Source organism: Chlorocebus sabaeus, chromosome 13 (assembly GCF_047675955.1).
Source record: "Chlorocebus sabaeus isolate Y175 chromosome 13, mChlSab1.0.hap1, whole genome shotgun sequence".
Taxonomy (NCBI): Eukaryota; Metazoa; Chordata; class Mammalia; order Primates; family Cercopithecidae; genus Chlorocebus; species Chlorocebus sabaeus.
The window spans coordinates 2,436,958-2,680,760 of record NC_132916.1 but is presented as its reverse complement, the minus strand read 5'-3'; the positions used below and the strand labels follow the sequence as shown (position 1 = coordinate 2,680,760).

At 50.3% G+C, this 243,803-nt stretch overlaps 2 protein-coding genes, 1 long non-coding RNA gene and 1 pseudogene across 25 annotated transcripts in view; 1 reads left to right on the top strand and 3 right to left on the bottom strand.

Annotated features, from left to right (window-relative positions):
- Positions 1-628: 628 nt before the first annotated feature.
- KIF25 (kinesin family member 25) lies at positions 629-68,015 on the top strand. 23 transcript variants are annotated; one of them, XR_012094981.1, is made up of 17 exons: positions 946-988; positions 12,454-12,519; positions 13,433-16,064; positions 16,611-16,745; positions 16,905-17,027; positions 19,176-19,314; positions 21,976-22,079; positions 24,184-24,272; positions 28,316-28,352; positions 42,846-42,913; positions 52,524-52,598; positions 55,634-55,783; positions 61,427-61,603; positions 62,915-63,066; positions 64,810-64,992; positions 65,410-66,845; positions 67,790-67,867. XR_012094981.1 is itself a non-coding variant. In XM_073022260.1 (17 exons), the coding sequence occupies exons 3-17, from the start codon at positions 15,237-15,239 to the stop codon at positions 67,939-67,941; spliced, it is 2,568 nt and encodes an 855-aa protein (XP_072878361.1). In that variant the 5' UTR covers positions 946-988; positions 12,454-12,519; positions 13,433-15,236; the 3' UTR covers positions 67,942-68,015. The 23 variants fall into 23 exon arrangements, 12 of the variants coding, with proteins under 12 accessions (XP_072878366.1, XP_072878361.1, XP_072878360.1 ...); XR_012094980.1 differs by having other exon boundaries at positions 67,747-67,854; XR_012094979.1 differs by having other exon boundaries at positions 65,410-67,469; positions 67,747-67,844.
- On the bottom strand, positions 19,888-21,875 carry LOC140713221 (putative uncharacterized protein KIF25-AS1; annotated as a pseudogene).
- A 13,304-nt stretch (positions 68,016-81,319) lies between the features above and the next one.
- On the bottom strand, positions 81,320-133,764 carry FRMD1 (FERM domain containing 1). The gene is given in 14 exon segments (XM_073022255.1): positions 81,320-81,666; positions 83,187-83,251; positions 83,766-84,020; positions 84,023-84,061; positions 84,641-84,815; positions 85,498-85,566; positions 85,719-85,784; positions 86,427-86,582; positions 87,697-87,883; positions 91,671-91,747; positions 92,179-92,258; positions 108,734-108,824; positions 111,655-111,797; positions 133,679-133,764. Coding segments are annotated over 13 exon segments (1,638 nt in total). The 5' UTR covers positions 111,787-111,797; positions 133,679-133,764; the 3' UTR covers positions 81,320-81,420.
- Positions 133,765-227,653: 93,889 nt separating this feature from the next.
- The window catches only part of LOC119625245 (uncharacterized), a 19,343-nt gene continuing 3,193 nt past the window's right edge, over positions 227,654-243,803 (bottom strand). Inside the window, exons 2-3 of the long non-coding RNA XR_005241358.2 lie at positions 232,603-232,677; positions 227,654-230,997 (exon numbers count right to left, since the gene is read on the bottom strand). This is a non-coding gene — a long non-coding RNA (uncharacterized lncRNA). The remainder of the gene's footprint in view (positions 230,998-232,602; positions 232,678-243,803) is intronic.

The window sequence follows — 243,803 nt, the reverse complement described above, 5'->3', positions numbered from 1 at the left end:
AGGAGGCGGCAGTGGGGCCATTCCCCCCGCAGTGTGCGGGGAGGAGGCGGCAGTGGGGCCATTCCCCCCGCAGTGTGCGGGGAGGAGGCGGCAGTGGGGCCATTCCCCCCGCAGTGTGCGGGGAGGAGGCGGCAGTGGGGCCATTCCCCCCGCAGTATGGGGGGAGGAGGAGGCAGTGGGGCCATTCCCCCCGCAGTGTGGGGGGAGGAGGAGGCAGTGGGGCCATTCACCCCTCAGGGTGCGGGGAGGAGGAGGCAGTGGGGCCATTGCCCCCGCAGTGTGCGGGGAGGAGGAGGCAGTGGGGCCATTCCCCTCGCAGTGTGCGGGGAGGAGGAGGCAGTGTGCGGGGAGGAGGAGGCAGTGGGGCCATTCCCCCCGCAGGGTGCGGGGAGGAGGCGGCAGTGGGGCCGTACCCCCGGCAGGGTGCGGGGAGGAGGAGGCAGTTGGGCCATTGCCCCCGCAGTGTGCGGGGAGGAGGCGGCAGTGGGGTCGTTCCCCCCGCAGGGTGCGGGGAGGAGGAGGCAGTGGGGCCGTTCCCCCCGCAGGGTGCGGGGAGGAGGAGGCAGTGGGGCCGTTCCCCCCGCGGTGTGCGGGGAGGAGGAGGCAGGAAGCTGCTTGCCCCTCCTCTTCCGGGTTCAGGTCCTGCTTCCGGGACTCAGCGCCGCGCCTCTGGGAAGCGGCGGTCCAGGACCTGCGCAAGTTACAGGAGAACCAGGCGGGGCCGTGGTCCAGCGAGGCCTGGGATTCAGAAGGGATGAAACTTTCCTCAACGCTTGGACACCCGCCCCCTCCCCCGGGTCTTCCTGCTTCTTCCCCCTGCCCCTGGCTCCCGCCTCGAGCCACCCTCTCTCGCTCCCCAACGCCCGCACCTGCGCCGGTTACTGGGGGCCGTGAGAGGAGGCCAGAAGCAGAGGCGATGCCGGCCGGGGGCGGGCGGTGGGGGGGCTTCTGGGAGCGGCGGACCCGGCAGCTGCAGAGCCAAGTGCGGGTGAGTCGAGGGGGAGGGGGAGGGAAGAGGGATCCCCCCTCAGAGGCTCCACGCTGAGGCCTGGGAGAATCGGGTGAGCTTGAGGTTTTCACTGGATGGTGGCCAGCTTTGGACGCAGAGGCGCCACGTGATCTGTCCTCTCCCGTCTAGGCTCCCACAACCTAGGGGTGGTGGACCTGCTCTGTCCTCCCACCACTGACCTCCACCTGAGGCCCTGGACTTCCCTGTGGGACCTCCTCTCCCCTCCCACCCGGGGACCTTGTCCCCCGAGGGACCTCCTCCCCCCTCCCCCCACCCCCTCCCACCCAGGGCCTCCTCTCCCCTCGGGCCTCCTCTCCCCTCCCACCTGGGGCCTCCGCGACTTTTAAAACCGTCAGCTGTGTGTGCGCTGTGCACGTGCCGGGAGCACAGTAGTTAAGCCGGGAAAGGTAAAGCTCTTCTAGTCACTGCCCTCTTGGAGTATACAGTTGAATCCGGGAAGTAGATCAATGAAATAAACACAGAATGATTGTAAAATACAGAACGCTGGGAAGTGGAGGTGCATGGTCTCACACGTGTTTATAATTCAGCCATCGCCTAATCTGAGAAATCAAGGATTTCTGCATCCTGTCCGTGCCCTCTGAGCTGAGCCCTGCTGAGACGGGGAGTCCTTCTCTGGCTGGAGGCTGAGGGCGGGAGCTCTGGGTGAGAGGCTGCGGCCGGCAGTGCTGTGAGCTGGGCAGGGCTCAGCGCCGCCGGCTGGGGCAGCGCAGGAAGCAGCTGCTGCTTGAGACTGAGAGCACAGCAAGGGGCCGAGCTCCGCCTGGTCAGTCGGGACCAGTAAGGGATCTTCTTTCTTGAGGGCACGGAGACACCGTTGAGGGATTGTGAGGAGGGTGGGAAGATGAGATTAAATTCCTATTCTGAAAATGTCACATTGTGGAGGGCACTGGTTCAAACGGAGTAATGGCCATGGAGGGAGAACACTGCCTGGGGACACCCCGGGGTGGCAGGGAGAGGAGCCCCCGGAAACCTGAGCAAAACGTGCAAAATGGGGAAAACCACCCACTTTTTTAATGGAAGTTGTGCTAACAGCTGTCAACGAAAAGAGTCAAAACTCTGTAAAATATTTGAAGAGATTTATTTGGAGCCAAATATGAGTGACCATGGCCCGTGACATGGCCCTCAGGAGGGCCTGAGAACTTGTGTGCGAGGTAGTCGGGGCCAGCTTGGTTTTATACAGTTTAGAGAGACAGGAGACATCAATCAAATACGTTTAAGAAATACATTGGTTCGTCCCAGAAAGGCGGGACAACTCAAAGGATAGGGGGAGGGCTTCCAGGCTCTAGGTACACGTAAACATTTTCTGGTTGACAATTGGTTGAGTTCGTCTGAAGACCTGGGATCAATAGAAAGGAAATGTTCAGGTTAAGATAAAAGATAGTGGAGACCAAGGTTCTTTTGAAGTCTCATTATGGCTGCCCTTAGAGTCAATAGGTGACTGATGTTTCCTATTTAGATTTTTAAAAGGTTCTAGACTCTAGTTCATCTCTTCAGGATTGGGAGGGCCTGGACGAAAAAGATCTAACCGTGTTAACAGAGATTCTTTACAGATGTACACGTCCCCCGACAAAGGACAGCTTTGCAGGACCATTTCAAAATATGGCAAAGAAACATGTTTTGGGGTAAAATATTTTGACTTTCTTCCTTGTCTTGTAATATTATGTCCGAATCAGATTTGGAAAGTAAGTCACAATATATAGGCCTAAATAAAACCCATCTGATGAGAATTTATGATTTGTAGGGCATGACTCCCTGGGCCCCTTAGATAGGAATTTGAAGCGCAAGAGTAAAAAAAAAAAAAAAAAATCAGAGCTTAGTCCCCACAGCATACATCAGATGACAAATATTTATTCAAGAAAGTCTGCTAAAACTCCATAAGAACAGTGATCATCTGTGGATCCCTCCTTCCCCCACTCCAGCTCGTCTTGACAGAGCCCCCCTCTTCCCCCTCTTGGTGGTTGTGTCCGAGGAGACAGGGCTCACTCTCCCCTCAGCTCCCACCCAAGGGTCCCCTTATCTCACCAGGAGGGACAGATGCCAGCATTTCTCACCGCAGCACCCAGTTGAAGAGGCTAAATTCCTGGTGAGCATGGACAGGCCCCTTCCTCCAGCCAGTCCCTACTCATCGGATGAGGCTCTAGCCAAGAACAGCGGGCTAAGAAGGCTGGGATCCAATTGCTCTCTCCAGCTCCACTGTCGGACACAGCTCTGTAAAAAGAAGCAAACTGAAAAGACTAGAAAGCAGCACAGTCCCCAGGGAAGAAAAGGTTGCTCTGAAGCTCTTCCCAAAGGAACTGGCTTTATTGGAAACAGCGAGTTCAAGCCTGAAGGCATGCTCTGAAAGGATTGTTCCTCTTAATTAGGAGCAATGAATTGGTCTGTGAGGGCTGCCAGAACAAAGCACCACAGACTGGGGGCTTAAACAACAGAAATTTCTCCCTCACAGTTCTGAGGCCTAACGTCTGAGCTCAAGGCATTGGCAGCTTTGGTTGCCTCGGAGGCCTCTCTCCTTGGCTTGTGGATAGCCACCTTCTCACCACGTCCTCACGTGGTCTTCCTTCATCGTGTCTCTGTACGTATCCAAATTTCCTCCTCTTGTAAGGACACCAGCCACATTGGAACACGGCCCACGCCCTCCTCTTGTAAGGACACTAGACACGTTGGAACAGGGCCCACGCCCTCCTCTTGTAAGGACACCAGACACGTTGGAACAGGGCCCACGCCCAGCCTCATGGCCTCATTTTCACTTAATCACCTCTTTAAAGATTCTATCTTCAAATAGAATCATATTCTAATATACTGGGGGTTGGGACTTCAACATTTGAATTTGGGGGTAGAGACAAAATTCAGCATATGATCAACAAGCTAATTCATAGCCCTACTAGGTTTCTAGAGAGAACCAAGGTGATGACTAAGAAGAGCCCTCGGCTGGGCGTGGTAGCCCACGTCTGTAATCCCAGCACTTTGGGAGGCCAAGGTGGGTGGATCACGAGGTCAAGAGATTGAGGCCATCCTGGCCAACATGGTGAAACCCCATCTCTACTAAAAATACAAAAATTAGTTGGGTGTGGTGGCATGCACCTGTAGGTAGTCCCAGCTACTCAGGAGGCCGAGGCAGGAGAATCACTTGAACCCGGGAGGCAGAGGTTGCAGTGAGCTGAGATCGCGCCATTGCACTCCAGCCTAGTGACAGAGCGAGACGCCGTCTCAAAAAAAAAAAAAAAAAGGAAGAAGAAGAGCCCACCTGGAGCTAACACAAACCTCAAAGACAGGCCTCAAAAAACGATCACTGCTCCAGTATAATTGGACCAGACATTGAAGAAATGTATGCCCAGGTCATTACTGAAAATCATAGAGCAATCAGTTGGTAATTAATGGAGCTTAACAGGTAGATGTGATGCCGCATAAGGTAGATGGCTTAACAGAGGGATCAGGGAAAGAGACAGCCAATGTCCCCACCAAAACCACCACAACCCAGGGTGGTTGCGAGGATGCCCAAGGCTGAGTCCTCCAAGGAGCTACGCCAGAGGCTTCATACTGCAGGGGAAATAAGCTTCATTGAAATAGTCTAACCAAGTGACTCAACAGATAAGCAAAGAACAACAAAACCAAGCTGCAGGCAGGGAGGAGAGGAATCAGCATGTAGAGTTTTCATACTATTACCTAAAACATCCAATTTTTCAATAAAAATAGACATGCTAAGACATTCAAAGAAACAGAAAAATGAGACATGAGGAAAACACAGGAATCAAAAGCTGCCTTGTGAGGGCTTAGATTTTTTTTTTTTTAATTTGACTCTGATTAGCAAGAGGGCCTAGATTTTGAGGAGACAAAGACTTCAAAGCAGCCATTACAGACATGTTCAAAAAACTAAACAACGCTGTGCTCATAGAAGTGAGGGAAACCATGGCAATGTCTCATCAAATAAAAAACAATGAAGAGATAGAAATTATTTTTTAATGATAATCCTGGAGCTGAAAATCACTGAAATGGGAAAAAAAAAAAATTTCTGGCAGGGCTCAGGAGTAGATTTGAACTGAAAAGTCAGCAAACTTTAAGATAGATTGGTAGAAGTCATGTTATCTTAAAAACAGAGATAAAAATAGATTTTAAAAAATGAATAGAACCTCAGAGAAAGATGTGAAACCTTTAAGCACCCCAGTATATGCATAATGAAAGCAAAAGAAGGAAAGAAGAGAGATAAAGGAGCAGAAAAATATTCAAAGAAATAATTGCTGTAAACTTCCCAAATTTGCTTAAAAATGTCAATCTCTCAAGTTCAGTGAATCCCAAAAGTCGGATAAATACAAAGAGATCCACACTCGCACACATCAGTGTACAAATGTTTGAAGCCAAGATGCAAATCTTGAAAGCAGAAAGGGTGAACGAGTTGTGTACATGAGAACCCAAAAGGACCAATGGCTGACTTCTCAGCAATGATGGAAGTCAGAGGGCAGTTGATACAGTTTGGCTGTTTCCCCACCCAAATCTCATCTTGGATTCCTATGTGTTATGGGAGGGACCTGGTGGGAGGTAATTGAATCATGGGAGCAGATATCTTCCCCATGGTGTTCTCGTGATAGTGAATGAGTCTTATGAGATCTGATGGTTTTAAAAGGAGGAGTTTCCCTGCACAAGCTCCTTCTCTCTCTCTCTCTGACACCATATGAGGTGTGACTTTCCGCTTCTGCCATGGTTGTGAGGCCTCCCCAGCCACGTGGAAATGTTAAGTCCAGTAAACCTCTTTCTTTGGTAATTTGCCCAGTCTTAGGTTTGTCTATATTAGCAGCATGAAAACAGACTCATAAGGCAGTGGAGTGACATGTTCAAAGTGCTGAAAGGAAAGAAAACCTGTCAATCAAGAGTCTTATATCTGGCAAAACTGTCTTTCAAACATTAAAGCAAAATAAAAGCACTATTAGAAAAACAAATCTGAGAGAATGTATTGTGAGAAGGAAATCCCTCAGGCTGAAAGCAGGTGAAACCACAAGGAAGCTCAGATCCACAAAGAGTGTCAGTAAAGTAATTACGTAATTATAAAAGATAGTAGACATGTGTATTTCTTCGTTTTCCTTCTCTTAACTGATTTAAAGAGCAGTTGTATAAGACAGAACGTGTATAATTGTACTGTTGGCTGGCCCTGTAACATGTAGGAATGTAATGTATTTGACAAAAATAGCACAAAGGATGTGATGAAAGCAAAGTTTTATTGGAGTCAGGAAGTGACACCAGTGACTTGAATCCACAGGACCAAATGAAGAGAAACAAACATGGTAAATAAAAAGAGAAATAGAACTTGCATAGAAATATGCATGTATTCTCCTTCCTTTCCTCACCTTCTTTAATGAACATGAAATTATGTAAAGTCATAATTATAACAATGTATTGTTGTATTTGTAACATATATACATATAATGTGTATAACTATAATAATATAAAAGAGAGGAGGGAAGAATACACCTAACAACAGGGCTTCTGAATGAGTGAGACAAAAACCGACAGAATGGAAGAGAAATAGGCAATTCAAAAACAGTGATTGCAGACTTCAATACTCTATCTTCAATTATGGATAGACCAACTAGATAGAAAATCAGCGCATAAACAGAAGACTCAAAGAACATGATAAACTGAACAGACCTAACAGACATCTGTGGAACACGCTACCTAACAACAGAACTCAGAATTCTTCTCAAGTGCGCATTGAACACGCTCCAGGATAAACATACTAGGTCATAGAACAAGCCTGAATCATATATGATTTCTGTCCTTTAAATAGAACAAGCCTGAATCATATACGATTTCTATCCTTTAAATAGAACAAGCCTGAATCAGATATGATTTCTATCGTTTAAGTAGAACAAGCCTGAATCATATACAATTTCTATCCTTTAATGTATTCAGGCTTGTTCTGTGACCCAACATGTTTATCCTGGAGCATGTTCAGAAGAGAGTTAAATTTGAAATTGATGGTAAAAATAAATTTGGGAAACTCACAAATATGTGGAAATTAAACAAGAAACTCTTAAATAACCAATGTGTCAAAGAAGAAACCACAAGGAAATAAGGAAGTACTTTGAGATAAACAAATATGAAGATATCACAGTACAGAAACTTACGGGATGAAGCTAAAGCAAGGCTTCGATGGAAATGTATAGATGTAAAAGCCTATATTTTTAAAAACCTATATTTTAAAAGGAGACAGATCTCACGTCAACAACCTGCTCTTCTACCTTAAGACACTGGACAAAGCAGAGCAAACTAGGTTCAAACAAGTAGAAGGAAGCAAACAAAAGAGATTAGAGCAGAAGCAAATGAAATAGAGAATAGAAAAACTACAGAGAAAATCAACACAAATAATTGGCTCTTTGAAAAATCAATAAAATTGATGAACCTTTAGCTTGACTAACTAAACAGGGTCTCAAATTGCTAAAATTAAGGATAAAAAAGGGGAGGCCAAGGTGGGAGATTAGGAACCAGCCTGGGTGACATGGTGAGACCCTATCTCTATATAAAAAATAAAAATATAAAAGGGAATATTATCTTACAGAAATATAAAGGATTATAAGAAAATACTGTGAACATTGCCAACAAATTAGATGAAATGGTCAAATTTCTGTAAAAACACAAACTAACAAAACCGATTAAAGAAGAAATAGAAAATCTGAATTGAACTATAATGAGTAGAGAGATCGAATTAGTAACCAAAAACCTCCACAAAGAAAAGTTCAGGTCCAGATGGTGTCATTGAATTCTACCCAACACTTAAAGAAGAATTAGCACCAGTCCTTCACAAACTTTCAAAATCTAGAAGAGGAGAGAACATTTCCCATTCCATGAGGCCATATTACCCTGAAGCCAGAGCCACAGAAAGATACCATGAGCAAAAAAAACTACAGAGCAGTATCTCTTATAAATAGAGGTGCAGAAACCCTCAACAATACATGAGTAAGCAGAATCCAGCCATATATAAAGAGAATTATACATCAAGACCAAGCGGGACTCACTCCAGGAATGCAAGGCAGGTTCAGCATTCAAAAATCAGTTAAAGTAATAGACCATATCAAGAAAATAAAGGACAGAACTGCTATGATTATCTTAATAGACCCAGAAGAAACATTTGACACAATTTAACACCTCTTCATAATAAAAACAATCAAATAAGAATGGAAGGGAAATTCCCCAACTTGATAAAAGGCATCTGTGAGAGAACTATAGCTAATGTTGCTGAAAGACCGAACGCCTCTCCCCAGAGACCAGGAGCAAAATAGACACATCCACTTTCAACACGTTTGGTCCACATTGTCCTGGAAGCATGAGTCAAGCAGTTGGGCAGGGAAATCAAAAGGAAATGGCATCTACATCAGAAAGGAAGAGGGAAGATGATCTCCAATTTGCAGAAGACATGATCTCGTGGACAGAAAATTCTAGGAAATCCACTGAAAAGGGGCCAGGCACAGTGGCTCATGCCTGTAATCCCAGCATTTTAAGAGGCAGAGGTGGGTGGATCACTTGAGGTCAGGAGTTCCAGACCAACCTGGCCAACATGGTGAAACCCCATCTCTACAAAAATACAAAAATTAGCTGGGCATGATGGCAGGTGCCTGTAACCCCAGCTACTCAGGAGGCTGAGGCGGGAGAATCACCTGAACCCAGGAGGCGGAGGTTGCAGTGAGCCAAGATCTCGCCATTACACTCCAGCCTGGGTGACAGAGTGAGACTCTGTCTCAAAAAAAAAAAAAAAAAAAAAAAATCCACTGAAAGAAAACTCATTCACAGTAAATAAATTCAGCAAGGTTGAAGAATATAAGGTCAATATACAAAAAGCAAATGTATACTGTAGGAATGAACAACTGAAAATGAAACTAAGAAAACAATTCCATCCAGACATGTTGGCTCATGCCTGTAATCCTAGCATTCTGGGAGGCTGAGACAGGAGGATTGCTTGAGGCCAAGAGTTCAAGACCAGTCTGGCCAGCATATCAAGACCCTGTCTCTATTTAAAAAAAAAAAAAAAAAAAAAAAGGCTGGGCACGGTGACTCACACCTGTAATCCCAGTACTTTGGGAGGCTGAGGCTGGTGCATCACCTGAGGTCGAGTTCGAGATCAACCTGGCCAACATGGCGAAACCCCATTTCTACTAAAAATACAAAAAATTAGCTGGGCATGGTGGCGGATGCCTGTAGTCCCAGCTACTTGAGAGGCTGAGGCAGGAGAATTGCTTGAACCTGGGAGGCGGAGCTTGCAGTGAGCCGAGATCATGCCATTGCACTCCAGCCTGGGCAACAGAGTGAGACTCTGTCAAAAAAAAAAAAAAAGAAAAAGAGAGAGAAAGGAAAGAAGGAAGGAAGGAAGGAGGGAGGGAAGGAGGGAAGGAAGGAAGGAAAGAAGGAAAGAAGGAAGGAAGGGAGGGAGGGAGGGAGGGACAATTTCACTTACAATAGTATCAAAAATATCAAAACATTTCAGAATGCCTTTAACCAAAGAAGTACAAGGTGTAAGACTTAACAAGACTTTTACACTGAAAATGATGTTCACCATTATTAGCCACCAGGGAAAAACAAAACCACAACATGACACCACTGCTTGCCCACAAAGAGGACTATAATAAAAAAAGAGATAGTAACAGGTGTTGGAGAGGAGGTGGAGAAACCAGGATCCTCATGCAGTTGTGGGAATGTAAAAATAATGCTGCTCTTACCAGATGGAACGTCTTGACTGTGAGTTGTCCAGGTTCTTGATGTGTTGAACAAAGAATTGAACAAAATGCACAAACAAAGCAACAAAAGAAAGAAGCAACAAAAGAAAAAAGCAACAAAAGCACAGATGTATTGAAAGTGCAGATTGATTGAAGTGAAAGTGCACTCCACAGAGTAGGAGCGGGCTCAAGCAAGCAGCTCAAGAACCCCAGTAGCAATGTTCTGTAGGGCTTTTCTGAGGTGAAAAGAATTTGGTAACACCCTGGGTGCCCTTTAGAGGCCTGTGACCAATCAGAGGCTGAAGCGGAGATGTGGCCTGTGGTCAATCTGAGGCTGACATGCAAACTTGTCTGTCTTGTTATCACCGGAGGGAGACTGTGGCCTGTGTGCTGCCCAGTCCTGCCTGGAACTAGCTGCACCTGCTGTTCTTTTGCTTATACCTTCACCCTTGGTTACTCTAATTCCCTATTCTCCTGCCTCACAGCTGCTTTGGAAGACAGTCTGGCAGTTCCTCAAAATGCTAGGTATATGCATCCAAGAGATGTAAAAACATTTCCCCACAAAGCTTATACGGGAATGTCCTAGCAGCACTACCCTTAATAACCAAAAAGAAGAGAAAACCTCAACATCCATCAACTGATGAATGAATAACAAAATGTTACACATCCATACGATGGAATATACTATTTGGTAATAAAAAGGAATGAAATTCTGATATTGCTACACATGGCTGAGCCCTGAAAACCTTAGGCTGAGTGGAAGCCAGATACAAAGGACCACATGTTGTGTGATTCCATTTATATGAAATGTCCAGAATCGGCAAATACAGGGACAGAACATAGATCAGTGGTTTCCTGGCACTGGGGGTAGGAAGTAGTTAGGAGTAATGTCTAAGGGTTTCTTTTGAGGACGATGAAAATATTCTGAAACTAATTCTGGTGAGTGTTGTACTCAACGCACACTAAGGTTCACTGAATTGTGCACGTGAGTAAATTGTCTGGTGTGTCATTTGTACCTCGGTCAGGCTATGGAAACGTTTTCAATTAATGTCAGAAAGAAGAAGCTGGCAGAGAGTGGTGGTGTCTGCTCCTGCAGTTGTCCACGAAGGGAGGGTGCCCTCTTGGAATTAAGTGGACTGGAGAGGAAATATTCCAGAGATTTCTTTTTAAGAGGCTAAATGGACTGCATATAGCAGTGGATAGCATAGATCAGGGGTCCCCAGCCTCCGTGCTATGGACTGATACTGGTCCGTGTCCTGTTAGGAACCGGGTGCACAGCAGGAGGCGAGCTGGGGTCCATGAGCATTCCTGCCTGAGCTCCGCCTCCTGCCAAATGAGCCACGACGTGAGAGTCCCAGAGGAGCGTGGACCCTCTTGTAAACTGCACGTGTGTGCCCCTTGCGAGAATCTAATGCCTGATGACCTGAGGTGGAACCGTTTCATCCCAAAACCATCCTACCCCCAGCCTGTGGACAAACTGTCCTCCATGAAACCAGTCCCTGGTGGCAAAAAGGTTGGGGACTGCTGGTGTAGATGACTCCCAAGGCCTCAGGTCATATCACCAGTCCCAAAGAGTTTGGAGTTACAAGCAAGATTGTCCTAAAATCATCACAGCTGGTTGTGGGCGTGTCAGCAGGCGTGGGGAGGAGTCGTCCCCAGCAGAGGACTGAACCCCCCCCTAGGAGGGCCTGCACCTGAACCTGCTTCCTAAGAAACTGGTGGTTGTCTTTGCAGGAAATTCTCCAGTTGCTGGCTCCTCTGTGTTCACTATTGATAGGTGATATGTCACAGCCCTACGTCAGACCCTCCAGTGCCCTCCCATCTACGTGGGATCAAACCCAGTCTTCCACCTGGCTTGCACACACCCTGGCCATGCCCCGGCCTCCTTCCCACCTCTGCCTCCCTCACCCACTCACTGGCCTCGCAGGCCTCTGCCCCGTCCTCAACACACCACGCTCGTTCCCACCTCAAGGCCTTCACACTGGCTGCTTCTGTGCCCCAGTGTTTCTGTGACAGTCCTCAGCCCTCCCAGCCAGCCTCTCTGAGCCCCCTTCTGACAAGGGGTGGGAGGGTCCAAGCCCCCAGGTTCGGCTGCCACTGCTGGTCAGGGGCCACACTGGAGGCTGGAGAGGTGGTGGATGTGAGCGTGGACGGTGGGAGGGAAGCACAGCCTGTCGGGGTGGAGATGGTCTTTCCTGCCTGTCCTGTGGCCGCGGTGTCATCCGAGCCCAGCATCGGTCAGTTCCCATACAGTCAGACGTCGCTTAATGGCGGGGTTGTGTTCTGAGAAATGTGTCCTTGGACGGCTTTGTCATTGTGGTACATCGTGGGGTGCTTTTCCACGAACTGGGAAGGTGCCGCCTGCTGCTATCGGGTGTGGCCATTGCAGCCAGGCCACAGATCTGTGCAGCACGGGACTCTGCCAAACACCACGGGTGGCTGTAACACAACAGTGAGGATGTGTGTATCGTAACACAGAAAAGCTACAGTAAAAATAAGGCACTACCCTCTCAAGGGGCCACGGTGAGGGACGAGGCCTGTCATTGACCAAAGCACGGCCGTGCAGCCCAGGACGGCAGTTCCTCACCAAGGGCCCGTGTGTTTGCGTCCAGTGTACGCTGTGTTCTGAGGGTGAACATGATGGCTGATTAATAGAAGTCTCATAACTTCAGTACAACCAGGTAAGTGCTGCGTTGGTCATTGTCCTTTTTGGATCCTTGGTTGTAGGCCAAAGAAGACAAGATAGCAGAACTGGAAACGGAAAACGCTGTCCTTCTTCTGAAATTGGCAGAGGTAATATTTTTAAATGTCCCGCAGGCTGAGTGGAATTGTATCCAGTGGGGAGTGATTTCATGTTGAAGTCAGCTTTTAGCCCTTGTAGAAGAAATCCATTGCGGGTGACTCCCTGGGACCTTTTCTTTTTGCCATCGAGTGAGCTGACAGGGACTCCTTGGTTGCTGTGTGAAGTGTCTTCTTACACTGGATTGAGTTCCAAAGGTTGAGCTCCAAATTCCTGTGTGTCTCTGTGCTCACAGGTATTTAATGAGTAACAGTTCATCAGGAACTCAGGCTTTTTCAAAACAGCTCTCTTGAGGTTTAGTGTACCAAGTAGGTGTACCAAAAATTTACCCATGTTAAGTGTACAGTTCAACATTTAGGAAATGTGTAGTTGTGTAACTGACTTAGTCATTTGTGCTGCTGTAAAAAATATCTGAGACTGAGACATTTATTAAGAACAGGAATTTATCACTCAGTTCCAGAGGCTGGAAAATCCAAGGCCAGATGCCACGGGGCCATTGGCGAGGGCCCTTCCTCCTCAATGATGGTGCCATCTCTGGCACTGTCCTTGCCTGGCAGGACAGTGGGGAGCACAGAAGGCTGCGCCAGTTCCCTTCTGTCTGTCCACGAGGCACAGGTCCGTCCCCAAAGGCTGCACCGGTTCCCTCCAGTCAGTCCATGAGGCATGGGTCCATCCCCAAAGGCTGTGCCGGTTCCCTCCAGTCCCTCCACAAGGCACAGGTCCCTCCCCAAAGGCACTGCTTCTCAACACCACCACATCGGGGGTTAAGTTTCCATGTGAATTTTGGATGTGGTGCATTCAAACCACAGCAGCCACCATCACCACAAGCCAGGTGCCCGGGGTCTCCATTGCCCCGAAGGTCCCCCACCAGCATGCTTCCACCCTTCCCACAACCGGTTGTTCCAGGAAGCCGCTCTTCTGGTGACTCGAGCGATCTGTCATCCCGGGATCAGCCCCAGAACACCTGAACAATGCCACCCATATCATCCATCTGCCTCACCAAAGAAAAACGTCTCTGGAAGATGACTCCGCTCAGTTTTTCTTGCAGGTTTGTTCTCAGAATTGAAAAGGAAGGGAGCACACAGGGAGAATGCCCTTGGCACACACGGACTCAGGTTGTTCTTTTCTACCATTTGCTGTTGCTACTTGGGGTAGGCTGAGAAGCGGCCGTGGAAAGAAAGCAGGCCTGAGTCCCTGGAAGCTTCTCATCGGGACGTGAACCGACTGGGAAAAGGATGTTTGCCCATGTGACCAAATTAAGACTCTTGGGATGGGAGAGTGTCCTGGATTATCCTGGTGGGCTCTGAATGCCCCCATAGACGAGGAGGCAGAGGAGTTTCTACACAGGTCACGTGGGGATGGAGGAAGGGAGCTTTCCAGATGTGACCATGTGTACATGGGCAATACAACCGCAGGCCAAGGATTGCAAGCAGAGCCAGAGCCAGGAGGAGGCAGGAGGGGCCCTCCCCAGAAGCCTTCAGAGGGAGGCCCGACCACACCTTGGGTCTGGACTTCTGGCCTCCAGAACCACGAGATGAGAAGTTTCTGTTGGAAGCCCTCAGTTTCCCGTAATTTGTAACAGTGGAAAGAGGAAACCATTGTGTTCTCATCTTTAAATTATTACTCCTTTCGAATTCTTGGAATCTCAGCAGAATCAGGGCCAAGTGGGGCTTCTACTCTTCTTGACTATCCTTGAATAACCCTGTTGAGTTTCATTGGAAAAAAAAAATGCAGTTGTACAAAATTTGCAAATTAATTAAGGAATATTCATACTACTTCTTAAATGAAGTGAATATTTTCTGCATTCGTTTTTAAGCTCGTTCTTTCCTGGGGTGTTGAGGCCTGGGTGTGCATGCATTATCATGCCCTTCCTAGGCACGGAAGACCAAGGCACACAGGCGGTAACACCAAGGTCCGGAGAGGTGAGAGACGTTCCCACATTCACAATGACAAAAAGCCACGGGACTGAGCATCAAATCTCATCACCCAGTTCCAGGCCACATTGTTCTCTGGAAGTGCACAGTGTAATTCTACAGTAATGAAAACAGCTGGAAATAGTAACCTTGTCCAACCTAAGAGCCTAACAGCATTTCGTGGCTTTACTGGAAGGGTCAAGACTCTTGGTCAACAAGATCTCAAGGAACCCAAGGCGTCGATGCTCCACAATCACACTCCAGTCTCCATCTTTGGCCAGGGAAACGGGTCCTTCCATGGAGGAGGGACCCCAGACCCCTGCTGGTGAGTGCCTGAGTGTGCCTGAGATGGCAGAGGTAAACCCCTCAGCATCACATTCCAGCAAAGCCTTCTCCAGCGGAACGTGGACGGCCCTGCTCAGGGTCCCTCAGCATGAATGGCTCTCCAGGATGTCACAGCCTCTGCGGTGCCAGCAGCCTGTCAAGGAGTGGCTGTCTGTGTGGCCACAGACCCCTGAAGTGCAGGCCCAGCCTTCCCATTTGGGTCTAGTCCAGAGCCTGGTACTGTTCACCACGTGCTGTTGGTGGGGGCACTGCCCAAGCCCAGCGACTTTTCTAGTGTCATTTAGATAAGCTTTTTAAAGGATCTTTTTTAACATGTAAGATCATTAGGCACACAGTGTGAAACGAAGCGGTGGAGCCCTGGCGTCTGCACTGTGAGCCCCTCCTGGTGGTTCCGGTCACTGGAAGGCCGATCTCCACATGGTGGCCCTGCCTGCTGCCTCCCCCAGGCCAGCATGCCCCACTGCCACCAGAGCGTGGCCTTGGTGTGTGACGTGCTTGGCGTCACGGGCCCTGCAATGAAATGGCTTTTCCACTGGGACTCCCGGACGGGGACGCAGGTGGAGCATTGTCCACCCCATGCGCTTTGCAGATCAGGTGGCTGCACCGGCCTCCTGGTCCTCCTGGCCCTCCCGGCCCTCCCAGCCTCTCACCCTCCCGGAGGCGGAGCTCCCTGCCTGCGACTCATGCTCCTGCTTCCCGTGTCGCCCGCACCTAAGGTAAGTCCCGTGTCCCTTGCCCTACAGGTGGTGACTTTATTTCCATCCAACTCCATTCCTCAGCACCCCCCAGCGCAATCCGGCCTCCCTGTGCCCACGCAGGCTCGCTCCCCCGTCTTTCTGTTGCCCACGGTCAAATCCCCCAAAGCTCAGGGCAGCCCCACGTTGAGCGCAGGCCATCCTGGGGCCATGGATATTCCTGTAATTGCCGTTCCACACCTGGTGAGTCCCGGAGGCTCTGGAACCGTGGATTTTCCCAGAATTGCCGTTCCACGCCCGGTGAGTCCCGGAGGCTCTGGAACCGCGGACTTTCTCGGAATTGCCGTTCCACACCTGGTGAGTCCCCGAGGCTTTGGAACCGCGGACTTTCTCGGAATTGCCGTTCCACGCCCGGTGAGTCCCGGAGGCTTTGGAACCGCGGACTTTCTCGGAATTGCCGTTCCACACCTGGTGAGTCCCCGAGGCTTTGGAACCGCGGACTTTCTCGGAATTGCCGTTCCACACCTGGTGAGTCCCCGAGGCTTTGGAACCGCGGACTTTCTCGGAATTGCCGTTCCACACCTGGTGAGTCCCGGAGGCTCTGGAACACGGTTTCTAACACGCGCAGGCTGATTTCTAACGCTCACGCGCGTGGTATTGCTTTCTCCCCAGAGAGGATCTGAGCCTTTGGGGGCCGGGGACTCAATTTTGCTGCAGCTTCTTCTTTAGTCGGATGAGGGTGGGAGAACCTTCCCGGGCCCATCCTCAAGCCCCACGGATCCGGCCTGGTGCTCTTGGCGGCCTCTTCACCCCACCCCGGCTCTGGGAGCCGCCGTCCTCTGCAGTTCTCTGTTAACACCTTTCCACTTCGGAGGAGCTTCGCACGGAAAACACGGCGATTTTCTGACCTAATCGCACCCCGCTCTGTGGCCGCCCTCGCTCCACACTTAATTTCGGTGACTTTGCAGCCTCCTGCCCCGCTGGGCCCGGCTCGCCCCGGTCCCTCTGCTCCTGAGGCACTGAGCTTGGCCGTCTCTGTGCCAGGACTGGGGCCTGGGCTCAGCTCCCCGGAGGCACCGCAGGCAGCTCACACGCGGGCATCGCCGGCCTCACACGCAGCCCCTCTTCCAGGACGTTCTGCCTCCCCGCACCTGGCCGGGACCCTCAGGCTCAGCCCTGGGGGTGCCTCCCCGACGGCTCCTGTGGCTTCGTGCCCCGCGCACCCCCGGCTCACCTGGAGTTGTCCCCGCCGTGTTCTCTGCTACCGTGAGTCCCGTGCAGGGGCGATGTCTTCTCTCAGGCGGGCAGGTGCACAATCAGCAACCATTCTCTCCTCAGAGGAAAGAGGAGAGGTCCAGCTCTCCTCTGCTTCAGCTTCAAGGTTTTAAGACTTTAAATTGTCTTTGTTTATTTTCTATGCAATAGTACAAGGGAAAGATTGAAAAGAGTCGCAGTGAGGCCACGCGGATTTCCACTCTGTACAACAAACAGCAGCGTCTGCAGAGAAACACACGCTCAGCCTTGAGCCAGTTGGATCGTGTCATTCAGGTAAAAACAGCTTCACCAGAAGCCAGAGTTTTAATTTATGCAGTGAATGTTTATGTGTATTTCTGGTGAAACGGTTTAAATTATGCTTGTCAAAAGACACGTCATCTTATGGAAGTAAAAGAAGCCCTCACTGAAAACAGGAAAGCCCCTCGTGTGTTAGATACAAGTTTCCATTACAGGCCCGTTCTGGTCTTCTTTAAAAGGGTTCACCATCGTTACCATTTTCTTTCTTTCTATTTATTTATTTATTTATTTAGAGATGGAGTCTCGCTCTGTCACCCAGGCTGGAGTGCAATGACGCGATCTTGGCTCACTGCAACCTCCACCTCCCAGGTTCAAGCGATTCTCCTGCCTCAGCCTCCTGAGTAGCTAGGACTACAGGTGCCCACCACCATGCCTGGCTAATTTTTATATTTTTTGTAGAGACGGGGTTTCACCATGCTAGCCAGGATGGTCTCCATCTCCTGACCTTGTGATCCGCCTGCCTCTGCCTCCCAAAGTGCTGGGATTACAGGCGTGAGAGCCACTGCGCCAGGCCAAAATTGTTACTATTTTCATAATCAACTGCAGATGCTATTCACTCAGGGAGTTCTGCTTTCTAATACATACTAAACAGAAGACTACACCTAAAAACAAAACAAAACATAGGATTGGGATTCTGAGCAAATATCAGAAGGAAAATACATTTTGGCCATGAAATGAATTATTTCAAATAGCTGTGGCAGTAGTTCAATTTTATGAGTCAAAATTCTCATTTTAATTAATCAAATTAAATCATTAAACTGAAATCTTACTTTAGTTAATCAAAGTTCTCAATTTAATTTTAGCGTTAAATGGTAGAAAACATGTTTATACATGTTAGATTAGATAGATCTGGCACAGCAGGTCATCAGTGTGAACAGCTCCTGCTAAACTACTAATAATTTTTAGAAATGAAAGTTCAAAAATAGTCATTCCGTATAGTAATTCTCCAGGGTGAAATTGTAGGAGGATATTTTCATACCTTTGGTTGAGAACATTGTTTTGCCTTTTGTTTTAAACAACGTGACCAGCGTAATGGCTACAACAGTAAAACATTTGTAAACAGGATTAATCTGTTCTCTTTGTTAGTCAGAATTAGAGATATCCCACCCCCTCGTAAGCTACATTAGTGTATTTAGAATAAATGTATATGAAATTAATTTTCATTCTTTTTAAACTGAATAAAATTAATTGAATAAGTTGTATAACTTTTTCTGTACTCCATATAATAAAAACACTTCAGTTTTGATATTCAAATGTTATTAAGTTATTACAATATTTCCCAAACATATGAAAGTCATCTCCATTTTATAGAAAAGGAGAGACTTGACTAAAGCAATGAAGAATACTTATTTAAGTTTAGTTATGCTCTCGTGATTTAAGAGTGTCTGATATTAAATATTAAGCAGTAGTGTCCTGGTTCTGTCAAATGTTCCCATGGAAGATCCTTGAGATAATTTCAGGGGGAAAAGAGGACTTTCCACACAGGACATCAGTTGCTTTGCTCCCAAAGTTCTCTAAAAGCATTCATATGTATTGTGCCTGGAATTTTATTATGTACATTTGCATGTTAAGTTGTTTTCACCGGCCCACATGTTTTCCACCACGTGCTCGTGATAACTGAGCTTCCAGAAGGCAGGTCTGGATAGTAGATTAGGAGGGTGGCCCCCGTTTCTCAGGCGGTGATGAGAGGCTCTGAGCCCGAGCCATCATCGTGAGGAAGTCAACAACAGACCGAAACACGGCTCGCGCCCAGCATCACCGCACTGTGCAGTGAGCGGCCCTTCCTACGGAAATTGGTGAAATACTTGACTTTCTGTTTCTTAAATACTTTAAGGGCATAAAAGCCACATGTACTGCTTTGAAAATACAAATCCCAGATGTACCGAGTCAGAACTTCTGTAAGTGAGCCGAGGCGCAGGTGGCGTGAAAACAGTCCCAGCGGGCGTCCACACGCCTTTGCTGAACCACTTCTGCTTTAAACCCTTCCAATTAACAACACGTCCGGCCCCGTTACATTAATTGTGTGGGTCTGTTATTATTCTATAGAAACATACATAGTTATTATGTAATTATACTGTGATCATTAATATAATTTTACGAATCGTGTATGTTGTTATTTTATAGAAACTTAACCAAGATATACAGGCGTTTCATTCTTCTTCTCGGGCACTCCTAAGAGATTATCAGGATGAGTATCAGGACCGTGTTTCTGCGATAGTGACCGCGGTGCAAAGAACACGGCAGAGCACTGAGACCCTGCTAGGTAGGAAGGGCGTCAGTCCACACTCAAGAGAAATGTTTGCCATTTTAAGACAATGACCGGCTAGAATTTAAGTTTCCATTTCTTTTTCCTTTTAGCTGACACCTAATTCCACAGGCAAGGGTAGGCACCGTGTGATTCGGCCACGTTGGCGTGTGCACTGCTCCCTCCCAGCTCCCACTGCAGCCCCACTTGCCAGGGGAGCTCCTTGTTCTCTTGGTCACCACAGGGCACTTCCCTGGCCTTGACGGTCACTACTGAACTGGCACCCGTGTCCACATTGGGCATTTTGTGTCAGAGTTTCCTAAAATATGACGTGAGGTTTTTTTTTTTTGTCTTATCAGTTCAGTTCTTTCTTCGTTTCTAAGAATGCCACAGCATTTTGGCTACTCTTTTGTTATTATTACTGTGCTTGAAGCCTGTGGAAGAGGTTACTTTGCTTCTGCAGTTTTAAACTCATCGTCCAAATTGCACTATCCGGCCAGGCCCAGTGGCTCATGCCTATAATCCCAGCACTTTGGAAGGCCGAGGTGGGCAGATCACATGAGGCCAGGAGTTTGAGAGCAGCCTGGGCAACATGGCGAAAACCTGTCTGTACTAAAAATACAAAAATTAGCTGGGTGTGGTGGTGCATGCCTTTGATCTCAGTTACTTGGGAGGCTGAGGCAGGAGAATCGCTTGAACCCGGGAGGCGGAGGTTGCAGTGAGCCGAGATCGCGCCACTGCACTCCAGCCTGGGCGACAGAGCGGGACTCCATCTCAAAAAAACAAAAAAACCAAAGAGCACTGTCCCCACGTTCGTCTCATGCTCACAGCTTCTGTCCAGTGTTCAGTGTGTCCACAGGCCAAACAGATGATTGTCAAGTTAGGATCTTGGTCAAGCGTTGTTCTGCTGTTATTGCAAAATAGGCTTGTGGAAACTTTGGAAGCTGTACTGTTTTTCTGCAAGGCTACGTGATGCTTTCTTGAAATCGCTGCAGTAGCCTAGTTTTCTTCAGTCACTCTGCTAATAACTCCCCGGAGGCCATGTTTGTAGAAGTGATGTGTGCACGCCTGTGTTCTTTTCTGTGGTGGGTGTGGGGGGACAGAGTCTCGCTCTGTCGCCCAGGCTGGAGTGCAGCGGCACCATCTCAGCTCACTGCAACTCTGCCTCCCAGGTTCAAACGATTCTCCCACCTCAGTCTCCCGAGTAACTGGGATCATAGGCGCCCGCCATCACGCCGGGCTAATTTTGTATTTTTAGTAGAGACCGGGTTTTACCATGTTGGCCAGGCTGGTTTCGAACTCCTGACCTCAGATGATCTGCCGACCTCGGCCTCCCAAAGTGCTGGGATTACAGGCACGAGCCACCACACCTGGCAATGCCTGTGTTCTTATAAACCACGTGCTCCAGGGAAAGGGACAATCATTTTTGTGAAATGATTTTCACAGTAATTTTGTGAAAAGCAGTGTACCTAAGCTTTGAAAAGATGAAACTCAAAGGGAGAAGCAGGGAACAGCCAAGGCTGTCCCGCAGAGGGAATGCTGACACGGGAGGAGGCAGGGCCTGCTGAGACCCTGCCTGTGGGAGCCACGGTGCAGTCCTGCCACACAGAGGGGTCCCCAGGAGGCTTATTCCTGCCCAGGCATCAGGCTCAGGGGCTCGGGGCCTCCTTACCTGGCTTCCCTGGGGGGCGCGACTTCTCCCCTCAAGTTCCATGCTCCTCAAAGATGAGCCTCAGCCACCTCGGGTGCCCAGGCAACTCCTTTCAGCCGCGCTGACAAGAGGGATAGTGGGGACAGGCTGGTGGCTGGGGCCGGACACAGTCAAGGCTCAGAAGACCAAGTGACTGGGAGGGTCCCTCTCTCACTGTGGGGGACCCTTCCCACTTTCTTACGCCTGCATTCAGTCTGGACCTGGTAACGGGTGTTTCTTTCCGAAAGGGAGCGTGCGTGGTTCTGCAAGTCCAGCTCGGTTGCAGGCCTCATGAGAGCTGCATCTGTGCTGAGGGGGCCTTGTCCCTGCAGGTCCTCGGGCCTGAGGGAGAAAGCCCCGGCCGGGCTGCATCCTTTGGCTAAGTGACATCTGGAGGGGCCCCTGGCTATCGTGACTCATACAGGCACGAGGTGTCCCCTGCAGCACGACACCGCCCTCCGTGTCACCTTCACACTGCCTCCACCGCAATGGCCAGTCTGGGGATTGGGGCGTCCAAGCTCGGCCAAGGCCCCCACGCAGTGCCCACTCATCGCCACATCACCGTGGCGCCATCCTGGTGGGACAGAGGCGGGAGTGGAGGCCCAGACCACTGTTACAATCCACAGCAGCAGAGCCTGGCCCCAGCATCTGCTTCCCTGCCCCACTTCCCCGCACCAAGGGCTCCCAGTGCATTAGGAGCAGAGACCTCCTTGGCTGCCGTGCAGACGATTGGGCAGCATTCAGGCTGATGACTGATGGGGTAACTGTGGGGAGAGGTCCCCCCGGTAAGCTCTGTGAGTCCCTGGTCACGGTGGGGACAGGGCAGCCTGGGTCCAGAGCGGTCAGGAGTACACACCACAGCACGCAGCTGGCCCTGGCAGACTGCATTGTTTTAAAAATGTCTCCCATACTTAGAGAAAGGAATTTGACCTGTTGGGCCCCATGGATGTCCTCTCCGGTATAATGCCTCTGTCCCTTTGTCCTTTCAGCGTGCCAGGCAAAGGTGGTGCACCTGGAGCAGGCCTTGCAGGACGTCAGTGCGCGTCATCAGCAGGAGAAGCAGAGAAGGAAGGTCCTGCACAACAGCCTGGTGGTGAGCGTGGGCGTTGGGGAAAACTCGGGCCGCCCCAGGGAGAGGCCCACACAGAACACGCAGAAGCCCCTTGCAGGAGGGTGCTAGGCGGGAGGGACAGCGGGGAGGGGGACAGTGGGGCGGCCTGGCCGGAGGGCAGAGGGGCAGAGCTGCGGGGTCTGTGACCTGCGTACTCATCACCCAGGAGGTGATGGCAGCTGGAGGAGGGGTGAGGGCGCCACAGGCTGATTTAGGCTTTCGGGGTCATTCTGGCTGCTCGGTTAGGAGGCCACGATGGGGAGCAGGGGGGATGACTGCAGTGTCACAGGGGCCGGCAGCCTGGGCCACGTTAGTGGCGATGCAGGAAGTGGGACTGGCTGCTGTGAGGCACGAGGAAAGAGCTGTCACAGGAAGTCAGGAGTGCGGGAATCTGCAGAAATGGGGACTGGCGCGGGAAAAGCAGGGATTCTGTTGTAACTGGAGATGCCGGTGGAGACAGCCGTGCCCCTTCTGTCACCAGCACCTTCCGGCCACGTCTCTCCCTGCCCATTAACAAGACCGGGAGGCTCTCGTGCTTACTTGGTCAAAGATATGAGACCTGAGATCCCATGAAACTTAACGTAAAGTCTCAGGGTTTGATTTTACAACACGAGGATGCCAAGGTGGATGACTGAGTTGGTGACCCTTGCTTCTGTGAGGTTTGATTTTGATGGCTGCGCTTTGGCCAGTCTTTCCAAATTCCACCTGCCCGAGGCCCACGAAGCCGGTGTCCCTGCAAAGTTTCTCTCCCCTGGCCACGCTGAGAGGTTCTCCAGCTGTTAGATGTGTCAAAGAATAATTCTCATTTTAAGCATCTACTTATGTAGTTCAGTGCTCCAAACATTGATATAAGAGGGCATTTATTGAGTGCTTCCTGTGTACCAAGTACTTTTGAAAGCATTTTAGTGTATTTCTTACTTAATCTTCACTGTAGCACCACCTCTCTGGGTTGCGATAAAGACAAAGGGAGATATCAGGGAAGCACCTAGCACTTCAGAAAGTCTCACTACGCTGCAGCTTTTTATAATCTGAAGTGTGAAAAGGACAAAATGAACCTTCCTAAGACGGAGGCAAGTCCCACAGGGAAGAATTGGTTGTGGAAGGTTCTGAGCGTTCCACCTCAAGCCTGGGTCTCCTGGTCTAGAGGACGAGCATGCAGTGTGTGGCCCGTGGAGAACGTGCAAGCAGAGGCTGATCCCAGCTTCTGTGGGTTCATAGAGACCAGACGGAGGCTGTAAATCATTGGCTTATGACACTCACTCGGTTTTCAAACTGTAGAATGAGCTGCTCAGCACAACAGGCTGAATGAACTCGCTGTGAATCCAAGACAAGATTTCAGAACGGATTCGGCAAGTGTCTGAGCACATACGTTAAAGATGTGTTGCTCCCTGGAAACGAGGGGAGTTTATGAGAATAAAGAGTTTCTAATTTCCTTCCAGTCATTAAATCAAGGAAATACGACAGATATTGAATTTCCAGAATCCCCCCTAAAATGCCTAAAAGGTTGAGCCCAGAATACCATTCAAAGGGATTTTCTTTGGTACTTATTACCAAGTGATACCCCTTTGCCAAGTGAACGCATTTGTGAAGTATGAATCCAGAAGTTTAAAATAACTGTTCATGGCCGGGCATAGTGGCTCATGCCTATAATCCCAGAACTTTGGGAGGCCGAGGCGGGCGGATCACCTGAGGTCAAGAGTTCGAGACCAGCTTGGCCAACACGGTGAAACCGCTTTTGTACTAAAAGTACAAAAATTAGCTTGGCATGATGGCAGGCGCCTGTAATCCCAGCTACTCTCGAGCTACTCAAGGAGAATCACTTGAACCTGGGAGGTGGAGGTTGCAGTGAGCTGAGACTGCACCACTGCACTCCAGCCTGGGCGACAGAGCAAGACTCCATCTCAAAAAATAAATAAGTAAATGAAATAACTGTTCACTGCCCTGCAGGGGCCTTTCGAAGTGGAGATGGGACTGCGAATGTCACGGCCGCGTCTCAGGAGCTGGTGCTCGGTGCATGTTCAGTGGGGGACACTCCTCAATGCAGTCTTGAGCCCGGGTTAACATGCAGACCTCTTTATCATTGTAGGAGCTGAAAGGAAATATCAGAGTTCACTGTCGGATTCGTCCTTTGTTGCCTTTTGATAGTGAATCTGATGATCCAGTTTTGCAGAGCAGGTAACCTGTGTTTGCATGGTGTGTGTGTTCAGGGAAAAGACAGAGGGGTGGCACAATTTTAAATGCCATCTATTGTCCTGCCGCCAGTCCCAAAGCAGCACATTCTCGAGTTGTGGGTGTGGGCTCTTTTTAAAGGATGGAGCTATCTTGCTGACAGCAGACAGTTAGCAGCCCTCTGGAATACGGCCTGAAAACAGCCAAACCGCCTGAGCAGGCCCGCCATACGTGGTAGCAGTTTGTACCTGAGAGGGCGTCTGTCTTTTCGTGGTTTGCCTCTGCGGGGTCTGAACAAACAGGGACAGGCTTTGAATGGACCTTTCCCTTTATGTCACTACATCAAAAAGGGAGCGCCCGCCCTTCTTTTTGAACCCGAGACCACCCACGCCCCTGTGCAGGCAGTCAATGAGGATTGACTCAACTGACACTTTTGACTTAGAGAAAGTTTTGATGGTGTTCATGGATAAAGCAAAACTGTCTGAAGTTCATTTACTCAAATGCTTACTTGAAAACCATACTCAATATGACTCTTACTTGCTCCCCATGAAACAACCCCCCTGGCCTTCCCCCCTCCCATCCTGACCACACCTGCCCCTCCCACTCCCATCCTGACCACACCTGCCCCTCCCACTCCCATCCTGACCACACCTGCCCCTCCCACTCCCATCCTGATCACACCTGCCCCTCCCACTCCCATCCTGACCACACCTGCCCCTCCCACTCCCATCCTGACCACACCTGCCCCTCCCACTCCCATCCTGACCACACCTGCCCCTCCCACTCCCATCCTGACCACACCTGCCCCTCCCCCTTCCCATCCTGACCACACCTGCCCCTCCCACTCCCATCCTGACCACACCTTCCCCTCCCACTCCCATCCTGACCACACCTGCCACTCCCCACTCCCATCCTGACCAAACCTGCCCCTCCCCCTCCCATCCTGACCACACCTGCCCCTCCCACTCCCATCCTGACCACACCTGCCCCTCCCACTCCCACCCTGACCACACATGCCCCTTCCCACTCCCATCCTGACCACACCTGCCCCTCCCACTCCCACCCTGACCACACCTTCCCCTCCCACTCCTACCCTGACCACACCTGCCCCTCCCACTCCCACCCTGACCACACCTTCCCCTCCCACTCCCATCCTGACCACACCTGCCCCTCCCACTCCCACCCTGACCACACCTGCCCCTCCCACTCCCATCCTGACCACACCTGCCCCTCCCCATTCCCACCATGACCACACCTGCCCCTCCCACTCCCACCCTGACCACACCTTCCCCTCCCACTCCCACCCTGACCACACCTGCCCCTCCCACTCCCACCCTGACCACACCTTCCCCTCCCACTCCCACCCTGACCACACCTTCCCCTCCCCACTCCCACCCTGACCACACCTTCCCCTTCCACTCCCACCCTGACCACACCTTCCCCTCCCACTCCCACCCTGACCACACCTGCCCCTCCCCACTCCCACCCTGACCACACCTTCCCCTTCCACTCCCACCCTGACCACACCTTCCCCTTCCCACTCCCACCCTGACCACACCTTCCCCTCCCACTCCCACCCTGACCACACCTTCCCCTCCCACTCCCACCCTGACCACACCTGCCCCTCCCCACTCCCACCCTGACCACACCTTCCCCTCCCACTCCCATCCTGACCACACCTGCCCCTCCCCACTCCCACCCTGACCACACCTTCCCCTTCCACTCCCACCCTGACCACACCTGCCCCTCCCACTCCCATCGCTGGGCACACTTGGCCCTCCCCACTCCCATTGCTGACCCTCCCACCACTCCAAGGGGTTCCACTTCCCTGCTTTCCTGCCACCATATGGGGTTGGCTGTATCCACAGTGTGTGGGGGTCACTAGGGCCTGCTCCTGACTCTGTAGCTTTGCTCAGGCTGTTTTTCTTGTCTTGGGTTCCTCTGCTTAATCTGTCCAAATGAGCTTTCCTTGGAGGGCCTAGCTCGAGTCTCACCGTGTTTGCATCCTGCAGTTCAGCACTTGACTTGAGAATGTTTCAGAAAGCACTTCGCCGGTCCTACAGTGTGAAATAAGAAATTCGGATCTTTTGACAATCATTGAAACTTTTTCTCCTCAAAGTTTTTAGACTTGATTGTGCCGGCTGTAGTACTTTCTGCACTTTCTTGAGTGGTGGCCACTTGTCACTTGTCAAAGGACTGGAAATTGGGCCTGTCGGGTGCGTCAATGTGGCACGGGACAGGCCTGGTGGCCCTCATTCAAAACGTGTGGGACCCGAAGAAGTGTTTCCGGTTTTGAATTTTTTCATATTTTCAAATGTTCATGTTTTGCATGTACCGGATCAGCAAGATAATGCGGTGAGCATTTTCTTTGAGCATCATCTCTGCTCAAAACGTTTTGGATTTTGGAACGTTTTGGATTTCACATTTTTGGATGAGGGATGCTCAGCCTGTAGTTAGCAGTCCCCAGCTGTGACCAGCTTTCCTGAACTTGCCTTTTACATGGCACTTCCAGACGGCTTTTGTTACACACCAGCCTCCCTTCGAGCCTCCCACCACAAGAGGGAAATACATGCAAATGAATGTAAATGAAATCCCTTCAGAAAAGGGGCTCCTCAGCTGCAGTAGCCTCATCAGAGGCGTGGCCTCGGGCAGGTGAGCAAACACCTGAGGCGTGGTCTTGGGCAGGTGAGCAAACACCTGAGGCGTGGCCTTGGGCAGGTGAGCAAACACCTGAGGCGTGGCCTTGGGCAGGTGAGAAAACATCTGAGGCGTGGCCTCAGGCAGGTGAGAAAGACAAGCACATTTCCATAGTCACAGAGGCTTGTTTCTGCTGGATGGCGCCGCTCCGGGCTGTTCAGTTTCTCAGAACTTCCTGAGAGGCTCCATAAACGTGTGTGTGAACTCTCACATTGTTTGTGTTCGTTGGCTTTTGGTTTTGAAACATGTTGCATTTTTTCGGATTCATGATGGTTTGCAGATGCTTGATTTCCTGAAGGGGAGAACCTGACAAGCCTGTCTTCTAGATCAGTGGTCCCCAACCTTTCTGGCACTAGGGACCAGCTTCGTGGAAGACAAGGTTTCCACGGACTGGCAGGCCGGGACGGGGATGATTTCAGGATGATTCAACTGCATTTCATTTATTGTGCACTTTATTTCAATTATTATTACACTGTAATACACAACACATTAATCATACAACTCACCACAATGTCAGATCGGTGGGAGCCTGAGCTTCCCTGAGCTTGTTTTCCTGCAACTAGAGGGTCCCCTCTGGGGGTGAAGGAGACAGTGACAGGTCATCACGCATTAGAGTCTCATAAGGAGTGTGCAACCTAGATCCCTCACATGCACAATTCACAGTAGGGTTTGTGCTCCTAAGAGAATCTAATGCTGCTGCTGATCTGACAGGAGGCTGAGCGCAGGCGGTGATGCCAGTGATAGGGAGCGGCAGTAAGTACAGAGAAGCTTTGCTCACTCACTCACCACTCACCTCCTGCTGTGCAGCCTGGTTTCTAACAGGCCTCCGTGGCCAGGGGTTTGGGTACCTTGTTCTGTATCACCACTGCTCTAAAGTGCACGTGAAGGAGATATTTAAGCGTGGATTACTGGAGTATGGATGACTCTCCCATGCAGTGCAGACAGGGAAGACGAAAGCAAGAAATAAAGAACAGGGGTATTGGAGTAAAAAAATCAAGAGAAGACAAAAGGGGGTGGGGAAGAGACGAAAATAATAAATAAAAAGTAAAGAGAAAAAAAAAAAAACAAAACAAAAAGGATAAGGTCAACAAGGACAATGAGTGGAGTTTTAGAAAGGGATGGAAGGGTGGACCCACGCACACAGGAAGAGAGAGAAGAGCCAAGCCAGGGTCCTGGGAGATAGGACAGAGACAGAGATGATGGCAGAGAAGCACAGGGGTGTTTTCGAGTGACCAGGACAGACACAGAGATGATGACGAAGAAACACAAGGGTGTGTTAGAGGCTGAATGTTAGGAATTCGGAAAGCAATTTCCTCATGACGTGTATTTTCAATGTTGTTTTATTCCTGCAGCTCCACCTCTAGAGAAGTGGCCCATGCTGTTGATGACGTGAGTATACAATTTTCCTTGCAAACTCTATTCAGAGAGCAGCTTCCTGCTTGGTGGGTCTCCATAGTCCCCACAGATCCCTGCAATGGAGAGCAACTCGGAGACTGAATGAATAGAAAGTAACTTATTTTAGGCTTTCTTAGTTAAGAAGAATTGTTTTTTTGTACCTTGATTTCTATTGGCACATGAAATTAAGCATTTGACACGCTTTCCTTGTGGGAAACCAGCTCCTGACCCGTAGTTCGATGTGAGGAAGTTACCTCACTTCCATTTATTTTCCAGCCCAAATGATCAATGAGTGCAAATATGAGCAGGTTCTAAAGTGTAGAGCACCAGGCAAAGAGACATAAATAGAAAATCGATGATATCAAGTGTGAACTTTGTGATTCTAAACTGGAATCAAGCGTAATTGTGTTTCTCCTGAAAAGCCTCCGTGCTTTTTAGTTTTAGCCATGAAAAGGCCGAGAAGTCAGAAGGAGCAGCCCAGCACCCCAGCTGGGGTGTCTGAGGACCAAGCCCACTGCAGGAGAGATGCTCATTAGACAACTCGATTCTGGGCTGGGAAAGGAAGTGGGTGGGAGGAGCCTGGGGCACTTCCGGGCTGAACAGCAAGGGCGGCCTCAGAATGGGGGGGCTGTGTCCCAGCGCACGGAGCGCACCTCAGGCACTCCCTCAATGCGGGATAGAAGCGTGGGGGTTAAGGAGGGACTAGAGCAGATTGAAATACATCATTACATTTACAATCTTGAGTTCATAATAATGATTTTTTAAAAGGACCTCACATTACTTTTTTGGGTGCTAGAACATCGACTCATTATTCTAAAAAGTGATGGAAAGAGGAAAGCGCTGTAAGGTCCTTCCTGTAGGAAACATACTCAGGGCAGATGCATGGTTTTTGAGGGAACAGAAGATTCTAGGTGATAAACTCGACAAATGCTAAAACTGGAAAACCGTCATCTGAAACCCCCAGTGAAATAGTGACTCTAGGCTCCTCAGAGGACGCTGGTCAGGGGTTGATGGGATCTTCATGACAAGGGCTCAGGGTTGCCTCAAACCCTCTAAGCATTTGCAGCTCACCTGAAGTTGGGATGCAGAGACAGGATGTCCTGAGAGGGTGCAGCAGGTGGGACACAGCAGGAGTGATGAAGCACTTTTGCTTCCAAATCAAACCAGCATCTACTCAAGGCTCAAGGACGGTCATTTTAAAGGAGAGGAAACCATCTGCCAAGTCCAGAATGTGGACATTTCACAGAACAGACTGCCTGCCTTCTCTAATAATAAGTTTTATTTTTAAAGACACGAGGATAATAATAAGTTTTATTTTTAAAGACACGAGGATAATAATAAGTTTTATTTTTAAAGACACGAGGATAATAATAAGTTTTATTTTTAAAGGCAGGAGGACACAGTAGAATGAGATGAGTCAGCCTCAGTGTGTCCTGGTTTGGAGCCTGGCGTGCACAAGCCAGTGACTGTCACAGGCATTGTTGGAACAGTGGGGGAAGTCCGAGTGTGTCCTGGGTGTGTAGGGGGCAAACCTTGTCTTCTACCCTCCTAGGGTCCCTGGCAGGGCCTGAGAATGGAATTGGCCTAAGGCAGGTTGACGGGGAAGAACATCGGATTTGTTGAATGTGGGGTCTACCTGACACGGAGCCCCACGGGAAAGGAAGACTGAGGAGTGGCACAGCCTGCACGCTGCCCTGTGGTGTTGGGCAGAGGCCACGGTGGACAAGCCACCAAACAAGATGGGAGACGGAGGGAAGGCGAGGGCTGTGCTAACAGGTCTATCTGTGCAGAGCCACTCAGCTTCCGACCCTGTATTCGTCAGGGATCTCTAGAGGGACAGAACGAATGGAATAGATGTATATGTAAAGGAACAGTTTATTAGGTGTTAACTCACACAATCACAAGGTCCTACAACAGCCATCTGCAGGCTGAGGAGCAAGCAGAACCAGTCTGAGTTCCAACTGAAGAACTTGGAGTCCAATGTTCGAGGGCAGGAAGCATCCAGCATGGGAGAAGGATGTAGGCTGGGAAGCTAGGCCAGTCTCTCTTCACAGTTTCTTTCCTGCTTATATTCAGCTGGCACCTGATTAGATGGTGCCCACCCAGATTGAGGGTGGGTCTGCCTTTCCCAGCCCACTGACTCAAATGTTAATTTCCTTTGGCAACAGCCTCACAGACACACCCAAGATCAATACTTTGTATTCTTTAATCCGCTGATCAAGTGGACACTCAGTATTAACCATCACAGACCCCAGCTACCGACAAGAACATGCTTTGCTCCTGGCCCAGCGAGGGCGGCTCTCACGGGAGGGTCAGATCCTGCCTTCAGCGCAGGAGGAAGAGGGGAAGCCAGAGTGCTCTGCGTGAGCCTCCTGCTTCTCAGGAGCCTTTAAGTAAAGATAATCCTGATGCCTAAGTGGCATATTTTGGGGTGACGTGTTCTGCCATTCTCCATGTGACCTTAATTTTATAAAGTGTGATGAATGGCATGGTGATTGTATTGTAGAATGTCTTTTTTTTTTTTTAGAGATGGGAGGTCTCACTATGTTGCCCAGGCTAGTCTTGAACTCCTGGCTCATGTGATCCTCCTGCCTTTTCCTCCCAAAGTGCTAAGATTGTAGACCTGAGCCACCACACCGGGCAAATTGTGCTTTAAAAGTGTTCTTATCATTTAAAAATGCAGCCTGTAATACTTAGCGATAAAACGATCTATTGTCTGGTTTTGAATGTAAAGTATGCCTAAGAAAGGGAGGTGGATTGTGCAGGAATATCTGTAAAATAAGATTGGCCGGATGTTCAGCACTTGTGGTGCCGGATGATTGCACCTGAGGACGTGTCGTGCTGTTTCCCCCATTTCTGCGTATGTTAAAAAGTCCCCAGTGAGAACAGTTAAAAAAAAAATGCTGGGCCTCTCCTTCATTCTGCTTATTATGGTGATCACAAGATGAATTTAGAAAGCACATGAAATGCTAACCATTTCACTAACATTGATAATTTTGAATTTAGCATGAAAGTCTCAGGTCATGTAGGACACGATGGCCATTTTGAAGATGATTTTGTGTCACGTTGATTACCATACGTCTCGTTTGAGGTTCTACAAGGCGTGTCACCTGAATCAGTCTGATGATGGTTACATATAGTAAACTTTAAAACTCTTTTTTAAAAGGTAGTTTTAGTTAGTGGATTGATAGCCTTGTATTTTTTAAAGAGGCCAAGAAAATTGTTATAGCCATACTTTAAAATTGCTCTTACTATGTCCCTGGAAAGAAAAACTTTTACAATTCTTTATTTTAAAGTATTATTGATGGATTGATTGATTGATTCATTGATTGATTCAGCTTTATTTAGGTAAAATCAACAAAAATTGTATACATTCAACATCTACAAGATAATTTTATATACAGATGTATATGATTACCATCCATCTTTGGATGACACATATGGTAATCAATTTTACAATGAAGGCCGGGCGCAGTGGCTCACACCTATAATTCTAGCACTGTGGGAGGCCGAGGCAGATGGATCACCTGAGGCCAGGAGTTCGGCACCAGCCTGGCCAACATGGTGAAACCCCATCTCTACTAAAAATACAAAAAATTAGCTGGGTGTGGTGGTGGGCGCCTGTAGTCCCAGCTACTTGGGAGGCTGAGGTAGGAGATCGCTTGAATCTGGGAGGCAGAGGCTGCAGTGAGCTGAGATTGCGTCATTGCACGCCAGCCTGGGCAGCAAGAATGAGACTGCATCTCAGAACAAAAACAAAAGCAAAAACAAAACATACAATGAGTAAAATGATTACCACAGTCAATGGTAATGACTCCCAGGATGGCTAAAGAGTAGAAAGGGGGATTTTATCGGTGGTATCAGTTTGCAAACTGAGAAGAGACAGTCTCCAGCTCTCTCTGTTAAAAGGTGAACTGTAGGACACAGAGTTTGTGCACAGTCTGTATAAGCTGGTCGAAAATAGCTGGAGGTCTGCAGCTGCTTCTCAGGAAAGAATTGTGCAAGGCTGATCCTCTGCCTAATCAGGGTTGCAGTGGTCTGGGTTGTAAATCAGAGTTAGGGATTTTCCTGATGGCTCCTGTTGTTAGGGAGTTTAGCAAGAGTGTGGTTTTTCTTGTAGCCATAGGAATTTAGGACGCTGTCAGGCAGCCAAGCCCTGAACCCCTGACTCATAGGTGCCTTTTACTTCCTTAACCTTAGGGTCCATCTTGGTTGATGAAGAAGCGTCTATTGGTCTCTCAGATCACGTCTCCCACTTGTGGTCAGTCATAGCTTGGATTTCTGTGGGCTCATAGGCCTCTTATTTTAAATGGCCTGAGAGGGAACTTCATGGATTTGTTGTTCTTTCCTTCAACAGAACATTCTCTTTAGTTTACTGTATGGATTTGGCCTACCTTATGAAGGAATACTGTATGGATTTGGCCTACCTTATGAAGGAATTTCTTCCTTGAAGCCAAAAAAGATTCCCATGAAACTTTTCCTGAAGCATTTCTTCTATGTTTTCTTCCAGTAGTTTAATCACTTTGGGCCTCACATTTAGGTCTTTGATCCATTTTGAGTTGACCTCTGTATAGTGTAAGAGGTGGGAGTCTAGTTTCATTCTTCTGTATATGGATTTCCAGTTTTCTTAGTACCATTTATTGAAGAGACCATCCTTTCCTCAATGAGTGTTGCTGACATCTTTGTTAAAAAATCTGTTGGCTATAGATATGTTGGTTAATTTCTGGGTTCTCTGTTCTGTTCCACTGGTCTATGTGTTTGTTTTTATGCCAGTACCATGCTATTTTGGTTACTATAGCTTTGTAGTATATTTTGAGAGCAGGTAATGTTATTTCTCCAGCTTTGTTCTTTTTTTCTCAGCATTTCTTTGGCCATTTGGAATCTTTTGTGGTTCCATACAAATTTTACAATTTTTTCAGTTTCTGTGAAAAATGTCATTGGTACTTTGATAAGGATTGCATTGAATCTCTAGATTGCTTTGGGTTATATTGTCATTTTAACAATTTTAATTCTTCCAATTCTTGAGCCTGAGATATCTTTCCATTTGTTTGCATCCTCTTCAGTTTCTTTCATTAGTGTTTTGTAATTACCCTTTTAGAGGTTTTTCACCTCCTTGGTTAAATTTATTCCTAGGTATTTTAAATTTTTGGCAGCTATTGTATATAAATGGGAGTGCCTTTTAAATTTATTTTTCATTTAGTTCATTGTTCATATGTAGCAACAATACTGATTTTTTCATATTAATTTTGTATCTTGCAACTTTACTGAATTTTTTGATCAGTTCTGAGAGATTTTTGGTAGAGTCTTTAGGATTTTCTGTATATCAGATCATGTTATCTTCAAGGAGGAACAATTTGACTTCCTTTTTTATGATTTGGATGCTCTTTATTTCTTTCTCTTGTCTAATTGCTAAGACTAGGACTTCCAATACTATGTTGATAAGAGGAGTGAGACTTGGCATCCTTGTCTTATTCCAGTCCTTAAAGAAAAAGCTGAAAGATGTTAGGATATTAGCTGTGGGCTTGTTACTTGTGGTCTTAATTATGTTGAGGTTGTTTTTTTCTATACCTAGTTTTATTAAGAGGTTTTTTTTTTTTTTTTAATCATGAAAGGATGTTGAATATTTTGACAAGCTTTTTCTGCATCTTTGGAGAAGATCATATGATTTTTGTCCTTCATTCTATAGATGTGACCCAGTTTGTTTATAGATTTGCATATTTTGAACCATTCTCGCATTTTGGAATAAATCCCACTTCATCATGATGTATTATCTTTTTGATGTGCTGTTCAATCAATTTGCTAGTATTTTGCTGAGGATTTTTATAACTATGTTCATCAGGAATGTTGGCCTATAGTTTTTTGTTATTGTTTTGTCATTGTCTGGTTTTAGTATCAGGGTTATGCTGGCCTTGTAGAATGAGTTAGGAAGAATTCCCTCTGCTTCAGTTTTTTTGTAATAGTTTCAGAAGAATTGATATTAATTCTTCTTTAAAGGCTTGGTCGAATTTAGTAGTGAAATCTTCTGGTCCTAGACTTTTCTTCGTTAGAAGACTTTATTACTGATTCAATCTCATTACTTGTTATTGGTCTGTTCAGATTTTTTCTTTCTTTTTTGTTCAATCTTGGTAGATTGTATGTATCCAGGAATTTATCTGTTTCTTGTAGGTTTTTGAATTTATTGGCATATGATTGTTTTTAGTAGTTCAGATGATCCTTTGTATTTTTGTGGTAGACGTTGTGACATCTCTTTTTTTGTTTCTGATTTTATTTGGGTCTTCCTTCTTTTTTCTGTTAGTCTGGCTAATGATTTGTTGATTTGTTTATCTATTTTAAAAATTAACTTGTTTTCATTGATCTTCTGTATTTTTTGTATCAATTTCTTTTATCGTGGTTCTAATCTTTATTTGTTTTCTTCTATTAATTTTGGGTTTGATTTGTTCTTGCTTTTGTAATTCCTTGAGGTACATCATAATGTCATTTATTTGAAATCTTTCTAGTTTTTTAATGTAGGCATTTATTGCTACAGACTTGCTTCTTAATACTACTTTTGCTGTGTCCCACAGGTTTTGGTATGATATATTTCTATTTTAATTTGTTTCAGAGAATTTTAAAGTTTCATTCTTAATTTCCCCCTTCATCCATTGGTCATTAAGGAGCATGTTGCTTGATTTCCATGTATTTGTATGTTTTCAAATATTCCTCTTGTTATTGATGTGTACTTTTATTCTGTTATGGTCGAATAAGGTACTAGACGTGATTTTGATTGAAAAAAATTGTTGAGACTTGTTTTGTGTCCTAACATGTGGCCAATCCTGAAGAATGTTCCATTTGCTGATGAAAAAATGTATTCTGTAGCTGTTGAGTGAAATGTTCTGTAAGTGTCTGCTAGGTTCATTTGGTTTATGGTGCAGTTTAAATCCAATGTTGCTTTGTTGATTTTACATGTAGATGATCTATCCAATGCTGAGAGAGGGGTGTTGAAGTCCTCAGTGATTATTGTATTGGGGCCAATCTTACCCTTTAGATCTAATAATATTTGCTTTATATATATATGGGTGAAAATGTATTTACAATTGTCATATTCGCTTGCTGAATTGATCCCTTATGGTGTAGTGTTCCTCCTATCCTCTTTTCACGGCTTTTAACTTGAAGTCTGTTTTATCTTACATAAGTAAGGCTACTCCTGATTGCTTTTGGTTTTTCTTTGCTTGGAATATTTTTTTCTATCCCTTCACTTTCAGTTTATATGTCTCTTTACAAGTGAGGTGAGGTGAGTTTCTTGTAGACAGCATATAGTTGGGTCTTGTTCTTTAATCTGTTCAGGCAGTCTACATCTTTTAAGTGGGAATTTAATTTGTTTACATTCAAGGTTATTATTAATAGGTGAGGACTTACTCTTGTCATTTTATTGACTATTTTTTGATTGTTTTGTATATCCTTTGTTTCTTACTTCCTCTCCTTATTTTTTGCATTTAGGTGGTTTTCTGTAGTGAGTCTGATTCCTTTTGGTTTCTTCTTTTTGCATTGGCTGTACAAGTGAGTTTTATAGTTTTGTATTTTTTATGATGGTGGTTATTGTCTTTTCACTTCCAGATGTAAAACACCCTTGAGTATTTCTTGTAAGTCCTGTCTTGTGGTAATGAATTCTTTTTGTTTTTACTTGTCTGTGAAAGATTTTATTTTTCCTTCATTTCTGAAGGATAGCTTTGCTGGGTCTAATATTATCGGCTGAATTATTTTTTTCTGTCAGTCAGTACTTTGACTATATTATCCCATTCTCTCCTGGACTGCAAAGTCTTTGCTGAGAAATCCACTGTTGGTTTAATGGACTTATATGTGACTTAATGCTTTTCTCTTGCTGCTTATAAAATTATTTGTTTGTCTTTGACTTTTGACAATTTTACTACAATGTGCCTTGGAGAGGACCTGCCTGGGGGTTCTTTGAGCTTCCTGGACCTAGATGTCCATTTCTCTCACAAGACTTGGGAAGTTTTCTGCTATATTTTTATTAAATGTGTTTTCCTCAGCTTTTCTCTTCCTCTTTCTGGAATGCCCATAATACAAATATTGATTCACTTAAAGCTGTCCATAAATCCTGTGAGCTTTCTTCATTGTTTTATTCTCTCTCTTTCCCTCTGTCTGCCTGTGTTATTTCAAAAGACCTGTCTTCAGGTTTAGAATTTTTTCCCTCCTATTTGGTCTAGTCTGTTGTTGAAGCTCTCTATTTTATTTTTTATTTCTCTATTATATCATATATTTCATTGAATTCTTCAGCTCTAAGATTTGATTCTTTTTTATAATTCTGTCTCTTTATGGTATTTTTCATTCAAATTATGAATTGTTTTCCTATGTTCATTGAATTGTATTTTCTTGTTTCTCAGTGAGTTTCCTTAAGATTGTTATTTTGAATTCTTTTTCTGGTATTTCATATATTTCCTTATGATTGGGATCTGTTACTAGAGGATTGCTTCCCTTTGGAGGTTACATATTTCCCTGCTTTTTCATGGTTGCTGTGTCCCTAACATTGACTCCTATACATCTGGTGAAAAAATTGTCTCTTCCAATTTTATGGAGTAGGTTTCATGAGGAAAGACTTAGGGTGTGTGGTTCTAGGGGCACACAGTAATGTAGTCTGCATGTAGTTCCTTCAGCTGTCATACACACTAGTGGTATTTATGAGTTTCTCAGTGGCCTACAGTGAGGGAGTCTGTGTTAACAGTGATGCGGCTTTTCCAAGGGTAGGCTCTCAGGCTATATCTCAGGTTGGGGATACACATACGCACACAGTAGGTCATCCAACATGGGGTTTGGCTCATTGGAGTTGGAGCCCCATGGCTGTTCCTCTGGCCAGAAACATGGGCATACTGTTGCTTAGCTGGCCTGGGAGTGTGCCTGCCAGGAGTGACCTGTAGGGTGGTTTCTCTGACTCAGGACACAGATACAAGACTGCTCAGCTGGGGTGTGTCTGCTAGGACCAATTCAAGGGGCTGTTTCCCATGTCTGGGCCACAGCTGCATGGCTGCTTGGCTGGCCTGAGGGTGTGTTTGCCAGGGGTTGCCCACAGGGCTGCTTCTCAGACCTGGGACAAGGGCACATGGCTGCTCAGCTGGCCTGAGGTGTATCTGCCAGGGGTGAACTGTACAGCTGTTTCTTGGGTCTGGGGTACAAGTGCAAGGCTGCATGGCTGGCTTGGGGATATGCCTACTGATGGTGGCCCATGGGGCTATTTCTCAGCCTCTTATTGGGCAGGTCAAGGGCAAGTCTGTAGGGTGCTGGGGTACTGTGGGGCTATTTCTCACGTCCTGAGCACAGGTGCACAGCCCCTCCTCTGGCCTGGAGGTGTATTAGCCACTAGGAGGCTCAGGGGCCTCTCCTGCTTAGGGAAGGGGTGAACAGCAGCTTAGCTAACTCAAGGGTAGGGTTGCTGTGGGTGGGACTGCCAGACTACTCCTCCATAGGGTTGCTGTGGGTGGGACTGCCAGACTACTCCTCCAGCTGGTAGGGCAGCGATGGGGGTTGATTTCCCTGCTGTGCAAGGCCAGAGTCACAGCCAATCCTGAGCCCAGGCTCCATGCAGCTGGGGTTGTGATGTTCAGCCACACATGAGGGCTTGGCGTCATGAAGATAGAGCTCCAAGGCTGGAGAATGGCCATGGTTTCTGTTCCCCAGAGCAGGGTATGCTCCAGAGGTGGCTCTGGTCTCAAGATGGGGCTGTGCTGCAGCAGCTTGGCTCACAGGGATGGCTGGGGAGTGAGCAGTGCACACCTTGTGCTCCTAATCTGGGGCTATGGAGCTGCGCCATGAACTTCCTGCAGCTCCCAGATGGCTCAGGGCTTGCGAGGACTGCAGGATTCCCCTGGTGTAAGGACTGTAGATGTTTTCTGTGGTGACGGGAGCTGGTGGGGATCTGCTGCTTCCCTTTTCCCTGCAACGGGAAGTCCCTTGTGACTCCAGACAGATCTGGCCCAGACAGGGGAGATGGGGCTGCAGAAGCCTGCTGCCTCCACTCTGTCCTCCTGGACTTCCAATCAACACAGGTGTCTCTCCACTCCCATGATGCACTGCGCACTCCGCCAGATCTCAGCTCTCTTCCTTCCACACAGTCAGAGCTTAGCTGTGTAGTCATTGCCTTGGTCCTTTCTTGGGCGGAGGGAGCTGAGCACCAGCTCTCTCTGGTCAGCGTCTTGCTGACTTTGCTTCCACCATGCAAATATATATATATTTTATCTCACTTGATGCCTTAAGCACCAGTATGCTTGAGTCAAACAAAAGGAGACAGATTAAATCCTCATGATCAGGACTTTGATCTTTTAACAGGAGCCCTGGGACCTTATCAATCCCCTCCCCTTGTCAATCTCCTTCTTTTATAAGTGAACACACCCTAGTGTTTGTGGTTTAGTAATTGCCTTTCTACACTTCCCTCAGTCTGCGAGTGTCCTGGTTAACCTGAAGGAGTTTTTCAGTGAGGAAATGCATACTGAGGCTGAGGCCTGGCCCCAGCCCCTGGGGAAGGCTTATTATGATTATTAACTACTGTTCCTTGTTACTTTATTCATTCTCTTGGCAGGCCTCTCCCGTTCCTGCCAAAGTTCCACCGAATCTTCAGATTCAGATATTTGAAGTTTTCCATCTTACCCGTCAAAATAAAATAACATTTTATTGGGGCATTTTGGATTATGGTTTTGTTTTTTGTTTTTTTTTTTTAAATCAGAATCCAAGATGTTGCTTTTTAATTTGATAGGCCTGCTCGCTAGAGGGCTTTGTGCCATCAAATCTGCTGAGAAAGCAAATCATCCATTCTGTGACCCTGTATCTCCTGGCTCCCACATTATGTTTTTATTTCCAAAAGTCTAAACAGAGTTTGAGTTTGTACTGGACGTGTAACACGGCACTTCATGTCCATTTGCAATCTAATTCAGCGTTTCATCGTTTGGATTCAATCTGTTAATAAAGTCGATCTCAGATGGAGAATCTGGCTACTGCCCGAGTTCCTGGCGGCTGTCTTAAAGGCTGTTTATTTTCATTTTTGATTTAATTTATATCCACTCAGTTGATAATCAGACATGGGAGAACAGATTTCTGGCTTTGTATCTAGTTCTTGCTGAACTGTCTTTGTTCATCCGTGATTCTCCCTTATTGTTAAGTTTGCCAGTTACTGACTTGAATGTCTGAATACAGTCGACAGAGCCTATGTATCAAATGACACTTATTTAGTTACATGAAGCCAATGTAAAGCATGTTTTTGTGGTGGTGCTTGGCAGGATTGATAGATGTGATACACCTGAGACAAAATTTTTAATGGTCAGAGACTGTATGGTCCTTAATACATTACTTGTTCTTTTTTAACTCGGGTTCACCGGGCCTTGAACTGCCATCCACAGGACTGTTGATACCCGCAGCAGGCAGCCTTGGCTTGCACAGAGCGCGTTGATGTGCAGTCCCTCCCTCCTGGCTGTTTTGTGTCTGCCTCTGGGAGAGTCCCTGACTCTGTCTGCATGTCATTCACCGGTCTCCTCTTCCTCTCAGGTTTCCTTCTTTAAAATGGAGAGGGTGAATTAAATGTACTTTTAGCTCTAACATTTGATGACAAAGAATTTTATGCCCTAAGTGCTTTTAAAGTTATCCTAGGAAATTGGATATAAATCAAAAACTGGATGCTACAGCAGGTAAATGTAAGGAAAAACAGCTTTTAGAGATCATTGCCTCTGAGCCAGGTGCTTTCACAGGTTATTTCATGGGAACCTTGTGATTCCTGAGGCAGGGGCCATGCGTCCCCCCTGCGGGTGTGTGCAGGCCTCTTCAGGGAAGTGGCTCCAGATGGGCAATCCTATCTTGAAAAGAAGGATGCTGTCAAGAGCTTGAAAATTTGGATAAGACAAAATTGTTTAAAAAGCCAAGAGAAATGAATCCTTCTTGTGAGATTAAGGGTATTTAGTATCAGGAGTGGGAAGGGTTTTTGGACAGACAGGAAAGCATTGAAGCTGTTTGGAAAAATTAAACTTCGCTGTGGAATAATTTTGGATGTTTAAGATCGAATGATCACGCTGTGGAATGGAGCTCTAAGTCGCGTGGGGGACTTTTTGGACTCAGGCTTGTTTTTATGGCTTTGCATGTTTCTTGTATGGTGTCCCTTGAGCTTTCGGGTCAGACATTGTAGACCTTTGCGTTTTTCATTTGCTTTTCTTTATGGTTAAAACTTGGACATTTGAAGACAGCAGTAAAACACTTTGGGGTGTGTGTGTTCCCATGCAGTTCATACTGGAGCACTAGGATTACATTCTGGCATAGTACCAAAGGAACAGTATACCCTAAGTGGACAGAAGAAAAATGAAAATATGCCACGAGAAAGGCTGGTGGTTGGATTAGGGACTGGGAGGTCTGTTCTTACGGCGAGGCCAGGGGCTTGATCCTGTTGGGTGTCGGAGTTTTGCTTTGGTGTTTTGAGTGTGAAAGGAACTGAAGAGCTGCTTCTGACATAGGGGATGTGACATTATCATGTAAGAACATGCAGGTTCTGAAACAGTTTCTGGTACACAATAACTGCCCAGTAAATACTCAGTAGAGACATAAGCTTCTTCTGTGAAAGCCGTGCCGGCAAGCTCTGCATCCTGGTGGTCGCTTCTGTGATGCATTAGAGGCCACGGACTGCCCCCAGCCACCGGCTGCTCCTCCCGGCATTGCCAGAGTCACTGCGGTCAAGCTTGTATCTCCACCCGCTTTCCCAAAAGTCATCCCAGGAAACTGGATACACATCATGGTAGCAAGTGACCTCCCCGTCTACCAAGTCCAATCAAGAGTTTGAAATAAGGACTCAGGCCACCTCTCGGCAACAGGTGGCATTCTGTGTCACCCACTCCCTCCCTCTTAACTTTCTTTCATCTGCTTTCTTCTTTTCTAATTTGCATTTGAGAAAGATTTCTACAGCAACAACATAAAGGACAGATGGGAGAGGTGCTGGACTGGAGGCAGAGGCCAGTTAGGGGGATAGCCAGGGCGCTGTTTCATTACACAGGACAATAGCAGCGGGCTTGGGGCAGTGAGCAACCCAAGGCTGCCTCCAAGGCACAGCCGAGGCCCTGTCCCCAGGCAGCACAGGGCTGAGGCTGGTGTTCAATCATTGCTTCCTGAGCTGCCTCACCCAGATGCATGCCAGGGATTCCTGCAGCCTTTCACCTCTGGCAGGACAGGAAAGGTTCACTATTTGATTACATCAGCATTTCACGTCGGAGACCTCACAGAATCCAGACGCAACAAGACTCCAGCAGCTGCCCACCACCGCCCATCCAGCAGCAAGCAAATAACAAACAGCAACAACCACCACAAACAGCTGTTGAATCTCACAGCTTTTGTCTTTACAAAATAGGCCACTTCTTTGACATGTTATTGCAGGTACACGTGCACACACACACAGACACACACACTACTAAGAAGACGGTGTGGAGGTATCATCCTAGCATCCGCTAAACACTGTTAGAAAAAATCCAGTGCCTCCGGGTTATTTGCCACTGAGTTGTGGTTTTCATTCTTCCTGTTACCGCTGCTTTTTCATGAATACATATTTTGTTTTAGAAGTGGAACCAATCCAGGCTGGGCACGGTGGCTCAAGCCTGTAATCCCAGCACTTTGGGAGGCCGAGATGGGCGGATCACGAGGTCAGGAGATCCAGACCATCCTGGCTAACACGGTGAAACCCCGTCTCTACTAAAAAATACAAAAAAACTAGCGAGGTGGCAGGTGCCTGTAGTCCCAGCTACTGGGGAGGCTGAGGCAGGAGAATGGCATAAACCCGGGAGGCGGAGCTTGCAGTGAGCTGAGATCCAGCCACTGCACTCCAGCCTGGGCGACAGCGTGAGACTCCGTCTCAAAAAAAAAAAAAAGAAGTGGAACCAATCCAGGTTCATCTTTTCTTTGCTTAAGTGAAACTAAACTAATTTCAGATTTCTTGCTGAAAAATGCCTTTGCTTCCGTTACACAGGTTATAATTTAAGAATACAGTCCCGCAAGATCGAGATTTGTTTTTGAAACAGACATGTTAGTTCCATGGGTTACAATGGAATATAATGATGTCTGAGATGTGATTTCTTTAGCCATTTGAAAACCTTATCTCTCCTGCAAACTATCAAAGGCCCTTAGAGTCGGTAATTCGGGTGTTGAACCCTCAGCCTAGGGCAGATTGAGGAGCTCTGTTGTGCATTCCTCAATAGATGCGACTTTCTTTTCTCTTTATGGGGTTGGCAAACCTTTTCAGGAAAGGGTCAGGGAGTTAATATTTTCATCTTTGAAGGCCATGTGGTCTCCAACTCAATCATCCAACTTTGCCCTTGAGGAAGAAGCAGCAGTACACAGCATGTAAACAAAGTGTGGGGCTGTGTTCCAGGCAAACTTTGTTGTTTACAAAAACAGGCGGCACGCTGGGGTTGGTGGGGCTTGTGTTTAATTAACGCAGCCCACAAAGTCTTACGACATTGTTTTACTCTTTTCTCTCAGGAAACAGTTCTGGTGAAATGTGATCGTCCTGGCCACCCTCTGATTAATAAGACGTATCATTTTGAAAGGTAAGTGCTTTTCAAGGTGTCATATAAAGCAAACTTCCACATTAAAAGAACAAGTTTTGCATTGGGGTTTGAGTAATGAAATGTGCGATTTATCCTATCATTTTGACTAATTGTGATTGTAAATACAGACGGTCCCTGATGTCGATTTTTCAACTTTAGGAAAGTGCGAAAGAGATACACATTCAGTAGACACTGTGCCTCAAGGACCATTACAGCCCTTCTGGTTTTTGCTTTTAGTACAGTAGTCAATAAACTACGTGAAACAGTCAACACTTAAGCGTACAAGAAGCTTTCCATTGGGTGACTTTGCCCACCTGTAGGCTAATGTGTGTGTTCTGGGCACATTTAAGGCAGGCTAGGCTGAGCTACAATGCTTGGTAAATTAAGTGTATCAAATGCATTTTCAACTTGTAATATTTTCAACCTACAATGGGTTTCTCAAGTTGCAACCCCATCATAAGTCGAGGGACATCTGTCATCCATATGTTCATCGTTTTAAGTAAATCGACATTTTTTTAGGTATCCAGTTTGTTGACAGTAATTTCATTGTGATGATAGCAACTAACTATAAGGCTTTCTGTCAGATGCCTTCCTCGGCACCAGGTCGTGGTGTATTCCCAGGGTGGTAGGAGAGCCCTGGAAGGCTCAGAAGCAATGTGTGTGGCCTTTGCAAATCCCTGCTCATCCTCCTTCAGCTACCAAGGGCTGGCTGAGTGGTCCTGCTCCCAGGCTCTGCCCTCCTGCTCCTCGGAAGGACGTCAGTGCCCGAGGCCTCTTCCTCTCCCTAGCAGCAGACTGTGCTGCTTGATAGGGTCACATCTGGAGAAGGGCAGAGGGCTCCCCTCAAGCCTCAGCTGAGCACTGTCCAGCACAGGAGCGGGAAGAAGGACGAGGCCGGGAAAGAACCACTGGGGAGAAGCCTGGGAGACAGTCCGCAGAGCTCACACAGGCCTGGGAATTGTGAGTGCTCCCGCCAGGGCAGAAATACCTCGTGATACGCGAGGCCTTGGGTCGAGCGAGAAGTTAGCCCTGGAATGAAGGCTGCTGGTGCCACGTGGCAGAACTTAAACGCAAGCCTTGAGGAATCAAGTTGTTTCCAAGTAACTGCTGGCATCCCATAATAAAGCTGAAGAAAAATTACTGGGATAGGAGGGCCAAAACATGGTGCACCCAATTAGGAGTAATTAGCAAAGTCTGACATCAAAAATTACCAGACATGATTCAAGGAAGTAGGAAAATATGATCTCTAATGAGAAAACTCAGACAACGGAAATAGAGCGAGAAATAATACAAATGATAGTAAAGAAGGTGAAAACAGTTATTATAAATCTGTGTGTTCAAGGAAGTAGAGGAAAATGTAAACATGTTGAGAAGAGATATGAAAAATTATTAAAAGACCCAAATAAAACTTCTAGAGATGAAAGAAATACCATCGAGGAGACACGAACGTACTGGTTGGGATGCAGGAGAGAGACGGGTGAACTTGACACCGCAGCAACAGAAAGGACCAACGTGAAACTCCAGGAGACCCCATAGCGAGTGGACAGAGTGGGCTCCGGGGATGGCTGAGGCTGACGCAAGCCCCACAGTGTGAATGAGCTTGAGGCCCCTGCACGGCACACTTGAAATGGTGAAAATGGGACTAGGCCTATGTTTGAGTGCCCTGGACTTGCACAACCATGGCACCTCCGTGTCCTGCCTCCTGTCTCCAGAGGGCAGAAACCCTGCTTGTAAGCCCTGTTGCTTCTGTCTGGATTGGTTTCTCAGCCTGGGTGCTTGCAGTGTCAGTTCAAGCCTTCTACTCAGCCTTTTTCCACTCTTCATTTCTTGCACCTAAAAAGTTTCCTTCTTTTTTTTTTTGAGAAAGAGTCTCGCTCTGTTGCCCAGGCTGGAGTACAGTGGTGTAATCTCAGCTCACTGCAATCTCCGCCTTCTGGGTTTGAGAGATTCTCCTGCCTCAGCCTCCCGAGTAGCTGGGACCTCAGGCATGCACCACCACACCTGGCTAATTTTTGTATTTTCAGTAGAGACAGGGTTTCACCATGTTGGCCAGGCTGGTCTTGGAACTGCTGACCTCAAGTGATCTGCCCACCTTGGCCTCCCAAAGTGCTGAGATTACAGATGTGAACCACCATGCCCAGCTAATATTTGTATTTTTAGTAGAGACTGGGTTTCACTATGTTGGCCAGGCTGGTCTTGAGCTCCTGACGTCAAGTAATCCATCCACCTCAGCCGCCCAAGCGCTAGGATTATAGGCGTGAGCCACCACGCCCAGCCAGTTTCCTTTCTTTTTTCCCTTCAATGTCAGCAGCATATTTAAAAGCATATTTTGTTTCTATTTTATGTTGCATTACTTATGTGTTGGTTAGGGAAGAGAAAGGGAGTTGTAGTATCTTAGCCGCCATGTGTTGAGATCTAGAGCTTCAGAGATAGTGCATTTTGTAGAATGCATGTTATTACTCAAGGATTGCAATAATATTAGAATCTGTATAGTCTCATGCATTTGTATTATTTATTTACTGAAAAACATTTTACTTTGTATCTCTAAAACCAAATAACTTGATTTTTCCCCTAAAATAATCATATTTTAAAATCTCACTACGAATATTCAAGAAAATTTTCATCAGTTTCACACGTAATAAAGTAGCTTCCTGAGGAAACTTTCACACACTGGTGTGTTCAAGGGATTTGGTTCAAGGGATTTGTAAGAGCAAAGCCAGTCTTCACGTGCAAGAGCTTTTTCTTATGTTTCTGCACTTAAAAACAGTATAGAGAAAAATGATACTTTTTATCAGTGTAGAAAAGAAGCAAATTTATGAGCACTTTGCAGTAATGACCCCATGGCTTAGCTTCATCATGTTTGTTTATGCAAACATTTGTGGAACTTCGCTTCCTTGTGACACACAGTTTTTTCAGCAGTCCTTCACTGGGCTGACCTTTCTTCCACTATTGATTTTGTCCTCTCTTGATAACTCAGTTATGCAGGGGAATAATCTAAGTAAAAACCTCTCTTTTTTTCTTTTTTTTTTTTTTTTTTTAACTGTGCTTCAGAGTAATCTGGTGTTGGGCTAGGTAAGGAGGGAAATGGGGTTGGCCCGACTCTTTCCAGGAGTTTATACCATAGTTGAGACCTAGGCTTGGGATGGGGGGCTTGGGAGATCTTTACAATGATAGGTAATATCAACATTGGCAGAATAAGGTGAAGCAATCAAAATAGGTGACATAATTGGCCAAGAATGGAGAAGAAAGGAATGTTCGGGGCTGGGTGCAGTGGCTCACACCTGTAATCTCAGCACCTTGGGAGGCCAAAGTGGGTGGATCATCTGAGGTCAAGAGTTCAAGACCAGCCAGGCTGAGTGTGGTGGCTCATGCCTATAATCCCAGCACTTTGGGAAGCCTAGGCGGGTGGATCGCCTGAGGTCAGGAGTTCGAGACCAGTCTAGCCAACACGGTGAAACCTCCTCTCTACAAAAGTACAAAAATTAGCTGGGCATGGTGGCGCACGCCTGTAGTCTCAGCTACTTGGGAGACTGAGGCAGGAGAATCGCATGAACCCAGGAGGCGGAGGTTGCAGTGAGCAGAGAATGTGCTGCTGCACTCCAGCTTGGATGACAGTGTGAGATTCTGTCTCCAAAAAAAAAAAATGAAAGAAAGAAAGGAATGTTTGGAATGGAACAGTTAATGAGGGAAGCACCTCTGGGGAAGAGGCCTTGAGCCTGGACTCGGCTCTGGAGGTTTAGGTGGGACAGGCATCCCAACAAAGGCCGGAAACTCATCTGAGACGTGGGGACACTCACTGATGAAGGACCTGGGGGTTTGTCTTGGGAATGTCTCCTTCGTGAGGAATTCTCAGTTTCCGTGTCCCTCGGTGGGAGGCAGCTGCTCCGACTTCTCATTTCCTGCCCCTGCTTCATGTGTTGGAATAGTGTTTGGCACATTGTAGTATCTGCTTCTACTGTCGTCTTCCCAACTGGAACAGGAGCTCCGTGGGGCTGGGGACAAGGTCTTACCTTGAATCCCAAGAAATGAGCATTTCATTTAGATTGTGTTTAAATCGTGGGCTTGCTGGATGATGGCTGGACCATGTCAGCTGGTGTCGGTGGTAGATACATTGTGGTAAAAGCTTTTTCCTTCCTCCAAACCCCACCTCCAATCCTTGTCCTTTGCTAGACTTGACTTGGGAAGTAAACAGCACCAGTTTAAGGAAGCATGTGGCCTACTGATAAAGGATTGGGTTGAATGTTTAGAGCCAAATGCACCCTTTGGTTAAAGTGCTGAAAGATTTAATGAGCACCTTCGGGTGCTTAGCGCAGAGCTGCAGAGAAGGAATAGAGTAGGGTCGGATTAGGAATAAAAAGTTTAAAGTATGATCGTTTCCCCACGCGGCTTACACACAGGGTGTGGGTGTCGGCCATCACTGCAAAGCAGCCAGAGTCCCACAGTGTGTGTGGCCGAGTGCTGAGTGACAGAGAAATTCCTGTGGGCAGGAGAGTCACAGAGTGGCTAAAGCTTGAGCTGGGTGGAGTTTAGTTACATACGTCACCTTCACGTAGCCCTTGAGAGTCTCCAACTCCTTCCAGGCCTTTGATCATCCCAGGAGGACCTGAGGAGGAAGCTGCGGGGGGCACCACTGCCCAGTCTAGTGAAAGGATGGCTTTTAGTAAGCGGTGGATTTGAGCAGAAGGTCCAGTCTTTGGATGACACCAGGCTGCTGCTTAGGTCCGTGGAGAAGCACAGGCAAGGGTGCTGTGGTGAGGAAACCACCCTCGGGCTCACGTGACCTTGTTCGGGGAAGAAGGAAGTGGAGCAGCACCGGTCATGCCGACGTACGTCTTCTCAGAGGGCTCCGTCTCAGTACGAGTACACTGAGGGTCGAAGGGAAAGGTCAAAATTGTGCTGCTGGAAGTGAACAGAAAATAGAAGAATTTGTGCAACTTGTTGTCTATCTATAGAGGTAAGGGAGACTTTAAATGTAAATCTCTGCAAGAATTTATTCTGGGGTAATACCATTTAGCATTCGGGATCATCTTGTTTCTAGAAACAGTGGAGCATATGGTTCTTATGAAATCAGAACATTATTGGTTTTTATAACAGCTTTTTATGGAAGTAATAAACGTCAAAATATTTTATTTCCATTCGAAAAAAAAAAAATTCCAACACCTTCAGCCCTTAACTTATTGTAAAAATAAATTTGTATGAGGGGAAAAGTTCAATTCTTATTATTCAGAAAAAATATTAATAGGCCCAGGGTCAGAAGAAGGTATATTTTCTACGTGAAATAAAAAATATTATTTAAAAAAAAAGACAAACAAAACTAATGCCATTGATTCAAAATGCAAGGAGAAAAGAAATAAGTCATGTTCATTGTTTTGAGAATAACTCATTGATCAGGAGGCTGAAGGACACTCCTGGCTGTGTTCTTGTAGAACAGGAATTTACAATACGATATTCCTAACCGACACATTTGTGTTAAATTTCTATAGTCATTCAAGTGCAAGCATTTTCTGAGCACCTATTATGTGCCAGGCACCCTGTTAAACACAAGGGATGTAGGTGAGAGGAAGGCAGCATTTTTGCCACCAAGACCTAGAGCTGTAAGGACGGTGCCCGGGAGGCTGCGCTGAGCACAGAAGCCACCAACACAGCAGCGGGGTGGGAGGCAGAGATCGGGGAGGCCCTCAACCCGGGGCTCAACAGCTCAGCTAACCAGGAGTTGACCAGGCAGAGAAAAAGGGAAAGGAGGCTGGGGGTGGTGGCTTACATCTGTAATCCTAGCACTTTGGGAGGCAGAGGCGGGCAGATTGCCTGAGGTCATTTGAGACCACCCTGGGCAACATGGTGAAATCCAGTCTCCACTAAAATACAAAATTTAGCTGGACATGGTGGCACACACCTGGAGTCCCAGCTACTTGAGAGACTGAGGCAGACAGAATCGATGGAACCAAGGAGGCAGAGGTTGCAGTGAGCTGAGATCGGGCCATTGCACTCCAGCCTGGGCGACAGAGCAAGACTCTGTCTCAAAAAAAAAAAAAAAAGAGAGAGAGAGAGAGAGAAAGAAAAAGGGAAAGGAGGTTCCAGGTTGGGGGAAAAATGGTCAAATTTATGGAGAAAAAGAATGAGACTGACAGGCTCCGAACACAGGAGCCTTGGCTGTGGCTGGGCATGACTGTGGGAGGTGGGTGCTGGGAGTGCCAGGTCCTAGGGCCAGCTTCCCACTAGCACCAGGACCGCCCCTCCTCCGCAGACAGCCACATGGGCAAGGCCAGCTTCCCTCCACATCCCCACGGAGCACAAGGTCAGATGCATGGGTTGTTCTGGTCTGTGGGTGAGAAACGGGTTCTCTGTGTAGCATCTCTTCAGAGCGAAGTTGAGTCTTTTCATGTGGTTCCGTCATTTGCATCTTTTTTTTTTTTTTTTTCTGTGCATTCTTCACTTCTCTAGCTATTTTCTCTACAAAGACTGACCTTTCCTTTCTGTATTTCTAGGAGCACTTGATATAGCAGAGATATTTAAGCTGCAACTACTTTCCCAGTCTGTTGTCTGCTTCTGATGTCTTTGAGCCACACGTACGTTTTTACATGCTCATAGGTAAAAAGGCTGCCAGGTTCTAGAAGAACCCACCCGTGGACTCTGCTGGGACATGCATGGCCGGATGGTTTTCATTAAACTTGTGGTCTGTTAGGAATGTGTCCTAGTCCATTTTATAAAGAATTGATCCAGTTTTATCTTTTTAAATCTCTTCATTTACTGCAACACCACTTATATTTTAAAATATTAATTTAAAATAATATTTTAAAATTTATTTATTAAAAAAAAGGATATTGAGATGGAGTTTTGCCCATTGCCCAGGCTGGTCTCAAACTCCTGGGCTCAAACAATCTGTCCACCTTGGCCTCCCAAAGTGCTAGGATTGCAGACGTGAGCCATCGTGCCCAGCCTGTATCACCACTTACTAAAACACCTCTCTCCCCACCGATCTGAGATGTCCCTTTATCTGACCCATTGCCACATGCAGTTGTGTCTGTCTGGCATTTCCCCCTCTTCCTTCGGCCTACTTACTAATTCACGCAGCAAGACCAAGCTGTTGTAGATAGAGTCTCAGAGAAGGTTCCAGTGTCTGGGCTCACCCCATCCCACTTGCTCTATTTTCCAGGGCTTCTTTCTATTCTCACTCTTCTATTTTGCTGGGAAAAAAAAAAAAAATTATAATAACTGTGGAGCTCCAGGAAAAACCTGACAGCATATACAGTATTTTGGGGGAATTGAGGTAAGTTTATAAACTAACTTTGGAAAAACAGGCATCTTCATGAGTTGACTCTTCTATTCAGGAACATGCTGTGACTTTTCACTTATTTGAGTTTAATCATGTATTTTCAGGAGCCTTTTATCATTTTCTTTATGAAGGATTAGAACATTTCTTATTAAGTTTATTCCTAGGCATATTTTTGTTGCTATCACTACTAGAGTCTCATCTCCCAGCATGGCTTCTAACTCGATTTGTATATAGAGAGGCTATTGATGTTTTCACATTAATTTTATGACCTGCTGTTTTGTTAAATTATTGTATTGATTTAGTAATTTTCTTTGTCATTTGAATTTGGATTTCTCAGATGTATGGCCGTGTTAGCTCCAAGGGGAAATTGTTTTATCTTTTCTGATTCTTATGTCACTAATTGATTTCTTTTGTCCAACTGCATAAGCCAATCATAGCTCAATGCAATATTAAATAGTATTGCAGGTAAAGAGTACTGCAGGTAAATAGTATTGCAAGGAAAGAGTATTGCAGGTAAAGAGTACTGCAGGTAAATAGTATTGCAGGAAAAGGGTACTGCAGATAAATAGTATTGCAAGAAAAGAGTATTGCAGGTAAATAGTATTGCAGGTAAATAGCATTGCAGGAAAGGAGTATTGCAGGTAAAGAGTACTGCAGGTAAATAGTATTGCAGGTAAATAGAATTGCAGGAAAAGAGTATTGCAGGTAAAGAGTACTGCAGGAAAAGAGTATTGCAGATAAAGAGTATTGCAGGTAGTCGGCATCTTGGACTTTTCCCTTCCATTACTGGGAAAAACTCCAGTGTTCTTTAAAGGTAAGATGTTCACAAAGCCTAAAATATTTACTATCTAGGTTTTTTTGAGAAAAAGTTTGCCAACCCTTGCCATAGATTAGGAGACTTAGAAGGCAGCAACCCTGTGCAGTGTAGATGCCATGATGAATTATTATTTCTAAAACACTGACTGGAAAAAGAAACTTACTAGACAACTGAGGAAATGCAAACACTGACTTTGGGATGGTGCTAAAGAATAACTAACATTCATTTTTAAGGCATGGTCGTGGGAATACTGTTATGTTTTAAAGTCATCATCCTTTACAGATGTACTGGCCTTCCCAGATGAAATGAACCTCAGGTCAGCTTCCGCATGAGAAGCAGGCCAGGCCTGGGTCTGGAGCTGTCCTGGCCTTCCCAGATGAAACGGACCTCAGGTCAGCTTCAGCGTGAGAAGCAGGCCAGGCCTGGGTCTGGAGCCGGGCAATGTGCACATGGGGCTGACTTTTCTATTCTTTCTACTTTTGTATCTTGGTGTATTTTCTGAGTGAAAAGTTAAAAAGGATCTCAGCCCTGAGCATCTTCCCACACAGTGCTCACCGTACCCTCTACATCATGCATATGGCAACACCTCATAAGGGTCCCCACTCTGTGTAAAATTAATCCCGTGGCTGGAGATGACATCGATCAACTGAGCGACAGGACACCCTTGAAAATGAAGAAAGGAAAAAACGTGGTTCCAGCTAAGTCAAAACCTGTAGTTCAGGAAACTGAGTTTCACATCAAAGCAGACCTGACCAAGCGCAACCAACCGCCACTGCTGGGCAGCTGCCAGGGAGCCTGCTCTCTCAGTGTGCTCCAGGCTGCTTTCAAATTGTGCAGGAAACGGCATTTTTTGGACGTTGCTTCCTATTTTGTTTTGTTTGTACCTGTTTATAGACCCAGAACCACATGAAGTTTCCTTTGCAGAGCAGACATCCAATCCCATGATATCGATTCAAGTTCTGCTGAACTGACCTGGGGCCTAGGAAAACAAGATTTTTAAAAGCTCGAACACAAAAAGCAAATGTTATATATCAAATATCGCCCAGAGTGTGAGTTTGACATTGTTACTGTTGGGCCCTCCACAGTAGAGCCGATTTAGTTATGGGATAATTATATCCTCCCTCTGTCCCTCTCTCTCTCTCCCTCCTTCCCCCCCTCCCCTCCCCCCCCCCTCCCCTCTTCTCCCCTCCCCCTCCTCCCTCCTGTCCCCCGTCCTCTCTCCTCCCTTCCCCCCTCCTCTCCTTTCTCCTCCCCCCTCCCCTCCCGTTCCTTCCCTCCTATCTTGCAAGCATTTGTCACTTCATTTATGCTCATTACATTTTCATAGCAGAAAGTAGTATCTTTTTCTTAACCTCTGTTATCTTGAAAAATAACACAGATTAATCTTTTGTTGAAGAATTCCGATGGTGTTGGGGGGATGGGAAGTCCACGGGGGCATTGTGTTCCCAGGTTTCTGAGTCTGCATACGCTATAGTAGCTTTCTGCTTCTGTTAATGCAGTATTTTCCCTTTGTCTCTCAGGGTTTATGGTCCAGCAGAGTCTCAGAGTGCGGTCTTTGGAGATGTGTGCCCCCTACTCACGTCTCTCTTGGATGGGTGAGTGAAAATACTTTGAAGGCCAGTTATCATAGTTACATTCGAATGTAAAGAAGCTTCATTGTGCTGTGGAGAGAGAATGTCGCATTAGAGTCTGAGCATTTTACAGCACTGCAGAGCATGTCCATGGGTCACCTAGCATGGACTCCGCTTGCATCCATGGAGACTATCTCCACACCCTGGGAAAAGCAGTGAGAATGATTTGGAGAACGCTTGTTAAATGAGTATATCCACCTGGGATTCCAAACTCCATTTTAGTTACATTGTATGTGGGCTTAAGCCTGTGAATGCAGCTGCCATTCTCTCTGGGATTCTTTTATATTTCAGAATTTAAAAAAAAAAATCTGTAAGGAATGTTAACATCAGATTTAGGGACTTTTCCCTTTGGGAATCAGCCTTCTATTCTTGCAATATACAACTACTGATGTCAAAGGCAGTGGGTCATAAATTAGGAATGAAGAATATTTTTTTACTTAATGGAGACACCTTAAGCCCATACTTTCCACTCTGGGGCATTTTGAAGAATCTCAGTTTTCTGGCAGAAATCCACATCAAGTTCCTGACGAAGACTTACTTGCATTTGTCCAGCAAAGGCTTCTGCACAGCCAACCACAAGGAACCTCAAGGACCTAGAAACTGCAATTACACAGTGTGCTGCGCGCCCCAAAGGCGCATGATCCGACCAGCAGGTCAACTCAGGAAGCTCCTGCGTCTGACCGCGCACGCACGCGGGGCGGCTCTGCCAATCATGATGCAGTTGCTGCTTCAACTCTTCCTCCAGAAGGTTGGAATTTTTATACCCATCTGAAGAAATGGTTTTGAAAATGATAGGGGAGTCTCCTTTCAAACAGGCATCTTTTAAGTAAGCAGATTCCAGAAATAAGAAAGACATCGTGGTCACAGTGATCACTGCCAGAACTGCCTTTCCAGGATAACGCGAAACAGATGGAGTTAGTTTAAGTTCTGAGTCTTGTCAGCAAAAAGAGTCAAACTCTGTAAAATATTGGGAGAGATTTATCCTGAGCCAAATATGAGTGACCGTGCCCAGGACACAGCCCAGGAGGTCCTGAGAACATGTGCCGAAGGTGGTTGGGCACAGTTTGGTTTTATACATTTCAGGGAGACATGAGACTTCAATCCAGTTCATTTAAGAAATACATTGGCTCCAGAATGTCTGGGTTAAGGTAAAGGATTATGGACACTAAAGTTCTTATTTGCAGAGGAAGCCTTCATGTGGCAGCTTCAGAGAGAACAGATCATAGATGTTTCTTATCAGATGTAAGGTCTGTGTCGATGTTAACGCTGGAGGGTGTCATGAGGCCTGTCCAGCCCCCACTTCCTGTCATGGCCTGAACCAGCCTCTGAGGTAAAATTTTAGAGTGCCCTGGCCGAGGAGGAAGTCCATTCAGATGGCTGGGGGCCCTTAGAATTGTATTTCTGGTTTACAGCCTCCTTCTTCAGGAAGTTTCCTTTTACTCTACATTCTTAAATGGTTGAAAGACCCCTGTAAGAACCCATTTATCCGTTGTGGTCAAAGATATTCTCCACACAAAGAAATGCATGTAAATGAATTCAGGGAAGCCGGAAGAGACGTAGCCTGTAGTGGGGTTTTGTTATGCATGCCTTGAGACTTTTTAATCCTGGAAGGAAAACTCGCAGGATGGCAACGGCCTGATCAGTTTGGCGGGAGCATGTGGTTTCCAGGCTCTTGTGGCTGGAATGTAACAGTCAACCCTAGTGACTCGAACGGTCAGCCCCAGGACTGGGCTCTGCTGCTTTTCCTGTCCTGTTCTCGGGGCGATTTAGATGTCAGTCAATGAGAACGCTGTCTCGCAATCATTTTGTCAAAACAACAACCGTTATTTGTTTGACTTGTGGTGGATGCACCACGTTAAACCGGTGTTGATAAATCGGAGTCACAGTTGACCAGTTAAGTCAGAATTTCTGAGTGCAGGACTTGCTGAATGTCCCCAGGTGACTTGGACGAGGGGTCAGGCTGGAGATCCTGCTCTGAGGCATGAACCCACTTAGCATCAGGCCAGGTGAACCCACACCTTTACAGCCACGAACATCTTCAACATCATGACGGAGAAGATGATTTTCTATCATACTTATTTTAAATAGTCTTCCAAATATTTCCGATCCTCCCATTCATGCTTTGGGCTAAACAGCACAACTGGAAGGAAATGTGGGGATCTGTTGGCAGTTCTTATCTTCTCTGAAATAAGCTGCAGTCAGCTAATCGAGGGTCTTGGGGCCAAGAGGCAGCAGGTGCTACTGTCACAGAGAGGACCTCAGCACATGTGGATTGACTGTGGACATGAACACCTCAAAGTCCCTTCCAGTTACAAAGTACAAAAATAGTTTTTGTATGAAAACATATACCAAAATGGCTCATGCTTGTAATCCCAGCACTTTAGGAGGCTAAAGCAGGAGGATCCCTTGAGTCCAGGAGTTTGAGACCAGCCTGGCCAACATGGCAAAACTCTTGTCTCTACTAAAAATACAAAAATTAGCTGGGCTGATCTCAGCTACTCGGGAGGCTAAGGCAGGAGAATCGCTTGAACCCGTGAGGCAGAGGTTGCAGTGAGCCAAAATTGAGCCATTGCACTCTAGCCTGGGTGACAGAGCAAGAATCCGTCTCAAGAAAAAAAAAAAAAAGATAGTTACAGTGAAGGTATGCGGATTTAGGAAGGCCTTGCTAAGGCCAGAATCCCTGTGTGGATGCTGAGCTGGAGAATGGGGAGATGGAAATGCCCAGGAGAAACAGGGAAGGATGAACCCATGCTGTGTGTGTGTGTCAGTGCAAATACCGTTTAATCCAATATTGTACAACAAGATAGCAACCAGGATGGATTATGCAAAAAAAAAATAGTTGTGGTTAAATGAAAACGTAATTTATAAGAAATGGAGTAACAGAGGAATAGGGAATGAAATTTATTGAAGTTTCTCAGACAAGTGAAAATTTTTCCTGGAATCTTCTTGGCACCAGCCCTCCGTGTGTTTTGTTGGACTGAATCTGCTCTGAATTTTAGGTACAATGTTTGTGTTATGGCGTATGGACAGACGGGCAGCGGGAAGAGCTATACCATGTTGGGACCCCATTCGGACGACGGCCCTGTGTTGCCGCTTGACCCACAGAGTGACTTAGGAATTATCCCTAGAGCAGCTGAGGAGCTCTTCAGGTACCGCTGATGGTGATGAGTGGGGCAGAGAAATATGGCAGGGAAGCCAGGCAGTCAGCACCTTGGTTATCACACGGCAAAAATTATTACCACTTTTTTTTGAAGAAGGTGGTCAAACCCCATAACCTCATCAGATACATTCAACACTACCAAGCGCTTCCATACTTCTGGGCCTTATTGCTACCAATTCCTGTGATGAAATTTTGTTCAGATTCTATCATTAAGACAAAACTTTTTTGAGTCTTTAATTTTTTTAGCAACAAGGTCTTGCTTTGTCACCCAGGCTGGAGTGCAATGGTGCGATCTCGGCTCACTACAACCTGTGCCTCCTGGGTTCAAGCAATTCTCCCTCCTCAGCCTCCCTAGTAGCTGGGATCACAGGTGTGCCCCACCACGCCCAGCTAATTTTTGTTTTTTTAGTAGAGATGGGGTTTCGCCATGTTGTCCATGCTGGTCTCAAACTCCTGACCTTAGGTGATCCACTCGCCTTGGCCTCTGAAAGGGCTGGGATTACAGGCATGAGGCACCGTGCCTGGCTAAGACAAAACTTCTTGAAAGAGATCCAGAGTTAGAGGGTTCCCTAGGTAGGGGTGGAGGTGGGGGATGATGGGAGATGGAGGTTTTCTGTCCTGGAATGGGAAACACAGAGGGAAAACTCCCATTCTTCCATCGCCCTTCCTCCTGCCGCCATCAGGAGTGTATGCATCTACTTCTCTTTAGGGGTCCAGCCAACATGGCCTGTGAAGATGCTCCCGACTGTTAGCACATTTTCGAAAGAGACCCACTGCCTGTGTCATGATTTCACCAACAAAATTGGTCCTAGAAAAAAAAAATAGTAAAAAGTCGTTTCAGCAGCTGGGTGCGGTGGCTCACATCTGTAATCCCAGCGTGTCCAGCGTTGGTGGGTTCTTGGTCTCGCAGACTTCAAGAACGAAGCGTGGACACTCATGGTGTTACAGTTCTTAAAGATGGTGTGTCTGGAGTTTGTTCCTTCAGATGTGTCTGCAGTTTCTTCCTTCTGGTGGGTTTGTGGTCTCGCCGACTTCAGGAGTGAAGCTGCAGACCTTCCCGGTGAGTGTTACAGCTCTTAAAGGCAGTGTGTCTGGAGTTGTTTGTTCTTACCAGTGGGTTCATGGTCTCGCTGGCTTCAGGAGTGAAACTACAGACCTTCACAGTGAGTGTTACAGCTCATAAAGGCAGCGTGGACACAAACAGTGAGCAGCAGCAAGATTTATTATAAAGAGCGAAAGAACAAAGCTTGCACAGTGTGGAAGGGGACCCGAGCGGGTTGCCACTGCTGGCTCCAGCAGCCTGCTTTTATTCCCTTATCTGACCCCACCCACATCCTGCTGATTGATCCATTTTACAGAGAACTGATTCTATTTTACAGAGAACTGATTGGTCCATTTTACAGAGAGCTGATTGGTCCATTTTGACAGAGTGCTGATTGGTGCGTTTACAATCCTGTAGCTAGACACAGAGTGCTGATTGGTGCATTTAAAATCCTGTAGCTAGACACAGAGTGCTAGACAAAAAAGTTCTCAAAGTTCCCACTAGGTTAGCTAGATACAGAGTACTGATTCGTGTATTTACAAACCTTGAGCTAGACAGAGTACTGATTGGTGTATTTACAAGCCCTAAGCTAGACACAGAGTGCTGATTGGTGCATTTACAATCCTTTAGCTAGACACAGAATGCTAGACAGAAAAGTTCTCCAAGTCCCCACTAGGTTAGCTAGATACAGAGTACTGCCAAGCGGTGAGACTATTGCCTATCGCCAAGTGGCAACCCGCTCAGGTCCCTTTCCACACTGTGGAAGCTTTATTCTTTTGTTCTTTACAATATGTCTTGCTGCTGCTCACTCTTTGTGTCCACGCTGTCTTTATGAGCTGTAACACTCACTGTGAAGGTCTGCAGTTTCACTCCTGAAGCCAGTGAGACCATGCACCCACCAGAAGGAAGAAACTCCAAACACGTCCGAACGTCAGAAGGAACAAACTCCAGACACACCATCTTTAAGAACTGTAACACTCACCGCTAGGGTCCGCAGCTTCATTCTTGAAGTCAGTGAGACCAAGAACCCACCAATTCCGGACACACCAGCACTGTGGGAGGCCGAGGCAGGGGGATCACGAGGTCAGGAGTTTGAGCTTACATGGGTGGTGCATGTCATTAAATATTCGACCAGTCATTTTTCCTTCTGCTCAGCAAACTCTTTAAGTTCCAGAAACAAAGGCTCAGGCAAGAGCACTGGGGAACTGAGGTAGAAGGTGGGAGAGAATGGTGGGAGTTTCCAGACCCCCCTGCCCAACAGATGAGATTCTTCTCATCTGTGAGAGAGGGGTCACCCTGGTGGAAGGAGACGATGTGGCCAGGCAGCACCTCCCAGAGGTCGGGTTCCTAGTGTTCCCAGCCTGAGCTGCATGCTTGTTTCCAGGGCCATTTCCGCCCTCAGCTGGGCTTAGAGACACAGGATGCACAGCCAGTGAGAGCAGGCCTCATACTTTGACCTATGGAAGCATATCCAGGATGGCAGAGGGCTGCGGGGGAGCGGGAGCGGCGCTGCCAGAGTGGGGGGAGCGGGAGCAGCGCTGCCGGGGCGGGAACTGCGCTGAGGGAGCGCTGGGAAGGGCTGTTAGCTGCCTAAAAATGTTAGGGGAGATCCATCAGGACGATGGCCAGTCGGCTGGGCCTCTCCAGAAACCGGATAATCAGAGTTACCAATGGGCCCATCGCATTACTGGCAAGCGTTTCAGTCGCCTCGTTTCCAAAATGGTTTTCCTGTTCTGAGCCTCGGGTGCTGTGCGTCTCCCTCCAGGGCACAGTGATTTGGGGCACTGGAATCCCTCAGTCTGAGTCTCAGAATCTCTGCTCTTCCAAGTGAGTGGCCCCAGGCAAGGCCCTACTCTCCCTATACCTCACTTTCCTCGTTTGCAGAAACGAGAATCGGAGCAGACACGGACCGTGTCCTCCCTCATCACATCCACACCTGGAGAGGGGTGCGCTGGGCCAGGGCTGGGGGTGAGCTTGGGTGTTCGTGACTCAAGTTGCAAACGGCCCTCTGCCCAAAATGATACACAACCACAGTGACGTCAGTGCTGATGTCGGAGATAGTTTACAGGAACCCTTGACCCTGAAAACCACTACTCTTAGATTGCTGAAGGCACCAGAGAAGCCATTTCCTGTTGTTTTAAAGTAAATAAAATGCTACTGCCTGGATTCCTTGGCTCTGCACACCCCTCTCCTTCCCTCTAAACCTGGTTGTTGACACCGCCTCCTTCCCGACTGGTCTCCACTGTCATCCTTATCAACAGGAGTGTGTGGTGTTTCTCTACCTGCTACGCACTGTCAGAGGCACAAGGGATCCAAAAGTGCATGTGATCAATTTTTTGCTTTTAAAAAGTCTAGAGTGGAAACGGGTAATTATGACCCAGTAGGAAATGGGCAGGAACAGATGGCAGAGAGAAAGCATGGCTCCGCCCCTCCCCTCCCCAGAGAGTCAGGGAAGCTGCAGGTGCATTTGAATCACACCCGTTCATCACAGGACCTGGAGTCCTTTACCTGTGTGTCTCCTTCTCAACACTTTGCTGCTTAAAGGCTAAGACTGAAGCTTGTGGTTTTCACTGTTGTCCCTAGAATCTAGTCAACAGCCCAAAAATTACTTGTGGGAAATCTCTCAAATTAACTCCTCGGTATTATGTAATTGAGAAATTTCTAACTTAGGTTTTGCGACGCTCAAAGAACAAACTGTCACATAAAGGATGGGCCCAAGTGTGGAGGTTAAGTTTCTGGCTATGTGGTGCATTTTTGCCTAACGTGTGGAGAGGAGGAGAATGTAAAAACTCTAGGCTGGGCACAGTGGCTCACACCTGTAATCCCATAACGTTGGGAGGCTTAGGCGGGTGGATCACCTGAGGCCAGAAGTTCGAGACCAGCCTGGCCAACACGGCGAAACCCTGTCTCTACTAAAAATACAAAAACTAGCCAGGCGTGGTGGCGGGCACCTGTAATCTCAGCTACTCAGGAAGTTGAGGCAGGAGAATCAACTGAACCTGGGTGGCAGAGGTTGCAGTGAGCCAAGAATGTGCCGCTGCATTTCAGCCTGGGTGACAGAGCGAGACTGTGTCTCAAAAAAATAAATGAATATAAAGTAAAATAAAATCTGTAGCTAACCTCATTTTTCACTATTGCACTCCCTCTTCTTAGAGTGTTCTCACCTAACCCCAGTGCTGAACCTACCAAATCCAAATCTTGATGCTTTGCCAATAATGATTTTTACCTTAAGAGTTTCACTTACTTTCTCTTTCATTTTAGTCTTCATCATTTTCTTTACTGTTTATCATTAGAAGACAAAACTCCTCTAGATCTAGAAGAAAACCTCAGCCTGGCAGCGCCTGGGTGGGAAACATCCCGCCTGGATTTTCCCTCGAGTACAGATAGCACCCTGTCACTCGGGACTTCCCGCCCGGTTCTCAGAATAGCCTTAGGAACAAGAAAAGCACAGTGTTCACCGTGGGATTGACATCACCTTGCACGTGGTAGAGAGGCAGCCACCTCCAGCAGACAGAAAGAGGCCTTTGTTATTTGGTGACAAGGTTGGAAGGGGAGTTTTGTCAGAGACAAACCAGAAAGCCAGAGGGAGGAGAGAGGAAGGGAGGGAATCCAGGGTTAGCACTCACCTTTTCCTTGTTGTGGCATTACAGTTTTCTTTCTCTCTCTCTCTCTCTCTGTAGTATCTTTATTCAAAAACATTCCTACAGTCAGCACATAGTTCTTTAAAACATGGAGCAAACTAAGATGTGCAGCTGCTTTTCTTTTTTGAGATGGAGTCTCGCTCTGTCGCCAGGCTGGAGTGCAGTGGTGCGACCTCAGCTCACTGCAACCTGCACCTCCCAGGTTCAAGCGATTCTCCTGCCTCAGCCTCCCAAGTAGTTGGGACTACAGGCACACACCACCACGCCCAGCAAAGTTTTGTATTTTTAGCAGAGATGGGGTTTCACCAGGTTGGCCATGATGGTCTCGATCTCTTGACTCGTGATCCACCTGCCTCGGCCTCCTGAAGTGCTGGGATTACAGGCGTGAGCCACCGCGCCCAGCTGTGCAGCTGTTTTTTAAAGAGCCGGAGTTGGTTTGATGGGTCTTGTTTGCAGGAAAGTTGCAGTTGGAAGGCATAAGTGGAATTGGAATAAAGAACTCTGGACTCAAGCTTCCCTGAAGTGGAAAAGTTTTAAAATAAGCAAACCCCATCACTGGAGAAGTGCTAGAGGCCCGAACATCCTTGCACCTTGCCTTGGGTGTCTGCAGTGATCGATCAATGGGGCGTGGTAATTTCTAGACCACAGCCATGTGATATTCAGGCTTCTTTGCCCTGTGTATTTAGAATCCTCAGTGTTCTGGTTGCAAAGCTGTTGGTTTAAATATAACTCTGATAAAGTAACTGCTCCCAAGACACGTATTCACCCTACAACCTAAATGGCACACCCCCTTTCCCCGAGTGATCTTGGGGTGAGTAACGTGCACCCTCTGCTCAGACCCCAGCAGTCTTACTGGGCATCCTCCCAGGCGTCTGGAGCTGTGATTGGCTTACACTGAAAATCACTCTGTGAGACTTTCTGTAAGTTTCTCTTGCATGTTTTCCCGCAGGCTCATTTCGGAAAATCCCTCAAGAAGCCCAAAGGTTGAAGTCTCCATAGTGGAAGTTTACAATAATGACATTTTTGACCTTCTGGCCAAAGACACTGTTGCAGCAGTGTCAGGGGTCAAGCGTGAGGTGATGACAGCCAAGGACGGACGAACAGAGGTTGCGCTGCTGGCCTCTGAGTGAGTACTGCACCTGCCCTGTGCTGCTGGCCTCTGAGTGAGAATGGCACCTGCCCCGTGGTCAGGAGGCTGGACGTCTCTAAACGAGCTCCCCACGCCTAAGGATCCCAAGGAGAATCGGCCGTGGTGGCCCAATCAGTGCTCCTTGTCACTGAATGGTTCCTTGTGTGTTTTCATGCTTCGTATGTGTTGCACAACTGTCAATTTGCTGTAAGAATGATCTTTCTTTAAAGGTGGCTATGTCGGGATGATATATTTGTTAATTAGCTGGAATGGGTGATCATTTCACAATGTAGTCACATATCAAAATATCAAGGTGTATACTTTAAACATATACCATTTTCATACGTTATTAATATCTTAAAGCTGTTAGAGATAAAAGTAAAAAAAATATTTTTACAATCAAAATTAAATAAACAAATAAACGTAGCTTTGAAAAAATCTTCGTAAGAGCACCTTGGATGGGCGTCATCCCATCTCACAGATGAGGAAGCAGGCCTGCAGAGGTGAAAGAACTTGCCCACCCCACTCAGGCTAGGAGAGATGAACTTATCCACATTTGTAATTATCAGTATTTCATAGACTACGATAATGAATCCTCTTGTAGAAGTGAGGATCCCCCATATTAAGTATTTTCCTCAAAGTTCCCTATTTTCAAATCCACATGCATGTGCTGGGTTTGCCCCAGTGGGGGTGCAGCTGGGAGGTGACAGAGGGAACCCTCCCCACGAGTGAGGGCCCGGAGAGGCTGCCCATCCTGGGCCCCGGAGGCAGCAAGGGAAGGGTCCGCCAGCCATGCCGAATATTTCACAGAGCTGAAGGAAATCATCCGTGCAACCCTGATACGGTCACACAAAGTCACCTGAAATTTGAGCCTTTGACTGACAGCTGTGATGGGAATGTTATCTGCTGCTGATTAAGAGCTCTGATTGGCAGTCTATCTCATCCACTAACATGGGGAAATGGGTTAAACCTTTATTTCATAAATCAGATTTGATACACAAAATACTTTTAAAACATGGTCCCTGGAGGCTCTAATAAATAAAGGAATAGTTGATGTTGAAAAGGTTAGCAACCTCTGATTTTGTTCGGAAGCAGTCCATTATTTCAGGGTTAGAGATTAGAGATGCTATAGGTTGGTTAGGCCTCAAAAGGAAAGTTTGCTTTACCATGTTTTGTTGTGCCCAGGACTGGCTTTAGTCCCCCATTGGCATGTGTGGCTCATGTGAGAGGAGCTGAGGCGGCTTGGAAGTCGCCTTGGGTAAGGGGGGCTGCCCGTGCTGTGTTCCCCACTGCTTGCCTTGTCTGTAGGGCTGTCGGCAGCGCCTCAAAACTGATGGAGCTCGTTCGTGGAGGTCTGCAGCTCAGAGCAAAGCACCCCACCGTGGTGCACGCGGATTCCTCCAGGTCTCACCTGATAATTACGGTGACTCTAACAACAGCCGCCTGCTCTGATAGTATTGGTAAGTCACTATTTGTGCTTGGTCAGTGGCAAGTAATAGAAAAACCCACTTAAGGAGAAAAAAAAAAATCAGTCCAGGCGCAGTGGCTCACGCCTGTAATTCCAGCACTTTGGGAGACTGAGGTGGGTGGATCACCTGAGGTCAAGAGTTTGAGACCAGCCTGGCCAACATGGTGAAACCGTGTCTCTACAATTAGCTGAGCATGGTGGTACACACCTGTAATCCCAGTGACTCAGGAGGCTGAGGCAGGAGAATTGCTTGAACCCAGGAGGCAGAGGTTGCGGTGAGCCGAGATTGTGCCATTGCACTCCAGCCTGGGCAACAGAGCAAAAACTCTGTCAAAAAAAGAAGAAGAAGAAAAATCAGCGTGCCTGCAGCATCCAAGGCCTTTCACGGGACCCAGCATGGGAATACCAGCCACACTTTTTCACTATCTGCATCCCAAACCGAAAAGGCCACTGGGACCACGGGCTGAGAAGAAAAAGTGAGAACGGGAGGGAGGAAAACACTCTGCTAAATAAAATATAACGCAGAGAGAAAAGCAGGGCATAATACACCTTGGGGTACATGCGTTTGTCATGGAAGAAACAATGAGTGTAGTTTCAGTTTAAAACCCAAGTTACAAACTGTGCAGTAGATGAAATGATTCCAGTTACGTAATGTATCAGAAAGAACACAAAGGCCTGTGAAGCCTGGGCTGCAGCTCTCCAACTTGAGCTGCGTCCAATCCCCTGCAGCAGGTGGTGGGAACAAACAGCAGACACCACCCATGCTCAGGTTCAGCAGGGCTGGGACCAGACCCCAAATGTGTGTTCCTGCAAGAGCATGACTCCGGGGACCACACCTGGAGAACCATGGGTCTGGGGCCGGAACATGAGACTGTAGTCCCGTTGAAACCTGGTCTCAGTGGGTTGACATGGGAAAGGCCATTTCTCACTTGTATCGAGTGGCAGTGTGGCTGAACGTTCGTTCCCCATCCGTCTTGCCACCGTGGCACTTGAAACATGTGACCTCCAAGGTTGCTCGGGCAACGGAAGGAGAGGTGGCGGGGACGTGCTGACAGTAGCCCCTGGCAGCCCAGAGCAGGCCACAGCTGGGCACAGGGCCTTGTACCCACAGGGGGCTGGCAAGGCACAGGCGCCTGATGTTTAGGGAGCACCAACAATCTCTACCAAAAACACTCCCGATACAGGGGAGGCGTGGCTGCCCTTGGTGGTGGGAATAAGACTGGATTTCATGTCCTTAAAAAAAAATTGTATGTACTTTCTATGTTTTACATAGTGAGTAAATGTTATCTTGCTTTTTAAAAAACCCTAAGAAGTTTGTGTAGGAATAACACACTACAAAGACATTTGCATTAAAATGAAGAGCCCTTTTGTTAGGATTTGTGTGGAAGATTATCAAGCAGATTGTAGAATTTATTTCTAAAAGGGCTCATAGGTTTTCTGAGTGGGATTTTAATTAACATCATTATCAAGTCTTTCTAAGAAGCATTATTTGATTTCCTTTGGGCCAATGAGGCATTAGTTCAACCTTCCACAGTGAAGAAAGCTGCTTTCTAACTTGCTGTGTTTTCCCCCCGAGAAGCCACTGTCCCCTGGACCTCTGCTGAAATCCCACTTCTTACTGGGTGGGAGGTGTGGGCGGGAGGGTGCAGTTCAGAAGCTTCTCAGCCTTGACCGAGGCAAAGCACAGCCTCATGGCTTCATGCAGCTGTTTTCCTCCTCGTTGCTCCCCTTGCAGCAGACCAAGCCTGCAGTGCTACCCTCCCCAGGGAGCAAACAGAGGCAGGAAGGGCAGGAAGGAGCCGCAGAACTTCTCAAGGGGCCTCAGCTCCACAGCCGGTTCCCGGGGACCCCGCAGGGCGTGCGGAGCAGGTGCAGGCCCGGCTGCAGCTCGTGGATTTGGCGGGCAGCGAGTGCATTGGTGAGCAGGGGCAGGCATTTCCCTGGGGGGTGGACGCTGCAGAAGCCTATGATCTGATGGAGCTGGGTGTACAGCCAGGCAGCCTGGGAAGCTCTGGGCGGGCCAGGCGTTTCCCCCTCCACAGATGAGTTCCAAATCCCCATTACATTCTCAGGGGTTGGTTCTCTTACCTCGGCAACCCGAGAGTCGTGTTCCTCACGCTGGCCCTCTGGGAAGAGAAAACCTGAGTTCCCAGCAGGAGCTCGCTTTGAGCTGTGAGCAGAGCCATGAAAGACCCTCGCTCTAATGCCTGTCCCGTCCATGGCCTCCCCTCTACCTGCCTGAAAGCCGCTCCTCCCAAGGAGCTGGTTTTGCTTTTCCTGCCTTCTGTCTTGGTGCAAATGGTGATGGTGCGTGGCGGTCCCTGTCCTGTCCCAGGTGTGTCCGGGGTGACCGGGTCGGCCCTGAGGGAGACAGCGTGCATCAACCGCAGCCTTGCGGCCCTGGCAGACGTCCTGGGGGCTTTGTCAGAGCACCGCGGCCACATCCCGTACCGGAACAGCAGGCTCACGCACCTCCTTCAGGACTGCCTTGGTAACCGTTTTTCCCAAAATCCCCCAGGATGGGGGACCACGTGCCCCAGGACACGTGCACACACGTCCAGCCTGCACGTCCTCGAGGGCCACCAATGTACCCCCTGCACCTCCTGTGCCCTCACTGTGGCTAGCTGGCACTCCCACGGCACGCTGGTCATTCTCCGGCGCTGTCTCACCTCGGCCCGGTTGCTTACTTGTTCGGTCTGTGTGTGACTTGCCTCCTGGTCGGACTCAGTTTCTCAAGGGTGGCAGCCCTGGCCCCTCTCTTCACCAGGGAGTCCACCAGGGCAGCTGAGGGCGCTCTAGGCTGCTGCTGTATATGTGGCATGGGTCCCTCCAGCTGTATGGACCTGCTTAGGCTGCAAGTTCCTTGGGTCTTTTGGGGGCAAGTGCCAGAAGCCTGGACGCAGCAGATTAAGCATCAGTGCCAGGTGGGGCACAGGTGGCCTCCGTGCGGAGTCATCCAGCTGTGGCTGGATCTGGGCTTTGCAGTTTGCAGAGGAGCTCAGTTAGTGCCCCCTCCCCCCACTCAGACTCCAGACCGGTTGAAAGGGAGGACCCGAGGAAGCATTGCTGCTGCAAGGTGGCCTCTGCCAGGGCTGGGCTTCCTGGCTGAGGGTCCAGGCAGAGTCCCCCAGAGGTGGCCCTGGGCCCTGTAGGCCCTGTCCTGAGAAACGGCCACCTCAGGACGGCAGAGGCACGTGGCCACCACAGTGGGGGCTCCTCCTTCCTGGGAGGGTCACCCTGGGAGGTGGTGGAGGGGCCGCTGGTGCTCGGGACTCGGGGAGGCCAGAATGTTCCAGACACTCTCCCTGTCTCTCATTGTGAGGTATTTCCCCCTCTCATGGCAAACTGGCTTCCTCCACACAGTGAATAACGGGGCTGTTCACAGAATCATATTTTTGGATTCTGCCTCTAAGACAGAGACCACCTGGTACTCTTGGATTCCAAAGCTTGCAGCCCCAACCGAGAGACGGGGCAACCTAGGCTGGGTGGACAGCCCACCGTGATCTCAGGGGCGGCACCACAGGGCACACAGTGCCCGAGAGCCAGCAGTTCCCTCAGGGAGCCCCGGCCTTCGCCTCTGGGGTCTGCACTTTTCCTCCCCTTAGCTCTCCCTGCCTTCTCCGTTGGTTTTGGTTTCCATCTGTCCCGCTTAACCCTTGCTACGGGTCCTGAAGAAAAGGAAGTGACAGAATTCCCCCAGGAGGAGAAGTCCTGGGCACACAGCCCCTACCCCAGTGGAGCCTGAGGGAGCCACAGGGCCGTGAACAGCAGGTGTGGGCATGAGGGAGCTCTGGAAAACGCAGTCCCAGGGGGCCGAGCGCACCGCAGGGTCACCTGCAGACTCACCATAGGGCTGACTTCATGCCTCCCAATTCCCGGGACACAGGGGTGTGAGAAGGCCTGCAGCTTCCCTGGGCGAGGGGTGCTAGTGACCGGCTGCTGACCCTCCCGGACCCGGGTGACGGGTGCTAGTGACCAGCTGCTGACCCTCCCAGACCCAGGCGAGGGCTACTAGTGACCGGCTGCTGATCCTTCCAGACCTGGACGAGGGGTGCTAGTGACCAGCTGCTGACCCTCCCAGACCCGGGTGACGGGTGCTAGTGACCAGCTGCTGACCCTCCCAGACCCGGGTGACGGGTGCTAGTGACCAGCTGCTGACCCTCCCAGACCCGGGCAAGGGGTGCTAGTGACTGGTTGCTGACCCTCCCAGACCCAGGTGACGGGTGCTAGTGACCAGCTGCTGACCCTCCCAGACCCAGGCGAGGGCTACTAGTGACCGGCTGCTGATCCTTCCAGACCTGGACGAGGGGTGCTAGTGACCAGCTGCTGATCCTCCCAGACCCGGGCGAGGGGTGCTAGTGACCGGCTGCTGACCCTCCCGTACCTGGGTGACAGGTGCTAGTGACCGGCTGCTGACCCTCCCGGAACTGGGCGAGGGGTACTAGTGACCGGCTGCTGACCCTCCCAGACCCGGGCGAGGGGTGCTAGTGACGGGCTGCTCACCCCCCCCGGACCCCGCATCCCAGGAGCCTACCAGATGTGGCCAGTTTCCCGCTGGGGTGCCGGGCAGCCCTCTCTGCAGCTGCCCCTCTCGGGCCCTGGCTGCCGGCACGTTGGCACTTGCAGATGCCACTCTTCTTTCCAGCTTGCATGTTGTTTTTCTTTTCTAAAGGAGGTGACGCGAAGTTACTGGTGATTCTGTGCATTTCTCCCAGCCAGAGGCACCTGGGGCAGACGTTGCAGGGCCTGGGTTTCGGGATCCGAGCTCGGCAAGTCCAGCGAGGCCCTGCCCGAAAGAGGCCGCCCAGCTCCCAGATGGAGGGGAAGAGGAGGCCGGATTGAACGCATTAATGAGTTTTTCTCCTAAAACTGTGTGTTTTGTCATTGCTTTATAATGCATATGTGCTTAGAAATAAACAGGTTTCATGTGGACTCGATAAACCTGGCTTTATTCCAAAGCACCCTCATGAATGTGGATGGGACCTCCAACTCCTCCCAGACCATCACGCAGAACAGGCTTCACAGAGGAGCTCCTTGCAGAGTGGCGGCCACCAGGTGTCACAGCAGGCACTCACTGTCCTCATCAGACTCTCCCCAGAGGCCACCCTGGGCCCCAAAGGCCCTGCCCCGGGAAACTCGGGAGCCGGCAGGAACGGCCGTCGGCAGGAGGGCAGGGGCGTGAGCACCCCACAGTGGGAGCTCCTCCTTCCTGGTGGAGCTGGTCAGCCTGGGTCCACTGCAGACCCCACCTGTGAGCTCTGGGGAGGCGCCGCTGAGCATGTACGGCCCCAGAGCCACCAGGCCTCACACAGAGCTGCCACCTCTGCCTCCTCGAGTTTGTGCTTTTCCTTTCACCCCGAGCTCTCTTCACCACTGTTTTTGGTTGTCCACCACACTCCGCATGAGGAGCTATGTCAGGGAGGGAGGGGGCGTCTGGGGCCAGCCTCACACCTGTCATCTGATTTGACACAAACGCGGCCCCCGGGATTCCCCACTGCAGACTCCAGGGCCAGATGGACTCTGGTTTCCATGGTGGCTCTGCCACCTCCCAGGATGCATCCCTGGATGGTTTGCTTGGCCTCTAAAGCCCGGCTTCCTCCTCTGCAAAGCCAGGTGAGACCAGAGGGTTGTGAGTCTTAAAGGAGACAAGGAACAGCTCTGGAGACTGGCCTGTGACTTCCCATGCCATGGGGCTGGACTGGCACATTTGAGCCCCACTCCACCACAGGGCTCCTCTCTGCCTCACAAGGGGATGGATGGTGAAGACAGCTGCCCACCACATCCTCTGCTGGAAGGATGGCCGCTGGGGCTGCCCCCATTTCCACTGGGCCCACAGTGATTGACGTGCCTTCTCGGACCCAACAGGTACAAGAGCAGGGTCCCAGGAGGAGCGCATATTTGGAGGAATGGGGGTGCGGGTCACAAGCACAGACCAAGAATAACACTCTGTTTCCTATCAGCAATCATTCTGGCTCTGAGAATAGGCTGCGAAGCAGGTTTTGGAGAGGAGTCACAGCTGGTAGCTTTCAGATGGTTTCAACGCCAGGAAAATGTTTTTTTACTCTATCTTGTTTATGCGAGAGGGAGGTAAAACGTCTTTTCTAGTAGTTAGCACAAACCAAGCAAACCTGTGCCCGTGTGTGGCTCAGGTGAGGAGCATGAGCTGCGGTGGCCCTGACTCATGGCGGGCAGAAGGGTAGGAACCCCCCCCCCCTTCCAGGGAGCCCAAAGCAAGGGGTGGGGACAGGCAGGGGGTGTTCAGGGTCCAGTGTGCTAATGGCCTTTTCCTGTACTCCTTTTCCCAGGGCAGAGCATTCTGCCTCACTGGGGATGGGGACCCAGCCTAGGCTGCTGGGGTCCAGTTTTTGGTCAGGGTGGCCAGGAGGGCAGGTGCACAGGGCATCATGCACTGAAGACAGAGATGCTGGGCTTCTCCCTGCCAGGAAAGGACTCAGCCAAATAGTGGGGCTGAAAGCAGAGGCATCCACTTCAACTCATGGTTTGTAATGTAATCAGGGAGAGATGTTAGACAATAGATAGGTAGAGAGATGGTAGATGATCAGTCAGTGAACAGATGACAGCTCTGTAGATCCATGGATGATAAACTAATCCGCAGATCAGATTTAATCTCTTGTATCAAAAATATCATTCCAACGTGTAGTCAATATGAAATCAACATAAAAACGTTAATGAGATAGTCTAGATTTTTTGTCCACACTAAGTCTTCAGAATCGGTGTGTGTTTCCCACTGACAGCACCCCTCAGCACGGGCTGGCTGTGAGCTTGGGGGCCACAGGTGGGCAGCCCACCTAGCCCTGCACTGAACCCCACAGATATGCCTCCATTTCGTAACACCACCTATTTTTAAGGATACCTTGATTATCCTGAAGTGAAATTGTACATGGATTGTATAATCTAGCAGGGCACACCTTTTTTTAAAAAAAAGAATCAATATAATGATGTAACTATAATATAATGGAGAAATAGGCCAGATGCGGTGGCTCCCACTGGTCATTCCAGCACTTTCGGAGGCCAAGGCAGGCGGATCACTTGAGGTCAGGAGTTTGAGACCAGCCTGGCCCACATGGTGAAACACTTCTCTACTCAAAATACAAAAATTAGCCAGGCATGGTGACACCTGTAATCCCGGCTTCTCAGGAGGCTGAGGCATGAGAATCGCTTGAACCCGGGAGGCAGAGGTTGCAGTGAGCGGAGATCACGCCACTGCACTCCAGCCTGGGCAACAGAGCAAGACTCAGTCTCAAATAAATAAATAAATAAATACTTAAATAAATAAATAATAAAAATAAAAATATACTGGGGAAATAAAAGGAATTTTTTTCTGTGTATGTATACATATGTATATTTCAATTTGTAAAACTTTCTTTTTTTTTTTTTTTTTTTTGAGACGGAGTCTCGCTCTGTCGCCCAGGCTGGAGTGCAGTGGCCGGATCTCAGCTCACTGCAAGCTCCGCCTCCCGGGTTTACGCCATTCTCCTGCCTCAGCCTCCCGAGTAGCTGGGACTACAGGCGCCCGCCACCTCGCCCGGCTAGTTTTTTGTATTTTTTAGTAGAGACGGGGTTTCACCGTGTTAGCCAGGATGGTCTCGATCTCCTGACCTCGTGATCCGCCCGTCTCGGCCTCCCAAAGTGCTGGGATTACAGGCTTGAGCCACCGCGCCCGGCCCTCAATTTGTAAAACTTTCAAAACAACTACACCTGAACACACAGTGAAGTAAATGAGTTTGGGTAAAAGAAGGAAGACAATATTCAATGTATGTATATTCCACAATTAAAAAATAAGGGCCAAGTGACTGTATCTGTGTGTGTGCATGCATGGGCATGTAAAATCTCCACAAATGTGGCCACTACAAAAAGCAGACGGACACGGAAGGGTCACATTCGTGACTCACGTGTCATGAGCAGTGTAGCAACTTGGTATAATTTTGTAAATGGCGAAAACCTCTCAGTAATGTTACAATTTCAGCTTCTCTTGGTTTATGTGACTGTTGCATTCCTGACACATAATGTACATCAAACTGCAGAAATAATCCTTCCTAATTTTATGGAGAACAGTGTGAGGTTTCAGGCCTGGATCACCGGATGCGGGATTTCTGCCTATGAATGTCTGATGGGGGCTAAAGCCACGTGGCCCCCGGGATGGTTTGCTGGGTGGGTGTGTCCTGTGCCTTGCGGGGACCTGGCATCCTTGGTGCCCATCTGCTCAATGTCACTTGTGTCCCCTCATCATTGTGATGACCGGAGTGACCACACAGCTTCTGAGATGCTCCCTCAGTGCCCAAAATAAAACCAAACTTCTCTTTAGGGTTGGACCTTAGGCACACAGATGCCCCTGGCTCAGGAAGCCCCCTCACTGGCTTGCTGAGGCGCGAAGTTCCTTTAGTAGGACAGAGACATCGATGCACAAATGACGGACACAGGAGGCGGCAGCCCCGCAAGACGGAAGCTTCTCTGTGGAGCCCGCACTGAACAGCAGCACCGAGCAACGGCCGCCGCCGGGCCCTGCTGTCCTCTTTGTGACCTTGAAGGGCCGGAGCTGCTGCCATAGCATGACCTAAGGGGCAGCCTGGCTGAGCCATGTGACACTCGACAAGCCTTCTTTGTGTGTTTGATGAAGTTCCTCTCTGAGCAAGGCCGGCATTTCGATAACCAAGCTGCCCTTGTAGAAGTTGCGTGGACGCTTCGCCCCACAGCCGCGTGGGGCCCACAGCGGTGCCCCTGAGACGTGCACCATGTGAAAATGGCAGAGCTTCCCTCTGGGGAAGTGTTGGACAGGCTCTGGCCAGGCTCTACGCGGGATGGCAGAGGCGTGAGTGACTCAGGAACCTGCCAGTCACAGCCTAGAGCAAGGGCGTCTACAGAGACTGGGAGTCGGGGCAGTGGGCATGGGGGACGCTTGGGCCCCAGGCACTGGACCCCACTGCCTGCCACCCTCGATGTCCCCACGTCCCCATGTCCCCACACTGCAGACTGGGCCCCTCTGTCCCATCACAGGGCGTGCAGCTGAGTCCTCACTTCCCAGGTTTTTGTCCACCTCTCACTCCAACTCCTCATTTCCTAGAAGGAAGCCTGGGTCCAGTCTTCACCCTGGTCCACTTGGCCACACCCAGAGTGCCAGGGTTTCAGAGCAAACCAGCCCAGTCTCCAGGGTGTGGAGCTGCAGGCACTCACCCCACCGCTGGCCACCACCAGTGATTTCAATGGCCCATCACGGTGGTGCTGATGCGCTGCCCCTGAGAAGGGACAGGGAGGGCAAGACCCAGGAAACATACACAAAAAACCCCCAAACTAGTCAGTGACTAAAACTCAAAGATGTCCTGTCAATAAACAGCTCTGCTCTGGGGCTGCTATCTTCATGTTCATGAGCTTCTTCCTCTTGGCTCGGGGCCTTTGAAGGTGTTTAGGATCAACCCATTTGAAAAGCAAGGACGCTGAGGCTGTGGAAGCTCGAGAACTTACTGACTTGCAGTGCCTGGGAGTGGGCAGGAAGGAGCGTCTGCCCCTCCATTGTGGTACGGTTCCTTCTCTCACAGAAGCGGACAGTCCCAGCACCACGGAGAAATGCATCTCCAAAAACACTCGTGACTTCCGCAAACTGCACACAACCAGACCTCCTCAGCGCTGACCTAGGGCACAATTGTTCACGCAAGAGAGCCACCTTACGGGGTGAGCGCGTGACTCTGATGTGAGGTTCGTGTTCCCAGGGCTGACATGTCTGGGCGCTTCACAGCTGGACGAGGTATGCTTGGAGGGGCGCCTTGAACCTGGACAGCACCCCCTCCTTGCCTCCCTCAGGCCCTTTGGCCACAGAACCTGTGACATGGGCAGGCTCAGGAGAGGAGAGGAGGAAGGGAAGGAACCCAGGCCCCGAGGAGGGAAGATTGCAGGGGGCCGGGGTGGGGTGGGGTGGGGGCCCACGCGGTTTCATCCGGAGGACACTGCAAGGCTGGAATAGAACACCCTGCCCTCTTCAGCTTGTAGCGGGTCAGAGGCCACTGGTTTTGAAGAGATTTGCCAGTGATCTGTGGGAGGAAACACTCAGCAGAGGTTTAGGCGGCACGTGGAGGCCACGCGGGGGATACAGCCCAAATGGGGAGGACAGAAGACACCACAGCCACCCAGGATGCAGGAGCTGCGACAGGTGCCTGTTAGAGCGGAGCGACCGGGGCCTGACTGTGTTTCGGGGTCCAGCGGGGGCTTCCCTGCAGGGGCAGCCTCTGTGTAGAGGCCTGAAGGGTCTACAGTGGCAAAGGGGGAATGACAAAGTGTCTGGCCATGCGGGACCATGTGTTCTGTACTATAATCACCCTGTGAGGGGCGCACGCCGCCATCCTAGAGCATCCCAGACACCAGCCCCCGGCCCGCTGGTACTCGCTGGAGGTCCCTGCATGCCGACGGGCCCGCCCTGGCCATCGTTTAGTGTGAGGCAGGAGGGGGCCAGATATGGTGGGGACACCCAGCTACCCCAGATCTCTCTTGCCTGCCCTTTCCTCCGCAGGCTCCCTGTGCCCCCCTGTAGCCAGGAACAGGCCCTGGGGAGTAGTGGGGGTGGCCGCACAGTGTGGCTTGTGGCCCTGGATGCTCCCTTAGGAATGTCTGGGACCAGGCTCATCTTGGAATCCGAATTAACTACAGACCTCACTTTGGGAACAGCTTGGCCCAGCCTGATACTCGGGGAAAGAGCAGCGGTCGGAGGAGGCAGGAGTAGCACAAAGAGGACAAGCCGGGGGCCCACGTGTGGCCAGGGCAGCCATGGCCTCCTCAGCACAGTGTGAGTCCAGCAGCCTTGCCGAGGCCAAGGCCCTGGGCCTGGGAACTTGTACTCCAGTTGCTGACTTTGCTCGGTTAGCAGAAATGGAAGACACCTCATTTGTGGAGGCCGAGGTGGTGGAATGCTGACCCTGGGGGTGTTGCTGTGGGAGGCCAGCAAGTTGTTGTCCCAGTGGGCAGGACCTGGGTGACCGACACCCTGGGGGTCTCCTAACTCCCTGGACCTTCTCCCTTCTTAGTGGAGCTTGGCCAAAACCCACGGACATTTTACATCTGTTTTCCGAAAGTGCTAGGGACGCTCTGTAGTTTCAGCCACGCTCCTCGGGCAAGCCCCGGGATGCAGTGGGGGCCAGAACAATGCAGGGTGGGTGGGTAGGTGGGTGTGGCCGGACTCTGGCTCAGCCTGGGTGGACAAGGAGGTGTATACAGTTGGCAACAGCCAGAGCAAGCTGGTGTCTCAACCCTTCATTCACGGGGCCCATCCCTTTGATGGACTACCTGCTCTTCGTGACATGACGTCGGGACTGGATTCTGAGCTTTGTTGATCTTTGTGTGTTCTAGAAGGCAGTCAGGAGGTGTTCGTGGAATGTGGTTACTGAAAAACGCAGAGCTTCTGTCGCAGGTAAGGTGGTGGAGGTGGCAGCCCAGCCCGGAAGACGGCTGGTCTACATTTTCAGGCCACACGTGAAGGGCAGTTTGATCGACACCAACGACTGGAGCAGTGGTCCTGGAGACACACAGGCATCCTCAGAACGGGGCCAGCAGCAAAGGAGCAGAAATGGAACCACCTGAGCCAAGGGGAGGGTCTGGGCTAGCGACCCGGGGAGAAGTCCCAAGGAGTGGGTGACATCTGCCTGAAACATCAGAGAAGAGCAGGAGCTGGAGCAGGACCACAGCGGACAGAAGGAAGCACGGCTGCAGCTCCCCCAAGCAGACCAGAACTCATTGTCACAACTCAGTAATTCCTCAAAACTCACAAAGCCCACTTTCATGTTTTGCCAACATTTTTCACATTGTGTTGAAATCCTTTTAGGTCCTAGAGATGCCTTAATTTGTTTACTGTTTGGTTTGAGTTTTGCAATGTCTTTCATGCACATGAGCTTTGAAGCGGGTGAAGCTGACATGCTTTGAAAGTGCGTGTGTGCTAGAGCAAGCCAGCCCCGCCCACTGAGGCGCACAGAGCACTAACCCCCGGCCTCTCCCTCCCTCTTTCACCCGTTCTGTGCCCATTTATTGGCTGCCTCCTGTACCGGGGTTTTGCTTTGGCACCAAGGAGACCGCAGTCAATGCCAGAGGCTCCTGCCTTGAAGATCCCAAGACCGGGATGGAGACCGATGAGCTGGATCTGTCCCAGCGTGCAATGCAGGGAGGGCTGAGTGCGTCCCCCGACGTCTGTGTCGGAATCCTCACCAGCAAGGCCATGGTGTTAGGAGGTGGGGCCTGTGGGAGCCAGTGAGGTTGTGAGGGTGGAGGCTCATGGGTGGGATTAGTGCCTTTGGAAGGGGGGCCGTGGGAGCTCCCAAGCCCCTTCCGCTCTGAGAGGATGCAGCAGCCAGGGAGGGGGCCTGGACCAGGAACGGAACTGGCCGGCCCCTCGATCCTGGACTTCCAGCCTCCAGAACCGTGAGGAGTAGGCGGAGTGAGGCCACACGGCCTGTGAGGATCTGTTGTAGTGACCAGAGGGAAGACAGTGCAGTGGACACACCAGGGCTGGTGTGTGTCCTGCAGCCTCTCTGGGAGCCCAGGGCACCTGTCCCCAGGAATCACACATGAGAAGCCAAACACAGCAGAGGCTGTGGGGAGGCGGCCCCGGACCCCCGCTGGATGCCTCGCTTCACACACCTGCCACCGTGGGGGACAGTACCGGCCTCCCAGACCTGCGCCCCAGCCCACAGGCGGAGCACTCCACCCCTGCACTGTCAGGGCCACCGGAGCCTCATGGCCTCCCTCCACCTTCTACTGGGCAGCCTCTTCCTCAGAGAACAAAGAGCATTTTGGTTTTTTCTGAGACAGGTTCTTGCTGTGTCACCCAGGCTGCAGTGGAGTGGCATGATCTCAGCTCACTGCAGCCTTGACTTCCCGGGCTCAAGCGATTCTCCCGCCTCAGCCTCCAGAGTAGCTGGGACCACAGGCGCCACCATGCCCGGCTAATTTTATTTCTATATATTTTGTAGAGATGGGGTTTCGCCAGGTCACCCAGGCTGGTCTCAAACTCCTGGCCTCGAGTGATCCGCTCGCCTCAGCCTCCCAAAATGTTGGGATTACAGGCGTGAGCCACTGTGCCTGGCCATAAAGAGCTTTCCGGAGGCTCCTGAGGTGCATCCACCTCCCAGTCCACCTCCTGCAGAGACCCCCATCGGAGGCTGGCCCATGCTCGGTGGCCTGTTCCCGTTGTTCTGTGTTCCCATGTCCGCTCAGGAGGGAGCCTGGCCTGCACCCCACAGGGCACAGTCCTGCGTCTTGCTCTGAGGATGCGCTTCTTCCTCTTCTCCCACTGTGCCAGGCCCTGCCACTGCCCCAACACCGTGGATGTCCAGGGCTGTGGGCAGACAATGGCCCTGATGTCCAAGGACAGACGACAGAGGGTGCAGCAAACAGGTCCCCACTTGGTGGCGGTGACGTCCGGTTCCTACTGCGTGCACTGGTTGGTGACAGCAGCAGTGGCTGGATGGAGAGAACCACACCCCTGCCAGCAGGAGGCCTGGCTGGTCACCTGAGCACAGACGCTAGGGCAGAGCCAGGAGGGGACTCAGGATGAACGCTGCCACACTGGGGTGGCCGGAGAACCAGGCACGGGCGGGAGGGAACCCCAGCCTGTTCCCGGTGGCCTGGGGGCCTCATCCATAGCCAGGGGATGTGAGCAGAGTGGCAGTCACTGTGTGACCCGAGGCTCTGAGATCAGAGTCCCCACCCTGGGCCCCGTTTTGAGGCCTGAAACTTCCATGGTTAGATGGTGATGGGGAGCCCCTCCTTCAGGGAAAAAGATAAGATTACAAATTCTAAAGTATGAGGACAAATCTAAACACAGAAGCATTAAAAAAAATCACATCACAAAGTTTAAAAAGCTGGAAAACACAATAACACAATATTCGGTGACGGTTTTATTGGTAGCTGCCTGTGATTAATAAGCAATCGACCCAGGCCATTTTCCCCACCGCATGGTCGTCTCTTCGCACGCCTCTGTAGCATACCAGCTTTCTCCCGGCAGGGCTGCCCAGGATTGTGTTCTAACCTCGGCACCTGGAAGGCAGCCTCCCCATCACGGCTCGCCGCTGTGACAACGGTCATGGGTCCGGCTACAGGACCGGCATTTCCTACCACATCCGGCCTCCCACTGCCAGCTCTGTTTCTCTTGCAGTCCCCACACCTCGCAGGCTGGGAGTACATGTCCACCTCGCCAGGTGACCTCTGGCCCTGGCCATCCTGTCCTGAGACTCCCTGCTGCTCCTACAAGTGGAGACGACATGACTGGGAACCCTGAAACGTCCCCCAGCAGACTGAGCCACCAAGTGCGTGCCCAGTTCAGCCTCCCTACGCGGGTCCCACACACCCCCAGGTCCCTCAGTGCCCCTCAAGGTGAAAGGAGCATGACAGATGAATCCTGAGTGGAAGGGGCCGCTGGTCCCAAACACGGACGGCTGAGTTTTCTGCAAGTTTTACGAAATGATAAAACTTTGTGAACGCACTGGCAGGGCCCCAGAGCTCGGCCTTCCCTGTGGTCCCGGCACATTTCCCCTGCCTGGGAACCCAGAGTCCGTGGGCCATGGCGGCCTTCCCTGTGGTTCCGTGGCACATTCCCCCTGCCTGGGAACCCAGAGTCCGTGGGCCACGGTGGCCTTCCCTGTGGTTCTGTGGCACATTTCCCCTGCCTGGGAACCCAGAGTCCGTGGGCCACGGTGGCCTTCCCTGTGGTTCCGTGGCACATTTCCCCTGCCTGGGAACCCAGAGTCCGTGGGCCACGATGGGCTGATGCTCGGCTTGGGAGCTCCTCTCCTGTGACAGCCCAGATGCAGAGGTGGTTGCTGGCTGCCCTGGGCCTCCCAGATGGGCACCTGAGGACCCCGGCCTCCTCCTGCTTGGGGTTCAGCCCAAGAGCAGAGCTTCTCAGGCCCTCAATCACCGTGGATGGAGCAGGCTTTCCTGGAGGAAGGACGAGCGCTGTCTGGAATTCTCCATCTTCCGTGAGGGAGGCTGAGCGGATGGCTGGGGGCCCAGAGGGGGCCATGCTTCAACACAGGCAAGAAGGAACCGGCCCCACCTTGCCCAGAGCCACCCTGTCACTGCTTCAGATCAACTGCCCCCAGGAGCAGGATCTGCCGCCTCCCACACCCCACCCAGCAGAGAAAGCTGCACCCTCAGACCCAGACCCCCGCGGCAGCAATGCAGGTTCCGGGTCCCAGCGAGACCCACAGAAGTGGACTCAGTGGGGGGCCCAGAAACCCAGCCCCAACAAGCCCTCTGGGTGGTTCTTACGAGTCTGGACCTGCTGGCTTCACCGCAGACCTGGCCCCGGCTACAGAACCGGCCACCCCAGCCTTGTTCGTGTGAAGCTGTGATGCTGGAGGTCCTTGGCCTGCTCCTCAGGGGTCCGCAGGGACTGGGACAGGTGGGTTTCTTTTCCTGTCCACCAACAGGGTAGGACAGGGACTGGGGACTTTACCCTGTGCCCTCCCACACCTGCCTGCCTCATGCCACCTGGAGGCCACAAGCCCCCCTGTACACAGCGGCCTCTGTCCATTTGCAGGCCACCCGCAGCCCTGCCCCCTCCCTTCCTTCTTAGGAACCATCCCTGTCCCTACCAGTCGGTGTCTATTTTCCTGCAAAATAGCTGTATTGCCTAAAAGACCTCTGATCTCAATCTGTGCAAAAGGAAAGCCTGGCTTCCCCGACTTCCCGCAGCCCGGCTCTGCTGCTTTCTCTCTGGGAAGGAGGGCCCCCTCCCAGTCTGGCCTTCTGCTTCCAGCTCCGCTCCTGCCCCTCCAGGTGTGGGTGGATGTGGCAGGGGGCTGTGGGAAGGGGCGGTGAGCAAGGCTGAGGCTCAAGCCTCAGGGGAGCCTGCCCCAGCCCTGGCTGGGTGTGTCTGAGCCAGTGGCCCACATACGCTTCATGTGGCCGGCCCGGCCATCCTCTCTTGGGCAAGGTTCAGGGCAGTGGGCCTCTAATTGTCCTCTCCACGTACTCTGAACACCAGAGATTAGAGTCTTCGGAGCAGGCCTACCCGGTAGTTAACAGGCATCTGGCATAATTCTCCATGTCTGTCCACAAGGCCCAGAGGAAGGACAGAAATAGGAATCCCAGTGGGGCCAGAGCGGCTTCTCGGGTCAGCCAAGGGCCACGGCTGCCTCGCCTCTGCCAGGACACAAGGCGCTGGGCCGGCTGCACTGTGACACTTCCACAAGTTAGGGGTGGGCTGGCCCGGCCTTTGCTGCCTCTGGGGTCTACGGCGTGTGGTGAAGGTGACTGGCAGGGGAAGCCTGGACATGGGGAGTGTGCACATGCGTGTGTGCCTGTGCAGATGTGTGCGTGTGGATGTGTGCGTGTGTGCATGTGTGTGCGCGTGTGTGTGCATGCGTGTGCACGCGTGTGTGCGTGTGCGTGCCTGTGCGGATGTGTGCGTGTGCATGTGTGCGTGTGTGTGCATGTGTGTGCGCGTGTGTGTGCATGCGTGTGTGCGCGTGTGTGCCTGTGCAGATGTGTGCGTGTGTGCATGCGTGTGCATGTGTGCGTGCGTGTGCGTGTGTGCATGTGTGCACGTGTGTGCATGTGTGCCTGTGCGGATGTGTGCGTGTGTGTGCGTGTGCATATGTGTGCGTGTGTGCGTGCGTGTGTGTGTATGTGTGTGCATGTGTGCATGTGTGTGCGTGTGTGTGCATGTGTGTGCGTGTGTGTGCATGTGTGTGCGTGTGCATGTAGGTCTTAGCTCAGACCCTGCCTCATGGTGGACACCGCCTCCTGCGTCTCCCCAACACTGGTATGCGCCTTCCCGCATGGTCTACGGGACTGGGCTGTTGCTTTCGTTTCTTCAAGGGAAGAAGACGGTCATTGCCCCGGACCAGGGCAAATCAATTATCTTGTACTAACGGGAATGGCTTTGGGAAGTGCCCACATGCCCACATCTGAGCCAGCACTAGGCACCCCTCCCCTGTTGCATTGTGGACGGTCTTGCCCTCGGCAGCACTGGGGCTCGTGGCCATCTACAGAACGCAACCTTCTGTGACCGATACCCCTGAGTTACAGCCGGCATCTCACCAGGCCCCCAGGCAGGCGGGTCCTGGTTCAAGCAGGAGGCATCTCTCGGGTTCTTTATTACACGTGCCTGGGGCACACACATGATTCCCTTTCACAGAAAGGAGAGGGCCCCCCTGGATGGACCCATCAAAGAGGCGGCCTCAATGCACGCGGCCCTGCACCAGGCCACGGGGCTCAAGCTCACGCTTGTCTCCAGTGAGCTGGAGGGTGGTGTGGTGTGGTCTTCACCACACAGACAGTGAAGGGGGCAGTGGTGTTCAGGACACAGGGCTGAACCACTGTGGCCTCTCAGTGCTCTGTGTTGGGCCTGAGACTAGCAGGGATACACGGGCCATTCCTCTAAATGCCGAGGACAGCAGGTTTGCACGTGTGCAGGAGTCTCATGCAGGAGGAGGAGCCCTGGGGAGACCCTACCCTGGTGGCCTTCCAGAGCCCACGGTACCGAGGTTGCATTACCCCTGGAGCCCACCGGGGTCAGAGCAGGTGCCATGAATAGCCAGTCCCTCACTCCCCATCTGTCACCAAAGCCTCTCCCCTCCACCAACTGGGCTGCACCACCCCCACCCCAGCCAGGACAATGGCTTAAGGAAGCCACCAGTGAGCAGAGTGGGTCCCGAGGCCTCATGGCTGAGATGGGAACAGAGTCAGCATCAGCTCCGGGGCAGTGGGGTCTTTGGAAGCCCTGACCGGGAAGGGAAAACACAGCCATTGACTGCGGATGGTGGAGGAGGGTCTCTGGCTGGATCTCAGGTGACAGAGCTGGGCTTGCACCTCAAGAAGGGTCTCTGTCTGGCAGGCCCAGCGCTGGTGAACAGGAGTTACAGAGAGGGGTTCAGGTCTAGGAGGAGCCTGGGTCCTGCACAGTGATGACCACCGTGAACTCTGGCCCGGGAGCTGTCTCTCGGGGAGCTGGCAGTGTGGGAAACTGCAGAGCCCTCTCTCCAGGGTCTGGGCCCAGCTGCGTCACCTTCTCTCCCAGACTAGGATGGGTGACAGGCTGCCTCAGGGGCCAACACCATGGCTCTCTAGACACAAGACAGCCAGACCTTGAACCTGCTCCCTGGAGACCCCGATGGAAGGAGCTCCTGGGTGCACCGAGGACAGGGATGAGGTGCGGGACCTGTTTGTCACCTCCCAGGTTGATATCAGAGCCACTCCACACCTTTTACAGGTGAACCTGTGGAGCGTGCTGGCTGCGGAGGTGTGGGCAGCGTCCGGCGGGCAGGAAGGGCCGAGGGCCACGTGGCAGTGGGGTGGGCGGGGGCTGAGCCTGGTGGTGCAGACAGCGCTGCTGGGTGGATGGCGCCTACACCACAAACTCCTGTGGGGGTGGGGTCTCTCCGAACAGGTCCAGGGTGAGGCAGTTGCCGGACCTCTTGATGGGGAGAGTGGCCCTGTTCTCGCAGGGGGCTGCCAGCCCGCAGTCTGGGGCACAGTGGAAGGTATGGCTGGGTGAGGTGGGCGCTGGTTGCAGGGCCAGCTGGTGCAGACGTGTGTCGTCCAGGCTGCGGCTGTGCGGCTCCTCGCTGACCCCGGCTTTCATTTCCCAGATCTGCAGGGAGAGGACACGGGGTGAGGCCTGCCGCCCCCTCCCGCTCCCACCACTGCAGACGGCAGCCACACTGCTGGTGGCCACAGAGTCACACTCCTTGCCATTGCTCACCCTGTGCCGCTGTGCACGGCCAGCCTGTCCCTGGACGGGCTCCCCCAGCCTACGCCTCTGTGAGAGAGGCTTGGCGTTTTCTTTTGAAGCATTTTGGGAGGCCCCCACCTTGCCTAGCTTCTTTCCCAGGGCTGCTTTCTGCCTTTTAACTCAGTGGACCTGGACTCTCAGCGTTTGGTGTAATTTAGGATCAGGTCTGAGTGTGGGCCTTGAACACCAGCTCTGGAAGCACCTCCGACGTCAAGAATGGCCTCTTATTTTTATACGGGAGGAAACTGTGTTCAGAGGTGACTGTCCAAGGTCTCGTCCAGGTGGGCGTCCAGTGGGCAGTGTCATGGCCCTTAAGTGACACCTCCGGCTCAAGCTTCTCGGCTGCCATAGTCCCTCAGATCTGCCCTGGACCACTGTGCTCCCAGGAGGCAGATGAGGCCCCTGGAGGCTGGCAGCAGGGAGCAGGGGGCAGGGGCAGGCGGCGGGCCACACTGAAGGCTGCCCAGCGCCAGGGTCTGACTTGCCCTTCTACGTGTGTTTTCTTGTTTTTAATCAATACGTTTTTCAAGAGTGACAGTCCCTGGCCCAGAGCTCAGGCGGCTTTGGGCGGCCGTCTCCTCCGGAGTGGACTGACCTGGGCTTGGGATCTCCCCCACTGGGATGAGTCCGTGCCTGCCAGGACTTGCAGCCTCCCCTCCCTCCTCCCGTGCCCAGCCCTTGTTCTCTCTCCATCCAGCATCACGATAACTAACCAACCACAGCTGATTTTCTCTGTCTTTCCATGGGGATTCTGGACAGGGCTGACCAGAGGGGGCCTCACCCCCCTGCGGTGGAGTCGGGGGCAGGGGTTGGGAGGGCAACTTGGAGCCTGGCTGGGAACCCTGAGCCCACCTGTTCCCCACCTGGGCATCCAGGAACCACTGGCACTGCCTCTCCTCTAGCTCTCTGGGGGGACCCTAAGGCTCAGGGGCTCCACAGGAAGTGGGGGAAGGCCTGGAGCAGCCCTGCACACATGGGACCAGGTCCCAGGTGGAGGAGGTAGACGAAGGGGACGGGGGCAGCCAGTCTGCTACATGGCAGGTCGCAGGGCCCAGGTGTCCAGGTCCTGCCTACAGTGGCCCGGTGACACTCAGGGCCCAGCCACCCCCGCCCCAGGCAGGATCCCTCACTCCCCACAGTGAGCCGGCTCACTTGGCCTTGAGGCTGAGGCCTCCACCCACGCCCACCTGCCCCAGTGTCCGAGAGCCTTGCTGCTCCCTGACTTGCCCGCTGTGTCTCTGGGGGTGTCAGTCAAGGGACCCTCTGATAGGCCTTGAAAGGTTCCCGGCCCCTGACAGGGCACCTAGGAGACGAGGGTGGAGGAGCAGGGCCCAGGGCTTCTGGCCCATGGTGGGGACTCTACCTGGTGCGGACTCTACCTGGTGCACAGCCTCGGTGCTCTGGCCTCTGGTCCTGACCTCGGCGCAGGGTTCCTGGTGAGTGGCTGTGGGAGGAGGCAGCCATGAGCACAGGGGTCTGGGTTCTGCCTGACATGGCTCCTCCCCAGGGCAGTTCCCTGCAGTTCTGGGGCCCTGGTCTCGGACCCAGCTTCTCCCGAGGCTCACACCGCCCCCTTGCTCTCAGTGCCAGGGGACTTCCTAGGTGTGGGAGGGGCTCCTGAGATGGGCTTCCAAGAAAGCTAAAGGACCTGGACTCATCTGCAACCCCAAGAGGACCCCACCTCTCCCATCTCTGATGCCAGCCTGCGGCTGCCTCTTGGCGAGGACAGGGGACTCAGGCACGGCAGGCTGCAGGCAGCTCCTCCCTGCCATCTCTGTCCTTCCGGCATGTTCTGGCACATTTCCCGGGACTCAGGTCACAGTCAGCCCAGCCCCTCACGTCTGGTCACTGGAGGGCAGGCCAGGGCTTTGCTGCCTCAGTGTCCAGGGTCAGCCAAGCTGGGGCTGGCTGGGCTGCACTCACTGTCCCTGGGGCCTGGGCATCTCCCTCAGGCCCACCTTGGCTGTCACCACATATGCCGGGGTGGCTGTGGCTGGTCCTGGGGCTGGAGGACAGCTCCTTCTCATGGAGCCCCTGGACCTCCAAGGGTGTGTCCACAGACATCTCTCTGGATTCCCTGAGCCAGGAGTCAGCCTCGATGCCTGACGTGTGGGAGCTGCCATGGCTGTCGGCGGAGTGGCGTGAGAGGCGGTGAGGGCAGTGCTGGCTGCTGACCCCACTGCCCGGGGAGCCCCTGCTGTCCGGGTCCAGCCCAGCCCATCGCTGATGTAGGACTCCCGGTAGTGCTGCTTCTCTGCAGGGAGCACAGTGAGGACGAGCTGGAGAGGGACCATCCCCGCTGATGCAGGAGGAAGAGCCCAGGAGACAGAAACGCACACCCACAGCTCAGATGAGGACGTGGAACAGAGAGGGAGACCAGGCCTGTGGGTAAACGCTGAGGCCTTGTCGGAACCTGCGTTTCTTGCTCTTTGTGGGCACATGATGGGAGGAGAGGTGGGAAACAGACCAGGAAACTGAGAAGTGGAAACCTCAGGCGGCTCCTCAAGCCCTCAGCCTCCCCCAGCCCCATCTATAGAATTCCACTCTGGGTAGAGCTGGGGGGCCACCACCCCGCCCTTCAACCTGAGCATCTGGGGGATGCGGGAGCCAGGAGGCCACAACAGTGAGAGACAGAGGTGCAGCCGGGCTGCAGAGCCCAGCGCGCCCAGCCCACCCCAGCCCAGAAGGTGTAGTCTGGCTGCGGAACCCAGTGTGCCCAGCCCAGCCCAGCCCAGAAGGTGTAGTCTGGCTGCGGAACCCAGTATGCCCAGCCCAGCCCAGCTCAGAAGGCGCAGTCCGGCTGCGGAACCCAGCGCGCCCAGCCCAGCCCCACCTTCTGCCTCCTCCCGCTGTCGCAGCTGCCGCAGTGTGGGCCGCACGTGGAGGTGGAGCTGGTGGCTGGCGCGCAGCAGGTGCAGCAGGTGCCTCGAGCGCCAGGTGCAGCCCGTGTAGTAAACCAGCTTCTGTGCCGCGGGCAGCCCGTCCAGCTGGATCTCCAGCTTCTTCCCCTGAACAAACAGGAGAGAAGGTGCCACGCCACAGGTGGAAAACCACGCTAGCAACGGGAAAGGATGATTTTAAATGTCAGCCATGGCCCCCAGGGGGACGGGGTTTAGGTTTTCACTTTGCAGTGCAGACGGCTGTTCACGGGCACTGTGCTCAGGGCATGCTCTGCTCTGCCCTTGCTTGAGAGGACACAGCCCTCTTGGCTAGAAAGTGCCCGCAGCTGCGTGAGGGGAGCGGAGGTCCGGGGTGGGATGGGAAGACCTCAGTCTGGTTGTCCAGAGCAAGCCTGCTGCCCAGCGGCCCCCACAGTCACTGCCCTTTTATCCCTGGCACCCGGGCTGTGGGATGGCCCTGGGTGACAGCTCTGGGGCCAAGACGAGAGGCACAGAGGCCACACAAGTGCGCTTCTATGACCCGCTCTTATTTTCTCCCTTGGTTTTCTCAATTGAAAGCCAGTTTTCAAGGAATAACAACAACTAGAGCTCACCAGGCAGCTAAACATCCAGTGCCTGCAGGGCCAGGGTCAGGCACAGAGCCCGTGAGGCCAGGACGGCCCTGAGGCTCCCGAGAGGCCGGCAGGAAGGGACCTGCACCTCGTCGGGAAAAAATGCCCAGAAAATGCCCCAAGGATGAAGCCGCACCTGCCCAGTCTCTCCCGGGCACGGGGACCCCCCAGACACCCACCAGAAATGCCAGCTTCCCAATGTGGGGCCAGGGGAGGTCGTAGAGCAGCTGCGGAGTGCGGTCCACCTCCTGCGGGACAGCAGAGGCGGGGTGCGTCCAGGTGGGGCCAGCCAGCGCCCATGGCCACTGCAGGGATGCTCCACGGCCCAGACCCCAGCGGGGAAGGGAGGAGGGGGTGGGGGCAGGAGGAGGGGCTCTGAAGCTGTAGCCCCTCCGGTCACCTGGTAGATGTGCACTCCCCTGAGGGTCAGTCCCAGGATCACGGTGGGGTGACCTTCCTTCTTATCCTAGAGGACACAGGTCAGAGGTCAAGTTGCAGGCCTGGGGGCACCGGGCCTCACTGATGGCAGAGTGTGGTCAGTCTGGCTAGGGGCCGAGGCCTCCACGGACCAGGCTGAGCTCTGGGGCCCATTTACAGACAGTCTCATTCACTCCAGCATCAGACCAAAGGCACAGTTATCATAGCACAAGCCTGCCTTTCATCATGCTAAATAAACATCAGCCATGACCTAAGAGAGCCCTGGCCATGCCGGCCCCGGGGTCCTGATAACACTGTCAGCTTGGGGGGTTCTGGTTACGCCTGCCCTGGGGTCCTGGTCCCACTGTTAGCCATGGGGCCTCCGTCCATCCCTGGCCTCGGGTCCTGGTCCCACTGTTAGCCATGGTGGCTACATCCATCCCTGGCCTGGGGTCCTGGTCCCACTGTTAGCCATGGTGGCTACATCCATCCCTGGCCTGGGGTGCTGGTCCCACTGTTAGCCATGGGGCCTCCGTCCATCCCTGGCCTGCGGTCCTGGTCCCACTGTTAGCCATGGGGCCTCCATCCATCCCTGGCCTGGGGTCCTGGTCCCACTGTTAGCCATGGAGGCTCTGTCCATCCCTGCCCTAGAGTCAGAGACCAGCCTGTCGCTGGCCGCCCTGGGCTCAACCTTGTGCAGCCTGAAGAAGTGCACGGGTACGTCCTCCAGCCGGCAGGCCTCCTGGATGAAGCACAGCACGGCCTCCTTGGGGCTCAGGCCCTGGCGCTCACGGTGCAGGGCGGGCATGTGCCGGAGGATGTAGTCAATCCCCCTCTTGGTGATGATCTGAGGACAGAGCCGGGAGGTCAGCTCAGACCCCTGCTGGTCCCCCCTTCGTCCTCACCAGCCCCCTGCTCCGAGAAGCCTCCCCAGACTCCCACAACTGGTGCCGACCTCAGTGGGTAGGGCCAGGGCCTGACTGCTGAGCCCAGACCCAGAGATGAAGTCTCGGTGCCCGCTCTGGCCCTGGGCTCTGTCTGATTTCCTGTCCCCCTCGGACCCTCCCCAAGGGAAATGCCGCAGCCAGCCCTCCTCAGGCGTCTGCAGGTGGGGACTCCACCCTCAACGAGCCCTGGCTCTTGGGAACCCGCACAGTGAGGACCAGCTGGGGCCACCACCGGGACGGGGGTAAGACCCACAGGGACATGGAATCACTGAGGGTGGAAATGTGCCCAGAGGCCAAGGGCAGGTGTGGCCTCCACAGTGCTGGGAGGAAGCCTGGCTGGGCCCCACCCTGGCCTCAGCGACTGCCACTCAGAGCAAAGGTGAGAAGGCCCCAAGGTGCACAGAATAGAGAGGGACACAGGGATGAGCGGTCAAGGAGAGAAACCTAAAAGTTCACCCGGAACAGGGCCTGCATCCCCGGGGTGACAGTCATCAACCCACGAGGCCAGCAGGCCAGACAGCGCCTGGGACCGGGCACACAGCGGCACAGCCCACGCCTCTCCATGGCCCTCCTCCCGGGGGTACAACACTCCTTCCCTTACAGGTGAGGAAGCTGAGGCTCAAAGGCTCCCACGGGTCCCAGGATACTGAGAGAGAAGCGGGAAGGTTCACAGCCATGAGGCCCGCGTGGTCACATTCCACAGCCAGGCCACCAAGGGGCTCAGAGAGGTGAAGCCAGTGAGCAAGGCCACACAGCTGGCTGGGTGCTTCAGGAGCACAGGCACCCGGACCTACCTGCTCTGGGCCACTCCTCCCACACCGCCCACCTTTGGGGGTGGTAAGGACCCTTGGGTCTTCAGGAGAAAAGGACAGATGACTGCCCTGTTTCCATCCCTGACTCTTCCTCCAGCATCCCCTGCCAGGCCCCCAGCCCCCTGCTCCTACAGACGGCACCCGGTGAAGGTGGACAGGCACCAGGCCAACGGTGCTGGGAGGAGGCGGGCCCCGACCTTACCCACTGTGGGAAGTAGGAGTGTGGCTCGAAGTACCTCCCGGTGTGGGCCGGCTCCCGGTGGTCGCCCAGGTCAGCCTGCAGTGCACAGGCGGCCAACAGGAAGTAGGCCTCCTCCCGGTGGGCGCACTGCGACCTCAGCACACGCTCCTTCAGGTGGCAGTAGTACAGGTGCCGTGCCCTGTGGTCGCTGGAAGGTGGCAGGGAGTGAGTTCCAGGAAGGCCGGCGTGGGGACTCCTGGCCCCTCTGGCCCTGCCTTGTCCCTCACCACGCCAGCTCCCAGGGCTGTCCTGAGACCCTGGTACCTTGTTCCTGTCTTGTTCTACCCACAGCTGTGTCCCTGCAGGGCCAGCGCGGCACAGGCCTGCACTCTTCCTGGAGCAGGACGCAGGCAACTTGCTGCCACCAAGCAGCCGCTAGATGAGGCTCCACCTGCCGAGGTCCCGCTCCTTCCCCAGTGAGCTCGGCCTCCATCAAACCAGGCCCCAGTGCAGGAGAGCTGCACAGAGTCTGGGCGACTCAAATCCCTGGATGTGGACAGACCTGGCTCCCAGAGCTCAACGCCCAGCATGGGGCCTGGCCATGGCTGGTATTCATTAATCACAGGGGCCGGGCGGGAGGTTCGCCCAAGATGCAGGTACAAGATCTTCTCATGTAATTCCCCTGAACTGGCCCCATAGCACCAGGTAGCTCCGTCCGTCAACCCAATACCTTCCAGACCTCCCCCGCAAGGCTATCCAGAACCTTCCACATATTCACACACCGCCCCCCCCAGAACCTGCCACACAACCACACACCAGTGTCTCCAGAACCTGCCACACAACCACACCCCCCCAACTCTCCAGAACCTTCCACACAGCCACAGCCCCCACCGAACTCTCCAGAACCTTCCACACAACCACACCCCCAACTCTCCAGAACCTTCCACACAACCACACCCCCCAACTCTCCAGAACCTGCCACACAACCACACCCCCCCAACTCTCCAGAACCTTCCACACAACCACACCCCCCCAACTCTCCAGAACCTGCCACACAACCACACCCCCCCAACTCTCCAGAACCTGCCACACAACCACACCCCCCCCGAACTCTCCAGAACCTGCCACACAGCCACACCCCCCCGAACTCTCCAGAACCTTCCACATAGCCACACCCCCCCAACTCTCCAGAACCTTCCACACAACCACACCCCCCCAACTCTCCAGAACCTTCCACACAACCACACCCCCCCAACTCTCCAGAACCTGCCACACAACCACACCCCCCGAACTCTCCAGAACCTGCCACACAACCACACCCCCCCCGAACTCTCCAGAACCTGCCACACAACCACACACCAGCGTCTCCAGAACCTTCCACACAACCACACCCCCCAACTCTCCAGAACCTTCCACACAACCACACACCCCCCGAACTCTCCAGAACCTTCCACACAACCACACCCCCCCAAACTCTCCAGAACCTTCCACACAACCACGGCCCCCCAACTCTCCAGAACCTTCCACACAGCCACACCCCCCCAACTCTCCAGAACCTGCCACACAGCCACACCCCCCCAACTCTCCAGAACCTTCCACACAACCACACCCCCCCAACTCTCCAGAACCTGCCACACAACCACACCCCCCCAAACTCTCCAGAACCTTCCACACAACCACACCCCCCCAACTCTCCAGAACCTTCCACACAGCCACACCCCCCCAACTCTCCAGAACCTGCCACACAGCCACACCCCCCCAACTCTCCAGAACCTTCCACACAACCACACCCCCCCAACTCTCCAGAACCTGCCACACAACCACACCCCCCCGAACTCTCCAGAACCTGCCACACAACCACATCCCCCCAAACTCTCCAGAACCTGCCACACAACCACACCCCCCCGAACTCTCCAGAACCTTCCACACAACCACACCCCCCAACTCTCCAGAACCTTCCACACAGCCACACCCCCCCAGCTCTCCAGAACCTGCCACACAACCACACCCCCCCAACTCTCCAGAACCTTCCACACAACCACACCCCCCCAACTCTCCAGAACCTTCCACACAACCACACCCCCCCCAACTCTCCAGAACCTTCCACACAACCACACCCCTCCGAACTCTCCAGAACCTGCCACACAACCACATCCCCCCAACTCTCCAGAACCTTCCACACAGCCACACCCCCCCAACTCTCCAGAACCTGCCACACAACCACACCCCCCCGAACTCTCCAGAACCTGCCACACAACCACACTCCCCCGAACTCTCCAGAACCTGCCACACAACCACACCCCCCCGAACTCTCCAGAACCTTCCACACAACCACACCCCCCCAACTCTCCAGAACCTGCCACACAACCACACCCCCCCGAACTCTCCAGAACCTGCCACACAACCACACCCCCCGAACTCTCCAGAACCTGCCACACAACCACACACCAGTGTCTCCAGAACCTTCCACACAACCACACCCCCCCAACTCTCCAGAACCTTCCACACAACCACACACCCCCCGAACTCTCCAGAACCTTCCACACAACCACACCCCCCCGAACTCTCCAGAACCTTCCACACAACCACACCCACCCGAACTCTCCAGAACCTTCCACACAACCACACCCCCCCGAACTCTCCAGAACCTTCCACACAACCACAGCCCCCCGAACTCTCCAGAACCTTTCACACAACCACAGCCCCCCAACTCTCCAGAACCTTCCACACAACCACAGCCCCCCAACTCTCCAGAACCTGCCACACAACCACACCCCCCAACTCTCCAGAACCTTCCACACAGCCACACCCCCCAACTCTCCAGAACCTTCCACACAGCCACACCCCCCGAACTCTCCAGAACCTTCCACACAACCACACCTCCCCCAACTCTCCAGAACCTGCCACACAACCACACCCCCCCAACTCTCCAGAACCTGCCACACAACCACACACCAGTGTCTCCAGGACTCTCCACACAACCACACGCCTCTCATTCTCCAGAACCCTCCCGCACGCCCCTCACTCCCTAGAACCTTCCACACAACCGCACACATCCCTTTTGGAACTGGGCGGGGATGGTGCCTGCTTAGGGAATTCCTGGGTAACCCCCTTAGGTTTCCCCCCAGGGAAAACCCTGTTCACGCATCCCTGAAGCTCTGTTCCGGAAGTAAGTTTCAGGATCCTCCTGAGGGACATCTTTGTTTTCCTAGAAACTCTAAGGCAGCTCTGGAAGAAGTGGCCCCTGTTGGTTTAGAGTGCAGCCCACCAGAGGTACAACTTCTCCTCTCCTGCCGGGGAGAGCTTCCCACTAGACACCTGCAGAGTGGGCAGCGAACAGCGAGAACCACCGTGCAGAAAGCGCAGGAGCCCTTCGCCCAGCGGCCTCCGGAAGCCTCGCCCGCCCCTGGACGGTGTACCCACCCTAGCGAGTACGAGTCCTGGCGTTTGAGGAAGTACCACTTTAGGCCGGGCGCGGTGGCTCACACCCGTAATCCCAGCACTTTGGGAGGCCGAGGCGGGTGGATCACCTGAGGTCGGGAGTTTGAAACCAGCTTGACCAGCGTGGAGAAACCCCGTCTCTACAGAAAACACAAAATGAGCCAGGTGTGGTGGTGCCCGCTTGTAATCCCAGCTACTCTGGAGACTAACGCAGGAGAATTGCTTGAACCCGGGAGGTGGAGGTTGCAGTGAGCCGAGATTGGGCAAGGAGAGTGAAACTCCATCTCAAAAAAAAAAAAAAAAAAAAAAGAAAAGAAAAGAAAAGAAAAAGAAAAAGAAATAGAAAAAGTAACAATTTATGACAGTCTGTATACCTTTCAATTAAATAGAATTCCTGTGTTCCCCCAAAGCAAACAGCCAATATAGTGGTGTTTGTTTGTTTGTTTGTTTTTGGAGAAACTCAAATGTAATGTGTGGCCTTCATGGGACTTCTATGTCATGTGGCAGATTTTCAGTATTCCAGGAAACATCCTTTAAAGTCAGCATGCCGTTACCTTATGACCCTTCCGTTTTCCACATAGTGCTGCACCCGGAGGAACGCCACGAAAGGGGCTCCGGGTTTCTCATTTTCCTGGTGGGGAAAATACAAGAAAGAGCCAGTGAGCCACAGGGAGGTGCCCCCGGCTGTCCTGTCTTCCGCTTTCGTGGGGAGGGGCCTGGATTGCTTCACACTCAGTTCAAAGCTGAAGCTCAGGTACTGCCGCCAGAACTGACACCTCGACTCATGGTAATTTCTACAGGAAAATTCTGAGTGGGATGTGGTCTACAGCGTTCAAGAACATCTGCGAAGGCGGGCTTCGGGGCAGGCTCACCTGCCTGCAGCCTCTGGGCTCACTGCAGTCCCCTGCGGACGGGGCAGCTGCGTGGACAGAAGGCAGCACATCCCCACGGTCCAGCACAGTCCACCGTGGTGCCCTGCCCTCTCCCACCCCATGCATCCCTGTGGTCCAGCACAGTCCACCGTGGTGCCCTGCCCTCTCCCACCCCACACTCTATGCTTACTTCATATATTTCTTTCTTCCAGTCTTTTGAGAAGTACTTGCTGAGCTTTTGCTCCAAATCCATAAATACATACTCATTATCTGAAAGCAAAAGAAAAGGCTTCATCAGAGTGGTCACCATGCTTCTCAGGTGTCACCGTTTGTTCAAAACTGAGTGTGGCTTTGAGAGAAGAGAGGCACAGCTGAAAACTATGTGTCTCCAACTGATGCTGTGTACAGGGCTTTCCTTGGCTGACAATGCAAAGAGCATCCTAACACACATGCGGGTGTCAAATGCTTGCTTACTAAAATGATGTTCCAGCGTGCAGGAATATTACAAGTTGATATTCAAAACTGGCACATGATCCAGGCACGCCCTTTGGGAAAGCAATTTAGCAACACATATCCCTCCCCTCTTCCTCTGCAACCCAGGCACTCGTCTCTCAGCTATGGAATGAGTCATTTGAAAAATAGAGATGTCAGGGTTGGATGCGGTGGCTCAAGCTTGTAATCTCTGCAATTTTGGAGACGAAGGCAGGAGGATTGCTTGAGGCCAGGAATTCAAGACAAGCCTGGACAACATAATGAGGCCTCAGTCACCACAGGAAAAAAAAAATTAGCCAGGTATGGTGGTGCATGCATGCAGTCCTAGCTACTCAGGAAGCTGAGGCAGGAAGATTGCTTCATCCTGGGAGTTCAAGGCTGCAGAGAGCTACGAATGTGCCACTGCACTCCAGTGTGGGTGACAAGAGTGAGACCCTGCCTCAATCAATCAATCAATCAATCAAAATAGAGATATCTAGCCGGGCGCGGTGGCTCAAGCCTGTAATCCCAGCACTTTGGGAGGCCGAGACAGGCGGATCACGAGGTCGGGAGATCAAGACCATCCTAGCTAACACGGTGAAACCCTGTCTCTACTAAAAAATACATAAAACTAGCCGGGCGAGGTGGCGGGCGCCTGTAGTCCCAGCTACTCCGGAGGCTGAGGCAGGAGAATGGCGTGAACCCGGGAGGCGGAGCTTGCAGTGAGCCGAGATCCGGCCACTGCCCTCCAGCCTGGGCGACAGAGCGAGACTCCGTCTCAAAAAAAAAAAAAAAATAGAGATATCTATAATCTAGTACCAAGTTGATCAACTTCAAGTCAATGATCCGAGTTTTACCTGTTAATCTGGTTTCCCTGGAAACTACAAGAGATGCTTCTTTCTAAATTAGGTGTTTCTATATTTTAAAAATATTTGCCACCATGTGTTTTCTTTATGGCCTGGAAATATTAAACAATTTTCCTAGAGAGGAAAATAAAGCCTAGAGAGACACCCTTCATGCTGTGACTTAAAACTACACACCGTCCCTCCATGTCTGCTGGGAATTCGTTCCAGGACTCCCCTCAGATATCAAAACCTGGGGATGGTGTATGTGACTTAAAACAACACACGATCCCTCCGTGTCTGCTGGGGATTCATTCCAGGACTGCCCTCTACGCACGATCCCTCCATGTCTGCTGGGAATTGGTTCCAGGACACCCCTCGGATATCAAAACCCGGGGATGGTGTTGAGCTCGCGTGTACCCTACACACATCCTCGTGTACACTTTAAATCATCTCGAGATTCCTTATAATGCCTGATGCAATGCAAATGCTGCAGAAATCTTTGTTATACTGTGTTGTTAAGCTTGTATTATTTTATTGTTGTACTATTCATTGTTATTACTTTGAGTATGTTCAACATGAGGTTAGTTAAATCTGAGGATGCGGAACCCATGGCCCTAGGACTGAGTCCCTGAAATACACTCGAGAGGGAAGTCACCGCCCGGAGGAGCCAGAAGCAGTTGCCGGCCGCAGCAGTGGGTGCCTCAGGAACAGTGGCGGTGCAGGCTATCCCTGAACCTTTTACCTTATTCTCTGGCCGCCGACCACTCCAGTTCTGGCTGTCGCCTCACAGACACCTCCCTGGTGACAAGTCAACCAGCAGAATCCAAAAACATCATGCTGAGTTCCCGTGCAGGGGTCCCCAGGTGAAGGCAGGGCCAGGGCCATGGCTGGCAATGCATGGGAAGGCTACCACAGGGCCCGGGGTGACGGGTAGGGCCCACCTGAACGTGGCCTCTCAGGGTCACAGCAGTCAGCCTGGGCTCTGCCCAGCCTTTTGGCCCTCATGGTCGGGGCCTGACAGTCCTGAGAGGCGCGGGGGCCAGGGAGCTCACTGTGTTCCAGGCTCAGCGGAGCCTGGCGTTGCCCTTGCTGAGGGTGGAATCATGGCCCCCAGATGCATACGCTGAAGTCCTGGCCCCTGGCACCTCAGTTCCTGTATTTTGAGATAGGGCTTTTACAGAAGTCATTGAGTGGACATGAGGTCATTAGGGTAGGCCTTCATCCAAGAAGACCAGCATCCTTGTAAAAACATGGAAACTGCACAGAGACACACACAGAGGGACGACCATGTGACCACACAGAGAGGCAGCCATTGGCAGGCCCAGGAGAGAGGCCTCAGGAGAAGCCATGCATGCTGGCACCCTGGCCTTGGATTCCAGCCTCTGGAACTGAGACACAGATGTGTGTGGTTTAGGCCATGCCATCGGTGGCAGCCTGGTGGCTCAGAGTGAGGTAGGAGGCATGAGTTGACTCGGCGGGGGAATGGGACTCAGATACTGGACCAAATTGAGGACTAGCTAAAACAGAGATGGGGGAAGCAGCTTCCCATAAGACACGCCCACCAGCCGCGGGTCAGTTTACCATTGCCATGGCAACCGTGGGAGGTACCGCCCCTTTCCAGGCCAACAACCCGAGGATGTGAAAGTTCCGCCTTTTTCCAGAAATGTCTGCATAATCTTCTTTTTAATTTGTATATAAGTAGAAGTGGGTATGATTCTGAGTGCAGCCCTGCCTCTGAGCTGCTGCTCTGGGCGTGCTGCCTGTGGGGGGCCCCGGCTCTGCACCGAGCTGTGCCTCTGCTGCTGCCATGCATGGCTGCTTCGATAAGAGCTGCTGTCTAATGCCACCGGTTCATCCTCGAATTCTTTCCTGGGTGAAGCCAAGAACCCTCTGAGGCTAAGTCCCAACTTTGGGCTTGCCTTGCCTACCCTTCATCAAGAGGACCCGACGGCAGTGGTGGCAAGGCCAGTCTCAGCAGGGCTCACGGGGCCTGCGGTGTCAGCGTGCCTTCCCGAGAGTCCGTGGGCTCCACACTCTCCATTCATGATTTGGAGCTGAGGCCTTGAGGTGCCGTGATTCCCCCAATGTCCTCAGAGCCCTGCCAGACCCGGCTGCTGGCTCCGGCCCTCTGGGCTGACTGGACTTGGCAGCCCTGTGTCCCTGACCAGGCATCTCCTGGCTCAGGCCTTGCTTTCCTGCTGGCGGGGCCAGACTGTGGACTGTGATTGAGCACTGGAAACAGGAGCCTGGAGGAACCTCAGAGGCAGGGCAAGTGCCAAAAGCCGCCTGACAAGGCTGCCTGCTGTCCGACTGCCCCGTGTGACATGCTGAAAGGGACTCTGCTGTGACGCCAGTGGAAGGTGCCGTGGGTTAACCGTCGTGGGGGAGAAGGAGGAACAGGCTGAGCGTAGGACTTTCAGGGTAATGAAGTTCTTCTCTGTGACACTAAGGTGACAGACATCTGGCATTTGACACTTGTGCAAACCCAGAGAACGTGCCACACCAGGAGGGAGCCCCGAGGTCCACCCCAGACTGTGTGACACTGGTCACCATGGGCTCCTCAGTGGGGACAGACACACCACCCTGGGGAGATGTTGGTAGCACAGGAGGCTGTGCATGCAGGGAGTTCACATGGGAAATCTCTCCCTTCCACTCAATTTTGCTGTGAACCATAACTGCTGTAAAAAATAAAGTCCTAAAATCCTAAGTAAGGCCTCTTTTGCCTCTGAGATTCAAGGCTCCCCAGGGAGGAAAAAAACCTGTGACTCAGTCACAAAAATCTGAATTTGCAGCAAACATGACCGCCTGCCCTGCACCAAGCTGCCGCAAGCCCCCACCAGAAGCACAGAGGTTTGGGAGAGGTAAGGCATTCTTTCTAGAACATGCTGGGGAGACTGTCCTCACACCAGCACTCCCAGAACCCAGGGCAGTAAGCAGTGGGCAGTGGAGTCAGGTAGGCACAATTTCCTCTCAGTCAAGAGTCAAATCACCCAGCATCCTTCCTTGTGCAGTGTCGGGGCAGAGCAGGGGAGCCTCATGCTGCGGGGGCCCAGGGACCTGGTCCAATGACGTGGACGCAGGGTCCCCAGCAGACCCTGAACAGCATGAACCCTGGAGGGCAGCACGGCCAGCCTCATAGTCCCCGCCCTCCTTGGGCAGAACCTGGCGCAGGAGGCAGCCCCGTGGGCAGACACCAGACAGCAAGACTGTGGTGCAAAAGGTACTTTTAGTAGTTCAGACTCACAGGTGATTTAAAACAATGTACAATCCCTCTGTGTCTGCTGGGAATTGGTTCCAGGACTCCCTTCGGATATCAAAACCTGGAGATGGTGTTGAGTTCGTGTGTACCCTACACACATCCTCGTGTACACTTTAAATCATCTCGAGATTCCTTATAAAACCTGATGCAATGTAAATGCTGTGGAAATCTTTGTTATACTGTGTTGTTAAGCTTGTATTATTTTATTGTTGTACTATTTATTGTTATTACTTTGAGTATTTTCAACATGAGGCTAGTTAAATCCGAGAATGCAGAACCCATGGATACAGAGCACTGTCTACTCTTATTTATATTAGAAAACCTGCAGTCCTGAGAATAAAAGCCACAGGGAAAAGTTAGTCCCAGATATGGCAGTACTCCCTTACAGCCACCTGCATTACATATGAAGATAAATCCCCAAGCACGTTCTGCAGATAAAGGAAGACACCAGTGAGGAAGACTCACCCACAGAGGCCTGCAGAAAGGGCATCACAGGGCCGGGTGCCTGGCTTGGCCCCTCTCCGCCCTGCCTGTCTTTCTAATCTTTAGTACCCTGCTCTTCTAGATGGCATTAGACCCAGAGGGGAGGCTGCAGGGCCGGGCGCATGGCTCAGTCACTCTCCACCCTGCCTGTCTTTCTAATCCTTAGTACCTGGCCCTTCTAGACAGTGTTAGACCCAGGGGGAGGCTCCAGGGTGTCACCAGCCCCAGTTTCCTTTTGTGTCAGGGAGGATCAAACACTTGGCCTCATTGGTAACAATCACAGCAACTCGCTGCTTGGACACTGCGTGCCATGTTCTGTGCTAAAGACTCTGAACCAATCCCTACATCTTTAACCTGATGGCACTGTTATCTACTCCCATCTCACAGACGGTGAGGCCCAGGCTTGCAGAGGCCATTCCTAGGGGAGTCCTCACCCCACTCTATAACAGGCCAAGGACCCTCAAAGCCAGGGGTTAGCAAACCAGGGCCCCAGGCCAAACCCCAGCAGCCACTTGCTCTTGTTAACAAAATCTTGTTGGAACACAGCCCAGCCACAATCGTTCTATTACATCGTGTCCATAGCTGCTTTCGTACTGCAAAGTCAAAATATTTACTATGTGGCCTTTTACAGAAGAACTCTGCCAACGCCTGGTCTAAGCGAATGCTGAGTGAAAAGGTCTGGATCACCATTCTCTGGTCCTGACTCCCCCGAATTCACCATTTGGGTACTCGAGTTTGAACTCAAGTGTTTGCAGCATGAGTAGCAGATGTTGGGCAATGCTTGCTAAAGGATCTAGGGTTACCTTTGCCTCAGTAAGGTCAGCAAAAGGCCCTTTATTTGTACGTTCATTACCTAAATCACCCTGCTGTATCCTTCCAAATTCCACCTCAAATCACAATGAGAAGGAGAGAAAATGAATTCCTCAAGCTTAGTCCCTCCTAGTACTTAACATCAAACACTATGAGAGCAATTCCTGCGGCAACACCAATCTGGAAGACAGAGCCACTTGTTTCTCAATATCGTCACTGTCCCCTAAACCTCCACACCCCTAGAAGCGGGACAGCAGACATTATCACTTCTGGCGATAGGTGCACCCTTCTTAGTCCGGCCACAGTGCCCGCTGTATGGACAAGGCAGTCTAGATGTCACCGTGAAGACATTCTTAAGATGAGGGCAACACTTAGGCTGGGTGCGGTGGCTCATGCCTGTAATCCCAGTACTTTCGGAGGCAGAGGCAGGTGGATTGCATGAGCCCAGCAGTTTGAGACCAGCCTGGGCAACATAATGAGACCCGACTCCACAAAGAAATACAAAAGGTATCTGGTCATGGTGGTATTAAGGAAGGAGACCACTACTACTCCCCTCACCTTGCCTAGTTCACAAGACAGGAGGAGAGAGAAAGCAAAAAGTTAGAAAGAAACCAAAGTAAGATAGATAGCCAGACAACCTTAGCACCACCACCCGGCCCTAGGAGTTAAAAAAGTAATAATAGTAACATCAACCCCTGACCTAAACTACTTGTGTTATCTGTAAATTCCAGACACTGTATGAAAAAAGCGTTGTAAAACTTGTTGTTGGCTGATGCATGCAGCCCCCAGTCATGTTTCCCACGCTTGCTCAATTTATCACAACCCTTTCACGTGGACCCCTTAAAGTTGTAAGCCTTTAAAATGGCCAAGAATTTCTTTTTCAGAGAGCTCTTAAGATGTGAGTCTGCCGACGCTCCCGGCCAAATAAAAAACCTCTTCCTTCTTTAATCCGGTGTCTGAGGAGTTTTGTCTGCGGCTCGTCCTGCTACATTTCTTGGTTCCCTGACCGATTAACGGACGGTCAAGGCAGCCCCTCAGGCAGCTTATGCCTGCCCCGTAGAGCATCCCTGTGGGGGACTCTGGCCAGCTTGAGCGATGCGGATCCTGACAGTGCTCCCGGGTAGGCATTTGCCCTGGTGGAACGCCTCCTCAAAGCAGTGCACAGCAGGCCCCCACGGAGGATCAACGCAGTGGCTGAACACCGGGAAGGAACTGGCACTTGAAGTCTGGACATCTGAAACTTGGTAAGACTGGTCTTTGGAACTTGCCCACTCCATTTGAGTGGAAACGTGGCCTGATCACCCATGGCGTGCTTGTACCGGCACTTTGGTTTTTGTTTTTGACTTGACTTGAATTGCTTGATGCTTTGGTTTTAGTTCTGATTTTGACTTGACTTGAATTGCTTGATAAATAGGCGTGCCTTTACTGGCACTTTGGTTTTGGTTCTGATTTTAACTTGGCTTAAATTGCTTGACGAACAGGTGTGCCTTTAACAACACTTTGGTTTTAGTTTTGATTTTGATTTAGTGTGAATTAGATGAGTGAGTGACCTTTTACCCTGTCCTTCTTGTAGTGTGAATGTTGTTTTGTCTCGAGAGAAAAATAGGTCAGACACACAGTAAGGCCACGCCACTAGGAACTGTGTTAAAAAAAAATTCAAAAAGAAAAAGGGAAAGTCATCAAATCATCAAAACTTACTCTATTAAATGCATGTTACAGAACCTTAAGAAAGGTTTTGCAGGAGATTATAGAGTTAAGTTAACCCCCTAGAGGTTAAGAACTCTGTGTGAATTAGAACTGCCCTCTGTTGGTGTTGGATGGCCCATCGAAGGAACTATAGATAGAGAACAACTGGCCATGTATTTAAGGTGGTGACAGGGGTCGGAGGATAGCTGGTGTACCTAGATCAAATTCCTTTATATTGACTCATGGTTAAATATAATATAGACAAAACCAGCATAAATTTAGCCCTGTTTAACAGCTTATTGCAAAAAAGCCAAAAGTAAAAGTAAGAGCAGTTTCACCAGCAGACACAAAGTTAAAAAGGGAGTCCCAGAAACAGCAAGAGAAGCCACTTTTGCAGGAGCCGCCAGAGATAATAGAAATTCTTTCTCCATATGTCCCAGCCTACTACCCCACTTTACCGAGGCTAACAGCCCCCTCAGAAAAGAGATTCAGGAGCTAACACGCCCCAAGTCTCACCTCGAAGGGGAGGATCGGGGCCTCCAGAGGTCAAGGAAGGAAGTCAAGATAGTCAAGTGGCCGTCTCAGATCTGATCTTGCTGGAGCTATGTAAATGCCTCTCAGGGAGACGCGAGGACCTGTCTGTTACAATGACCAGGCCCACAACCAGGGAGGGGGGGCAACAGACTTTCATCTACCAGCCCTTTTCAGCCATTGATCTACTAAACTGGAAACACCCTGAACCCGCCACCTTGCTCCCAGCAGCTAGAGCCCTGTAGAGCATGACTGTGTAGAGGTGTTGGACTCAAGTGTACTCTAGCAGACCTGACCTCCGGGACCAGCCTTGGGCGTCAGTAGACTAGGAGCTATACGTGGGTGGGAGCAGCTTCATCAACCCACAAGGAGAGAGATGTGCAGAGTATGCGGTGGTAACCCTGGACACTGTCATTAAGCTGAGCTCGTTGCTTTAATTCGGGCCTTAGAACTTAGTAAAGGTAAGACTATAAACATTTACACTGACTCTCGGTATGCCTGTTTAACCCTCCAAGTGCATGGAAAATTATACAAAGATAAGAGCCTGTTAAACTCTAGGAAAAAGGGGAAAAAAGACCCAAAGAATGCAACTCAGCTTCAGCGTTTGCAGAGGTACTGAGAAGCACTTCTGCAGAGGCTAAAACTTGGCAGAAAAAAGGAAGGAATATAAAAAAGATTTCAGGAATGCTTCAAGGAGCTGACAAGAACCTAAGTCAGTTTTATAAGGGACTCTATAAAGCATTCTGGCTCTACACCCCATTGAACCCTGAGGCTGCTGAAAATCAGTACATAGTGAATACTTCATTTGTAAAGCAAGCCCAGGGTAACATCAAGCAGAAGCTGCGTGCATGAATACCACCTAGTCTAGAAAAGTGGCCACCAAGGTGTATGTTAACTGTGACCAAGGGACAAAACTGGAAAAGAGCAAAAGAAAAAAAAAAAAAAAGACTAAGAGTAAATGTAAAAAAGAGAATCAGAAGAAAACAGGAGAGACAGCAGTGCGCGGGGGCAGGGCCCGTGCTGTTGCCTGGCCCCACCAACTGGCCGTGAGAGCAAGAAAACTCAGGGAAAAAAAAAAAAAAAAAGTAAATTAAAGACTTAAGAAAAAAAGTCAATCTTATCAACAGCTCTTATAAAAAAAAAAATTAGCAATGTGAGAAGACGTGGACGTGGATATAAACGTGAAAAAAGTCAAGTTAGGCAAATATTCAAGAGCCAGACAAGGCTAGAGAGAGATTAATGTGCAAAATGCAAAAAGAAAGGAGACTAGAAGGGTAAATGTTCAAAAGGCAGGAAAGGAAATGGCCAAGGCCACAAGACAAAGAGGCCATCGGCCAAGGGCTGCCGCACCTCGGAGGAACCAAATACTGATCTGTTCAGGCTGACAGGAGCTAACAAATGTAAAGTAAAGACTAGGGCAGATGAGGTACCTTCCCATTAGGCTCCCGGAGCCCATGGACACATTAGAAGTTAAAAGCAGCAAGATTCTGCCGTATCTGGATTCCAATTTCTCACTGAAAGCTAAGCCACTAAATAGAGTTACAAAGTGGGGTGGCGGAGGGAGAAGAGCCCTTCCTCTAAGAAACTTAAACAGGAGAAAGAGCCGTACCTTGTGAAAACCTGCTTACAGATTTTACAGACCTGCCCCGTGCTGGAGGCGATCGGTACAGGCTAGTGCTTGTTTGCACCTTTTCAAGGTAAGTTCAAGTTTTCCCCACCAGGACAGAAAAAGTATAAGAAGTGACTAAAGTACTGTTAAAATACATTATCTCCAGGTTTAGACTACCTCTAACTTTAAAGTCAGACAATAGGCCAGCATTTGTAGCTAAAATAGCGCAAGATTTAACAAGACTGTTAAAAATAAAATAAAAATTACACACAGCCTATTGGCCACAAAGTTCAAGAAAAGGTAAAACGCATAAAGTGGACACTCAAGCAGCTACCGAAAAAAAATGCTGCCAGAAAATTCATTTAAGATAAAATCAGGGTTTTGCCTATGGTCCTCCTCTGAGTCGGGGGCAGCCCCACCAAACAAACTAGGTATTTGCCCTATAAGATTTTCTTCGGTCGGCCACCCCCAAATCATAGGTCAAATTAAAAGCGACCTCCAGAAACTAAAGGAATTAACCTTAAAAAAGCAAATGCAGGCTTTAAAAATAGCCATATAAAGTGTTGATGATTAAATAAATGGAAATGCCTATAAACTTGACACCCCTTTAAATCTAGTGACTCTGTTTAAAGTAAAATCTAATTTTTCTAGGACCCATATAGGATGGGCCCTCTACTGTAACCTTGTCCACTCCCACCGCTGTTAAAGTTGCAGGTGTTGTGTCTTGGATCCACCACAGTCAGCTAACACCGGTAGCTCAGGACAAGTAGACCAGCCAGCAGGACACAGATCACCCAACCCGGCTGATCCTGAGACGAGACCAAGCTGCTGCTGAGGACGACAGCCCTGCTCTGGTCACTCTGGGGGCTGACCAGTCTATGCACGACTGAAACTTGAGGAGACAACAAGGCCTGCTCTAGTCATACCGGCAGCTGACTAGTCTACACATGGCCGAAGCTTGAGGACTCATCAAGCAGGTAAATGTAGTTAAAAATCTTAAGATTAATAGTTTTCCTGTAATACTAACTGTTTTCCTATTGATCTGTCGCTGTATTCAAGCTTTTTCCCAAGTAAGGACCTCTTTTGTCCTTACTGGATATGAATACGCTGTACATTGTTTTGTTGTTGCTACCCCTGCAACCATGCTAGAAGAAACACCTATGTAAGGTGTCCCCACTGTACACATGCTACTTAGGAAACCCAGACCCATCCAGCCCAGCAGCAATTCCGAGTCTTTCAGTCATTCTTTAAACATATAAACCAGAAGTTACCAGAACCTCCTCCTTTAGCAAAAAAAGAAAAAACCTATTTGCTCAGTTGGCTGAAAACATTGCTAGTAGCCTAGATGTTTCTTCATGTTATGGGTTTTTTTGGTTTTGTTTTGTTTTGTTTGAGACGGAGTCTCACTCTGTCACCCAGGCTGGAGTGCAGTGGCCGGATCTCAGCTCACTGCAAGCTCCGCCTCCTGGGTTTACGCCATTCTCCTGCCTCAGCCTCCCGAGTAGCTGGGACTACAGGCGCCCGCCACCTCGCCCGGCTAGTTTTTTGTGTTTTTTAATAGAGATGGGGTTTCACCGTGTTCACCAGGATAGTCTCGATCTCCTGACCTCGTGATCCTCCCTCTCGGCCTCCCAAAGTGCTGGGATTACAGGCTTGAGCCACAGCGCCCGGCCAATGTTTCTTCATGTTGTGTTTATAAAAAGGCTAACATAAGAGACCAATGGCCTTGAGGAGCAAAAGAGTTAATGCCTCAAGATAACTTTAACCCTTTCCCCAAACAGACGCCCCCAGTTCAAGCGTCTGGCTCTTAAAAACTTCTGTTATTAAAAAATACTGTGTTACTCGCTAAGAAAAACCTTTTAAGACCCAGTAAAAAAAACCAACCTGCTTAGGACATATGCCTGCTTAAGACAATTTGGTACATGTGCCTGTACAGGTTTAACTCAGGTTTGATCCTAGGTCTTCATTTAGAAAATAGTTTTCAGCTATAAGAAAATTTAAAACCCTCATTGTAAGTGTATTACTAGTAATAGAAACTTGCTTGCTGTTCCCCTGTGTGTTACACTTACTCTTTCAAATGATAAAAGGTTTTGTAGCTACCATCGTTCATCAGAAAACTTCAACAAAAGTGTATTACATAAAATACTATCACCCTATCTCGCAAAAAGACTCAAAAAGTAAAAATAAAAGTGAGAACTCCCATTAGTTAGTGAAAATTCTCAAAGCAGGGGATAAGGAAGGAGACCACTACTACTCCCCTCACCTTGCCTAGTTCACAAGACAGGAGGAGAGAGAAAGCAAAAAGTTGGAAAGAAACCAAAGTAAGACAAACAGCCAGACAACCTAGGCACCACCACCCGGCCTTAGGAGTTAAAATTAATAATAATAACATCAACCCCTGACCTAAACTACTTGTGTTATCTGTAAATCTCAGACACTGTATGAAAAAACCATTGTAAAACTTTTTGTTCTGTTAGCTGATGCATGTAATCCCCAGTCACGTGTTTCCCACGCTTGCTCGATTTATCACGACCCTTTCACGTAGACCCCTTAAAGTTGTAAGCCTTTAAAAAGGCCAAGAATTTCTTTTTTGGAGAGCTCTTAAGATGCGAGTCTGCCGATGCTCCTGGCTGAATAAAAAACCTCTTCCTTCTTTAATCTGGTGTCTGAGGAGTTTTGTCTGCGGCTCGTCCTGCTACAGTACATGCATCTGCAGTACCAGCCACTCAGGAGGCTGAGGCCGGAGGATCTACCTGAGCCCGTGAGGTCGAGGCTGCAGTGAGCCATCATCACAGCACTGCATTCCAGCCTGGGTGATGGAGTGAGAGGAAGGAAGGAAGGAAGGAAGGAAGGAAGGAAGGAAGGAAGGAAGGAAGGAAGGAAGGAAAGGAGGGAGGGAAGGAGGGAGGGGGGAAGGGAGGGAGGAAGGGGGAAGGGAGGGAGGGAGGGAGACATTTACATCAGTTGACTTTGAGTAAAGCAGATGACCTTCATACTGTGGGTGGGCCTCGTCTAGTTGGTTGAAGGACTAAGAGGGAAAGACTGAGGTCCCCTATGGAGGAAGGAACTCTGCCTCCTGATGACCCTCAGACTCGAGATGGCAACAGCAGCTCTCCCTGGGTCTCCAGCCTGCCCTGCAGATTTCAGACTTGCCAGCCTCCAACAATCACATGAGCCAGTTCTTTACAATAAATCAGCTTCTCTCTTTCTCCCTCTATCTATCTATACACACACACACTAACTGTAGAGAGAAATGGGATCGGAAGGATACATCTTGCTGCTGGAAGGGGAGATTCTGGCCTTGGCTATAGGCTCCCCTGAACCCAACAGGGTGGGGACCACATGCACCCCCCAGAGCCTCCTCACTCTCTTCCCGGTGAGAGTCGTCCTCCCAGCTCCTGGCAGGCAGATCGGGACACACCGTGGAGCTCCACAAGTGCCTGTTGATTGAACAAAAGGCCTGAGCTTCCCCCACTGTGCTCTGCTACCCTTGACACTGGCGTGACAGCAGAGACTCCTGTAGGGCTGGCCAAGGGGCTGGACACTGGCACCCTCGTTCACTGCCACAGGAGGAAGCTCCAGGCAGCAAGGGCCAAGGCCAGGTCAGGTGGAGCCCACTCTCTCTCTATCCCTCTCTGTCTCTGTCTTATTTTGCCTTGTCTCTACATCCAAGCCCCAAATTGCATCTCTTGTTTTTTGCTATAGGCTTCAAAAATGTACACAATTTATAAAAAGTTTCAAAAATGTACACAATTTACAACTTACGAGATAATTAAAGTAAGAAATCCAAGTACTTCCCATTTAAAAAGTCCAAATCTCTAAAGCAAGGGCTCTGGCCAGAACCAAGAAGGGTGTCCTGGGGTCAAGAAGGCCCTGGGGCCACGGGGCTCTGCTGGGTAGAGGCGCCAAGCCGCAGCCCCAGGGAGGTTGAGGGGCCTGTTCTGAGTCTGTCCTCCTCCTCAGAAGCGGATTCCTGGATCACCAGGAGGAAAGGTGACCCAGATTCCTTTCTTGTCCCCAAGGCCAGTGAGCTCTGCCACAGGCTGTCTCAAACGTCCAGTGTCAAGGGGACAGGGAGAAAGGGGACAGCGTCAAGAGGGACGCAAGAAAGAGTTTGTCGGCAGGAGTTGGAAAGGCCTCCCACCTGGGAACTCTCTCCGCAGGGTAAAGGCGCCCCCAAAGCAAACACTGGCTGATCAGCCAGCAATCTCCCTTTGTGTGCGCCCGCCTGGCTGCTGGTGGGTGCTGTTCCGGGTCACCCTCCCAGCCCCTCCTGTTGCTCGAGGCTGTCCCAGTGCTTCAGGCCTTCATCCTGCACGGACCCTCAGGACTCAAGGACCCCTGCCTCCTGCCTCCCAGGCCTCCCGCCTGCTGGCCCTTGTGCTCAGACACACGGTAAATGCAAATGCCCATGAGCTCTCCCCTTAGCATCTGGGCAGCTGACTACACAGACACTGTGCCTCAGTTGAAAGGGAAACAGGGTTAGAAGCCAGACGAAGGCGTCCAAGCCAGGGCTGCCGGCTTCGTGACCTGTCTGCAATTCACCAACACCGAGGATCATCAGCACCACCGGGAACCTGCCCCGCCTGGGCGACGGATTCTCAGTCATCAGGAGAGACGCCCTGCCCTGCACCCCCTGCTGGGAGGGGAGGTCCTTCCCCAAGGAGCTGCCACTGGACCTCTGGAGGACCCCCACACTCCACCCTCAGAACCGCCCAACACCACCTGCTGTCTTTCAGGGACATCAGGGGCTGGGCCTGAACTCCGGATAGGGCTGAAGTCCCCGTGCCCTCACACCCCTGGTCGCCTTTGGAACCGCGTCTCCCAGAGGCCCTCTCAACCACAGCCACTCGCCCTGTGCAGGGCCTCGCATAGGGGAGGGGGATGCCCTGGGGCTTTTCTCCGCCTTGGGAGAGCAGTGAAGCCTCAGTGCCGAGAACTTGGGCATAGACAAAGCAGAGTGGAGTGCGGGCCAGAGCTCACCCCACAAACACAGCGGCTCCAACGTGACATTGAACGTCTGGTCTGGCGGTGACGGACATGATCCACAACCAAAGCAATGGGTCCTGGCCCGGGTTTTCCAGGCAGCCCCTGAATTCTCCCAACCCCTGCCCCGCCCTCGATTTGTTTCTTGGTTGTTAAAGATACTTTAAGCCTTTAAGAAATAAATGATGCCAAGAACAGGATTGGGATGCTTTGACTTTCTTCCCTCATTCCCTTCAGACTAATTTTCTTTTCATTTCTAAAATCACAGATTGATGACACCAACCACAAAACCAAACAGCAAAACTGGACTCCCCAAAGTCAACACCCCTCTGACTCACAGGGTCCTCCTTCCACACCACCCAGGGGTCCCACAGCTTCCAGAGCAGCCCTGAGATGGAGTTAGGGTTCTGCTCCAGGCGGAGATTAGAGAAGGAGGAGACTGAGACAGGGGCACTCTCGCTTCTACGTTGAGGCACAGAAGGGGCCGGGGCCACCTGCACTGAGGGAAGCACTGACCCCGTCCACACTCACAACCGTGGGAAGAGAAACTGGGGATGGAACCCCAGGGCACCACGTGGGACGGTCGCAGCAAGACGGCTTCATCCAGAAGGATCCTAAAATCTCACGCTCCCTTCACAGCCCCTGACAAGGCGCTGCAGACCCTGGGAGGATGGTACATGGGTCCCGGTGTCCTGTGCAGGGACACCCTGGCTCACTCACTCCCCTAGACAGAGGCCGGCTTGTTCTGGGGGAGCCTGGGAGAGGTTGGTTCAGGCAGAGGTCTTGCTCCTCCTCAGGCAGCAAGGCAGGGGGATACTCAGCCACCACTGGTCAGCACTGAGCTTCATCTCCATCTGTCCGTGCCCCGAGTAGCCTCCCTTGGCTTGGCTGGGGAGAGAGGGCCAGGGCTTGTCTGTGCTATCAACCTCAAGCCCCCACTATAGATGAGAAGCCCCCAGTCCTTTGCAGCACTGGATACAGGCGCTGCCACTCACTTCCTGGGGCAGCAAAAAGTGCACATGAAGCACTTTGGGTTCTTACAGCTCTTCCATTCGACACAATCTGGCTGAAGGGTCTGTGGAGCCCAGGGGGCTGACCCCGCCCCCCTACCTGCCGTCTGCATGTACTAGAACTCCAGGTAAGAATTCACATAAATCCAGGAGCCTGCTACTGCACAGAGGCTTCCTGGAAGCCCCTGGAGCCAACGGCCCCTCAGAACAGCACAATCGGCACTGTGCATGTGTGGTGTGTGCATGTGTACATGTGAGTGGTGTGTAACTGTGCATGTGTGTGGTGCATGCATGCGTACGTGTGAGTGGCGTGTGTGTGCATGTGTGTGGTGTATGCATGTGTACATGTGAGTGGTATGTAATTGTGTACATGTGTGTGGTGTGTGCATGTGTACATGTGTGAGTAGTGTGTTACTGTGTGTATTGTGTGGTGTATGTATGTGTACATGTGAGTGGTGTGTAATTGTGTACATGTGTGTGGTGTGTGCATGTGTACATGTGTGAGTAGTGTGTTACTGTGTGTATTGTGTGGTGTATGTATGTGTACATGTGAGTGGTGTGTAACTGTGTGCATGTGTGTGGTGCAGTGTGTGTACACGTGTGAGTGGTGTGTGTGTGCATGTGTGGTACATGCATATTTACATGTGTGAGTGGTGTGTGTGTGCATGTGTGTGTGCATGTGTAAATGTGTGAGTGGCAATTGTGTGCATGTGTGTGGTGTGTGCATGTGTACAAGTGTGAGTGGTGTGTAACTGTGCACATGTGTGGTGTGTGCATGTGTAAATGTGTGAGTGGTGTGTAATTGTGTGCATGTGTGTGGTGTGTGCATATGTACATGTGTGAGTGGTGTGTAATTGTACCTGTGTGGTGTATGCATGTGTATGAGTGTGAGTGGTGTGTAACTGTGCACATGTGTGGTGTGTGCATGTGTACATGTGAGAGTGATCTGTAAATATTTGTGTACATTATGGATGTGTGTGGTGCGCCCGCCCCCTTGACCTCCGGCAGATGCGGCCCCTGGGCATTTCTGCAAGTGAGGCCTGAGCGATGCTTACTTCTGATCACACAGAGGCCAAAGAACTGGGTGTCTCTGATGCTCACCGCGTTGCACACTTGCTGGAAAAGCTCCCGGCCAGTGGCCTTCACCTGCAAAAGAGGTGGGGAGGGGCTCAGGGAGGGGCTGGCACCTGTCCCCAGGGAGGCCACCTGAGCAAACGAGGCCCAGTAGGGCACCAGGGGGACCACCCAGTCAGGCACTCCCTGCAGCTAACAGGTCTGGGTCCCTCACTCTCTCCCAAAGCTGAAGGCTAAACACCAGCCACATGCCCATCAGAGCACCTGTGAGTGCAGGGGAGTGAGGGTGGAGGGGGTGGGGTGCTCTGGACGGTGGATCAGGGCTGTCCCCTCCATCACTGTCTGTCCCTGGTGTGAGGATTTCCCGAGATCAGTCAGGGACACATGATGCAGCGTCACCTCCAGGGCCGCCCTCTGGGCTCTGTCCTCGCACAGCACAAATGAATGCTTGGTCTGCCATGAGCGTGAGCATAGGTGTCTCTCATCATCCATCGCCCAATTGATGCGAGTGATCCCAACAGTGTTCCTACAGCTGAGCCTCCCACAGCAGCCTCTAAACACCCAGCGTCTGGTGCGTGTCCCTGTTTCCGGTGTCCCGTGTCCACATTTCCGGTGCCCGGTGTCCACATTTCCGGCGTCCTGTGTCCACATTTCTGGTGTCTGGTGTCCACATTTCCGGCGTCCTGTGTCCACATTTCCGGTGTCTGGTGTCCACATTTCCGGCGTCCTGTGTCCACATTTCTGGTGTCCCGCACGTGACGCTACTTCACACCTGTTCGGCCCCGGCATGGACGGGACTGGCGGGCATCCCCTGCAGAGCTCTCCCTGAGTCCTGTCTGTTGCAGCTCTGGGGCGCGTCTGTGGCCACTGGGCAGGAGAGGCAGCGTTCTCGGGCGGAATTGCAGCGCGCCAAACCTGTGACCGATGGTGCCGGCCAGTAGCTGTGCGCTTTGCTCTCAGACTCTCCCGAGGACCCTTACTTGGGGCTCCAGGAGGAAATCTCACAGCAGGGCACAGCTAGGGCAGCTGGATCTGCAGGCGGCCATTTCGCGGTTCTTCATTTGTACCGTCTCAAGTCAAATGCGGTATCCAGCTTACTCATCCTGAGTTAATCCTGAGTTACTGTAAGACTGGCTTCCTTATTGATATGGTTTGGCTGTGTCCCTACCCAGATCTCATCTTGAATTGTAGTTCCCATAATCTGCCCGTGCTGTGGGAGTGACCTGGTGGGAGGTTATTGAACCATGGGGGCGGTTTCCCCCATCCAGTTCCGATAGCTAGTGAGTTCTCATTAGATCTGATGGTTTTATAAGGCGATTTCCCCTTCGCTGGGCACTCATTCTCTCTCCTGCCACCCTGTGAAGAGGTGCCTTCTGCCATGACTGTAAGTTTCCTGAGGCCTCCCCAGCCATGTGGAAGTGTGAGTCAATTAAACTTCTTTCCTTTATAAATTACCAAGTCTTGGGTATGTCTTTATTAGCAGCATGAGAACAGACTAATATGATTATTGTCTGCTTAAGCGTGGTGAAGGGCAGGTCCCACAATGGCAGTAACATAGATCCTCAGTGACGGTCTTCCCAGCCCATCCCTTTCTAATAACTGGGCTTGACGCATATTTGGTTGAATACAGGGTTCCTGTCTAACTGCAGACACAGGTGTGCACACACTCCGATAGAGGGTTCCCTGTCTAACTACAGATACACATGAGTACACACCCTGATAGAGGGTTCCTGTCCAGCTGTAGACATGGATGCATGCACACCCCAACAGAGGGTTCCTCTCTTACTGCAGACACAGATGCACACATACCCCAATAGAGGGTTCCTGTCCAACTGCAGACACAGAGGTGTGCATACCCTGATAGGAAGTGGGCTCAGTGGTTGCCAACTTGCCGGGCCCAGCAGGGGCCACAGGAGTTGCAGAGGCACTTCAGGGGGCTCCATCAAAAACAGACGAGCATGATTCACCCAGGGGGTTCACTGTGTTCTGGCTGCACGATCCCTCAGTTAAAATCTTACTGTGAAATTCAATGCAAGAAACATAACAGTTCCAGCTTTTATGGGGCAGGGGGCCAAAGCCACAGCATCTTCCCTGCAACAGGTCCTCTTATGACCCCTCCCCCAAGCCTGAGGCACCACTGGGGCCCCCAGGAAACTACGGGACACCCCCCATTAGCTCAACTCCAGCTTCCCATTGCCGGGTGGGGACACAGAGTCTTGGGGGAGATTTTGCCACAAACATAGATATGGGCATTTACTTAAACACAGAACTCTATCTCCAGGCAGACAAGAGATTCCCAGGGGAATCTTGAACCAAGATATTACTAGCAAGTCATATTTCATTCCAGGTAGCGTTGATAAATTAGCTACGCAGAAAGTCATTGTTCTTTAACAAACCACTCTCATTTTAATTGCACATTTTCATTATCCACATTAATCATTAAAATGAAAGTACTCTCTCAACTCCTGTCCCCACAAACTCAACTGAAACAGGTAGACAAAATGGGGGAAAAGGAAAGAGAGAAGCAGAGAGACAGTGACATCTGAACACAAGACAGGAGCTACCCCTTGGAAACTAGCTTCCTGGTGCTCTTCCCTCAGCGCTCCCAGGAAAGATGTGCTGAACCATAAACTTATTTTTCACAGCAACGTCTATCAGTGATGTTTCCTTCACAGGCCCAGTAAAAGGGCTGACCATCCAACACCTCACAGGTACCTGGCGTAAGCAGAGTGAGGCGGTCCAGGGATTTCTCAGTACACAGGCTGTGTCCTAAGGCTCTGCTCACCCCATACCCCTGCTTACCGCCATGGCTCTGCTCACCCCCACAACCCTGCTCACCCCCACGGCCCTGCTCACCCCCATGGCTCTGTTCACCCCCACAGCCACCCAGGGCCCTGCTCACCCCCACGGTCAGCCGCAGCTGCTCCTGGCTGGGCAGCAGCACGAGGACATCCCTGTGTTCTGAGGCCATTACGTCCATTCCCAGGGTCGGCTCCTGCCGGTTGCATGCAGGCCTCTCAGGACTGGGCTCCATCCATCGCGCCCCTGAAGGAGGGAACGTGTCAGGGTTTGTCTGGGTGGGGTCTATGCCCCACCCTCTCGGGGGCACCGCCATGCTGACGTTACTGGGCCCTCCCCGGCCATGGGTCACAGGTGGGTGCTCAGCACCTCCCAGATCACAGTTGTGCCTTCTGGGACCTGCCCTTGCCGAGCTTCTCACTGGGAAGGGAACTGAGAGGGAAGGCTGGGCTGGGAATGCAGCGTGGCCAAGCCAGGGCAAGGGTCAGAGCTGCAAATAGCTGGGTGTGTGGAGGGCGCCTGGAATGCAAATAAGCAACCTCAGGGCACTGGCCACGCAGCGCTCCCGTGCAGGGCAGCTCAGCACCCAGCCTCGCAGTGTGGACCTCGTGAGACCCAGGTTGGGGGAGACAGAACCCAACTCCCCCAGCTGACAACCCCTAGCTCCTCGGAGTGCCTGCTCCTTCTTCTATAATGTGGAGGGGGTCATGCAAATCCCACAGATACCAGAGCCAGGGCTGCTGGGGATGATGGAACAGCAGCAGGGGAGGAGGAGGGCGGGAGGAAGGCAGCCTGGGCGGGCACCCTGCCCCACACACCTCCTGTGGCATCTGCTACTGAGCTTAGGAAACAACACAGTGGCCATCCCTGGACAGGTTCTGCCAGGAGGGAACCTGGCTCCCTTTAGGGGCTGGAAACTGAGGACACTTCGTTCCGTGCCTAGGGCCAGCAAATCCCCCCCTGCCTGTAGCGACTGGAAGGCCAGGAAGGGGGTCCTGGCTCGGGTGGACAGCAGACGGGGGCATCAGCACGAGGGGTGGGGACATCTCCCGCAGGGCCTGGAGCCCTGGCTGCAGCTCAGCGGAGATAAGCAATGCCTTCGAGTTCTTTGGCATAGTGTTAAGGAGGGGAAGGGACCCCAGGAGCCTGCCTGGCCCTGGGAGCACCCAGACCTTTGGGCGCTGCAGGTCAGGAGACGCAGTTCCCACTGGGCCTGGGTTGCGGAATTCTGTCCTCAGCCATGCGCTCCTTCGGTTTCCTGTCATGGAGTCTGGAATGCTCTAGGACCTTCTTCTAGTAAGGGGTCTGGACCTCCAGAGGGGCAGTTGTTCATCTCAGGAAATTCGAACTCCAGCCGCCTTAAGGCCTGGCCCGGTGGGTTTAGATTTAGGAGGCTCAGGTCTCACCTTCCCCGGCCCCTGGAATGACGCTGGCTCCCTCCCTCCCTCCGCTCAGATCTGGGCCCTTCCCAGACCCTCGAGGCCACACACTCACACCCAAGACAGCAGCGGTGGTCTCTTTTCTCTCCACAGCAAGCGTAGAGCTGCTGACTATGGAAGATGTGGGGACCCCTTTAGCCGAGAGCATAGAAATTTTTTAAAATGGCAGAAAAACAGCCCCAGAGAGCAGAGGCTGGCTTCTCATGGCCCTGGCACTGGCTCTGGTGCCTGAGCAGCTCGTCCCTGTGCCGGGCGCCCTCAGCCTCTGCTCGGAGTCACAGTGCTGGTGTATCAGGAAGGGTGGCAGCAGCTGCACCTCTCAGGGATGCCTAGGCACAGGACAGTGGCAGAGGGCAGGCAGGGGCTGGGCGTTGGGGGACAGCAGAACACCACTGCCACACACAGCACAGAGGGGACAACAGGAAGTGCACCCGTGCGCCATAGCTCAACCCATTCCACCATGTGGGCGTGAGTGTGAGACACGTGGGTGCTGTGTGAGGGTGTGCCTGTGTAGATGTGAGTGGGTACATGCCTGCGCACGTATGTTCACATGCAGCCTTAATGTCCGGGAATGCTAGGGCTGCCCACTCCTCCTCCACATCCTCCTCTGCACAATCAGCCACACCGACTAATCCTTTTCTGCACGTCACAGAACAAGGCGAGGCCCTTTACCGACTCGGTTGTGGTGGCCGCAACACCCAGTCCGTGGATGAGGTGTCTGGCTGGGCTCAGAGGCCGAGCTGCTCAGTGAGTGGCCAGCCGGGGTCTCGCTCCATGCTCAGCCTCCACCCCCACCATCTAGCCTATACTCTGCCCTCTCCCTTCGGCTACCCGACCCTGCCTGGTTGAAATCCAAAAAGAAACCCAGTGTCTGCTGGAAGGAGCCCAGGGCTGCCCGCTGGGTCCCCGGGAGGTCCCTGCTGCCCGTCAGCACCGTGAGGGCTTCTCACCAGGCTCAGTAACACTCTTGCTGTCCTTGCACGTTTTCCCGGAAAAGAATGTTGGCCAGATGCAGCACATTTTGCTCCTTGGTAAGTAGGGAAACTGAGGCACACAGCAGCGAAGTGACTTGTTCAGGTCCCCAGGCTCCAAGATTCCTGAGACCTGCCGCAAAGCTCCTCCCTGAATCTACCGACCCCTCTTCAGAAGTCGTCTCAGAAGAGAGATCATTCTTATGAGTGAACCATGCAAGCCCATCTTCTGGGACGACGGAGGCTGGTATTTGGGAGATGCGCCACCTGACTTTTGCTGTACTGCCCAAGTGGATGGCGCAGGGCCTGGGTTGGGGTGCGCAGCGGGGTGCAGGGCCTGGGGCGAGGTGGGCAGGGTGCTCCCCACTCCAGTTCTTCCCCAGGCACTGCAGGGTCCAGGTAGGGTGGCTGGCGAGTGTCCCAGGCAGCCACGGGAACCGAGGAATCCAAGCCTGGCCCAGGGCAGATGCTCTGGGCAGCCCCTCACCTGTGGCGAGTTTACGTGTGGAGCGCAGGAGGTGCTTGCCAGAAAGGAAGGAAAAGGGCAGCTGGAGACAGCCCTGTGGACACTGCGGGGCCGTATTTATTCACCACCAGCTCAGACCTCATAAGGTCCATGAACACCGTCAGCGCAGTAAACGGTGGGAGGGTGCAGGACCCAAGCCCATCACCCGTCTCAGTGGTGCCAGCTTCTTGGTCCTCTGAACTGACCTTTGGCTGTTGAGAAAGGTCAGTGACGCACTGCAGGGCGTCTCTGCTGTCTCAGACGGGATGGGTGCTGGAAAGGCCATGACCTGCCTTGTGTATCTGAGCAGCGTGGAGGGTGATGCATTCCCGCAGGGGAGGCAGCGGTGCCGGCGGGAACCGCCCCGATCGAACTTCAAAAAGTGATTCAGAGAAAGGAGCTGCTGTGAACCAAGTGCCATGAAATCAGAACGATCTCCATCAACTTGAATGAGAAGTTAAGTCAACGAATTAAGCCCAACGGGAAAGATGACTGAGAAGCCCGCCTGTTAGGACACTCCACGGGAGGAGGGTGCGAAGGGCAGCTGTGCACTCCTCATCAGGTGGCCGGGCACAGAGCAGACTCAAAAGGTCCCTCTGCCCCTCGGGAGACAGGGTGGCCTGTCCCAGGGAATGGGGCCGGCAGGGCGGGGCCCCAGCCTTCAGGTGTGGACAGCCTCCTTGGCAAACACACACCGATCTGGGGTCTGGAAGGTGCCACGTTCATCCTGTCCCTGGCCAGGGAAGACAGCAGAGCCGGAGGGCAGAGGATGGCTTATTGATGGCTTCTTTCCTTCTCTTTTTGGTGAGATGGGGAGGCGATCTCTCCCTTTCCAGCCTTTAACGTAAGTCAATTTACTTGTTACGAAGTCTCATCTCATTTAAGGCTTCCTAAATGACGGTCTCCCACACCTGGTCCCTCTTCTGAAGCCTCACTGTGGGCCTGGGGACAGAGGGTACCCCGAGTTCTGCGGGTTCTAACCGAGGAAGAATGGCCTGCAGCTTCTAGTAACCCCCACGGCCCCCCAGGTGCAAGTTGTGGGGTGTCTTCTTGGGAGAAGACTAGAGACGGCAGGTGGGGTGAAGGAGAACCCCGTTTTCAGGGGTCTGCCTCTTCCCATTGGAAACAGTTCGCCCCTGGGAGCTCATCAGCTTCTAGGGATTAGATGGACGCGTGAGGCATCACGAGGGCACGAAACCCATGCTTTGGTTAGAAAGGAAAATGGATTGGGAGCCGCCACCAGGGCCACTGCGGGTGGGAAAGGTAAGTTATTTCTCAGCGCCGTGCGTATTGGGTTATGATGTACAGTGTATGTGTGTGTCTTGAGTTAAACACATTAACTGCTGAATTTAAAAAGCCTTAGAAAGCCAACAATTACAGAATACCTCTGACACACTGCCCTTGCCATCTCTTAGAGGAGAACAAATCCCACAAAGAAGGGGGCTGGACTGCAGGGGTTTGGGGTGCCCCTGGACCGAGAAGAAAACCTCAGAGGTGTGGTCCCGTGGGGGAGGTCCATTGAGCTTGTTCCCAAGACTGTCTCTTCCCATGGGCCCTGCTCCCAAAGGCAGGCGTGCAGGACCCGGCTCCCTTCGTGAGAGCGCCCGCAGCCCCGCTGGCTCAAACTCACTTGCCCTTTGGAATGACAACGGTGCGGAATTTCGTAGGGAAAAAGCCCTCTTGTCCCTTCTGTGTTATCCTCCCAAGACCAAGACCGACTCTGAGATCAGGACATAGCAGGTGTCCCATGGTCGAGAGATGTCACCTCCCACCTCATTCCTCCTTGTCACAGGGACAGAGCAGGGCCTGCCCCACACGGGGGTGGTGACTAAACAGCCAGAGCTGGCAGCAGAAAAGGTTGAGGGGCTGCAGCAGCAGAGCAGGCTGTTGGGGGAGGGTGGGACCCACTCCAGGTCCCGTGGACACGGGTGTCACTCCTTCCCGTGCTCCTGTCTGTGCCAAGCGGGCACATTCCCACAAAGGACTGGCAGGTCCCCCCACCAACACTGAGCTCCACAGTCCCTAGCTTCCGGTTACAAGGAATATTTGGGGCAGTTGGGTGGCTCTGAGTAGAGTCCCTGAGCCAGGCAGTCATTAACGGCAGACCAGGATGCAGGGGTGACCTGGATCCTAGAGAACTAGAAAGGCCCCAGCCTGAGGGCCTGTGGGGAGCCAGGCCTTTCTCACCTGACGCACCGTGTGGAAGCTGCAGGAACTGACTCCACCAGGCCAAGGGGGCCGCACAGGCCCTCACCTTCTAGAAAGCGGCAGCAGCCTGGCTCAGGATGGCCACTACTCCGGCCTCCCTCCACATGGCCGCCTGGAGGGAGGGAGACCTTGTGGCGGGGACATCGGAGGAGCCCTCTCAAAGGCTTGGGACAGCCGTGGGGGGGCCTCTGGGTGCTTCAGCCCCTGGGAATGTGCCCCTCTTGCCATTTCTATGAATGGCCACCCACAGCCACACACCCGGCCATGGATCCCCAGGACGGGCCACTGGGCTCCAAGGGGTGTGCAGAGGAGGTCAGTCACTTTCAATGAAGACACAACCTCCATAAGAACAAACGGACCAAGGAGGCCCAGACAGAAGGGCGTGGCCACCAGCATGGCCACCGTGAGAACTGTAGGGGGATCCGCAACCACCTCCCAGGTGTCCCTGCTCCAAAGCCTTCCATGGCTCCCTATCGCCCAGCCACAGCATCCAAAGCCGTCCATGGCCCCCTATCACCCAGCCGCAGCATCCAAAGCCTTCCATGGCTCCCTATCACCCAGCCGCAGCATCCAAAGCCTTCCATGGCTCCCTATCGCCCAGCCACAGCATCCAAAGCCTTCCATGGCTCCCTATCGCCCAGCCACAGCATCCAAAGCCTTCCATGGCCCCCTATCACCCAGCCACAGTATCCAAAGCTTCCATGGCCCCCTATCGCCCAGCCACAGTATCCAAAGCCTTCCATGGCCCCCTATCGCCCAGCCACAGCATCCAAAGCCGTCCATGGCTCCCTATCACCCAGCCACAGCATCCAAAGCCGTCCATGGCCCCCTATCACCCAGCCGCAGCATCCAAAGCCGTCCATGGCTCTCTATCGCCCAGCCGCAGCATTCAAAGCCTTCCATGGCTCCCTATCACCCAGCCACAGCATCCAAAGCCTTCCATGGCCCTCTATCACCCAGCCGCAGCATCCAAAGCCGTCTATGGCTCCCTATTGCCCAGCCGCAGCATCCAAAGCCTTCCATGGCTCCCTATCGCCCAGCCACAGCATCCAAAGCCTTCCATGGCCCTCTATCACCCAGCCGCAGCATCCAAAGCCGTCCATGGCTCCCTATCGCCCAGCCGCAGCATCCAAAGCCGTCCATGGCTCCCTATCGCCCAGCCACAGCATCCAAAGCCTTCCATGGCTCCCTATCGCCCAGCCACAGCATCCAAAGCCCGTGTGGTCCCCCACACGCCGCAGAGCCATAGGATTAGGGCAGACCTTCTGGAATGTTGTGCTGGGTGCTAATGGTGAATCACTTCAAAATTCAAAGTTTGGCTAAAAAGTACAAAGAGTAGAACATAGAAGTCACACACATTAAACAGAAAGGCCCCACACCTCCCTGTCATGAGGGCTCCGTGGGATGCTGCCTGCCTTCCGGCCCTCGAGCCACCCCATCCCCCGCAGGGACACCAGCCACGTCCCCAGCGTGGACACCCACATCTTCATTGTGGACATCCACACCCCCAGCATGGATGCCGCCATGTTCCCAGTGTGGGCATGGGACACTGGCTGTGCCTGATCATGCATCCCTTGGGCCCTCCTCTGTCACCCCCTCAGCATCCCCACACTGCTGTCCTTGTGGAACAAGCTGGGCTTCTCCCTTTCTCCCCACACTGGAATGCATGATGTTCCACACTGGATGGCACGAAGTTCCATGGAAACTGTGGGGGCTGGGGGGAAGCCCATGTGACTCCATTCTGCCCTGGCCTGTGCCCTTGGGCACCTGTGAGCCAGCATCTTTGCACTTTGCCCAGAGTGGGCAGCACTCCTCCTCCTCCTCGAGGCCTGAAGGAGTGACCCAGCTGCCTCGGACAGCAGTCCTCGATTCTGTGGCCACTTCAGCCCCGCGCTCACCAGCCACTCACCTCTCCCCTCTCACGCTCCCTTGGGCCTGGTTTTCAACCGCTGATTTCAGTCTTATTTCACTTTCTTTTTTTAATGTGGTGTCTTGCTCTGTTGTCCAGGCTGGAGTGCAGTGGTGCAGGCTTGGCTCACTGTAACCTCTGCCTCCTGGCTCAAGCGATTCTCCCACCCCAGACCCCTGAGCAGCTGGGACCACAGGCACGAGCCATCACACCCAACTAATGTTTTGTAGTTTTTGGTAGACACAGGGTTTCTCCATGTTGCCCAGACTGGTCTCCATCTCCTGACCGCAAGTGATCTGCCTGCCTCACCTCCCAAAGTCCTGGGATTACAGGCGTGAGCCACTGTGCCCGACCTTATTTCACCTTTTTTATGTGACAAATTTTGCAGACCGTGCAAATGATTCCTCCTACAGAGTGGGGTACATGTTGGTCAGCAGAGCCTCGCACTCCGATAACAATGTCCGTCAACCCAGATGCACAAAGAGGTTCAAGGGCCCTGTCAGCCGCACATCCTGAGACGGCTCTGCGGGGAGAACGCAGGCTGCTGTCCAGGTGAGGGTGCGGTGGCCTCTTCCCACCACTCAGAGCTCTGAGCTGCGTGGGCTGGCATGTGCAATGCATGGGCTGCCATGTGAGATGCACGGGCTGGCGTGTGGAGCATGTGAGACGCGTGGACATCCCAATCCCAGGCTCTCAGGCTACTCGCTGGGGAGATCGGGCTCCTGGGTCACGTCCCTTAAAGAGGGGCGGAGCAGGACACACCCCTTAAAGAAGGGCTGAAGCAGGACTTATTCCTAGGTCCATCCCCTTCTGCTTCTGTTCACAGGGTCCCCAAGGACGCTGACCTCGTCGCCTCTCTGGGCACGGAGACCCTCCCAGACCCTCACGCTTCCACCCCTCTCATGGTGCTTCCAACCCTGGCCCCAGATCACAGATTGAGAACCTTGGGACTGGGGAGGGGCAGCATGAGCCAGCAGCTCAGACACAGGGTGTCAGTGAGGGCAGGGTTCTGTGTGTGCTCCCAGCAGGGCCCCTCAGCCCCTGGGACCCTGCCCCGAACAGGCTTTCTCCCTCTGGTTCCGGGTCTCCCCCGCAGTCCCTCATCCCACAACAAGCCGGGGGTTAGGGCGCTCTTCATTCCCATCCTAGAGATAAGAAAGCTGGGGCGGAGAGGAGCTGGTGGGGGATGTCAGGGCCCACGCTGCCTCTGGGATGCTCCAGCTGGGGTCTCAGGGTGGGGACCATGTGAGCCCGAAGCCTGCAGCCATCACCCTCCTGCTGTCACCTGCCCCTGCTGGGAGGCAGAGGGCCTCTGGGGCTCGGGTTCAGTGCCTGCTCCCCAAGTGACTGGCTTTTTATTCTTGGAAAGAAACTATGGGCGGGGGAGTGGCTGGGAGGGAAGGTGAGCACGAAGGCCTCTCAGCTGCTACTGCTGCCTCAGCTCTGGACTTTTCCCTCCACCCAGAGGGCAGATGCTTGGAATTCTCCTGCTGCCTCCCCCGACATCTGATCTTCCTGGGCATAAACACTCGCCTGTGGGACCTCAGCTGCTGCCGCTGTTAACTCAGCACTTAAAAGCACTCTAACCTCCCGGAAGGAAGACGGGAGCTGTGAGCTCATCAGGACCAGAGGGCCAGAGGCTCAGGGGGGCTCAGCTGCAACCAGGCAGGTGGGAGGACTGTGTAGACAGGACCCTCAGGCTACCCTCTCACTCCTGTCCCCTGCACACAGCACCAGCTAGCGCAAGCCTTCCACTGGGTCAAGGCAAACGTTAATTCGCTAAACACGTGTGCTACTAACCAGGTGTCCGTGTGACCCACGGGCCTGCCTGTCCACCTCCCCGGGACTTCTTGTGTCCATGTGACCCACGGCCCTGCCTGTCCACCTCCCCACTCCTTGTGTCCGTGTGACCCATGGCCCTGCCTGTCCACCTCCCCACCCAGGTGTCCGTGTGACCCACCGGCCTGCCTGTCCACCTCCCCACTCCTTGTGTCCATGTGACCCACTGGCCTGCCTGTCCACCTTCCCACCCAGGTGTCCGTGTGACCCACCGGCCTGCCTGTCCACCTCCCCACTCCTTGTGTCCGTGTGATCCACAGGCCTGCCTGTCCACCTCCCCACCTAGGTGTCTGTGTGATCCACAGGCCTGCCTGTCCACCTCCCCACCTAGGTGTCCATGTGACCCACAGGCCTGCCTGTCCACCTCCCCACTCCTTGGGCCTGCTCTCGGGACACTGACCACACGTGCCCTGCTGAGAGCCCAAGTCCCCCCTGCCAGTTTGGCTCCTGGAGAACGGGAGCTGTGGCTTAGGGGAAGGGGGCAATTTGGAAAGTAAAATAACTTCATCCCAGGGCTGGCCCACACCAGGGCCATATGCGGGGGCAGCAGCCTCCCTGGGGGGCTGCACTGGGTGGTGAGCGTGGGCCCTGACACCAGGCACAGGTTCAAACCCGGATCAGCCTCTGGCAGTGGGTCCCCGGGGGTCCCTGGCTTTCTGTGTGCCTTCGCTCCCTCAGCTGTACAGGGAAATCCTTCTGCTGCCGGTGGGTGGAGTGTCCAGGGTGTGTCACAGCCCCTGGGACACGATCACTGTCAGCCTCACTGTTGTTTTTAGAGAATGTTTTTGGGAAGCGACACCAGCCCCTCCTCGAAGGCCTGTGGCCCTGTAGGGGACTCTTAGGAGGCTGTGGCTGCTTCCTCCTCCTTTCAGGGACCAGCCTCAAGACAGCGGCTGGGCTCTGGTCAGCTGTCCCCTCCCTTGGGGAGCAGACCTCCGGGACACAGGTGGAGGAGGACCGAGGCAGGAGTGGCCGCCTCCGGACAGCTGTGTTTATCACTCACACTGTTTACCGTCACTGTGCACAGATGATCAACAGCAGACGGACTATCAGCAGTTTCCTTGCTGCTTCTGAATCTCTACGAGGGTGCACCCCTTCTAGAGCACTGGGCCAGGCCCCGTCTGTCCTCAGGTCCCCGGGACGTTCCTGAGGGCCGCCCAGCGGGGAGCGGAAAGTTGAAGGCAGATGGGCACAGCAACTCTGTTTTAGACAGAAATGCTGCTCAGGTTTCACTAGAAAATGGAACTCTGCTCCTAAAATAAGTGGGAAGCCGGAGCAGGTGAGGGAAAGCACGTGAGTCCTGCAGTGAGAACAGACGCTCCCACGGAGGGGCACGAATCCCACTGGCGCTGGCGGTGCCCGTCATCCACTTATTGAAGGGAGGTGCTGCCCTCCTCGCTGGCAGGAAAAGCAGCTACTCAGCAATCACAGCCCATCGTCCACCTGCTCAGGCTGCAGACGCGGGACTCAGTCTCTCAGTCTTAGCTCGGCTCTCCATCCCGCGCCCAGACAGTGAGCAAATCCCAGTGGTGTTACCCCTGAAACCCACCCAGCCTCTGTCTGACCCCGTTCCCACCTCCACGTCCACCGCTGGGACCCAGCCCTGGCTGGCTGGTCTCCCTCCTGGATGGTGGCAATGGGCTCCAGAGTCTCTCTGCCATTCTCGTCCCTCTGCCTCCCAGGCTCTCAGCTCCGTGATCATACTAAACACGGACCACAGCAGAGAACAAACGGCTCCCTGCTCCCTCCTGAGCAGCCAGAGGCCTGAGAATCACCTCAAGTCCCTCGTGGGCTGGACTTGTTCACTCTCTGGCCTCATCCTCTGCTCCCACCAAGGGGTCCCTGGGCTGCAGCCACCCCAGCCCCTCGCCTCCCTGCCCCTGGGCCTTTGCACGTTCTGTCTGAGGGGCTCTTCCCATCTCCTGCCTGTTCTCACTGCCCGCTCTGATGCTGCATTGCTGGGGAGGCCCGTCACAAGCCTGCATTTTCATGGCTGCATACGGCATTTAGAGTTATTTGACCCGTGCCTGTTTGCCTGTTTGCTGTCTGTCTCTCTCTGGAAGGAAAGCTCTGCCAGGTCTTACTTGCTGCGGTTTTGTTCCCTTCCGTCTCCCCACTGCTGAGAGCAGTTCTTGGCCACAACGCATGCTCAGCAGTGGGTGCTGCGCTGAAGTTTGTAGGAAACAGATGCCACGCAGGGCACACCTCCACCATGCACGGTGCTTCCACGTGATTCTCAGCCGCCCTCTCGGGGGCTACTCTGTCCATTTTACTGATCTGCCAATGGGGGCTCATGAAGCCAACTCCAAAATCCAGGTGTCCTGGTTTCCATTCGAGGCTTGCCAACCGATTCCAGGCCATTTGCTGGAGACCTCGGGTCAGCAGGAAGCCCTCACTGGCCACCCGAGTGGACTCCCAGCTCCGCTCCCTGCCTTGGGCTCTGTGGGGAGAAGGTGCCTGTAAACTATAGGGTGTTATGATCTTGAATGTGAACCGTAAACTTTTCAGAGCTTAGTGCAGAAAGACAAAAGATAGGCCACACCTTCTTCCTGGTTCCAGACAACTTCCTGGTAACTAGAATGGTTAGTGCCAGCCGATAATAAAAGGCCAAGGAGCCGCAGGGCTGGAGACCCCGCAGTGTGTGCCTTCCCAACAGAGGGGCAGGCTGCAGGTGGAGAGGCCCCTTCTCTGAATCCTCTTCCACAGACTCTGCTCTCTGTACCCCAAAGCTGCTCCAGTTGGTTTTTCTGCCTGGAATGCCCTTTCTACCTGTGTCTCTGCCCAGAGCCTTCTCTGTCCCTCCAGGCTCCCAGCAGAGTCCTCCTCCCGTCCTCGCCCCTCCTCTTGTCTCAGGGTCAGGCTCCTGGGGACTCGGTGGCCTTGGTCAGGTGTCAGCAGGATGGCTCAGGTAGGACCTCCACTGTGCATCCTTGCCCTACAGAGCAGTATCTCTGGAGCTAGTGGGTGGATCTTGATGCAGAAACTCTGGGAGCAGGCCGGCAACCGCATTTGCGGGGCCCCAGCATCTGCGCATCTAGCAAGTGCTGGTGCTGCCGGCCCACGACCCTGAGAACATGGCCTCTGAGTGACACATGGGCCCGGTAGAGGCCCACGGGCTGGAACTGAATTGCAGCTCCTCAGACAGAGGGGCTGGAAGGCTACTCTGCAGAAGCAAAACACAGTCAACCAGAGACAAAACGGCCTCTGTTCTGCGTCCCCAGGTCCCAGACTAACAGACTCACAGGCCCAGTTCTGCCTTCATTCCGCTCACTCCGGAGCAGGTGTGTCGCTAGGAAGAAATGGCTAAGAGTGGCCAGTGACCAGCAGCCGGGTGTTCAGGTGTCCGGCACGAGCCAGGTGGCTTCCCCGTGAGGTCCATGAACGAGCCAGGCTCCGTCCGGCCTCCACAGCGCTGCACTTCCTGGCCCTCTGCTGGGCTGCCACTGGCCCATCTGTCGGCTCAAACGTCATCTCTGTGGACACAGCACTGCCAACCACCCAGCCAGGGGCCTCACCAAGGATGCACCCGTGTGCCGCCATGCCCCATCCGCTCCGGGTTTGATGGGACCAGGATGGTCTTCGTTACTTGTCTATTATGTGTCCTGCTCAGTGTCACAGCAGCTCCTCCACCCCACAGTCCTTGCGCATCGCCAGGACTTTGCAAAATGTTCTCGATAAAGACTCACTGAACAAGGGCACACCGGGCTGCTCCGGACTGAAGGTCTGTGTCTCCCAAATTCACCACGTGGAAACCTTTACCCGAGGGAGATGCTGTTAGGAGGTGGGGCCTTTGGGAGGTGATGCAGTCATGGGGGTGGGGTCTCAGGAATGGGAGGATCCCTTTATAAGAGAGACCCAGAGAGACGGTCCGCCCCTTCGCCCTGTGAGGACACTGCAAGAAGGTGCTGTCTGCAAGGAAGCGGCCCTCACCACACACCAAATTGCCCGGTGCCTTGATCTCAGGCTTCAAGCCTCCAGACTGCGAGGACTGAGCATCTGTTGTTTAAGCTCCTGGTCTGTGGGATTTTGCTACAGCATCCTGAAAGGACTAAGACACTGTCCCAATCCAGTCACCACCAGGGTGACCTCTGTGGCAGCCACCCTATGAGCAGGCCTGGCCAAGGACGAGAGGACAGAGGCAGCCTTGACCCCGGACGTGCACACAACGTTGGTGTATCAGTCAGTTCTCACATGCTCATAAAGACATGCCTGGGAATGGGTACTTTATAAAGGAAAGAGGTTTAGAGGACTCACAGTTCCACATGGCTGGGGAGGCCTCACAATCATGGTGGAAGGCAAGGAGGAGCAAAGGCATGTCTTCCATGGTGGCAGGCAAGAGGGCGTGTGCAGGGGAACTCCCCTTTATAAAACCATCAGCTCTCGTCAGGCTTATTCACCGTCACGAGAACAGCACAGGAAAAACCCATCCCCGCAATTCAATGACGTCCCTCCGGGTCCCTCCCACCACACAGAGGGATGATTACCGTTCAAGGTAATAACCTCGGGTGGGGACACGGCTCAGTCATATCAGTTAGGTCACTGAAAACAGGTCCTGGGATCCAGAGCTCTCAAAACTCAAGGTCACGGTCATCATTCATCAAACATCCACAGCTCGGCCTGTCGGCAAGTGCTACCAATGGCTGTGAGCTGACTGGCCCCACCTCACACTCGGCCACGCCAGCCCTGTGGAAATGTCACCACAGACCTGACAAGCAGCCTGCAGTGTAGACATTCGCTGAACTTTCACAGGAGGCTCAGGCTGCCTGGACCAAATCCGGGGCGCCCACTTGCCCGAGGCCCAGCAGCATCCTAGGAATTTAAATCAAGGCAAACTCAGTCTTTGCACGGAACCTTGAATGAGGTTCTCAGATTTTTGTGTAGGGAGACCATGGGGATCAGAGGCCAGAAAGCCTCTGGAACTATTCAGAGACTGTCCACTGAGCACATGTGCAGAGCAGGATAAACATGAGCTTTATGATTAGACCCTCTGAGCAGCTGAGGGCCAGCGGCTCCCCAGAAATGATTAGCACTGCTTCCTCCTCAGGAAGCAAGGTGGGTTCTGGCCAGGTGGACTCCGGCAGGGAGTAACCTCTTTTGTTCAAGGTGAAATGAGATCTAGGGTTTTTTTGGTTTCTTTGTTCTGTGGTTGGTTTGGTGTGGTTCTAAATGGCAGCCCTCAGGGCTTGGGGTTCAGTGTGGGATGCCTGTAAGGGACCCGCGCCCTCAGCTGACCCCTGTGCTTCTCCAGACTCTCCCTAGCAGATGACCCGGCAGCTATCCCTCTCTCTAGGTTGGCCAGCTCAGGAGACCCTCCCTGCTCAGCAAGGCCTGGCCCACTCTGTTCTGTCCACCTGCCTCTCTTCCCAGGCAAGCTGTGTGTTTTCAAAAATAGATTTTATTTTTTAGAATAGTTTTAGGTTCACAGCAAGATTGAGAGGAAGGTGCAGACAGCTCCCATGTGCACGCAGCCCCCACCCACACATGGCCTCCCCCACCCACACATGGTCTCCCCCACCCACACATGGCCTCTCCCACCCACACACGGTCTCCCCTACCCACACATGGTCTCCCCCACCCACACATGGTCTCCCCCACCCACACATGGCCTCTCCCCCAACCACACATGGTCTCCGTCCACCCACACATGGTCTCCCCCATCCACACATGGTCTCCCCCACCCACACATGGCCTCTCCCCCAACCACACATGGTCTCTGTCCACCCACACATGGTCTCCCCCATCCACACATGGTCTCCCCCACCCACACATGGTCTCCCCCACCCACACATGGTCTCCCTCCACCCACACATGGTCTCCCTCCACCCACACATGGTCTCCCCCACCCACACATGGTCCCCCCCACCCACACATGGTCTCCATCCACCCACACATGGTCTCCGTCCACCCACACATGGTCTCCCCCCACCCACACATGGTCTCCCCCACCCACATATGGCCTCCCCCATCCACACATGGTCTCCCCCACCCACACATGGTCTCCCTCCACCCACACATGGTCTCCCCCACCCACACATGGTCTCCCCACCCACACATGGTCTCCGTCCACCCACACATGGTCTCTCCCACCCACACATGGCCTCTCCCAACCCACACATGGTCTCCCCCACCCACACATGGTCTCCCCCACCCACACATGGTCTTCCCCCACCCACACCCCACCCACACATGGTCTCCATCCACCCACACATGGTCTGCCCCCCACCCACACATGGCCTCCCCCCACCCACACATGGTCTCTCCGACTTACAGCAACTTCCACCAGAGTGGTGCATGGGTTATAATCAATGGGCCTGTGCTGACTCGCCACCATCACCCAGAGGCCATGGTGACACCAGGGCCTACTCTCGGTGCCAGCCATTGAGAGTGGTTCAACTGTCCCCGACTCTCAGCCAAGGCAGAACAGCTGGAGAACGTGGTGAAGGTGCTTACACCTTTTCCAGATGTGTTCACCCACAGAGTCACATTGAGCAAAGGGTTTACATTATCCCCATTTCACAGTTGGAGGAAACCAAGGCCCAAGAGGAATAAAAAAATTGCCCAGGTGCCTGTAATCCCAGCTACTCTAGAGGCTGAGGCAGGAGAATCGCTTGAACCTGGGAGGAGGAGGCTGCAGTGAGCTGAGATAGCGCTATTGCACTCTAGCCTGGGCAACAAGAGTAAAACTCTGTCTCGAAAAACAAAACAAAACAAAACAAAAATTGCCCAAGAAACAATTACAGAAACAAGAACCAAAGTACCCGGCCAGGTGCTACTTCTACTGGCCCCTCCCTCGCCGCAACCCGTCTGTAACTCACCAGGGACTGGAGCCCCAGGGCAGGTCCAGTGTCCCCAGGGGCCACAGCAGGCTCTGGGCCAAGGACGCCCTGGTGCCTGCACAAAGGGTGCAAGGGGTCAGAGGCATCCTGGACCCTCAACAGAGAGTGGAGTTACCCCTGCGCGTTTAGGAGACTTGACAAAGCCCCCTCTAACAGAAGGGAGAGTGACTGTTTTTTCTTCGCTTCACATCCTGAATTTAAAAATCAGGAATCAAACTGTAGAAGGGGCACCGAGTGACCACAGCAATGTGGTGCCTGAGCTGCCAGGGACAGAGTACAGAGCCCACCTGGCAAGATGGCAGGGACAGCACCTGCCTGTCCCAGGTTCTGTGGCAGTTTTCGATGCCCAAAAGAGGCATGTTCCCCCGACGGGCACAACGGACCATAGGGCTCCCTCCCTCCCGGGCAGCAGGAGCATGAAGCTGACTTGTTAGTTGCTCAGAGGTCAGTGAAATGCAAGTCTGACCTCGGCCTTCCTGTCGTCGTGGACAAAGCAAGTCGCCTCTCAGCCTCTACACCCACCACAGGGCGAATGCAGCCACCCAGCCCCTGCCAGACCCCTGGCAGCTCCTGGCTTTGGACCGGGTCCTCCAACTGTCCGTCTGTCCATGCGCTCAGCCAGAACCCCAGATGGGCCTTCGTCACAGCCCTGAACTGCTCCCTACCAGAGTCTCCAGGACCCAGCACCTGTCGCTGGGGAGCAGGCCCAGGGTTCAGACACAAATGCTCAGTGACATCGACAGAGAAACAGGCCTCGTGCCTGGTGTCCCTCCGAAAACCCAGAAGAGCAGCTGGGAAGGTGCCCTGTACGGTTCCAGAGTCTCGAAGGAAACCATTGACCCAAATTGTGCTGTTCATGGAAAGGCACCAAGACAAATTAAAAATATGTGAACCTCCAATCAGCGCTCTCCGGTTAAGTTTAAAACCCCACACACCACCATCCGTTTAATTTTGCTACATTTAAGGACAACACAGCTGTTCGGGTTGGGGGCCACCGGGGGCCAGTACCTTCCCTTTATCTGAAGTCCACAGGCCTGGTCTGGTTTCCAGGCACAGATGGGGTTTCTCTAGGCCCTTGAAGTTTACCGAGAACTATGCATCTGGCAGCACACGGAACACTGCGATGACAGCCCAGCCCCGAGAGCTCCCGTCTCAGGCGCCAGCACTGAGAAGCCAGCATCCTCTTTCTACAAGAGCCCAAATGGAAGAGTTCTAAGACAGAGTAACTTCAACACGTGCACCTGCATGAAGGGGAAGTCATCAGCTTGGAGCTGGCCATGCTGGTAATTCTAGGCCTGAGACAAGGACTGTGGAAAGGAAGGACCCCTGGCTGCTTTCAGGTGGAACAAGGCCAGCTCCTTGCTCTCACCTCCCACTCAGGAAGCCTGGGCTGCCTGCACCTTTTAGCAGGACCGGTTGATCAGATGAAGAAGCCAGTCTCCTGGCAAGACCTCCGGTGTGCAGCAGCCACTGGGCAGACAGACAAGGGCCACAGGCTGACCCTGACCGCGGGGCCTGGGCCAGTGTGCTGCCCACATTCAGATGCCTGGGTCATCGCTGGGCACCTTGCGGATGGGAGCTGACGTGACCCTAGGGGATGTCCAGGCCACACAGGGCTGGCCCACCAGGAACTGGGGTGGGTGCTCTGAGCCTGGCTCCCAGGTAGGGGAGCGGTGGCGGCTGTTGCCTTCAGGGCTCCTTGGTCTTATCAGGAATGCCGGCCAGATGCTCTGAAGCCTCTGTTAGGATGTGTTTCCCTTCCTAGGTGGCATCAGAGCAGTGGGCCGGCGGCTCTGGCCATGGAGGCTGATCGAGGGACGGAGGGGGCACAGCTTTTGAGTGTGTGCAGCCAGGTGGCGGCCAGGACCTAGCCGATCTCTGACTTGTTCACTCACAAAATTGTGCACCGACTCTGGGACACAGAAGTCTCCAGGACTAGGGGCACAAAGGCACCAAGAGGAAGATTCATCCTGTGGACAGTGGAACTGGCCAAGGAGTTCAGTGCCAGTGACAATCGCCTTGGTACATGCATGGGGGATGGGGAAGCTCCCTGGAGAGCGGGGGTTGAGGGGTCCCACACAGGTAAGACCCCCGTAAGAGGCTCCATTTCCATGTATTTTGCATTTCCTATGTGGAGCAGAGCTGAGACAGGTGCTTTACTGTCACTTCTTCCTAATTCCTGCTGTAACCTGTAAGGTTCTTACACACTGCCCAGCGTCCCAACACTTCTCTGAGCCGAGGCCAGAGCCCAGCTCAGCCTGCAGAGCCCAGAGCACCTGGCCACACTCCACCAGCTGCCCCATGTGTTTGATCACCACCATTAGAACACAGTTCACACTGCGACTGGGACACCATGCCCCAGTGTGTCCACAGTAGGAAGTGCGAGGCTGCCAGGCCACCCTCCCTGCAGGACACCCTACACGGTACTGGCTTGGGATGTGACATTTTGGCAGCCAGTGCTGACCAGCGCACAGCTCCATGATGCACCGATGGCCATGGGTCATTGGTGGGGCACAGAGCCTGGCACCAGGCAGCCCCAGCCCCGCTGACTGGACAGGTGGGGCCAGGTGGGCTCCTGAGGCTTGGCTGGGGGCACCCGGTGGAGAGCATATGGGAGGTGCCTGCGCCTCTGCCCTCTCCAGAACATGGAGCCCAGCGGGGACGAGGCTGCCGTCCCCTGCAGCAAAGCCCTCCTTGGCCAGTTCCACTGTCCACCGTGGGTCTCTGCTGTCCCCGGCTCTCCTGCTGGGCTGCAGACGCAGCAGCCTCTCCCTCTCTTGACTGTGCCCTCCCCCCATCTGGCTGCCCCAGGGGTCTTGAACACATCATGAAAGGCGACGACCTTCTGGGAAGTCTCCACTGGGCCCAGGCCCCTCCGCTGTCCTCCCCCAGTCCGTCTGCCACTGTGTGCTGTGCTCACTGTCCAGGGCCCAGGACACCCCGGCAGGCAGCCGCCACTCCATAAACACAGATGGACTCTGACTAATTGCTTCATTAGGAGTTTTGGACTTGACAATGGGTTTATCAGGGAATCAAATGCATTTCTGCACTTACAATATGTTTGGCTTAGGAGGAGTTTATCAGAAGGCCCCATTATCATTTGAATATCTGACCTTGAAAGGCAAATGGTTCCACATGGCTCCCAGAGCACCTGGCGCTGTGCCGTGTCACTCACACCCGCGATAATCTGCTGCAGGCTGTCTGCCCACCGGGCAGCAGGTGGCAGGAGACGCAAGCAGAGATGGCGCGCTCCTGCTCACTGCCCGCCCTGGCTCTATAAATATTTGTTCAAAGAGAGAAGTGACCTTCCAGCCTCAGTGGTGCCTTTCAAGTGGCACTCCCCCCACCGAGCCTACGCCTGCTCTCCCTCCCCGGGTGGGGCTGGGATGGAAGAGAGACAGGGTCTGGGTGAGCTACAGGCTCTAGTCACGGCTAGGAGGGGCAGGAATGCCTGCCCAGGGCAGGGGCTGCACGCTGTGGGCCACATGGACTGAAGGAGCCCGCCTGGCCCAGCCCTCAGCCCTGTGGGCCCTCAGCTTCTGGCACCCTGGGTGACGAGTGTAGGGCTGGCAACGCCTCTCCCGTGGATAATGACCCCCCACCAGTCCTGGTGACCGGGGCCCAGGCAGATCCTGTGCTGAGCTCATGGGTGCTTCTGGCTCAGGCAACACCGAAAGGACTCCTGATGTTTGATGGGACCCCCAGCACCATTCCACCTGGGGCCATGGCCATTGTCACCTGGTGCTCCTCCAAATGTTCCAGGAGGGACCCTAGGAAAGGTGAGGTCTCACTGACCCCTGGCAGCAGCAACAGCAAGAGCCGCCGCCGGCCCTGGCCTAGTGCCTCGCCCACACGCTCAAGGGGATGGGAGAGCAGCCCCGGCAGGGTGACCATGGCTGCAACGATCACCGCACTGGGACAGGCAGCACTTGAGACTGTCCCGGGCAAGACAGGCTTGGGGTCTACCTATGAGGAGGGGAGACTTGAGCCTGTTCAAAATACAGCCATTTTCAAAACTGAAGGCAAAATTCCCGTCAAATCCAAAGCCCTGGTTTGCATCTTAGTGAAGATGCTTCGGACAAGGCTCAAGGCAGGGTAGGGAAGTTCGCGTGCCTTGGGAAGCCACTGTACTGTCAGAATACTGAGCCTTCCAAACAGACACCTTGTAGATGTCAAGAAAATGACCCGACTGCTTCTAGAACAACAAACAAAATTGTGAAACATCAGACAAAATCTGTGTCGTCAACAACCTTGCCCTGCCACCCCTCCCAACACCGACTTTAAAAGCTTAGAGGCCCCTAGTGACAGCGTGGATAAGTAGACCAGCTCCAGTGCCTCCTTAGCTATGGGAGGTGGTCACTGCACCTGCAGGAAGTAAGTGAACCCCTACAAGGCCGAAGCCCCTCCGTTAGCAGGAAGTGAGTGAACCCCTACAAGGCCGAAGCCCCTCTGTTAGCAGGGGCCGAACAGAGCTCTTCGGAGAGGAAGCAGTGATCCGTGAGGCTGAGTATGGGAATCCCCCTCTCCGGGTGCTTAGGAGGAGCTGTGGGGTCTCAGTGGAGGAACTGCACCAAAGACAGTCAATGCAGAGCTGATGCGTCCTGGCTAAACTGGGTCTTGGTGACAGGCAGCCCTGCCTGGCCTGGCTTTCGGGGAGACATTTCCTGCTGTGTCCTGCAGAGAACACCCTGTGGTCCTCAGGTTCCCGACTTCCTTAGTCTTTTCGGGGCCTAGGGTTTCCTGAGTTCAATGTCAAGTTCATATCTGAAGGGGTCTGACAGGGGCCAGGCCAGAATCCTGGGGAATTGGCATCCCGATGACAAGTCAGCTGTCTCTGGAAACTTCTCCGTGGGTCTGGATCCTCTGCTCAACTCCCGGGTATGTGTTCCCAACTGTGGAGCTCGTACAAGCCCACCAGGCCATTCCGGCCATGCCCAGAGACTGGAAGGGGCCCTATAATGCCCCCTGAGTCTCAAGAGGCTTCCCCATTGCATGACAAAGCCCAGGGTGCCTGGTGACCTCTTGTGCTGCATTCCTGGGCACCACAGAATCCTTCCACAGCCCACGGGGGAAAAAGGAGACACAAATGTTGTTGAGTGGGGGACGACTGACTGAGACCCCTGCATCCCTGGCCAACCAGGCTGCACCCCCTGCCCCACCTGGAGTGCCTGGTGCTGGGGACGGCTCCTCCCCAGCTCCTGTTCTGCCTGCCTCTTTCCCCAGAAAGACAGACTGCACCTGCCCTGGTCCGCGGGAGCAGGTGGGATAGGTGAAGGGGCAGCCCACTTTGGTCTTCAGTCATCTTTTCGTTAATGCTAATGGGGCAGGGGTGGGGGCTGGGGGGGAGGTCTCACAGAGAAGGGCTGAAGTTCTGAAGTGGCATGGGTGGGGAGAGGCGGTATTTAGGGCTGCCCAGAGATGGCTCCCCTTCCCCACCACCCCTGCCCAGTCTACTTAGGAAACACCACCACCTAGGCCCTTCCAGACCCTTCCAGGCCCTTCTAGACCCTTCTGGAGGTCCCGCTCCCACGTTCACTCATCTCCCACTCCAGCCTTACTTTCAAAGAGGGGAGAAAGGGGGAGCTTTGGACAATCTCATGGAAGAAAGGCGAGGATGTCCTCACATTGGTAATTAAATGCTTAGATGTCATTTTGTGACCTGATGTCCGTTCCTGCCCCTGCAGCACACAAATCACTCAAACCTGCACCCTGGCCAGGGTCTGCACCTCCTGCTCTGAGCACTGGCGGTACCTCATCTCAGGTGCCGGCCTTTTGGCTCTGGAAGCAGCCACAGCTGCTTTTCTAGAGGAGAAAACTTGGTTTTTAGAAGGCAGGAGCAGAGCCTGACTCCAGGATCCTCCAGGCTTGTGTGGGCACCTTTCAGGGTCCAAAGCCCTCTAGAAACACGCTCCAGAAAGCAAATTCCAGCCCACACCAGGGTGAGGGTGGGGCGGGGAAGCCGGTAAAGGCAGGCAGAGCTTCCGGTTCCCTTGGCCAGCTCCTGCTGCTGAGCGCAGAGCCCTGGGGAGGGCAGACAGGAGGCTGGGGGAGGGGACCGGGGAAAGGGAGCGTTGGACTGGAGGAGAGATGGGGAGAGATGGGGGGAAAAGGGAGGAGGTAGAGAGGACGTGAGGGAAAGTGGGGGGCAAATGGGGGGGAATGGGGGCAGGGGGAGAGGGCCGGGGCTCCTTCCAGAAGGCAGGCAGGGGGCACATAGCGCGGTGCAGGGACCCCCGTGGGCTGGCGGGTCCTCCCAGACCCGGCTTCAGTCCTGGAAGCCCCAAATGGACGACAGCGGAAGCCCTGGGGCGCAACCCCTGAAACTCGACAGTTCGCGCCACTCCCCGCCTCCGGGGTCCCCTCGCCTGGGGCGGCGGCTGGAGAAGGGCGCACCCCGCCCGCGGAGACCCACGCGCTCACCTGCAGGGGCCAAGGTCCGGCTCCAGGCTCCGCGCCGCGGTCCCGCGGGCAGTGTAAAAGCGGCCGCCGCTCTTGTGCCCTCCGGGTGGGACCACGTGGGGAGGCGGCGGTGATCCCAGAGGGTGACGCGGCCCGCGCCCCGGATTGGCCAGCGCCGCCCGCCCCCTCCCCGCCCAGCGGAGCCTCCCGGGCGGGACCGCGGGCCGTGCAGGTTCTCGGGGTCGCACCGTTCTGGAGGTCACACGGCCCCAGAGTTGCCTGTCCCAGGGGTCGCCCAGTCTGGAGGGTCGCTCCATCCCCGGGTCACACGTCTCCTGATTGCCCGGCCCGGGGCTGCAGCATCCCAGCCTTGCAGAGGTGAGCGCGCCACCCACCCCAAACTGGCCGCCCCCTGCGCGGAGGCACCGGGTTCCGCACCCTGCAGGCTGCTGGCGACCCGGCCGCCGGGTTACTCGGAACGGCGGTATGCATTTGAACCCATCGCTGCCCGCGTTGTCGGTGGACGCCGTGGACCCTGGGCGGGCAGCATGGAGCGCGGAGGGGAGACCTGCCCTGGGGGACAGTGGCAGGGAGGGGATGGTCCTGGGATTTGCATGGGTGATGGGCCAGTTCCAGCCCTGGGAGCAGGAAGACAACGCGGAGGTGGAGCTCTAGGAAGGGGTGGATGTTATCACCGTGCAAAACCACACCACTGCCCAGGAGGGCAGCTGAAGCTTCACTGGCCCAGGGCGATTTGCCCCCTCTGAGGGTAACATTTGGGCAGACACCTTTAGGAGTCAGGGAGGAGGCCTCTTGGATATTTGGGGCGAAGTCGGGATCCCAAATTGAGGAGCAGCAAGTACAGAGGCCCCAGGCATGCTGGGGGTTGAGAGAGAGCAAAGAGGGAGAGACGGCGCCATTCCTGACCCCTGAAGCTGAGCGCCCGGAGCCCAGCCTTGGCTGTGTTCTGAGGCTCTTGGGAACCAGGTTCCAAGCCGCCCAGCATCGCCGCTCAGGGCACTTCTCTACCGTCCTGGTTTGGATTTCTCCTTCCCCTTCCTCCCCCTGCCCCAGGCCTCATATGTTCGAGGCTGGTTTTCCTTCCGTGCTGATCTTCCAGCATGGGATACTATTGAGCCGTTCATTTCGACAGCCTCCCCCGGTTAGAATTTAAGTGCCAGCTGGGCAGATTTTTTAAAATCTATTTTGTTTACTGCTAAAACCCAAGCACCTCCAAGAGCTGCTGGCACTGGAGCGTTCTTGGTGGAATGAATAATTCATGTATCAGGGCCCAGATCAAATACAGCAGCTCAGGTAGAGCCCTCCCACTCCATTCAGTCACATTCAGCAAACCTGGCACCTTGCCTTAGGGGAAGTAGCTCCTGCGTGGATTTAATTCCCTTCTCCTCCTCTTCCTTCTGCGCTCTAGAAGGAACAGGGCAATGAACCATTTAAATGAAGGTGGTTCATGCCGTCCACACACTTGCACAATAAGGACAACTGGGTGGCAAAGAGCCGGAGGGCTGAGTCAGGAGGTCACAGACCAGCAGGAGCCAGAAACTAAGACGGGCCTGATGTCGTGGTGCCTGGGAGTTGTGTATCTGCCCTGGGTGATTTTTGCTTTTTGTGTTTATTTATAAGCTGGTAGCAGACAGGTGACGACTTCCGTATTCACCTGCCCTGGCTGTCTGGAAGCAGCCTCTTCGTGACACCTTTCACCCAGGGGGTGAGCCCACTCTTGGTCCGTGATCTCCGTGGGGCCCTCGCTCAGTCGTTGCATCTGGTCCTGTCCTCTGTGGAGATGGGATGGAGTGGACTCAGTCCTCCACATAGCCCCAGATGACAGCCCGCCCGCTGTTTGGAGCTGGCTGTGATCTCATCTTTGAGTCACATCTCAGCGTTGCCTCCTTCCCTCGTAGATCTCTTTATTCTCTGCATTGCCACAAAATGACCTGCATGTGAGAATAACGAGGTTGCTTTGTGAAAAGGGTGGTGAAATGCCAGGTATTGCTGATGCCCAGTACAGAAGTGCGTCAGTGTATGCAGAGTTATCACACATAGCAGCAGCGACGTGATGGAGAGAGCGAATTGGGATTTAACTCGGGAGCCTCTTCAGTGCCACAACGACTCAGCAGCAGTGGCCCTGCCTGGTCTAACTTACAGGACACACGATGCTCAATCCTCATGTGTCCAGAAGGTGCTAGAATAACAGCTGCTGGTGCTGCCGTGCTGCCACCCACCTGGAGATGCAGTTCCCTGGCGTGAGGGGACATCTTATGTGACATTTGCATAATAAAACAGCAAATGGCTCTTGACTGTTCGGATTGGGAGTTTAATGCTTCTTTCTCCTTAGAAAAAGACAAAAACTTATGTCTGGGGAAGCGAAAGAGGAGGAGGACAAGGATATCACTTCAAATTTTAATGGAGAGGACAAGACAATTCGTAAAAATTATGTTTTAATATTTACAGAGAAAAATGTCTGGCGGGAAATACATTAAAATACATCAAAAGAAGTAAGATGTCCAGGTTTTTATTTTATTTTATTTTATTTTTTGCTTGTTGATTTTAAAAACGAATAGTTATTTGTGTAATAAGAATTAACAAAAACAATGAAAACAGCCTTGCTGAAGAGTAAATGCTTTAACTCTTGGAAACAAGGCGGGTTTCCCTGTGTTCGATTTCTGGCTGCAAATGGAGCAGAGCTTTAGGACCAGGAGCCAAAAGTCTGGCTCTTCACACCTGCTGTGGCCCGGAGAGGTGCAGCCTCTCACTGTCAATCATCTGGTCTCTAGCAGCTTCTTGAGTAACTTGCCCCAAATCACCTGTGTCAGTTTCTCCACCGCGAGAGCTTCTGCAGTAAAATTTGGCCCCAGGTATGTTGTATTTTGTGGCTTTAAAAGGCTCCCCGTTGCCCTTCTCTGAGCATCAGCTTTGTCTTTGGACCACACCCACCTGAAATCCATGTTCCTGACTCTGGCCTTGGCTGCCACACATCACCACGTGGTTTTTCTCTTCACTGGAACAGTTGTGAAGATATTTTTTTTTCTTTGTTTTTGGTGTCTTACTTTTTAAAGGGCAGCTACAGGAACTCTCACTCATTGCTGGTGGGAATGCAAAATGGCACAGCCACTTTGGAAGACAGTTTGGCAACATCTCAGGAGACTAAACATGCTCTGACCGTAGGATCCAGCAATCACACTGCTTGGTATTTGCCCAAAGGAAATGAACACTTAGATCCAGAAAAACTTTCATGTGCCTGTTTATAGCAGCTTTATGCATTATTGCCAAGCTTGCAAGCAACCATGATGCCCTTCAGGCAGTGAATGAATCAATCGTAGGACCCCCAAACAAGGGGGTGCTGTGCAGCAGCGGAAGGGGACATGAAAGGGGGTGCGGAAGGGGCTGAGCCACGGAGCACGGGCAGGTGTGGAGGAGCCTTCCAGGCAGGGCCCGCTCCGTGAGGGAAGCCGGCCTGAAAATGCTTCCAACAGCATGATTCCAAGGACGTGACATTCTAGAAAAAGCAGAAACGTGGAAATGGGGAAAAGATCCATGGTTGCCAGGGCCTTGGGGAGAGGAAAGGATAAACAGGTGGAGAAGAGAGGATTTTTAGGGCAGTGGAACTTTGAGTATGACATGATCATGGTAGAGATGTGCCACTGCATGTTTGTTGGAACCCAGGAATGCGCACATGGAGACTGAGCCCCAGTGTGCACCGAGGACTTCAGTCAGCAACCGAGTCCCAACGTCAGCTCACCAGTGAGGACAGCTGTGCTAGGGCCACACAGGATGTCAAGATAAGGGAAATTGGGGTGTGGAGGGGGGTACAGGGAACTCTGTACTTTCTGCACAATTTTTTCTGTGAACCTAAAACTGCTAAAAAAAAAAAAAAAAGTCTATTAGAAAAGTGGGAGTAGGATATACTTTTAGCTACCAAGGGTGCGTGTCCCTGTAAATAAGTGTTAGGGAGGGAGGAATTGGCTGGGTGCGGAGGCTCATGCCTGTAATCTCAGCACTTGGGAGGCCGAGGTAGGTGGATTGCTTGAGCCCAGGAGTTTGAGACCAGCCTGGGAAACATGGTGAGACCCCGTCTCTACAAAAAACAAAACAAAACAAAACAAAACACACACACACATACAAATTAGCAGGGCGTGGTGGCTCACGCCTGTAGTCCCAGCTACTCAGGAGGCTGAGGCGTCACTACACTCCAGGCTGGACGACAGAGCTGCCAGGAGAGGTGTCAGAGCCCCAGCATCAGAAAAATGGTCAGCTCGCGGGTGGTAGGTAATAAGAAGAATTTACAGACAACGGTGTAGGTTTGAAAAGGAAAGTTTTAGGAGAAAGAACGCTGCAGAGGAGAGCAGTGAGCGTCTCAGTGAGGGGACGGAGTGTGCAATGGTGGATGTTTCTTAGGGGCATTTGCGGACCTTAAAGCAGGAGCTGAGGGTAATTTGGGCCGCACTAGCCATGGAGGTCATGATAAATGACTACATCTGTGGATGTTTTTGTGCCCTGAGTCAGCAAGGGTTGCCCAGTGCATTTCAACGTGCATGCATTCCAGAGATGCATAGAAATCCTAGTTACCCATGAGTTCTTGGAAAGAGGCCTGGAACCAGATGCCGACTTTAGATAATAGGGAAGCCCAACGGCTTCTGAATTTCTCAGATAAGGAGATAAGGAGTGCTGTCTCTGGATGGCCTGCTTGATGCTCACCAGGTGATCTTTTGCTCTCCTCAAGAGCAAGACCTTGTCTCAAAAAAAAAAAAGGGTGGGGGGACAGTGGGGTGAGTAGAGAGGGGAGCATTTTGAAGACTTGAAGATGAGTTAATAGAAAGTGATGGGGCTGTCTGAGGGTTTTGCCTGATGGTTGCCCCCTGGGCTGTGGGCAGGTTCTAGCCAGGCAGAGGGAGCCCGCGGGCAGGTGGCACCCTTGCTCCAGGGGTGGAAGGAGGTGTGAATGGCAGAGGCTGCCATTCCTCGGCCAGGGCTGATCTCTGCGGGAGGGAGGACATGTGAAGGAAGGAGGGGGAGGATTGGAGGATGGAGGAGGGACGAGGGTGGGACTGTGCCAGACCCTCCACATGGGGGCTGGGTCAGGTCTGGTGGCTCCTGGGAGAAAATTTCCCCCTTTCATTCTCAAAAGACGACATCAAAACAACTTAAAGTCTTTCCAAACACAGTTCCCCGCACTCACCACTGAAGGCCATGCTACAAGGAGAAACATATGAAGGAAACATGTTCCTCTCATGCATCCCTAACAAGCAGGCTGTAGGAGCGCGTCTGTTGTGAGATGGAGCAGGTCCTGAAGTCATTCCTGATGGCTGGAATTTTCACAAACCTTTCTCACTGCATAGCGCTAAGAATCCAGTAATTTGAAAAATCATGAGTTATTTCCTCAACAATTTGCAAAGGTCAGAATTATTATTTCTTTGCCATTCCTTTGATAACAAAAGTTTTCTTCCTTATCATTTGTGGGATGTTTTCGCTGGGTGACAGGCAAGTAACATGACACCACCCCATGAGCTGTGTTTTAGCAGAATTTGTAAAACAAGGGGCTGGGCGCAGTGGCTCACGCCTGTAATCCCAGCAATTTGGGAGGCCGAGGCAGGTGGATCACTTGAGGTGAGGGGTTTGAGACAAGCCTGGCCAACATGGTGAAACCCCATCCATACTACAAATACAAAAATTAGCGGGGCGTGGTGGTGGGTGCCTGTCATTCTAGCTACTCGGGAGGCTGAGGCAGGGGAATCGCTTGAACCCAGGAGGTGGAGGTTGCAGTGAGCTGAGATTGCATCACTGCACTCCATCCTGGGCGATAGAGCAAGACTCAGTCTAAAACACAAAAAAACAAGGTAGCTGGGGAGGAGGTGGGAGGACCATGAGAAGGGAATCTGCAGTCCCTTGAGGCCTGGCCGGGCTGGACCAATGGCGCCTGCGCCCAAATAGCTGCTGTCAGGATGCCCAAGTCGCCCACTCTGATCTGAGCATCCCCTCAGGGAGCATTTGCAAATTGAGGCCAACAAGAACCCACTTACCAACAATTTTGAATTTTTGTGTTGTGAGTCAGGCATCTTCTCACCCCAACACAATAAGGCTTCTGTATGACAAAATCCAATTATTTGCCTAATAAAAATCTCTGAGAACATTTCATGCTGACCTTTCTTAAAAATAAATGTGGAAGCTGGTAGGGATTTGAGAGAACTCTCTTCCCAGCGTTGGGTCAGGTTGACACAGTTGGGATGTGGAGTGTCCTGGTGATATCCACCTGCTTATATTTATATTACCCACCTGCAGCTTGTCCCAAATGCTGTCAGCATAGGCCAGTTCCCTTCGTGACTGAGAGGCTTTGAATATTTGGAAAACATCCAGTCACGTATTTCTGTTCCCAGGAAATATGTAACAGTGTTTTCACCATTTCTTCATTGCACTAGGTCTGGAAGATTAAAAATTTTGTGTGAGTTTAACATTCAGTAACAGAATATGAGCAGTGTTTTCTTTCTAATTACTAATTTGTTAATCTCACCTCAAAATTTAACTGATTAGCACGTTTAAACAAATCAAAATTAACATTTAAGCAAATCAAACTTAAGATTAAGATTTTAAATCTTAAACGAAGCAAGATTTTGCAAACTCAAATTTGATTAGTAAAGTAAAACATGTTTTTATTAACTATAGCAACCTTCTGAATCTTTGCAAATATTGTCTCGAAAGGTAGAGGCATGCCTCTAGAGCATTTCGTGAAGATAGTTTTCGTAGCGATCCAGCCTTGAAAAGGCTCTCGCATTTGCACCTGTGTTCCTGGGAAAGAGAGATGGGGAGGGAGGGAAAGAGGAATAGGGGAGCTCTGTGAGACATGGGCCAGGCTCAGCGATGGTCTGCTTTGTCTGGAGCCATGAGCTTCAGAAGACTGTGCCCTCCTCATGTGTCCAAGACCCCCAGAGAGGAGTGCTCAGGGTGGGAATAGGTGCCTTGGCCAGCCTCCAGTAGACAGCTAGGGTGTGGCTTAAACTGGAGAGAGAGGGGGTTACACTTCTAATTCCAAAAAGTCAGTAAGCAATGCCCCGTTCTTGAGTTTTCCAGGGTGCACCTGACCTCGTGTGGAGGGCTCAGCTTTTTGCATCATAGACACAAGCGGCAGCCAGTTGCCCATGAAATCAGTTTCTTAAGGGCTGCAGTGACAAAGGGCCACAAACCCGGCAGCTTAAAACAATGGACCTCTACTGTCCCACGGCTCTGGAGGCTGCAGCCCAAAACCATGGTGTGGGCAGGACTGCGATCCCCAAAGTCTCCAGGATTATCCTGCTTGCCTCTTCCTGGTTCCTGGCATTGCTGGCGATGCCTGGTCCTCTCTGACTTGCAGACACACTGGTCCAAGCTCTGCCTTCCCATCACGGGCGGTCCTCTCTGTGAGTCTCTGTCTTGTTTTCTCTCTAATGAGGACACCATCATATTGAATTAAGGAGCCACTCTATTCCAGGTGGCCTCGTCTTAACTAATTACATCTCTGAAATGACCTGATTTCCAAGCAAGGGCACATCCTGAAGTCCTGGGGGTTAGGACATCAGCTCTTTTGGGAGAGGACACAGTTCAGCCCGTATGATACATCCCTAGGACATGATTCTTTATTTCAAGATTGGGGCTGCTGTGACCAGGACCAGGGTCAAAGGGAGGAAGGGCAGAGCAGAGGGAGAAAGGAAAGGCCAATTTCCAAGCTAATGTGATGCATGCTGCCTGTTTCTAGGGTAAATGCAGGAGTTGGCAGCACTGATCCATGGGTGGAGAGACCTGGTTTCTCCCAGACCAGATCGACTTTCTGGCCATATTTTCTAGGAACACACCTGCCTTCTGAGCCACCTGAGCCAAGAGATTCACTGTAAGAAGACTCCGCTGCCAGCCGATGGCACTCAGGCCTAACAGGCAGCCACGCTGGCAGCTAACCCTGCATCGGTGACAAGGGACGCCTCATGTTACCTTTTATATGGGCCCCACCAGCCGCATAGGGTGACAGTTCCAGCTTAGCAGCAAAGTGACATTATCAATGCCATCAAATACAGGTAAGTGCTCTTGTTCCAACGGAAAGAGCTCTAAGTGAAATTTAAGCACCGCATTAGGGAGATGAGGCCAAGCTTTCCACATGCCCAGGGTGGGGTGCCTGGGAAGGATGGAGACCCCACTGAATTATCTTCTTATCAAATAAAGAATAGCAGTAAGTGGGAACCAGTGTCTGAGGTTTCGCTGAGCTCGGAATCAAGCCAGATGCAATTCTTCTCTACGCTGAGATCTAGAGTGGGGAGATTTCAGTAAAGCAGCCTCAGGAAGTCAGCAGGTGCCCAGGTAACAGATACGCAGTCACTCAACCGCAAAGCTTTAAGAACACTGTCCACGATAGACGGGCACCTCCGTAGTATATGCACTGTGCCTTTCTGGCTACCTCTGGTGTAATGACTATATTTTATTATTTTTAATTGATGGAGCTAAGTTTTTAAGATGTGGTATGTTGCACAGTGATGCCTTCAGAATGAATAAGGTACCTGTCACTGAATGCTCCCACCCTAAGGGCTCCAGATGCTGTTACATGAACAAAAATTCCTATTATCTTTCATTTTAACTTTCTTGCCCCTTCAGTATCAGCCCATCAGTTATCACTTCTTGACATGATCAATATTTCTTCTCTTGCCCCCTTAATTTCCTTTTTCCAGTCTGCCATGACAAACCAGCTCAAGAAAGGCTATAAGAATGGAACCTTAGGTAACGGTCAATTGGCTCTGTGTAAATGGTCAGTCATTCCTAGCTGAGTAAAATGAATGACCTTTGCACATGAACTTTGGGGCCTTTAGAAGAATTATTCAGAGATATATTTTCAGCCCACTTCTTAATTCCTTGTTGTGTTATGGGCAGCTGAGCTTCTCCAAGAAGGAACTTTCAGACAGGATACATGTCATCACAGTGTCTCAAAAAAGACTCAAATCCAACCTGTTGTGAAATGCAGGATGGAAGCAAGTGAGCAATAAAATGAATTCAAAGAATGTTGTCTCAGTAAAAGCCAGACATTTTTATAACAGATTATTATATCCTAGTGACTTAGAGTTCCTAATTACTGTGATTAAAAATTAAAATTTTATATTGATTTCTATTTAATAACTCTGTAAACTTTATACAGCATGACTAAGTGTCATACTCAGATGTCATCATACTTAGGAAAGCGTGTTTGGTACCAGCAGAAAGGGAAAAGAGAATGCAATTTTGGGTGAGGTTAAGCATTTTCCCACCCAAATCCTATGTCAAATTGAAGATTCATCCAATTCAATCAAGTTATTTACTGAGTACTCACTGTTTGCCACCATGTCCCCAGCAAAGGGGACAATGTCTCAACCCCAGACCATACACATTTGAATGACAGAAGACTGGCATAGATGAACTAATGAATGTATTGTTGAAAAATTGTGATGTTGGGAGGGAAATTGGTAGAAAGTTATGACGGCAAGTAACTGTGGAACTTAGATTTGTTGTAGAAAATGGGCATTTGACTCTGGCTGTGAATGAGTTCACCAGTCTAATCAATATGAAATTGTGTAGACTACTCTCGTGTAAGACCACAGACCCCGGAGTCTAATCAATGTGAAATTGTGTAGACCGCTCTCTAGAGGACCACAGACTCCAGATCTAATCAATATGAAATCATGTAGACTGCTCTCATAGAGGACCACAGACCCCGGATCTAATCAATATAAAATCATGTAGACCCCTCTCTAGAGGACCACAGACCCCAGATCTAATCAGTATGAGATCGTGTAGACTACTCTTATAGAGGACCACAGACCCTGGATCTAATCAATATAAAATCACATAGACCACTCTCTAGAGGACTACAGACCCCAGACCTAATCAGTATGAAATTGTGTAGACCACTCTTATAGAGGACCACAGGCCCTGGATCTAATCAATATGAAATTGTATAGACTACTCTCATAGAAGACCAAGACCCCAGATCTAATCAGAATGAAATTGTGTAGACCACTCTTATAGAGGACTACAGACCCCAGATCTAATCTGTATGAAAGTGTGTAGACCACTCTCATAGAGGACCACAGACCCTGGATTTAATCAATATGAAACCATGTAGACCACTCTCTAGAGGACCACAGACCCCATATCTAATCAGTATGAAATTGTGTAGACCACTCTTATAGAGGACCACAGGCCCTGGATCTAATCAATATGAAATCGTATAGACTACTCTCATAGAAGACCAAGACCCCAGATCTAATCAGAATGAAATTGTGTAGACCACTCTCATAGAGGACCACAAGCCCTGAATCTAATCAGTATGAAATCTTATAGACCACTCTCACAGAGGACCACAGACCCCAGATCTAATCAATATGAAACTGTAGACCGCTCTCTAGAGGACCACAGACCCTGGATCTAATCAATATGAAATCGTGTAGACCGCTCTCTAGAGGACCACAGACCCAAGAGTCCAGTTGCTTTCCTGCGGGCCTCCAGCAGACATCAGTGCAGCCCCAGGAAAGGCTGGTCACCAGGACCCGCTGAGGGGCTCAATCTATGGGGGTCAACAGGGAAGAAGCCAGGATGAGTCAGTTTTCTGAATTCAGTGACGGGGCGACCAGTAGGCTGCCATTTGCTGATGTGAGGAACACATGAGGAAGACCAGGTGGATGAGCATTCCAAGATTGGAGTTCACCTTGGTTTATGTTACTTTTAAGACATTTGTGAGATATCCAATAACTCAACTAGAGGCAGCATGCTATGTTCTGTGTGGACCCCCGGACCACATACGTTTTGATGGGAGAAGGTTGGTAGTAAGGGCCTGGCTAGGGAGGCCTCATCATGCTACGACTGTTCCCTCCATGTGACCAATACAGCAGTGGAGGTGGCTGCTACCCCTCAGATGTTCCCTGAGGAGCTATCAAAGGGGGCAGAAGAGGCAGGGAAGCTTCCGGAAGGAGAGGACTTAGGCTATCAGGGTGAGTGGGAATCGCCAGGCCTTGGGGGAGTGAGGGGGACAGTGGTTTACAACATGGGAGTCCCATGGCTGGTGTCTCGAGGGGAGCCCTGTGCAGTCAGAGAGGGAGAGGTCTGTTCAGTTCCTGGGGTTTGTGGACCTTTCCCTAAACCCTGCCTTCAAAATGAAGGGGGTTTGACTGGATGTGATTGAAAGAGAAGAGCTCTAGTTTAAACCTCCAGTTGTGACAGATGATAAAGAGGCATTCGAGGTGGTGGAGGCAGCAGTCAGTGCTGTCTCGCTGTGGCTGAACTGTCCTAACCCCTGGGACCTCGGGATGTGGCCGTGTTTGGAAACAGGGCCTTTAATGAGGTGACTAAGGCGAAATGAGGTCCTTCAGGTAGGTCCTAATCCAATGACTATTGTACATTATAAAACACTATATAGTTTATGATGAATAATCCTATACAATTATAAAAGAGGAGGTTTGGACCCCACACACGTAAGTGCACACACACACACATGCATATGAGCACATAAGCACACCCATGTGTACACATGACAACCATGTGCATGTATGTATGTGTGCACACACACACACACCTGCTACAGACTGTCCTCCCATGAGACTGAGATGCAACCGCCCTTGATGAAGTGTCTGTGAAACCCTGCAGTACATGAAAAGAATCACTAACTATGCCTACTCTCGGATTATCTATGTGGCTTAATATTGGGATACAGTTTAATCGAATACAGTTTTTCAGCAGAGCAAAGGATTAAAGTTATAGGGGTGTTTTGACAGTTGCTCTAAAATTACTTGTAAGAGTTCCCAATATTTTCATGATAGAAATATTTGACAGAGTTGGAATAGAATGATACCTTCCTAAATAGAAGATTCTTTCAACCAATGAACATCATTCTTGACAGCAAGACACTGGCCATAGACCCATTAAAGTGAAAACAGGTGCCTCTGAGTCTTACTGGTATATTACATTGTTCTGGAACTTCTAGAAACACTATAAAATATGAAAAAGAAGTTATTGGCACCACTGTTAATAAGGAAGACACTAACATATAACTGATTGCAGGTGATATAATAATTTATTTAAGCAAAAACCTAATTATGGTAAGGAGTTCAATTCTTAAAAAAATAATTCATAGGTATACTGAATTTCTAACTAAAATATCCAATTAAAACATTTAACAATGAACACATAGATGAAAATAGCCAAGGAAATGCTGGAGGAGGTGGACAGGGCACAGCATCAGCAGAGGACGGACAGACAGGGCGGCGGCTGATGGGCAGAAGGCGCAGGTCCTGAGGTCAATGAATCCACTGTGTGGAACATCATGACGGGCAAAGCAGTCAGAAGAGGGAGGGTCGTGCAACAGGCAGTGCCAGGAGGACCACTGAACATAAGAAAAACTTAGACTCTTATTTCGTGCTATACACTAAAATAATTCCTATCATAGTCAAAGAGTTAAAGATGTAAAAAGTAAGCCACAAAACAATCAAAAGTAGTTAGGAGCACTAGACATTGTTCAAGGCCTTAACATGCATTCACCCAGATATTTCCATAGAATGCTCCTTGCCTTGCTGTTTTTATGATTACAGAAGTAGAGAAAATATTGACAACCAACAATGGAGACTTGGTTTTAAAGTACTTTGCATCAAGATGATAGAATATTTCTGTAGATTGTAAAAACTGTATTTTATAACATTGCTTTCACATGGGAAATTTTTATTTTATGAAAGTACAGGATGTAAAAGTATCATATAACCCAAATTTTATGTTTCATAAGTGGAAAGAAATACATTAAAGTGTTAGCAGTCATGATCAGAACATAGAATTTTGTTTTCTGTGTTACTTTTATAACAAAGGAATGTCCAGAAGTCAAGTCGGCCTCCTTTCCGTTAAGGTGTTGAGGCAAAGCTTCATTTGGGACTTAAATGGATGGCTGATGGCCTTGGATCTAGAATTCTCTACGTGTGTGTGGACCAAACAAATTGCTGTCAAATGGAAATGTGGATACTGACTTAGAGACCTTTCTGTGTGATTTCGGCCGAACCATGGCTACAGCAAACCTGTGACGACTGTGTGCGTGTCGCTGTGCCGAGACTCGGCTCAGAAAATTGGGCAGCGCCTGATCCCGACAACCAGGGCACCTGCCACGGCACTGCCACGGCTCTGGGACGCGTGCTCTGCCAGCTTTTGCCTGTAAGTAACCAATAGAGGGTTGCCCGAGCTTGTGAGGAGTGCAGTGTTTAGCCTCATCAGCAGCAACACTGGAGGGTGATTCTTACTTACCAGTAGAGATTTTCCATCTCTCAACATTTTGTATTTATGCAGATGTGATGTATTTACACTTTTGCATAAACCACGGGATCTGCTTGGATCCCAGAACGACTTCTGTTCATTGTGGCAGGAATGGGAGCCTGCAGACCCACGACGTGGGGTGTGTCGGAGGAGTGCAGAGACACACACATCATTCTCAACCTTCGCTGAGGTCTTCTACGTTTTATCTTTTTTCACCATGAACAAAAGTGAGTTTGTTAGAAGATACAGAGAAGATCTGTTAAGGGTGAAACAGAGCAAAACAACAACAAGAACCAACCCTAAACCAAGACCTTATAACATCGGTACAAAAACCAGATGAGAGAAACATACAGCGCATGGTCACAATGCCCTGGCAGTCAGTGTCCCGGTGCCATTTGGACAGTTTCACGTCAGTTTCATATCATCTCCAAAACGGGAAGAATTGCTCTCTGTATGAGAGAGGCCACGTCTCCAGTGAAGGAAGCCGGCTGGCAGGCACTGCATTCTGGGGAAGGACAGGTACCGCTGCACTCCCAGAGAACGGGATGGGGAATCATTTCAAGATGTCTAACCTGGTGATGATACCAGGAATAACTGTTCTCTGGAAGTGTTGTATTTGTCTTCCTGTTTGCCACCTTGTGGTCCAGGAGACCAGGTCAGGAAAAGAGAGTGAAAGACAAAGACTGATGGGCAGCCTGCAGGGCCCATCCACCCATCTACCCATCCATCTATCCACCTATCCACCCACCTACCATCCATCCATCCATCCATCCACCCACCTATTCACTCATCTACCCATCTAGGCACCCATCTATCCACCCACCCATCCATCCACCCATCTATCTACCCACCCCCCCATCCATCCACCTATCCATCCATCCATTATATGTCATCTATCTATCATATGTAATCTATGCATCAATCTATCATATGCTGTCTATTATCTCACCTATCCATCTATCATGTATCATCTATTCATCTAGTCACCTATTCATCTATCATATGTCGTGTATCTATGCATCTATGTATCCTATGCCTTTTTTATCTATATCATGTCATTTATCATCAGTCTCTTATATGCCATCTGTCTGTTTGTGTAACCATCTATCATATGCCATTTTTCTATCTATCAATCAAATGTCACCTATCACATAGCATTTTACAAATCTATCTATCATATACCATCTGTCTATCATATGCCATCTATCATATGCCATCTGCCTATCATATACCATCTATCTATCATATGCCATCTGTCTATCATATGCCATCTGTCTATCATACGCCATCTGTCTATCATACGCCATCTGTCTATCATATGCCATCTGTCTATCATACACCATCTGTCTATCTAGCATGTGTTTCTTTGTCTGGGAATTCACGTAGGATCTATCCCTTTGGATCTAATGTAATCCACAGGATTCTGGAGTTCATGTGGGTCTCGAAATCTCTTGGAGGCTGAAGGGAAGGACAGGTGTGATTCAGGAGGGGATGGAGCCAGGGGACCTGTGCTGCTAGCCTGGGTCATGGACACCCCCACTCTTGTGAGGGAGAAAGTCGGGGTCTTCTGTCCAGTGTCCTCTTCCCTGTGGTCATGGGACATTTGCTCAAGCAGGCAGGGGCAGCACCTCCCTCCCAAGCCTGATGCATCTCTCTCAGGGAAGCCCAGGCTTCACTCTTGCTACAAATGACCAAGTCCCTCTTGACCCAGACAGGGCTTCCATTGGAGTGATATCAGCCTCTGTCTTCTGGTGGGAGACCCACCGGGTCCTGACACTGGTCCTATCTTCAGCAGGATCCTGGTGGTGTCCCCAAGCACTGTGCTCCCTGGTAAGGCCAAGCCCGCGGCTTCGACGTCTGCCTCCTGGCGTCCAGGCCACTCGAGGAAGGCACTGTCTTGGACATTCATCACCCGCTGCGGGCAACCCAGGAGAAACCTGGGAGAGTGTCCCCAGCTGGGTCCAGCAGCCCACAGAGCTGAGAAGAGGAGGCGTTGTTCGTGGTCTCCGTCCACGCTGGGCCTGGCAGCTCGCGGAGCAGAGCTGAGAAGAGGAGACATCGTTCATGGTCCCTGGCCACTGATCTGGTGGGACAGAGGCAGAGCAGGTGATTTGCTGCCATTCCATGATGCTCAGAGCTCATGAATAGCCAGTCACACTTACTCCAAGCACGAATGCCGGTGGTTGTTCTGCAGTTTTCACTTTGTGGATGACAGAACCAAGGTTTGGGGCTGGAGCTCACGGTACCCCGAGATGCAGAGCGGGATTTTCCTGCCGCGCCATGCTCTCTCCACAGGCCGAGAGTGTGCTGGGAAACCATGAGGCTGAAACCACCTTCACACTGGGAGCAAACAAAAGGACCCGCGGGTGAGGAATCTGATCAGTCTCCCGGTGAGATGTCAAAGGTCCGCTCTTCAGGGTGTCAGCTGTGAGCAGCAGTGGCTGACGGGCAGAGTCCACGAGTGAACCCGGGTACTTGTCAGTCCCTCCAAGGCACAGGAAATACCCTGTTTTTCAAGTATGCATGCACATTAAGTATAGGACAAGTTATGTATTCCCACGTTGTTTTTCGGTGGCCTGTCTAGGGCTGGGCTTCACGTGTTCCCTGTGCTTTCCGCATGTTGAAGGAGGCCTGTGTTTCTCTCCCTGGCTATCAGCCTCGGATCTGATGGTGGTGTGGGAGGGGCTGGCTGCCTGTGACAACTCCACAGTGTCCCCAGCTCCATCTGCGATGTGATAGGAGCTTAGCAGAGCTGAGGGCACTGGGTTCCAGCCTGCCCAGCATGTCTAGTGATTACTGACAGTTTTGTGTCCTGTTTTCCCATGGATCCAGGACAGCAGAAGACAAAACCAGGTTCTCTTCCAGAAGGGCAGATTCAGCCAAGGGCTGTCCCCATCATGAGCAGGGCAGGCGGCAACTCCTCCACCCCGTCCCGACTCAGCCAGGCAGCTGGGACTCCTGGGACCACAGACCACGCTGGGCAAGACATGAAACTCCCAGCACATGGGAAGGCTTCTGAGGGCAGCAGTCGGAGCTAAAACATGTTTTATGCTGAGGTCGAGTAGAGTGATCTGGAAATTGAAATGAAGACAGTTTGAGAGTCTGAGTGACTGACAGTAAAATACAGATTGCAATTGAATAAAAAAATCACAAATTAAAAAGTGCATTTTATTCTAGGGTCACAAAGGTATATTTTTCCAAAATAATCAATTTTTCATGGAATTATGGGATTTTGAGACAAGATTGTATCACTGAGGTCCGAACAACTCAATTATCAGTGCCCTGTTGCACCCAGAAATTATATTTTAATTTTGCAAATTACCTGAGAGCCACTAAGCTGGGTGGGCTCATGGCGCCCTCTGTTGGTCGCATGCAGAGCTGCCCCGTATGTTTTTTTTGACTCCTTTCTTTGGGTTGACGTCCCTGTGCCAAAATCCTCTTTTCCTCGTCTCCACAATTCACAGTGGAGTCATTTTCTGCCAGTCAATGGCATTCTCCTAGTTGTCTACATTCCACCTCCTGTCATGCAGAATATCTGAGCCAAGAGAAAGGAAAATAGCTCTGAAAAGAAATAGTTACACTGGTAGAGTGAAGGTGGTTAAAAGCCTCTGAACCCTCGGCATGCCTGCGCCCGCTTGCGATGTTAATCGCTTAGATGCTGTATGAGCAGGTCTGCTTCCTTTCCTGGCCTGCAAAATAAATATGCACTTTGCTATTTCTATATTTTCTCATTTCAATGCTATCATTGTTGTAACATCAGCTTCCACTTTAAATGATCTCATCGTCTATTAAATAGGTATCTGTAAATTAACCTAGGACTATGCTGTGGGCTCAATGTCTGTGTCCCCCAAAATTCATATATTGAAATCTTCACCCTCAAGGGGATGGTATTAGGAAGTGGGGCCTTTGGGAGGGGATTCATTCATGAGGCCAGAACCCTCATAAATGAGATTACTGCGCCTTATGAAAGAGAACCCAGAGAGCTCCCTCATCCCTTCCATCCATATGAGGTTACAGCAAAAGGGCAGAAAAAAAAAGTCTAGGAAGCAACCCTCCCCAGACGCGAAATCTGCTGACCCCTTGGTCTTGGGCTTCCAGCCTCCAGAACTGTGCGAAATAAATCTGCTGTTTAAGCTGCCTAGTCCATAGTATTTTATTACAGCAGCCAACATGGATGAAGACAGACTGTGCCCACAGCTTCCCATCAGCCCATGGGAACGTGTTTGAGGAGCCGCCTCTGACTTCCTTGGGCCTGTGGACTGGTGCGCTACTCCTGCACTGCACTGCCTTCCAAAGAGTGTCACCAGCTTCGTGCTCACTTCACCCTTTGGCAGCCCAGGAATGGTTCCCACCCCAGTCAAAGTCTGCCCGGAAGACTCAGGTATGCTGTATTGCGGTCTGCATTACCCACAGTCAAGCAGCTGGCCTCTCCAATTAGAGCGGCTTTTCAGAGGCACAGCCGGCTGGCTCCAACCAGACGTGGTAGGATAAGCCTGCCCACGGCTGTGGAAACCATCCATCTCTTGGGCTGTTTCTCACCAGCAAAGCCAAGTGCTGGGAAATGGACACATGACCTCTGATGGTGGTCTGTGTTGTCCACCATGTGTGTCACTTGTAGGTACCTTTATGTCCAGCACTGATGGAGCTCTGCTTCTTGATCTAGACATCTTTTTTGCTAATATTTTATTCTTTTTGGAAAGGCTCAGTGATATTCTTGTACCTCTGGGCAGTAAGTTTTCCCAGGAGCACAGTGTCCAACTGCAACCATCAGCTTTCATTTCAAAGCAGTATCATCACTAATCATCACCATCATCACCACCATCATCTTCAACATACCATCATCACCACCATCTTCACTATCACCGTCATCATCTTCACCACCATCACCATTATCTTCAACATCACCATCATCACCACCATCATCTTCAACATCACCATCATCATCTCCATCATCTTCACCACCATCTTCACTGTCACCATTATCATTGTCATCATCACCATCAACATCTTCAACATCCATCATCACCACTATCACCATCATCGTCACCATCATCGTCAACACCATCTTTACCACCATCTTCACTATCACTGTCATCATCTTCACCACCATCACCATTATCTTCAACATCACCATCATCACCACCGTCATCTTCAACATCACCATCAGCATCTCCATCATCTTCACCACTATCTTCATGTCACTGTTATCATCATCATCATCACCATCACTGTCATCTTCAACATCCATCATCACCACCATCACCATCATCGTCACCATCATCGTCAACACCGAGCCCCAGAGGCCGTGGGTGGCCACGACACAGTGGCCCTGCCTGAGGTGCTGGTGCTGGGTTCCTCTCCAGCCCAGAGGCTGTGAGTGGCCACGACACAGTGGCCCTGCCTGAGGTGCTTTTGTTGGGTTCCTCTCCAGCCCAGAGGCCACGGGTGGCCACGACACAGTGGCCCTGCCTGAGGTGCTGGTGCTGGGTTCCTCTCCAGCCCAGAGGCTGTGGGTGGCCAGGGGAGCCCTGGGGTGCCTCTGAGTGCCCCTGCCCTCAGCTCTGGTGACAGATGCTGTCATTGTATCTTCAAAGTACTGGGATGATTCGATTCTGCCATGGTAACTGAAATAAATGAGTAAGAGGAGAGAGAGGTGTAAGAATGGAAGCCGGCCAGGAAGGAGAGGAGCATCTGTGTGCCGTGAAGGGAGGCCAGGCAGATTCTACACCAGGCCTCAGGTCGCCAGATACCTGTGACCCGTTCAGCACCACCTGTGGACACCGTTCATTCTGGCCCACTTGTGTTCTGCCTAAGATATGCAAATAAAACCACAGCTCTCCCACAGAGCCCTCCCTGTGGCAGGTGTCTCTGTCCTGGAGCCTGCAGAAAGAGACCAGCTCCATCTCCTGCCTGCCTTACTGTGGGTGTCTTCATCTGTGGGCACCCTTCTGTGCTGACCTTGGGGGCAGCTGGCCTGTGGTGGGCCTGGGCTTGCCCCTGCATCAGGGTGATTTCCCATCCGTTGGAAACTGAAGCTTCTCAGCCCCTGACAGCAGACAGGCCGTGCAGTTCACCATGAGGGGGACAGAACTGTCCCGCACCCCCTCATTCGTAGATGGAGAAGCCATCGTGAGATTCTGCAGCCAAAAGATGAAACCACCTGGGGCCAAGGTTGCTACAAAAATGAGTTTCTCCAGTTTCACTTGTTCCCACAGTAGACTTTGGTCGAACAAGAAATAAGCTTGTATTGATTCAAGCCCCTGAGAATTTGTGGTCATTTTTAATGGCCTCATAAGCCTACCCCATCCAGATTAATAGACAGGAAGGGTTGGAGAGAGGAAGGGGCAGCATAGGTAGAAAAGGGAGAGGGGCAGGAGGGATGGAGAGTAAGAGGTAGGGGGAGAGAGAGGGAGAGAGAGAGAGGAGTTGGGAGACGGGAGAAGAGAGAGAGAGTCTCTGTAACTGCCTCAAGGAAAGGGATCAATGCATAAGCAAAGCAGAATGTGCAGAGAAAGATTCCAAAAGGCCTCAGTGTCATTAGCGACAAATTGGGGCCATGAATTTAACCCAGTCTTTGGAAATTAAACCATCTCTTAGAGGAGAAGCATTTGTGTCAAGCGTCACTGAACCTCCCAGCAGAGATTCACACAGGGTTTACGTTGTCAGCTGGGTCTGGATCCCGCAGAGGCGCTGCTGCCTGTGTCAGGAGGGCCTGGGTTCAAGTCGATGCTGTCACTTTGAAGGCCACCCTTCATGTCCATGATGTCCATGCATGGAAACATCACGTCACATTATGGAAGTGGCATTAAGCTGCAGTCAGGGGCCTGGGGCCTGCCTAGGTTCTGGTTCTAACCTCTCGTGGCCACTCACTGATACATTCCTGTACCCCAGGACAGCCACCGTTGTGGTGTGCCCTCCACGAGCTCATCTGCCCCCTTCTCTGAGGCCTTTCTGATTTGAAATGTTCTTGATGGGTGGGAGCTGGTTGGATGATTTGAACGTTTAATGCTGCACCTTGCTCTGTCCCTCTTTGTCCAGAGATGCATTTGACATAGGAGCCAGGAGCCCCCTTGGCCACTGCTTATGACTGAGTCCTGATTCTGTGGACTTTTCTGTGCTTGGGGGTGACTCTCACCCTTTCTCAGTCCGACGGGTGATGCCTGATCTGATCACTGAATGCACTGACAGCTGGCAGCCCGAGAGACACACCAGCTTCTGTGGGGCACGTTTGGGACGGCTCCCAGTTCTTCAACAGCTGACACGCTTTGGCTCTGTGTCCCCACCCAAATCTCATGTTGAATTGTAATCCCATGTGTTGTGGGAGAGGCCTGGTGGGAGGTGATTGGATCATGGGGGCAGTTTCCCCCATGCTGTTCTTGTGATAGTAAGTTCTCATGAGATCTGGTTGTTTGAAAGCGGATAGCACCCCTTTGCTCTCTTTCCTGCCACCATGTGAAGATGCGCCTGCTTCCCCTTCACCTTCCGCCATGATTGTAAGTTTCCTGAGGCCTCCGCAGCCATGTCTCCTGTACAGCCTGTAGGACAGTGAGTCAATTAAACCTCTTTTCTTTATAGATTACCCAGTCTCAGGTAGTTCATAACAGTGTAATAATGGACTCATACCACAGAGGACTGCACCCCAGGGCTCTCACCCCTCTCATATCATGGTGCACTCAGGGAATGAAATGAGGACCAGACTCCTGTGGGCTCAAGGTCACCCATCCACTCAGTCCCAATGCACAGCAGCATGGGGGAGCAATCACTAAGTTCATTTACCCCTTAGCGGGAGTGAGTTAACCTCACCCAAGCTTTCATCTCAGCCTGATTCACTCAAGGGATTAAACCCATCTGGGGATTAAAAATTGGTGCTTGTGAGTCCTCCTAGGTGTTACAAACTGTCTCTTCACGCCTTCAAATTGGGAGGATTTTTATCACTGATGAGTTTTGCCACTGAAAATGTGGTCCCAGGACCGGCAGCCTCGGCTTCCCTGGGAGCTGCTTAGAAATGCAGACTCTCAGGTCCTCCCCAGGCCCACTCAGGATCATCCTAACAAGCCCCCGTCATGGGGCTCCTATCGGGTTCAGTGTGGGAGGTGCTTCTCTCAATGGTGTGTCTCCAACTTCAGCCTGCAAGAGGGTCACCTGCTGGGCCCACCCCAGAGTGGCTGATCTGGGAGGTCGGAGGGCCGGATGGGGCCTGAGAATTTGCTTTTCTAACCAGCTTCCAGGCGAGGCTGATCTGCTGGGTCTGGATCACACTTTGGGATCCACTATTCTAGCAGGTCTCCAACTTTTTGATCTCAGGATCCCTTTGTCCTCTTCAAATGTATCAGGGACTCCAAAGAGCTTTTGTTTATGGGCCACAGCCACTTATATTTGTGGGTTTTACCCACTTATTTATATTGATGCATAGATTTTTATATATGGGGTGATATATGCATTCTATTCTCACCAGGTATTGAGCTTTGAGGCAATTTACCAGAGCCTGTTGACCTGAAAGATAAAGAGGCTATGCTTTTCGGAGCACTATGTGTAAACCCTGACGGTTGGCCCAGGTATTTTTCCTTATCTGATGGAGTTTTTCTAGAAAATCACATTTCCAGAAGAAACACAACACAGATTCTATTTAGGAGAGCGAGTTGGTTATTGACACTTTGCCCCACTCTCTCCATGGTGTGGTTTTCAATTATGCAAATGAACCCAGAGGTCTGGCGATGTGCAGCTGCTTTGCATAAATATGCAGATAAACAAATACGCCTACCCCAGGTTACACAGACACATTCAGCCAATGAGGACCATGTTGCCACCTTCCTCACCTTCAGAATCCACACGGGTCCGAAACGGACACGAACCGGTTTGCATAAGGTGATTATTTTAACAGGATTAAAAAAGAATTTAATGTTTGAATAGGTAATATATTCATGATTCAAAAATAAAAATGATATGAATAGATACACATCCTGAAACCCCCATCACCTGCCCCCTCCACCCTTAGAATAACCACAGTTAGTTTCTTCTGAACCTTCCAGGGTGATTTATACAGGTAGAAGGAAATACAAACACATACTCTTGTTTTTGGCATTCACACAATCTTAGAGGTACTTTTTTTTAATCAGTGCATGGACTGCATCTTTGTTAGTTTGATGGGCATGTGGCTCATTTCCACCGTGAGCTGATGTAAATGATACCGCAGTGACTCACCGGAGTCATCCATTGTTCACATGGTACAAAGATGACGAGAGCTGACCTGTGAGCTGCAGACTTTGCACCGGCCTGTCTCCATGCGTGGATTTCTGACGTTTCTTCAAATGGCCCCAGGATAAACAGTGCCTCCCAGCCGTCACCAAACATATTTGGGGGTACCCCCCCACCCAGGGGACAAAGTGATCTGCTGGAACTTCCACTACCCGCCTCAGATGCAGGCCAGGAGTCCATGAAGGACCCCGACCGTCCCCTCTGCTTCTCCTGGCTTGGTGAAACCACATGTGAGTCCTCAGGCCTCCTTGGCTGTGGCTGGAGCTGGCGGGAGGAGCATTTGGAAGGGCAGGGCAGGGCGGCCAAACGTAACACTGGGAAATTCAGAGGAGACTATGACTGGGATTCCTACTTTATAGAAGGGGAGTTCATTAATTCATGAGGGAAAGAAAGTGAACAAGAGGTTCAGGTCATTTGGATGGAGGGTGTCACTGTCCCAGGCCCTGACAGCTCTCAGTGCTCAGTGCTCCCATCCCACCTGTCACGCCTCCCCTTTCTCCTCCCTGAGCAGGTGCTGCGGCTCCCCAGCAGGAAGATGACATGGGTCCTGGCTTGCTGGCCCCATTGTCTCTAGTTTTCACACACAGAAAGCCTTGAAAGGGGAAAGAGGCTCTTTTGGGAGCACCCCAGATTCCCAGAGTTCTCTGGCGGAAGTGGTGACGCACCGCACACATTCATAGAATCATGAGCGCCAGGGCAGGTGCGAGGTAGGGGAAGGTCAGAGCCAGACAGCATTTGCCTCTCAGGACCTCCTAACCCTGTGTTTTTTCCGGGACAGGAGCGTCCTATCCTGGGGTGAGCATGGCCACGCCTTCACGGTTCATTGAAAGCAAAGGCGGGACCAGCTGGAAGATTCCAGAGGCACACACAGGGCACAGGAGGCCTGGCTGAGAAAAACTCGAGAAAGATGCGAAGTCCCAGGTCGGAGGGCATCAAAGTGCACCTGCCAGCCACCGTGACCAGATGGCTCACCGAAATCCCTGGGCCCAGCAGTCCTCATGCTTTCTAGAACCTGGAGGTGGGTGGCAGAGCCAAGGCAGGGCTGCAGAGCCCTCTCGACTTTTTATCTGCAGCTCAATCCTGGCCCTGGGAGGCCGCCCCAGGAAGGAGTCAGCCCTGAACTCACGACGCGTAGTGGGCTTGACTCAGGAGGAAAGGAAGGGAAATGGACAGTGGAGAATTCTTGGTGTGACTTTTCTTTTAACTTTCTACTATCGTGGTAAAATGTACATCGCTTTGCCATTTTAACCATTTTAAATGTGCGACTCAGCGGCATTAAGTACGTTCACAGTGTGGTGTGGCCCTCACCGCCGTCTCTTTCCAGGACGTTTTCATCATCCTAAATAGAAGCTCCATTCCCACGGATCATGACTCCTGCCCCTCCCGCAGCCGTGGGAACTTGTGTTCTATTTTCCGTCTCTAGGAATCTGACTCTTCCAGGTGCCTATGTGAGTGGAACTACAGCGTTTGCTCTTTTGTGTCTGTCTTGTTTCACTCAGCAGAGAATGGCTTTTATCAAAAACATGGAAAACAGCGAGAGTTGGGGAGGATGTGGAGAAGTTGCCGACCTCACACATTGTTGATGGGAGCAGAAAATGGAGCTGCCGCTGTCAAACAGCTTGGCAACACCTCAGAATTAAGTATAGAGTCACCATATGACCCAGTCATTCCCCTCCTAGGTGTGCACCCCAAACAGTGGAAAAAGGAGGTGCAGATGCTTGCACCCATGTTCATAGCAGCACCATTCACAGCAGCCAAAAGGTGGGAGTGACCCGAGCGTCTGATGGGCGAAGGGATGAGTAGAGTGTGATGCACACACAGCGGCCTGTTATCCAGGCAGAAAATGCCGTGATGTCCTGAATCCACCTGCAGCAAGCCTGGCTCCTCGCATGACTTCTGAGGAGCTGCGTTGGGAGTGACCTGTCTCACCTGGGAGACAGGTGTGTTGCTCTGTTCAGGAAGGCATTGGTTCTAAGCCCCCTGGCCCACCTTGTGCAGGTAGCTCTGCACAAATGCAGGAGGCCTGCACCACCCACCCCCAGGAGGCTCCAGGGAGACGCCCTGTGTGGTTTTGCTAACTGCATTGCTTCGGATGTGAGTGCCAATGGAGGTCTGAGGACTTTCAAGGTGAGCTAAGAGGACCCACTCCTACAGCAGCTAGCTCTTAGAGGGTGTAAGTGAAGGAGCTGGCATGTTCTGGAATGTTCTGGCCTGGGAGAGCACTCTGAGGGATGAGGGGTAGGCAGCGAGTGATGACACCTCTTAAAGGGGCCTCCTCTTTGGTGGGGCCTCATCTACTCCCCTGTTTGCTCCCATTTTAGATGGAGGAAGGTCTAGGGACTCCCCAGCTGATGTAAGCCGGGTGCTAGTTTGCAGGGTCTCAGAACTCACAAGGAAGGGCGTCTCCAAGTGCTTGTTTGATGTTAGTGCCTCCAGCAAAGCTACAATTTAAATCACAAGTTTAAAAAACACCTCCTGCCAAGGTGCACAGGCAGCTGCCCGTCCCTCTAGAGGGCTGGCCTGCTCCCCTGGAGCACAAGTGTGGGCCTGGGTGGAGATTGAAAAGTGCCTTCAACAAATGCCAACGCCGGCTCTGGGCCACACGAGTGGGTGGGGACAGGGACATAGCACCCTGTGCACCACCCTCATCAGGGTCAATACGGCATGGCCAGGCCTCCAGCAAAGACAGCCATGCGGCGTGCAGGCACGGGACCGCCACAGACTCTCAGGCCGCGTTCCCCACTGCCCTCCAGCAAAGACAGCCACGCGGCGTGCAGGCACGGGACCGCCACAGACTCTCAGGCCGCGTTCCCCACTGCCCCGACGGCAGGGGAGCTTGGACCTCCTCGCGGCTGCTTGGCCCCGGGCAGGAGTCTCGCCTCTGCTCCTTCTAGGCGTGAGAAGTGACCTCCCTCGATAATATCCTCATCCATGAAATGGCTCCTGCAGAAGGTGGATTAAAAGCTGCAGTGGTGGCTGCACAGCTGCGGTCAACCCATCGGTCTCCTGTCAGCACTGCTTCTTCCCAGGGTGCCTCCTGGGCGTTTTGACACAATGGGATTTTCATTTGTCATAACACCTTAGTCCCTGAAAACACAGGGAGGCCCTCAGAGGATTGGACATGTCAGCAAGGCCACATCGTACAGCTGATGTGCAGTGGCCATGCCCGGGGCCTCACAGTGGGAGAGGGCGCTTTGCATGGTGACAAAAGGGAAGGGTCCCCAGGGATGGCTAGAGGGGCCCTGGGCACACGCTTTCGGTGCAGGCTCCTGTGGAGCCTGGGGATCCCGGCCTTGGCGGTGCTGGGGGGTTCTCTTGATTCCTTCTTCCCAGAGACAGCTGCCTGGTGTCTGAGAGCCTGGAAGAAGGCGGAGGGTGACTGGGAGACCAGCCAGAAGCACCAGATGAAACCCAGGGTGTGGCGGGAACAGGAGGTTCTCGAGGAGTGTGAGCTCCCATTAGGACACCTGCAAGAGCCGAAGTCTCAGAACCACCATCCCCAGCAGTGACCCGGCCTCTGGCCTCCAAGCGCCGCCTGGCTGAGCCTGTCTGCTGGGCAGAGGATGTTTCTCTAAGCAGCAGCCCAGAGGCATCCCCGGCTCGGGATTCAGAGACCCTTCACCCCCAGGGTGGGGTAAAAGGAGGGAACTCTCTGCAGAGGGAGTAGCATGGGGGGCTGAGTCGGGGGGAGTTTAGGCCCCCTCCCTGGCCCCACTTGCTCTAAAAAGAAAACGCAGGAATAGCAGATGGGTGGTTTTCCAGGTGCAACGTGAGCACAGAGGCTGCTGGAACAAGCTTCGCCTGCAGCAGATGCCAGGCCTAGGGAACCCGGTGTTTGCCACTCAGTCCATGCCCCATTTATAATCCTCACTTCTCAGAGAGAAACACGGGAGGACAGTGAGGGAGGACAACGCGTATTGATGAGCAACAGCTGGAACAAAGGGAAGGAGAAGCAGGGTTGGAGCACGGCTGCTGAGCGCAGGTGCTGGTGGTCCGTGCGGGCGGCCGGCGGGCGGCATGCTCCAAGCCTGTCCAGCTGAACCCTCTCCTGCCGGGCGCCCCCAGGCAGTCAGACTTCCCACACCTGAAGGAAACTAGGTGGAAGCGACTTGGCCTCTCTGGCCCCGCCTGGGCCTAGGAAGTCAGGCGGCCTCACCTCCTCCGTGGGCACCGGCCAGCTGCTAAGGCCTGTCCACAAGGAGGGCGGGCTGTGGGGCACAGACTTTGCCTCTCGGTGGGAATCGTGGTCTGACTGCCACACGCCTCTTATTTTAGAAAAGTGAATCCATCATTGTTCCAGTTTTCTTGTACTGCACACGAACCGCCACCAAGTGCCGCGGCTTAAGCACGGTTCATTAATTTCCAGCGTTTGTGTGGCTGGTCTGGCCACAACGGGCCAGTTTTTGCTCGAGGTCCTTCATGTGGTTGCTGTCAGATGGTCAGATGGCAGCTGGGGCCAGGGCCGGGGTCGCTGGACACTTGACCTGGCTGGAGGCCTAAGGGGAGGCCTTGGTTGGAGTGTCTGAGGCCTCAGCTGGGCCCCTGCCTCCATGGGGCCTGACCAGCACTTTCTCCTCCTTTGCCTGGACGTCCTCACGCCCGGTGATTTCTGCAGCTGGGCTCCTCTGAAGCGAGCATTCCAGAGGCAGGGCAGGGCCTCTCATGCCTTCCCCTCCAAGGCCGTTTTTGTTACATTCTTTGTCAAAAAGCCAAATGTGGGGGGCGGCACAAGGGCACCGATTCCATAGGGCGGGGTCGCTGAGGGCCGGCCCCCACACGCATCAAGCGGGGCTGAGGGCCGGCCACCCCTCAGGTCAGCTTTACCGTCCAGCCGTCAGCGGTCATCAGTTACTTGTGACGTGTGGTTATTAACTGACGTGGGAGTTGAAGGAACAGCTACCCTGGAAAATACCGAGGAGCAAATTCCTGGGCTTCATTTCCAGGTGGCCCCAGCTCCGGCCGAGGAAGCTGATTGTCGAGGCAGCGCCCCTGTCTGTCTCTGATGGAGAGAAGGGGTCTCTGTCTCTGTCTCCCTCTCTCTGAGAGTGAAGGAGAGCTTGCCCAGGCACCACCAGCAGGCTGCGGGCAGGGTCTTTCTCTCCCCAGAGACAGGTGCGAAGAGACCGTCTCTTCCTTTCCTCTTCCATGTCAGGCTTTGATGACTTTAACCTGGAGTTCTGAGGCGCAGCGGTTGGCCACTCTCCTGGATGGAGGCCTCTGAACCAGCCCACGGTGTCTGGGTGTCTGACTCAGTCCCCGTGCTGAGCTCCCGTCTCTGCTCCCTCCTTCGTCGATGATGCCAAAGTTCCAGAGCCAGGACAGGCAGCCAGGCCCTGGCTGGTCTCACTCCAGCTCTTGGCAGCCAGGCCCTGGCTGGTCTCACCCCATCTCCCTGGCTGCTGCCCCTCACACCATGCATGAACCTGACCAAGGCAGGTGTGCCTGGGCTGACCAACGAGATCGGACGGGACGCATGTGAGGGTTTGCCCCAGAACCTTGCAAGGCCAGAGACCCAGGAGATGACCTCTCCCAAAGCACCTGGCTCAGGGAATGTGGACGTGTTGGTGGCTGAGTGTGGGGCGTGAACGGTCGGCCACGAGAAGCCCACTGGTTGGCAACCCTGACAGCGTGGACACCATGGGCTGTCGTGGCTGGGACCATCTGGAGACGTGGCTGTGATCAGCCTTCCCTGAAGGAAACTGTCCACTGGCACCTGCCAAGGCCTGTGAGGTGGGGGTGTGTGCAGCTCCCAGACCCTGGCATTTCTTCCCAGTTCTTATCTGGCCATCCATGTGCTCACAGCAGTTAGTGACAAGGGTCATGATTAACTGGGCTCCACAGCAGGCTCAGGTGTTTCAACTTCAAAGACTTCAAAGACTCGAAACAATTAACCCCCAGGTCAGCATCTGAGCTGTGGGAGAGGCGGGCGGGGGTCTGTCCTGACTGTGCTGGGGCAGCAGGGGGTTGGCGGGAGCTTCCCCACATTGGGCCTCGCACTGCACCTTGGAGCCTCCCCAGGGCTTCCTGCCGTCCTTCATTCATTCATCAGGCAGTGAACGGCACCTGCAGTGTTCCCCTGTTCCAGGGAAGTGAAGGTGATTCCCGCAGGGTCCTGTCCTGTGGGGAGTTCATCTCAGCAGCAGCGTGGTGTTGGAGGAACTCCAGGGTACAGAGGAGGTGCGGAGCAGCAGTGGGAGCTAGCAGGGCTGTGCCTATGGGAAGAGCAGCACCTGACGGGGTGCCAGCAGCTGTGCCATGCACTCTATAGACACAGCATCACGCCTTGTCCGTGGGTGACATGCACCCCTGTCTAACCGTATCCCCACCCTCCTCAAAGGAGATCTGCTGAGGACTTGTGGCTGGAGGGAGCACAGGAGGCAGCTCTCACAGGAGGCCAGAGCCCAGCTCAGCACCTGTCCTGGCTCCAAAGCTCGTCTCCAGGTCGACCCCATGTGCCTTTCACCCAAGCTTCCCAGTTGCTCCTACGGCGCCTTCCCCAACCCCCACTGCCTCACACCCCGGGTCTGTCCCTGCCACCCTCCCTAACCCCCACTGCCCCACACCCCGGGTCTGTCCCTGCCACCTTCCCCAACCCCCACTGCCTCACACCCCGGGTCTGTCCCTGCCACCCTCCCTAACCCCCACTGCCCCACACCCCGGGTCTGTCCCTGCGACCCTCCCTAACCCCCACTGCCTCACACCCCGGGTCTGTCCCTGCCACCCTCCCTAACCCCCACTGCCCCACACCCCGGGTCTGTCCCTGCCACCCTCCCTAACCCCCACTGCCTCACACCCCGGGTCTGTCCCTGCCACTTCCTTATCTTCACTACCCTCCTGTGAGAAACGAACTCCTACACATCCTTTGAAACGCAGCCCAAACATCCCCTTCTGTGAACCTTCCTGCCCTGCTTCCCCACCTGTGCTCCAGGCCTGTCAGGCTGCCTTGGAGCTGCTCTGCTGATTGCCGGCCTCCTGTGATCGTAAGCTCCCAGGTCAGGACCGAGATCTCACACTGTGTCCGGCTCATATTCAACGCTCCCCCTGCCATTTTACAGCAAAGGCATTTACATGGAAAGGAGGCTCATGGAAGTGGCTCCATGAGTGCAAGTGTCAGGGCCGAGCGGGGAGGAACTCTAGGTGTCCAGGTGGAGGCGAAGCTCGGTTCTTTCTGCAAACAGGAGGCTGGACCCAAAGCTGGTCAGCACCAGGAGTGTGGGATCTTCTGGGGCAGCTGAGACAGGTTTGTTTTGGGGAGGAGCCGATGGTCAGCAAGTGGGAGGGTAGCCAGAGGTCACATAGATGCGGACGGAGAGGCTTCTGCTATAGTGAGAAGGTCACCGTGACCTTGATAACAGCAGGTTCAGGTGAGTGGGGGACTGAGGCCAGGAGTGCGTTGGGAAAGAGTTTGGAGGAGAGAAGTTAGGAGATTCCTGTGTCCGAGGAAGGGATAGTTGTCTGCCCTGTCTCCCTGCCTGCCTGGCTCCTGCTGCTCTCCTCCCTGCCCGCTAAGCTCTGGCCACACTGGCCTGTCTGGCTCTCTCCCTCTCCACACCTGGAAAACCTTCTTCCTGCCTCCTTCTCAGCCACCTGATCTGAGTCCCCAAGTCTGCACTTCAGGTCACCTGGCTGTCAAAGGAGGGCCCAGTCAGTGTCTTTGACCCTGCATCCTGTGTCCTAGAACTGACCACACCTGCAGTTACCTGTTGGCTGTCTCACCTTCCCCAGTGGTGGGCACCAGGGCTGTTCTGCTCACTGCAACCCCATCGCCAAAGCTGCCTGGCATACAGCAGGCACTCAATAAAGATGCATGAGGGATACAGGATTCTTTAACAGGAGTTGTCCGTTGGTGGCTCAGCTCCTTTTCCTGTAAGATGCAAACTTGTTTCCTGTGTCTTCCTCGGAATTTCTCCTTTCAAGGCTGGAAGGGAACAGGGACCTTCACCTCAAGTTGCACTGGAATCCTAAGGTTTCACCTCAGTGCTTTTGCATCACAGAGGGTGACTTACCACCTTCCGCCTGGAACTGCTGTCCCCACTCGGGGCTGTACGCACTCCCCAGAATCAGGCTTCCTGTTGAGGAGAAACAGCACGTCTGTGTTTTCCAGTCGTGGTTGATCCCTGTTAAGATCAGAGCGTCCAGCCCATGGGCTGCACCATTTCATCCTGCGTTGTGACTGTTTCTCAAACTTCAACTCTAGGGGCTCAGGGCTTGGGAACAAGCTGGGAGGGTTTGCTGAAAGCTGCAGAGTATGAATCACCCGTTGCCTGCCTCGGAGACATTGGAGCCGCCTGGTGATAAGACTACTGGTGGGATGCGAGGCGATTGGACATCTGCCTGGGCCGCAGGTGCAATGCGGTGCACATCAGGCTGCCGGGCACGTCGCCTGTCTGGCGGCCCCGGTGCCCGTCCTGTTCGTCGACTCAACATTGCCATCTGGTGGCTGCTTGGTGCTTCTCCACTTACTGGGCTTCCAGGGTTTTCCCGGAACCATCCTCTGATGCCTGAGATTCCAGGCCAGCAAGGGGTCCCTTTCTGCCTTGATACTGACAGTAACTCAGGAAAAGGGACTTTGGAAGAATTAATGAAAACATTAAAAATATAATCGCTGTGATTTGCAATTGATCTCAGTGATAAACTCTGAACGTGACTTGTAAATACTGCATGGTCACTGAAGAAGGAGGAGTTAAAGAGAAAGAAGCAGCTGTGGGGTCAGGTGGAGCTCACTGTCACGGTCATCAATCCAGCGCGGCTTGCAGACTGCAGCCCGCCAGCCATCCAGCAGCTGAGTCAGGAAAGAGCAGCGCGCTGGGCCTGCCCGCAGCACCACCGTCCGGAGCTGGCTAGGAAGCCAAAGGCTCAGGGTCCCCCAGGCTCCCTGGATGAGCCTGTGGATGTCTATAGGCAACTGAAGCCCCACGCACAGAGGAGGTCAGGTCTGCAGGCCAAGCTGTTCCTCTGACTCAGATACCAGACCTGCAGGTACTGGGGGAAGAAGGTTGTGGAACTCAAGCTGCAGATTCATTTTCTGCAGAGAGAGCAATTATCCAATAATAATCGGCTGGGTGACAGAGTGAGACCCTGGCTAAAAAAAAAAAAAAAAAAAAAAAAAGAACTAAATCTCAACTGTATAGAACAGCTTCTGTTGGCAAACTCTCATCTGGTAATGAATACCGGGAAAGTGTGTCTAGGGGTCCAATGGACATTATTGCTGGGGACACTTGCTCACATCCTCAGGCAGAGCGGATGAGCCTGCAGTGGGGACTCTCTCTTTCACGTGTTCACTGTGCAGTCAGAGCTGCCCCCTGCTGACCGGCCGGTTCTCAGCTCTGCTTCCTGCACCAGCATCCATGAAGGAGTCCACCGCAGGTTCCTCCTGGCTACTCAGAGCTGGTGGCCCTGCGGGTATGGCCTCCTCCCGGTGTCGCACCCCTGCTGACTGCCCCTTGGTCCGTGGAGCCCTTGCTGGCCGCTGAGTGTCAGGTGTCTGGAGAATTCAGTGACACACTGAGGTCTCAGACCAGATGCCCCTGAACCGGTAGGCACTGGGTGGAAATCCAGCCCCCGTCTGTCCTCTGGACACATGGGTGGGATGATAAGCAAAGAGGGGTGAAGGTGACACAAAGTCCCATCCTAGAAAATGCCCTGAACTGTGGAGAGCATGGAGCACAGCCTCAGGTACCTCTCCTAGGGTGTCACAGGGGCCGAGCCCTCAACCGGCCACTCTCCTCTCCTTCTGTACATTCTGGACAGAGGCCAATGTGTAGCTGCAGCCCCACGAAGCGCATGAGGCCCCACGAGGCTCTGGGACGTGGGACGTGGGCCGAGTGAGGGGTGGACACTGCAGCCGCTGGGTTGAGGCCACAGGGATCGGAGAAATGTCTACACCTGCAGGACCGACCTGCATGTGCTCTCTCCCACATCCCAGGACCCAGGAGCACCCAGCGGAGGGTTTTGCAGCCGCTGGGGATAGGGCAGGTGCATTTCCAATGATGACTGTTCACACGACCTTGTTTGTTCCTAAACACTGGCAAAGCCTGCAGAAATTTGGGTTAGGCAGGAACCCAAATTGATTTACAGACTGCTTTTAACCTGAGGCCAGCTGTGGCCTTGGTGTGAGGTCCTGCAGCTGTGCTCACTCCTGCTAGGGGCAGTCCCTGCAGGAATGGTCACATCCTCTGTTCCTCACCTCCCGACAAGGCAAGTAAAATCCCTGCAGAAAGGAGAGCAGGAGAGGTGGGGGTGGGCAGCAGGCCTGGCACAGAAGAGGAGCCCTGTGGCCGGTGATCTGAAGGAGGTGGAGGCACGTGTGCTCTAGCGCGGATGTCCAGCCTTCGGATGCAGCCACTCGGTGGTCAGCCAGGCCCCATCAGTCCCTGTGATGGCCGTGCAGCCCCACTGCTGGGCTGATCTCAGGGCTGGAGCCTGAGAGTCCCTGCTTCTCCGACTCTGGGTCAGAACGGTGAGGGGGTCAAGCTCGACCCCACCGGGGTGTATCTACAGGACTTAGGGGTGCAGGGGTGAGGGGGTCAAGCCTGACCCAGCCTGGGTGTATGCACGGGACTCAGGGGTGCAGGGGTGAGGGGGTCAACCCTGACCCAGCGTAGGTGTATGCACGGGACTCGGGGGTGCAGGGGTGAGGGGGTCAAGCCTGACCCAGCCTGGGTGTAGCTACAGGACTCGGAGGTGCAGGGGTGAGGGGGTCAACCCTGACTCAGCCTGGGTGTATGCACGGGACTCGGGGGTGCAGGTTCGAGGGGGTCAAGCACAACCCAGCCTGGGTGTATCTACGGGACTCGGGGGTGCAGGGGTGGGAGTCATACAGAGTGGGGTGTGAGGGAAGTGAAATAAGTGGTGTGTATGTCTCCATCCATTCCCACTCCTAATACCTTAGACTGGGTAATTTTTAAACAACAGAAATTGATTTCTCACAGTTCTGGATGCCGAGAAGTCCGGGATGAAGGTGCCAACCGGTTCAGTGTGGGGTGAGGGCTCCTCTTTCCTTCTGAGCTGGCACCTGTGGTTGTGTTCTGACGTCACAGCAGGTGGAGGGGTGGTGGGGGGGTCAGCAGGTGGAGGGGTGGTGGGGGATGAACCCTCTGCCTCAGGCCCTCCTACAAGGGCACGGATCCCATCCATGAGGGCAGAGCCCCCAAGACCTGATCCCCTTCCGGGGGCCCATCCTCTAATACCATCACCTTGGGGCTTAAGTTCCAACATCTACATTTTGGAGGGACACATACGCTCAACCCATAGCAGTGTGTGAGCAAGGAGGACCCAAGCTTCCCTTGAAATCCCTGGGGTGTCACAACTTTATTTTAGGGGAGGTTCATGACCCTGGAGAGCAGGTGACAGGCACTGGGTACAGCCTGGCGATTTGGACTGAGTGACGCACTTCTCCTTCACAGCAGACCAGTCTCTCCCACACAAGGCCACAGCCTGGGCACCACTCAAGTCAGCACGTCAAAGAGACACCTGCACTCCCCCGTTCACCGCGGCACCACTCACAAAGGCCAGGACACAAAATCAACCCAAATGTCCAACACTGGAGGAGCGGGCAGAGAAAACATGGTGGGTATGTGTAGACAAGAGAATACTACTCAGCTGTAAAAAGACTCCACTCCTGTCATCTGAGGCAGCATGATGAACCAGGAGGACATCGCATCACGTGAAATAAGCCAGGCACAGAAAGACAAATACCACGTGATCTGACTCACATGTGCAAAAGCTAAAAGGTTGTTCTCATGGAAGTGGAGAGTAGGAGTGGTTGCCAGAGCATGGGGAGGGTCGTGGGGAGTGGGGACGGTGGTGGGGAGGGTCGCGGGTGGTGGGGTGGGTTGAAGGGAGTGGGGATGGTGGTGAGGAGGGTTGAGGGGAGTGGGGAGTGGGGACGGTGGTGGGGAGGGTCGTGGGGAGTGGGGACGGTGGTGGGGAGGGTTGCGGGTGGTGGAGTGGGTTGAAGGGAGTGGGGATGGTGGTGAGGAGGGTTGAGGGGAGTGGGGAGTGGGGACGGTGGTGGGGAGGGTCGTGGGGAGTGGGGACGGTGGTGGGGAGGGTTGCGGGTGGTGGAGTGGGTTGAAGGGAGTGGGGATGGTGGTGAGGAGGGTTGAGGGGAGTGGGGAGTGGGGACGGTGGTGGGGAGGGTCGTGGGGAGTGGGGACGGTGGTGGGGAGGGTTGCGGGTGGTGGAGTGGGTTGAAGGGAGTGGGGATGGTGGTGAGGAGGGTTGAGGGGAGTGGGGAGTGGGGACGGTGGTGGGGAGGGTCGTGGGGAGTGGGGACAGTGGTGGGGAGGGTCGTGGGGAGTGGGGATGGTGATATCGTCACAGGCACAGAGCTACGGTTAGGAGGAATAAGTTCTAGAATCACGTGGTGGGATGGCTAGAGATAACAACAGTGTACATTTCAATACAGAAGAGAGGATTTTGGATGTTCTCATCATAAAGAAACGATACATGTTTAAGATAATGGGTATGCTAACTTCCCTGATTTGATCATTGTACAACGTACACGTATCCCAAAATATCATGTTGTATCCCATAAATATGCACAATCATTATGTCAATTATCTTAAAGATTAAAAAGTTGTGTATCTCTCCATCTAAATACAGCCAGGATTCACTTCATAATGGGGATACGCTCTGAGAAATGAATCATTAGGCAATTTTGTCTTTGTGGGAAGATTATGGGGTGTGCTCACACAAACCTGGGAGACCCAGCTCCCCACTACACACCTAGGCTGTCCAGAACAGCCCATTGCTTCCAGGTCACACACTTGTGTAGTGTGTGACTGCACAACACTGTAGACAACTGTAACACAATGGTAAGTACTTGTGTATCTAAACACATCTGAACATAGGGAAGGGACAGTAAAATGTGGCATATCAACTTATGGGACCGCCATTTTAGATGCAGTCCATATGCCACTAAAACAGGACGTGGCACGTGACCATATTGCTTTAATAATTTCACTGACAGTTCCAGTTGCTACTACTTCAACAGAGCACCAGTTCTCTGTGATAATTAGCAAAATCCATCTAGAATTACAATGGTTCCATAAATGTTGTCTGATTTGTTATTACTCTCAATGGAACATAGATTGTGTGAGCATCCTAATTACAGCAACTGAATTAGTATTTGTTGAAAGAAAGGCAAGAAAGAGTATAGAATAAATATGTAATTATTATGTTTATCTGTCACCATGTTTATCCAAATATCACCAACTGCTCAACAAAATATTCAGATTTGTACTATAATAACTAAATTCCGTCATTTTTGATATTTTGTCAATGTTTTAATTTTATGAAAGCTATGTCTTTAAACACATTTTAAAAAATTTGTTATTATAGAGGTTCGCCTGTCAAGATTTTAAAAGGAGAGAGTGCGGCTCGTTTGCTTTTCTTTCCATAACCTCTATCTCTTTACAGCTGTGGCATGTGACCTTACAGAACCCTTGTCTGAGACACGCCCCTCCTAACCCTTCATGCAGCCGGACTGAGCCTTTCACCACAGGGCGTGGGTGCGTACTCCCTTGTAACACATATTTCGATGTCTTCCCAACTTCAGGATTGCGCCTGAGCTCTGGAATGTGCCTGTTTGCTGGCCGGGCACCTGAGCTCTGTGATGTGCCCGCTTGCTGGCCAGGCACCTGAGCTCCGTGATGTGCCCATTTGCTGGTTGGGCACCTGAGCTCTGTGATGTGCCTGTTTGCTGGCTGGGCACCCGAGCTCTGTGATGTGCCCGCTTGCTGGTCGGGCACCTCCTTACCATTTCTTCCTTGTTTCAAACCACGTTCTCCTCACACCTCCTGTAGCTGGGGGATCATGTCCATTTCTTTTGCTATTGGACACCCAGCACCTACCACAGAAGATCACACCTACCCCAGAAGACCACACACACCACAGAAGACCACACATAAACTGTGTTGAATGGTGGCTTCATAAGGATTACACTTTTGGATGCAATTTTGCTGAATTTGTGATTTATTCAAACAAAGTTTGTGTATTCTTAATAAGTGTCAGAAATGACTTTTAAACTCCCACTTTAAAACATTTAAAAGATGTTATTGCTTTTCCTTGCTTCATTTGAGTATATGATTCATGGCAAAACCTTTGCATTTGGAGATGAAACAGTTATGTGCACGGAGGCATTAACCCTCACCATCTGTAGAATTCACTGTCAGACCAGGACGTCTAAGAAGGGAGAGGGGAAAAATCAGAAGTAGTCAGGAAACGAGAACATTGTAAGATTGAAGGCATATTCCTGCGTAAAAGATCTGGAAATGAATTCTGTATTTTCTTCAAAGAGAATCTTCGTAGTGTTGAACAAAATGTTTTTGGTGACGCTTGTTAAAGCGTGCTGAGGAAGGCTTCATTCAGGACCAATGCTGTAGGTACGGGGACCATGGCAGCAGGGTTTGCAGTCGGGAGAGAGACTGGGCTGCACTCAGAACACGGCACGGACAAGTGGGAACTTACAGCCAAAAGGCAGGGGGTGGTCCCGGGACAGAAAGTGACTGAGAGGAGACGTTAGGGGTCGGGGGATTCTGGCTAAATTGACCCAGCAGGATTCTTGCTGAAGTCCGGGCAGGGTGATCAGATGCCACTTGGGAGAAGGTGTATGATGAGGAAACGGATTGGATATTGAAGGTGATCAGATATCAGGGGTGGGGGCTCTTGCCAAACTGGCTTTGCAGGGTTCTTACTAAAACTGGACCTTGCAAGGAGGTGCACGGTGGTGGGCCTAGAAGGTTCAGGAGCCCAACTAAAGTGCGCCCAAGCAAAGGCTCTCTGTCAGTAGTGAGGAGGGCCTGACACCCGTGGTAGAAACCTAACACGGGGAGGGAACCTAGAGGTCAGTTCATCCACCTCTTATCTTTCTGAGACGTGGAGGGATAAAGTCACCAGGCCGTGAACCCCCAGGGAGCGGTGCAGGGAGTGGCGCGGGGGCCGGCCCCAGATTCCAGAGGTTCTGTGTCCTCCACCAGGCACTCAGCTGAGCCAATGTCACATTCACTCTCAGAAGGCGGCGGGTGCCCTCTGCAGTCTGCGGCTCCCAGGAGGCCTCAGCAAGACCCTGGCCTCACTGTGAAAAATAATTGGCAGAGTTTCAGGAGGGTGCCCCCCACTCCCAAGGGCTGGGGAGCCTCCTGAGGAAAGAGCTCATGCTCTGGGGGTGCAGTGTCTGCACAATTTCCCCACATTTGCTTCATCTACCCATAGTTTTTGTTATTACATAGGATTTTATAGCAAATCTCAGATCCTGTGTCCTTTTACTGCCATGCAATTCCATCTGCTTCTCTAAAAGACACGGACTTTTTCTTATACAAACAAATTGACATGATCACACCCAGTAACGTTATCAACAATTCTTTTATATCTAGTAATTCGTCCATAATCAATCTTTTCTTTTCTTTTTTTTTCTTTTTTTTTCTTTTTTTGAGAGTCTCACTCTGTTGCCCAGGCTGGAGTGCAGTGGCATGATCTCAGCTCACTGCAACCTCTACCTCCCAGCCTCAAGCAATTCTCCTGCCTCAGTCTCCCAAGCAGCTGGGATTACAGGTATGTGCCACTGTGCCCAGCTATTTTTGTATTTTTGGTAGAGTCTAAGTTTTGCCATGTTGCCCAGGCTGGTCCTGAGTTCAAGTGATCCACTCACCCTGGCTTCCCAAACTGCTAGGATTACAGGTGTGAGCAACTGTGCCTGGCTCATAATCTATCTTTTTTTATGAACTAAAAGTGTCTTTTAATGATTGTATTCAATGTTTAAACTTGATACTGAGAAAGAACAAAAGCAGTTGGAAGCACCCAGGAGCTGCCCTGGAGCTCCCAGCTGAACCTGCTGCTTTGGTGGATGGGCAAAAGCTCACAGAAACCCATGTGAGGCCCAGCTACTCTGCAACCCACAGGCATCAAATGCTCCTCTCTGATTAAATGAGTGCCAGCTCCAGCCTTACCCTGACTCCACTCTGCTCTCCGTAGGAGGAGGTTCACTGGCCCTCCCCTCAACTCATAGACTTTCCCCCACTTCCTGACAGCACCTAATCTATGGTGGGGGGTCTCATCTTCCTTAGACCCTCCCCAAATTACTCCAGCAAAGTCCCATCCTGTGACAGGTTATTTCTAACACCCTTTCACTGAGACACTCCCACCTCCCACCAGTGAGAGGTCACCCTTCCTGCAGGAGGTAATAAACTCATTTTTCACCCACAGTGTGTTCCACACATCCTTGGCTGAAAACTTTCTGGATGTTGACAACCCTCAGGTGCATTTCACCATAAAATCTTACAAGTCTCTTTTCCTCTCGAGCTGCCCTACCCTTTTCTCCTTTTTTTCATGCCATGCATGTGTTGATAACTGGTCAATTATACTATGGAAGTTCTCATTTTCTGGATCTTTCTGTTTGCACCCTTTTTTGGTGTCATTTAGCTTGTTCCTCTATCCCCCATTTCTGTAACCCCCATTTCTGGAAGTTAGCACTAAAGGCTTGATAAGACTCAGGCTGAACATCTTTATAAGAACACCTCCTGGTGGGGCTGTGATCTTCCCCTGTGCCAGAGTGGAAGCATCCTATGTTGGGTAGGCCCACTCTTAGGGACACTGGGCTTTTGGGACAGCCAGAGCTCTCTGCTATGAGGCTCTGTGTCAACCTATTGTCCAGTGGTTTTATCTATTGATGAATTAATATTTTAAAAATTAGAAGTGGAAATTTTTTATTTCTGTTATTCCTTAAACATCATTATTAGCTGGTATTAATTTTCAAAAAAGAAATAGTGTCATCATCCAGACGTATTTGGTTATGTTGAAGGTTGAAGTACAATTTGTGCAGGAAAGGCAGGAAAATCACTTCTTACTCTATTTGCCAATTTCTGATAATAATCTTGCTTATTTATTACATCTTTGTTTATTTTCTCTTTCTTTGCTAGAGCAGAGCTCCAAGGGGCAGATATGACTGCTCTGCTCTCTGGTCTGATCCAACTGCTGAGAATACATGGGAGAGATTATTCCATAACAGAGTGAATCCTTCTGAGGCAACCAGGTAGCTACATGGCCTCAAAACTCAGAATAATTCTTCCAGTCTCATATTCTCCATTATTTTCTTTCAAATATTGGGTTCTCTCCTGGAATATAGGACACTTGTTTTTATTTTTTATTTTTTAATGATTGTGGGTACATGGTAGGTATATGTATTTATGGGTTACATGAAATATTTTGATACAGGCATGCAATGTGTAATAATCACATCAGGGTAAATGGGGATATCCATCCTCTCAAGTGTTTATCCTTTGTATTGCAAACAATCCAATTATACTCCTTTAGTTATTTTATTTTATTATTTATTTATTTATTTTGAGACAGAGTCTCACTCTGTTGCCTAGACTGGAGTGCAGTGGCATGATCTTGGCTCACTGTAAGCTCTGCCTCCCGGGTTCGTGCCATTCTCCTGCCTCAGCCTCCTGAGCAGCTGGGACTGCAGGCGCCCACCACCACGCCTGGCAATTTTTTTTTTTTTTTTTTTTTTTTTTTGTATTTTTAGTAGAGATGGAGTTTCATCCTGTTAGCCAGGATGGTCTCGATCTCCTGACCTTGTGATCCACTCGCCTTGGCCTCCCAAAGTGCTAGGATTACAGGCGTGAGCCACTGCGCCCAGCCTCCTTTAGTTATTTTAAAATACAATTAAATTATTATTGACTATAGTCAATATAGTTGTGCTAGGAAATACTAGGCCTTATTCACTCTTCCTATTTTTTGTACCAATTAACCATCCCAAGTCCCCGTGCCCCACCACCCCACCCTCTCACTACTGTTCTCAGCCCCTGGTAACCATCCTTTTACTCTCTATCTCCATGAGTTCAATTGTTTTAATTTTTAGCTCCCACAGATAAGTGAAAACATGTGAAGTTTGTGTTTCTGTGCCTGGCTTATTTCACTTAACAAAATGACTTGCAGTTCCATCCATTGTTGCAAATGACAGGATCTCATTCTTTTTATCTTTAAGGCTGAATAGTACTCCATAGTGTGTATATGTACCACATTTTCTTTATTCATTCATTTGCTGATGGACAACTTGATTGCTTCTCAATGTTGTCTATTGTGAATAGTGCTGCCATAAACATGGGAGCGCAGATATCTTTTCGATATGCAGATTTCCTTTCTTTTGGGTATATACCTAGGAGTGGGATTGCTGGATCCTATGGCAGCTCTATTTTCAGTTTTTTGAGGAACTTCCAAGTTATTCTCCATAGTGGTTGTACTAATTTACATTCCCACCAACAGTGTAAAAGGGTTCCATTTTCTCCACATGCTCATCAGCATTTGTTGTTGCCTGTCTTTTGGATAAAAGCCATTTTAACTGGGGTGAGATGGCATCTCATCGTAGTCTTTATCTGCACTTCCTCTGATGATCAACGGTGTTGATTGAGCACCTTTTCATATACCTGTGTGTCATTCGTATGTCTTCTTTTCTATGTCTTCTCAGATCTTCAGCCCACTTTGTAATCGAATTTTTAGATTATTTCCTATAGAGTTGTTTGAGCTCCTTATACATTCTAGCTATTAATCCCTTATCAGGTGGGTAGTTTGCAAATATTTTCTCCCATTCTGTGGGTTGTCTCTCTGTTGATTGTTTCCTTTGCTGCATAGAAGCTTTTTAACTTGATGTGATCCCATTTGTCCAGTTTTGCTTTGGTTCCCCCCGCTGTGGGGTATTACTCAAGAAATTTTTGCCCAGACCAATGTCCTGGAGAATTTCCCCAAGGTTTTATTTTAGCAGTTTCATAGTTTGAGGTCTTAGATTTAAGTCTTTAATTCATTTTGAATTTTGTTTTGTATACGGTGAGAGATAGGGTCTAGTTTCATTCTTCTGCATACGGATAATCCAGTTTTCCCAGCACCATTTATTGAAGAGCTTGTCTTTTCTCCAATGTATGTTCTTGGCACCTTTGCCAAAAATGAGTTCCCTGTAGGTGTGTGGATTTGTTTCTGGGTTCTCTATTCTGTTCTGACGGTCTGTGTGTCTATTTTTATGCCAGTACCCTTTTGATTACCACAGTACTATCATATAATTTGAAGTCAGGTAATGTAATTCCTTCAGTTTTGTTCTTTTTACTTAGGATAGCTCAGGCTGTTCTGGGTCTCTTGTAGTTCCATACACATTTTAGATTTTTTTTTTTTTTCTGTGAAGAATGTCATTAATACTTTCATAGGGATTGCATTGAACCTGTAGATTGCTTTGGGTAGTATACACATTTTAACCATATTGATTCTTCCAACCCATGAACATGAAATAGACTTCAATTTTTGGTGTCCCCTTCAGTTTCTTCCGTCAATGTTTTATAGTTTTCATTGTAGAGATCTTTCACTTCTTTAGTTAAGTTAATCCCTAAGATTTAAATGTTATTTGTAGCTATTATAAGCAGGATTGCTTTCTTGATTTCTATTTCAGATTTTTCTCTGTTAGCATATAGAAATGCTACTGATTTTTGTAGGTTGATTTTGTATCCTGCAACTTTACTGAATTGTTTGATCAGTTCTAATAGTTTTTGTGTGGAGTCTTTAGTGTTTTTTTTTTCTTTTTCTTTTTTTTGTTTTTGTTTTTGTTTTTTTTTTTACAAATATAAGGTCATATCATCTACAAACAAGGATAATTTGACTTCTTCCTTTCCAGTTTTGATGTTCTTTATTTTTTTCTCTTGTCCGATTGCTCCAGCTAGGACTCACAGTACTATGTGGAATAACAATGGTGAAAGTGGGCATCCTTTCTGTGTCCTAGATCTTAAAGGGAAGGCTTTCAGTTTTTCCCCAATCAGTATGATACTACCTGTGTATCTGTTGTATATGGTTTTTGTTATGTTGAGGTATGTTTCTTCTATACCTAATTTCTTAAGGGTTTTTCTCATGATGAGAAGTTGAATTTTATCAAATTCTTTTTCAGCATCAATTGAAATGATCATATGGTTTTTGTCCTTCATTCTATTGATCTGATGTATCACACTGATTGATTTGCAAATGTTAAACCATCCTTGCATCTCTGGGATAAATCCCCATTGGTCATGATGAATGATCTTTTTAATGTGTTGTTGAATTTGGTTTGCTAATATTTAGTTGAGGATTTTTGCATCAATATTCATCAGTGATATTGGTCTGTAGATTTTTTAAAAATCTGTCTGTGTGGTTTTGGTATCAGGGTAATATTGGCCTCATATAATGAGTTTGGAAGTACTTCCTCCTTCTCTGCTTTTTTGAAATAATTTGAGTAAGATTGGTATTAGTTCGTCTCTAATTGTTTGGTAGAATTCAGGAATGAAATAATCAGATCTCAGACTTTTCTTTTCTGGGAGACTTTTTATTATGGCTTCAATCTCATTACTTGTTATTGGTTAGTTGAGCTTTTGGATTTCCTCATGGTTCAGAATTGGTAGGTTGTATGTATCTAGGAGTTTATCCATTTCTTCTAGATTTTCCAATTTATTGGCATATAGTTGCTCAAAGTAGCTGTTAATTATACTTTGAATTTCCGTGGTATCAATTGTAATGTCTCATTCTTCATCTTTGATTTTACTTATTTGGGTCTTCTCTGTTTTTTTCTTAGTGTGGCTAAAGGTTTGTCAATTTGTTTATCTTTTCGAAGACCCAACTTTTAGTTTCATTGATCTTTTGCATTGTTTTTTCATTTGAGTTTCATTTATTTCTGCTCTGATCTTCATTATTTCTTTTCTATTACTTCTGGGTTTGGTCTGCTCTTGAGTTTCTAGTTTTTAAGATGCATTGTTAGGTTATTTATATGAAAGTTTTCTTCTTTTTTGATGTAGGCACTTATAGCTATAAACGTCCCTGTTAGTATTGCTTTTGCTGTTTCCCAAAGGTTTTGGCATGTTGGGTTTCCACTATCATTTGTTTCAAGGAATGAATTATTGAATTTCCTTCTTAACCTCCTTACTGACCCCCTGGTCATTCAGAAGCATATTGTGTTTGTATAATTTCCATGGGTTTGTATAGTTTCCCAAGTTCCTCTTGTATTGATTTCTGTTTTTTTCCATTGTTGTCAGAGAGAAGATGCTTGATATTATCTCCTTTTTTATTAATGCTTTAAGACTTGTTTTGTGACCTAATATATGATCTATCCTTGAGACTGATCCCTGTGTTGAGGAAAATAATCTGTATTCTGTAGCCTTTGGATGAAATGTTCTGTTAATATCTATTAGATCTATTTGGTCTTTAGTACAGATTAAGTCCAATGTTTTCTTTACTGATTTTCTGTCAGGAAGATCTGTCCAATGATGGATGTGAGGTGTTGGAGTCTCTAGGTATTATTGTATTGGGGTCTATCTCTCTCTTCATCTCTAATAGTATTGGCTTTCTGTATCTGGGTACTCCAGTGTTGGGTGCCTATATATTTAAAATTATTATACTGTCTTGCTGAATCGACCCCTTTATCATTATGTAATGACCTTCTTTGTCTCTTCTGATAGTTTTTGTCTCAAAATCTACTTGGTATTTCATGTAAGTATAACTACTGTTGCTCTTTTTTGGTTTGCATTGGCATGGAATATCTTTTCCCATCCATTTGTTTTTAGTCTGTGTGTGTTCTTTATAGGTGAAGTGGGTTTTTTTTTTTCAGACCACAGATCATTGGGTCTTGTTTTTGTTATCCATTCAGCCACTGTCTTTTGATTGCAGAGTTTAGTCCATTTACATTCAATGTTATTATTGATAAGAAAGAGCTTACTGCTACCATTTTGTTGTTTTCTGTTTCATTTCTTTCTTGTTTTCTCTTCCGTAGTTTTCTTTTCCTTCTTTCCTTCCTTCCTGTCTTCCTTTTAATGAAGGTGACTTTCTCTGGTGGTATAATTTAATTTCTTTCTTTTTATTTTTTGTGTATCTGTGGTATGTTTTTTGATTTGTGGTTACCATGAGGCTTGATACCTTATAATCCATTATTTTAAGCTGATAACAACTTAGCACTGCTTGCATTAACAAACAAACAAACAAGCAAAAAGAAAGCTCATAAGAACTCTTCTCTTTAACCTTGTTCCCCACATTTTAACTTTTTATTGTTTCTATTTATATCTTACTGTATGATCTATGTCTTGGAAAGTTGTTGTAGTTACGATTTTTGGTTGATCTATTTTTTAGTCTTTCTACTTAAGATGAGAGTAGTTTACCATCACAGTGACAATGTTATAATATTCTGTGTTTTTCTGTTTACTTATTATTACCACTAAGTTTTGTACCTTCAGATGATTTCTTATTGCTCATTAACATCCTTTTCTTTCTGATTGAATTATTCTCTTTAGTATTTCTTGTAGGACAGGTCTGATATTAATGAAATCCCTCAACTTTTGTTTGTCTGGAGAAGTCTTTATTTCTCCTTTATGTTTAAAGGGTGTTTTTGCTGGATAGACTATTCTAAGGTAGAAATTTTTTTTTTTCAGCATTTTAAATAAGTCATGCCCCTCTCTCCTGGCTTGTAAGGTTTCCACTAAAAAGTCTGCTGCCAGATGCATTGGAGCTCTATTGTTTGTTATTTGTTTCTTTTCTCTGCTGCTTTTAGGGTCCTTTCTTTATCCTTGACCTTGGGAATTTGGATTCTTAAATGCCTTGAGGTAGTCTTTAGGTTAAATCTGGTTAGTGTTCTATAACTTTCTTGTACTTGGACATTGATATCTTCCTCTAGGTCTAGGAACTTCTCTGTTGTTATCTCTTTGAATAAACTTTCTACTCTTGTCTCCTTTACCTCCTCTTTAAGGCCAAAAACTCTTAGATTTTCTCTTTTGAGGCTATTTTCTAAATCTTGTAGGTATGCTTCATTCTTCTTTGTTCTTTTATTTGGTTTCCTCTGACTGTGTATTTTCAAATAGCCTGGCTTCAAGCTCACTAATTCTTTCTTCTGGTTGATTGATCCTGCTATTAAGAGACTGACACATTCTTCAGTATATCAATTTAATATCAATTTAATTTTTCAACTCCAAAATTTCTGCTTGAATCTTTTTAACAATTTTTAATTATTTCAATATCTTTGTTAAATTTACCTGATAGAATTATGAGTTCCTTCTCTGTGTTATCTCGAATTTCTTTGAGTTTCTTCAAAACAACTATTTTGAATTCTTTCTCTAAAAGGTCACATATCTGTGTCTCCAGAATTGGTCCCTGGTGGCTTACTTAGTTTGTTTGGTGAGGTCGTGTTTTCTTGGATGGTCTTGATGCTTGTGAATGTTCACTGGTGTCTGGGCATCAAAGAGACAGGTATTTATTATGGGCTTTGTTGTCTAGAGACAACCAAGGTACTGCCTTTGTGGTCTTGGATAAGATCTGGAAGAACTCTCTGGTTACCAGGGTAAAGACTCTTATTCTCTTCTCTTACTGTCTCCCAAACAAATGGAGTCTCTGCTGAGGCACCTGGAACTGGGAGTGGGGTGACACAAGCACCCCTGTGGCTACCACCACTGGGACAGCACTGGGTCAGACCTTAAGCCAGCACAGCACTCGGTTTTGCCCAAGGCCTGTTATAATCACTATCTCGCTATTGCCTATGTTTGCTCAAGGTCTTAAGGCTCTGCAATCTGCAGGTGGTGAAGCCAGGCAGGCTTGTGTCCTTCTCTTCAGGGCAATGAGTTCCCCCAGGCCCCAGGCAGATCCAGAGATGCTGTCCAGGAGCCAGGGATTGGAACACAAAACCTTAGAAGTCTACCTGGTGTTGTATTCTGCTGTGGCTGAGCTGACACTCAGAACACAAGATGCAGTTCTTCCCCGCTTCTCTCCCTTTTGTGCAGGGAGAGAAGCTGCATTCTATGGCCACCACCACCACAGGCCCACGGGAATACTGCCAAGCCACTGCCAGTGCCCCCTTCAAGCCCAGGAGCTCTTCAGTCAGCTTGTGGTGAATGCTGCCTGGCCTGGCACTCACCCTTCCAGGCAGGGGGCTCCCCTCTGGCCCAGGACAGGTCCAGAAACGCTGCCTGAGAGCCAAGGCCTGGAACTGAGACCCCAAGGGTCCACTTGGTGCTCTGTCCCACTGTGGCTGAGCTGGGACCTAACGTGCAAGACAAAGTCCCCTTTAGTTTTTTCTCTGCTTTTCTTAGGCAGAAAGAGTCTTGCCCTGTAGCCACCACAGCTGGGAATGTGCCAGTTCACACCTGAAGCCAGCATGTCTCTGAGTCTCACCCAAGGCCTGAAACTACTGGATACTCTGCTACTGGATACTACTGGATACTCTGCTACTGGATACTACTGGATACTCTGCTACTGGATACTACTGGATACTCTGCTACTGGATACTACTGGATACTCTGCTACTGGATACTACTGGATACTCTGCTACTGGATACTACTGGATACTCTGCTACTGGATACTACTGGATACTCTGCTACTGGATACTACTGGATACTCTGCTACTGGATACTACTGGATACTCTGCTACTGGATACCACTGGATATCTCTGCTGCTCCTTCAGGGCCCAAGGACTCCTCAGTCAGTAGGTAACGGCTCCTACTTGGACCATGTCCTTCAACAGGGCACTTGTTTTTTTGTTGTTGTTTTTTGTTTTTTATCCTGAGACAGGGTCTTTCTCTGTCGCCCAGGCTGGAGTGCAGTGGCTTGATCTTGGCTCACTACAACCTCTGCCTCCCAGGTTCAAGCAATTCTCCTGCCTCAGGGCAGTGCTCTTGTGCTGAGACAGCTCTGGAGCGTGTGGAGTTTCCAACTGGGCTGGCGTTTTCGCACAACATGATCAGGCTGAGCCAGAGCAGCTTTGATCTCAGATGTGGGTCTATTCATGGGCAGGTTCACCACAGTGCCAAGGAGAGATGCCTGAGGACACCTGAGTGGCCTCATTCTGCACCTTCCTGACCGCAATGCAGCCCCCAAGGGCGATCCGTTTTTTCTGAATATGCAAAAAATATCAACTCCATAGAAGACTCGTGTCTAGTTAATAATCCAAACAGGATTGAGAAGTCCTGCTTTGGAAATGAGAAGAGAGGAAGCGTTCCCAGTGCCGCGGCCCTGGCAGGCATATCCATTATGGCTCCACTCGCTAAATGAACAGCCTGGCTCACAGCAGGCCCTAAACCATCCTAAACCCTTCCATTAATCAAATTGCTTGGATTAAATAGAACAGCAAAGCAGTGATCTTGGGAACGATCTAATAATATTGTGATTGCTTTGAAGATTAAGTGAAAATATCAAAGGAGGTTAACCTAATCTCCTTCCCACCCCAAATGTAAATATACAGTACTGGATTCCCACTGAGAACTGGGAATCTTTTGGGAGGTGGCGCCACTAATCACTCTTCCTGTGGCAATCCAGAGCGTCTCATTAAAGATTCTCGGGGTTGGAGAACATTGGCCCTTGGGAACATGTGGGCGGTAGGAAAGTGAGCTCTTCTGGAGTGGCTGTGATGGGCGTTCCTAGGCAGGACCGCCCACTTTCTCTGGGAGGACTGGATGGAAGCTTTGATAACCACATGCGAAAAGCACTGCTATTTTTCTTCCTCTATACGTTTTCTACCAGAGGTTCACACAAACTTAGGGAGGTGGCTTCTATCATGGAAGATCGGGTTTCCCAAGTGGTGTGCAGAATATCCAGGGCTCATTCTTCCAATCCTGCCTCATACAGGCTGAGGACCTCTAATTCAAAATGCTTGGGATGAGAAGTGTTTCAGATTTCAGAGTTTTTTCAGACTTTGAAATATTTGCGTATACATGGTAAAATATCTTGTGGGTCCAGCACAAGTCTAAACATGAAATTCATGCATGCTTCATGTATGCCGTGTAACACAGCCCAAATGCATGCTTCATGTACACCTTATACACATAGCCTACAGGTATATTTATACAACATTTTACATCATTGGAGACATAAAACAAAATTCATGTACATCAAACCATCAGGAAGCAAAGGTGTCAAACTCAGCCCCACATATGGATAAGCTGGGAATGTTTCACGTCACCATCACTCCTGACTCTGAATTTATCTGCTACCAATAAGCAGTCATTTTCTTATGCTCACTCACACAGACTACATAACAGTAAGGAACACTCCATACCATTAAAACAGTGACGAGTAACGAGTCCAGGGTTAGTAGGCAGCATGGTAGCATCAGCCATCAGACAGCAGCCGCAGCGAATAGCAGCATCTTCAGTATCCACCGACGGTGCTGGGCTTGGTTACAAGGTGACGGTATGCTGGAACCCCCTTGCTGAAAAAAAGGTGTATTTCGCACCTGTATTTTGACTGTGACCTGTCACATGGAGACAATGTAGAATTCTTTGCTTGCGGCGTCGTATCTGTGCTTAAAAGTTTTTGGATTTTGAACATTTCGGATTTTCAGGATGCTCAGCCTGTGGTAGACACTAAACTAATATTTGTCGTGTTGAACACATGTGTGGTGAGTGTCGACTGCATCTGAAGCACATGAACAGACCACATGTGAAGTCTTGCCGACTTTAGACTTCAGGAGCCTAAAGTCTAGCAAGAGGTGAGAGAAACACAAAGAACGTAAGTCAAAAGTGACGTGATACGAGGTCAGGAGTTCAAGACCAGCCTGGTCAACATGGAGAAACCCCGTCTCTACTAAAAATAGAAAAATACAAAAATTAGCTGGGTGTGGTGGTGCATGCCTATAGTCCCAGCTACTCAGGAGGCTGAGTCAGGAGAATCACTTGAACCCGGAAGGCGGAGGTTTCAGTGAGCCAAGATTGCACCACTGCACTCCATCCTGGGTGACAGAACGAGACTCCATTTCAAAAAAAAAAGAAAAAAAGTGACGTGATAGAAATACAGATTCCAAAAACAGGTTCCTGTCATGGGTGCTTTTTTCATCTCCAAGTCGAGAGTATCATGTTCCTTTCCAAATCACATGGATCATACGAGTTTAAGACGGAAGACCCCTGGAGTCTCCATGTGGAATCTCAGAATCACTGGGGGAGCATGGAGCAGGGGCTGGCCCCAGCCCCACCCAGACGTGGCCCTGCTGGATGCATTTCCTATGGCTGTTGAAAGAAATCACCTCAAACGCAGTGGCTTCTCCTAACCAGATGGAGTGGCTGATGTAGATGAGACATAGTACTATAAGCCTTTCACAGTGAAGGGAGTGTGGAACTAAGAAACATGTTATGTGCTGTGCTTTGAAATGGGGAGAAGACTAGGGAAGATTCTAGAATGAAATTCCACGTACCTTTTCTGAAGGAGAGCAATGTGCGAATCACTCTAAGTAATAGAAGAGTAAATGCCTTTCACATTTGGCTTTGAGGTGCATTCTGTAATTTTTGTCTTGTTTTGAAAAAATGTCTTCCATAATGGGTTCATTGGTTTAATATTCGAAGGCTCATTATTCTCTGAGCTACACATCTATGGAAAGTATAAGATGTCCAGGATTAAATTTGGCAAAAGAATGATTAAAATGGCTAGCCTTTTGCGGTCACTCCTAGATGCTTGTATCTCAGGGTAAAGGTCTTAATTTCTTTACAGCAGTTTCCTCATTGGTAAAATGAAGAGAATCACAGGGCCACCTCCTGCATAGTGACATGATGAGGTTTAAATGACACAATACATGTCCGCTGGTTGTGAGATCACTCAATGAACAGAAGCCGTCTTCGTCACCATCACATGGTCATCACCACCACCGTGCACTTAATCACAGTGTAAGGAGGGAAGGCTTGTGGGGCTTTAGCAGATTACAGGATTGTGAGCCTCTCTCTAAGGATATTTAAAACATCTCAGTCTTACAGCAGATCAGACACGGAGTTGAGCGATGAGGAATTGTTGGGAGAATTAATACCTGTGCATCTGTCCTTACACTTGGGTGGGGCACATGCTCCTTTGACTCAGGGCGATATCCCCCCGGTGACAAGATTCAAGCAAACATCGATTTTCTCCTCAGCATTTCAATTTCGGAGTGGGATCTCTGTGTCCTTTGACATGGTGTTGAATGTTAAAATACAGGGTTTTGTGGCATCGCAGAAAGTCTCTGAGGGCTCCGAGCTGGGTCTCCATTGAACAGAGGTTGCTGTGGGGCCAGGAGAGTTTTTACCACAGTGCCTGGCACATTGTAGGTTTCAAAATACAAAAAAAAAAAAAAAAAACAAAAAAAAAAAAACGGGGTTGCAGGATCATTGGTTAGTTATATTTTTAATTTTTTGAGGAACCTCCATATCGCCCTCCCCACAGTGGCTTCATCAACAGTGTGCAAAGGTTCCAATTTATCCAAAAAATGGGAATCAGGATCTCAGAAAGACGTCTGCACTCCCATGTGCAATGTGGGACTGTTCACAGTGGCCAACCTGTGAGTGTCAACAGACGAATAGATAAAGAAAACGTGCAGACAGAGAATGCAATATGCTTCGACCTTAAAAGGGAAGGCGGTTCTGACCCATGTCACCTGCAGAGGTGAACCTTGAGGACATTCTGTTGGTGAAATGTGCCAATCACAAACAGACCAACCCTGTGTGATTCCTCTTGCGTGAGGCCCCTAGAGTCGCTGGAGCCACAGAGGCAGCCGTGGAACGCAGGGGGAGCCGGGCAGGGGCGGGGAGGAGCGGGGCTGCTGTTCCATGGGAGTGAGTGTCAGGGGCGTGAGTGCAGACGCTCTGAGATCTGCTGTGCAACGTTGTCCCCAGAGCGAACAGGACTGTGATGTCAATACTTACAGTTATGTGAAGAGGGCTGGGCCCATGCTAAGTGTTCTTACTGCAAAAAAAAAAAAGAAAACAAAGCAGAACAAAACCTTAGAGGTAGTGATGATTGCTGTCTATAGTCAAAGGTGTTCTAGGCAAAACCTGTTTTGGTTCAGCTTGTTTTTGCCTGTGCACACAGCAGGTGGCAGCCTGAGCCTGCAAATGGCACCCTGAGATGAGGCTGGACGTCGAGCTGAGGAGGGGGCTTCTTGAGGCCTCTGTCATGTCCTGGGTGCCATGTGGGTGCAGATCCCTGCCCAGGCACAGCCCCGAGTCCCGTGACAAGGGTGACCTGCACCTCCTAGGGTATCGTGTAGATAGGAGTTTTCTTAGCAGGAGGGTATTGTTCATTGAGTTCTCCGAGTTGGTTAAAAGCGGGAAAAATCTATCATAGAAAATCTGTAGTTTCTTTTTTTTTTTCCTTTCAAAAATTCACAGTTCTCTTGACAATCTTACAACTGCAGGGAGTGAATGTTATAGCTTCGATAACTCCTCAGCATACTTCATTCCTTGCACCAAAACTAAGTCCGACTGGATCATGGTGTAACTTTTTTTTTTTTTTTTTTTTTTTGAGGCGGAGTGTAGCTCTGTCGCCCAGGCTGGAGTGCAGTGGCCGGATCTCAGCTCACTGCAAGCTCCGCCTCCCGGGTTCACGCCATTCTCCGGCCTCAGCCTCCCGAGTAGCTGGGACTACAGGCGCCCGCCACCTCGCCCGGCTGCCTCCCAAAGTGCTGGGATTACAGGCTTGAGCCATCATGGTGTAACTTTTAACAATGAAACCATAAAATCCTAGAAGGGAAACAAAAAATACACGATTAATATTGGGGTAGAGAAGGTATGACCCAAATCCCAAAAAACATAAAAAAACATTGACAACATTTACCATATAAAAATAAAAACATTCCTGACAGGAAGAAGTGTGTAAACAAAGTCAAACACAAACATTCCACTAGCAAAAGATATTTTAACAAATATGAAAAATAAAAGACTTATGATTCTAATACCCATATATGTTAATAGGGAATGAAATATCGAAAAATGGCCAGAGTTACAGAGAAAGAGACCAAGAGCCATTAAATATTTAAAAATATCCTGAACCTCACATGATTAAGGATAGTTTTGTTCAAATGATGTCAAGTCAGTCTTCACGCGTCCATCGGTAGAGAGGTAAACCCTTTCCATAATTAGCGAGGGGAGGTGCAAGCAGGGATCTCATTTACCATTGGGGGAGGGTAAATTGGCCTGATTTTTGGATCTCAATTGGCAATACCTTTTAGCATGATGAACACTTTTGCTCGTTGACTCAGCAACTCAGTCCATTTGCACAGAGATGTTTATTGCAGAATTTGTTTGAAATAACAACACAAAGTGTAGAGACCCAAAGGCAGGTGGGCTATTATATCATGTGACTCCTTCTCTACAGACTGGGAAGTTGAGGCAGGGAACGCTGCCTCATTCCCGCTCTGTGCTTGGCAGAGAGCTTCCAGGCAAACCAGAACGGAGGTGGATGGTGAATTAGACCTTGGATTTGGGGTCTAGACCACACAACACAATAGTGCATCACATCATTTCACACCAATGACAGGGGCCATCGTCTCTCCTTAAACTTCAGTCATAGGGCTCCCACGAATTGCTAATGTCACAAAGCCACGTGTGGTCTTGCTTGACAGACATAATGCATCTTGAGCCATGGAAACGGGCTAAGTGCTAAATCTTATAAATATTTGTCCTGCCCTGGACGTTGAGGGCAAGGAAAGGAATGTTTGCTCTCTTACTGAATTCCACATCATCTCAGCTCGGCAATCAATCAAAGCTCTGGCTTTCATCCTGGGATTTTATGACCTCAGATGGGAAGCACCACAGGCTGAGAGTCCGCAGCTATGTGGAGGCCCCAGACTGAAAGGCTTCTAACCCATGTTGGAGGGTCTTTCAGCCCCATGGCTGTCCCGTGGGCTGCTTTCTCTTCTTTGCCGTTTTCCTGGCAGAGTTGCTTGGATTACTTGATGAGGTTCTTGGGGTTATTTTTTCAGGAGCATCCCTGACATACAGGCAATGTCCTCTCTTCAGCTGGCAGAAGCGCCAGTGACAGGAGCTTGTCGAGGTTTTGTTTCTCTTCTCCCCGTCCTCAGCCTGCTTACCGAGGCCCGTTCCATGCCGGAGATCACCACTGGTGTTCATGTGTCACCCCAGCTCCATGATCACGACCTGCTGCCTGTCTCAGGTACCGTCAGTTGCATTTTCTCAGACACAATTTTAACTTCATCAAATTATGGTAGGAGGAATCCTAGAGACCAGGTAAAATGACTCCTTCATTTTCTTTTTTTTTTTTTTTTTTTTTGAGACGGAGTCTTGCTCTGTATCCCGGGCTGGACTGCAGTGGCCGGATCTCAGCTCACTGCAAGCTCCGCCTCCCGGGTTTACGCCATTCTCCTGCCTCAGCCTCCGGAGTAGCTGGGACTACAGGCGCCCGCCACCTCGCCCGGCTAGTTTTTTGTATTTTTAGTAGAGACGGGGTTTCACCGGGTTAGCCAGGATGGTCTCGATCTCCTGACCTCGTGATCCGCCCGTCTCGGCCTCCCAAAGTGCTGGGATTACAGGCTTGAGCCACCGCGCCCGGCCGACTCCTTCATTTTCTAGGTGAGGATCTTGAAACCCAGCAGGATTAAATGACACTGAAGAGGAAACGCCCACTCCCGGCCCCCACAGAACAGTGCAAGCTTGCTAATGAATAGCCTGAAGACCACACAGCACTAGTCAGAGCATTTCAGCTTTGAAGAAGTGAGTTCCTGACCTTAGGCTTTGGAACGGATGCTCTACGAACCTCTGCCGGTGACCAGCTTTTAGGGGCGACCTTGAAGACAGCGATTCTAGTGAATGGACAGTGTGGAGCTCCTGCTCGCAGCTGGGAGAACTACTTAAAGGGAGCATATTAGGTAGGATCCAATTTACACTTGGATGTCTAAGTCTCTTTGCTTGTCAGAACAAAAGTCACTGCCAAGATCGCTAGGCTTTGCTAGTGCAATGCAGTGTATTTTAAATTCTTACAAATATTGTAGACTTGTTTCCATAGAGGCACCATTGATATGTACATAAAACAGGACCTTTCAGCAAAGTGCTAAGCTGATCATCTGCAGAGGTGAACCTACGACAATGAAATGACACACGTGGGCTCATGGATCAGACGGCACTGAATATGGTTTCTCTTGAGAACTTCATTCTAGTGGAAAAATGAAGCATCTCTTCTCGTGACATGATTCTCACCACAGTGGTTCTGGTCCCTTCTGTTAGTGATGAGCAGATAGCGTAAAAAGAAAAAGAAAAAAAAATCTGGCCTCCTAAGCACATAAACCCCATGTTGTAAAAAAGCCCAGAATATCCCATTGAGATTATAATGAACGTCTTATTTCCAATTAAGTTCCACTTCATATAATTGGATTTTGTGCTTCAGAATGATGTTCCTAATTATGGGTGTTATGTCTGTGACACAACTGTTAAAAGGAAAACCTTGGACAAGGCCAGGCACAGTGGCTCATGCCTGCAATCCCAGCACTTTGGGAGGCTGAGGCAGGAGGATTGCTTGAGCCCAGGAGTTTGAGCACAGCTTGGCAACATGGCAAAACCCTGTCTCTCCAAATATTAAAAACAAACAAACAAACAAAAAACATTATCCTGCTGTGGTGGTACATGCCTGTAGTCCTACTTGGGAGGCTACTTGGGAGGCTGAGGTGGGAGAATCGCCTGAGCCAGGGAAGTCGAGGCTGTAGTGAGCTGTGATTAGCACCACTGCACTCCAGCCTGGGCAATGGAGTGAGACTTGGTCTCAAAAAAAAAAAAAAAAAAAAAAAAAGAAAAGAAAAAGAAAGAAAGAAAGAAAAGAAAACTCACAGACAAATTAAATTTAAGGGAGTAATTGAACAAAAATGCTTCTCCAATCAGGCAGCCCCTGAGCAAGAATAGGCTCAGAGAGACTCTGGCACTGCCTTGGGGTGGAAAAAAAATTATGGACAAAAAAGGAAACTGAGGCACAGAAAACAGAGAGGAAGGACAGAAACAGCTGGTCGGTTACAGCTCAGCGTTTGCCTTTTTGAACACAGTTTGAACAGTTTGTTGCCTATGATTGGCTGAAACTCAGTGATTGGTACAAGAATGGGTTAGGTCTGTTTCCACGTCCAGTTAGGTGACAGTTCACTGTGTACACAGAAACCTTCAGGACAAACATAAAGGCAGCTTTAGGCTAAACTTAATTCAACACAGTGCAGAGTGGGTAGGCAGCATCCATGAATGAGGAAGTTACAGTGTGTGAGTGTGTGTGCGCAGCACCTGTGGCTGAAGAAGTCACAGCAGGCGAGTGTGGGCATGTACAAGGCAGAAGGATGGGCCAGCATGGCGGGCCAGTGCATGGTCACCGGGGGGTTTGCATGGCGGGCCAGCGTATGGTATCTGGGGGATTTGCATGGCGGGCCAGTTCGTGGTATCTGGGGGATTTGCATGGAGGGCCAGTGCGTGATATCTGGGGGATTTGCATGGTGGGCCAGCGGGATGGTATCTGGGGGATTTGCATGGCTGGTCAGTGCGTGGTATCTGGGGGATTTGCATGGAGGGCCAGCACATGGTATCTGGGGGATTTGCATGGTGGGCCAGCTGAATGGTCTCTGGGGGATTTGCACAGAGGGTCAGCGCGATGGTAACTGGGGATTTTTCAGAGCCGGCCAGTTTGATGGTAACTGCAGGGTTTGCATGGCAGGCCAGTGCGATAGTAACTGGGGGACTGGGTGATTTTCAGGTGCAAGAACTCTTCCCATTTCTTCAAAGCGGGTACTGACATGCTGAGCTGTTCATCTGTATGACTGCAACCTCTGTGGGAAGCTGGAGAAGCCACAGACAGAGGCATTTTCTTTTCTTTCTCACGGTCTGGGGTATGGCTGCCACTGTGTTACTCCCTCCAATGATTAAGTCCTACAGAAGCCAAGCCCCTTTGGGAATCAGGCGCAGAGTGGGCTGTGTCCTCACCTTAGTAGCTTCCCTTGTCCAGGCCCCTGACAACCGTCATGTGTAGCGGGGCCTCCAGTTTCAGGGAGCTTTGGGATTTTCTGTAGTGCATCACCTTCTGCTCCTTAACCTGGGTGAACAGAGATGACCATGCCCCATTGGAAGATGAGGGGCATGCGTGTCCCCTTTTCCAGAGCCTCACAATGACTCAGTGTTTGGGCAAGAGATAGATCCCAGGACTCCCAAAACATTCTTCCAGCCTCACACGTTCACCGGAGAGTCACAGTGACTCATTCTCATCCTCAAGGTCCTTCCCCACTCAGGTGTCTGGTGAGAAGCCTGGTTAGAAAGCTCCACTGCAGGAGGAAGGACACCTTGCCACGTGTTTTGAACACGTGTCGTCTTGTCATATGTTGTAAACATAGATGTTTTCAATTGATTTTTAACAAAACGCATAATACATTCCATTAAGAAAAAAAACAATCAGTGTGTTTGCTTTGTTGTCTGTGAAAGATGTTTTAAATGAAGTGGAGTGATCTTATTTCATTGTTGGCTCCTTTAGAATTCATACAGCTGAGTGAAAACATCCGTCAGTATTTGGACGTGTACTCCTTGTGGTTTAAAATAAAGGCCAAGCACACTTTTTATTTAGTGATATTCAACATAAAGAAGGCGTTTTCCGTGATTTTGTGATCTCATTTTGCTTTCTTTGAAGATGAACATCATTTTTAGAAAAAAAAGACTGTAAAATAATTATGTCATCAGAATTCAATGATAATTCACAGGAAAACAAGACACTGATTGTGTTGGTCAAACAGCTCACGCGCACTGGAAAGCTGAGTGTGACTTTGTGTATCAAATGTTCATGTGGGGAGACTGATCTCTGGACCTGTCCTGGGTTCCAGGGCTCCACCCAGGCTGCATCTCACATCCCCCCGGCACACACGCTGTGTTGCAATTCTTGCCTGGTAGGAGCTGTCCATGACAGCTGGCAGGTGGAGCAGCCTGCCTTTTGAGCACCAGGTTCCTGGGTCAGTGCAAAGTCAGGTGCACTGGAGCAGGCTCCTATCAACCAAACATTCAGGAAGTTTGAGAGGCTGATGTTAAGGTGCTTGAAGTGGTCATGAGAGAAAAATTTGCACCCTGAAAGTTGACAAACGCTTCAAATCAGGGCTCCTCCTCTGTCCTGCCCCAGCTGAACACACAGAAATGATTTATCTTTTGCCCACCTCTGTTGCCTTTTGGCAAAGTAAAGTCGTGAGACTTCAGGAAGCAATTCAACTTCTCAAAATGAATTAAATAGCTTTCATGAGCTTGCAAATGTCTGACTTTCTTATAGGAGGAGGCAGAGGGTTCAGCCTCCCTAGAGAAGTGATGTTACAATCTCCACCTCTGTCTCCTTCTGGCAAAGTGAAGTCACGAGATTTCGTGGAGCAATTCCAGTCTATATTCAGCACCTGCAATTGCATTAAAGGACATCCCGGGTAGAGGAAAAGCAAGGCTAAAGGCACAGGGCAGGACAGTGGCAAAGGTGATGGGGAAGGGTGGCTGTGGACGCGGTGGTCGGCAGGCTGCAGCCACCTTGTGACCAGGAGGTATGGCTTGCTCAGGAGCCCAGATGCTTGATGCATTTACCATCCAGATGTTCTAAGCCATGTGTACAGAGAGTCCTTGGACCTAACAACACATACATCACTGTGAAGCCCGAAGAACGGTCGTGGAGATTCATCCTCCCTCCAACAGCCTCAGTGCCCCGGAGTCTGCCCAGATGAGATGAGTTCCAGGAAAATGTTGCCGCCCAAGAGTCCTGGGCTTTACTTTCAATTACGCTACTCGCTTCAGGTAGGAATTCCATAGTCATTTCCTTGTTAAGCCTCAGCCTCTTCAGTGTAAAATGGCAGTTCCAGGGGAAAATGGTTGTACAGTAGGAGAAGTCAGACTCAAATTACTGAAAACATCCTGAATTAGTAGCAACAATTCCACGTTTCGGTGGTCCCTGGCAGGTGGAGTTATCAGAGCGTCTGGTAGCCCACTCTCATTCCCAGGCTAAAACAAGGTCTGACCGCAGCCCACACAGCTGGGGTGTGGCCTGATGAGGAAGGGTTCAGAAAACCGAGAAGAGGCTAATGTCCTACAGAGTACAACAGTCACTTCCTGAAACATACCTTAGGTGTGATTTTAAACTTAACTTACTTGACGCACTTTTTCTGGCACTTACAGAAACGAGGCCATCTTCTCTTGTGACTGCTTTAAGCTCTTGCCAGGCATTGCCAAAAAAAAAAAAAATACCCCACCTGGCGATGAGCTGCCCATCCGGTAGTATTATTGATCGGTGCTTGCTAATGGTCCTTCGCTTTCGTGTCTGTAAGCTGTGGCTCCCTGCAGATCAGTCTTCCTGACTCAGAAGAGCAGGCACTTCTGCATTACTCACTGTTCTAAAACGTCCTCGTAAACACCAGAGATTTATTCTTCAGCTTTGCTGTCAGATGGCTAATCTCTCATTTATGGGATTGTACTGACTAGTGCGTAGCCAGCACAGCACGGGCTGCCGCTCTCCACTCCCCCAGAGAAGGGCTCGGGGTCCCCACTGCCCCGGGCTCTCAGAGCTCAGCTCTGGTCTTCAGTGCAGGTCCTTCGCACCTGCCTGAGGACTTGCCAACAGTGTTGCTTGATGACCTAGAATAAAAGCTGCAGACACTTCAAAAGAGAGGTCTCCTTTAAAGGCAGTGAAGCATGCCTTTTAGAGAATAGATGTCTATAGTTGCTAAACACTCACATTTTCAGGAGCCTTGGTAAACCTGGAGAAACCGTTTGATTTCTAAGTCAACACACTTCACCCAGTCATCCTTCCATTTGGTTAAACTGCATAAAGCTCATCATCATAACGTCACTTCTCTAGGGTGCTGACCCCCTCTGTCTCCACTAACAAAGGCAGACATTTGCAAGCCCGTGAAACACAGTGGGCCGAACATGTTCCTACGTTGTTATATTGGAAGCGGAAGCAGCTGCTCCTAATTTGGTCATCTTCCCTCCGGCCGGAAGGGGACGAGTTGGTCGCCAAGCAGAGGGTCCCATGGAGCCAAGACTCCACAGGCTACTACGTGATCACGGGGATGGGTTAGACCCACTTCCAGCTTCTGCAGCTAAAGCAGCAGCCCCCACAGGGCAGTAGCCGCTCTCCATGTTGAGGGTAGAAGAAAGCGACAAAACCAAATCCCAGCGCTTCTGAAATGGACATGTCTGCCCTCCGGAAAAAATAAATTGGCGTTGACGTGATAGAGTCTGCCGCCCAGCAAGACGCGAAGTGATTTAGTAATCTAGTTGTTTTTTTGTTCTTGATTAAGCGAACAGTTTTCCACAAAAGCAGCTAATCCTCTCCCATCATTGCCAGAGCATGGGCTTAGTGAAGGAAGCAGGTGCAAAATGCTGGATTTTATTGACTCTCCAAATGAAGTGTTCCACGAAGCGAAGAGGTGGAGGTCTGTAAATGCTCACCGTGTCTATCTTCTCCCTGGCATGGTGGGGCTGGCTGCACAAACACTTGAGGAAGTCGTTGAATGCCAGCCCTCAGTGCGTGGGGGCAGGTGCAATGGTGCCTGGAGTCTCAAACCTGAGTCATGTAAGAATCCCCTTAACATGGGTTCAATGTTGACAAACACTGACTTTTAAAAAAATTTTAACACTGACTTTAAAAAGTCAAAGTCTATGAAAATGTCTTTCAACTGTAAATGTTTACATCAAAAGTTTCATCTTTATAATCATTAATTTTAAAAAACTACCAGTGAAGTGAACACACATGCACACACACACACACGCAAATATACACACACACGCACAAACACACATGCACACGCACACACACGTACCCACAAACACATGCACACACACGCGTGCACACGTGCACACACAGGCACACACACATGCACATGCACACACACTCACATGCACACACGTGCACACACATACACAGGCACACATGCGCACACACACATGCACACACGCAGACACGCACACACGTGATTACATTCTTTTTTTTTGAGATGGAATCCGTGTTGCCCAGGCTGGAGTGCAGTGGTGCAATCTTGGCTCACTGCAGCCTTCACCTCCTGGGTTCAAGCCATTCTCCTGCCTCAGCCACCTGATTAGCTGGGAATACAGGCATGTGCCACCATGCCTGATTTTGTATTTTTAGTAGAGATGGGGTTTCACCATGTTGGTCAGGCTGGTCTTGAACTCCTGACCTCAGGTGATCCACCCGCCTCGGCCTCCCAAAGTGCTGGGATTACAGGTGTGAGTCACCGTGCCAAGCCACGTGATTATCTTCTCACTCACCACTCTGAGTGCAATGTTTGAAGACCCCGGCTGAAGACCACTGATGTGATGTAAAGATTTGGGCTTTGCTAAGATGGATTTAAGTTTAAATTCCAGCTCCACCACTTAGCACCTCTGTAAATTTGGGCCATTTAACTTCTGCAGTGTCTGTTTATACATAAAGAGAGCAAACATCATCTGCTCCACAGTGGCTGTGAGGCCTGCACGGAGTGTCAGGAGAGCATCTGGTCCACAACAGAGAGACAATTGCAAGCTTCGCTCCGCTTTCTCCTGTAACAAGTATTGATTGAACTGGTTGAATATTGATTTGGAAACTCCATTAGCAGGGAGGAGGTTCCCTTTTGAGGTGAGCTCAGGGGCTCCCCCAGGACAAAGCCAGTGGCGTGGGGAAGAACACTTTCTTCTGGGCCATTTGGAGTGAACTCCTGGGGTGGGAGCATTGGCTCCAGGCAGCCTGTGTGCGACACCAATCTCATTCAGACCTGGGACTTTATGCAAATGGCTTATTTCCTCTGTGCCTCAGTTTCCCTATCTATAAAATGAGGAGGGTAACACTGCCTTCCTTAGAGGGCTGCATTAATGTTAGTCACGGTTGTTATTACAGGACAATGCATTTTTCCCCTCGACCTTCTTTTGTTCAATCTCTTCACTTTTCTTCCTCTCTTCTACGTCTGTTATTTTTATTGTGCCCCCTTTCCCAGACTAAGGGAGAATATTCAATTAAAGTGACGTAGTTTGAAAGCTCTGAAGGAGTCTTTTCTTCCTTGGCCCCTAATTACTTTGATAATTGGAGTGAGTCCTACGTATGACTGCGTCTAAGAGCCGTCGACGGGGAGACGGACACCAGCTTCCTATTTCATTACAAAAATGGTGCCAATTAAATTGAGTCAAATCTTCTCACCATTCAGACTTTTAAAATATTTTTCTTACAGAAGGAGTAAGGTCTAATTTGGGCCCAGGTTGTCAGATGTCATCCTTGTGAATGCATAAAAAGGAAACTGTAGTGGTGGGAAAGGAAGGATTCCCTGAAGCATGATGGGAGACCCCGTCCTCGTTTCTTAAAAGTCACTGATGATGGAGTGAGCAGCCGTCTGGATTGCCTGGGACAGAGGAGCTTTCGGTGCTAACACAGGGACAGTCTGGGGAGCTAGGAGTCTGGATCATCTTGGGTGAGGGGCAGTTTCCGCACACCGTCCTCCGTGTCCCTGAAGGCTTGGTCAACACACACTTCTTAACAGAGCACCCGCCTGGCCTCCAGGGTTTCCTTCCCGCCCTGACAACAGTTTCGCAGGCGTTGATGTTCACTTTCTTCAGTCTTACCTGGTGGCATCCACCAAATGCTTTCAGCCAACAACCAGGACTTACATTTTGTTTCCTGAACCTTATGCAGTTTACGGGTGGAAGCACTGGGGGGCGTAGTTGCCTGGTGTGGTTCGTGGGTGGAAGCACTGGGGGGCGTGGCTGTCTGGCGAAGAAGTTATGGGGTAACAACCATGTCACCTGTTCCTAACTTGGGGCCAAGACCTTGGAGTGCCTGGAGGGCAGAAGTCTCCATCCCAGAGGCTCTGGCCCAGGGGCCTGTGCTGGGCCCCACCCTGTGGCTCTTCTTTTTGATCTTTGAGGCACCGAGTGCCTGAGAGGTCCCTTCCCCTGCGGGCTGAGGCTCCTGCCAGGTGAAGCCCATGGCTCAGTGGTGGTAACGGCAGTATGGCCAAGGTCACTGGTGAGGAGGCAAGGATGTCCAGTCACAACCGCCTCCCCATCGTCCATAACAAGCACCCCAACTCCAGAGAGGCTAGAATGTCGGGAATGCAGCGTGTTTAATAATCAATGACACGTGGCAACTGCACCTGGTCTGTGAGGAGCCTCACTGTCACCCTGGCCGTCCTCCCATCTCCTGACGGGGCAGTTTCCTCGGTGGGCTGCGCCTCTCCCCTTCCCATGCTGCTCCTCCCCACAGTGTCCCTAGTGCTCCCCCTGCCCCCTAGCCTGGCAGACCCTTCTCTGGTTGTGGGGTGGGAGGAGCGGTCCCTGCCAGGCTCCCCAGTGACCCTTGCCCGCCTCAGCTCTGCACTGACACTGTGGTCAAGGTCTTCATTTTGGAATCACGGGCTGGGTATTTGTCTCTGTCAAGACTGCCTTTGGTGCCTGCTGCTTTCCATGTTGAACACTGACAACCGAAGCATAGGGCATATCAATTATTTGAGCAATGATGAGGAATTATTTTTATTTTCAAGATAGTTTCGAAGTTCTCTTTGAGTCCTGCACCACGAGTCTTCCTCAGCCTGGCAACTTTGCTTCTGATTTTCCGTGAATGTCGTGAGAATATGAAGGAGGAGGTTCTTTGTGTCTCAGGCAATGCCAATCCCAAGAACAGGGCATCATCCTGCTGCACGGGTATGCGCCATGTTCTCAATTATGACTGTGGTTTTCCTCCCTCTGAGGGTCTATCCGCCCCACCTTGTGGTGAGGACTGAAGGCTTACAGGTTAAATGCAGCAAACCCATTCAGGCAGAAGTGGTAGTTTGTGCTCTGGTCTTGGTGATGTTTTAACCATTAGATAATTTTTTTTGAAGGAGTTTCATTCTTGTGGCCCAGTCTGGAGTGCAGTGGTGCGATCTCAGCTCACTGCAACTTCTGCCTCCCAGGTTCAAGAGATTCTCTTGCCTCAGCCTCCTGAGTACCTGGGGTGACAGGCACGTGCCATCATGCCCAGCTAATTTTTGTATTTTTAGTAGAGACGGGGTTTCTCCAGTTGGTCAGACTGGTCTCAAACACCCGACCTCAGGTGATCCTCCTGCCTCCGCCTCCCAAAGTGCGGGGATCACAGGCGTGAACCACCACGCTCGGCTGAGAATTTTTTTTTTTTAACACCTTAAATCCATCAATCGGGATGGAAACTTGAAAAGGCAATGGGAAATATGTTAATTGCTCCATCTAAAAAGCTCTCTTCAAATAAGAATAAACGGAAGAAACGAGCCACTGAATGCCCCAGGCAATCATCTTGCCCTCACTATTAGAATCACCCTATTCTTTGCCTCTTTTGGTCACTTAAACATAAGAGACATTAAAATATATTCTCCAAGTAAGACTAGTTGGCCACCGTTCAACATTCTCAAGAGGAAAGTGTGATGATTTGATGGTATGGCTGGTGCAGATTGAACTGAAAATCTGAGCCAGGTTGAAATGGTTCCATCCCTGTTGGTTAGCGGGACACACATTTAGATGGAGGTGAGCAGTCTGGTGGTTCCCTCAGATGCAGCTGTGATGCCGAATTCTTGGCTCAAATCTCAGACCTAGAGAGGTTGACATGTTCACCAACACTGATCTGTGTGTGTTCTGGATTGTCTAACACAAGATAAATTCAAGCATGTGTTTATATGTTTGTATGTCCAATACAGAGAATGAAAGTGACACTTTTCTACTTGGATATATTACACATTTTTGTGACTTTCTTTAGACCTCTAAGCTCAGAGGCACCTCTGCTTATTCCTAAGGTTGAGTTTTTTCTTTGTGTCTCTGTTTTTCAGAACTGAAGAGCCCGGGATGTTGGGAGTCAGGGAAGATATTGAGAGTGGAAAAGGAATGAGTGGGTTCACCTTGGGTCAGTCAAGAGTTGGCCTGTTTTTTATTGATTGCTTGATTGATTGAGGTGGAGTTTCACTCTTGTTGCCCAGGCTGGAGTGCAATGGCACCATTTCAGCACACTGCAACCTCCGCCTCCCGGGTTCAAGCGATTCTCAAGATGGGGTTTCGCCATATTGGCCAGGCTGGTCTTGAACTCCTGACCTCAGGTGATCCACCTACCAAGGCCTCCCAAAGTGCTGGGATTATAGACGTGAGCCACCATATCCGGCCTGCTTCTTTTAAGTAAAATTCAAGTCAGTTGGTATTTGTTGACTCACGGTCTCATATTTGACACAGAAAGGTGTCGAGAGGCAAGCAGAATCTCACTGCTGCACTGAGGGGTTTGCTGACTGGCGGTGGGAAGAGAATGTCTAACAACCTATGACCCACAGCAGATTCTCCTGGAGAGACGGGAGAGGCAAACGGGCTGTTGGTGTTTGGAGCAAGAAGAGATTTCAACAGCCCATGGTGAGGACTGGGAAAGGCGAAGTTATGGAAAACAGGGCTTTTGAATGGCTTGACACATCAGAACCCTTACATTGCTTTTAGAAAATGTAGGTCAGCTGCTTCTCGAGGCATGCATTCGCTGTGTCCAGGGCTGGCGCTGTGACAGCTGGAGATTCCCCAGATAAAGGCTTGCTGCCGGGCTGCACAAACAAGCTGAGGTCAAAGCACTGAGGAAGCTGCCCTGTGGCAGTGCCCTCGGGGGGAGGCGGGAGAGAGGCCGGCGCAGAGAAAACAAAAAGTGCTTCGTAAAACTCCCAACTTCCAGTGATTTGTTGATTGAAATATAATGGTTTCGATTTGCATTTCTCTGATGGCCAGTGATGATGAGCATTTTTTCATGTGTCTGTTGGCTGTATGAATGTCTTCTTTTGAGAACTGTCTGTTCATATCCTTTGCCCACTTTTTGATGGGGTTGTTTGTTTTTTTCTTGTAAATTTGTTTGAGTTCTTTGTAGATTCTGGATATTAGCCCTTTGTCAGATAAGTAGATTGTAAAAATTTTCTCCCATTCTGTAGGTTGCCTGTTCACTCTGATGGTAGTTTCTTTTGCTGTGCAGAAGCTCTTTAGTTTAATTAGATCCTATTTGTCAATTTTGGCTTTTGTTACCATTGCTTTTGGTGTTTTAGACATGAAGTCCTTGCCCATGCCTATGTCCTGAATGGTATTACCTAGGTTTTCTTCTAGGGTTTTTATGGTATTAGGTCTAACATTTAAGTCTCTAATCCATGAGTTTGTGTCCTTTGTAGGGACATGGATGCAGCTGGAAACCATCATTCTCAGCAAACTATCACAAGAACAGAAAACCAAACACTGCATGTTCTCACTCATAGGTGGGAACTCAACAATGAGATCACTTGGACTCAGGAAGGGGAACCTCATATGCCGGGGCCTATCATGGGGAGGGGGAGGGGGGGAGGGATTGCATTGGGAGTTAAACCTGATGTAAATGACGAGCTGATGGGTGCTGACGAGTTGATGGGTGCAGCACACCAACATGGCACAAGTATACATATGTAACAAACCTGCACGTTATGCACATGTACCCTAGAACTTAAAGTATAATAACAAAAAAATAAATTAAAAAAAAGAAATATAATAGTTTCTGTACAGTTGTTTGGAAACCTAAATTTGTGGGTTACTTTCTAGTACTTTTAAAATTAATTTCCTGTAAGCACCAGAAATATGATCAAAACAAACAATTGTAAACTTTGAGACTGTGACTGGGCTCACTACTGAGGAAGGCAGAATAATTTTGAGCTTTAGAAAGACCTGCAGGACTGTCTGCAAAACTCCGAACAGCCCAGGGAGGTCTGCTGGCTGCTGCCCTGACCTCGGAGAAGTCACATCCGGGCTTTGGAGACTAACATGGTAAATGGGCTGGGCTCATCAGTGAATTCTTCAGGGGTCAGTGATTCTAAGTTCTTGATTCTAGGGTTGTCTGCCTCTTGTCGTTATCACTTAGGGGAACTAGAAACTGATTTATTTACTCCAAGAGCGCTCTTCATCATTTTTTATGCAGACGTCAGAAAAGCATTGCACATTTTCACAGAGTTTCTTGCCATTTACTTATCACACGTAAATGGGCATAACTGAGAGAATCCTTTCTTTAGTTCTGCATGGATGGTAACAAGTTTCTGGAAATTTATTTTATGTTGAGAGTTACTTCCAGGGTTATTCGAAGAAATTTAGATTTTTAAACAAATAATTTTAAGATTGCTTTCTACGTAAGCATTGTTTATCTCATTCATGGGAAAAAGGAGTAATCACATTAAATTACAAATCATTTGATAGGTAAATAAAGTCTGATTTTTTAAAAAAGCACTTGGCTTTTTAAAATGAAGTGTTGAAATTATTTCTCTTTAGTCATATTAGTACAGCTTTTCTTTCTAGATTTTCTTTGCTGTCAGGACTCCACTGGATATTATGAAAAGAGTTATGACGCTGGAAAGCCAACACTGGCGATGAACATCATGACGATGATGATGATGAAGAAAAACTATATTTATTCATTACTTGGCAAGCGTCAGGCATCATTCCAAGTGCCTCATGCATATGAACGTGTTCATTGCCTCAGTAACTCTGTGAGGCAGAGACTATTATCCCCATTTTACAGACCAAGAAGCTGAGGTAGTGAGATCGAATCTTGCCCACAGCTGCAGAGTCGGAATGCGGTGGAGCTGGGGGTGGAAGTCAGGCTTTGAGCCTTCGGCGCTACACTCCCAGCTCCCTCATTAAAAATGAGACGTTTGCAACTCAAGTATCACCCTGAGGTCTGGGACTGTGTTGTCTTCTCGACCTGGTGTTTCTAGGGTCTAGCCCAGGGCCTGGCATATAGAAGCTACACAGAAATATTAGCTGAATGAACATCGATTTACCTGAAGGAGGGTAGGTCCACCTGGTGCATGTCATAGAGGATTTCCAGAGTTTGAAATGACGTGTGTGACAATACAGCTTGGAAAACTAAGAGCAGAGCATGTTTTGACAGCAGAGGTAGCAATTAAGCACCTTTGTTTTTGGAATACTAAATAGGATTTGGCATTTTGTGGATTTGGTCTTATTTTTTCAGACTCCAGGGAGGTGAAACGATATTGTGCGTCACTTCCTGTGGTCAGGTGGATCTTGTCTATTTGGTGAAAGGTTATCTGTCAAATATAAGCTCTTATTTGGGTTACTGTGAAAGCACTAATTCTCTAATAATTATTTTCCCTCTTTTAACCTGCTGTCATGTTTGCTAACAAAGCCATCAGCAGAGCAAATTAATGAAAGGGTGGATTGCAGGAGATGATGGGCCATGACTAATGGTTCCCAAGAGCATGGAAGAGTGTTTGGAAAGACAGTAACTCCCTTCAGGCACCGGGACCACATCATTCTCTTATGTCATTTTTATTTTATGTGGGATGTTTTCTCGATAGCATCATATGTTGAAACTCCTCCTGCCACTCCTGTGAGGAGGGCTGGGCCTCGTCATCATCCCAGACCCAAGAACTGACCTCAGGCTTGACTTTCCTGCCCACTCCCTGGGTGGGGTGCACAGATCTCCACAGCATGCGGTCACCATATGGAGGTCACCATATGGAGGTCACCATATGGAGGGCGTGGTGTGGCACGTGGGATGAAGCGTGCACAGAAAACAAAGTGTGCTCTAGGAGCCACCTCTCTCACTACACTGTGATCATTTTGCCTGAGTTTGGTGTTGCTCCTAATGTTGGCTCCTTCTGATAAATGTGTCTTTTTATCTGTCCCCATAACAATAATTATCTAAAAATAAATCAACAACGAAAGTCTGCTGAAGATTGTTTGATGGTTTGTTGCCTCAACCATGCAATTAATTTCCTTTCATTGTGATTCAATTCTCATTAAAAAAAGCAGAAGTGAAGAAACATGGCAGACCATCTGCCATGCAGGCGCTCCGTGATTGGACAGCCCTGCTTGGACGCTGGCACCCACTCAGCCTCGGTGGTTGCAGGCAGCGGTCTTACTTCAACCAGAGGTTGTGGCTCATGGTGGCTGTGTGTCTTCTGTATTCCAAGTCCAAGACAGTCCCAGGACTGCCAACGGAACCACACAAGGCAGCCAGGTATGCTGTGAATCGTACAGCTGTACAGGATTTCAAACAGCTCAGAACATTTTTGCAACATTTGTGACTCTGTCTTTCCAGTCGCGTATAATAGATATATTTAGGCCTGTTTTAGATAGGAGAACCTGGGACAGAGGTACTGAGCTCAGAGCTGAAATCCAGGCCCTCCTGCACTGAGGTATTATTACTGTTATTAAGCCAACCTTGTGATGGGTTGAACTGTGTCCCCAAAATTCATATGTTGCAATCCTAACCCCAAAGATTATGCCTTTGTAAATCCCAATGTGAGGTACGTGGCCCTGTCCCCCATGCTGCACAGGTGAAGCCAGAGGCCCAGAGCACCACTGCCTGTGACCTCAACCTGTGGGGGGAATCTGCACATGAGGACACAAAGTTGCTTTTTACTCAACGGAGTCTTTGCCTTGACTCATCCCAAGGTTGTGTCTTCATAATGTGAAAACAACTGATAAAACCATTTGTATTAGTCCCTCCTGCCACTGCTGTAAAGATACTGCCTGAGACTGGGTAATTTATAAACACGAGACTCACAGTTCTGAATGGCCTGGGAGGCCTCAGGAAACTTACAATCACGGCAGAAGGCCCCTCTTCACAAGCTGGCAGAAGAGAGAGTGTGCAGGGGAAATGCCAGACACTTATCAAACAACCAGATCTCATGAGAACTCCCTCACTATCATGAGAAAAGACAGGGAAAAACCGCTCACATAATCCAGTCACCATCCCCCAGGCCCCTCCCTTGACACATGCTGATTACAATTCAAGATGAGATTTGGGTGGGGACACAGAGTCAAACCATATCACCACATCACCATTTTAATAAAACAGTCAAATGAATTGTCCAGCCTTGTAGAGAGGAAGGGAGAGGCCACCTCACAGAGACCTTTCTCCTTAAACTCAGCTAGGATGTCTCAGGACAGAGGAGTCATAGAGTAGCCGAGCCAGTGGGAATCAGAGTCAGGATAAGATACACGTGATGCGCTGGGGGCAGGTGCAGAGGAGGTAAGTGTGCTGGGGGTTAGTGCTCTGGAAGCAAGTTAGAAAGCATTTCCAGGGACATTCCACCCAGCCTCCACCTGTCAGATGGACCATTCAGGACCCAGATGGAGTCATGTTAGCATATCCATTCTCTCTTGCACGGCTTCTAAAGGCAGCGATGAGGGGCATGATGACCATCCCAACAATTGTAGGAACAGAACGATAACCCACATATTAATGGAGCCCTTCTGGGGAACCCGAGGCTGAGCCCCAGGGAAGCAATGGTGACATCCTGGCTGCTGTGGGCGTGCAGTCCAATGGGAGGAGATATTCTAGACAAATTGTCAAAGCTCAGTATATAGAGGGTGAATAACAGGGGCAGCCTCCCTCCAGGGGTGACAGGGACTCTGTGCAAGGGATAGGAGGTTGCTGTGTGGGGGTGCAGGAGGATGGGCTGGGCTGGGTCATCCTGGGATGGGAAGAGACAGAGGGACTGAGGAACAGAGACGAGGCCAGTGAAGCGGCCAGCAGCCAGGGGCGGGACAGCCAGGGGTAGGACGTGCCGCCAGAGTTGTAGGCAGGAGACCAGCCTCAGGGGACCCAGGGGGGTTCACTGAAGGGCTGAGTTTCCATCAAGAAGGCATTGGGGGACCATGAACAAGCCTCTGGACAGAAAGCTTACTCTTCCTACAACATGGGAAATGGATTCGAGAGGGTGCAACTGGGACCTTGAGGCCTGGGGAGCTGCTGCAGAGGCTGCAGGGTAGCCCTGGAGTTGGAGAGTGGGCGCAGATTTGAGGGAGGCCTAGGAAGGAAAGTCCAGAGGACCTGGTGACCGACAAGTCATGGGGGTGAGAAAATGTAAGCTCCACAAAGACGATGATTTTGTCGACGTTTTTAGCTGCTGTATTTGCAAAGCTTGTATAAGGGTTGCTCATAGGAAGTGCTGAACGCAGTCATTAAGCGAGGGACTTCCTGAATCGTTCATCAAGGGTGATGCCCAGGCTTTAGCCTGCACCACTAGTGCATGGCTGTGTCACCCACTGAGGCAGACGGCACAGGGCGAGGACTGAAATGGGAAACTCGATCCACATGGGGCATCGTCCGTGACATTATGGAGAAAGGAGTTCTAGCAGAGACTTCCTAGAGCCAAGTCTGGCATAGACACCGCTTCTCCATGCAGAGTTCCCTACACCCTAGGTCGATGTAGCCTTTTGTAGCTTGGATCTTAGGACACTGCTCCACGTTACTCCTGTGGTGGCAGTCGCACTTTGCTTTATCTGGTCCACATTTTTTTTTTAAATGGAGTGTGGCTCCGTTGCCCAGGCTGGAGTGCAGTGGCACAATCTCAGCTCACTGCAACCTCCACCTCCCCAGTTCAAGCAATTCTCCTGCCTCAGCCCCCGAGTAGCCAGGATTACAGGTGCCCGCCACCACGCCCGGCTAATTTTTTGTGTTTAGTAGAGACAGGGTTTCACCATGTTGGTCAGGCTGGTCTTGAACTCCTGACCTCAGGTGATCCATGTGCCTCCACTTCCCAAAGTGCTGGGATTACAGGTGTGAGCCAATGCGCCCTGTCTCGGGCCCACATTTGAGGGTGTGTCTGATGTCACTAGCAAAATTCTAAGTTCCTGATGGAAGCTGGCCTGTGACGTCTCTCAGCCTCCTGACCCGGTGTATGGCGGGTGTTCAAGGTTTGTCTGGTACAAGAATGAAAAAATACAGTGTGTTCCATGCTGAGAAATACACAGAAAGACTCGGCCTTGAGAGGAGCTGGTCAGATGCCTTTAACTGCAGAGAGACTCGGCAGACCTTTCAACACTGAGCCATGAATGTGAGCAGGTGAGATCGCTCTATGCTCGCATTACGGCCTGGGAGGAAGAAGAACAGGAGGGCACAGTGTGGTGCACTTACAAAATATTCGCCTTGGTGGAGGAAATGTATGCTGAGAAAAAGATCCTCATTTTGGAAAAGCCTAACTGCTTTAACGAAGTAAATGTAAAGTTTTCTTCAGATGAACGTTAAGATTCACTGACCTAAAAATAAAGTTTGGGCAGGGCCAGTGTGTCCTCCGTCCCCATGAACCACTCTGTCTCAGGAAAATGAATTCCACGTGGCTTGGGTGGTGTGTTGGTGATTCTCGCATGTTTTGGGGGTGTCTGTGGCCTGTGATTTTTCTGCAGCATCCCCGGGGTGTGGCAGGGGAGGCCCAGGCCACCCTGGTCCCTCCTTCTTTGGACAGGGTTTACTCTTGGGCTTCTCTGATGTGACAATCCAGAGCTGGCTTCACTCCCAAGGTGTCTCCCAATCACCCACGAGGTTCTGCTTAGATTTAAACAGACAAAGGTCAGAGGTGACACGTGGAAGTGACCTGTTCCCTAAGTTGTGTCTTCAGAAACAGTTCACCTGTGAAAGTTGTCAGAATCAAAATGGAGTCACTTACATTAAAACCCTGAAAAATAGAGCCAGGAAAGGCTGTAAAGGGAGGGTTCTTATGTATGAATGTCTGGACAATAGGAACTGTCACAAAAGACTCTGCAAAACCCGCAGCTTCATACAAAGGCATCTCGACCTTACATAAAAGTACAGACATCTGTCCAGCAACTGCCTGTCCAGCCCAGGACTGGCACCACCCTTGTTATTATTGATTCTTGTAGCTAAGAATAATTATCTCAAAACAATGATGTGACCCCCATCCTCATTTTTCCTTAAAAAACCTCCGTCTTCCTTTACCTCCCTGAATATGCACATAGTTTACTATGGCACACGTATTCTCATTGCAATGCCTATTCCCAAATCAATGTCATTTTCTTTTACAGAGCCTGTCCCTGTTTGTTCTTTAGACTTACAAAGATGGTGTGTGCGCAGGAGCTGAAGAAACATCACGATTGGAAGGATGGGCGGTTCTTGGACCTGTGTGCCTTTCTTACTGGACCCCATTGAGGTCTCTGCTTCCATGGGGACTCCATCACCTCTCCTGCCTGAGTCCTCTCTCAGGCTGAGCCGCCCTCATTTCAGTAGAAGCTTTTTTACTTTGTCTGGGATTCGGTTGGGTTATAAGACCACCTGAAATAAAAGAGCTCACACTCCTTCTGGGATAATGGGAGACTTTTTGCCTTCTTGGCAAGTTCTCTCGGGTATAAAGGCCAGTGCCCCTCTGGTTTGAGTGCCATGCTTCTTGTGGATTTTAACTTCTGCCTCTGAGGCTCTTGTCTTCTCGGGTGGATTGACCTTGGGCTCTTTCTGCTCAATGTAATGTTTCATTGGATCGGAGTGCCTGGTTAGAATTTTGTGAGCACTCTGATGTTGGCTCATTTTGGTTTAGTTTTGTGCATCTTTAAATAATTTGGCTCTTTTTCCCCTTGATTGTTTCTAAAAAATCTTCCCAGAGCAAACACAGACATTCTTCATGGTGCATGTGGGACGGCTAACTAGAAGCCACTCGGCAGTCGCCGCCGTCTAAGACACTGAACCAAGCTCCTCACATGGCTCCATAGGACCTATGGGCTTTTCTTGGCTCTTGAAGAAACGAAATGGAATTCTCAAATACTAAGGCCCACCAAGCTTTCTGGGACTCCAAACGGTTACAAGTGTTTCCCGGTGCATGTGTTTAAATCATTGGTCATCATGGGGACCTTTTCTTTTTTTTTTTTTTTTGAGATGGAGTCTTGCTCTATTGCCTAGGCTGGAGTGCAGTGCCCAGGATCTTGGCTCACTGCAACCTCCACCCCCGATATTCAAGTGATTTGCCTGCCTCAACCTCCTGAGTAGCTGGGATTACAAGCGTGTGCCATCATGCCAAGCTCACTTTTCTATTTTTAGTAGAGATGGAGTTTCACCACATTGGCCAGGCTGGTCTTGAACTCCTGATCTTGTGATCTGCCTGCCTTGGCCTCCCAAAATGCTGAGATTACAGGCGTGAGCTACTGCGCTGGCCATGGGGATATTTTGAACTCCCCAAGCTCATTTTTCCTTCAGGCTACAGCTTCAGAGTTAACTTGTAGAGTCTTCTAACTTTTCTCTCTCTATATATACATACACATTTTTTTCTTCCTACTTTGCATTTGCTCACTCTTCTGCAGATGTTGAGATAAAGTTCATTGCTCATGACATGCCAGAAAAGGTTTTAAAAAGGGCTTTCAAATTACTGACTTTACAAATTACCACAGCTCCATGGCAACCAACAACCGAGACACCTTCTGGAAATGTACATTTAGGTTTGTCTGACTAACAATTGCTTAGAGTAATGAAACAGTTAATTGAAGGAACGATATTACAAAAGAAAAAGTAGTAGAAAATGTTTATAAAAGGCCCTGAGATCAAACAGGTCAAAATCCTGAGTTCACAGAAAAAATATAAAAATACTTCTGTCTGGCATAAAAGTTCTTTTGTCTTGCCATGAAGGGACAGAAAAGTAAAAAAAAACTCTACTAAAATGGTTCCCTGCCCGCATAGACTAGTCAACCAACCCAGACTGATAAAACAAGATAGATTTGTGGATAGTCCAAGGCCACTTGGAGAATTTATCGTATGTAATTCAGCCAGCCCTAGCAGAAATGTAAACAGTGAAAATTTAACCCTGAACTCATTTGAAACTGAACAAAGGGTAAAAAAGAACAAAGTTTTCTTTAAAAATCAAACTGCTATGGAAACTGCTTTACCCAAAACGTTGGTCCATCACCTGCATTAGATTATCTGTCAGGGAAAGAAAAAGTTTAGCCACGTGAAGGTGTCCCGATTTGTCGGAAACATAATTTGGGTCTAACTATCTTTTCTATACTGATGGGTTGGTATCTTTACTGTCTCATGACTAAAATCCTAAAATGCAAACTGTAAGATCTTCGTGTGTACATATGTGTATTTAGGTGTACTTACACGTATGCATGTGTATGATGTTATACATTATGTCTACATGGTAAAATCTGGTATAATCAAAATTCTAAATTAAGTAGTTTTGACCTAAAATTATAGATTTTCCATTCAGGCCCTTAGGGAGTCTAAAAAGATGTCTCTGTCATCTTGTAGAAATATTAAATATTAGGCTTTTTTGGTAAATTGCATGGTAAGCACTGTCAGATGGCGAGAGATGCTAGAGACTCCTTCAGTTACATTGATGGGTGTGTTATTGATATGAATGTTCCAAAATTGCACAAAACTCTGAGAAGTCTAGTACATCATCAAGTCCTAATTCTGTTTTTTTACGCTGTATGCCACAAAATAACCAAGTTTTCTTGTCAATTTCTGATAACGGTAAATTTTCATTCAGATTTATAACCACGGCTATTCTAAGTCTCTGTCATTCACAGTTACTGTTTTGACTATTGTCTGAAAGCTTTTGCAGTCAGATTCATGAAAAGACTCTAACAGCACTCTTAATTACAGTTTTCTTATAACTTTAAGATCAATAGACTAAAGATTTTTAGAAAGTTAATGAGGAAATGGATGGGTTCATGAAGCTGCTAATGGAGATCAAGCAGAACAAAAATTCATCACATAAGCTGAATAACTGATGGAGATAGTATTTCTATTACTTTCATCTGGGACATTGCTGGGATTTTTTTTTTTTTTTCCCCAGACTTAAGGAAATTTTCTCTCTTAAGCTATCTACAGTTTATAGTAACTTGGTGAGGTATACTTTTGTGAACAAAGGTGGAAGTATTTCCTTTTTTTCCCTAATTGATTCTGCCAGGATTAGAAACTGTCAGGATGTATTCTTATTCTCATTACCTTTTGGCAATATGGCTATTTGCATAAGTTCAATATGAATTCGCTCTCCCTTGATAAGAGGATACAATTGAAAACATTGGTTATATTGCCAAGGTTTTGTCTGAAATATCACATTTGGGGATGTGCATAGAATGCCTGTTTGTAAGGGTTAGTAGTATCTTATAGTCATGAAAATTGTCACTTTCTGGCAGGCCCAGCAACCTCGAGACAGTAGGTGGAATCTATAGTCAGTATTAGTTTGACTTTCTAGCTCAAGATATTTTAAAATCTGAGATTCCTGTGTGATTAATGTAGAGAGAAGAAGTTACATTTCTGAGAAAACCTGCCAATACACCTGTTATTAGATTATAGCTCTGTGCATTGTTTTAGAGTTCTCGTTTCTACCTAAAGACTAGACTAACTCCTAAATTCTAGGTTCCTCCAATCCAATTTTTTTCCATAAAGATACTAAAAATGGAAACCATTCCTGAAGTCCTATAAGCTGAACCTAGATTAATTTTAAGGACCAAGTCTGATACCCAATGTATAAGTCAGACAAAAAATTCACCAAGCCTCTTGATGTCATAACCAGAGACATTCAAATTGCAAACCAGCAGAAGCTGATGCTTTCACACCACAGATAGCCTTTCTTAAGGTTATGGAAACAACACTCTATGTTGCAGTGACTTACTTCTTACTTCTCTTGATGCCTACCTTTTAAACTTGACAGAATGGTGGTCATCTAATGTATTTAACTGATGGCCTCTCAGCCTGCGTTTATGTCTCAAAACCATGACATAACCTGGGTTTGAGAGATTACTCTTAATTTTACTTTCTATTGTCCTTTTTACATTTTGTATCTGTTGCTTGTCAAATTTCTGCAGAAGTACACCTCCTAACAGAAGGATGCTGGCCCAGCACTTTGAGTCGACAGCAAACACCTACAGAACAGATGAAATTGAGCTTAATAACAAGTTAACAAAATTGAACTCCAAGCAGGCTTAGTCTGAGGACCACTCCCTCCAGGCCTCCCTTCTTGCTCAAATGTGGCTGAATGGATTTCAACACTGACTCCTTGTCACCAATCACTCCCTCCAATGTAGAAGCAGACCAGAACAAATCAAGACAGGTCCATCCTGGCACCAAGGGAAATCAAAACCTAACTGCAGGATGGTTGATCAGAGAAAGATCTTGATCAAAAGAGGAATGTGAAAGTTACCAGAATCAAAATGGAGTCACTTGTGTTTAAAACCCTGACAAATAATACAAGAAAAGGCCATGAAGGGAGGGTTCCTAAGCACGAAAACAATCACGATAGACTCTGTGAACAATGTGAGCTTGCACAAAGGCCCACTGCACCTTACACAAAAGGCACATCTGCCCAGCAAGTGCCTATTTAATCCTGGACTGGCCCCACTCTTTTTATTGGTCCCAGTAGCCAAAGAGAATTCTCTCAAAACAATGACATAATCCTTCTCATTTTTCCTTTAATAACTTTGTCTTCCTTCATCCTTCGGAATACACACATAGTTTACTATGGCATGCTATTCCCATTGCAGTGCCCTATCCCCGAATAAATATTATTTGCTTTTAGAGGGCTTCTCTCTGTGTGCTTTTTAAGTTGACACACCTTGATCTGTCCTTTGTCATTAGGGGAACCTGAGTGCTATTTGATACACTGAGGGCAGCAAGATAACCTCATTGCCCGGGGCCCTGCCTGGCTGCCCCATCCGGGCTGCTGTCCTTGGTGCACCTGCACCCTCCTGCCACCTTCCCCAGGCAGGCTCCTCCTTCTCTCCTGCACCCAGAGCCCAGTTGCTCAGACTGTCTCTGTCAAATGTTCTCTGTGTCTCTACATTTGCTCTTCCCATCGCTTCTCTTCTCACCTGCTTGCATCTCTTCCTCCAAAAGAAAGAAAGAAACCTTCTCCCTGGGACCCAGCGTTATGATCTATGCTGCCCCAAACTCTTCTTTTCTTACAGTCAAACTTTTTCTTTTTCTTTTTTTTTCTTTTTTGTTTTTGAGACAGTCTTGCTCTGTTGCCCAGGATGGAGTGCAGTGACGTGACCTCGGCTCATTACAACCTTCGCCTTAAGGGCTCAAGTCATTCTTGTGCCTCGGCCACCCAAGTAGCTGGGACTGCAGGTGCGCACCACCATGCCTGGCTAATTGTTTTAGTACAGATGGGGTTTCGCCATGTTGGCCAGGTTGGTCTCGAACTCCTAACCTTAAGTGATCCGCCCGCCTTAGCCTCCCAAAGTGCTGGGATTACAGGCCTGAGCCACTGTGCCGGCCCAACTTTTTCTAAGCGTGCCCTGACCTGTGGACCCATTCAAATTGCAAACCCGGAGAAGCTGACGGTTTCACACTGTAAGTAGTTCTCCCCCCACCCTCCCTGGGGGCCACAGCAGATCCACCTGGGGAAGCTCAGCAACTTTTGGTTTCTGTCTCCTTTGACTCCTCCCGAGCATCCAACGGTGCTGACCACAAGCACTGTGGGCATCTCTGGGGTCAGACCGTCGGGAATCTGCTTCCCATTCTACCACTTAACTCACTGTGTGCTGGGCAGATGACTCCAATCCTCTGTTTCCTCCACTGTGAAGCAGTCCTGGACCTCAGCTGGTTCGTGGGAGGATTCCGTGAAATAATGAGGCACTCAGCCCATTGGGGAAGATTATAAGCGCCCCGTAAATGAAGTGGTTGTGGCTGTTATTCTTTTCCACCTGACCCATAGAGTAACTTCCGCTTGCCTGCTCTTGTGTTTCTAACGCAATACCCGCCTGCGGCGTAGTGAATATTTGTGCAGCAGATTTGCAGTATTTCCGGGTCAGCCGCATTCCTGTGGGTAGGCGCAGCTTTGCAGTATTTCCGGGTCAGCCTCATTCCTGTGGGTATTCCTCAATACCGACAAATCCAATGGCTTCCAGTGCATCTTCATCCAGATGTTCCTTAAGCAGCTCAAAACCAGTATTGCCTACCAATGGAGATCACCCTTCTCTCCTCTCCCTCGCCTGCTGTCCATCTAAACTCGCTTCTTTCTATAGCTTATCCCTTGGTCACAGAACAAGTCTCCCCTTTGCCCAAAGTCTCAATTTGAAAATTAGCTTGGACCTTCTCCTCTTCTTAACTTTTACATCCAGTTAATCACCAACAAATGTGAATTCTACCTATGAACTTTTCTGGGCTTTGCCCTACTCTTCCTCCACACGGAAGCTCTGTCAGGCCATCCTGGGCCTCCGCAGTAGCTGGTTCCCGGGCTGACTTCTGTTCCCTTCTGGTGGGTAAATATCCTGTGGTTGACGCCAGAGGGAATTTCTGATGAGCAGCTTCCCCTGACGGTGGGAGAACGCACCCTTCCACCGCCACGGAACCGACAGGGGCAGGACCCTCCATAGGAGTCATAGCCGAGGCGGGGACCACCTGCGGGGTGGGACCCTCCATAGGAGTCATAGCCGAGGCGGGGACCACCTGTGGGGGCGGGACCCTCAACAGGAGTCACAGCCGAGGCGGGGACCACCTGGGGGGCCACTTGGCCAGGGAGATGGTGCGGTGCAAGCTTCTCTCCTCTGGGAGGAACGTACCCCTCTGGGTCAAACAAAGAGCTTTCTGAGTCCCAGCTGCGAGTCCCAGCATCAGGGCTAGAGAACGGGCCTGGGGGAAAAAAGGAGCTTTTGAGGTGTGGAGTGAAAGAAAAGCTCTCCCTTCACCCTCTGAAGGTTCACTGGAAAATCAGCTGCCAAAAGGCAAGTGAACTGGAGACTAGGTCTACAAATTGATGAACTCGTACACAGAGGCCTTCAGACTGAAGACCCAAAGACACAGGGAAGTTGGAGGGGAACTGGCCATCTTTAGGCTTGGGGTCAAGGCAGTGTGGACAGCTGTGCAGGAATGTGCCTGGACAGAAAGGGCCTCACCTAAGGCGGATGGGCGGAGGGGGCGGCAGGGCCTAGCTGTCCAGGTTCCTCCTGGCCTCTCTGCGGAGCCTCCCTTCCCTCTGTGGGGCGGGGCCCTCTCTGGAACGGGAGTCTCATGACTTGCTGTCAAACAAGGTAGGTCCGATCATTTCCTCACGGCCAGTTTTTACAGAGAAAGGCGGAGGAAAGTGAGTCTATTTCCAGGTTTTAAGGCTGGCTTTGGGGAGAAGGGTCCTGGTTCCTATGACTCTCCTGGAGGAACAGGGATTCTTGTTTCTGTGGTGCCTCAGGGGAGGATGGGGCTGAGAGGCAGGGAGGGCAGGAGAAGGTCGGGGGAAAACCTTTTGCTTCTGAGGCTGCTGCTGAGGCCTGCGTTTTGGGGGATTGTCTTCTGAGTCCCAACAGCGGCTAAGGGATTATTTAAGAATATTTTCAACTGTTAATAGTTTCCGTCTCTTCAGCCTTTTAAGCTGAGTTGGCCAATCTCATCCTAAAAATTGTTAAACTGTATTTAACTTAAATCTATTCAAATATATGTAAATGATTGTAACTATTTGCTCCAGAAGAGTTGATGAGAACACCTAGAAATTCTAGCGTGTGATTTTTCCGCTTTTAAAGGGATTTCTTTCTTAATCAGAATGCCTGCTGAGAAACTATTCACAAAAGAATTCCTACAAACGGGGCTGTCTCCCGCCTCCAGAGAGACCCAGGTTTCAGTGGGCTGTGGGTCCCGGCTAATATCCTACAATAGCTCTTTGCTAAAGCTTAGTCTTTGTTCAGCTGGCAGGTACAGATTTAAACTGGTATCTTGCAGTCAGGGCTGAGACCACATGGACAGAATCAGAATTTGCTCAGCAAGCAGATGAGTCATTTCTGGACTCGAGCTGGCTTCACATAAATCCTACAGACATGAGAGCCTGAGCCACACATGCCCCCGGCCCAAGTCCAGAGAAGTCCCTCCACCGAGACGTGCCTTAGGCCTTGAACCTGTGCCTGGGACAAAGCGGGCCTTGCCTTGGCAGGACGGTTAGAGGCACGCCTCTGTGGAAGGCGGTCCGTAGTCATGCTGTGGAGAACATGCTGGGGTCGCGGCTTCTAAGATGCCTCTGTGCTCACAGTCTGCGGGGCCAGCTTTCCTGCGAGCCCCACACTTTTCTCTGGCTGATAGTAGTGACCAGCTACAGTTTGTTGAGTGCCCATTTATTTATTTACCTGTGTATTTATCCACTTCATCTAAATCCTGATTACCAGCGTACGATGCTAGTATCACCCGGATTTTACAGCTAAGGAAACTGGTCCAGAGAGGTTGACTCACTTGCCTGTGATCACACAGATACGAGGGGCCAAGCTATGACTTAGAGATTTTTGGATTTTGAAGCCTGGGTTTTCCCTGTATTTCTCTATGTCCTGGGGCTGGGGAAGTCCCATGGGAGCAGGGTTCTCAGACCTCAGGCCATGGGGACCCGTGCTGTGGACCCCAGCAATGTGATGTCCTTAGCTGCTCATTTCCCCCCTGGCTCCACTTCCCTGCTATTTAAATCCTGGGATTGAAGGAACATACGTCAAAGACGTGGCACACGTGTGGCCGTAGGGCAGCAGCACAGATGATCCACAGTGAGTGAACAGCAAGGCCGCTGTGTGGGCTCAGGACAACAGGGGCAGCAGCCCCTGGAGAGAGGAGTGCCCCCAGGCCTGTGCTCCTGGGCCTCCCACCTCGGGCCGCTAGGGCCTCTTTTCTACAGCCAGAAACCTTTCTGTTAACTGCTGAAGTCCAAGGCTGGTCCTTCATACCTGGGGGAACTCACGCCAGGTAAAGCCAGCACTTACTGTGAGCACCTGCACAGGTGGTGAGGAATAAAAATAAAGTTCTAAGCCCCACAGCTGACTAAATGAACCCCCCTTGGCCAGGGGGATCCCTGAGAAACCCTCTAAGAAATGCCTCACTATGCCCCTCCCTGCCCCGCTCTCTAACACCATCAGACTTCTTAAGGACTACACAGAAACTGGCCCTGTGGAAAACCTCCCTGACTGCAGACTTAAACATCTGACCGACATCCCTTCCCGACAAGAGACCACCAACCTCAGAGTGGCTCTGTCCCTCTACGGAGGCTGTGTGCTGAGTATCTTCCTGTCCCTGCTTCACCTTTTGATGGACAGGGTCTAACTGAAATACAGTTAAGTGTTAAGTCTCTACACCCACGTGAGCATGGGTCTCATGTAACATACGTGTTAGCCAACTGCACACGCTTGCAACCCCCCCACTTCATGAATATCCATGGCTCTTCCTGCAGCCTGGTGAGTATGTGCACCCAGCCAACCTGCTCAGCACGAATTCCTGTCTCCTCCTTCCCTCTCCTGAAGTGCTTGCTTTTTGGTTTTGGTCAGAGGCCTTGCTTCTGGCCCACAGGCTGAGCTACCCTCCTTTAGAAGTAAAGCTCTGTCTTCTGAATGTGTAGATTCTGTGACTTTTCCAGTCCACAGTGGCCAGTGCTTCACGTTGCCTCAAGGGTGGCAGTCCACAGTGGGTCACATGCAATTTTTCTGTTTACTCCTCAGAATCATGTTAGAACCAAACTCCTGTTATTTCTCACTTTGTGTTGAGGAAACGAGGCTTACAGAGGCGGAGGAGCTTGCCTCAGGCCCTAACACGAATGGCGGAGCTGGAACTGGAACCAGGTGCAGTGAGGCTGGTGCGGGGGTGTTTCTCCAAACCACCAGCGCTGTGTGCTTGGGGGAAACAGACGAAAAGGGAACAAAAGAGCAGCAGGAGAGCAAATTCATCTCATTAGTAGAATAATGCTTCCATCCTCATGTGGAGCTTGAACACAGAAACATTTTCCACCAGCTCCCAAAATCCCCTCCGGGTGGTTGCCATCAGTACCTAGACCGTGGGGGAACTCAGGGGAACACGGCCTCACATCCCTGTAGGATGAGCCTCCTTTGAAAGTCCTGAAATCAAGGACCTTGTAGAGGAAACGGAACTCCCTATCTGATGTACTGGAAGCCAATACTATGACCTTGGAGTTTTGAGAAAAGAAAAGTTTGCTGTTGAAAATCGACTCCCAGGGAGGCACGAGTCCACTCAGATCCGTCTTCCTGTGCTGGCTTCACGGCAGTGATTTTATTAGAAAAGGCTCGGGGGCTGGATCCTGGGATTGGCAGGTGGCTGGTGGAAAGTCCCTGGGCCTGGGCAGTGCCTCTTCATGCTGCCTCAAGGGTGGCACGTGCAAACTCGAGGGAGTGAGCATGAAGCCTGCGGTGGGAATTCAGGCTGTGACATCGGCAGGCGCATTCTCTGTGGCTTCCGGTGGACCGTTTGGTTCTAGTTGATTTCGGCTACTTCTTTCATTGCATACATGGAGGGAGTGGCAGCGTTTCGGTAAGTTGTTTTTTTATCTGCCATCCTGTCAACTCAAGAAGTCCTTTTAGTCGTTGGTTTCTTTAACTCTTTGGGGGCAGGGTTTCAAACGGACGGCCTTTGAAAGTCAGACTCAAGGACGTACTGACACTGGGCCTGAAAAGCTTTAGGCCGCGTCAACCTAAGAGGCACACGGGCTCTGGGATGTGTGAGGTCCAGGCCAGGCCGTCACCTAACCGAGAGCTCTGGAGTGACCCCGGAGCGCAGGTGCACCTGGAGGGAAGGACTCAGGGAAGGACGGAAAGGGTGAGGGTGAGGGGGCTCTTCTAGCCTGTCCTGGCAGGGGCGCCACCCAGGCACAGCCCTGCTGTGAAGGTTGATGCTGCCCAGCCTGACATCACTGTCACTCAACCCTCAGGCAAATTAATTGCAAGTATGTGCCAACATTTTACGTCCAACTTGCTGATAATTTTTTTTAACGGTTAAAGATGTTTCTTTTTGGAAGAGTATTTCTTTTTGTCTTTTGGGAGAGACGTGGGGGAGGATGTGGCGAGATGATGTTGTCAGAATAAGCACAAAAAAAGAACTTCCAGCCACAGTTGATTGCCAGGGATGCCCAGGGCGGCAGCAGGCGGTAGCACTGGGTGTGGAGAGATGGGTTGGATCAAGCACTACATTCTCTTCTCACTGCCTTTTGCTTAGTTTGACAGAATTGTTTTTCTTTTTTCTAAATGTTTAAATCATGGAACTTCACATAACTCTGATTCATTGCACAACCAGCAGTGTCTTAGCCCCACGTGCTCTGACAGCCGACTTCCGTGAAGAGTGGCTGCTTTATTTCTCCAAGTGCAAAGGATTCCTCTGGAATTCAGTTCTCCACACCAGGCTTCTGTGTTGGGCTAATGCCAGTCTGCCTTTGAGGGGCAAATCCACTCCATTTTTCAGGTTCTGGGACCAGAAGGATGAAGGTCTGGCCCTGGACCTGGGGGAACTCACCACCCAAGGGGCTCACCCCAGCTGCTGGGCCACACCTTGCCCAGAGTTCATTCAACCTCTCCCAAAAATGCAAGAGAATGTTCTGGTTTTAGCACCTTGGTTGAAGCGGTGGCTATTCACCAAGTTGTCTCTGCACACCCCCTGGATAACGAAGTGGGTGTTTAGATCAGTCAGCGCTGAGGAGTTGTTAATGAACTCATTCAGGATAAAACGTGAAAGCTGCTGCTGCCACTTCCCCCCTCCCATTCTGCAGGGGAGGAATTCACTTCTCTAGAGAATATTTCTGTCATATGTTACTTTTTTTTGAGATGGAGTCTTGCTCTGTTGCCCAGGCTGGAGTGCAGTGGTGCAATCTCGGCTCACTGCAACCTCTGCCTCCTGGGTTCAAACGATTCTCCTGCCTCAGCCTCCCAAGTAGCAGGGATTACAGGTGTGCACCACCACGTCCAGCTAATTTTTGTATTTTTAGTAGAGATGGGGGTTTCACCATGTTGGCCAGCCTGGTCTCGAACTCTTAACCTCAAGTGAACCACCCGCCTCGGCCTCCTGAAGTGCTGAAATTACAGGTGTGAGCCATGGCGCCTGGCCTGTCTATTAATATTAATGCTGCATTAAAGTGAACATTTCCCTAACTAGCTGTTCTACAGTACATCTGGTTCAAGGTGGCCTGTTCCTGCAGGGCCAGTTTGTCCACACTTCCACCCTCTGTAGCAGGAAGAGTGAGCCCAGCCTTGACTCCCTTCATTCATGTGAGCATGGCCTCCTGTCTCCTGGCAGGTGCGTTTCTGACATCACCTTGTGAGGGTTTGTGTTTCTTGATGTCAGTCTCACGTTTCCTATATAGTACAAGACAGGATTTCCAAGTGAGATTGTCAGAGGGAAAAGACCTTTTCATTTCGTTGTATACAAAACAAACTGAATTAGGTGACAAATTATTTCATGTAATTTTGTGCCATGAAATTCACTCTTTTGCTTTCTATAAATTTCCTACTATTGGTATCTGGTAAAAGGGTCTCATTGCACGATGTGCTAGCAGCTCTGCCCCTGTGGCTGTGTATGGTACAGTCCTCCTCCTGGCTGCTTTCATGGGATGGCATTGAGTTTCTATGGCTTTTCCAGGCACATGGTGCAGCTATCAGTGGACCTACCATTCTGGGGTCTGGAGGATGGTGGCCTCCTTCTCACAGCTCCACTCGGCAGTGCCCCAGCAGGGAGTCTGTGTGAGAGCTCTGACCCCACATTTCCCTTCCACACTGCCCTAGCAGAGGTTCTCTATGAAAGTCCCGCGCCTGCAGCAAAGTTCTGCCTGGACATTCAGGCCTTTCCATACATCCTCTGAAATCTAGGTAGAGGTTCCCAAACCTCAGTTCTTGACTTCTGTGTACCCACAGGCCCAATACCACATGTACACCTCCAAGGCTTGGGATTTGCACCCTCAGAAGCAATGGCCTGAGCTGTATGTTGGCCCCTTTTAGCCACAGCTGGGATGCAGGGCACCAAGTCCCAAGACTGCACAAAGCAGCAAGGCCCCAGGCCTGACCCCAAAACCATTCTTTCCTCCTAGGCCCCCCAGCCTGTGATGGGAAGGGGTTACCATGAAGACCTCTGACATGTCTTGGAGACATTTTTTCCCATTGTCTTGGCAATTAACTTTTGGCTCCTTGTTGCTTATGCAAATTTTGTAGCCAGCTTGAATTTCTTCTCAGAAAAATGTTTTTTTTACTTTCTATCCCATCATCAAGCTGCAAGTTTTCTAGACTTTTATGCTGTGCTTATCTTTTAAACATAAGTTCCAATCCCAAACCATCTCTCTTAAGTTCAAAGTTCCACTAGGGTGGGGCAAAATTCTGCCCATCTCTTTGTTAAAGCATAGCAAGAGTCACCTTTATTCCAGTTCTCAATAGGTTCCTCATCTCTATCTGAGACCACTTCAGCCTGGACTTCATTGTCCATATCACTATCAGCATTTTGGTGAAACCATTCAAGAAGTCTCTAGGAAGCTCCAAACTTTCCCACGTTTTCCTGTCTTCTTCTGAACCCTCCAAACTGTTCCAACCTCTGCCCGTCACCCAGTTTCAAAGTCACTTCCACATCTTCAGGTATCTTAATAGCAGCACCCCACTCCCAGTACCAATTTACTATGTTAGTCTGTTCTCACATTTCTATAAAGTACTTCCTGAGACTGCATGATTTATAAAGGAAAAAGGATTAATTGACTCACGGTTCCGCATGGCCAGGGAGGCCTCAGGAAACTTACGATCATGGTGAAAGTCAAAGAAGAAGCAGGCACCTTCTTCACAAGGTGGCAGGTAGGAGACGTGCTGAGCAAAGTGGGAAAAGCCACTTATCAAACCATCAGGTCTCATGAAAACTCACTTACTGTCACGAGAACAGCTTGGGAAAAATTGCCCCCATGATTCAATTACCTCCACCTGGTCTCTCCCTTGACACGTGGGGGTTCTGGGGATTATGGGGACTCTAATTCATGATGGGATTTGGGTGGGGACGTAAAGCCTAGCCATATCAGGCAGTTACCTCTTGATGCTACCTCCTCGGTCACATGTGCAAATTCACAGGAGTGAGCACGAAACCCGTGGTGGAAATTCAGGCTGTGATGTCAGCGCACACATTCTCCTCAGACTCCCGTGGCCATTTGGGCTCAGCCCATTTTCACCAGCTCCTTCATCTCATGAGTGGAGGCAGGGCTTGTGTTTCTCAAGTTTTTTTTTTTTTTAATCTGTCATCCTATAAAATCAAGAATTTCTATTAGTCATTCTTTTTAGCTTTTTGAGGCAGTTTCATTATTTCATTCACTATTTTGTTTTCTTTCTTGAATGCAAATCTTTAAAGAAATGTCTTTTGTTTCTTGTTCAACTTCCCATAAAAACCTATCTATCCCTAGACTTCATGTGCAAAAGGATAATAATTATGTAATAAGATAATATATAATTATCTTAGTTAATATAATTAAAGATTATGATTCTACAGTAACCTATAGAAATATTAGCTGTGTTTAAGTGACCACGTTATTGGTTATTGTAAATGATCTATTTTCAAGATTTATGAGATGTTATGTTACATTTAGAAATTTAAAAATGCATTCAGCAACTCTTGCTGATTGACTGTTAGGAGCTGGGTGTTGTGCCTGGGCCCTGCAGCTGCAGAAACATCCTGAGAAAAGCCCGTGACTCTGGTTCATGCCTGGCAGGGCTCTTGGGTCATCAGGTGGCTGTGATCGCTGTTGTTAGGGGATGAGAGCTGGGGTGGGGGCAGGCACATTGGGGGGATGTCTGGGCTGGTCTGAAGAATGAGTCCAGGTTCGCGTGTGAGGTGTTCTTGGTGAAGAAGGGGCTAAGCTGGGGAAGCCGTTCCAGGTGAAGGGAGGTTAATAAGGAACTAGAAACGCAGGTGCAATTCTGAAGAATCCTGTGCACCTCAGGCTGGTGACAGATATGATGTGCTCAAGTCCGCCCCGCCCTCCACAGGGCATGGCCAGCAAGCAGAGATGGGTGGGGGAGCAGTTGAAGGTCAGATTATGTTAAAAGCTGCAGGAACAGACTCGGAGCCTGCTGGGAAGAGGCATGGAATGGACACCCCAGGCTGTTACTTTCCAGTCACTGATGTGGAAATCACAGGACTGGGTCACCTATGATATAATTAATATCCGCCGGAAAAATGTCAGCAGTGTCCTCAGTGGGAGGATGGAGGATGGCCTCATGAATTGAAGGAGTAAATGACGTAATTTGAGGATCATTGGAAAAGCCCAAATTGTTTACACACCAGGCTTATATAATTCCAGAAGTCATCTCAAATAAAGTGATTTCTTTGATGTAGATGTGTGAGATGGAAATGTCCTGCATGGCGTTTAGGTTTCCAGACACCTGCGAGCAGCATCTTATGGAAAAAGACGGCTCAGAAAGGTCCATGCCAGCTCGCTCCTGCCAAGGAGGCCTCGGCCCTGGGGGAAGCAGCCCCTTAGTCCATCCTCTCTGTCCCTTCTCCTCTGCCCTCTCACTGGGTACAGAGTTCCCTGGCATTTCTGGTGCTCCCTGTCTGTCCCAGTAGCCAGATGTCCTTCTGGTATAAGGGAGCCATTTCCAGGGGAGAAGTCACTTTCCCTCGTCAGGAAGCCTACCCTGGAGTTCTGTGCCTGCACTCAGAACCACAGTTCAGTTCTGACTTCCCCAGCTGAGCGGTGCCCCCTCCCTTTACCCAGGCACCAGTGCCTCCTGAGTTCACAGGTGGGAGCACCAGGGTGTCCTAGTCTAGGGGGTACGTAATGACGTCAGGCTAACAGTCTCACAACATTGCTGACACACAGATGGGGTGCACCCTTGACTTGCTGCTTGCCAGGCATCAGGGACCAAAGACAGGTCAGATCCTCCCCACTTTCAGCTACCCATGAGTGGGTGCTGCAGACAGAAAGTAGCTGGAGAGTGCGGTGTGGACACGGCAGGGTGGAGCACACACAGGCATGGATACTCAGCAGAGGTCCCCCCTTGAAGGCCATGCCTTGTGGCCAGGGACCTCAGCAGGACAGCGAAGCTAGGTGGCCCTGGGCCCAGCGTGCCTATCCAAGGTGAGGGAAGCCATGTCCAAAGGTCATGCAACCTTGGCTTGACCTTGACCTGGACCAGCACTGCCTTGGAGGGGATGTGCTGTCACAGGCAGGAGTTTCGGGCAGTGGGGACCCATGGTGACTATGTGTGTGGTACTTCATGGCTGTCTGGATGGGCATGGAATCCAGCTACTTGCTGGTAAGGTGGGAGGCAGAAAACTGGGCAGGTGCATTTGTCCTGGCAGTAGGGGCTCAGGATGGAGCTGGACACACTTCATGAAACCAGGGCAGAAGCTCCTTCCCATGGACCAAGGGTATGATAGAAGCTTTGCAAGGGTGCTGCGGGTTGGCGTTCCGCCCAGACTTCACACTGGCTTTTCTAGACCTTCTCCCTGAGCCCCTGAGGCTGTGGTTACACTACATAGCTGGTTCCAGAACCTCACTCAGCCCTCACTCCCTCCTGGTGGTGGTACCTCTGTGCTGTGCACCTGACGACCTGCCTGCGAGGGTTGGCTGCCCGACGTGTCCTGCACGGTGCATCTAATGTCCCTGCCTGCAAGGGTCTGCCTCCGCACGCGTCCTGAACTCTGTTCAACTTTGCACGTTTGACCGCAAGTGTTGGAAGGCACATCATAGGCGTTCAATCAGTGCCAGTCCCATGGCACGGGGGCTGGGCCGGGTGCAGACAGGAAGCGTTGGAATTCAGGAATCTGGCAGGCTGGCAGTCGTGACCATCCAGGAGGGAGACTGATGGGGTGGAGGCAGGTGGCAGGCAGACCTTAAGGTCAGGGCACAGCCGGCTTCCTGGAGGAGGTGACATTTGAGGCAGGCCTTGAGACATTCAGTATGTTGTTAGCTGTAGGTGCTCAGTAAATGCCAAGAGTAAGGCTGCCAACACTTAGCGAGAACATGGCATTTGCCTGGCACTGCCACTTTCTTGTGGGGGGCTCATGCTGGTTCGAGGAGGAGAGAGAATCTCCTCAGTCCCCCTGACAGAGGAAGACATGGCGGCTTGGGGGCACGCAGGCAGCTCGCGGGAGGTGGGGCTGGATGTCAGCGGCACCTGTGTGACTCCAGAAACCACGTGGTTACCCCTGTGCCTGCTTGAGGGGGGTAACTGTTAGGAAGAAGCGAAAGGAGCCACCACATTGTAAATGGTTTGTGTTTAAGGTGCTGGTTTTAAAACTTCGTGTAAACATACTGAGTTGGCTTTTCTGCCCCGCCCCTCACCTCTGGGCAGGTCCTCAGCAGAGCCCCAGGGTCAGGCTCCATACTGGGCTCAAGCAACTGCCTGAGATGGACTTGGGAGCCCTGAACTCTTTTCGGTTTAAAACCACTGGGCTTGTGGAGAGGAAGGGGAGGGTCCACTTTTGTTTTTTAACTGGAGGATTATTACAAGGTGTGCATGGTCCAAGCATTCTGCCCCTTCAGATACCAAAACTATGGTGAGTGTGTGTGTGTCTGTGTGCGTGTGTGTCCGTGTATAAGCAGAGAGAGAGAAAAAAAAATAGGAACGATATGAGGATAAATTTGAATCATGTATTCACATAATGAATAGCCTCCTGTAATTGGGTTGACTTAGTGCCTGGGGAGGCTTCTTGGGGAGGGCATAAGGTGTTCAGGACTCACAGCCCTGAGGAGAAGGTGGGCAGCCATCCTCCTGGGGTTTCTGCCCAGCAGATGTTCTGTGAGCTGAAAGCAGACAGGCTGTGGCCGTGTGCTGAGTGTGGGCCACAGTGACACCCCCATACCAGCATTTGGCTGGTGAGAAATCTGCCTTTTGAGGCTTCCCAGGCACACCATATGATTAAATACTGCTCAGAAGGATAGAGTCCCTTCATTATAAAAAATTAGAATACATCCTAACTTTTTCTTCTCCATTGGGAATAAAAAGCAAACTCCACCTCCTTCCCACCCCCACCCTAAGTTGGGGTTTTGTGCAGTCCCAGATTGGGAGGGAAGCGCTGTGACCCCTGGGGAGAGTGCCTGGGGCTGGTGACTTCGGGGGCCGCTGCACCTCTTCAAACTCCTAAAGACAACCTTTTGGTCCTTGGAGGACTTCTGGGACTGAAGTGCTATGTGACTTTTTAAAAAAATTCTCTTTAAAACATTTACATGTGTATTTAATTTTCCAGAGTTTCTGTTACTCGCTCGGTGCCCCTGGAGTTCAGCAGCTGTGGGCATGAAGAAGCCGTTCCCTGGGACCCCGCCCTCCCCGCCGTGGGCATCATTAATTACAGTTTACTCTTCCCGCTCCGCTCCCTTCCACTAAGAATGAGCCTTTTGTTAGCAGTGCTCAGATGATCATCCCACCGGAAATTTGTTTTTAAGAGCCCAGGTCTCTAAAGACGGTGCTTCTCTCTCACTGGGAGTGCTGCATTAGCCTAAGACTAATTATAGGCCACGGAAAAAGATACCAACACCCTAACAGTATATTTTCCTCTTAACAAGAGCAAACTTAATTTCCTCAGGCTAAGCCACAAGAGCAGATTTGTACTTGAAACGTCACATGGAAAACAATGGGAGCCTCTGCCCCGTGCTATGTGAAGGAGGTGTCACCTGCCTCTGCCTGTTTCCAGAAAGCCCAGGGTGCAGCCCCCAGTGGTGTCCAGGCATCTCCAAACAGTTTCTTACTCCCAGGAAACAAGGGGAACCCTGGAAAGCCACAGCAGTGACGGATTCCAACGCAGCTTATCTAGGAGTTTGGCATTAATTTAAAAAGTTAGATGTCTCACACCTGTTGCGTGTTTAAATCTCTATAATGTCACGGGAAATATGCTAGTTAACAAAACATCATGGAAGATGTCAAGGAGCTCCCGCCCTGTGACAGTGTAATGCTGGGTGCTCGCGGCAGCACTGGGAAAACCGATGCACACACACTTGCTCCAGGTGGTGGGTCCAGAGCCATACGAAAGCTCCCGAGGGCACCACGTGGGGTCGTACGGGGGCTTCCCAGAGGCGGCGGGAGTGGGAAGGGAAGGACAGCTGGAGGGATGAGGGCCTGGGCTGGCTGTGGGGTGGGAGAGAGGACGAGTGGGGTGGGCGGTGGGGCTGCAGGCATCTAAGATGAGATGCCCTGTCGGAGAGCGAGGCCCCACTCAGTCGGAAAAATGGGAGCCCCTGAAAGTTTAAAAATAAGGAAATCACATGGCAGCCTCCAACTTCGGCGAGTCCTGTGTGGCAGGACATGGGCTGGCAAGTGGGGGGAGGAAGGTCTCGGTGAGTGGCCCTCAGGACACAAAGGCAGGAAGCGCAGACCCGCTGCTCCTTCCATATGAAGCAGAAAGGAGGGGGGACCCCACTTTTAACAGAGCAGTAGATTCTGAAGTCACAGACCAGACAAGGACCTCAGCAGAGCCAAGGGAGGGGGGAGCTCAGCTGTGGCCTAGACGAGCACCCCAGGTGGGTGAGAGGGGCCAGGCTGCAACCAGGGCACACCCTGGGACGGAACCCAGCAGACAGACTGGGCTGGAGACAGGATTTGGGAACCCGGGCAGTAAATGGTCAGGCATTTCCCAGGGAGAGTTTGCGGTGGGAGAAGAGGTGAATCCCTGTGGTGCAGGGCGCTGGTGTTGAAGAGAAAGGTGGAATTGGGGAACTCCTGCAGAAGATACGGGCCTGGTGAGCAGGAGGGCATCCTGGAATCAAGGGGCAGAGCTGCTGGGAAGAGGGAGGGCCCGTGCCGTGAGAGGAGGACGAGGAGCAAAGTTCAGGAAGGAAGGACCTAGAGCCGGGCCGGAGCCCTGGAGGGAGGAGAAAGGGGAGGCCGGAGTTGGAGCGTCCACCACGGTGACCGCTGTTTCCCCCAGGCACTGCCCAGGGGCTGCCCATTTTCTTCTTCCAGTCCCCACAGGGGGTGTTGTGATTTGATGGGTAAGGTGAGCGAGGCTCCTAGACAGGCCGTTTTCCCAAGGCCGTGCAGTTCCCACAAGTTCAAATGTGAACTGCGTCCCGTAACTCCAAAACCCTGGCGCCATCAGCTCCCGTCGCCCTGCAGGGAGGGGTCCCCGGTGTCCTCTGTGAATTAGAATCGGAGGCTGACTCCTCAGAGTGTGAGAAGCCGGCAGGCCTGGCGGCTGGGGACGTGCTGCCGTGTGTGTGTGCCAGGCTGAGGACCTGCCAGGCTGGACGCCCCTTCCGTGAGTGGTGTCCTCAGAGGCCACGGTTCTCTGCAGCAACCCTGGTCAGTCTGCAGCTGGGAAACCTCGGGTCGAGTGGGTCCGGGGGGAGCCCTGGTGGCCAGGTCTGCTGTGTGGCTGCAGTGGAATCCTGAGCCTGGGTGAGGGTGAAGAGCGCATTTCTGGAGGTTGGGGGTGCAAGGTCAAGGTGCTGGCGTCCCCGGGGCCTCCTGGCTGTCGGTGTTCTTGCAGGCTGGAGGGCACTGGAGGCTGCAGGAAGCCTCTTGTGTGACAGCCTTGGTCCCATTCACTGGGAGGAGACCTGGAGCCAAGTCACCTTCCAACACTATCATGTTGACAATGCCTGGGTTTTGGAGAGGACCCATTCGAACTGCAGCAGCCGGGCACAAGCATGTGAGGCAGAGAAACGAGGGTGCAGCTTCTGGGGCTCGAGAGCCTCAGAGGAGCTTCGCACACCTCGGTGCCCAGTTCCCACCCGCCATGGCATCCTCAGGATGGGAAGGGTCCCTGTCGATGAGTCCCCTTTGCTGGCACAGCCTCTCCCTTTCCCTGGAAGCCGACTTGAGTAAGCAGTCGGCTCACGCTGCCTTCCTCTCCACCCCCTTCCTGGGCCTCCTCCTTGGTTGCCTGGCACATCCGCCCCTGACACCCACCTGTAAATCACAGGGCCAGGCACCCTGGGGCCTCTTCCCGGCTGTGCCCCCGACACCTCACAGCGTGTTTGCACCTGAGATGTTTGGTGGCTTTCGACTTCCATGACGGCCTCTCCCCGGGCCCTGTTCTGCAGTGTCTGCAAACCCACCGTGACCCCACCCTGCCATGCGGTAACCCTGCAGCCCTCTGGAGCTGCTCCCACCAGGTCCTCAGCGACCTCCCAAGGGTTGGTTAACATAAGGGGGATTCCAGCCGTAAACCCCCCTGGGGTCGAAATCTCCTGTTAGACACGCTCATAGCTCCCGCAACCTTTCCTTGATGTCACTTGTTAAACGGCTTGCATAATGAGTTACTTAGTGAATGGCAATGTGTCCTGTCTTTGCTGCAGTCTCTGCTCCACATGGGCCGGGCAGCGTCTGAGTGGTTCTCCTGCCTCCTGGCAAAGGCAGTGCCAGCCTCAGGGTGGACCTCAGGGTGGGCTCAGCAAGTGCTCCCAGCAGCCCTGCCATGGTGGCCCTCACGCCTTCCAGTGACAAAAACAGGCTCTCTTTGGCTTTGCCGACAGCATTCTCTTGTGGTTTTCCTCCCTCCTCCTCCTCCTGCTACATAGATGAAGCGCAGGAAGCCGGAATCTCGTCTTGACTCTGCCGTGATATTTCTCTAGCCCTGAGCACACTTCCAGCTGCACTGTGTAAATGAGGGGGGGTGGGCCACGTGGTCTCTGGAACCTTTCTGTGAACCCCCTAACGTAGGGCTTGGAGCTTCTTCCAGGGGTAAGCCTTCATGTGGGGAGTGGTCTCTAAGGCCCCCCATTCTATACGTGTGGATTATCTGTATGTGTGGATTATCATAACTATTGTTATTGTTTTCTGGGAATAGAGCCTGGCACTTTCATCGAATTCTCAAGGGATTGTGGCTCCCAAAGAAGCATAAGAACTGCGGTTCTGTGGCTCCCGTGAGCCCAGGATCACGTCTGCTGGTCACCCCGCAGTTCCCGTCTTCCCCTGTGAGTTAGAATGGGAGGCAGATTCCTGTTGGGGCTATGCAGATTCCTCAGAGACCACAGCTTCTGTCTGCTAAGACCTTAAAAAGGAGACCGGATTGGGCACCTTCTAGATTCTGAGCCCTGGGACGGGGGCTGGCATCTTTCATCTCTTCAAGTCCTCACATCTGCCTGGAAGTGGGCACCATCACCCCCTTTTACAGAAACTGAAAGGCCAGGATCAAATGCTTGGTAGAGTCAAAGCTGAGATTTTAATCCATGTCTCCTGACTATTTTAATTGTTTTCCTTGTTCTGCCATAGATGTTAAATTGCTGGCTGCTAAAAAAGCATGGTGATGTGATGGGCACGTTCTTTTTTTTTTTTTTTTTTTTTTTGAGACGGAGTCTCGCTCTGTCGCCCAGGCTGGAGTGCAGTGGCCGGATCTCAGCTCACTGCAAGCTCCGCCTCCCGGGTTCACGCTATTCTCCTGCCTCAGCCTCCTGAGTAGCTGGGACTACAGGCGCCCGCCACCTTGCCCAGCTAGTTTTTTGTACTTTTTTTTAGTAGAGTCGGGGTTTCACCGTGTTAGCCAGGATGGTCTCGATCTCCTGACCTTGTGATCCGCCCGTCTTGGCCTCCCAAAGTGCTGGGATTACAGGCTTGAGCCACCGCGCCAGGCTGGACACGTTCTTATAAAAGCTTTATTACTAAATTTTTAGTTTAAAAGCGTATTTATTGACTGAAACTCTTCAGCTTGATTTTTAAACGGATCAAGTTCTTGCTATTGCTCAAGGGCACCAGCTTTTCTTTAATGTACAGGCCAGATAACAGTCCGTGAAGTTGAGCAATCCGTGCCTGTGAATTTGGCTTTTAGAGCTTTGTTTCCTACCTAGGCAGGTTGTGCTGTTAGGTAGAATTTCGAGTCAATAGTACATTGTGCCCAGAAGACCCAGAGGGCTTTAGATCACTTGAGCTTGTGGCAGGTATGGTTGCTGGTGCCAACATAAATAGCCCGTGTGTTTACCCAGCGCAAAGACGTGAAGCTGGCCGTGACTTCCTGAGAGCCATCCCAAACGAAAGGCAGGAAGAGGGCAAGAGATCAACCTGCAGTATCGTGACGGACGTTTTCACGCTGTTAAAAAGGTATTCGACTTTCTATTGTATTACAATACAAAGAACAATATGCACAAAACTTTTTTTTCCCCCAGAAAACTCCCAGACTGAGGAGAAAGTTGTCTCCTTCGCCAGATGAACTCTGCTTAACGTGGCTGAGTGCAGTGGCCCCGTCTCCTCCCCGGAACACGTGAACGCGTTCCCCTGCCCTGGGCCAGCTGGCAACCAAACACGTAGTAACTCCAGATTCAGAATTCGAGATTCAGAACTGAGAGGACTTTAGACAAGCATAGAGCGATGCTGGGAACTCTCCCACCAGGTTCGGTGCCACATGGTGGTGGCGTGGGGAGGAAAAGCTGCTGCGAGAAGAAAGGATGCGGGGGAGGAGCAGGAGAGGCAAGGCTCTGAGCGGCATGGGGTTGCAGCCAGCGGCTCCGTGGGCTCAGGCCCAGGCTGGACCAGGGAATGGGCCGCGTGGCCTCCAGTTGTGCTTGGCCGTGAATGCCCAGGTGAGCTTAAGGGCTGGCGAGATGTTGCCAGGAGACCAGAGACACCAGACCCCGGCAAGTCCATGCCACTCCTCTGCCTTTCGGAAGCCCCTCCCCATGCATCAGATGGAACTGAACACGGTGAGCTTCCACCTGAGGACCCCGTGCTGCCCGAGCAGGTGAAGATGATTTGGCTGCAGTGAGCTGAGTGAGTGGACCAAACAAACATGCTTCTCGCTGTGGGGGTGGAGGCCCTCAAGGACGACACGATCCATTGCAGATTTGTATCCCCCAGTGACGTGAATGACACACTCTCTGAGATCTCACAAGCAGAGGCCACAGCCCGGCCAGCCTGGGGGCCAGCACGGCCCCAACAGCTCGGTGACCCCTTCACTCCCGAGCAGGGCCCATGGGGTGGGGAGGGTGGGAAGGGACTTCTGCTGTGGTCCCTTCCCCGCCCTGCTGAGTCCAGGAATCCCAGGAACAGATCGGCCTCTTCCTGGCTTCAGCGCCCATGTATTTCAGCCGCTCCACGGTGTGAGGTTCAGCACTGCTATCCGCTGCAAGACTACAAAGCAGAGAACCGGCCCCGTGGGGTCCACGGTCTCTTACTCTTTCTGTGATTGAGGGGACTCGCGATCTTATAACAGGCATTCAGGAAGAGCAGCCCTCGGGAAGCAGGAGAGAGATGGGGTTGATGCCCTTGTCTCATGTCCTGTGAATTTCCTGCAGAAGGGAAGCTGGCTGGAGGCGCCCGGCTTGCGGTGTGTTGGCCCCTTCACTCGTTACAAGTGGCAGCATGTGCTTTCCGGATAATCCCCCCGCAACCCTGTGAGGAAGGGGCCGTTGTCGTCTTGCCCATTTTTCAGATGGGGAAACAGAGGGACATGTGGCCAGGGAGGAGCCCACTTGGGGCACCGGCCACCCTTCCCGCAGAATGGCAGGTGCACTCCGTGGTGGCGGCTCACGTGGTGTGCATATCCTGACCGTCACCTCTGGCGTCTCCCCTCACTTCTTTGGAAGACTCTCCTACTGGGACTCTAAGGCCCGAGGTGTCTGTGAGGGACCCCCTGTGCAGGTGGCCCTCGTAGGATGCCCTCAGCCCTGCCCAGTGGCCTCCCTCAGTCCTGTGCGCAGGTCACTTGGTGCTGTCTGCCAGTGACCATCACAGCTGGTCCTGCAAAGCACTAAGCCTTCAGCTCCTGCCTTCAAGAGCTGCCTGCAGAGGATGCACGGAAAAGAGGTAGAGAAGCTGACCATGCTCCCTTCTCCCTCACCCCTCAGGGCTCGCCTCACCCCAGGCATCCTTTGGGAGTTTAGGATGCTTCCACTGTCCACACTGCCCATGGACACACAGTCCTTGGTGCTGCTCTGCAGCCCCCGTTGGACACCTGGGGAGGGGATCCCTTAAGAACATATTTTCCTGAACTAAAAGGCTGAGGATTGATGGTGTCGCCGTCTCAGAGGAGGGTTTGCTCCCAGCACAGGTGTCACTCAGGGATCCCGTGTGAAAGGCAGGCAGGGCATTTGCTGAGCCTGGTGGCTTCTCTTTGGCATCGATAAAGTGCAGATGACTGTGCCAAGAGTGGAGGCCCCACCCCGAGACATTCTGGGGTGGAGGCCCTGACTGGGGCCCAGTGGTGCAGCTCATCCACCTGCCCTCCTTAGCCACCGCACCAGGGAATGGGCCAGGGTGGGGGCTCAGGCCTTTTGGGGCTGGAGAAGCCAGGACCCAGCTGCTGGGTCTCTGTGCCAGAGAGAATGGAAGAGGGCAGGCCCCCTTGTGCAGTCAGAACTGGTATTGAATTAAGGTAATCCTCATTAAACTGAGACAAGTTAAAACCCACGCTGAGCGCTGCACGTTCCTGATGGTGTTAAGCTTCTTAGTGTCCACGCAGAGGAAGCCTAGAGGTTGGGCTACACAGGCTGCGGGATGGTGCATAAGACAAGATGGTGGCTCCTCAAAAATTTCAATGTAGAATGACAACTTGACTCAGCAATTCCACTACTGCGCGTAGACCCAAAAGCAGTGAAAGCAGAGACTCGAAGGATATCTGTCCACCCATGTTCACTGCAGCCCCGTGTCCAACAGCCAAAGGTGGAAGCAGCCACGTGTTCCTGGGTGGGTGGATGGGTGGGTGAGCGGGGGGTGGATGGATTAGCACGTGGTGGTTCACACATATGATGGGGTCTTAAGCAGCCTGAGAAAGGAAGGAAATCAAAGTATTTTACCCCAAAATATATTTCTTTGACAGATTTTATTACTACTATCTATCTATCTATCTATCTATCTATCTATCTATCTATCTATCTATTGTTTAAGATGGAGTCTCACTGTGTCGCCCAGGCTGGAGTGCAGTGGTGCGATCTTGGCTCACTGCAACCTCCACCTCCCGGGCTCAAGCAATTCTCCCACCTCAGCCTCCCAAGCGGTCGTGACCACGGATGTGCGCCACCACAGCCGGCTAAGTTTTTGTAGTTTTGGTAGAGACAGGGTTTCACTATGTTGCCCAGGCTATTCTTGAACTCTTGAGCTCAAGTGATCCTCCCCCGCTGGCCTCCCAAAGTGCTGGTGTTACAGGCGTGAGCCACTGTGCCCAGCCTCTTTGACATATTTTAAAATGTCCTTGCAAAGCTGCCTCTTATGGGGAACGTCTGCATTCTCTAGAGAACCCCCTTCCCTTTCCAAGTCTTTTTCCTGATCCAGGAGAGAATCGTTTAAGAGTCTGGCATCTTTTCAGTCTGATAGGAAACACTAACCATCTGTTCTCTCTAAAACCTGTTACTTGGAGGCTGCATCTGCATGATAAGAACCTTGGTCTCCACAACCCCTTGTCCTGACCCAGACCCTGCCTTCTATTGTTTCTAGGTCTTTGGATAAACTGTTTCAGCCAATTGTCAATCAGACAATCTTTGAATCCCCCTATGGCCCAAAAGCCCTCCCCGCCCTTTGAGCTGTCCCACCTTTCTGGATTGAACCGGTGTACACCTCACAAGTGCTGATTGATGTCTTCTGTCTCCCTAAAATGCATAAACACCGAGCTTTGCCCCGACCATTTTGGGAACATGTTCTCAGGACCTCCTGGGCTGTGTGAGGAGCTATGGTCACTCACATTTGGCTCGGAATAAATCTCCAAATATTGTACAGAGTTTGGCTGTTTTCACTGACACTCCTAAGGCAGGGCTGTGGCACCTGAGCTGCTGTGAGCTCTGAATCTGAGGGACAGCCCTGGACAGAAGCAGGCAGGGGGAGGGATGTCTCCTAAGGCAGACAGTGGGAGGGGTGCGGCTGGCACAGTGCCAGGCCAGGCCCATACAAGGCTGTCCAAGTTATTCCCACCAAACTCCTGGAAAAATGCAAAACATTGCAGGTTACCCTTGAGGCCCGGGCAAAGGCCCTTTCACTTCTTGGGCAATCCTGCTGCGAGTATGATGACATTAGAAATGAACCATTGGTGCACAACTCATAAGGCACAGTTGTAACCTATCAAAAACAAAAAGTATCCGAGACAGGTCTCAATCAATGTAGAGGTTTATTTTGCCGAGACTGAAGACGTGCCTGGGAAAAAGGAACACAAAACTGCAGGAACATCTGAGATCTCTGCTTTGTCCAAAGAGGGTTTGGGGACTTTGATATTTAATGCGGAAAGAGTAGGCAATAGGGGAAAGAGGGGGAAAAAGTTTAGGGGGATAGGAGAAAGGGGCAATGGCTGTATTCTTTCGAGGCCTTGATCAGCATTCACTGAATCTGCATTTTACATATGAAAGGAGGCAGCAGAGGAATAGTCAATTACACATTGTCTCACCCGGTGGATCTGCACTGATAGGCATTTGTCTCAGGTGGGCAGAGGGATGGCTCCTGGTCCGTCTTTCTCCTGTACCTGTGAAGATAGCCTGGTAATTTACATTGTGGGGGTGAAATTCAACAGAACTGTTTTAGGGTAAAGATCTTGGGGCCCACAAGGAATTTCCTTGGGAACAAATTGTGAAGGAGGCCCCCCAGGGAGGGACGTGGCCTTTTATCTTTGAAGGTACAAAAATGACAGGCAGTTTTGTGTGGCTCAGTTCCAAAGCTTGGCTTCTCCCTTTGTCTTAGTGAGTTTGGAGTCCTGAGATTTTATTTTCTTTCTGCGCTACAATTTCTACATTTGCTGAAAAGCACAACACAACATTTTTCAAATGTACACACTGCTCTGTGCATTTCCGGGATAAGCAGCGTTTGAAATTCCAAAGCCAGAGAGCAAGGTGCTTCTGGGATACTGTCAGAGTCAGCCCTCTATGTCCTGAGGGTTCAACCGACAGAACACCTCAAATGCCTGGTTAGAAAATCCACGCCTGGTACGATGCACTCAACACAGTTTCCTCCCTCTGGCTCTGTTTTTCTCAGTCACTTTGGTGTAACTTAGAGGTACTCCTTTTTGGGTCACCCCATTTTAAATAAAGGTTGCAAAGTGAATATTCGAAAGCATATAAAGAAGCAAAGTTTCTGTAATGGAGAAAAGAATGAAAGGAGTCAGCGGAAATGCTGTTTCCTCAGTTCCTAAGCTGATTCCAGAAGCCTCTGTGGAGTCCCTCCGGGTGAACTTGGACGGGGGAGTGGGTGGCTGCCATTGACTCAGGTGCATGTATGTCTGTGAGGTTAAAGGTCAAAAGCCCTTGCTGGCTGTGGAGTCTTGCATGCAGTTTTCTTTACTGTTGTCCTCGTCTGGCCTCGGCCTGTTTTTATGACGGCCACAGGAGGACCTCAGCACTCAGGCTGGGCTTCAGAGCTCAGAGCCAGGTAGCCACCTGCTGCCTCGCCCGTCTGGTGGGAGGATGCCCTCCTCTCAGAGACGCACATGGACCTGCTGATATCCAAACCTCTTCTCCACAGACCTGTGGGGAGGCCTCAAACCCAAGACCTCCACCCAACTCAGGTCAATCAGTTAAGCTAGGAACGGAAGAGAACTGGAATAATCAGTCACCGTTTTCCTTCCATAGCTGACAGCTGAATGCTGATTTAGTTACCAGGAAGAAAGAGGGGAATGTGGTTGGCAGACCTGGGTGGCCTCCCTGGAATTCCATGTCCCAAGTGGTCTTTAAATTGCAACGTGAATGCAGTTGTGGTACCTCAGTCAAGATTCCTGCCTTTTTGTGAATGTACCTTCCTGCACAGCAGTGGACGTGTGCCCTCTTGGTGCCTGCCTGGCCTCCACGAATCCGACTCCTGGCAGCCCCTGACTGCTTTTGGGGGATTCCTCCTGCTCCTGCTCTCGGGTCATGCAGTGGAATGGATTTGGGTTCCATCTCCAGGGGAGGAAGGGGTCGAGCCTGGAACCCTTTGAAGAAAGGGTTTAGTTCAACCGTGAATGTTTTGCTCAAGTCAGACTAATCAGAATCAGGCTTTAATTCTGGGGCTTTGGTGTGAACTGAGTGAAGCAGCAGGATGTGGTCCTGCCATTTTTCAGGGACAAGAGACGGGTAGTCTCAGAAGGGAGCTAACACAGACAGGGATAATCTAATGGAGGGCAAGGAGAGACCAGAGCCTATCTGAGCACTTGAGATCTGTCCTGGCTGGCTCAGGCCTCCACAACAAAGTACCACTAACCGGGCAGCTTATACAATGGAAACTTCCTGTCTCTGTCCTGGAGACTAGAAGTACACGATGTTAGAAGTTACAGATGTTACAAGATGCTAGAAGTACAGGTGTAACCTGGACCCTGTGGCTCAGGTTGGAGCTTCCTTAAGGGATTTGCTGTTTCCCTTGGGATTTATTAATCCAATGGTGGTCAAGAGTGTATGGTTTAATTTCCACGCATGTTGAATTCAAGCAGTGTGATATTTTTCCAGCTTTGTGGTTTTTGCTCAAGATTGCTTTGGTTACTTGGGGTCTTTTGTGTTTCCATAAGAAATTAAGGGTTTTTTTTTTTTTTTAATACTGTGAAAAATGTTATTGGAATTTTGTTAGGGATTGCATTGAATCTTTAATTGCTTTGGGGAGTGGAGTGTGGACATTTTAACAATATTAATTCTTCCAATTCATGAACATGGACTATCTTTTTATCTTTTTATAAAAACTTCTCCAGTTTTTGTCACCAGTGTTTTATAGTTTTCAGTGTACAGATATTTCACTTCCTTAGTTAAACTTATTCCTAAGTATTTCTCTAGCCATTGTAAATTTTTTTCTTAATTTCTTTTTAAAATATATTATTGTTAGTATACAACAATGCTACTGATTTTAGTGTGTTGATTTTTTATCCTGCAACTGTACTGAAGCTGTTTATTAGTTCTAGCAGTTTTTTAAAGCTATAGTAATCGAAACAGCATGGCAGTGGCACAAAAACATATATAGACCAGTGGAACAAAATAGCCCAGAAATAAATCCGTGCTTTTACAGCCCATTGACTTTCAACAAAGAACACACAATGGGGAAAGGACAGTCTCTTCAATAAAAAGTGTTGGGAAAACTGGATATCCACATACAGAAGAATGAAATTAGACCCTTACTCACACCAGATATAAAAATCAACTAAAAATGGATTAAAGACTTAAACATAAGAACTGAAACTGTAAAGCTCCTATAAGAAAACACAAGGAGAAAGCTCCATGACATTGGCCTGGGCGATGAATTTTTTAAATATGAATTCTAAAAGCACTGGCAACAAAAGCAAAAATAGATAAATGGGATTACATCAAACTAAAAAGCTTCTGCACAGCGAAGAAGATAATCAACAGAGTGAAGAGACAACCTATGGAACAGGAGAAAATATTCGCAAACTATACATCCAATAATGGGTTGATATCAAAAATATATGAGGGATTCAAACAACTCAATAGTAAGAAAACAAATAATCTGATTAGAAAATGAACAAGAAACCTGAACGGATATTTCTCAAAAGAAGACAAACATTTCTCAAAAGGACATTTGGATGGCCAAAAGGTATATGAAAAAATGCTCAACATCACTAGTCATCAAGAAAATGCACAATGAAGTATCACTTCACTTTTGTTAGGATAGCTATTATCAAAAAGATTATATGTTGGCAAAGATGAAGAGAAAAGGGAAGCCTTGTACACTGTTGCTGGGAACGTAGATTAGTATAGCTATTGTGGAAAACAGCATGAAGTTTCCTCAAAACATTAATAGAACATGATTTGGCAATTCCACTTCTGAGTATATATCCAAAGGAAATTAAATCAGTATGTTGAAGACATATCTGCACTCCATGTTCATTACAGCATTATTTTCAGTAGCCAAGATTCTAAAATCAACCTAAGTGTCTACCAACAGATAAATGCATAAAGAAAATGTTACTATATAAACACAATAGAATACTACACAGCCTTTAAGAAGAAAGAAATTCTGTCATTTGTGACAATATGGATGGAATTGGAGAACATTATACTACGTGAAATAAGCCAGGCACAAAAAGACAAAACCAGCATGATCTCATTTATATGTGACATTTATAAAAGGTAAATGCATAGAAGAGAGTAGAATGGTGGTTCTTAGAGGATACAGAGGGATTGGGAAGATATTGGTCAAAGGATGCGAAATGTCAGTCATACAGGAGGAATAATTACAAGATATTTATTGTATAATATGGTGATATCTGTTGTTTCTCAGTATATGTAGAGGACTGCTTCCAGGACCCTCCTTGTATACCACAATCCACACATACTCAAGTGTGGCAGTCAGCCTTGTAAAACCTACATACCCCAAATGTTGGCCCTTTATATCTGCAGGTTTTGCATCCTGCAAATACCGTCTTTTCTGTCCTCACTTGGTTGCAAATGTGGAACCCACGGATACGGAGGGTCAACTGTATTTATTGAAAAAATCCACCTTTAAGTGGATCCATGCAGCTCAAACCCATGTTGTTCCAGGGTTAACTGTATAGTAATAGCAATGCATCATATATTTGAAAATTGCTAAGAGAGCAGACAACATGTGTTCTCTCTGCATGTAAATGATAAGTATGTGAGTTAGTGCATATGTTAATTAACTCAATTTAGCCATTTTACAATGTATACATATATAAAAAAGTCATGTGATAAAGCATAAATATATACTTTTAAAAATCTGTCAATTAAGAAGTTTTTCAAATACTTATAAATGTTTCAGCTTTACTTCTCTTATTGATTTCTGGATTCATTTCATAGGGGCAGAGATGATGCTTTGTATTACTTCAGTCCTTTCAAATGTATTAAGACTTGTTTTGTGACCTAACATATAGTTTATCCTGGAGAATGTTCCGTGTGCACTTGAGAAAAATGTGTTTTCTGCTGTTGATGTGTGGCATGTTCTTTATGTGTCTGTTAGGTCTAGTTGGTTTATAGTACACTTTAAGTCCTCTATCTTTTTACTGATCTCTGACTAGGTGTTCTACACATTATTAAAAATGGAGTATTCAGGTCTCCAGCTCATATTGTAGAACTCTCTTTCTCCCTTCAATTTTGTCAATGCTTGCTTCATATAGTTTGAGGCTCTTGTTTGGTGCATATATTTTTATCATTGTTACATTTTCTTGATGAATTGACTATTTTATCAATACATAAATAGTCTTCTTTATCTCTTCTAATGGTTTTTGGCTTAAAACCTATTTTGTCTGTTAGTAACTCAGGCTCACCAGCCTATTTTGGTCATTATTTTGATGAACTATCTTTTTCTGTTTTTCACTTGCAACACATTAGTGTTATTAGAGCTAAAGTGAGCCTCTTGAAGACAGCATATATTTGAATCATTTTTAAAATCCACTTGCCAATCACTGTTTTTTTACTAGTCAGTTTAATTCATTTACGTTTAAAATTTTTACTGATAAGAACTTCTGCCATTTTGCTATTTGTTTTCTGTGTATGTTACAGATTTTCATTTTATTCCCTTAATTATTGCCTTCTTTTGTGACATTATTTTGGTAGTAAACCATTTGATTCCCTTTTCATTTCCTATAGACATTATTTGGATATTTTCTTTGGTGTTATTATTGGGATTAAATTTAATATTCTAAATTCATAACAATAATTAAAATTGACATTAACTTAAGAAGGATACAAAAACTCTGCCCCACGCAGCTCCATTCCCTATTTGTGTTATTGTCACAAACTACGTATTTATATATGTGAGCCTCCAAAGATTTATAATGATTTTTAAATGAGTTAGTCTTTTAAACAATGTAGGAATAAACAGTGTAGTTTTGGGCTATGATTTTTCCAAATATTCTTTCTCTCCTTTCTCTTTCTTTTCTAGGATTCCCATAAAACATCATGTTGTACACCATAAATATATACTTTAAAAATGTGTTAATTAAAACATTGTCCAAACATTTTTATATTTTCCAGTTTTACTTCTGTTATTAATTTCTAGCTTCAATTCATAGTGGTCAGAGATGATGTATGTTGGCCTACGTGGTGGTGTCCTACAGGACCCAGAGGCCCTGATTATTTTTCTTCATGGTTTTTTTTTCCTGTTTTTTAGACAATAGTTTCAATTATCCTATCTTGAAGTTCACTGGTTATGTCTTCTGGCTGTTAGAATCTGCTACTGAGGCCCTCTGGTGAATTTTTAATTTCAGTCATTGTACTTTTCAGCTCCAGATTTCATGCTTGCAGCTTTTCCAGCCTCAGTTCCTATTTACGTGAAACAAAGAACATCCGTGTTCATCCTTCTAGTAGCCCCTGGCCAGGTTAGAACACACAGATGCAGTGATTTGTGAAGAAGGCCCGCGTGCTCCCTCCACCGTGAGGGCTGGGTTCCCACCCTGGGAACACGGACAGCCTCTTCTTCAAGCGGGTGGGGCAGGAAGAGTAAAGCAGCCAAAGAGCTTTCTTCTTGTTTTCAAGTTGCTGTTTCTTGTCAACATTTGCTTGGCTGCTGTAGGCCTCTGTTGTTTTTTGATGTTTCTGGGAGGGGAAGGGGGACAGTTTGGAGCCGCCTCTTCCTCCGTTTTGCTGATGCTACTTTAACTGGGGCCCAAACTACAAATCTCAGAGCTTGGTTCCTCTCTTCAGAGGTTTATTTCGTGACTGTCATGGATCAATCTATATCTTTCTGTTATAATCAATTGATTGAAATTAGAGACCCATGCAAAAGATAAGAATGTTTTCAAGATCTAAATAATGCTTCTTAGCAGCTTAATTTCATTTTTCTGCCTTATTAATCTAATTGCTCCATGTGCACAGATGCATATAATGTTAAGTCTAGGCTTCAAAGCGTAACAGTCTTATCGGCAATGAATTCTTCTTGGCGTTTGTCAAAAACTTTCAGAGAACGTTACGTCCGGTTCAGCATTTTATTTTATTGGTGAGAAAACTGAGACACTGCAAGGGGATGAACTGCTTGTGCAAAGCAGGGACAGCACAGGGGTGAGAATCTGGTCTTCCTGCTGCTGAGCCCGTCAAATTCTTCCACGATGAAGGTGTTCAGAGAAGGAGCATGCATACTTATCCTGACTCGACCTGGTTATGAACTATCTGCGTGGAAAACTAGTACCACTGGACACAGATACAACTTCAAAAAAATAAGTGGTTTCTAAAAAGTGCTTTTCTTCCAGAGTTCCCTCTCTCAGTAAATAGCCCTTCCACTGGGCTCCCATTGAAGATGCTGGCATCATCCCTGATGATCTCTTACTACCACATCAATCCCAGCCAACACTTCACAGCTAACTCGACCTCCATATGGTGCCTTCAGACAACCCACTCCTGTCCTCTTCACTGGCACCACCCTGGGTCTTGCTCCCACACTCTGCTTGTACCTGGCTCACCAGTCTCCCACCCCTGCTTTCCCTCTCTATGGTGGTCAGCCTCCAGGACAGCTCTTAGTACCCCTGCCTTCGGGTATTCCTTCACCTGCAGCCTGCCCTACACAGGACTGGAGCTCGTGTGTGATGAATGGAGCTTGGCAGAGGTGACAGATGGCTCCCAAGACCAGGTCACAGGGCACAGCAGCTCCTGACTTGGTCTCTGGGATTGCTGTACCTGGGGGAAGTCAGCTGCCATGTTGTGAGGATGCTCAAGCAGTCCCGTGGAGAGCCTCTTGTGGGGAGAAACAGGGCCCTCCTGCCAAGATCCAGGACCAGTCCACCAGCCACGTGGGTGGACCACCTTGGAAGGGCATCTTGCAGCCTCAGCTGAGCCTTGAGATGAGACTGATGTCTTTCCTGCAACCACATGAGAGACCCTGAGCCATCACAGTCTGGCTAAGCTGCTCCTGGGTTCTTGGTGCACAGAAGCTGTGCAAGGTGAAGATGGACCTCAGTCAGCTGGGGGTTGCTATAACAAAATACCAGGCTGGGGACCTAACCCACAGCACTTGTTTCTCACAGTTCTAGAGGCTGAGAGGTCCAACATCAAGTTGCCAGCAGATTTGTGTGTGGTGAGTGCTCTCTTTCTTGTTTGGAGACAGCCCCCTTCTTGCTGTGTCCTCACGGGGTGAAGAGAGAGTGCTGATCTCTTCCTCTTCTGGCAAAGGCCCTGATCCCATCACGAGGCTCCACACTCATGGCCTCATCCAAACCCAATTCCCTCCCAAAGGCCCCTCCTCTGAATACCCCTCTATGGCGATTAGGGCTTCAACATGATTGTGAGGTTGGAGGGAAACACAAACATTCGGTCCATAGCAGGTTTTTACTGTTGTGTTAAGCCCTGTACTTGGGGGTTATTTGTTACGCAGCAGTGAATAACTGATACACTCCCCAATAGCCTATTCTCAACAAACAGCCAAGCAGCCTTTAACATTTTAAATCTAGTTATGTTCATCTATGTAAAGCTTTCCAGTGGCTTCTTATCACTCCAAATAAGTTCTTAGCCCTCACCATGGCCCAGAAAGCTGAGCATGACCTGGTGTCTGCCTGCCTGTCTGTGCTTGCTTCCTCACCCTGGCCCCTTCTGCCCTCTGTGCACACTTATTTTCTCACTGCTGCTCCAGCATGCCAACATGCAGCCTCCTGTCCTGGACATTCTTCCTCAGACTCACTCATTCCCCTCAAGTCTCACTTAAATGTCACCTCCCTGGGAAGCTTCCCTCAGCACCCACTATGGCAGCACCCTGGTCTGCTGCTGCCTGTCCCCTTGCTGTGCTGCATCTTACCTCATAGCACCAGCACAGCTGGTGTGCATGCATGTGTGCACATGTGAGTGTGCACAGGCACATGTGTAGCTGCGTGTCACACAAATGTATGTACATGCATGTGCATGTGTGAGTGTGCATGGTACACATGTATGTGTGTCATGTGTGTGCACATGTGAGCGTGCACAGGCATATGCATAGGTGTGTGCCACATGAATGCACGTACATGTGTGTGCACGTGTGAGTGTGCATGGCACACATGTATGCATGTGTCGTGTGAGTGTGTACACATGTGCATGGGCACATGTGTAGGTATGTGTTGCGTGTGTGAGTACATATGTGCATGCACATGTGAGTGTGCATGGTAAACGTGTATGTCACATGCGAGTATGTGGGTACATGTGCATGTATCTGTGTGCGTGTGAGTGCATGCACACACATGCACAGGTGTGTGCACATAAACACAAGTGTGTGGACAATGTGCATATATACACATGTGTATGTCTGTGCACGTGAATGTTCTCTCTCCCTATTAGAATGCAGGGATGCTCTCGTCTCCTGTCATGTCCGCAGCAGCTGGCACAGTGCCCAGAACATGCTGTGCTCTCAGTGGATAGTTGACAAACATACCTGTGAGTTAAACAAAACGTGTGGTACTCAGATTCTACAGGACGGGCACTAGGAGCAGTGAAAAGATGAATGGGATCCGGCCCTCCTGAAGCTCACAGTCTAGTAAGAAAGTAACTACCAGATCCTAACAGTCCAGTGTGGTGAATGCCATGCTAGCAAAATCCAGAGCGCTGGAAGCAGTCGGACAGGCTCACAGAGTCCTGCCTTCTGCAGTAGGCGGGGTTTTCACACCTGCTTTGCCAGGAATGGCAGGACAGTCAAGGCTTCATTGAAAATATAAGTTTCTTTTATAGTAATTCCTATACAGAATTGTTACTTTACAATAATGATAATTATTTTAGAGTTATCTGGAATATTAAAAACAATGCAGAAGTTTGACCATAACAGATTGGACCATGTCTACACTGGCACCTGGGATACATGGGGTGGGCTATTCATTACACAGCTATTAAAAGTCACGATTTAATAACTTTTTCAGGATACGTTAGCTGTACACCTTACTCTAGGAACACTATCAATGTATGAGAATTTATTTGTATGTGGCCATGAGCACCCCTGGGTGTGCCTGATGACACACATACATGCACTCAACTTACATCAAAATGTTACCATTTTATGATTCTGAGTAATGAGATTGTAGGTAATTTTTCTCATAGCATTTAATATATTACAACTTTTTTTTGCCAATATTCACTATCTTTATTACGAAATAAAATCAATAAAATATTTATAGAAACAAGCATCATAAATATGGGATTTTGCTGCTTTTCTTTTCAGGGTGGATAAAGTGTCCAGTTGTCATATCCCTGTGCTAATGGATATTATATTTAACAACAACAACAAAAAATACAGCCCTGTCAGATGCCACTCAGCGCCATGCCGAGGTCCAGGGCACGCTGGTGACTTGAAAGAAATCAGCCTCACGGCCCAGAGCGTTCTGCGTCTTCTCCCCTTTCCTTACATTTCTGTCTGTTTTGGAGCAATGCTTTTGAGGAGTTTGCTTCCAGGAGGGTCTGAGTCTTGGTAGCTCATCTCCAGGTCAAACTGTTTTTCTGTTCCTGTGAAATGTGGTTGACATCATCCATGGGCTGTTTGCCTTTCCTTCTAGATCAACCCTACCCGGGACCTGAGGTTCTGGCCTGGCCTCTGGGCCCTGGCTGGTATAGGAGCCGAGTCGGGGGCCCTGACGGGGCAGGATGGCGGCATCTCAGTTCTGGCCTGGCCTCTGGGCCCCTGGCTGATGCAGGAGTCGGGGGGTCCCTGATGGGGCAGGACGGTGACACCTCCTTTCCCTGCCTCTGCAGCGGACGATCGTGCCTCCTGGTGGGGATGATTATTGATTAAAGCATCTGAATTCAATCAGAAGCTGTTTCCTGGTCCTTACATGTGTTTTCATCAGGAGCAGACGTGACCATTCTCTTTCCTTCCTTCTATTGATTTAAAAAGAGTAGCCTGGCCAAAGAATAAAGCAAGCAGCCCAGTGCACACACAGACACACACACACGTACACACACACGCACCCCCCTCACGCATACACACACACACGGACCCCTCCCACATGCACATATGTGCACGCACGCACACATGCACACACAGGAGCCAACATACTGTAACTTTTCTGTGTTTTAGAAAACTCCTTTGTTTAGGTTGTGGGTAGAAGGACTTGGGAGCCTTGATAACCTCTGACAACTATGTCCCCAGCCGGGTGCAGTATGGTGGCTCCCTGCTGCAAATAAATGGACTTTCTCCTTTTATTCATGATTCATACCTCGAATAAAGACAGCAGCAGACAGTACAGCTCTTTGAAAGATTTCTTTGCAACATGGATTAGGTCTCGAGAATTGTTTAATCTAAGCATGACTGTGAAATGTTGACAGAAAGATATGTAAAACACGGGTCCAAACACGGAATGATTCAGAAACAAGGATTGGTACAGATAAATCACCCTTCTTGACCATAGAGGTACAAACTATTGGATTCTGAACAACCATTAAGAGTGTTTGCCTTTATTTTCTTTGATTTTGGTGAAGACGAAAAACATTGAGATATATGAATTTATTGTTTTTAAACATGGTTTATCACTTCTTCAAATATGCCTACTTCCCTCCAATAGGAAGCCAGAGCAGTACATTTCCTGGTATCTACTTTCACACGCAGACCACATCCATACTCATGCAAGCACACACTCACGCACACACATGGGTGTGGTGTGGTCCAGGAACCGGGTTCCGAGTCAGGTGCACCTTGTTGAAATCTCAGTTCCACTTCGCACCTGCTGTGTGACCTTGGGGAACTTGCAATAACCTTTCTGAGTCTCCAGTTCCTTATGTGCGA

Excerpts from the sequence above, each read along its gene's own strand:
- KIF25 (XM_073022258.1), top strand. The coding sequence starts at position 15,237 with ATGCCCCACTGCCACCAGAGCGTGGCCTTGGTGTGTGACGTGCTTGGC. Across the intron at positions 19,315-21,975 it reads GAGCACTGAGACCCTGCTAG|CGTGCCAGGCAAAGGTGGTG; the intron begins GTAGGAAGGGCG and ends TTGTCCTTTCAG. Across the intron at positions 28,353-42,845 it reads TGGCCCATGCTGTTGATGAC|GAAACAGTTCTGGTGAAATG; the intron begins GTGAGTATACAA and ends CTTTTCTCTCAG.